Below are 223,552 nucleotides of genomic sequence, written 5' to 3'. Positions count from 1 at the left end.
ACCCGGGATCGAATCCCACATCGGGCTCCCGGTGCATGGAGCCTGCTTCTCCCTCTGCCTGTGTCTCTGCCTCTCTCTCTCTCTCTCTGTGACTATCATAAATAAATAAAAATTAAAAAAAAAAAACAGAGTTATGTCTAGGATTGATTATATTTTGATCTGTGATAGTTGGTGCATATAAGGGCCATGGACCCCTGGAAGGGATTCTGTACTCATCTTTACATCCTTCTACTTTCTTTAGATTGCAACTTTTTGAAATCAACTTTTTCAAGTTTCCTGAGTTAAGAACTTGGTTCATCTGTTTTTACATTTTGTGTATTCTGCTAACTGCATTTAATGCAATAAACTATCCTCCAAACATGGCTTTGGCCATATCCCATAATTGCAAAAGCCACAAATATAGCAAAGCACCTTTACTCACCCAGTAGAAAGATTTTATTCATAGTTTCCTTCTGTTATTATTTACTGCCATCATTTGGCATTCATTGGTTACTTCCTATGAGGTAGGACTAGGAGAGTAAAGGTAATACTAAGGAGTCACTTTGGTCAGGGAGCTTACGATTTCAGTTTACATGCTGAAAACAAAAATCAGATGAATTTTGAGGGCTGTAGAGGTTTTCAACCACAATCTTTCTCACTTTCCAGCCTAAGATTTTAACCTGTCAATCTACATTTAGCATAAATTTGGAGAAGAGGGAATAAGTGAAAGGGGATAAAAATTCACGTTCAACCGTAGGTTGATAAAGTTAGCAATGGCCATGGTCTATATCTATTAACTGGGTTTATTACCTGAACTTTAATTCTAATGTCTGAGAGAGTTGATAATAAGGGTTTTGGAAGACTCTATACATAATCTGTGATATAGGCTTGGGTTCTAACTCTGGGTCTATGAAATTTGATGAAAAAGTAGATATACCCATAATCTATATACTTAATTTTTGACATAAATGTATATTTATATATTGTTTTCACTGAAGCCTAACTATAAGTTAGCATTTCTTCCATTATGAGTGTAGTCAGCAAACCACAGTAGTATTAGCAACCTGTGGCTTCACCCCCAAGAGAAATCATACATATTTCCTACCACATGAAAGTTGTTGCAGACATCTAAAATATTATGTGCATCACTGCTGCAAAATTTCTGTAAGTCTTGACCTTGTTATTTAATGCATTAATAAAGATACAAATATATGTCTGTTATCTCTGTGTAATAAATTACCTGCCTCCCCCAAATCAGGGACTTAAATAAGAAATACTTATTATTTTGCATCTCTGTGGGTCAGGAGTCTGGCATGGTTTAGCTGGGTCTGTGGCTCAGGATCCTTTCCCAGGTTGCAGTCAAGGTGTCAGCTAGGGCTGTAGTTACCTCCAGGTTCACCTGGGAGAGAATCTGCTTCCAAGCTTGCTTAAGTTGTTGGCAGTTCTTCATGGGTTGTTGGACTGAGTGTCTCAATTCTTTGGTGTCTGCTGACCAAAGATCTCTCTCAGTTCCCTGCCAAGCAAGCCTCTCCATAAGATAGGTCACACCACGGCAAGCTGGTCACCAGAGTGAGCCAGGGAGAGAGCAAGAGAGGATACAAGATGGAAGCCAGATTCTTTCTGTAGCTTAATGGTGAGACGTGATATCCCATTAGTTTTGCAATATTTTCTTTTTCAAAACCAGTCATTAGATTCTCACTCAATAGGAGGGGGTTGCACAAGACAGAAATGAGGATTATTGGGAGTCATCTTAGAAGTTGCCTATCACATAAGTATATCACAAATTCACTTTTTAGTATTTTGATAACTGTGTGTCAAAAAATAAATTTCCTTTGTAGCCCTAGACAGTTTATTTTATGCATTTAAGAACAATATTCTGAGAAAGGTCCTTAGATTTCACCAGGCTTCTAGAAGGCCACATGGCTCTAATTTATTTCATATTAGGCATATTCAACAACTTCCTGTGGGAATTTTTTTAGAATAGCCTCAGTTTAGAAACTGGAGGTCAAAGCTTTAGCCTTCATAGTATCCTATTCTGATACCCTAGATCAATCCCTATTACTCCAGTGCTGTGAAAAATATATGGTGTATGTGAAATCATTATTTGCTATAGAACACTCCATAAACAGTTCTCCATTCTACTCATTTAATTAAACTGTTCTCCATTCTACTCACTTGAATTAATTATATGTATGTGTGTGGTGGAGGGAGAGAGGTGTACAGGCCTCTGTCAATCATGTTTGATCACAATTAAACCTCCTTATACTCGTATGTAGCAATTGTGGTTTCTTTTTTTTAAGGGTTTTATTTATTCATGAGAGACACACAGATACAGGCAGAGACATAGGCAGAAGGAGAAACCCTGTAGGGAGCTGGATGGGGGACTCGATCCCAGGATCAGGCCCTGAGTCAAAGGCAGACACTCAACCACTGAGCCTACCAGGTGACCCTTACGTAGCAATTGTTATTTGAGTCTCAAAAGGACCCGATATTGGGGGAACTGATTTCCTCAATAATTCACTAATTACCAAAGCAGTGCTCTTTCTGTTACCATCTATATATGAGAAAGCACAGGGTGTAAAAAAAAAAGAGAGAGAGAAAAGAGAGGAGTGATGTCATGATGCCTAAGTCTTTTCCATCTATCACTTCTTCTTGGTGAAACTAAAGATAATTATATTCTCTGTAAGCATAATAACAGCTTCATATATTGTTTTAGAAGTCTCTAGAAGGCAAGGGTATAACCCCTCCAGTATTTAGATCAAAGATAAGTCTGTTGACAATAACGATTCTCTTATTTGGTTTGTCCAGGAACGTTTCCTCCAACGCATCATCATCTTCACAAAAGCCACCCCTTTGAGTCAAACCACAGGGATTTCCTTTCTATTTCTCAGATCCTACATCAAGCAGCCCAGTACTGCTGGTTATTTTATATTTTCCACGATAAGCCAAGCAAGTTCTTCGTATATGCCTCCAAGTTTTGGTGGCTTTTCCAAATTCGAATCCCTTTCAAGTCTTCGCCGTGGAGTCATGGTTGAGATGGAAAAGGGGCAAGAAGCCCGAGTGGTTTCTAGATGCCACAGCTACTGACTGAGCGAGTTGGTCAGCCAATCCATCTTTGTTGACCACCTTTTCCTAATTTGCAAAATGTGCGTTTTCGTATGTGTGTGTGGTTATCTCTAACCCCCTTTCCATTTCTAGCATTTTTTTGCATCATATTGTGAAGTCCGGAGAAAAACTCCATCACTCAGGACACGTGGCTAGTATGGCAACACACTGGGCGCTCTCACGTGAGGCCTGAACCAGCTTTACGTAAAGAGGGTAGTTGCCACCGTCCGGCCAACTCCACCACGCGGACCACCAGGAGTTCACCAGGCGCAGGCGGGGCTGGGGGCGGGGCGCAGAGGAGCCCGCGTTGACGACACAAGACTACTTCCGGCTGTGGTGCGTATGACGTCAGAGCCGAGGCTGACCGGCCCAGCCACCGAGAAGCCGCGGAGGGAGGGCTCGCGAGAGTTCAGGAAGGCCGCCCCGAGATTCCGGCGCGGCCGCGGGCGCCACCTCCCGGGGGCGGGGCGAGGGCGGAGCCGGCAAAAGGGAGCGGACGGGCCCCGGGCCGGCTGCGGTCCGTGCGAGGCTGAGCCGGCCGCGGGCGCGACCGGAGGCAGGTGAGTACGCGGATGCGGCGCGCGGCGGCCGCGCTGGGGGTGGGGGGGGGGCCCGCTGGGCGCGCCGGCCGCAACTCTGCGAGCAGGGGCCCGGGGAGACGTGAGGCGTCTTTGGGCGTCCAGGGACAGCCGGGTGATGCCGGGGCTGGCGGCGGCTCCAGGGAAGCCCCGGCGACGGCCTTGGCCCTCCTGTTCCCCGAGGACCCGGACAGGTCGCCCCGAGCCCGGGGAGGGATCTTCGTGCCGCCCTGCCCCTGTCCCCTTCCGCTCCTCGGCCCCCGAGCACCCCGACCCCGACCCCGACCCCGGTCCCTGCCTGGGCTTCATAAACAATAACAAATGTCGCGGCACCGCTCCTGGTGCCCCCCGCGCGCCCGTCCCGCGCCCCGCAGCCGAGGTCGCCGGGGCGGAGGATTCGAGGCAGGGCTCCCATTGTGGGGGCTGCTTGTGTACCGTTCCTAAAAACTGATGCGTCAGATCGCTGAACAGTTCTCAGAGCCACACGGCGGAGCCTCCCAGGCTCCCAGGAGCGCGGAGCGCTCAACACCGGTCGCAGAATCTGTCCCTGCCCCTGGCACCCTAGACGCTCTCTTCCGACATCATTTTCTCCCACTCCACCCCCACCCCCCTTATTTTATTTATTTATTTATTTATTTTTTGCCTCATTACTGTCGGGGGCAAACGAGTGCTTGTTTGCTAAGGGACTAGGCAAAGGTTGTACCCGATGGAGAAGGAGACGCTTCGTCCTTAGAAAGTTACCAGGTTGACAGCCAGAGAACAAACTTTATTTTCCAAACCAGCGGCCTCCCGTTTACCGATGCGGCTTTTTTTGTTTGTTTGTTTGTTTGTTTGTTTTGTTTTGTGGGATCGCTTTTCGGGTTGCAAGTTTGGAGGAAGGATATAAAAAGGAATGGGGGAGGGGGGGCGGGGAGAGCTGGAGGTGCTGGAAGCGGTGGCTTGTCCAAAAACTGTGATGCTGTTGTTCTCGCTTGGTAAAATGCAGCAGCAACGCTCTTGTCTGTTTCACATAACTTGTGATAAGTTTTGATAGAAGCCAGTTGCTCTGAAAAAGGCCTCAGTATCAGCTGTCTTACTGCTGAAGTCTGGGGAAACAACGCTTAGTGTTTTAATTTATGCCTCTTGGTTGTAAGATGGGAGTGAAAGCTTGTCTTTTAGGGGGTGGGCCTGGGGTGGGGACTTCCACTTGTCAGGTCTCCCTACTTTAAGGCAGGATCTATTGTTGCTTAAGCCCAATTTTAGTTACCCAGTGCAGATTTTTTTTTTTTTTTGGTCTCAGTTGTATATCTATATAAGGTCCTGGGAACCTCTTGTGTTTGATTTTTTCTTTGTATGCCTCAGGATATATAAAACAATTAAGTTTACTGTACTCTACCCAGTAGCTGAAAGGTATTATATGTGAGTTAGCCACTATTGTGACTATTTGAGGAAGAGAAATTAGTTCAAAATATGATGTTGAGATTACATTTGTTCATTGCATAGGTTCATCAAAGTACTTTTTTTTAATTTTTTTATTTTTTATTTATGATAGTCACACACAGAGAGAGAGAGAGGCAGAGACACAGGCAGAGGGAGAAGCAGGCTCCATGCACCGGGAGCCTGACGTGGGATTCGATCCCGGGTCTCCAGGATCGCGCCCTGGGCCAAAGGCAGGCGCCAAACCGCTGCGCCACCCAGGGATCCCTATCAAAATACTTTTGTGTGAAAAATCCTGATCTCAAAAAGTAAAGTTTTTTTTTTTTTAGTTTGATGTGTCTTAGCTTTGTATTTTTCTCCTGGTTAAGATGGTTGATAATGTTTTCCATTTGGCTGTGGATGTGTTTAGGATGAGACATAAATTGGGTGTAGTTTTTGTACTCCTTTGAAAGGCCCTGCCACTGAGGAATGAAAAAAAAATTAGACTTAGAAAAGCCACATGAAATGAATGCAGTTCTTTTTTCAGCCTTCTGTTTTTTAGTTTGTTTGAGTCAAAGAATAGAGACTAGGAATATTTGTGCATATGAATGAGTCAAAGAATAGAGACTAGGAATATTTGTGCATATGAATAGGTGTCCTCAGCAGTATTTATGTTGAAAAAGGTGGACACTATAAAAACAAAGGAAAATTTGTAGAAAATGGTAACAAAGCAAGGCACTCAATTCAGCCATTTGTTTTTAGAAAAGTTCTGTTCTCTCAAAGTAAGGGCAACATTACTGTGTGAACAAAGTTGGACAATACTTTAGAAAGTGCTTCCCCAGTGATCCAGAATAAGTTGGATGCTTGTTTGATGTGTGTGTGTGTGTGTGTGGCACTTTTTTAAAGAGGGAAAAGGGCACAAATCAGAGCCAGAAAGATTTGCATCTCAATGTAATATTAAAATGATTTTATTTTACATAAATAGTGTAGGGTGAATCAAGCAAGCATATTGTCTTTTAGCATCCCCAGGATTACATTAAAATCAGCAGATGGGCAAGTTATGATTAGGTTAGACTTGACATATGCAGAAATTATGCTACTGTATTTTTATATTAAAAGTACCAGGGGCTTTTTAAAATGAAATAATGCACATAAGCTTTTGGGGCATAAGAAATTTTTAAGAAGTAAGTTTAAAAAATATCCTTAGCACTTTAAACATATTAAATTAATCCTTCGTTCCTCCTTCCCTCTCCCCACAAAATTTCATTTAAGTCTTAAGAGAATGTTTAGCAAGGTAAGAACAGTATTTAAGTGCAATGATTACGTAAAGCTCTTGTCTCCAGGTCAAGGTTTTCTAACTGACAGGGTATGATTGTTCAGAACCTTTAGAAAGAGGGAAAAGAAGGACAACAGTGAACAATATTTGCTGTCTGGTGCACTCAGACGAGCTGTAGTCTCTATCTTTAGAGAGATACAATCTAATGGGAGAGAAATGTACCCAAATAACTGTAATACACATGCATTTTGTGGAGAAGCCTAGGAGAGGGATTAAATTCTACTTAGATCAGCTAAGGAAGGTTTTGAGTAGGGAAAGGTATTCGTGTAAATGATTTGGCTGATGTAGTTGTAATCATCACGATAAGTAAACACTTTATATAATGCCGATTGCTGCTAAAATCTTACATGTACTAATTTACATGGGCTTAATTCTTTTTTTTTTTTAATTTTATTTACTTATTCATGAGAAACAGAGAGTGGCAGAGACACAGGCAGAAACAGGGTCCATGGAGGGAGCCTGACGTGGGACTCAATCCCGGGACTCCAGGGTCACGCCCTGGGCTGAAGGCAGGCGCTAAACTGCTGAGCCACCCAGGGATCCCTACATGGGCTTAATTCTTATAACCACCATATGGAGTAGGTATTTGTTATTCCCATTTTGCAGTCAGGGTAACTGAGGTACTAAACCAGATAACTAGAAAATGACAGCACAAGGACTCCAACGCAAGCATCTGGTTTATACCTGGTGCTTGTGCTTAATCTCTGTCCTTGTTTTCTCTTCCATTCTCAATAGTCTTTCTCAGGTCTTTTTCAAAAAATTGATTTAGGAAAATACATTTCTCTGGCACATAGATTTAACTTACTTTTCTAGAAAGAGCTTCAAAATGAAGAAAACCCAGGTAAATAAGTTATTTTTGGAATGCTAGGAAATCCATTTCAAAAAGCTGCTCTTGGTGCAAATTAAATGTAACCATTGAGTGGGACTTTTGATAAATATGACTTATCACTTAGTATCATACCCATAAGGATTTAGAAATGAGAAATTGTAACTATATGAACTCCTTTGCCTAATGGAATGTTTGAATCATTGTATATTTTGGCTTGTAACTTAAAAAAATCACTTGGCACTGAGTATTTTTTGGATTGAATTGTGAAGTTGGAATTCAGTTAATGATTGATAGTCTCAGCCCTTTTAGTTTTTATTTCCACAAACAGCTAAATATACTATGCCTGAATCAGGTTTTTTTGTTTGTTTGTTTGTTTTTTAAATATTTTACTTTTAAGCAATCTCTGTGCCTAGGGTAGGGCTTGAACCCCAAACTCCAAGATCAAGATTTGCACGCTCTAACAACTCAGCCAGCCAGGTGTCCCATGAATCAGGATTTTGAATAGAGGGTTGTACATCTATAAAATGAGGGAAGTTCAATCACTGATACTTTATGTTAGGGCAACTTTGAAAGCTCTTTGGAATTGTAAAATAAAAGGTGCCATAGAAATGCACTGTGCTGGGGCACCTGGGCGGCTTAGTGGTTGAGCACAAGTCCCTCATCAGGCTCCCTTTCTCCCTCTGCCTGTGTCTCCGCCTCTTTCTGTGTCTCTTATGAATAAATAAATAAAATCTTAAAAAAAGAAATGTGCTGTGCCTAGTATATAGGCCTACTCAGTAACTTAACTGCTTCTTTGTTGAATGAATGGTCAAATGATTTTATTAATGAAATTTCAAGAATGTTTCACATTTGTTACTGGTTATTAAAGTATTGGGATCATAGTAAACTCAATTAGATACAAAATTTAGGGGGGAAAAAAAGTATATCTCAGCAGTGGTTAGGGGTACTCTCTACCAAGATGCAGACACTTCAGCTCCTTTGTCAGTGTCCTGATTGACCAAACTCACAATAGAGTTCTAGAGGTGTATTTTCTAAGATTGAATATAGTAAGTGTTCTCTCCATGTCTGAGTTGGGTGGATTGTAGAAAACCCCCACAGTAGGATAATTTATAGTTGATAAGCTTAAAACGTAATAGGAAAAGTAGAAGAACTAAAGCCAGAATTTAAAGCTCATATATTATTATAATTAGACAAAAGTGGCAAAACAAGTTTAAATATATATATATGTATGTGTGTGTGTGTGTGTATTTTTACACAGCTTAAATTAATAGTAATGGCATAGTATTTCCATGTACCACCATTTGATTGACAACATTTTTAGTATCTTCAGCCTATAATTTCATGCAGATACTTTTAAAATTTTTTCTTTAAATTAAAATAATTTTTTTTAAAGACTTTATTTGAGAGAGAGAGTGCGTGAGAATGCAGGAGGAGGCACAGAGAGAGGGAGAGAGAATCTTAAGCAGACTCTACACCCAATGTGGAGCCTGATTCAGGGCTCCATCTCCAACCCTGAGATGACCTGAGCCGAAATCGAGAGTCAGACCATTAATCAACTGAGCCACTCAGGCAACCCTCATGCAAATACTTATAAGGCAAGTATGCTTTGTTATAAGAAGAAGTTAATGTTTCTCTAAATACAGGTTTAGTTTTGAAAGGTTATTATTCTTAGTAAAGAGGAGTGTGAGTTGGTCCCTCAGAGGGAAACCAGATATACTCTCACCTCCTTGCTGGTAGAAATTGTTGGGTATCTTTTCCCCTAATAGACTAGAAAATAGACTTTAAAAATCCACTGAGACGGGTAGCTTCCCTGTTAGATGATCTCTGCACAGGTCTTAGAAAAGACCTTAGCAGTGACAGGTCACATGGTGAGCTGACCATTCACTCACGTTGGGTAAATTCAAAAAAGGCCTCGAACTTTGGCAGTTTTACGATACTAGCACTTCTGTTATGCTCTGCTTCTAAACTGGTAAACAAGCTCCTTGCTTTCTCCTGAATTAACACCAGACCAATTGACAACCCAGATTAATGTTGATTCTCTGGCCACACATGCAGGTTTCTTGTTCTCCTTGTCTTTTGCGGACTCTTACTGATTCCATAGGTATAGACTTTATTGCCACTTGTAAGTCTGATCCCATATACACAGCAGCATCCAGTGTTTACCTACCTCTTAGATTTCTTACCTTTCCCCTTGTTTTCTTATCTTTTATAATTATTTGCTATCTCTACATCTGTTTCCTAACTTTGGAACACTTTCATTACTTTTGCAATTACTGAAGATGATGGAGTTAAAAAATATTTAACACCTAAAATCAGTCACAAATAAAACAACTTCCCCAGAAAAAAGAACAAGAGGACAGAAACCTAAATGACTTTGCATGGTTGTTAGTACCATCTATTTTTGGCAAGCAGAGTTGGTGTGCCTTTGCTATGGAGCCTAGCTTTCATTCTGTCTAGGAAGAGTTAAAAAGGTGAAAATTCAGAAACAGGCTTCTGTACACATCAATAAGCACTTTTTTTTTTTTTTTTTTTTTTTTGCGGGGGGAGGGCTGTCCTGCTCTTTCTCCATACAGTCATTGCTATTCTGCTTTTATGACATTGAGATTTTGGCTCCAATTCTGTAGATTCTTCAGTAATCCTGAAGACACAGTATGTAATATGTCCGTTTAACATGAAAAAATGCTTTGTGTTATCTGTGTTCCTCAAACTTTATCTCCCAACAGGAATTTATAGACTTAGCTTTCTGTCTGTCACCTTCCCTTCTGACATGTTCTTGGCTCTTTTTTCTTCCTGAATATCACCAGTGTACTGGTCTAATAATAATTTTATCAACAACAGTAATCACTCACTTATCACTTACTATGTACAAGACATAACGCCAAGGACTTTATATAAATATCATCTCATTTAATCCCTGCAGCAACCCTATGAGTTATTATTTCTGCTTATACATGAAGAAACTGGAGTTTTTGGAGGAGTGACCAGGATCATGTGGGTAGATAGTAAGTGATGGAGTTAGATCTTGATCCCTAAGATCCAGTTTGCTTTCTCTTGTATTGCTTTGTTTTATTTAAAATAACTCATCCTCTGCTATTTAATTTAGTTCCTTCTTCTAGTCCCACCTGAATTTTCTTTCTTTCCTTTTCTTCTTCCCATTTTTAGGAATTATTTACAGTTTTTGCACATCAAACATAAATTCGTTTAGGAGAAGTATACAGAAATAATTCAACTTTACTTATATTTTCTTGCTTTTGGGGAGAGCTATTGTAAGAATAGTAGTTGTAGCCCCTTACATTTGTATTGTGCTTTGTATTGTATTGCAATCCTCCCTCTAATTCAAATCTTTAGATTAAAGGCTGCTACATATACTTTCCTAAGGACTGTGCAAAATTAGTTGATGACACAGTTCTTGCCCTCAGCAATTTTAATGCTGAAATAAATGATAGAATCAAATGTTCTGACTTCATTCAAGCCAATTAAGAGCAGATAAATATTGCAGCAGAGCATTTTCTTAAAAGGTATTATAGTTTTGAGATGTGAGCTGCCTTTTCGGTCAAAATTGAGAGGTTGGAATTTAATTAATTGATTGATTGATTTCTTTTTTAAAAAATATTTATTTATTCATGAAAGATAGAGAGATACAGGCAGAGGGAGAAGCAGGCTCCCTGCGGGAGCCTGATGCAGGACTTGATGCTAGGACACCGGGATCACGCCCTGAGCCAAAGGCAGATGCTCAACCGCAGAGCCACCCAGATGTCCGGAGAAGTTGGAATTTTAGTTCTGCATTTCAAATCATGAAACTTAAAAGTCCTTCATTCTTGTGATTCAGTGAATGATGGTTGAGTTGCTACCTACCTCATCCTGCGTACAACTGGCATTTAACTAAAATAATTATGGTGAAGGAATGGAGTGGAGGGAGGGAGGACAGATATCACTTCAAAAGTGAAATTGAAGAAATGGAGACCCTAACCAGGTTTGATGAGGTATCTTACAGTGTCACTATTGTAGGAAATTGGATGCGAACTTTAGAATGGACAAGCAACATATATTGAACTCTGGAAGTTTGAGAGCTTATTCATTGCTCTATCTTTGAAATTTTATCTTGTGCCAGTATCTTGTTTTACTAGATTTAATTTTTACTAAACTGTGGATATTTTTTCTTGGTTAAGCACTTACCCATTGAGTTGGCCCCAGTATGGAAATACCACACCATGTTTGCACTTCATAGATTTTTGGTATTTGTCATCAGAGGCTGCTGGCCTGGTTTATAATACTAGGGTGTTGCCTTTTGCTGTGTTTTTACAATAGAGATCCATTTCATTTGGACACATCTTTTAAATCTGGTTGAGGATATTCTCCATATGTCCACTATTATTTAGCCAAACTGAAAAGACTTTTTCTATTTTTGTGGCTAGAGTGGAAAAATTTCAATCCAAATTGCATGTATTTGGCCCATCGATGTTCTTAATACTGGCAAATCCTAAAGGAATCACAGACTCATAATGTTTTAGTGAGGTTAATCACCATAATTCACCATTTATCGTGTATTTGCAGTGCACTGTATTAGGTGCATGGCAAAATAGAGATGAGTAAAATGTATTGCACTTCCACTTAGAAAGGTTCAATCCAGTAAGAAACATAATGTATGGGTACAAATAACTGTAATTCAAACAGAAAGTGATAAGTGAGTGACAGGGCGCTTGTGGGAGCAGAGGAAGGAGGGATTGCTTCTGGCTGGAGAGATTAGGAAGGCTTCCTGTATAAAGTGAAATATGAATTGGCTATTTAAGAGTGAAGGCCAGGCCAGGCAGAGGGATTAGCCTGAGGTGGATATATCTCTATAACACCTGATAAATTCTATGTTAATTATTTACTTCTCTCCCTGCCCTATTGGATTTGAGCCCAGTGAGCTTTGAGAACAGGTGTTTTTCAGAAAGCTTTTCGTTCTTTGCATCAACTGTGCAACCTGGTACATTTAATTAAAGTCATACTTTAGTAACATTACAGTGGCAGTAGTGTATTTGGAATGGATTCAAGGGAAGAGGGACCAGAAATGAGAAGGCCAATGAAGAGACTAATCTATTTTTATTTAGTTTTAAATTTTTTTGAGTATAGTTGACACATGATGTTACATTAGTCTCAGGTGTACAGCATAGTGATTCAACTTTTCTATAAGCTTTGCTTACCACCAGTGTGGCTACCATCTGTCACCACACAATACTATTACGGTATCAATGACTATGTCCTTTATGCTGTGTGTTTCATCCCCATGACTTATTCATTCCATAGCTGGAATCTTCTACCTTCCATTCCCCTTCAGCTATTTGGCCCAGCCCCGATCTCCCCTCTGGCAACTGTCAGTTTGTTCTCTGTATTTAGAGGCCTGATTCTGCTTTTTGTTTATTTGTTTTGCTTTTCAGATTTGACATATGCATGAAATTCTTTGGTATTTGTCTTTCTCAATCTGACTTATTTCATTTAGTTTAGTGCCCTCTAGGTCCATCCACGTTGCAAATGGCATGATCTCATCCTTTTTTATGACTGAGTAATATTCCATTGCATAGATATGACATCTTCTTTATCCACTCATCTATTGGTGGACACTTAGGTTGCTTCCATATCTTGGCTATTGTAAATAATGCTGAAATAAACACTCAGGCATGCATATATTGCTCTAAATTTGTGTTTTTGTTTTGAAGAGACTAAAAAATCCTTTTTTAGATAATAAAGTTCTAAATTAGGTGGGATTGGGAAAGAGAGACTTGAATGGATGGGTGTTGCTCCTCCATCTTGAGACCTAGGAAGTTCTTTCACTGTGCGAATTACCTATGAGGCACATGTCATGTACCAGAAGATTACAGTGATGGAAGGACATGGTGCTCCCTCAGACAGCAGACAGGTGACTACACAGCCACACTCACAGGTATAGAAATAATTGCAATAGCACATAGCCACTACCATGAAGTAGCAATAGGAGGAGCATCTAAGGAAAAGGAGCACCTATTTGGGAAAATCAAAGAAGCCTTCCAAGGAGGTGGTAGTGTATGAGTTTAGACTTGAAGGGTGAGTAGGAGATTTTCAAGCCAAAAAACAGCAGGAGGACATGATAGCATAGAGATCTAAGATACTGTTTAAGACAGCCACAAGAACCTGAGTTATTTTAGTATTAGGCTGTGGGGCTAGGTAAGATAAATGGGCTCATCTTAATAAAACAGCTTTTTATTTGCCATGTTTTTTTAAGTCCTTTTTTTAAAAAGAAGATTTTATTTATTTCAGAGAGAGAGCACAAGCTGGGGGGGCAGGGGTAGTGGGAGAGGGAGAAGCAGGCTCCCCGTTGAGCCAGAGACCCCAGTGCAAGGCTTCACCCCAGGACCCAGATCATGACCTGAGCTGAAGGCAGATGCTCAGCTGACTGAGCCATGCAGATGCCCTTGGCATGGTTTGTTTTTATTTTTTATTAATATGATTTTTTAATATTATCCAGCTCTACCATTCTGAGCTTTTGTAAGGAAATATTTCTGTTGCCTCTTACAGCCTAGTGGAAGTACCTCTGCTGTGTTTCCCACTCCTAGCCAGCAAGTATATTGCAGGTGATAAATTGTCTTTTGCTTCTGTTTTGTGAAATTAAACAAAAAAGGTAATGAATGATACCAAATAGCCAGAGAGATAAAGAGAGAAAGCAATCTACTGAAAACCTTTCCTCTGATGAATGCCTAGAGCCACTAGGATTGTTTTATACAGAGAATGCAGCACCAACACATAGCTTCAAGAGCACTTGACTTGAGGGAGGGGATTGTGGTAGGAACACAATTATTTACCTTTACCATAAAGTTTTATGGAACCTATGAAAATTTCCCAGAAGTGTAATATCTAGTGCTGAAGTCCTTTTGTTCTGGTTCTAGCTTTGCTTTTTTTTTTTTTTTTTTAATCTTTTCTACTCTGACCTTTACTATACTATATAACTTAGCATGACTTAAACTTTAAATGATGTCAAACATGAACTCTAATTTGTTTCCCTCCCACATTTTCTGGTCATTGAGAAACCTGCATGGGCAAGTCATGATTCTGAACTATATGTATGGAATCTGTATCAGATAGCCAGAGCTAGGAAGCTAGGTTTTTCACATAGGTTTCTTATGGGTTGGGCCACTGAAACAGAATATAGTTGTTTTCTAAAGACAACCAAAAAGTCAATTAGAATTATATCCATTGTATTCCAGGCTGGGACTTGGCAGCTGTGTTAGCTTTAGTGCCATTAGTGGTAATAGTACAAGTTCTGGGCACTACCAAGAGGAAAGTGAAAGACAAGAAGGGAAAGAAAAAGAAGGGTTGCAGAGTATTGGGGGAGGAAGAATGAAGGGGGCTGGAAAAAAGGCTAAAAGGAGTCAAATGCCTCTGATACCTGTTCCAGGTGCTGCTTAGTGGAATGTGTGCCATATTTTAAGATTCAGTTGAACTGCCAGTAGTCAGGTCTGGCATGGATGTATTGTTATGCCAAAAAAGACAGTTTGTCTTAATCCAACATTTCTGGATTGAATAAAACCAAAATTTGTATATATACCTGCACCTCTGTTTTTAGTATTGAGCAGAAAGGGAACCAGAAACCAGCACCTTTTAAATATTAGTGAAAGTTACAGGTACATTTCTGAAATGTAGTAAAACATTTAAGATTTAAGCCCAGTGTTATTTACATAGCCCCCATCGGACAGAGGTGGCTGAAAGGGAAGGGATGCGTAAGTGGGAACAGATGGTTAGATAAAACTGCATTTTCCTACTACTGGTAAACAGGACCCACAGAAGGAAAAATAGGGTAAGAAATTAGATCTAGAGCCTGTGGTCTCCTGTCCAGGTAAACCAAGTACGTTTCACTTTCAGGAAACAAGAAGCTTTAGTCCTTCAAAACGTTTTTTCCGTCACTGGCTAACAAAGCCAAAGAATAAAAATAGGCACACCTTTATTTTTTCTGTGATGGTGATAAAGTTATTTCTCAGACTGTGAGAAATACTGGATTGAATGAAAGTCTTTGACTCATGTTCAGAGCTGAAAGCAGCTGTAGGGGTCATACAATCAGATTCTCTACTGTGCGTTTCCTCTAATCCTTGACAAGTGGATGGTTCATCTTTATCTAAATATTTTAGTTACTGGGTAAAGGCAAAAAATTTAGCAGTTTACAGGACACCTGTACAGGATACAAAAGGACTTTCATTCCTTTTAGTGGCTGGTATTTTCCAGGCTTCTGTCCCCTCTCCTCATTTCTTCACCCTGCACATGCTCTGGGAGCTGGATAATCTCACATGCTCTGATGTCTTTAGGGACCACTCTGTGATGATCACTTCCAAATCTGTATATCTTGCTCAGACCTCTTCTGAGCTCAGGACTCTATTGTCCATCTCATTCCTAGAATATTTAATATCTAAGATGTAGACTTCACTTTTCCAGCTCCATAAATTGAATTGTTTTTGTATGTGTTCAGAAAGAATCAGGATTATGGAAATTTATTTCAATTTAGCAAGTGATCAAGAGACTAGTATAAATACAAGAATGCTAATTAATGAGCTTATTAATATAACTGTGAGTAGAATGGAAGCATGCATCATATGGTCAGCACTCTGTCACCCACTAGGACAGTCTTTGTGGGACGTGTCACTAAGCCATGATAGCCTGATGGAGCCTCTTTCTTATAAGGATGCATCTGCCCACTGGTGCTCTAGATATGGGCAGCCCATTTTAATATTGGACAATGTTAGGGGAACATAGGCAAAATCTTGCATGTTAAACTCCTGCTTTTTTCCCTCTAGATTAATATAACAGTGTTCCATTAATACAATTTCTTGAGCCAGAAGAAAACAAAATTGACAGGGTTTCAGCTTCCTTCCTTTCTTTTTTTAAAAAAACAGACTGACTGATTTATTTATTTATTTATTTATTTATTTATTTATTTATGAGAGAGAGAACATGAGTGGGAGGGATAGAGTGAGAGGGAGAGAGAATCTCAAGTGGACTCCATGCTGAGCATGGAACCTGAGGCAGGGCTTGATCTCATGACCCTGAGATCACAAGCTGAGTTGAAGAAGCCAGAGTTGGATGCTCAACAGACCGAGTCACCTAGGTCCCCTGCAAGATTTTAGCTTTCTTAATTCACAGAATTAAGAAATCCTACCTCTCAGAAACTATAGCCTGTTCACTTTTAATTGGACTTGGGTATTCCAGATATTTTCAGTCACACATTTTTTGGAATTACTTATGTTGAGAGCTAATTTCTGCCACTCTATTTCATTCATGCTGATATCACTCCCAGAGGGTGATTTAATTTTCAAATTATGTGGGCATTTTTCTTTGTCTCTTTGTACTAACTATAAGGCATTGCCAAGTATTGCAAACTTCTCCAGTTATGTGCTGACCAGTACAGTGTACAATATGACATTCACCTTTCTTTTTCTTGACCCTTATGTCTATTAGCTTAGCTTAATACTAAGATTGCATAAATTTTGGGGATGCCATTTCCCATTTTTAATCTGTCAAGCCTTGTTCAATGAAAATCTTTAGTTGTTCTTTATGTATGTAACAGTTTATCACCATTTATGCTAGCATTTAAGTTTTTTGAATCCAAATATAATTCTTTACCTTTTCTCTATTAAGGTTCATTGGTTAAGGTTAATCTTCTGTTAAAGTTGTTTTGGATTAAAAAAAAATTGTTTTGGATTTTGACTCCACTGTCCTCCTTTTGATTATTCTCTCCAGATTCCAGTTTGGGATAAGGATAGAACTTTATCCAGTTCACTGATAATAGAATTGCCTAAGCCTAGCAAGTCTTGCGGAACTTACTTATGAGTATTCTGAGTTTTGTTGCTTAATCAGTTATAAACATATCCAATACTCAGCCTATTTTCCTTCATCGTTCTCCCTTCCTCTCCCTAAAAAAACTGGAGAGTGGGGTTTGATCCATACCTTCAAGAGCCACAGAGATTATTTGTCATTTAGATTTCCCAACAAAAGAAATAATAAAGTTACTTGGCTGGACTTGTTCCTCTTGAATCCATGCAGATTTTTAGTGATCACTCATCTTTGTCTGTTCAAAAGCCATCTGCTTTAGTATCTGTTCTAGAGTTTTCCTTGGGCTGGATGATAAGCACAACAGTGTTTTGTAACATTTTGTAACATCCATGTTCTTTTGTAATGTTCATGTTCTTTCCTCATTTTGAAAGATTGGGCTGTTCATCTCCTGTCTTTTAGCACAGCTTTCTGGTCTTCATAGTTCGTCAGAGTACTTACAGCACTTGGGCACATTCATACATGGGTCTGAGATAGGCAAACTGAGCAGTTGGCCAGGTGAGAAGATTTGCAGGGCATTAGGGTGCAGTTCCTTATGGCCTCCTGTATCCTGGGCTTCAGCTCTCTTGTTGGGCACCTACTTTTGGTTTTTGTTTTCCACCCTCCACCGAGAAGAAAGGTGGAGCTCCACGGGTGGGTGGTGGGTGTACACCTCAGTGAGAGTTCTCCTTTATAACACAGGGGTTGTACCTCCTCAGCAAGGATGTCATAAAACAGAAATCTATAAACCATAAAGTGGTATGCAAGTGTAATATTTTTAAAAAGCCAAACAAGTGGTTTTTCTTTTTCCCCCCTGTCATATGTTAACTACACCACTTACCTTAACCCACTTACCCAGGCCTGTTGCAAATTTTCCCTTCCAGATGGAAACTCAGAAGCCCTTAATGGTTTTCTTAAGTTCAGCTCATTGTGGGCATCTGACTTCCTGAGACCATCCTGTGTTTCTTTTATAGGCATCCATGTTATGTATGCCTCCTCTCCATTTCTCTTATCTGCGTCTTTAAAATGTAAGTTAATTGGAGAACTCTTTGTGCAGCCAGTATTTTCAGAATCTTCCCCCTTTTCTCTGTCATTAATATTCTTTGCAGTTGATAACTAGAGTTCTATTTTTTTTATACCAAATCATTTTGAGTTTTAACATTTTTTTGTACATGACCAGGATGAATAGGGGCAATACTGTTTGGTTATACCTTTATCCCCCAGGTTTTTCTGACTCATTCCCTTTCTTTAATCCCTTCTCTCTTACTCTTCTTTCCTGGATACTTTCTGGTGATATAATTTTAGGAATTATTTACTCTAAAACCTATAAGTTTAAACCTGGTACTTTGTCAGGTCCTGGATACATATAGAACATTTTCCTTATTATTCTTTTAAATTCATTTTCAATTTATCATTTACTTTCAACAGAGTTTAAGACAGACAGTGTGGTGTGTCCAGGGAAATAACCTTGATTTCTACTTCCTTAGTAGATTCTTTGCAACACCTAGTAAAATAACAGGTATTTCACAAAGGCTTTAGTGTGAGAGGACATAATAAGTATGAATTCCTATGGGTATAATTCAGGAGTAATCCAAAGTCCTGACGGTGTCTACAAGTGCTTCACATTCTGGTAATTCTTTTATCTCTGAACTCTTTTTCTTACCACTCCCGTGTACTTGCACTTCTTACCAAGCCAATCTCCTTGCTGTTTCTTACAGACACTGCTGCCTCATGGCCTTTGCAGTTACTGTTCCCTCTTCTTGCATCTTTTTCACATCATTCAAGCTTCCTCCTCAATGGAACCTTTCCTGATGATTTTATTTACCATTTTAACGCCTCTCTTAGCCCTTGCACACACTCTCTCCCCTCCCCAGCTAGAATATAAGTTCCATAAGGGCAGATGTCCTGTGTCACCTGTTTTCTTACTACCAAGAACAGTACCTGGCCCATTGTGGGTGCTCAGTAAATATTATTCAATCAAAGCTAGTTTAATTAGAATTGTATTATTGAGAGCTTCCTAAAACATATCATGCAGCTTCCCGTTTAGAGTCTCAGGCAAGATTTACTTTTCTGTTCAGTTAACGTTCTGTAATTTGTGTTCTCTAATGTCCCACATTCCCAGCCATTGTAACTTCAAAATTGCTGTCAGGTTTCCCAGTATTTCCATTTAGCCAGTTAATTTCTTCCCATGGTCACATTCATATTCTGAATGTTTCTTTCCCTATTTGAGAGATGGAAGGTTTAGTAAGGCATTTATCAGATGCCTTGATTTTTAGCTGTGGAAGAATTAGAGCAGATATCCCAAAAATTGAAGTCTTCATTACAGCTCAGTTTATTTATGTCAGCTTCAGTCTCTAGAATATTCCAAATCAGCAATTCTTCATGCTCTACCTTTCCACCATTGCTCTATTCTGGTTCAAAGTCCTGTCCCATCAAATCTCAGTGATGCTTAATGGCATTATATTTACTTATTTGTAAAACGGCAGTTTTCTTTCTTTAATACTCATATTCTGATATGTGTTTGCAGGAACCTAACACCACCTTGTTGCTAAAACCCCCTCCTGTTTGTTTTCCTGCAACAAATAATTTGCTAGACCTCGTTGTCATTTTTTTTCAGAGCATGACCAGCTTCTTTCATAGTTACAAGAATATCTGAACTTTTTCTACTTCTTTGATTCTAAGCTTAAAGTCCACTTGATCAGTGAATCAAAATTACATAGTGACTTCTGGGAATATATCCAAAGGAAGTGAAAACACTAACTCAAAGATGTTTGCATCCCCATGTTCATAGCAGCATTATTTACAGTAGTCAAGACATAGAAACAACCTAAGTATCCATTGATGGATGAATGGATAGAGAAATTGGTTGTGTGTGTGTGTGTGGGGGGGGGGGCACCTGAGTGGTGCAAATGGTTAAGCATCTGACTCTTGGTTTGGGCTCCAATCGTGATCTATCCTGGTGTCGGGCTCTGAACTCAGTGTGGAATCTGCTTGGGTTTCTCTCTCCCTCTCCCTCTGCCCACGCCCACTGACTATGTCGCACACGCTCTGTCTCCGCCAAATAAATAAATAAATAAATAAATAAATAAATAAATTTTTAAAAATAGAAAAAAAAGAGAAATATATACACACACAAACACACATGCAACGGAATATTATTCAGCCATTAAAAATGAGGAAATCCTACCATTTACAACAATATAGATGGACCCAAATGATATGCTAAGTGAAATAAGTCAAAGAAAGAAAAATACATATGATCTACTTATATGTGGAATATAAACCAAAACAATACACACTCATAGAAAAAATGATCAGATTTGTGGCTACCAGAGTTGGTGGGGAGGGTGGGAGGATAGGAGAAAGGTAGTCAAAAGTACAAACTTACAGTTACAAGATAAGTAAGTACTAGGGATGGAATGTACAACATGATGACTATGGCAAACACTGCTGTATGGTATATAGGAAAGTCGTTGAGAGAGTAAATTCTAAGAGTTCTCATCACAAGAAGAAAAAAGTTTTCTTCTTTTGCTTTCTCTACTTACTGTATCTGTATGAGATGATGGATGCTAACCCTATAACGGGTCATTTCACAATGTATGAAAGTCATACCATCATGCTGTATACTTTAAATTTACAGAGTGCTGTGTATCAATGATAGCTCAGTCAAATAGGAGAAAGATTACCTAGTGATTAGAAAAGGTTTTAGATCTACCATTTTAACTGTGTGGCTTGGAACAAATGAAATTACTTAAGTCTTCTAAACTTATTTTTATAACTGTAGAAGGGGCAGGGAATGGGAGCTACAGTAAAGTAATGGCTGCTTCATGATGTATTCATCCTCTTCTAAGAATTAAGTGACAGAAAATGATGATGATAAACTTTTATGTTTGGTTTACTATTTGCCAGACACAGTTTTAAGAGTGAACATATATTAATATACAGTGTATATGATGTTTAGTGTGTTTAGCATATGCTTAGCCCACGGGAAGTCAGGAAATGCTAGGTATCATTAGCAGCAGCAGCAGCAGCAGTTCTCTGTATAAACATATTCATTTCTTAGTTTTTGCAAGGTACACTTTCTCATCAGCCAAGAGTCCGTTATAGATGCCTATATGCTAAGGTAACCAGGCTTCCATATACCATTATATCATTCTTTAACTCCGTCCAGTTACTAAAAGAAACTACAAGAAGTCTCACAGCAGTCCCTTCAAAAAGCTTTGATTTTAGGGGTAAGGTCCAGACAATAATAATGCCTTTATTGAGAACCCAGGCATTATGCTTTGAAATTGAATACAAATTATTTATTTAAATTTATTTATTATTATTATTTTTTTTTAAAGATTTTTATTTATTCATGAGAGACACAGAGAGAGAGAGAGAGACGGGCAGAGACACAGGCAGAGGGAGAGGCAGTCTCCATGCAGGGAGCCTGACATGGGACATGATCCTGCGTCTCCAGGATCAGGCCCTGGGCTGAGGGCAGCACTAAACTGCTAGGCCACCCGGGCTGCCCTATTTAAATTTAAAGAAAAATTTCAACTTTTATATATAGAAATGTTGAAAACTGGTTTTCATAATTTATATCTAGTGAATTCTATATATGCTTTAATTGACTCAGCACAAAATGGATAAGTTAAAATACCTCTTCTAAAAGGCAGAAAGCATTATAGAGATTATGCTAAGTGTTGATAGGTCATGCATTCTAAAACATTACCTTTTCCGTGGAAGAAAGAAAGTCATTGAATAGTCAGGTTCTGAAGTAGCTCTTAATTTTATAATGATATAGGTATGTGTATTTAAAGTAGACTCAATAAAACAAAGTATTGTATATGAACTCATTTTAATGTGACACTGTATCCATTTCACCCTGTATTTAGGAAAGGTCAGATAATAAAAGATGATGTAGAGAGCCCTTTGAAGACTCTAAAGAACTTCATATATCTGGGCACTACTACTCTACACATGAAAATATTTCTCATCAGTTGGCAGTTCCCATCTCTTAATCAATAGCAGCATGGCACCTGATTTACATAATAGCATTTTATGAATAAATAGGACTCTGCTCAGATCTTTTGTTTTATTTTATTTTATTTTATTTTATTTTATTTTATTTTATTTTATTTTATTTTATTTTATTTATTTATGATAGTCACACAGAGATAGAGAGAGAGGCAGAGACATAGGCAGAGGGAGAAGCAGGCTCCATGCACCGGGAGCCTGACGTGGGATTCGATCCCGGGTCTCCAGGATCGCGCCCTGGGCCAAAGGCAGGCGCCAAACCGCTGCGCCACCCAGGGATCCCCAGATCTTTTGTTTTAATAGGCATTTCTCTTTGACATTCACTCCAGTCAAAGCCCTCTTTCAAAAGACCTAGTACTTATTGTCATGGAAATTAGAAGGTGTTTGAGATCCTTATTACTACACCCTTGGAAGAGACTTCAGAACCCCCAATATGATTCCCTAGAACTCTGTCCCTATTGTTCCAGCTATGGGGTGTGGAGACCCCCTGTCATCTCTATAGTGTTACACCTAATGGGCCTCCATAGTAGTGTGCTGAAATCATCTCCTGCTATATTCCTTAGGATGGTGCTTGACCTGGCCAAACTGCTACGATATATGTAGCAGTATATATAATGTAGCAAAAGAAGCTGGGGCTGAAGTCAATTACTTCAGTCAACAAATATTAGCATTTTATTTGTGTTGTGTATCATGCTAAATGCTGTGGGGGACAGAATAAGGTATGGCTCTTGTCCTCAAGGAATATGGAATTTAATAGATGACTAACGTGCATGACAGTAAATCCACTTACATAGGAGTATGGAATTAAATGCCTAAATGTGAGATTCGTAGTAAGTGCTAGACAAGTTCGGAAGTAAGGCATAAACGAGGTTGGAGATATCAAGAACAGCTTTGTAAAAGAGGAAAAATTCATGAGATTCTTTCAATACAAATAGAGAGGGAAAGGAAGGACTATTTTTAAGATATTCTACAGTTTGGTGGTAGGGTTGATTATGGTATGTCTGTTGGTTAATGAGGAAGGAGACTGGAGAATAATGGAAAATAAAGTTAAGTAGTTAGGGTGGAGTCAAATTATGGGGTTTAATAAAAGCCAGGCAAGGAAGTTTAGATTGGAGTGGTAGAAAGGAGAAGGCTTTAAATGTTTTTGAGCCAAGGAATGATAACATCCAAGTTCTGTAGAAGGAACAGTGACTTAGAGATGGCAGAGAATGACATCAGGAAGACCTCCTTCAAACACTGATGCAGTTATGTCACTGACATTGTGATCAGGGCCTGGACTGTTAGGATGATGGAAATAAGAATGAAGAATAAGCTGGGATGGGAGAGAGATTTGGACAGTTTGTTGTTGAACCTGAAACAGCAAAGGGAGAGGTTGAATTGCTTTCCAAGCTTTCTGATTGGAAGAAACGCGGGTGCCGTGGACAGAAATGGGGTTGCTGGAAGGTTGGCTGTGGAGGAAAAGTATGCATTTACTTTTGTCCATAATTATTTATAAGTTATCTGTAAGGTCTTTAGGTTGAAATGTGCAGCAGAGAAATACGAGACAGCAGGCTGAATGAAAAGATAGAGTGAGTTACTCATCTGTGGAGAGTCTTGCCTAAAGTCCAGGGAAAGGATAAGTTCTCTTTGAAGACTGGCATTCATGGGTAGCTTCTCATATATAAATCTGAAAAGAGGGATCCCTGGGTGGCGCAGCGGTTTGGCGCCTGCCTTTGGCCCAGGGCGCGATCCTGGAGACCCGGGATCGAATCCCACATCGGGCTCCTGGTGCATGGAGCCTGCTTCTCCCTCTGCCTGTGTCTCTGCCTCTCTCTCTCTCTGTAACTATCATAAATAAATAAAAAAAAAATAAAAAAAAATCTGAAAAGATCCTAGTATTTGTGTTGAGTGAAATTACTCTATAAAGTAATTTTCCCCTTCGTGATAAAAGGCATGTTAAGCTATTTTGGGAAATTAGAAAATTCAAAAAGTTATAAGGGAAGAAAGATAACCATTGACAGACTTAGTTGGCTTTCTTTCTGGTCTTTCTTTTTTTTTTTTTTTTTTCCTATCCTAAGAGGTAGGTAAGATAGACATATGTGTATGTATATGTGCGATACACATATGTATATACAATTGTGGACTACTTTTTTCTCTTGCATGCATATTTTTCTTTTTCTTTTTTTACAACCTTGCACTGTTATATGCTTTTGTCACTTGCTTTTTTCATTTAACATTGCATCATAGTAATTTTCCCATGTCATGAATGGCTGCTTAAATATACTCTTTTTTTTTTCAAACAAACTTTTTATAAATTTATTTTCTATTGGTGTTCAATTTGCCAACATATATAATAACACCCAGTGCTCATCCCATCAAGTGCCTCCCTCAGTGCCCGTCACCCAGTCACCCCCACCCCTCATCTCCTCCCCTTCCCCCTCCCCTAGTTCGTTTCCCAGAGTCAGGAGTCTCTCATGTTCTGTCTCCCTTTCTGATATTTCCCACTCATTTTTTCTCCTTTCCCCTTTATTCCCTTTCACTATTTTTTATATTCCCCAAATGAATGAGACCATATAATGTTTGTCCTTATTTGACTTATTTCATTCAGCATAATACCCTCCAGTTCCATCCACGGTGAAGCAAATGGTGGGTATTTGTCATTTCTAATGTCTTCTTAAAGAACTGTACTTTTTGAGGGCACCTGGTTGGCTCAGTGGTTGAGGCTCTGCCTTCAGCTCAGGTGGTGATCCCTGGGTCTTGGGATGGAGTGCCACAATGGGTTCCCCGCAGGGAGCCTGCTTCTCCAAGCTCTGCTTATGTCTCTGCCTCTCTCTGTGTCTCTCGTGAATAAATAAAATCTTGAAGAAAAAAAAAAAAGGACTGTGCTTTTTTTCATCATTTGGATTTACCATTATTTAATCACAGTTCTATTGTTAAACATTTAGATTCCTTTAGAAATTTTTTGTTTTTCTTAATGATATAGTGAACCTCTGTGACATAAATACTCTTCAGCTGTTACTTACACATGAGCTCTCTGAAAGCTGAGACTTTTGTATCCTTAGCACCTAGGAGAGTACCTGAACACCATAATTGCTTAATTTTTAAAAAGTTCTTGACAGAATGAAAGAAGACCATTACATACTCAGTTCCCCTGACTGCCGTAATTCTAATTCCACGAGGACTTGGGAACCATCCGTGGAAGTCTGGCTGTAAGGAAAGTATTGACCATGTATGGCCATAACCAGGTGTTCTTGCTTCTGTCACAGTAATATTTGTCATTCTCTTTTAATAAATTTGTATTCTGATTTCTATTGAGGCTTATATTAATTTTTGTTTACTTCTAAAAGATGGAGCTACCTTACTGATGCTAATAAAAATCCAATTTCTGAGCCTATAAGGCTGTGGATTGGGCCTGGATTGTGGCCAATCATCAAGGTAATGAATGCCACAGTCAAGAGCCCTCTGAAGAAGACAGTCTGAGGCCTTCACCTTGTAAAAACCCATGGTAGTACTATGTTTCCACATATGAATTTTCAGGTGGTACCCTGAAAAGACAGATGTTTGATTCTTAAAAATATTTTAACATATTTGAAATACAAAGACATTATGTTTGACAACCTTTTCATTAACAATATATTTCATTGCCACCCAGAAGTTGGTTTTTAAGAGGAATAGTGTATGCAAAAGTTTATGATGCTTGTTTAATCATAAAGAAGTTTTAAAAATAAATGTGCGATGTTTATATTTTCTTTCAAAGAGCATTATCATATTATTTTCTTATGGTAGTAAAAGCATATTATGAAGAATTTTCAAATTCAGTTCATAGATTCGTTGTATCTAGGGAAGACTTTAGTAGAAAATTAGAGAATTTCTAATTTTATTAGAAGACTAATAGAAAAACCTTTTAACCAAGAGATCTGATTTGAAATGTAGATTTTTGTGCTGGCAGCCATCTATTTAACTCTACCTAAATCAAATAAAACCCTCTGCCTATTAGTCTACCATGATCCTAAAGGCTGTAGAAATACTTCTTCAAATTCCATCTAGATCTCTTCTGTTGTACTTTATGTAACTCTCATGTTCTGTCTCCCTTTCTGATTATTTCCCACTCATTTTGCCTACCTCATATTTTGCCTTTTATCACAATAATGTTAGATTCATGTTCATGTAACACAGAATTCAGTTCACTTAGTTCCTGAGATTCTATTTGGTAATGGGTTTTGATTCCAACTGTCCAGGGTTTGGCTTGGACAGATCAGTTACCAAAGACTTAGACATCTAAGTACCTTTTTACTAGAATATTTTTTTCTCCTGCTCTCACCTCAGTCTTGGGGTAATATTATAGCTAGTATGACCTCTGTGTTATAAAATGTTTCCCAATTTGTATTGTATGAAACACAAGTCCTGAAAGAATCACTGTGTAACTCACTATGTTAAAAGATGCCAGAGTCAAAAAGTTTGGGAAATTCAGTTTGTTCTCTAAGAGATTAACTTGTTTAACCCATTATTTCCCAAATTTATTTCACTAGTGGGACCCATTTTCCTTCAGACCCAAGAAATGTTTTGCAGAACACACTTGGACAAAAGATGCTTTATATCATTACTTTATTCTTTTTCTACTTGCAAATGAATTTGACTCAATTGTAAATTTCAGTATTTTGTTTCTATTGCAGGTTTTAAGTTATTTCTTACATTTTTTATCCTGAATAGTTACTTTCCTACTCTGAAATGTCTACATTGTTTCAATGATGAATTCATTATGTAGACTTAACCAGAACTCTCTCTCTCTCTCTCTCTCTCTTCTTTTTTTTAAAGAAGGCTTCTCGCCCAGCATGGAGCCGACTGCAGGGTTTGACCTCATGACTCTAAGATCAAGACCTCAGCTGACTGAGCCATTAGGGACCCCCACAACTTTTCTAAGAGGAATATGTTAAATTGTTTTTATTTAAATTTAAATTGTGTTATATATAAGAACATAAAATGTATCTGTGCAGTGTAAGAAAAAAAAATAATGAAATAGATAACCTAAGTAATTTCCATGGAGGTTAAGAAATAGAACTTTACTAGTATCCCAGAAGCTACCCATATGCTTTTCCTCTTTCAGTGGTAAACCAGTTGTCTTCCATTTTTGTTAAGCATCCCTTTGCTTTATTTATAGTTTCATCACCTATGAATATATCCCATTGAGTGAATATTATTTTTTAGCTTGCTTATTTCTGAACTTTATATAAATGGAATTAATGTATATTCTATAACTTACCTCTTTTTTCTTCCCCAACTTTATGTTTGTTTCTGAGATTCATCTGTGTAGTAGTACTTTGTTCATTTTCACCGATGTGTAGTTTTCAATTATTTGACTATACCACAATATTTTTTTGGTTCTACTCCTATTGATGGTCATTGTGGGGTTTTTGTGTGTGTGTGTGTGTGTGCAAAGTGCCCAAGTGACCATTGTTAAGTAATGCCCCCTGTACAACATGTGTATCCTTTTGGCATATGTCTGGGAGTGCAATTGCTTGGTCATTGGGTATGTGTCTGTTCAGCTTTACTGAAAAAGTGCAATTGCTTGGTCATTGGGTATGTGTCTGTTCAGTAAAATACTGATTTTGTTCCCCAAAGCAGTGTACCTTCATCAGTAGTGGATAAGAGTTCCCATTCTAATTCCTCAGCAACTAGATCTTGACAGCCTTTAAAGTTTTGCTGATCTAGGGATGTGAAATGGTATCTCTTGGGGTTTTAATCTTCATATCCTTGACTAGAATTGTAATTGAGCATCTTACATTATGTTTATGGACCATTTGTATTTTCCCTTCTGTGAAATTCCTATTTGGGGTTTTTGCTCTTTTTATTTTTTTGTTTGTGTTTTTTAAATTGATTCATAGAAATTCTTCATGTATTTAAAATACACTGTTTAGAACAGTGCCTAATACAAGCAAGAATTATATAAGGAAAGCTATTCATACTATATTACCTTTGTCATATTTAATTCTTTGTTTTTAAGTATTGCAAATATCTTAAGCTAGTTGGTGGCTTATTTTTCATCCTATGATGCTAGTATGGTTTTTTTCCACCTTAGTATTTTAATATTTGTAACTTTTAATATGTATGAATTAAGTTTTTTACAAAATCTTTTTAAAAAGATTTTATTTATTCATGAGAGACACATAGAGGCAGAGACATAGGCAGAGAGAGAAGCAGGCTCCTTACAGGGAGCCTGATATGGGACTTGATCCCAGGACCCCGGGATCAAGACCTGAACCAAAAGCAGACGCTCAACCACTAAGTCACCGAGGTGCCCTTTTTTTTTTTTTTTTTTTTTACAAAGTCTTAAATATATATACAAAACGATGGCATATTCATGGTGGATGTTATATTTCATGGTGGACGTTATATTTCATAACCTATCATTTTTCAATATACTAGTACCATTTTTTGTTGCTATTTTTTCTTAACCCCAGGAAACATTAACCTATTTAATCCCTATTTAATCCCTTGTTCAAATTACTATAATTTTATTTTCTATATTGTAGCCTAGTTGTAGGTGCATCTGTCTCCAAGTGTCTTGTGATTATTTTGAATAGAAAATATTTTTAGCTTCATAATTTCAAAAGTTTAATACTTGTAACTTAGGGACTGCTTGAAATCTGTAACAGTTGCCCATAAGAAATCCAATGAATCCTAATCTATTATTAAGATTGAGTCCTTATGATGTTAAATCACAGACTTAAGTTCTTTGAAATATACAACTTGCTGACCAAACTGTCAATATATTATTTTCTTGGCTTAGTGGTAGTTCAGAGATCTAATTATCTTTCAGTAGATTTTCCACATGTTGGAAGGGATGGCAAAGGGACATGTTAAGCTGTATAATTGTCAAGTTAACAACAGTGGTGAGAGAAATGATAATAACAGTTTCTTCAAACTGACCACATACCATGTGTCAGGTACTGCTCTAAATGTATTACTTGCATTAACTCACAAGAAACCCTTTGGTGGATAAGAAAACCAAGGCTCAGACAGATGAATTTATTTCTCCAAATCAAACAGCTTAATAAGAGTACAATCAGGGAGTCAAACTCAGGCAATCTAGTTGCAGAGTCTTAGACGTAGATTAATAAGATGTTTATCAACTGATATCTGAAGAAATATTAATTACTTTTTCAAAATTAATTTGTAGTTTAAGAGAATAATTCACCTAAAACTGTTTTGTTTTTTAATGTGATGGTGAAAGATTGGGAAACACATTTTCCATGTGATAGATGGAATCAAGTACTTTTAGGTTAAGAGAATTTTCCTCCTCATAATCTTTATTTTGGATTTAAAATACTCTCATTGGTTCCTGAAACAGTTTTCTTTAGGTTGCTGTTATTACTTTGGCTGTTGGTTTTTTCAGATACAATTTTAATTCAGCTGTAGTTCTTTATTCATTTAACTGTAGATTAAGTACTTAGGTGAATTAAGGTCAGTGCATTTCCTCTAAAAATTATAGGGGTAAATGACTAAGTGAAAAGAATGAAACAAGTTATAGCTTCTTACCCATTCTGTTTTGAGTAGAATTAGCACAGAGTTGGAACAGCTATGTATAGGAAAGGTAGTTAGTACTGAGGTGATTGGCTGCAGTGTGTTATGCCGATGACTCAGATAGGGTGTGTATCTTAATGGAAAAGTTTTAAAACTTTGCTATGGGATTTAAATATTATGCTTTTTCCTCTATTGCTTCCCCCTCAAGGAAGGCCTAGGAAGGTAGTAGCTCTTTTCCCTCCCTTGTATGGTCATACTAAAGGATTGCAAATTAATTAGCCGCATTCAAGGCATCACACAGATTGAATTCCATATTTGTCTTGGAGGGAAGTCCAGACTTCTGTTTGGGGTGATTGAATCTGTGCTTTGTGAGACTGGGTGCAACTTCCTTGTATTCAAGGGCGGGATCATCTTGTCAACAACCAGATGCCTTCTTAGCTGTAAGTCACTTAGAAGAAATGAGCCCCCCCCCCCACCCAAATGTAGTTTATTTTTAATGTTTCTCCCTACCCTTTTTTACCACCTCTGCCCCACATACAGACAGTGCATCAGAGAAATATTGCACCTGCTTGTTACTTGACAGTAGATTCTGTGAGGATTAATTGTAGACATTGTTTTCTCTGTGGGTTGGAGACAGAAAATTGCTCTTTAACCTTTCCCCAAGTCTCTGATAAGTACTGAAAACTTTGGCAGTTGAATGTGGACTGTAGAAGAAATACATAAGTAAATATTGGGAAAACAAAAGTAAATGCACACAATAAAAATTTGGAAAATTACTGTTTTCCTAAATTAGCTCCTTGAGTTAAAGGTAGTCTTGATGTGTCAAGAAGAAACTTTGCTACTTTTTTTTGAAAAGACTCTCATGATCTTTATGCTATGCTAACAAAGACATTTTGTGTTTGATTTGCCTTTTTTTTTTTTTTTAAACAACAGTGGGGATTTTATACTTTGCTGATTCCCATGGAGTGGTTATGATTTCTTTCATGGAACAGGTGCAGTATTAGTGGTGGGCGCCCTGAACCAGGAGCCTAACTTGCTGGTTCCATTTCTAAATGTGTTACCTTAGGCAACTCTTGTCAACTTTCTGAACCTCAGGTTTTTCATCTTTAAAATAGAGATAGTAATACCTGCCCACCTATCTCACACGGTTTGGGAGAGGCAGTTAGTCCTGCACAACAGTGGCAAAGAGTTCTGGGCTACTGAGTCTGACAAGCTTATTTTGGTTGTATAACATCCGATAAGATACACATCTTTTCTGAGCCCAATTGTTTTTCTACCACTAAATGGCAGTAACCACTTCTCAGGATTAATGAGAAGGTCAAGATCAAATGGGTAGTGTATGTAAAATGTTAAGCCTGTTACCTGGCACGCAAATCTTTTAAAAAAGATTTTATTTATTTATTTGAGAGAGAGAAAGCAGGAGGGCATGGAGGGGAGCAAAGGAGGAGGAGGGAGAGGGAGAAGAAAGACTCCCCTCTGAGCACAGAGCCCAGTGCAGGGCTCCATCTCTGGATCCTGAGATCATGACCTGAGCCAAAGTTAGATGCTTAACCAACTGAGCCACCCAGGCACTCCATACCTGGCACATAACTAATGTTCAGTTACTTATTATAAATTATACATTGTTATTATTATCAATTACATTTGGGATAATATTAATATTTTTAAAAGTTGTAGGTTTGGAATAGAATAAGATTTACAAATTTTGATATTTAGTACCACAAGTTTACTGCTGAGAAAATATAAAATTATAAGAAGGTAAGAATTAAAGGGCATAATTTTCTAATTTCAGAGTAATAGGCATAACAACAGGACATTGTCCAGATGATGTACTTTTCTGGGCTCTATATTTTATTTTTTTATTCAAACAAAGATAATGGTTTTTGAGGGAAGAAATTTGCTTTTGTTTTATAAAAATCAAAACAAAAGTTTATATAGTTTCTGACACTTAGTCCTGACTGAATACCTCTAATACTTTTCTTAGAAGTGCCCTTCTTGGTATTTAAAAGGTACTATGTAATTTATAAGAGAAAAAAATATCTTCTATTATAGTTTACACATGGCAGTAGTCTAACTCTTAAACAACAACAAATTAGCTATCCACTCTATTATATTAAGACATAGGATCATTGCTGATACTGCCTAAACGTCTGGGGGGATGGGTGGAGGTTTGTAGAGTAGCACAAAAATCACCTGGAAAAGAATTTTCATCTTTCCTTACTTGTGCTTTTTATCAAGTCATTGCTAATATGACCACATGGCATTGTCTGTTTCATTAGTTCATTAAAACTCATCACATTCACCACATAACTGCATTTGTTAAGCATCTTCAATGTGCTTGATTCTGCTTGAAGCTGATACCCCACCAGTGGTGAATAGATACTGTTATTTCATGCTGTAGCTTGTATATTATCTTAAAAGATGGGGGGAGGGATATAGTAGAGTACCTAACATCTGCATTTCTAAAGCTGTAACAGTGTCTCAGTAATCTCCACTACTACTGCCTTGGCTCAAGCCCTCATCGTATCCTGCAGGACCATTGTAGTATCTCCTGACTACCAAGTAAACCTCGCTTCCCTTCTTTTACTTCCTCCTCTGTTCCCCAAGCACCACAAACCACCACCAACTCTATGTTTCTGCTCCAACAGTTCATCTAAAATGGAAATTGGACTGCATCATTTCCAGGCTTACAGTCTTTAAAATGCCTTCCTTATCACTTTTCAAGATACCATACAAATTCCTTGGTATAACATTCATCATTTTTTTTCAGTCTGGTCTCTACTTTCTTATCCAGTGTCATCTCCTGCCACTTAACTTTCTCCTTCTGCGTATGAGATTACTTACAATTCCTTACTCTCTACCACTGTGAAGGCCTTTGGCATTTTCAGCTCCATCTTCGCTATCATCTTATTTTGTATTGTCATTTGTTTATATATCTGTCTCCCACAATTAGATTGGATCTCGAAAGCAGATATTCTGTGTCATTTTACTTTGTATTCTACCCACATGTAACACTGCCTGACACATCATACACATTCCCTGAATGTTTGGCAAATAAGTAAATGAGACATTAAAGAAACTCCCACTTGGCCATAGTATATCACTAATAACATTTGCAGTTTTTTTTTAAAGATTTTATTTATTTATTCATGAAAGACACACAGAGTGACAGAGACACAGGCAGAGGGAGAAGCAAGCTCCATGCAGGAAGTCTGATGTGGGACTCGATCCCGGGATCCCAGGATCATGCCCTGAGCTGAAGGCAGACGCTTAACCACTGAGCCACCCAGGTGTCCCACGTTTGCAGTTCTTAATTGTGCTATACAGTAACTGTAAGTCAGTTCTATAAACCCAGTAATCATATTATAGTTAAAAGGGAACTTAATATTATCTCATCCAACCCTTTCATTTTTTTTTTTTTTAGATAGATAAAATCAAAGACACTCGAGTACCTAAGTCAGGACATACAGCTGACCCGTTGTAGTGTCAGGACTGACTGGCTTGGCTACTTGACCCCCTGGCCATGAATGGGCCTAACAAATTGAAATGGGGCAGGACTTTTAACTTGGTAATCATTAAATCATTTATTTTAATTTTGGCTTTTTTTTCCTAAAAAAACTTTATTGTGGAAAAGTTTAAATATACACAATAGGAGAGTATAATGTATTTCCATGTACCATCACCAGCTTGAACAGTTACCAAGCATGACTAGTACATTGAGTAGTAACTTGCATTTTAAAAACAATTTTGCCTCTTCCATTTGAGCTTCACAACTCTTTTTTTTTTTTAATTTTATTTTATTTTATTTTATTTTTTTAATTTATTTTTTTATTGGTGTTCAATTTACTAACATACAGAATAACACCCAGTGCCCGTCACCCATTCACTCCCACCCCCCGCCCTCCTCCCCTTCTACCACCCCTAGTTCGTTTCCCAGAGTTAGCAGTCTTTATGTTCTGTCTCCGTTTCTGATATTTCCCACACATTTCTTCTCCCTTCCCTTATTTTCCCTTTCACTATTATTTATATTCCCCAAATGAATGAGAACATATAATGTTTGTCCTTCTCTGACTGACTTACTTCACTCAGCATAATACCCTCCAGTTCCATCCACGTTGAAGCAAATGGTGGGTATTTGTCATTTCTAATAGCGAGCTTCACAACTCTTAAAGTATGTAGGGAACTATATAGAGTATTTCACTTCTATGTAAAATGTACAATCCACCAACCTTCCCAATTTCACTTTATAAAAGCTAGAGTATGATGTGAAGTGATGTTTTATGATTTACAGTGTACCTGATTAGAAGCAGAGTTCTGAGGCTTGTGTGTGAGAAGTGTTCACACCCGGCTGTGTTCTCTGCTTAATTTAAAGTACTAATAATTACCTCTAAATGGTATAAACAACATGGAGAACTAAAGAGAGAGAACCTTGGAGGGTTAAGTCTTAACTTCCCGATTTTAATGAAACTGACTTTTAATATCAACTCACAGGTAAGTTTTCTACTAATTTTCAAAGAAAATACTTTTCCTAAAATAATGCTTACTGGCATGTCAGTGGTAAAGAAATCACTGAGATGCCTTGCTTTGCATTATCTAAAAATGATTTTTAAATAAATAACTGTAGAGTTTGCATATGATTTAAATTAAAAAAAAAAAAAAGGTTCCACCCTAATTCCTCCCAACCAATATTCCCAGCTATGTTTAGCAGTTTTTTTTTTTTCTCCTTGGAAGGAGATAATGTTCATCCTGTTTATTCAACTAAAAAAAAAAAAAAAATCTTTTCTTTCTTTCTTTTTTTTTTTTTAACAAATCTAGTGCTGGTAAAATTTTCTGACTCAATAATTTTGGAAAGAATACCGCTTTCCACAAATAGATGAGCCCACAGACTAGGTCTTCTGAGTGAACTAGTAAATTTCCATGATGTTGGAAAACTGGGTGGAGGTTTTTGTGGATCCAAGTCCTATGGAATTGGGATTTTTCAGATCGCATATAGGGGAATAGGATAAGATTCTGGTACTGGATAGCCCCCTAAGCCACACAGTACTGGGGGGATTTGTCATTGGTTTAATCTTGTATGGGCCACACTTGGCGCACACCATTGTGGAGTGGTTGCAGCAAGAACAGTGGGGGTGATGTTCGCCTATAGGATCTGGGCTCTTCTACTAGGGTGTTGTAAATCAGTCTTGATTTATTAAGCAAATTGAGATCATTACTATTTTTCTCCACACAGACATTTACGTAGATGTCATTAAATTTTGATTACTGGGAAGCATTCAATAAAGGTAGAACCAAGCTACTCAACCTACTGGTTTTTAAAAAAAATTTTTTTTTTTTTTTTTTTATTTATGATAGTCACAGAGATAGAGAGAGGCAGAGACACAGGCAGAGGGAGAAGCAGGCTCCATGCACCGGGAGCCCGACGTGGGACTCAATCCCGGGTCTCCAGGATCGTGCCCTGGGCCAAAGGCAGGCGCCAAACCGCTGCGCCACCCAGGGATCCCCAACCTACTGGTTTTTGTTGGGCACACCAGCAGCCTGTACCGATCTTTCCCTGCTCTGAAGCCCTGCTTATATCACAAAGGCCCACCCAGGCTTATTTGTCACGCACACTAATTGTTTCTATGAGTTAGTCTTGCTTTGTTCAAAAACATTATGGGATCTTAGAGTGCTCTTATCATCTCTTACTATTTGGGTCTCTTCCTACTAGCGGAGCATCTGGTGTATATTGGGTGATAATGATGCCAGTAGTTTGATCAGCTGTGTGGAACTATTAGCTGGTTTCTTCTATTTTTCATTTTTGGTTATCCTGAGGCCCTAACTGTCTTGCAAACAGCATTTAATAGGTTTATTGAATATCTTATTTTATTTTCTGTCATCAGTAACAGACACTGTGAGTTTGGATGCAGCTTTTTAAAAAGGACTGCAAAAAACTTTTACCTTCAATCTGGATAGTTGGCCCTCAGGTGGCAGAAATACATTGGCAAAAAACAAATCAAAATGGTAATTTGAAATCTGAGGCTAATGTTGGGTTAATTTAAACCATGGTTTTTCTTCTTTTCAAAAAGACGATATCTGGGAACTCTTGGTGGCTCAGTCAGTTAGGCATCAGTCTTAATTTTGTCTCAGGTCATGATCTCAAAGTCCTGAGATCAAGCCCTGAGTTGGGCTCTGCACTCAGCAAGGAGTCTGCTTCTCTCCCTCTCTCTCTCTCCTTCTCTGTCTGTCCCCACACACCCCCCCCACACACACACACTTGCATGCATTTTCTCTCTCTAAAATAAATCTAAAAAAACAACAAAAAAAAGACAATATCCAACCAAAATCCCAACAGTATTTTTATTTTTTATTTATGAGAGAGAGGCAGAGGGAGAAGCAGGATCCCCATGGAGCAGGGGGCCTGATGTGGGACTTGATCCCAGCACTCCAGGATCATGCCCCGAGCCAAAGGCAGACACTTAACTGACTAAGCCATCCAGGTGCCCCCAACAGTAGTTTTAATTGAACTTTATAGGCAGATTCTAAAATTCACATGAAAGAGTGTGTAAAAGATTGGGGGAGGGGAAACAAGGAAAAAGGGGAAAGGCTTGCCCAAGCAGGTGTCAAAAAATATTTTACAGCCCTGAAAATAAAATAGTTGGTTTAGGTGTGAGAATGAATGAATAGATAAATAGAGCAAAGAGGAGTCTCAGAATGGATTGTTACCCAATGGTTATCTAGTGCAAAAGTTCTGTAGATGGTCTTACTCCTAAGTCTCAGTACACATATTTTTTCTTAGTTTTTAAAAAAGTTGTCCTCTAGGGGCACCTGGCTGGCTCAGTCGGTAGAACATTCGACTCTTGATCTCAGGGTTGTAAGCTCAAGCCCCATGTTGAGCATAGGGATTACTTAAAAATAAAATCTTTTTTAAAAATTAAAAGTGTACAACATGATATTTAAAAAATAAATGTCTGCTGTATTCTTAAGTATGACTCTCTTTAGTTTTGTGAAAGCTTGGGGTATTTTCACATATTTTATAATGGAAAGAGGTAAGGAAAATCACATTTGTAATAACGAACATGATACTTCAGAAACAAAATACTCTGTGAAGAGGGGCTTACCCATTTGAAAATAAAAGTCAGATGAGAGACAATGTAATTAAATGGGTTGTGAGCTTTGGCCCTGGTATGAGGCAGACAGGGTTCCATTTATGAGGTGTATGTCTTTGGGTTGGCAACTAAACTGGGTCTTTGTTTCCTCATCTGTAAGTCTGGAAACATCTACTTCATACAATTGTTAAAAAGATGAAAGATTGTTGTGCATGTGAAACGTGTAGCACTATTCAAGATCTAAAAGTAGTTGATGAAGAGTTACCTATGGTTTTATTTTTATTAATTAAAAACCTTTAAAAGTACGTGAAGGATTTGTTTTTTTAAATTCTTAGATAATTATAAGTCATGAGGATTTCAGAAAGGCAACTTTATTCTCAAGTCAGTTTACAGGTTTTGTTTGTTTGTTTGAGGAAGACAAGCAATTTTTCCCTTAGCAAAATGGACTGCAAATTTAAGAAATTTGGATTATGGAATCATAAGAATCAAAGGAAAACAGTGCTGATTCTAGCTACCTTTTTCTTATTTGCTATGAGAATTTGGGCAAGTTAATTGCTACAGTTGAAGTTCTTAATTTTTATGGAGAATCTGAGAAAAATAAATGGGTTTGAATTTCAGTAGGAGAGATTTAGGTTAAATGTAAGAAGAACTTTCTGATAGTAAGGCTGCCAAACAGATAAGAGAGACTCCTTTGTCACCAGTCTGGAGACCTTTCTGAGGTTATTTCAGGGCTCCTGGGAACCCATCTTGAAGCAGCTTAAATGTGGACTTCAGCCCTAACATGGCAACTTTGCTGGGTTTCTGACTGCTACTCAGAGTTGATTAATCCTCCTGCTCACACAGTAAAGCCTTCTGATACTTTCCCCCTATTTAGACAAGTAAACAATGACAGCATAGGATAGACACTATGTTGTTTAAATAACCTGTGAAATAATTGCAAAGGTTCCCAAAAGATTATAAAACTCTTTATACAGTTTGTACAGCTATTTGGGCAAGAGGGCATGCTGAATGGAGGAAGGTTAACATAGCCTCATTTCTGGGAGGATAGGTTAGTTATTTCTTTTAAATTTCTGTAAAACCAGGAACTACACAGTGCTTTCAGATTTATTAAGAATAAATAAGGTGATCCTGTAAGAAGAGACCAGTAATTCTTTTGAGTTGTCTTTCGGAGGTTAACAGATTTATTTTTGGCTTTGTCAAACTGGCTGAGTCTGGTCATAAAGGGTAGGAGTGATGTTAGAACAATAGAACAGTAGCCCAGGAGTCAGACAGGGTTCAGATCCCCACTCTGCCACTTTCTAGTTCATGGCCTCTGACAAGTAACTTAACATTTTGGAGCCTCAGTTTCTCATTTGTTAAATGAGGAAATGGTACCTCATCCACTTGTTGTGAAGACTAAGTGAGATAGTGCACACAGTACTGTCTGGAGCAAAGTAGGTAACGTGCTTAGTGATGTAGCCATGGTGATTATAGTGATAATAATGACAATGACATTGGCTAGTTGCTTCCCAGAGAATCATTATCTATGCTAGGAAGTCTTCTGCTGAAGAGTAAATTGGCATTATTTTAAAAAAGAAATTATATACGCTGGTCTAAATAAATAGGGTCCAAATAATGGGGTCTTCTTGTTTTCACTATTTTTAGATTTTATTTGTATTCAAGTTAGTTCACATAGAGTGTATTATTAGTTTCGGGGGTAGAATTTAGTGATTTATCAGTTGCATAAAACACCCAGTGCCGTTACATCAAGTGCCCTTCTTCATGCCCATCTCCCAGTTACCCCATCCCCTGCCCACCTCCCCTCCAGCAACCTTCAGTTTGTTCTCTATATTTAAACAGTCTCCTATGGTTTGTTCATCAGTTTTGTTTCTTAAAATCCACAACTAAGTGAAATCATATGGTATTTGTCTTCAACAATAGGGTCTTAATGTTACATCCCAATGACAGAAAATCTTACTGAGCCTGGAAAACCCTTTCTACTTACATTCTTAACCTTTGGGTTGTGTGACAGTAGTTTTAATTCGATCTTATTGATTTGTAAGAAAGTGCCCTGCTTCTAAATTAATAACTGTAGTTCTTACATGAATTCTTCATTCTTTGACTTTTTTCTTAAGTTGTATAAACCAAAATTATTTAAATAATTGGCATTAATGTATGACTTAAGCTATAGAAAATAGCTAAAAATGGGCTATGATAGTTATATTGTTAAAATATAGTCTCATTCTGTTAAAGAATGGATTTTTCAATACAAAAGTGGGCAAGGAACTTAAATTAGGTAGCTTATAAAAGAAGAAATAATTATTTAAAATATATGTAACTCATTGTAGTCAAAGAAATGTGTAAGCAAAAGTGGGATTTTTTTAAACCTATCAGGCCAACAAAGATTAAAGAGATGGACAGTGCCCACTGTTGGCTCCCTCATATTTCTATAGATGGTCAGTTGGCCCTATCTATCTGCAAAGGAATCTTGTATAGCAATCAAAATTTAAAATGTGAAGATTCTTTGATTCAGCAATTGCACGTCTGGAAGAATATAATATGGAAATAAGAGAGTGCGCAATCTGTGATCAGATATGTTCACTGCAGCATTGCTAAAAATACCTCCCCAAAATGGAAGCCATCTAAGCATCTGTTAGTGGACATTGGTGTAAAACTATGGGACTAGAGAAAATGGAGAGTGCTATGGTCTAATAGCACTAGAGTTCAAATCCTAGTTCCATCACAGTTAGCTGTATTATCTTGGGCAAGTTACTTGATCCAGTTGAATCTTTCTTTCCTCCTTTCTATGAAGGAATAGTATTGGCACACACTTTTTTAGGGTTTGTATAAGAGTTAAGTGAGATGACTCACATAAAGCACAAAGCAACTCATTGTATGTTGGAAAATGTTATTACTGTATGCTCCTTAAAAAAGATAAAATGGGTCTGTTTCTATTAAAATATAAGGGAAAAAGCAAGTTACAGAGCAATTTATATTAACCCATTTGTATTAAAACCACATCTGTGTGTATATTTATGGACATGTTAAAGTTTGGGAAGGTCTCCTCAACAGTTGAAAGTTCAGTGAGCACGTGACTAAAGTTGAGGCACTGTTCAGTGCTTTCACATAGTCAGCCACTTTATTAAAATTTGTTAATATGTTTTAAGTGCTTGGAATAATACCTACACTTTGTAAACTACTTAATAAGCACTAGTTATTAATTCTCACATGCCACCATTATCTCTGTTTTGTAGATAGGGACACTGATACCCCGAGAGCTCTCAGAGTTAGTCAGTGACAGAGCCAGAATTTAAATCCAGGCAGTGCAACACCAGTCTGTCACCCAACAGTTAAAACTGGATGTTATGGGTGGTAGGAGTGTGAGGTCACTTTCATGTTGCAATTTATATATTTCTGGGTATTTTCACATTTTTACAGGAAACATTTTACTTTCATAACTAGGAAAAGGATATTTCCAGTTTGGAAAGAAAAAAGTACATTTTTATATTTTAGAAATCTTATTTCATGTTACAGAATACCTACGGCAGATTCCAGACATCGCAATATGTGTCACTTAGCTTTGCCCTCATGCTCACTCAGATGTCATGGACAAGGAGTGTCCATGATTCCATGTAGTATATAAGATTTTGAAAACCTCACTCTGGGGAATATTTTTACAAGGAAATAATTATTGATTGATAGAGGTAGGGTCCCAGGCTGAATTGAGATCACTTAATGGTGGTTAACTCCTGTAATTGAAATCCTAATTGCTTTTAAGAAGGCTTTGGTCATAATATTTTGGTTTTTAGAAAGTTTGGAGTTGGGGCACCCGGGTGGCTCAGTGGTCGAGCATTTGCCTTTGGCTCAGGTCCAGATCCCGGGGTCCTGGGATCGAGTCCTGCATCGGGCTCCCTGTAGGGATCCTGCTTCTCCCTCTGCCTATGTCTCTGCCTCTCTCTCTCCATCCAATAAATAAATAAAATCCTTTAAAATGAAGTTTGGAGTAAAAATGTCACTCTTCATTATCTGAAAAGCAGGCAGAAATCCGTTATTGATCCACAGATCTGTAATCCTAAAACAGTGAGCAGTGATTCAGCGTTTGACATGGACATCAGTCAAACCAGATACCTGGTAGTACAGAGCTTGTCCCTGGCGGTCAGTGTCCTGATAGCTGGCTTCTCCACGGGGTAATCAGAGTCCAGTAGCTGCCACTGCACAGTGGACTCTCCTGCTAGACCGGCAGCCCCACCTGAAGGTCCAGAGACTGGTTCCAGTCCAGGCTTTTCCACCAGATGGCCAAATGACTGTGGGCCACACTTCTGTAAACTGAGGGAGATGGATTAGATAATCCAGCTTTTGTTTTCAAGTTCTGGGATTCTAACAGTCTTGTGCATTGGTGAACTAAATTTGCCACCTTCGACCTTTAGTGAAATCAAGAAAAAAAGGCTGAACAGAATTAAACTTGTAAACTGATTTATGGAAGGATTTGCCAGTATACTCACTTGAATTACAGGATATCCTTGATGACAATAAACTATACAATTTACTTTTTATTCCATCTTAGGCATTTTCCCCCTCGCCTAAAGATCACAAGTCAATAAAATGGTGTGACCCTTTTTGATACTTAGCTAATCAGCCGTTCTTTGGGTATTAATTATAAAGGTCAGTGGCTCTAAAAACTTTTCTTTCTGCCCTAGAGCTTTAAGTGTTTTAAATGAGGTGGAGTACCTTCTGGATTTTCTCATGGTTGCAGAAGGCAAGTCATCTGTGTTTAACACAATATCTGAATCTTATGAGTCACATGGTACGTCTGCTTTTAGCTGGGAGCAGTTTTTGTTGGTCACTTGTGATGGTCAAAAAGTCTCTTGGGAGAGTTTAAATGACTCAAAATAACTAAAAGTAACTCAGAGCTACTTACATCTTAAAATTGTAAGCTTGGTGATACCATGTTTTATTTTTAGTCTAATACAATTTTTGCCCTTAGAAGACATTGCTGCTTCTGGCTTGTATGATATTAAATTAGTCTGATCTCTTGCAGTAAAGTGGTTGTCGTTGAGAAGGAACAGCAAATAAGATAGCACAGTAAGAATTTTAAAACTAAAATGAAGGAATGTAAAAGAAATTGGTACAACGGTGGAATCCACGTCCCTCTTGAACCTATTCCATGACGTAGAAGCTTTGAATATTTTTGAGTGAATGGGAAAATTATGAATTTATATATTTTTAATTAAAGTAATTTTGGTAGGAATTTCTATTTTACATTCTCACTTAAACTTAAGCCTATTTTCAGGTTTCATTTTGGGTGTGTCAGTCTGTTTCTCTCTCTCTCCTATTACCATTCTCATTCCTATTAGAAGCTTACTTTTAAGAAAGTGAAAGTCAGGAGTCCAAAGAGGAGCAGCTTCTTCCATTTGAGCCACTGAGTGATGTATGTGTGTGGGCTGCTCCCCAAAGCTTGCTCCTCCCCTTTCCCTTACGGTGTGTCACACCACCTCTCACCACTTCATTGGTTTTCTCTGGTCACACCAAACCTTCACCTTTCGGCACAAAATAGGCATGTTTGATTGTAGTGGTGCTTTGAATCAGACTGTATCTCCTTTAAAGAAGGAGTAAAAGGGAGTGGGGATCTTTGAAGCTAGAGCATTCATTTTGTCTCTTATGACTTTGGAGTAGTTTCCTTACCTTAGGGAAGACTTTTTTTTTTTTTTTTTTTTTTTTTTTTTTACCTTAAGGAAGACTTAAAGTTGATTTAGTTAAGATCTGTGCTGCCCTGTTTTTGTGATTTTGACATGGGCCTTTGGAGTCACCAGTAGGCAAGTTATTTAAGAAGAACGTAACAAACAGTTTGAGCCCTTGTAAACACATTTAAGTATAAGCCACTAAAAATCTGTTTTCCTAAAAAGAAGTGTAAGATATGACTGGAAAACTGTTCAGAATTCTCATTAGTCTTGTGGTTTGTGTTTAATTTTATTCCATGACTCAGACTTTTTACCGTTCTTCATTATCTTCCACTAAACCAGAACTAAGAATTTGGTTCATAGGAAAAAACTCCTAAGTACAGTGGTACATCAAAAACCACCTTTGTGGGCTGAAAAATTTGGTTTGATTCCCTTTTACTGCTCCCACGTCTGCCCTCACACAATTACTCTTGAGTACTTTTTTTTCTTCTTATAAAAATCATTGTTTTCCCATTATGGAAAAATTTGAATATTTAAAAAATGATAAAGGACAAAATTTAAACTGTCCATACTTTTTATGCCATAATTTGCCGCCCTTTTTTTCATATTGTTGAAGCTCATATTTTATGTGTAGCTAGAGCTTTGTATTCTGTTTACTTAATATTATTTCTCATGTTAAATTTTTTTTGGAGAAATTTTCTTCAGTATTTCTATGGTATTTCATACTATCATCATTCCATCAATCATTTTACCTAATTTTAAACATTTGCTTTATTTGCTATTTTAAATAATGCTTTGATTTAAAAACAACTCTATAAATCTTTGCTGCAATTTTAATTTTTTTCCTATGATAGATTCCTAAAGGTAATATTATCATGTCAAAAAACCCCACAGAACTTTAAGGTTCTTAATACAAGTTGCTGTACTCCTTACCAGAAAGGTTTATATTCCTTTCAATTAACATAAGCACTGGGAGTAACATCATCAACCTGGTGGTGTAGATTGTTCCCAACTTCAGCCTCCCTTGTTAGACCAACTGGCAACTACCTTTAGACACCACCATTGTAATAATCCCAGAACCCACATGTGAGGCTGAAGCAACCCTCTATATCACAGAGACTGAGATGGACCACATACTCTGACTTTGTTGCCACACCCCCCACCCAGGCCGGCACAGTGCTGTACCAAGAAGGCCTCCCTGGGCTTATGGTTTTTCCAGTGGGAAAAAGAGCCCAAGGTGGACATCCAGCTCCTCCAGCATTGTGGGATACATCCAAGGATACCCACTTGGATCTTTCCTGTCAGGAAAGATCCTCCCTGAGAAAATCTGCAGGGCTCTACTACTGGCGATTAAATAGACAGAAAAGGAGAGTAAGGTTTATACACCCAGTGCTCAGATCTTGGTGGACCATATTCCTGCTTACAGTGGTGCTTGAGCAGAGACCCCAGCCAGCTGCTCTGCCTCATTTATTAGGGAATTGACTGACAGCTCTGCCTTATTTGGGTCCCCAGTGAACAGGCTATACTGAGTATGGAGCCTGTTCTGTGGCCCTACCAGGGCAGAGAAGCACCTTCACAACTCTGCCCAACTACTGAGTACAATCTTCACTCCCATAGGGCCTATTCTACAGTCCCATTTGGGCAAGGAGCCAAGCCAGCTGCCCTGTTAAGTATTCTATTAGGTATAGCCTCTGGCACTGCATAACCAGAGAACCTGAACAGTAACCCTGGACAGCCTTACAACCCAATCTATGGTACTACCAGTTGCAAAGCCCACCCTACAGCCCTGCCCTACAATGGAGCACAGCCTGTGGTTCTGCCAGATTTTTGAACACAGCCTGCTGCCTCCCCCAGACAGGGAGCCCAGCCAGTGACCTGTCCAACTGGGAGCATAGCCTGCAGCCTCACCCGATGAGGAAGCCTGGACGGCAGCCTTGACCATTTGCAGAGCACAATCTTAGCCCATCTAACTGTAGAACACAGACAGAAGCCCCTCCAAACCGGAGAACTCAGCCAGCCATCTTCTCTAACAGTGGATGGAGCATAGCCAACAGCTTACCTGATTGCGAAGTGCAACCTGAGACCTTGCCCAACCTTGGAGCACAGCCCTACAGTCTGTTTGATTACAGAGCATAGCCAGAGGCCCTGTCCAACCACAAAGTCTTGTCTGTAGCCTTCTTCAACACGGAATCCAGCCAGCACCACCATCTAATCAGGAAGCACAGTCTGAGACCCCACCCAAACAGGAATGATAGTAGAGGCCAGGCCATAGCCCTGCCCAATCTGGGAGTCCACCATGCCATGGAACACAGCCTGTGACCTCACTTAACCAGAGGTAATTGTAGAATCAAGCTAGTGGCCCCACCTGACTGCAAGCACAGCCAGCAGCTCCACCTGGTCAGGAAGCCCTCTCATTGCCCTTGCTTGATTGTAGAACCCAGCCAGCAGACTCACCCAACCACAGAGCCCAGGTAGTTGCACCCACCCTAACTTCAGAGCATGGGCAGTGGCTTCTCCCAACCAGAGACCCTGGTAGGAAACCCTGCCTGCCTATCGATAGATATTACCAGCTGATCTGTCCAGTATCCCAGGCCGAGCTGACTGGTGAAGGTCTTTCCCTGCTGAACCTTTAAAATCTGGAGGAAGAGACCAATTACGTAAATGGCAGATACCAACACAAGGAATCAAGAAATGTGAAGAATCAGATAAACATGACACCACCAAAGGCAACTAATAAAACTCCAAAAATTGACCCTAAAGAAATGGAGTCTTTGAACTATCTGACGAAGAATTCAGAATAATCCTCTTAAAGAAGTTCAGTGAACTACAAGAATATACAGACACACAATGAAGTGAAATTCAGAAAACAATGCATGTACAAAATGAAAGTTTAACAAAGTATTTTGATGGAAACTATTTAAAAAAAAACCCTAGAGCTGAAGAATATAATGAACTGAAGAATTCAGTTGAGAGCTTCAGCAACAGACTTGACAAAACAAAACAAAGCAAAAAACCATACTTGACAAAGGAGAGAAAAGAATTATTGAGTTGAAAGGTAGGTTATTTGAAATTACCCAGAGGGAAAAAGAATGAAGAGTGAAGAAAGTCTACAGATTTATAGGACATAATCAGGAGATGGAAATACATATTATGGATATGTATATTATCATGAATACCCAGAAAAAAGAGAAAGGGACAGAAATCTATTTAAAGCAAGAATGGCAGGGGCGCCTGGGTGGTGGCTCAGTTGGTTAAGCCTCTAACTCTTGGTTTCGGTTCAGGTCATGATCTCAGGGTCATGAGATCAAGCCGTATTGCTGAGCACAGAGTTTGCTTGTCCCTCTCCCTCTGCTCCTCCTCCTGCTCTCTCAAATAAATAAAATCTTAAAAAAAAAAAAAAAAAAAAAAAGGCAAAAATGGCAGAAAACTCCCCAAACCTGGGAACAGAAATGGGCATCCAGATTCAGGAGGTGCATTGATTCTCAGTTAGGTTGAACCCAACGAGGGCTATACTAAGACACATTGTAAATTGTCAAAAGTCAAAGAAAAAGAGAATTTTGAAAGCAGAAAAAGAAAAACAACTTGTTAATACAAGGGTGCCCTCATAAGACTAAAGTGATTTCTCAAAAGAAACTTTGCAGCCCAGGAGTGAATGGAATGATATATTCAAAATATTGAAACAAACAAACAAACAAAAACTGTCAACTGAGAATACTATATGCCCTACATTGTCCTTTACAAATGAAGTTAAGATAAAGACTTTCCAAATCAACAACAGCATTGCCCCTAGACCTAATTTACAAGAAATGTTAAAGTTCTCTTCTTCAAGTAGAAATAAAAGAATATAAAAGCATATGAATGTGTAAAACTCTGGTCACATTCTTAAATATTGTAATGGCAGCACATAATTCATACCATAATTCACAACTCTGGTTTAAAAATAAGGATCTTAAAAATAAGCATAACTAAAATAATTTATTATTGAACACACCATATCAAAGAAATGTAAATTAAAACACCAGTAACCTAAAATGTGAGGGGTAGAGAAGTAATGTATAAAGTTTCTGTCTGCCATTGCAGTTAAGTTGTTATTAGTTTAAAATAGGATGTTATAAAATGTAAGCCTCCTGATAACCACAAAAAAACCTGTATTAGAAACACAAAAGATTATGAAAAAGAGTCAAAGCATACTTTCAAAAAAAAAAAGAAAGAAAAAGTCATCATTCATGAAACAAGATAGCAAAAGAGGAGGCAAAGACCAAAGGACATAAAAAATAGAAAACAACACAATGGCAATATTAAGTCCTTACCTGTCACTAATCACCTGAAACATAAACAGATTAAATTCTCCAATCAAAAGACACAGAATGACTGAATGGACTAAAAAACAAGACCCAATGATGTGCTGTCAAGAGACTCATTTAAGCTTTAAGGGCACACATAGACTGAGAGTGAAGGGTTGGAAAAAGTTATTTCAAGCAAATGGCAATCATAAGAAAGCAGGATAGCTAAACTTAAATCAGACAAAATAGACTAAGCTAACAAATGGTCAGAAGAGACAGAGAAGGTCATTATGTAATGATAAAGGGGTTAATCATTAATCAAGATTATATAATAATCATAAATAATTATGCACCTGACATGAGAGCACCTAATCTATAACATAAATACTAACAGAAATAATGGGAAATAAACACCTATGCAATAATAGTTGGGAACTTTAATACCCTTTAATGCCCCCTCTCCATAATGGATAGTTCATTCAGATAAAGAATCAATAAGCAAACAGCAGATATGAGTAACACTAGACCAAATGGACCTAACAGACTAAAACAAAACATGCCATTCAACAGGCCACAACACAAGTCTTAACAAATTCAAGAAGATAGGAATTATCTCAAGTATCTTTCTCTGACAACAGTGGTGTGAAATCAATAATAGGAAAGCTAGAAAATTTACAAATACATGAAAATTAAACAACACACTCCTGGACAACTAATGAGTCAAAGTGGAAATCCAGAGAGAAATAATTTTAAAATATGAAACAAATGAAAATGGAAACCCAACATACCAAAACTTATGGAATGCAGCAAAGGCAGTTCTAAGAGTTTATAATAAGTTTATAGTGATAAATGCATACATTAAGAAAAAAGAATGATCTTCAATATCATAACATTACTCCTCAAGGAACTACAAAAAGGAGAGCAAGGTTAACTGAAAGAAGGAATTAATAAAGACCTGAGCAGAAATAAGTAGAGAAGAAGAAAACAATAGAAAAGTTTAACAAAAATTTTGGTTGGTTCTTTGGAAAGATAAACAAAAGTGAGAAACCTTTAGCTAGGCTAACCAAGAAGAAAGAAAGGATTCAAGTAAAATTAGAAATGAAAGAAGATATTACAGCCAATCCTGTAGAAATGCAAAGGATCATAAGGGACTACAGTGAACAATTAAACACCAACAAATTGGATAGCCTTAGAAGGAATAGATGACTTCCTGCAAACATACAATCTACCAAGACCATATCCTGAAGAAATAGAAAATCTGACCAGACCAATAATGAATAAGGAAATTGAATCAGTAATCAAAAATCTCCTAGCAAAAAAAGGCCAGGACAGAGGTTAATATTTCTATAATATGTAAGGAACTCATGTAACTCAATAGCAAGAAGAGTAAATAATCTGATTCAAAATGGACAAAGACTTAGATAAATATTTTTTCCAAAGAAGATATTCAAATGGCCAACAGGTAACTTAAAAGGTAGGTAATATCACTAATCATCAGAGAAATGCAAATGAAAACCTCAGCGAGATATTACTTTCACACCTGTTAGAATAGGTATTATCAAGAGATAACAAGTGTTGGTGAGGATGTGGAAAATCGGAACTCTTATACACTTCTGGTTGAAATATAAATTGTTATGGAGGTGCCCCCCAAAGTTAAAAATAGAACTACCCAATGTTCTGGTTATCTGTCCAAATGAAATGAAATCATTGTCTCGAATAGATAGCTGCACCCCTATGTTCATTGCAACATTATTCACAATAGCCAAGACATGGAAGTAACCTAAGGGTTTATTGATGGATGAATGACTAAAGAAAATATGGTATTTTGATGTAATAGAATATCATTTGGCCATAAAAAAAGGACAGCCTGACATTTGTGATGATATGGATGGACCTCGAGGGCATTATACTAAGTGAAATAAATCAGAAAAGGACAAATACTGTATGACTTCACTTACACATGGAATCTAAAAAAAATTGAACTCCCTAGAAATAGCAGTTTGTTGGTGGTTGCCATGGGCCCCAAGGTAAGGGCAGTGGGAGAAGGAATGGGTAGAGGTGGTCTTAAAGTGTACAAAATCTCAATTACAAATTCTGGTGATGTACAGCATGGTAACTATAGTTAACAGTACTGTATTGTATATTTAAAAGTTGTTAAGAATAAATCTTAAAAACCTCCCCCCATAAAAATTATAAATATACGATGTGATGAAAAAAAATATATACGATGTGATGGATAACTAACTTTATCATGATAACCATTTCATGATGTATGTATATACTGTATTTACATGTATCAAGTCATTACTTGGGATATCTTAACATTATAAATGTTATATGTCAATTACATCTCTGTAAAGCTGGAAAAACACACATACACACAACAGATGGTATATGAGAAAGTCATCTCATGATTGCCTGGACCAAAAGGGTTTCCCCCTAAATTATGGCTATTTTCACACAGGGAACTTATGTATTATTTTAAGGTTTCCATTTACTTGGGAAAATTGAACGTTTTCTAGATGTTAGCTATTTTTATTTATATATTGTCAATCAGTGTTATTTATCTACTTATTATTAGGGTCCTTATTTTCCCTATACAACTTTAATGTTTAAAATTTAAGCTTTTCATACATTTTAAGAAATGAATTTGTTATTTTTAGCATATACTTTCATACTTCAACATATACTTTTAGTATGCATCGTTATTTTTCAGTTTTCCCCCAAATACTGTCTTTTAATCTTGTTTGATATCCATATTTGTATATTCCAATTTTTTAAAAAGATTTTTATTTATTTATTTATTTACTTACTTATTTACTTACTTATTTATTTATGAGAGACAGAGAGAGAGATAGAGAGAGAGGCAGAGACAGACAGAGGGAAAAGCAGGCTCCATGCAGGGAGCCCGATGTGGGACTCGATCCCAGGTCTCCAAGATCAGGCCCTGGGCCGAAGGTGTCTCTAAACTGCTGAGCCACCCAGGCTGCCCCTGTATATTCCAAATTTTTATGTAGTGATATGTAGCACTGTTTTTATTGTGATTTCTTTTAATACAGTTTCTGCCAATTCAGAGATCACATAGTTACTTATCTATATTTTCTTGTAAATTTTTGAAGTTTAATTTTTCTTTTTTTACTTTATTTCCCTTTTCTTTTCCTTTTTTTTTTCTCTTATTTTTTATGTTCACCACTATGAACCATTTGAAATTTATTTTGCCCCTTGGATTGGAATGAACATCTGGCTTGCTTAAATAGAGAACCAGTTGTTCCAACAAAATAAATTGAATAATTCTTCCCTTCCTTCCACAGTCTATGATTAGGTTTCCTCATAAAAAGGCTTTTTTTTGGTTTTTGATCAAGATATTCTTAGGTATTTTATGAATGTTGTTCTCCATCCCCTTCTCCTTGCTACTTTTGTGAACAGGATTATTTTTACATTTCTAAATATAAATCTTTAAAATTCACATTTTAGGGGCTCCTGGGTGGCTCAGCTGGATAAGTGTCTGCCTTTGGCTCAGGTCATGATCTCAGTCGGGTTTCTGGGATTGAGCCCTGCATTGAGCCCTGCTCAGCTAGGACCCTACTTCTCCCTCTCCCTCTGCCGCTCCCCGCATTGGTCTCTCTCTCTCTCTCTTTCTCTGACTCTTGCTCTATTTCAAATAAATAAAATCTTTAAAAAAATAAGATACACATTTTATTTTTATTTATTTATTTGTGTTAAGATACACATTTTAAAGCACAAATTTTAAACTGAGTCTGGTGACATAACTCAGAATCAGACTTGAACTTAATTTTCTTTCCCTACCAATTTAGCTCTTCCTATAATTCCTATTCTTGCTAATGATGTCACCATTTACCCACCTAGCCCAATCTAAGACCCAGAGGTAATTATAGATTTCAGTCTTTCCAGCTGAATATCTGAGTCTATCTTTTAATCTTTTCTGCTACTATCTTAAATTAGGCCCACTTTATTTTATACTAAACCAGAGATTGTGATTTCAAATGTTTACCAGAAGCAGTCAGGTAATAAAATGCGTGAAGGAGGATGCTGTTGGTGGACTTGGGCAGGATGTCCTGTATTGCAAGGGGGCTGCTGTTTCTCTATCTGGGCATTAATGTGGGTTCATATTTGACTAAGCCGATTATTCAAGAGGACTAGAAATCTGAATTCTTGTGTGAAATCTTCTAATTTCTAAGTCATGGTGCAAGTCAAACAAAATATGACTGCAAGCCACAAGTTTGTAACCCGTGACCATTTATTATTGTGTCCCCCTAACCTGATTTACTTTCCCTCAAACTAATCTACTCCCAGCTTCTTCACCATCCTCCCTGTACTAGCATAATCTCTCTGAAGTGCCAATCAGACAGGATTTTAGAGGTGGTTATATAACTGAACTAACATGAGTTAGTTCCTTGGTTGACTTACAGATGGAAACTACATCGGATGGAGTTGTTGCACAGTCAACTTTATTTGCAGCAAATAAGGAGATTGTGGAGAATGTGTTCCAGAGCTGTGATTCTCCAACAGTGAATGGGTTCCTTTTATTTAGGGTTAGGGTGAATATTTAGAAAGGAGATCCTTGTTATATCATATGTAGAGGCAGGCATAGGGTCACACATGTGTCTCAAGGAAACATGCCTAGACATGCATGTTTGTTATGTTAATGAGGCTTATGCTCCTTTTTGGGTGGAGAATTTAGCATCATAATGAGGTGGAGGTCACTGTTGGTCACCCCATGGTCCATCTGTGCAGGTATGAGTGGGCGGATAGGCTCAAACTGATCTGAGTGGTCTGGGCCTCCTGAGCCCTTCCCCATAGCAGTTGTTCTAGTGTGAGGGGTAGTTTTGGTTTCCATAATGGGATCCTATGCCCTTTGGGTCTTTTGCCTGAGTTAAGAGATAAGTTGGAAAGAAGAACTTAAGGAAAATGTGGAATAAAGGTTGGTAGGTACATGCAGGTGGGCGGTAAAGTTCAGTCTTAGGGTCTTGGTGACAAGAGGCTTAACTGCACTAAAACGTACCATTTTTAGGAGAGTTCTTGATACTTGGGTAGTAAGTGCTCAGTAAATGTTATTTGTTGGCTGTTACCTTTCACTTAGTTAAAAGCCCTGAATGACTCGCATTTATGCTTAGTGTATTTTAACAGGCAGAAAGGTATTTTATCATAACTCCTACCTGTTATGGAGCTCTACTTTCATCTTCTGCTATTTCACTGAATATACTCAAGCCATGTCTAAACTCCTGTCTATCAGTCTGTTTCATACCCTTACACCTCTTCCTCCCCTGCCCTGACTTGTGAACCCTTATTCCTCCCCACCCACTCCAAGATTAGTTCAAGTATCTCCTCTTCTGTGAAACCTTTGACTACTCTTAAACCCTTGAAGAGCCAATTTCTCCCTTTTTTGCATCCCCATAAGATTGTGAACTCCCTAAGGCAGGGACTATATTTTATCCTCAGCATTCTCAGTGATTTGTGCAGTGCTGGTACATAGGGTAAATCTGCAGTAAATGTTAGCTGTAAATAATACAACTAGAAAGAGTTAGTGCTGGAACTTGAGCCTCTACCTGACTGAATTTCTTGCTCTTCATATTGTACTGCCTTAGAGGAAAGAAGCTGTGGCTGCCCTATATTAGGGACCCAGCATATACAGTCTCCTATCTGAGGACCTATAGTAGCTCAGGGCATTATGGTTGCAACTAAATGCATTTAGAAACATTTTTATACTCCAAGGTAATACAGTAGCATTAAGGATACTCTTTTCTCTAATAAGTGGTATGTAAGGTGAAATCCCCAGTTAAGTAGCGTGTTTTGCCAGTCAGGTAAAGCAATTCTGTTTTCCTACTTTAGAAGTTTGATGGCAAATGATTGGAGACACTAAATCTATTTATAGGTAGCTTGACTGCCAGATTTGTTATCGCCTTTCCCCAGGCTTGATAAACGAAAGAATGTTGGACTTAACTATTGGTAGTGTCTCCATTAATGACTAGGGGAGTCTGGAGAAAACATGTGGACAGGAAATTCAAGGGCACCTAGTGTTGTTTTTTTATCAGTCCAGGAATTCTAGACTTGCAAATTGTATCCTGTTCTTTTTCTGACTAAAGAAAGGGCTTCAGTAAAAGACAAAGGACAGTGTTAAATCCATTAGAGGAATAAATTTGCAATATAATAAGTGCCAGTCATCTAGATCATTCTTTGTAATAATTTGGTCACTCTTGTTCTTGGTTTTGTTTAATTTGAAGTTTTTAAAGCCTATTTGTGTCTGCTTAGAAGGAAATTATTTTTTCTTTTTTAAAGCTCTTTTCTAAAGGATATTATTTAATCAAGACTAGGGGTGGGATTTTGTCTTTTTCTGCAATTATATCTCTCAAGTAGGATTTTTCCCCCTGAAATTAACATAACACTAAATGATTCTGTAGTTTTTAATCCAAAGAAAACTATTACACATGAAACATATAATTTCAACTCCATTAAATTTGAGTTCTGTTACCATCATTTAGTGAATGCCTACTCTGTGCTCAGCATTTTGCCAGATGTTATAATACTTTATTACAAAGATGAATAGGTTTTGCTCTAATTTGGTTTTTAAACACAGTATACTATACTTTCAGGTATGTATGTATAACTAGAGTGGAAAGGCTTAATCATGATTAGGTTATGTAGTGTCTGGAAGTTGTTTTTCATTACTCAACACCCACCTTTGAATTTTGGAGTTAAACTCATTACATCTTCTTAAGATGGGAGAAACCTGATCTTGTGTTTAATACCTCTTTTATAAAGACCTCAGATTCTTACATTCTTATCTAATACAACTTCATATTTATTTCTGTACTGTTGATGCATACAATTGTTTAGAATTGTTTTGAATTCCGTAGCATTTTTTTTTGTGTTAAAAATGTCCCCCAAAGTTTTGCTCAGTAATAATTCTGCTCAGCTCGAGCTCCTCAGTTTTTCCTCAATCTGGGAAAGCCCAGTCAGCAGGAGAACTTAGTGCTGGCCATCTCCAGCTACTTTAAAGTACCTTGGGTGAGATAGTGATCAGTCTGTTATTTATTTATTTTTAAGAATCTGCCTTAGTCAGACACCGTTAACATTCATTGATTGATTGATTTTATTTATTTATTTATTCATGAGCGACACAAAGAGGCAGAGACATAGGCAGAAGGAGAAGCAGGCTCCCTGTCGGGAGCCTGATGTGGGACTCCATCCCAGGACCTTTGGATCATGCCCTGAGCCAAAGGCAGATCTGCTCAACCACTGAGCCACCCAAGCATCCCCCATTAAATGTTTAAATTGAGTAACAGTTCTCTTTGTTTGGATGCCATGCTCACCAAGCAATCTTCTGATCCTAATTAAAAGCTTTACATCTGGCTTGCTTGCAAGGATGGAATGCATTTGCCAGAAGATGCAAGTCTCTGTTCCTTGTTGCTCAGTTTCTTAGTGTGTAAATCAGTAAATTGCTATTATGTCATACATATCAGTCTCTTGTGAACTCTGTTAGGATAAAGTAGCTTCCAGAATTTGATTACTCTGGGTCTCTGGAAGCTGAAGGTCAGAGCTTGCTCTACAAAGTCCCTTGGCAGCCAGTCAACTGCCTTCCAAGGCCATACCCTGAATTTATCACACATCTTTCTTTCTGACTTCCACAAGCATTACTTAGGTGTTATTTCTTTGTGCTTTTATTTAAGAGGCATCACAGATGATTTTGGTTGGTTGGTTTTTTCAGTATTCACTTTTTCTTTTAGATTTAAAAAAAATTATTCATAAGAGACAGAGAGAGAGAGAGAGAGAGAGGCAGAAACATAGAGGGAGAGGCAGGCTCCTTTCAGGAAGCCTGATGTGGAACTGGATCCTTGTACCCAGGATCACATCCGGAGCCAAAGGCAGACGTTCAACTGCTGAGCCACCCAGGGATCCCACTATTCACTTTTTGAAAGGACCATATGGACCTTGGATAGCCATAGTTGGGTCTTGGCTGTTTTTCTTCCTAGGAATTGGCAAAGCAATTTGAAAATTCTTGATCAGGTTCAGATCATCTGGACAAATGAGAAATGGATCTGGAACCCCTGGATATTGCTCTTTGTTAGAGCTTCTAAGTTTTTTTACCCTGTCCAAATGTTGAAAAAATGTAACAGGCACTTCTTGTGTTTGATGAGAATTATTTGTGAACTTAAATTCCATATGCCTAAAGGAAGCTCCTTAGAACACCACTGCAAGTTTTATCTCTTCCCCTTTTGAGGATTTAGGATGCACATTGGCCTATTAAAGATGCTAAGAATATGAGGATAGAAAGTGTTTTTCTCCTGAACAATCTGTGTTTATATGTTGTTTCAGTTTCGGTTACTATGGCAATGACAGCAGGGACCACAAGCACCTTTCCTATGAGCAACCATACCCGGGAAAGAGTGACCGTGGCCAAGCTCACGTTGGAGAATTTTTACAGCAACCTAATTTTACAGCATGAAGAGAGAGAAACCAGGTATAGTAAAGGCTGGTCAGAATTTTCTGTTTGGTTTAATAAGCTGTTGTGTTGCAAGTGGAGAATATAGACATGTTGTCCATTAATAATATAAATATTGTGGATCCTTATATGATGTTTTTAGGTTTCCTATTCAAGCTGACAGTGTCTCTAGTTATTTTCACAGAATGGTTTCTTGACTGTGCACCTATACGTTAACATCACATGTCAACTGATATCTTAAATAAAATATTTCCAACCATAAAATTATATCTTTATACTTTATGAATAGTTAATATTATTAATTATCCAAAAACATGTATAGGGTGCAAGTGCAGGTGGAAGAATAAAAACATGAACGACATGTTATTTTGCCTTCAGAAAACTCTAGTAAGGGAGTTAATATCCATAAATATTACATGAAAGAGTGAAAAGCATCACAAAGAGAAGGGCAGAGAAGGGAGAGATTGCTTTTGACTGAAGTAACTGGAAGGACTTCCTAAATGGTAGTGGCATTTATCCGGGCTCTCAAGGAAGAGCATTAATTATATATGCATTAATGGGAGAAGAAAAAGATAAAAGAGCAGGAGGAAGGATATTACAGACAGAAGAAATCACCTTTGGTGCTGGGTCAAGCAAGAGCCATTTAGTTCGAACTGGATTCAGCATATCCTGGGAGCCTTAGACACTTTGTTTTTTCGTGGGTTTTTTTTTTTAAGATTTTATTTATTTATTCATAGAGACACCACACACACACACACACACACAGAGAGAGAGAGAGAAAGAGAGAGAGAGAGAGAGAGGCAGAGAGAGAAGTAGGCACCATTTAGAGAGCCTGAGGTGGGACTCGATCCAGGGTCTCCAGGATCTAGCCCTGGGCCACAGGCGGCGCTAAACCACTGCGCCACCGGGGCTGCCCGACACTTTTTTTTTTTTCCTGACACTTTGTTAATATAGCTATTCTCTTGGGAGTAGAGAGCCTTGAAGATTTTTGAACAGAATCAATGATCATGGGTGTTTCTCTAGAAGAGTACTTTAGTTGTGATGTACAGAATGGATTGTGTGTAGAGAGGTAAGAAACAAGAAAGGCTAGTGATGTAGTCCAGACACATGAAAAGGAAGCTTGAATTAGGATGGTGACAATGGAACAGAATTTAGGATTAAGAAAGGTGGACAGTGTGGTGCCTAGCTAGGTATGAAATGTTGGACAGGTCTAACTGCAGATCAGCCAAGCTGAGCAGAAAATTGAACTAGAAAACAAAACTTGAGTAATTATTCAGAAGTCAACCTAGAGACACAGAGTAGGAAAATATGAAGGAAAGTTAAGAAATATGGAGAATGGTGAGGAGAGCAAACATCTCCAACCAAAGTTCCTAAAGGAAGTGAAGAAAGAAACTCGAGTGGAGGCAGGTTAAACTAAATTCAGCATCAGCAGAACTTCCAGAAGATTCAATTTAGCTCTAAGGAAAGTGATCATAAATGGATCTGAGTGTAAATGTGTGGATATATCTCAACACGAATGGCATAAAAACAACAACAACATTGGTAATAATGTCTTAGACATTTTTAAAAGTAGAATTAAAATATTTTCCAATGGTAGACTATCAGTCAGGAGGAAAGTAAGTGGAATTAAAGTGTTTCTAGAGGTCTTTGTATCTCCACAATAGAGGTACAACATACAGAGTGGCAAAGATCGATTCATTTCAGACTAATAGAGTTTGTAACTTCCAAACTGGTAGAAGGGAAACATGGAATGAGAAAAAAACCTGGTTCAAAATAAGGCAAGGGGGAAAAAAAAATCCTGAAAAACCAAAAAGTCGACACAAATAGAAACCACGCAATCAGAAATGAATCCAAACATACGAGTAATTATACTAATTGTGAATACAATGAAAGTCTCTGGAAATCATCCAATCACCAAAGGAGAATGAACAAAGTAGAACAGAATCAGGGAAAGAAAGACTGCTTTATCAGGAGGCAGACAAGTTATGCATCAGAATTTTGAAGACTTGTTGTCTTTTCTTGATGAACTCTTTCAGTAATTCGGTTTTGCCCTCTATTTCCAAACAAAGAAAAGAATAAAAGTATCTGCTGTTATTTAAAAAAAAAAAAAAAAAAAAGTCTCAGCTTGGTGCCATGGAAGTCCTAATCAACAATCAGCCCCTTTTTTCTCAAAGCTTGTGCTTTAGGACTACATGTGATGAATTTTTAAGGCTTAACTCATTGGATATATATACATAATCCAAATAAAGTATGAATCAGAACAAAATGTCAGAGCATTTAGGAAGAAAACTGTTTTCTTTAAGGTTCAAGAGAAGTCCCAGGTCTTCTCATTTAGATATGGTAGAAACGGGTGACGGTTACTGTTTCTCTCTCTGGAGTAAGGGATGACTTCATGAAGTATTAGTTTTGGCAAGTACTGGGGAGAGGGGGCAGTAGAGATTTGGCAGTAGAATGAAATTGCTTGTATATTGATGGGCGCTCCCAGGTTAGTGGTCCTCCTACACTGTGGATTCTGTCTGCAGAGGAGAAAACTCAAAGTCATTCAACAAGCAGCCCTGCAGTGCCCAGAGGCTCATGATAGCAGGCCTTGAGCTTATTCCATCCTAAGGGCTGGGCTTAGAAAAATAGTGTGTATAAAAAGATTAAAAAAAAAATCAGTGCGATAAGCACCAAGGTGTCTGTTACAAATGTTGAAGAAGTAGGCAGAGAACATGTCAATAGGTATCATTGTCATTGGGGTGCTGATTTATGAACAGGCTTTAGATATTTTTGTGATGAATTTCCCATAAGAATAATGGGTTAGGAAAGAGCTTACCTTTAGACATAGTATCATAGATGACAAATACTTAAAAAAAAAATGTATATGATGATTTCAATCCTCAACCCTTATATTCCCCTGTAGCTAAATCCTGGAAAGTTAGTCTTATTCTAACATACTCCAAAACTAATTCGGAAGAGCTCTCTCAGCTTTATCCTTAGGAAAAACCAATACTATAGAAATAAAATAATTGATATTCAGTTGGAAATGAGTTGCGAAATTTGTATCACAGGCATCTCTGTAGTTACTAGTTACTTCATCCATCTACCCCTCCCCCACTCCTCTCCATCCCCCTGCAGTGGTTAGGTTAACTAACTTCAGTGGTGTCGTTTAAAAATTATGTATAACTGGACTTGGCGATGCCTAGAAAAGCAAAGGTTCTGGTGGTTAATGGTTTTTTTAATGTATAGTTTTCAAAGAATCAGAATAAAATACACTCAATTACATTGAACATTCTTTCTTGACTGATTAGGACGCCAAGCTTAGACTTCAAATGAAGGACTTACACAAGCTCATTTAGCTAATAATTATTAGGATCAGGATTCAAGCAGGAATATCCACCTTAAATATTTATACTTTGAGTCACTATAGTTACCTTTGTATACTTCTTCTAATGTAAACATTGATAAATGTTAATGATTTTGGTGGTTTGAATAGTACAACAGATTTTCCTCGTTAGAACATTAGTCACCTTTGCCAATCATCGATTTGAGCAGCATTAGAGGCAAATTTTTCATTTGGCCAGTATGACAAAGTGAAATCTGGGTTGGGTTTGTATTTTGAGAAGGAAAACTATTCTTAGTGGTTATTTTGATTCAACTTGAAATATTTTTTTTTTAGCATAGAAAACTGATGTAAGCTCAAATAAATAAGTGAACATTTCTTAAATGGTAATAGTTAGGAATGTATTTAAAATTTAAATTATTTTTTCTTTGAAAAGGCAGAAGAAATTAGAAGTGGCCATGGAAGAGGAAGGATTAGCAGATGAAGAGGTAATGTTAGCTATAATTACTGTGACTGTAGTTAATGATACTATATATTTAAAAGTTACTAAGAGTGGATCTTAAATGTTTTCACTATAAAAAAATACTTATATGAGGTGATGGATAGCCTTATTGTAGTAATTATTTCATGATATGTATGTGCATCAAAACATCATGTTATAGACCTTAAGCTTGCAGTGCTGTATGTCAGTTATATCCCAAGAAAGTTCGTGCAGGGTCAGGAGGGGGTTAATTACTGTTGAATGACAACCTGGTGACTTTTTCATTTATTGATATCAGATGATTTTATAACTTAGGTAATGTAGATTTTGTCATTTGAATATGGGCTTCTTACTTTGTTGCTATGATGGAGATCCTTAAAAGGAGGCAGCTTTTTATGATTTCAATTCTAGAACATAGATTTAGTGAACAGGGTCTATAGGATCCTAAGTGCATAAAACAAGAAAAGTGGGCTCCAAGAAGAATCCACAAATTACCAAATCTTCTCATATTTTTTCCTGAATATTGCTTAAAACCATCCAGTTCTCTAGTCCATGCCTCTACCTTCTTTTAAACTACTGTGTGTTTCATTTGAAGAAAAATGCCTCCATCTGGTCTCTCTCTTCCTGCAATCCGGGCTGTACTCCCACCCACAGGTTTTCTGCACACTCCAGAGTTCTCTAAAAACAGGTTTGATCCATCACTCTTTTGCTTACTACCTTTCATTGGCTCCCAAATACTCTTGGATAAGGATAGAGTCTTTAATCTTTAACATTAATGTGCAAGACCCTTCACAGTTTGGCCTCTGCTTTCTCTCTCTAGCTGCATCTCTTGTCCCCCACTCGCATGCTGGCCACCACTACTGAGTTACTTTAACTTCCACACGCTTGCCTTTAGACCTTTCATAGGCTTTTTCTGCTGCTTAGAACTTCCTTACTCTTGCCCAATTCTCATTATTCTTCAAGAAGCTCTGGGTCTCACTTTGGGCCTCAGTTCCACTGGGAAATCTTCCCTAATCTCTTGAAGTACTCCTCCTACATTTTACATTAACACTGTTCCTGTCCCTGTGGCAGCCGTCAAATATCATCTCCCCACAGTAGCAATTTCATAATGTCTTACTCAGCATTATTCCTTCAGCAATGGTGGAGAGCCATATATAAAATAAATATTTGGTGAATTAAGTGAACAATGACCTTTCTCTCTGGGAGTTTACCAATTAGAAGGAGACATGATATATGTATGTGTGTAAAAAAATATGTATACATGATAGAATGTGGCAAATTTTGAAAATACAAGGATATTCTGTATAAGGAATCAGAAATTGATTTAATCAGAATTGAATCTTAAAAAAATAAGTAGATTTACGTTAGAATTAAGACATATATACAAAATAATTACAGAACAATGAAAGGACACAGTAAAGGAAATAGCAACATAAATTGACAGCACATAATGGAAATGCTAGGCTTGTAGTAGTTTATTAAGAAATGTACACTTTGTTTTCTAGGCAGTGGGAGATATAACTAAGATTAATTTAAGTTTTCAGGGATCAGAAAAGAATTTCTGTATTTAAAGAGTATTCTAAATGATGATTTGAAATCAAACCATTCTTGAATCTTCCCTATACCTTTTCTAGGACTGTACCTGTATTTTTCTGTTGAGAATGTTTAAATAAAGTATCTTATGATTTGCACCAAATGTGGTTATTTTGTTAATCAGCTGACTCAATTTAGAAAACCCAAAGTATTTACATAAAATTATTACAAGAAACATTTAAAAAACTCATTTAATTAAATTCTTTAGACTTTATTCGAGAAAGGTAGAGATTTAAATATGTATTATAATCAATAAAGAATAAAGCTAAACAACCTTTTCTTACATTTATTCATTAATATTAATAACTTATTAATAATCTTATAAGTATATAATGCATATTACATATCATTATATATACATATATATAAATCTTAAGCAGAAGATCCTAATTTGAAATCTTGAGAGAGAAATTATAAAAACAGATGCTCAGGGGCCAAGCAGATAACATGAATAGGGAAGCTGGCCAGGATGTTTTCATGACATCTTAGGTTATACAATCTTTTTGACCAACACACTTTGTTTCACATTCAATTCCCAAGAATATTTTTTTCACTTCCATGAAGAAGTAGATTCTTTTTTTTTCTTTTTCTAAAATATCTGATCCTTGCAGTTTATCTTTTGATAAACTTTACTTTTCACTTTACTGAAAGGAAACAAGAACATCAGCCCCATTTTATATGTCACCTGATGACTGACATCAATGGTGGAGACTGTGACCAATTAGAGACCTGATGTCCCTCAAAAGGCAACTGACTGCCACTTTGACCCAGTGTGGCCAAGTTTCTGTTTTTCAAGAAAAGCTGGAAATCTGGACTTTTATGTGAAATCACCTGCTTTTTAAAATATTGGCAAATAATTCAAGCGTTTTAAAGACAACCTGCAGGCCAAATTAAATACATCTGTGGGTTGAATACAGCTTCTAGTTTGTAACCTCTATTATGCAGCAGGAAGTGCTAAGTACATTTAGAGTTATTTTCCTAATTAACTTGTAGAAAATGTGATATGATTTATACCTAAAGATAGTGGCCAATAATAACTATAAAACTTCTAATATTTTTCTGTGAAGATATTTTAATTCCACAAATGCTTATTGTTAGGCTCCATGCTAGATTATGTCAAATTCTACAAAATAGACATTCTCCCCTAACCTTAATATTAAATATGTTGGAACTATCATTATGTGGAGTGGATTTTTCTTTTTAAATATTTTATTTGGGCAGCGGTTTAGCTGAGGGTGTGATCCTGGAGACCCGGGGTTGAGTCCCATGTCGGGCTCCCTGCATGGAGCCTGCTTCTCCCTCTCTCTCTCTCTCTCTCTCTCTCTGTCTCTCATGAATAAATAAATACAATCTTTTAAAAAATAAAGATTTTATTTATTTGAGAGAAAGAGAGCGTGTGCATAAGTGGGATAAGGGGCAAACGGAGAGGGAGATTTTCTGCTGAGCAGGGAGCCTGACATGGGGCTTGATCCCAGGCAGGACCTGGGGATCATGACCTGAACTAAAGTCAGACACTTAACTGATTGAGCCACCCAGGACCTCTGGGGTGGATCTCTTGAAAAAATAAAATTGTTTTATAAAAATCTAGTTTTAAATTGAAAAATAGTATTTATCTTTAACTTATTCATAATAGAAAATCTTCGTGAAATAATTTGTGAAAGTTACTTGTGAAAATTAAACCATGTAATGTGGTTCATGTAGAGCATATATGTGGAGATGAAGTTGCCAGCTGAACTCTTTCATATCTCAGAATTTGTAAGTACACTGTCTTATACAAAAACTGAGCATCCCACAGATCGAGAATTGGAGGAACGCCCATTTAAAAAGGAATGGAGAAAGGAAAAAAAAATGTATGTCTAGTTTTGTCTCATTTAAGCAAATCTCATCAGACATGGAATATTATTCACTCTAATGGAAAAACAAAATAGACAAATTTAAGCTGCAAAAGGGAGCTATGAAATGTTAAGCATGTCCACAGCTTTTGTTGTCCTCTTTGGCGAGAAAGGATATGATTACCACAAAAACATTATTTGGTTTTCAGGGCTACTTACTTAATCTATGCAAGTCATGAGCAGATACATCAACGTGCTTTTTTCATCTCTCTCTCTCTATATATATATATGTATTTTTTATTTAATTTTAAATGTAAAAACTTAATAGTTTTTAAATTTTAATTCCCGGTATATAGTCAACAATGTTATATTAGTATAATATAGTGATTCAACAATTCTGTACATTACTTAGTGCTCATCTTGTCATCAGTATATTTTTTTTAAGATTTAATTATTTATTTGAGAGAGAGAAAGCAAGTGCGTACAGAAGGGAGGGACAGAGGGAGTCTCCAGCTGAGCGTGGAGCCCTACTTGGGGTCTCCCATCTCAAAATCTGTGTAGTTAAAACCAAGAGTTGGATGCTTAACCAACTGGGCCACGCAAGTGCTCCATCAGTATATTTTTTAGCTGTAGCTTGCTTCACCTCCTTCTGGACTGCAACACTAATTTTATGACTAACACCCAGGGGGGCACCAGGGTGGCTCAGTTGGGTTACTCACTGGACTCTTGGTTTTGGCTCAGGTCATGATCTCAGGGACGTGGGGTCTGGGCTCCGGCTTAGCAGGGGGAATTTGCTTCCCTTCTCCCTCTTCCTCTTCCTCTCCCCATGCTTACACTACTTTACGTCTCCATAAAATAAAAATAAAACTTTTTAAAAAAGACTAATATCTCGGAATAGGGTTTTGTTTTTTTAAGTAATGTAACAATGTTATAGTGATGTCCCATTTTTATAGAATTATGTGTTCCATACACTTGTGATTCTCCCTTTTTGCCATTAAATAGCTGTACCCTAGACTACATAAATATTGTTTACTTACTGTATTATACAAGCTATTAAATATTAGTGAACATTATTTACTTTAGTGGCCTCTTTTCTGTTGATTTTGAGCACAATTTATGAAAGTATGTAGTGAGGTCATCTTTTCCATTCAGATTAGACGAGTTTCTGAAACTACACCCAACTGTACTCCATTTTATAGACCACAAAGTTAGAAGCCGTGGAAGAGTTTCAAAATTCTTAAATTTATTCATTTATATAATTAAAACAACCCCCCCTCCAAACTTCTTTACTGCTTTGAGAGACACGATACTATAGTGCCACCATGTGGTCTTTTTAATTAGTCTTAAAAAACAAGCTGATTTGGGGGGGCTCTTTTGTTTTACTATAGTTCATCAGTTATTTTTTAAAAATCATTCAGTGGGCATTTTTGAACAAAAGAATTTTCTTTCTTTTTTTCTAAAAAGATTTTATTTATTCATGAGACACAGAGAGAGAGAGAGAGAGAGAGGTAGAGAGACAGGCAGAGGGAGAAGCAGGCTCCATGCGGGGAGCCTGTGGGACTCGATCCCGGGTCTCCAGGATCACACCCCGGACTGCAGGCGGTGCCAAACCGCTGTGCCACCGGGGCTGCCAGAGAGAGAGAGAGAGAAAAAGAGAGAGAGAGAGAGGTAGAGACACAGGCAGAGGGAGAAGCAGGCTCCATGCGGGGAGCCTGTGGGACTCGATCCCGGGTCTCCAGGATCACACCCCGGACTGCAGGCGGTGCCAAACCGCTGTGCCACCGGGGCTGCCCACAAAAGAATTTTCTTCACCATTTCTACCATTGATGTGCCTGCGTACATCCAACTGATGTACGACAGTACAACAACTGATGTACATCAGTACAGCTGAGCCACACAGATTGCCCTGTTTAAAGATGTTTAAATCAAAGATATAACTCCTTGATTTCATTTTATTACATTAATTTTGTTAGAAAAAAAAATTTAAAAAAATTTTGTTAGAAATATCAGAATTCGCAGCCCTGTGGCTCAGCGGTTTAGTGCTGCCTTCAGCCCAGGGCCTGATCCTGGAGACCCGGGATCCAGTCCCACATCAGGCTCCCTGCATGGAGCCTGCTTCTCCCTCTGGCTGTCTCTGCCTCTCGCTCTCTGTTTCTCATGAATGAATAAATAAATAAAATATTTTTTAAAAAAAGAAAGAAATATCAGAATTCCATTGCACTGGTGATACACATTTACATATTTCCATTTAATTGACTGTTTGCCTTACCTTTTTGAAAACATCTATGCAGGAGTAGTAAGACACCATTCAGTGGTCATACCTTGAGCTGCGTTTGTAAGCAGTGTTTCTGAACTGTTCTGGTTCTGTTGACTTTGACTTTCCTCAAAATGGAACTCCTGAAAGCCTGGTAGGGTTCAATTGAAGATGACCAGGTGCTTAATTTTTTTCATTTTGTTTATTTCCCACTGTGTGCGACTTCTGCCAGGAACTAATGGAATGTCAGCAGAGTTTTGTTTGGTAAGGGGGAAAATGAGGTTTAGAACAATGAAGTAAATGCCTCTTCCAAATGTGAACTTCAGGTATTTTATGATCTTATCAATCTTAGAATTTTTTTGGTGATCTTTGGAGAGTGCATTATGAAATTCCTGACTTGAATATTTTAATGAACTCTTCATGTAATTATTATTTTTTTTGCAATTTCATAGTTTTAGGAAGTTGTGTGACAAATCTCAAAGCAGTTTATTAAAATTTATCTAAGAAGAAAGTTCTATCATAAGTAAATCATGGAAAAAAATAAGTAAATCATGGAAATGCTGCTCTAGTATTATTTTTGGTGTCCTACGTCTCAGTAGTTGTTACAGAACTACCCTGGAAATTAGAGAATTGAAGCAAAGTAGATTGCATGACTGTAAAATTCATGATCAGAATACTATTAGCATTTCCTAAAGCTTAACTTTTATGTATGAATTAAGGTCGTATATATATGAATAAATGATGAACTTCATTAAGATGAAATATTTAATGGAGTTCACCCAAGAATAAAGATTTATTAATTGGTAAAAATAAAAAATGTTTTTTCTTTAGATTGTTTTATTCTTTCCAAGCTTACCAAATACTCAACTTTGGTAAATAAGTTCTAACGCTAGTATATAATATTTAGATACTTCACCCCCATTTTATATACTTTAAGTATTACAGGCTTACTTTATAGCAATCTAAATTTTAGAATCATCCTTTTAAATTGTCTTTTTTTTTAATAGAAAAAGTTACGCCGATCACAACATGCCCGAAAGGAAACAGAGTTCTTACGGCTCAAGAGGACCAGACTTGGCTTGGATGACTTTGAGTCTCTGAAAGTTATAGGAAGAGGAGCATTTGGAGAGGTTACTTCTTTTTTAAAGAAACTGCTGTTGAAAATATATAGCTTAAGAAAGCTTAAAATATGTATTCCAATAGTTTAATAGGTATTAAAAGTTTAATGTATCAAAATAGCTTAATTTTAAGAATTCCTAAAATATAAACAAATATGAACAATGGCAAATTGCAACACTGATCTCTTTAAAAGAATTCACCTTTTGCTCCTAAATCAATAGTAGTGACTGTTTAACACTGATAATATGGTCAATTTTTACATTTTAGGTGCGGCTGGTCCAGAAGAAGGATACAGGGCATATCTATGCAATGAAGATATTGAGAAAAGCTGATATGCTTGAAAAAGAGCAGGTATGAGTTCTTTAACACATAAAACCAAAGGATTACCACCGACTAGGTATTAGAGTAATTATTAATATTGGAATTTGTAAAAAGAAGTCTGCATATCTCACGCCTTCTAGCTTATTACTTTTTTGATAGCCTGTTTTATTGTTCCTTAAGTTCTTATAGTTAAAATCTCTTCCAAATTTACAATCTGAAAATGTATTAGCCTGTTCAGGCTGCCATAAAAAAATACCACTGAAGAAAAAAGAAAGAAAATACCACCGAGTAGGTGTCTTCAAACCACAGAAATTTATTTTCTCACAGTTCTGAAGGCTAAGTCCAAGATCAGGGTTCTGGCAAGGTTTGATTTCAGGTGAGGTGCTCTTACTGGCTTGCAGATGGCTGCTTTCCCTCCAAACCCCCAGAGAGCATCCTCTTGGAGTGTGCACAGAGGAAGAAGGTGAGCTCTCTGGTGCCTCTTCTTACAAGGACACTATCCCACTCTCCCTCCATGACCTCCTGGAATCTTAATTATTTCCTTAGAGGCCCCATCTCCAAATTCATTACCCTGGGGGTTAGAGCATCACCATAGGAATTTGATCCATAATAAAATACTTCTTTTCTGACTTCAGTGAACATAAAGCATACTTTATATGCTTTATGCATAGTTGATATTATTAGTTTATTATGTTCTGACTTTCTTAATTCCTATCACATTTAAGCAAGACCATTCTCCCAAGAATTTGCTGATTTTACATATTTCCAAAATCTGGAAACCCCTTCTCCCCCAATTTCATACTTCTGGATTCTCTGTTTCCTGTGACTTAATGCAGTATAAGCATTGGCCATAAATCTGAAAACATCAATAGTATTATACCAATAGTATTAGATCAATAGAATTAGACCAAAGTCCATGTCCTCATTAGACTCCTCCAATTCTTCTTACTTTGATTCCTACGTCCTTCTCCTCAGCTGGACCAGCCTTGGGTAAGAGAGTGGGAGCTGCTGGGGCAGGTTCACCAACCCCTTCCTTACACATGAGGCTCCTTTTAGTAATTGCCTAAAACTTACTTATTACAGCAGTATAATATTGGTTTTTATTTAAAATGGCCCCCCTTGAATTTTCACTGCATTTTTTCACTTTATTTCTATTTCATGCCTTCAGCAAGCATTTACTGGGTGCCTATGAGGTGCCAAATGTGCCTGTGGTGTTCTAGGTTTAACACAGATCTAGACAGGATTAACAGGACAAACCTGATCCTACTTTTTTTCTAATAGTGGGGAAATAGGCAGACAGCTATTTCAAATAGTCATGATTGAAAAGGACTACAAAGGAAGTTTTTACAAAAGGATAAATTGATGCAGATGATCTGGGGTTAGGAGGAAGAATTAGATCAGGAAATGTTTCTCTAAGGAGGGAATATTTGATGAAAGACTGAGGAAGAATGACAGAAGTCTGATAGAACAAATATTCAGGGAGCAAATGCAGAAGACCTGAGGCAAGAATAATCCTGGCCTGCTTGGATAAGAGAAAGAAGCCATTGTGGCTAGAATTCAGTGTGAAAAGAGTGGTAGGAGAGGTAGGCAGGGGATCAGATCACGTAGAGCTCTGAAAACCAAGATAGAGTGTCTGGGTTTTATTCTAAATGCAATGGGAGGACACTCTTCTTTTAAAAGGGGAATGGGGGATCCCTGGGTGGTGCAGCGGTTTGGCGCCTGCCTTTGGCCCAGGGCGCGATCCTGGAGACCCAGGATCGAATCCCACGTCAGGCTCCCGGTGCATGGAGCCTGCTTCTCCCTCTGCCTGTGTCTCTGCCTCTCTCTCTCTCTCTCTCTGTGTGACTATCATAAATAAATAAAAAAAAATTAAAAAAAAAAAAAAAGATATATAAAAGGGGAATGGTGGGGCGCCTGGGTGGCTCAGTGGGTTAAGCATCTGCCTTTGGCTCCAGTCATGATCCCGGGGTCTTGGGATCCAGCCTGGCATCCCTGCTCAGCAAGGAGTTTGCTTCTCCCTCTCCCTCTGTCCCTCCCTCTGCCTGTGCTTTCTCTCTTGCTCATTCTCAAATAAATAAATACTTGAAAAGGGGAATGGTATGTCTGATTGATGTTTTGTAAAGATGAATCAATCCCTTTCCTTGCTGATAGGGGAAACAAGAGTTGAAGCAGAGAAGCCAGGGACGCCTGGGTGGCTCAGCAGTTGAGCATCTGCCTTTGGCTCAGGGTATGATCCCTGATTCTCGGGATTGAGTCCTACATCGGGCTCCCTGCAGGCAGCCTGCTTCTCCTTCCTCTGCCTGTGTCTCTGCCTCTCTTTCTGTGTCTCTCGTGAATAAATAAGTAAAATCTTTAAAAAAAAAAAAAAAAAAGAGAAGCCAGTTGAGAGACTGTGAACCAATTCCAGCCAGGATAGGATTGTGGTTTATAGCAGAGAAGCTGAAGAAAATTTAGACAGATTAAGTATATGTTTTAGTGGAAGCACCAGAAGGATTTTCTGTGATATCCTGTTTATTGGAGGACAAGAAGATGGGTGAGGTTAGTGAGGGAAAAATGGGAAAATCAGGATAATACCTAGAGTTTTATTTAGGAATGGGATACATGATAGTGTTATTTTCTAATTTAGAAAGACTGAAAAAAGAACAGGTTTGGGAATAGTGGGAATAAAAATGTGGCACATTTTTATGCATAATATGCCATAAAATATGATATTTTATGATATGATAAGATATTAAGTTGACAGTTGAACAACTGTTTGGGAATAGTGAACAGGTTTGGGAATAGTGGGAATAAAAATGTGGCACATTTTTATGCATAATATGCCATAAAATATGATATTTTATGATATGATAAGATATTAAGTTGACAGTTGGCTGGAATATGGAGAGAATATGGAGAGAAGTTTGACTAGAAATATAATTTGGAAGCCATCAACATATTGATCATATTTAGAGTAATGGAACAAGATGAAATTGTCTAGAAAACAAATATAGATAAAGAAAGAAAGAGGGCTTGGATCCAAGCCCTAGGGAACAATAGGCAGAAGAGAAACCAGCAAAGGGGACTAAGAGAGACCATCTAATCAGGTAGGGGGAAACTGGGAGAACATGGTGTTATGGAAGCCAAGAGAAGAAAGTTTATAAAGGAGGAAGTGAGTGGTCAACTTTGTGGAATGCTGCTAAGAGAGTACAAGAGGAAAACAGGCCAGTGGATGTCACAATATGGAGATTTTTAACCACTTGATGAGGATATTTCCAGTGGACTGCAGGGCAGAAGCTTAACTGAAATGGTGAGAAAGAAAATGGGAAATAAGAAGTGGGGAATGTGAGCACAGATAAAGCTTTCATGTTCTGCTTTATGAAGCAGAACAAAGAACAGATTTGTAAAGTGAGACTTCGGGTAAAAAGGATTTTTTTTTTTCTTTTTTTAAAGACGGGAAATGTTTTGATGTTGATTGGAAGAATCCAAAAATTGAAGATGCAAGAAAGCGAGGGCAGGTAACTATAGGAATACTGTGGAAGACAGAAGAGTTGATCTTTGATAGGAGTGGATACATACCTATCCATTAAAACAGGAAGAAGAGGCAGAGAAAATGGGACCAAATGCAGGGTGGTTGATCTGGCAGTGTCAGGTGCCAGGTTCCCCCCTGAGCGCAAATAAGCGAGGTCGTCATCTCAGAGCAGAGGAGAGGCAGGTAGCTTGCTGGAGATGTAAGGAGAGAGAATTTGTGAAATAGTCACAACTGTTGACTCGAAGGGTGGGAAAGCAGACTTGCTAGGGAAATACAGTTGCATGCCCATCGAGATTTATTATCATGAATGTAAAGTGAAACCAGTTGGCATGGTTGGGTGACCTTTCTGTAGTAATCCTTAGTTGCTCTGGGTAGATACAGAATAGACAGAAATTGGAGTCTAGTTAGGGTTAGTGGTTTGTCAGGCAAATACAATGGAGGCAGAGGACAAGGGAGGTCAGAGTGTTTGCAAAAGAATGATCATAGTGTTGAATCTAGGCTGAGTAGAAAAAGAAATGAGGTTGTAAAGAAAGTAACAGAAAAAGTTGTTGAATCCAGGGGAGAGAGATTAAAGTATAAGAATAAGAGATCTGGAAGGATAAAAGGTGGAGATCGGAAATAGAGTTGATTAAAATTGAGATTTTAGAGGGGGTACAGTAATTGGTGATGAGAAGGACAAGAAGATTACTGTGGGGGGTCAAAGTGCAGTGGTGGAAGAGATCATTGCAGATGAGGACGTCAGTAGGTAGGGTGTTTGATAGTTCATCCTTTTGGATATTGAAATCTATCCACAAGTGGAAAAGCGGGAAAGGAAGTTGGTAAGCCATGAGATGAAATCATGAATGAGTGAGAGGGATTGACCAGGAGCTCTGTTTTTGATAGCTTTGAAGTTAGATGGTGGCTGAAGGAGTTCCACAGCGTGCACTTCAAAGGAGCTGCAGTGAAGGAAAGTGTCACAGGGGTTCAGAAGCAGCATGAGAATGAGCACAACCCTACCCCTATCACCAAGTAAGGCGTGAGAGAAAAGCAGGTCATTCTTGAGAACTCACTATTCAGGAACACAGAACCGTCAGTAGACAGCCTAGTTTCAGTTAGGATGACAAGGTGAAGGAACCATCCAGAGGTGACAGGATATAGGACTTTTTTTTAAAACAGACTGATTCCAGAGGAAAGATATTTGGAACTCAAAGAAGGTCAAGGTTTTGAATTGTATTAGAGAATTACAGATAATAATAAGAATAAAGATCTGGGTCAAGATATAGAGCCTCTGAGACAAAGAGATAAATAGGATCTAACTAAGCCATATGGGATTAGTCCTGGAGAGGGTTTTGGAGGAAGGACAAAAGGAGCAGTTAGTTCCAGCTGTAGTCTTTAGTTACTAGCCACCTGTAGCTAACCTGAATTGAGATATTCTATAAATAGCAAATATATACCAAATTTTGAAGACTTTGTGCCAAAATAATAATTTTTATATTGATTACATACTGAAATGGTAACATTGTGGATACATGGAGTTGTATGAACTATATTTAGTTTCAAATATTTCACCTTTTTCTTTTTACTTGTTATATGGTTACTAGAAAGTTTTAAATTGTGTATGTGGCTTTCACATACTGTATTTCTGTTGGACAGCACTGATCTAGAATATTTTGCTAGAAGTTGAAGAGCTTCTGAGCACTGTTCATTCTTATGCAGGGAAAATCTCACTGGAGCCCAAACGTCAAGTCTATTTGCATTTTGTTATTGTTTTTCCCCTTATATAAATTAATCTGCATTTGCTACCATTGAATTTCATTTTAGAAAACCTTTTCTCACTCAGTTTTTTTTTTTTTCTCACTCAGTTTTAATACATCATTATGTTATGTTTATATTATATCTACTTTAATACCAACCAATCCACAAAGTAGCAGGTTATCTCTCTGCTACTGTGGTACTAGGTTACCATGTATGATAACTTCCTATTCTTTGAAAACAGAGGCCCATTTTGAAAACATCCTGTAATCTGGCTTCAAGATATTTAAAAACAATTAAGCCAAGTTTATGACGTTTTTCCTGACAGCAACCCATGCAGCATCAAAGGTTTAAGATTTTTCCTTTACTAATTTTAAAATGCCTTGTAAAAGGCAACAGGTATGAATTTTGATGCCATTTTTCACTTTGTGAAACAGATCCAGAGAGATCATAAGGTTTTTCATGTGAGAAAACAAGTTCTTAGTTTTCAATTGTTTTTCCTGTGCTTTGATCTCAGAGCACTTATTGTACCAGGTAATAAATACAGTAATCCCATTTATGACATTTTAAGCAGATCATATTTCATTACCATGAAAAGGCTTAGGAAATCTGGGTCCTCACAGTGCTTTGGGCTAGAGTTCTAAAAATGCACAATGATAATAGCAAAAGGATAAAATCAAATATTATTGTTAATCTTTGAAGAAAATATATAGATATATTAATGCAAAAGCATCTGAAAATTGATTATACCGACCTGACAAATTACTCAGTTTATAAAATTTTCCAGTCTATAGAATACTCACATGAAAGTTTCCCTAGTAATTGTGTGTCTGGCAAATCAGCAGCAAAATCTCCCAAAGTAACACTAATTTGCTATAGATCAGGTTTATGGATATCATAGAGGTTTTGTATTTAACAAATACTATAAAGTTATTACAGACCAAATAATACAGAGTTACTGTAAACATTTCTACTTGTTAAAAAAAATCCAAATGTTTAAAGATCACATGAGGCTTTTTTTGAACTAATAACAGTTAAAAATAGTTTGCTAAGGACCCTGACTTTGTCAGACCAACCTATAAGGCATTGCTTACTACTTTTAACTTTCAAAAGTCAGGCCAGGGGCGCCTGGGTGGCTCAGTTGGTTAAGTGTCCAGCTCTTGGTCTTGGCTCAGGTCATGGTCTCAGAGTTGTGAGATCAGGCCTGCATTAGACCCTGCACTCAGCACAGAATCTGCTTGAGATTCTTTCCCCCCTCTCCCCTGCTTCTCTCTCTACTCCCTGTCTCTCTTTCTCTTTCTTTCCCTCTCTCTCTCTCAAATTAATATGCCTTAAAAAAAATATCAGACTAGTGGGGCCTGAAATTTATATGACAAAGCCAGGATCCTTGGCAAATAAGGATTCTGGTTGCAAGGTTTTCTTTTTTTTTTTTTTTTTTTTTTTTTTAAGATTTTATTTTTATTTATTTAGGAGAGACACAGAGAGAGGCAGAGACATAGGCAGATGGAGAAGCAGGCTCCCTGTGGGGAGCTCGATGCAAGACTCTATCCCAGGGCTCTGGGATCACACCCTGTGCCAAAGGCAGATGCTCAGTCACTGAGCACCCAGGCGTCCCTGTTGGAAGATTTTTGGACTAATCATTTTTCTCGGAGGCCTCGGCTTTTTGTAATGTACCTGTGGATCCCCCTCTTTCTAGGCCTAAAGATAAAAGCTAAAATAAACGATTTCCTGAGGTTCTCTGTATGTAATGAGAATATGAACATGCATATATATTTCAAATCTTTTCTAAAACTCCCCCTTCCTTCCTATTAAGGAACTAGATGGATAACTGTAAGAGATAAACCTGCAAAATGTGTAACATGTTGCAATTCTTTTTTCAAAATACATTCATCTAGGTGGCCCATATCCGAGCAGAAAGAGATATTTTGGTTGAAGCAGATGGTGCCTGGGTGGTGAAAATGTTTTACAGTTTTCAAGATAAGAGAAATCTTTATCTGATCATGGAATTTCTCCCTGGAGGTAAAAAACATAATAGCAATGACAGCCTGACACAAGCACACCTTTATATGTAATTATTATCCTGTTGACTAGGTTTACTCTTCTGTTCCTAGCAGTCATGGTTCTCAAGTTGTTCCTCCTGTAATAATGCTAATTTTTACCACAAAGCAAATTATTTTGAAAGAATAATAAATTTGGTACATTTTAAATATCACCAGTCTGCATTTACATTATATAATTAGTTAGATTGTTATAAGTCTAGACTTAAGAACAATAAGTCACTAAAGAGAAAGGCAACCCAATGGGCCAATGATAGACAATATGGCTAGTCTATAAATACACAGGAAAATGTTTGTTCAACTTCGCTCATATTCAGGGGAATGCAAATTAAAACGAGAATGAGATACCATTTCACACTTATCCAATTAGTAAGAACATTAAGAGTCTGATGAGGCTGTGGGAGAAACTGGCCTCTCTGGTATCTAAATTAATCTCTAACTCTTAACAAAGAGCAATTCTTAGATACCACTGAAATTGAAAGTGCATGCGTCCTACAGCCCAGCAATTTTACAACCAGTGTATTCCCTGAAGATTCTCCTGGAAGAGACCACTGAAAGCATTGTTGTGATAGTGAAAAACTGCATGCAAGATAAATGTCCATCAGTAGAATGGATAAGTAAAATGTGACATAGTTATGGGCTGAAATATTTTTTCAGTAGTTAAAAGTCAGGAGCTATATCCATTTCAGTGAGATCTCAGAAACAGTGGAGTAATAAAGCAAGCTGTGGAATTAAATGTGCAATTGATACCATTTATGTAATTTAAAAAATATATAAAAGACTATAATTTCATAGATTAATATGTATGTCTATGAAAACATTTTAAAAATAAGCTATAAGATACCCACCAAACCAAATCCATGATAATGGTTACTTAGCAAAAAAAAGGGAAAAGGGAATAAAATGGAATAGAGGACAAAGAACACTTCTACATTTTTTTTTAAAGACTCGAAGTATCATAAAAAATGTTAACAAGTGTCATTTCTGCGTTGTAAGTTGACCATTGCTTATTCTTTGCCCCCTTTTTTAAGAAAAAATTCCTTGAAAATAAAAGAATGTCTTTTAGTGGGATGATATTCTATTTTTGATGGACTCAAAGCTCTGAACATTTTTGAAACAATACATCCCATTTCCAGGTGTGCTTATCCTGATTCATGTTTGCAGTTCATCATATTTTCCTCAGCAACTTATTCTGGATATTGAGTAGTGGATATTACTTCATTAATTATCTCTGCTCTAATTTCACCTGCTTCCTACTTTAAAAATCATTAAATGTCATGAAACTTTGGTAATGCAATGACATTTTTTTTACTTGGCCCTAGAGACAGTTGGGTGGGTCATACAATGCAAAAATCAGAAGAGGTTCTACAGATACAGAGGAAGCTTGAGGTGTTTCTAATACATGATATTTTCCTTTATGTAGGTGACATGATGACATTGTTAATGAAGAAAGATACCTTGACAGAAGAGGAGACACAATTCTACATTTCAGAGACTGTTCTGGCAATAGATGCAATCCACCAGTTGGGTTTCATCCATCGGGATATTAAACCAGACAACCTTTTATTGGATGCCAAGGTATGTGAATGAACTGGTGACTTACTGGGTTGTTGATTATTTTATGGAGTAATAGAGCTGATTTTGTGATTGAATGAGCAACTACAATTTATATTATTGCTCAACTAGGTGGTATCATAGAATGATACAATGGGAGAAGACTTGGGAGTGAAATAACATCAAGGGAGGATGGCTGTCTTTATCTTCTTTCATTTTCTACTTTTAAAAATCATCATCATTGGGCACCTGGGTGGCTCAGCTGATTAAATTGTCTGCCTTCAGCTCGGGTCATGATCCCAGGGTCCTGGGGTGGAGTCCCATGTTGGGCTCCCTGCTCAGCAGGGAGTCTCCTTCCTCTACCCCTCTCCCTGTTCCTGATCTCTCTCTCTCAAATAAATAAATAAAATCCTTAAAAAAAATAAATGCAATCATTATAAAAATTCTTACATTATAAGAATTCCTATAGGGTGATATGTAAAATTATAAATATTTGATGATGATGATTTTCTTTATTAAAGATTTTTATTTATTTGAGAGAGAGTGAGAGAGAGAGCATGAGCAGGGGGAGGGGCAGAGAGAGAGAGAGGGAGAGGCAGACTCCCCACTGAGCAGGGGCCAGAACCCTGGGATCATGCCCTGAGCCAAAGGCAGAGAGGCTTAACCAGCTGAGCCACCCAGGCGCCCATAATGATCATATTTACAAAAATAATTTATAATAAGCCTTTTGTTTCAAAGTTAATATAATCTCTTGTTTTTTCTGGATTTTTTTTTTAGGGTCATGTAAAATTATCTGATTTTGGTTTATGCACGGGATTAAAGAAAGCTCATAGGACTGAATTCTACAGAAACCTTACACACAACCCTCCAAGTGACTTCTGTAAGTTTGATTTTTTTTTTCTTTCTGGGTAACGTAGCGTAGCTGGCTTAATTCGTTGTTGTTGAGCACTAAAAGTTCTCTTGCTCTCCTCATTCCTTAAGCCAATGTATTTTACATGTATATTTGTGAATTTGTCTTTTGGCGGAGTTTCTCCCTCATGATTATGATTCTCTCTTGTTGAAATTAGCATTTCAGAATATGAACTCAAAGAGGAAAGCAGAAACATGGAAGAAGAATAGGAGACAGCTGGTAAGTTTGCTGTGTCTTTAAGAAAGTTTGCCCTAAAAAAAAAAAAAAAGAAAGAAAAAAAAAGAAAGTTTGCCCTAGTCCAAACATTTCACTGGGGATTTGCTTGATCATTTTGCATCTTCACAATGATTAGTACTTACTTTGTAGCAATGATAGAGCTTCTTTTGGGATCACATAGTTCTCTTAGTTTCCCTGTAACATTTCCTTACCTGTAAAGTGAGTGCTGATTTTTTATGATTTAACAATAGAGTATTTTATGGCTCATACCTATAATTAAGTAATCTGTTTACTAGTAATTAGTACTTAATATAAAATTCACTGAGATGAGTGTGATTGTAGTGAATGCCTTGTGTGTTCCATTTTACATACTTATGCTGAAACAACAAATGCCAATCAGCATAAGTAAGGTGGTTGTGTGTTTCTAAGAATTTCTTTATAAAGTAAATAGGAAGTTTGGCATGTTAACAGATAAACCAAATAAAATTAGAAAGCCGACTGTACCACAGATAAACTTAATTACTCTTAATTACTACTTTTACCTCCACAGTCTTTCTCCTTTATTACTTCGCAAATAGAACTGTTTGCTTCTTTTCCTCTTCCCTTTATCCTGTTAACTAGGTCCATGCACATTATCAGAGTCAGGAATGTGCCTTTTGACTTTGTTTTCCTGAACTCTTGTTCTGTCTGGCACATATAGACACTTCATAAATATTTGTTAAATTCAACCAAGAGATGAAAGGGAAACTAAGTCAGCATTCCCTCCGAGTATTGGGTCAGGTAAACAGACTGAAAGATAATAGTCTGATACCCTCTCAAACCAAATAAAATGGCCTTTTCATGGTTGAACTCATTCTGTCATTGGCCCAAGTAATTAACTACAAGTTTCCTGTGCTTGTAAAAACATTTCAGTGTTTAAAAGCTTTTTAAATGTTTTAAAACTATGGAGCTATGAATTAATGACAGAAACTTCCTTCTACTTTTCAATATGCCACTTTCAGATCACATATTACAACTGAGAGAAGGACTGCAGTATTTCCTACTTTTACGGGGAAAGATGAATAGTGCTTAAAAATGTAGAAGGGAATTCTACTTACAGAGTATTCACAGGTGGTTACTTTGGTGCATGTTTTACTGTTCCTGGGCCATCCTCATGACTTCTATCAATGTTTATTTCCCAAGAGAGATGTAGAGGGGACTCTTAGTATTTTGGGCAGGAGCTCCTTTAGATCTTAAATCCCTCCTGCCAACTAAATGCCAATCAGCAACCCCCAACCTCCACCCCGCAGGTCCTTGAAATAACAAAATCTGCTGGCACACATTTTCAAATGGTCCCTAGCATGCTGCCCTTAATTGAGAACTACTGCCTTAAAGAAATTATTTTTGTAAGATTTTGTGTGAATTAAGAATGAAAAATTCCATTGCTTCCTAATGGATAAGCAGTGCCCTGAAACTAGGTGTATAATGAAAATACCTGATGTTTATATGTATAGTAAGTTGTAGTTTGTTTGTTTGTTTGTTTATTTATTTATTTATTTATTTATTTATTTATTTTTAGTAAGTTGTAGTTTAGAAAGCAGAATTCTTTTCTTATTTCACCCTCCTATCAACTATGTTAGGACTGTGTTATTACTCCAGTTTTCTGTAAGCAGAAGCTGAGGTTCAGACAGGTTGAATAACTTACCTGAGAACACATTAGTAGGGAGTGGAGAACTCAGGCCCACTGGGGTCAACCTCTTTATTCTTTTTTAATGGATTGTTAACCTTAACAATAAAACGATTATTTTACCAGCAAAAGTGGGTTTATTCAGGAATAACAGAAAATTGCACTTCAAGAATGCAAGCTATGGCGAAACCATTGGCAAATCCAACAAAGAAAAGAAATAGTATTTTAAGGGAAGAAGGAGGATTTGGAAGGGGATGTTTTGAATAAGAGTCCATTGGAGAAAAGCTGGAGTTCAGTGTGGTGAAGGTCTCTCCTTGGCCGATTTGCAGGGGTAGTTAATTTTTCATAGGTGATGCAGTGTATGTCTTTTCTTGTTGGGGCCAATAATTGATGATTCTTCCTACAGGGTCTATAGTTGACCGTCCCTGTTGTAATTACAGCAAGTAGTATAGTAGTATAGCTCCCCTTCTAGCATCCCGAGTCCACTTTAGTGAGCTTTCCCTTTATTAATTTTCATAGGACTTAGGGCTAAATATATAAATAATTTGAGTTTTTTTGGGGGGTCAGATATCATATCTAAAATAACATATTATCTGACCCAGTATATATCACTAAGCTTCCTATGTGATAAAGTATTAAATGAGAAATTAGCTGCTGTTATTTATATATAACATATATATAAGTATTATATACTTATATAAGTATATGTAAGTACTTATAAATATATATAAGTATATATAAGTATTATATATATGTTATATATATTTATATATATAAATATATCTTAAATATATATATAATTTAGTGGTGAGCCATTCTCAGATCTTTCAACAAATATTTAAGAATGCTGGTTTGATAAGTTTTTCCTTTGCAGGCATATTCTACAGTTGGGACACCAGATTATATTGCTCCAGAAGTATTCATGCAGACTGGTTACAATAAATTGTGTGACTGGTGGTCTTTGGGAGTGATTATGTATGAAATGCTAATAGGTATGTTTTATCATTTGTTTATGTACCTACTGTATGAATTTCCATGAGTGCCACTGATTGAACATACTGCAGATACCACGGGCTAAAATGACCAGACTCTTTGACATATCCCAATGTTAAATACACAATAATAAATACCAGCAAACTCTGTAGGGATTCAGGAAGAGAGTATTTAACCAAAACTCCCATGTGTCAAAATTGTATCAGCATGGCCTTTCAGATAAAGGGGGCAGTGCTTTGAATTCTTTATTTTGTTGCTTTTATTAGCAATCTTATTATAAATTGATGAATGGTGACATTTTTATTGTTCATTAGAGCACTTAGGGCTATTTTGTTCTTTGTGGCACATACACAGTAGGTACAGCATATTTAATTATTAAAACTTTTATTTTCTCTGATATGTAGGGTATCCGCCTTTCTGCTCTGAAACTCCTCAAGAAACATATAGAAAAGTGATGAACTGGAAAGAAACTTTGGTATTTCCCCCAGAGGTACCCATATCTGAGAAAGCCAAGGACTTGATTCTTAGGTTAGTGGTTAAATCCCTAGAGGAGTTTATGGTATTTTAAAACTTCCCAGGTGGGATGCCTGGGTGGCTCAGTGGTTGAGCATCTGCTTTGGGCTCAGGTCGTGATCCCAGGGTCCCAGGATCGAGTACAACATCGGGCTCCCCACAGGGAACCTGCTTCTCCCTCTGCCTGTGTCTCTGCCTCTGTGTGTCTCTCATGAATAAATAAATAAAATCTAAATAAATAAATAAATACATACATACATACATACATACATACAAACTCCCCAGGTACCTAAAAGATCATACTGCTCCTTTTATTGTGGGGGGAAGAGGACCACCACTGATCTATACAAAGAGATCAATAAAGAAAATGTGTTTTTTAAAATCTGCAAACAATTAAAAGGTAGTATGCAACAAAAAAAGTAAGAGTTAAGAAGAGGACAGATGTATTGTTTCAAAGGTCACTCCTGTTGGAATGCAATCACCCTATTTCCTTAAAGAGAAAAGGGAAAATAAATTCATATCACAAGTCTATATATGAAATTGTTTCTAGGCAAAGGATTCCATTCTGTTTCTCAAATAAGATAAAGTGTGTGGTATTGTTGGAAATGGCTGCAAGGAATATAAATTGGGAAACCTATGAGAACAGCTAATTGACGGCATATTATCAAATATCTTTAAACTCTTTATGACCTTTGACCCAGTAATTCTAGGAATTTTGCTTATGCAAATAATTAGATGTGTGTAAAGATTTAGGAAGAATATCTTTATCATGATGTGCTTTTAGTAATGAAAAATTGAAAACCATCTAAATGTTCAACAGGAGTGGACTAAGTAAACTATAATATTTCCACATGCAAATTTTAGGAAATGAAGTTCTAGAAGAACATTTAATGAATTTGGGAAGTTTTCTCAGTATATTAAATGAAAAAATTCACCCGTATTTCAAAAATTGTAATAAAAGATTAAAAGGAAATGGCTTCAAAATGTTTACAGTAGTTGTCTCTGTATAGTGCAGTTACAGAGGATTTCTGTTCTTTCCCATATTTCCCACAGTAAACAGAGCTGACTTCAGTAAACAGAGAAGAAAAATGAAATGTTTGAAAAAAATGCAAATAGAGTACTTTAGATGTAATTTGCATATGATCATTTCTCTGTTTCCATTCTCTAGATTTTGTATTGATTCTGAAAACAGAATTGGAAATAGCGGAGTAGAAGAAATAAAAAGTCATCCTTTTTTTGAAGGTGTAGACTGGGGACACATCAGGTATGCTTATGGGCTTCAAAATTGGAGAGGTCTGAGTGAAAATTTTCTTTTTTTTTTTCTTTTTAACTAGCAATTTTTTCTCTGATTCTGCTGCATTAAATACAAGAAGTAACACTGTTATAATTTTATTAAATCAGTGTTTTCTGGATTATATGAGAGAGACTATAGTGGCTGTAGCTTAATGACTTGTTTTAGCTAATGTCCACTTTAAGGGGGAAACCACATTCTGTGCACCTGTTTTGATTTTTATATTCAGAGTTTCGTGATGCAGGCTGATGTTAGCACAACAGAGATGTATTTCTATTTCATACTATAACCCATCATTTTTGTCCTATTATATCATACTGTATACTATATCTCCCTCTAATATACCATCTTCTTTATGAAGTTGTAAGAAGACACAATCCCTTTTTTTCAGCATTGTGGGAAAAGTGAAAATGATGCAAGTCACTTTTAAGAATTTGCTTATAGTTTGTTGTAAGTGTTGGCCTTTATTCAGATTGTGGCCAAACTACCTTCAATAGTTCTGGGCTGTTCTTTACACAGTGATAGTTTAGAAAGATAAAATTGATCATGCTGTTTTCTTCCTTCCCTTTGCACTTAGAGTAAAAATAAGGAAACTTAACTGCTTTCAGGACTGTGGGGTATGGCTCTTCCCTCATCTGTACCACTGGCATGTTTTCTGGTCTCTTCCAACTCCTTCCACCTCAGGGCTTTGTCATTTGTTCTTGCTTCTGACTGAAATGCTCTTCTCTTTCTGCTCATTCCTGTCTCTACTCCTGCCCTGCGTGGCCAGCTCTTGTTCATCCTTCAGGACAGCATATGTGTCAGTTCCTCCATGCAGATCTTCACTGGAACTCCTACTGTGTGCCAGGCACTCTCCCTGTTGTAATAATAACTAATTTTTTGACCACTTATTATATGCCCAGCACTGTTCTAAGTACTTTATGTATGTTTGTTATTTTACCCTCATAATAAACCTTATAAAATAGGTACTATTATTATATCTATTTTACAAATGAGGAAACTAAAGCACAGAGAAGTAATTCGCCTACAGTGTCACAGCTAGTAAATAATCTAGCTAGAAATTTCTTTTTTTTTTTTTTTTTTTTTTTAGCTAGAAATTTCTAACTAAAATTGGACTCCTGGGTGTCCTGGTTCTTAACTGCTATGCTGCATTATACTGTACCTACCTCATCTCATTGAACAGAATGATGATTCCCCTTTTTTACAGGTGGAAGGATGCTTAGAGACCATTAGTGCAATCTCTTGCTTTGATAGTAAAGAAATTAGTCACAGAGCAGGGACTTGCCTGCCTAAGGTCATGCTGCTAGTTAATGACAAGAGATTGGATCTTAGGACACCAGGGTGTGGTTCTTTTCACTAAACTAATATAAATTTATTAAGTTTTACATTAAGTATCACATTAAATAATGTTTATCACATTAAGTATAAATAATTTGGAATAATTCTGGGAAAAATACCCAGGCTTCTAGATAACAAGCTTTGTTAACTTGTCACCTACTACATCCAGTTAAGTATGTGTTGAAAACAAATGGAAGGAATAAAAATGGATAACTTCTTTTAACTAGTTCTATTTTTAAACATTTCTAGCATGGGGATCCCTGGGTGGCGCAGCGGTTTGGCGCCTGCCTTTGGCCCAGGGCGCGATCCTGGAGACCCAGGATCGAATCCCACATCGGGCTCCCAGTGCATGGAACTTGCTTCTCCCTCTGCCTGTGTCTCTGCCTCTCTCTCTCTCTCTCTCTCTCTCTGTGACTATCATAAATAAAAAAAAAAAAAAAAAAAAAAACATTTCTAGCATGATAAGGTTATTTTCATGACTGATTTTTCCTAATGTCCCTGATCCCCTTAAAATTTAAATGACAAGGTTTTGGATTTAGATTTTATCACAAATGTGTAGTGATAACTTCATCCTTTGAGCCCCTTAATTTCCCAAAGGGCTTTTTTCTTTTTTAAGTATCTTTTTTTTTTAAAGTAATATCTGTACTCAGTGTGGAGCTTGAACTTGTGACCCCGAGACCAAGAGTCATATGCTATACAATTTAAGCCAGACAGATGCTCCCCACTAATGACTTTTAATTTACGAATCCTCTTATCCCTAGGATCCAGTGCCCACAATATCCAGCATGTGTTATATAATTATAAAATTGTTTAAACAAAATTTCTTCTGTTCTACTTTCCCTTTCATTAACATTAACTCTTATTTTTCCACTTTAAACAAAACAGAATGAGAAAGTCTAGGTGCAGAGAAATAAAAATTCCAAGCAAATGGTAATGTTTTAGTAAAATATTTTACTCAACTATGACATCCACTTAAGTGTTTTCAAGTCCACAATAAAATTTCCTTGGCTCTTCTAATATCTATAGAACAACAAGCAGAATTTGCAAGTAGAATTATTTTTGGAAAAATTAAGAGTTCAAGAAAATATACCATGCCACTACTCAATACTTTTTTTTATAGGGAAAGGCCAGCAGCGATCCCTATAGAAATCAAAAGCATTGATGATACTTCAAATTTCGATGACTTTCCCGAATCTGATATTTTACAACCAGGTAAGATACTCTATAACACGATTAACACAATGCATAGTCTGTGAAGATGTTGACATGTTCACTACTGAAATTCCTTTGCTCTTGGTTCATTTTTCTATCTTTCTAGTGCCAAACACCACAGAACCTGACTACAAATCCAAAGACTGGGTTTTTCTCAATTATACCTATAAAAGGTTTGAAGGGTTGACTCAACGTGGTTCTATCCCCACCTACATGAAAGCTGGAAAATTATGAATAAAGATCACATTCGTCCACAACCAAGAGAACTCAGGTAGCTGCATCACCAGGCTTGCTTGGCGTAGATAACAATACACTGAAATACTCCTGAAGATGGTGGTGCTTATGACTACAAGAGGAAATTCTACAGGATTAGGATTTCTAAGACTACTACAGGAATTGGTTGGCAGTGCCAGCTGGCTTTTTTTTTAATATTTTATTATTTTTGTTAACTTTATTATACGAAGGTACTGGAATAAAAGAAACGTACATCCCTTTGTAACTGCACTGCCTACACGCGTATTAAGGTCCATTCTGCCTGTGTGTGCTGTGGCTTTGTACTGTAACACCTCTAATCAATTCAGGAGAAACATATCATTTAAAGCAACATAGGCTAACCTATAGGTAACACTGCAGTATTGCTGTTTACTGCAAATCTTATGGGTCTAGATAATCAAAAAAAGCCATCTTCCATAGTTGGTGTTAGAGTATTTGCCCTATTGGTTTGGACACCTATAGAATGAATAGATATGAAGACAATTTCTGTACTGGTTTTAAGAAATTTTAAAAAGAAAATACACTGGTTATTTAAGAAATAGAATTTATCATCATGTTATTTCACAAACTGCACAGTCGGGAGTGACAAGTTTATAATAAGGAGGAAGCTTAACACCTTCACTCGAGCACTCCACTAAAATATTTACTTTGCATTCAGAAATACTGATGACCTTTATATAGGTAGTCTGTACACTCATAGGGAGATGTACTGTATCATATAAAATGTAAAGTTGCTTTTCTTGTGACAAAAGGACTTCTTTTTTAACAAGAGGACATGGCATTATTTTGATTTGATTATGGTGAGTTGAATTTCAGAAATGACCGTGAAGGCTGCTTGTAGAACTGGTGTATTTTTATTAAACTATTTTTTTAAATGTCAATCTTCTGATCATGTAAATAGACTTGTAGAGAACAAAGAGGTATTTACTTTGGTTTTTCTAGAAAGTTGTTACATATCATGGATGGTTACATTTTATTTCTTTTGGTGAAAATTTTTCCTTTGATAGCACTTGTATTATTGTGCCATTATTTTCTTACACTCCAGACGTACCAAAGATCCTGAACAGAGTGGATGTTCACAACTGAGTAGAATTTTCCTTTCCTGTGAAAATGCCGTAGTCAGGCACGACAGATCTTTGACAGAGGTCAGCTTATTGAAGGGCAACATCGTTCATGTTCAGCTACATCACTGTGGTTAATGGAGGTGGAATTAAGGAAATAAATGTGGGCCAGGGGCAGGGGGTTGGGAGGGGAGGTTGTGATGAGGATGGGGAGATGATGTCAGCATCAAATTCTTTAGCTGTTTCCTGAAGGATGAAGTCATCTTTTCTAACTCAACACTTTAATTCTAAAATGACTGAGGTTTTGGTTTCATAAGTACCAGTTAAGGAACAATACTTTATCAAATAATGATCTAATGTTTGTCTTAACTGTTAATTGATGAAGAGTGTTTTAAAGATACAACAGTTACAACCATAATCTATGATCAAAATCAAAAGCAGTGATTTATTTGTAGCTATGGGGGAAGAACTGCATAGGATCATTGTGCAAATCTACAGAAGCTTTTATAAATGTTGCTGCTAGGTAGCTCCACAATGTTTCTACAAGGCCATCCTGGTTTGTTTGTTTTTCTCCCCCTGTTCTCTCTCTTTCCCTCTTCCTTCCATTCTTTCTTTCTAGTATTTGTTTGATATTTATTATGTGTTCATCCAATAGTTCATCTCCATTTCTCTTATTTGGGTCATATGGCAGAGAATCTAGAGGGGAGAGAGAACTATTAAAATTCTAGAGGTCTCAATTTGACCAGCCCTGGTTCTTCTAATTATAACTCACTCTAATTTAAAAAAAATATGTTACTGCTGCTCAGTTTTATGAGATTTTTTTCACCCCACTCCATCCCCTCTTTAAAAAAAAAAGAAAAAAGAAAAAAAAGGACTGACTTTTGTTAGTGTGACAGTGAATGATTAGGATAGGAGGAAATTACATCATTTTCTAGTTGAGATATGGTAACTATTCTAGTATAGAACAATGTTGTTAATTCAAGTTGACAGAGAAAGAGGGGGGTGCAGTTACTTATGTTTACTTTTTAATTGATTAAGAGGAGAGCATATTGGTATATTGGTTTCCATCTCCCTTATTTTTATTAGCGGGAAGAACTTGGAAATGGTTAGGATTTCTTGGCACTGGAAGGGCAGTTCTGGAAAGTTTACTTTGTTTAGTGTCTTACTTTTCCCTGGAGTTAACAGAGTGATTCACAATCTTTGGGGTTTCCTCCTCATCACAAGCATTTCTTAAGTGCCTATCTAAAAGTAACTGAAGACTGTGTCTGTCCTTTGGAAGCTAAGAATTTGATTCATTATGCAAATTAGCTAGATAATTTGCAAAGCACCCTTGTGATTGAATTTTCTCTATTACACACTTACATATTTCAGGTGAACCATATAATTTAAATGACAAAACCCTATCTAATCAACTGGGCATAATGACATTTTCTTTAAATTAGACTCTATTTTGAATTAAAAGAGTTTTATTATAAACTGTGTGTTTTGGTTTTTCTAAGTATATAGAAAGCTTGTATAATTCAGATTATTGATTTCCTGAATTAATGTAGACTTTGACTTTTTTATTAAAAAACCTTTGTATTAAAGCAAGTTATGTTATTTTTCTTTTATGCTTTTCTTATTAACCTAGTTTAAATCTTTAAATTTATTGCAGCATCTAAAAACAAAGAATTTCTTATAAATTAATCTTTTCTGAATGCAATATATGGCTGATTTAATAAGCTATAGGTCAATGGAAAATAACATGTGGAATACCTAAAACTTTCTTTGGTTGCTACGGTTTAAGATAGGGTTTCATTTATTTCCATATTAGCATACTACTTCTGTTTTTAAAACATCTGTGTGTCTTTATGCAAATCTGTAAATTTAAAAAATATTTTTAAGTTCATTTATTTTTGATGTTTTATTGTAGACAACCTTCAGACAATCAAACAATACTCCTGGTGGAAGAACCAGCTATCCATTTTTTGATGATCTATAAATTACTGAGTTGAGATTTTAATCAGTAGAAAGGTCCTCTAGTAACTAAACACATTCTCTCTGAGTTGTTAAGGTTCAGAACATTCAGAACAACTGTTTTTGCTATAACCATGACTGTTTCTGCTTGTCTTTATTTAACATTTATTTTCTCCTTAGAAGTGCACTTATTTCTGAAAAGTTTTAATGAAACACTTAGAACAAACAAATACAAAACACTTGGGACTACTAGATATATTTTAGATTTTTATGAAAAAATGTGAGGGCATATTGCTACTTTAAGAAGAAATGAAGTAATAAAAATAGTTCTTAGTTATTTTTTAAAAAGCAATATAAATTATTCAGCAGTTGTCTAGAAAAATGATCATTGGGTTGTCAAGTTCTGTGTTTAGTTACTGAGTTTCAAAAAATGTTCTGGTGGCATGAAGCCTTTTCATTGAAGGTAAGAAAAGAATAAAAACTATGTTTATAATATTTCTGTGATGAGGTGTTTTGGTTTTCTTTTAAAGATGTTACCCAAAACTTAATGAAGACTTCTCTATAAATATGTTCAACCTTCACACTTAAATATCACATCAAGAACAAAATTAATATTTGAAGTTTCAGTCGTATTATGTTTAAACAACCAAAATAGTTACACAGGTTTGTATAAAACTACCCCACTCGGGGGATCCCTGGGTGGCTCAGCCGTTTAGTGCCTGCCTTTGGCCCAGGGTGCGATCCTGGAGTCCCAGGATCGAGTCCCGCGATGGGCTCCCGGCATGGAGCCTGCTTCTCCCTCCTCCTGTGTCTCTGCCTCTCTCTCTCTATGTCTATCATAAATAAATAAATATTAAAAAAAAAAAACTACCCCACTAGGCTAAAAATCAATTTGCAAGCAGAATTAAAATTGAAAATGCCTCAAGGGGGATCCCTGGGTGGCGCAGCGGTTTAGCGCCTGCCTTTGGCCCAGGGCGCGATCCTGGAGACCCGGGATCGAATCCCACGTCGGGCTCCCGGTGCATGGAGCCTGCTTCTCCCTCTGCCTATGTCTCTCCCCCCACCCCCTCTCTCTCTGTGACTATCATAAATAAATAAAAATTAAAAAAAAAAAAAAAAAGAAAATGCCTCAAGGGCAGCCCGGGTGGCTCAGTGGCTCAGTGGTTTAGCGCCGCCTTCAGCCCAGGGCCTGATCCTGGGGACCTGGGATCGAGTCCCACGTCGGGCTTCCTGCATGGAGCCTGCTTCTCCCTCTGCCTGTGACTCTGCCTCTCTCTCTCTCTCTCTCTGTCTCTCATGAATAAATAAATAAAATCTTTAAAAAAAAAAGAAAGAAAGAAAAGAAAATGCCTTGAAATTAAGTTTAAAATGCCTCAGAATTGGGATCCCTGGGTGGCGCAGCGGTTTGGCGCCTGCCTTTGGCCCAGGGCGCGATCCTGGAGACCCGGGATCGAATCCCACATCGGGCCCCCGGTGCATGGAGCCTGCTTCTCCCTCTGCCTGTGTCTCTGCCTCTCTCTCTCTCTGTGACTATCATGAATAAATAAATAAAAATCTTTAAAAAAAATAAATAAAATAAAATGCCTCAGAATAGCACAGGAATTAGTGATATAAGCAGGTGCCATTACATCCTGTCCTGCGGAAGGCACTTATAAGCAGTCATGCTACTTTTTCCACTGATCTCAGAGGGAGCCAGTCAGAATCTGCTCATCCGAATTACACTCTTAACTGTTTCTGACTTACATCATTTCAATAATGCCATTAAGACAAAACAAAAAAATAGTAAAAAAATAATTTAAAAAAGACGAAACAGTAAAAGCACTGAATGTGAAAATTTGGACATTGGAGCAAACTTGGAGACTAAGTGCATCTTCTTTCAAGAGCATCTTCTAAAAAAAGCGTCTTCTGATAAAAAACTTATATTTGTATACAAGATGCTTTCACTTACATTATTCATTTTGGTTTTTGTTACAATTCTGAAATAAATATGATTACCATCATTTTACATATGATGAACATGAGGCTGAGTGTGACTTAACCAAACACTGGTAATAAATTTCTCTTGAACCAGAGTCCCCCACACCATACAGCCTGCTTCATTGACAAGTTACCTCATATGCTTCTAGACCCCAGAAAAGTACATGGGGAACTAGTGACAGGTTTGTCACTTTGGATACTTTTGACTGCAAGTATTAGAAGATGCAAGTCAAGATGACTTCAACAATAAGGAAAATGATTATCTCACATAACACGACACAAGATAGGGAGCTTCCAGGGTAGTCAATTGAGCATCTCAAAAAACAACATCAAGAACACAGATCCTTTCCATTTTACTACTATGTTGTTCTCATAGTATTAGCTTTGTCCCTGGTCTTGTTTTTCAGAGGAACTAAATGGCTAGAGACACTAGGCATCAAATCTTTCTACAACATGTAAGTCCTTAGAAACTACTTCTTGGGCACCCTCTTTTTTAAGATCAAGTAAAATCTTTTCCAGAAGCATTCTAAGCAAAGTAACCTTCACATTTTATTGGCCATGATTATGTCATATATCCATTCCTACAACAGTACCTGACCTGGGACTGACTTAAAACTAATCAGGATTCACATCCCTGGTACTAGGGTGAGGCTTACCTAAAGCGTGTGGTTACCTGATACCAGAACCAATTGGACTTTTCACATTCAAGCTCCAAGATAATCAAAAGAGTGCTACATATTTTTATAGCAATGGATCTTACTTTAAACCACCACACCTGGATTTTCTTGCTGGTTCTCCCATAGCTACATTAACATCTTTCCCGGCCCCCCAAAACAGGAGTACAAAGTACCACTGTGCTAGCCCATGGCTCAGCCACTGCAATCCCACTTTTCTTGTCCTTTGGAGAACCAAAAGTATTAGTGGGTCTCTGGACCTCATACAAACAGAATAGCTGTATGGCCCAATGACCAGGGTTTGGTCTCTTCGGGGCTGGCTTTTGCCATCCCTCCCAGCTCCTAATCATTTCTCCATTGGTATCACTGCTGTGATACCAGTAATAGAAAATCTCATTGATTTATTTCCCCAAGATCCAGCTAGGAGTGGGGTGGCCGAATTATATATTGGCTCAACTGCTTTGTCTAACTTGAGCAGATGGGCTTTGACTAATAGAAATCAGAACATTCCTCAGGTGAGGTTGTGCTAAATACCACAATATTATCTCTGAATTACTTTATTATTCATATGAAGATGTTCCTTATCAAACTCTTAGACATAGGATGATTTTGGGGGGTAAAGATTTATTTATTTTGAAAGAATGGGGGGAGCTGGTAGGGGCAGAGGGAGAAGGAGAATCTCAAGCAGACTCCCTGCTAAGTGCAGACCCCCCCTCCCCCCCTTGCCGGCCTCCCTCCAACACAGGGCTCGATCTCACAACCCTGAGATCATGACCTGAGCTAAAATCAAGAGTCTGGACCCTTAACTGACTGAGCCACCCAGGCTCCCCATCATAGGATGACTTTTAAGTCTCTTCCAAAAGGAGAAACCCATAACAGGAATGGGTTGTCCTCTTAGGTAAGATAATCATGAACAGAACTTGAAGAACACTCCTGTCCAATTGCATACAACATGAGGAGGACTGAAGAGGACCTGGGATACCATACTTGTTCGAAGAGTGTCCAAAACCTGCAAAAGCTGGGGTGCCAGGGTGGCTCAGGATTGAGCCCCACACTGGGCTCCCTGCTCAGCGGGGAGTCAGCTTCTCTCTCTGCCTCTGCTTCTCCCCTCTGTGTGCTTGTGCTCTCTCTCAAGCTCTCACTGTCTCTCAAATAAATAAAATCTTTTTTAAAAAATGTAGGGGATACATGAAATTTAAAAAAAAAACTGCAAAAGTAAAAATTAGTTCAGCTTTTGACACAATACACAAAATAATCTCTAAGGGAAAAAGAACACTAAGCAGTAACTCCATATCTAAAGAGATGTCTGCACAACCATTCCCTCAGGCTTGACCTATGTTCCTTTTTGTATTTTTCTTGGAATTTTAGTTTATTGCTACTTTTGGTCTCTAGTTAGTAGAAATACACAATTTACCACCACCACCCCCAGCAATGGGGGCTTATTAGGAAACTTGATTTTTGACAAGTTGAAGCAGTATTTCCTAAGGTACTTAAAATGTCTTGAAATCAAGAAGGGTGCTGATTTGAAATAAGGATTTAGAACTACAAAATCAGGATCTCTAGGAGTGGGTCTGAAATTCTGTACGTTATCATGCACATCCAACTTTGGGAACCACTGAAAAAGACAGGTTGGACTTTTCCAGACCTCATCAATCACTGTGAGAACACGTATATGAGGTGACAGGTGCACAGCAGGTGAAGTATAAGTAAGTCCACACTCACGGCAGCGCCTGGCACACTGTGGGCACTCTATAAATATGCGTGAACAAATGAATGAAATAGCGGCATTTTGTGGGCAGCTCTACTTTCCATACAGCTGATCTCAAAATCTCATTTTTAATAAAAACATAAATCAACTCTAAGAGCATTGAAAAAGAATGTAGCTTTACTAAAGTTGTTATTTTCCACAGAAATAATGTAAGAGGGTTTGCATTACACAGTGAAGTTCCCTTAATATCCTTTTATTTTTTTAAGATTTTATTTATTTATTCATGATAGAGGCAGAGGGAGAAGCAGGCTCCATGCAGGAAGCCTGACACACAGGACTCGATCTTGGGTCTCCAGGATCACACCCTGGGCTGAAGGCACTGCTAAGCCACTGAGCCACCCAGGCTGCCCCCCCTTAATACCCTTTTAAAAGATCTTTCTCAAATTTCCACTCTCTGTGGCTGCACCACCTCCCTCCTCTCTCTCATGAGTACATCCTCCCGCACTTACCTTCTCTGCTCCTCCTCCCCTTCATAGGCCAACCTCAAGCTGATCTTCCCCATACCAGACGCCTACTGTAGGCCTGTCTATTCCTCTAAACACAGTTGGCCTCCCTGTTTCTCCCAACTGCACTCCCACTTATGAGCCTGCTTAGCAGAAACATGAATCTTCCCCAGTATTGACCCTTCATAGAATGTTGGGGGTGGGAGTGAAGGGACAGTGGCCAGGAAAAAAAAGGTAGTTTTATTATTTTTTAAAGATTTATTTATTCACGAGAGACATACAGAGAAAGGCAGAGGGAGAAGCAGGCTCCCTGTGGGAAGCCAGATGTGGGACTTGATTCTGAGAATCCAGGGCCACGCCCTGAGCCGAAGGCAGACGCTCAACCACTGAGCCACTCAGGTGCCCCAAAGGTAATTTTAAAAATCAAAGTTTAGTTATTTTCTCCAGTCACTCAGGAGCTCGTTAATGGGTAATTATTTTTATATTTACGCATCATTGGAAATGGTATCTACAATGTAACTGTACTCTGAAGCAGGTGGATTTTTTTCCTTTTTCTTTCTTTCTTTCTTTTTTTTTTTTTTTTTTTGCCCTGGACCAACTAAAATATCTAAGTTGTCTTAAGGAACCCTCAATCCAAATTACATTGTTACAATCCCAGCAGGAGGTTGGCAAGCACAGGAATTTATAATTTTGAGGTAGTGGTTGCTAATTCCACCAATACTGTTCCTCCCTGAGTACTTGTCAGTAATGCAAAATTAACAAACTAAGGTCACCCTGGGATTAGCCATGATTCCTGAAAAGCCACGCTGTCCCTGGGCTTTTGGTGAGAAAAGGGCATTGACCAGAAGGAAACATACCATGTGTTCTGCAAGTTATGTTTCAAATCACTTCTGTTACATTTTGCCCAAGGAGAAAATACTAGAAAATCTCTGCTTGGAAATGAGATTACCTTCCTATCCATCTCTGTTTTATCCTATGAGGCATAATATAACTACTTAAAAAAAAAAAAAAAAAAAAAAAAAAAAAAAGCTCTGGAAGGGAAAGCCCTAGAGGACAAAGAAAAAGTAGCAAGCAGGATTTAAACTTCAACATTAAAGGGAATGCATGTCAAGCTATGAGACTGACTTGCCCCCAGAGAACCCTATGGCCTGTTCTCCTTGAGCATTCCTTCCTCCTATCATATTTAGGTTCTGGATTTCTTTTCTTTGGCTTTCAGGCTTGGGTGGAAGTGAATCATCATTTCTAAGAAATGAGGACTGCAGTGATTCACCGGTAAGCTTACTGGATGGACACCAGGCTATGAACTCCCAAGGAGATCTGACTTTTACAGTCTGGCTTCTCCCATCTACTGAGTGATCCTGGCCCCGGGGCTCATGTCTGAGCCTCTGTACATACATAGTCTGTTCGGTACATTTTAGCCAGGGCCCTGCTTTACCATGAAGGTGACATTGCGCACGCACCCAGGTCCTAGACTACCTCCCCACGTGCTGACCCCTCCCCTCCTCGGTGTGCATTCCTGAGGGCGGCACAGTTCTTCGCACCTCCCGGTCCCCCGCTTAGGAGGGCCGCAGCCGTCTACTTCTGCCAGGTCTGGCCTAAGGAGCCCTCGGAACACGCGTGCAGCTAGTCAAGACGCTCTAATGGAGAGTCACTAGGAAAGTTAATAGATGTGGCCTGGCTGATGCAAAGCTTCAGTGTTTTCTCTGCCGCTCCTTTACTCCACCCCCTTCCTCTACTGGGCAAAGCGTAACCGAGGGGGGCGGGTCTGGGGACCAGGGGGCAGGGAGGGAGCAGTCCGCTGCGCCCCGGGAAGAGCGCTGTCCGGGGACCCCCGGAGGCCCTTGCTCAGCCGTTGCAGGAGCCAAAAGCAGTTTTGTCGGTGACCCTCGTCTCGGTCCCTTCGCACCCTCGTCCCCGCAGCGAAGCCTTCCCTCGCCCTCGCGGTGCAGGGCAGTCCTCCAGCGCCCCCACCTGGCAGGGACCCCCGTCCATCCCTCACCTGCCCCCCGCCCCAGGGGGCACAGCTGCAGCCCTCGGAGCACGCACACCGCGACTCTCACGGGGATCCCGGGACCCTGGCCTCAGGCGCGGGCTCCCCAAAGGCTGCAAGCGCAGCTCGGGGCCCCGCGGCGCTCGGCCTGCAGGCGCGGGGCTCGGGGGCGGCGCCGCCGTGACTCCGCCCCGCGCCGGGCCCCCGAGGCCGCCCGCTCTGCGGTCCCGGGTCGGTGGGGGCGGCCGCGTCCCGCGGCGGGGCCGGCGCAGGGCGGGCCCCGAGCTCTCCCTGCCGCCAGCCCCAGCCCCAGCCCCGGGGCTGCGGCGCCGGCCGGGCGGCTCCTGCGATGGCGGCGGCGGAGGAGGCTGCGGCGCCAGGTGAGGCTGCGAGGCGGCGGCTCCAGGTGCGCGCGGCGCGGGGGGCGCAGCCCCGAGCCCCGAGCCCCGAGCCCCGCTCCCGCCCGCACCCGGGGAGCCCCGCGCGTGCCCCGGGAGGCCGGGGGGTGCCCGGGCTCGCCGCCCGCGTTCGCGTCGCCCGCAGCCTCCTTTCTCGGCCGCGGCTGCATCTCTGCGCGAAGGGGAGGCGGCGAGGGATCAGCGCCGGGCGAGCCCCCCCGGCGGCCCCCCGGGACCCCGCTCGGCGTCTGCGGGAGCCGCTGCGCGGGCTTCTGCGATGCCCTCCTCGGGGGGCGCTCGGGCCCCCGAGCCCGCGTCCTGCGCCCCCCGCCCCCCGCGCCGCGGAGCCGCCGAGACCCCGGGAGCCCTGCGGGGAGCCCGCGGCGGAGGGGCTGGCGGCCCCGCGGGGTCCCGGGCCCCGAGCCCCGAGCTGGAAGCGCTGCCGCGTCCCGCGCCCCCTCCACGGCGGGCTGCTCGCCTGCGAGGCCTCCCCGGGCCGGCCGGTTAGGGACGCCTGGAACCTACTTGTTAAAGGGGAGGCAGGAACAGAAACCCACAAGCAACTGGAGGAAAACTGGCAGAGGGGATTCCAGGGAAGCAATGGACCAAACCCGCGCTTGCCTCGTATCACGTGGTGATGAGTTTTGACTCTTCTCTGAAGCACAGCAGGGGGAAGAGGTGCTTTTGAAACTCTAATAAGGGACCCCCGGGTGGCGCAGCGGTTTAGGGCCACCTTCAGCCCAGGGCGTGACCCTGGAGACCCGGGATCGAGTCCCCCACGGGGCTCCCCGCATGGAGCCTGCTTCTCCCTCTGCCTGTGTCTCTGCCTCTCTCTCTCTCTCTCTCTCTCTCTCTCTCTCTGGGTCTCTCATAAATAAATTAGTTAAATTAAAAAAAAAAAAGAATGAAACTCTAATTACAGTTAAGGGAACTTGGGGTCGTGGGGAGATTTCCAACACTCTCATTTGAACTGTGCCCTTTTTTCTGGAAGATAGAAAGATGTGAGCGAGCGCTGTTCTAGCAAAGAGAAGGCCGTATGTATGGGTTAAGCTCAGACATGTCGCTGGGGTTATTTACTTATTTAGCCTTAGTTTCTTCATCTGTAAAATGGGGATAATTACAATATCTGGCTTATAGGATTGTGAGGACCAAATGAGATATAAAATGCACTTAGGTACGTATAAAATGCTTAGCCCAGGGCAGCCCCGGAGGCCCAGTGGTTTGGGGCCTCCTTCAGCCCAGGGGTGTGATCCTGGAGACCCGGATCGAGTCCCACTTCGGGCTCCCTGCATGGAGCTTGCTTCTTCCTCTGCCTGTGTCTCTGCCCACACACACCCACCCCCCCCCCCGTGTCTGTAATGAATAAATAAAAATTAAAAAAAATGCTTAGCCCAGTCCTTGAGGAATAGCAAGTGCCCCATAAACATTGGCTTAATACAATTATTAATTTGCAGCTCCCATTTGCTTTGTGAAGTTGGTGAGCCTTGTCTGATTAACTAAAATGTTATCACAAGTCAACACTGGCCAAATTGAAAGAATGTTTGGACTCTACCGAAAAAAGAGAAATACGAAAATGCACCTACCCATTCAGAGTGGCATTCACCCCATAAGCCTTATGGGCTTATAAGTTTTCAGAGAAATAGTTTATTGCTGTTTAGCTGAATACCAAGTGTACATTTGGAAATGATTAAAATTGATCTATCTTAGGTAAGAATAGCAAAATTTCCGTGGGGGCCGGGAGAGCCTGCATTTATTGAGGTCCTGTTACGTATCAAGCATTTCAGGGGTACCTTCCTTAGTGTCCTAGCAGCCCCATGATGTAGGTGGTGTTATCTCCATGTTGCTGATGAGATGAGAAAACAGGTTGGGCCACAGTTCCACCGCCAGAGAGTGACAAAACTGAAAAAAATCTGTGGCTACTGGCCATGCTGCTTTCCTTTCTTTCCTGTCTCACTGGGTGGTGCTAATGAGCAATGCGTGTACTTTTCAGATACCCTCTTTAGATGAAAAGGGTGAAAAAAATAGGGTTATAAGTTCCCCTATCCCTGGAGGAAATAACATAACAAAACAGGGCTCTCTATCAGAATCCATGGCCATCTTTTCCTTAACACAAAATCCCTGAAGATTTCTTTTTCCCTAGGCAGTTTCCCTAGGCCCTGGTAACACAAATCTGTAAGTGGTGGTGGGGGAGAAAACCCCCGTGGTGCTTACACAGCTGAAAATAACTTTGGGGCTGGTTTTGGCAATGGTCACCAAAAATCAGCTGTGCCTAACGTAATTGCCTGCTCAATTTTTTGACAGGCTTATGGTAAACACCAAGAGTGAGCAAGCTGCCAAGTGACTGGGTGTCCTCCTGGTAAATGGTTCCAGAATCCTTGGAGTCAGGAAGAGGGCAGTCCTGCAGGAGCAGCGCACTTTCAAGACTGTCAGGGATGGCTTGAGTCTTGGCATTTGTGGGGCAGCTTTCTCCCCTTCCTTTTGCTTACCATGGCATGTTGTCACCTGCGAGCTAATCAGAGCACTCTTTCTGAGATGTCGCTCTGCAATTATAGTGGCTTGAGTTCATCTTTGTGACTCAGAAATAAAAGATCATGTGCCGGTCAACTTTGCATAAGCTACCACTCCTGGCCTGGATCCTTAGGGAAAGTTTCAGCCTGAGATGCATTACCCAACATAAACCAGGATGGACTAAAACTGCTTTCACAAGTTTGGGAAGGTGGGGAGGGGTTTGGGGAGGGAGAGGAAAAGAGAATGGGGAAGAGGGATGGAGTGAATAGAGAAAAAGGGAGAGAGTAAAGGAGCAAGATGGAAGGAAGGTGGAAAGTGAGGGACAGAGATGGGGAGATGAGGAAGGGACGGGGGAAGGAAAATGAGAGACGGCAAGGAGTTGGTAGGGGGAGAAGAGTGAATGGGGGAAGGGGAGAAGGGTAGGGACTGCCAGCCCAATGACGTTTGACTCCAGGAAAAAAGAAAAAGTAATCGAATGTTTAAAATATATAAGGAGGGGCACCTGGGTGATGCAGCTGGTTAAACATCTGACTTGATTTTGGGCTCATGTCATGATCTCGGGGGCCTGAGACTGAACCCCACATAGGCGAGTCTGTCTGAGATTTTCCCCTGCCTCCCCCCATTCCCCCATGTGCTCACACACTTGCGCTTTCTCTCTCAATATAAATAAATAAAATATACAGGGAAAGCCGAAACATATAATAAACACAGTCATTTCACTTTCCTTTTTTTCTTGTGGCAAGACTCCCTGATTCTTTTTTTTTTTTTTTAATTTTTATTCATTTATGATAGTCACACACAGAGAGAGAGAGAGAGAGACAGGCAGAGACACAGGCAGAGGGAGAAGCAGGCTCCATGCACCGGGAGCCCGACGTGGGATTCGATCCCGGGTCTCCGGGATCGCGCCCTGGGCCAAAGGCAGGCGCCAAACCGCTGCGCCACCCAGGGATCCCCTTTTTTTTTTTTTTTAATAGTTATTCATGAGAGAGAGAGAGAGAGGCAGAGACACAGGCAGAGGGAGAAGCAGGCTCCATGCAGGGAGCCCGATGTGGGACTCGATCCCAGGACTCCAGGATCATGCCCTGGGCCGAAGGCAGGCACCAAACCGCTGAGCCACCCAGTGATCCCCAGACTCCCTGATTCTAAAGCATGATCTCTTTCTGTGCTGTGAGCATCCTTTCGAAATCTCTCCCTTTACATAATATTCAGGAAATCATAAATAAGGTAATAACACCTCATTCTAGTAGCCCTGATTTCAGGTGTCCCATTTAGTTGAAAACCTCCAGTTTTCCACCGTGACAGCGGAGTTACGCAGGTGCCTGGGATCTGGGTGGTGAGTCAGCCTCAGTACCATCGCCAGCATTATCAGGGACTCAGTGACCAGGTGCCCTATAGGAGATGAATGTCCCTGAGACCTTTGTCTGCTCTGTGAGACAGTGATTTCCTGTCCTGGTTTCTGCAGGTCTGCTCCCTGGAATGCCCCCTCTCCACCAACCCCAAATACCAGCCCTCCTGTACCCCACCTGCCTCACCCAGTGCCTCCCTCCTTCTGGTGGCAGGAGGCTGTGAGAACTTAGAAGAACCTATAATTTGAACTCTTACTGGTGCTGGCACTACAGGTGGAAGATATTCCCTGCAGTAGCTTATAGTATTTCTGGATGTTTACTGATAATTTATGAAGCACTTGGCTGTGTACCCCCCCCCCCATTTTCTTCTCTTATGTGAAATCACGTTTACTGGTCCCTCACACATACCATTTAAATTCTATCACTTTATAATACCTCACCCCCTCTATTTTTAAAATTTAAAATATTTCCAAGGGCGCCTGGGTGGCTCAGTTAGTTAAGCCTCCGACCCTTGATCTAGGCTCAGGTCATTATCACTGGGCATGAGCCTGCTTAAGATTCTCTCCTCCTCCCGCTGCCCCTTTCTCCTGCTAAACTTTAAAAAAAAAAAATCTCTTAAAATGTTTAAATGAGTCCAGTTATATAATATTAAAACTCTTACTTGAAAATGCTTAAATGTTGTTTGACATGATAGGAAATTTGTTATTTACCCAAGTACATTACTGGTATTTTGTTTCTCTAGTCTTTAATTTTATGGTTTAAGTCTTTATATAATACATTTACAGAGAGAGAAACAAAAGCTGGAAAAAGAGGAAATGTGGAGAGAATCACTCATTCTTCCATCAGTATGGTTTACATTACAGGATATTTATTATTGAAGGTCAAGATTGTTGCCATAAAACAGTAGTTGCCAAAGCACTCAAAATGTTTTATTCATAGAGAAACTGCTTTACTTATAATATTTATTTTTTTGAGTAGATAAGAAATACACTTTACCATACGTTCCAAATGTATCACAGGGAAAGTGGAGAATCATCCACCAGCTTTCTCTTCCAAAATCCCTCCACTTTGCCTCCTTGTCTGTTATGTGAGGGAATCTACCTTTTCCCATATGTTTTAAACTTTGCTACCTCCAGGCATTGCTCAGGCTATGGGCTGCTCCTGCCTTCCCTCCAGATAGGCGCGTAGAAGTTTCAGGTAGTCTGGAAGGCTGAGCTCAGGTGTCACTATGTTTTCAGCTTGCCTGTGGAGGAGGCGATCTGGTGTATAGGGAAATGGGCATGAGCTTCGGAACCAGGCCATTGGGAATGTGATTGCCAGTTTCATTATTTACTAGGTATGTGACCTTGGCCACATTAGTTCATTGCTCTGAGCCCCAATTTCCTTGTCTATAGTAAAGTAAAATCTGCCTAATTTGGAGGGTTGTGTGGGGATTAAATGACACTATTATAAAGTGTTAAGTGAAATCTGACATACATCAAATGATCATCCCCCTTTTTTCCATAAAATCTTCCCAGAACCTCTCCTCCTCAATGGAAATGCTTCTCCCCTTCTATTTTCACTTTGTTGCTTTTGTGTGTGCCTGTTCTAACACTCGGCCTACTTGCCGCAGGTTACTCAGGTAGATTTCTTAGTTCCATTCCTGGGTTGATTCTTACTCATCTTTACAATCTCCGACTCCTTATACCTGTTAAATGCCTAAGAAAGATTTGTTGATTTTAAATGAATGATGATTGGTCTAAGGCGTGGACAGGGCTGGTTCATTCATAAACTATCCATTAAATACATACTACTGTACTAAGTGAACAAAGACAGAAATGGTAAACAAGAAAAAAGTTTCAAGAGCTTATAAGTACGTGAGAAGCCGTCAAAATATGCGTAAGACAAGACAGAAGCTAGTTAAGATCTACAGTTTAACTGCTACGAGTGAGCCTCCTCACCCAAAGTTGGGAGAAATTATATCTAGGTCATGCAGCAGGGACTCCCTGACCCTCAGAGAAGGTGCCAACTTTAGTATCGATGGGTAGATAACTTGGGGAGGCAGTGAAGAAGAGGCTCTGAAGAAGAGGGTCTTTCAGGACAGAGCATAGGCATGGATATGGAAAGTCATCAGTGATGTGCTTGGAAGAACTGGTGGTAGTATCTTTTTTTTTTTTTTTTTTTTGGCTTTGGCTTTGGATAGGAAAAATTGGAAAAGGAATTGCCCAGGGAAGTTGCATTGTTAGTGTGGTGGTGGGCTTCCCCTCCCACGCCTGTGGTGCAGCACAGCTGACCCAGAAAGCCCAGTTACACAGGCAGTGATCGGCTTGCTCTCTAAAAGGAAAGATACGTATGTCTTCCTTTTGGCCCCTGGTCAGCAAGAGAGCTTCTATGTCACCTTGAAAGACTAATTGTGGCATATTACAGGTCAGGAAAAAAAAAATGGCAGAGGTCTCAGTTCCTGTCAGGCGATTGGATATTAAGTCTTGGCCTTCACTCCAAATCCTTCTGGACCACTTTCTCTCATCATCTTTTCTTCCCAGAAAAAGGAGCTGCCTCTGTCTTTAAATCCATTTCACATTCATCTGAAAAGCATCATCAGAATTGTTTCATTTATTCCTATCACAGCCTGTTGGGAAGTAGGTATCTGGACTTGTAATGACCTTTCCTATGTTCTTCCACTGTCCCCATCGCTGACAACCCCTTGATGGGGACATGCGCTCCAGGCACATTCCCAGATGCTTCTTCCCAGGCTGCTCCATGGGACAAAGCTGAAAAATACCCTTAGCCTTGACTCCCAGCATAAATACTTAGTGCAGGTTTGTAAACCGAAAGGAATCAGGTACCCTGCACATCTGAACATGCTGCGAATGTGAAAAAGCACTTGTGGAAACACTCGTGTGTGATAACCTCAGAAGATGTTCTTATTTTGATTCAGATACAGTGCAGAGAATCTCAGGTTTAGAAGTTACTTAAAAGCAGAAGCTCTATACATATTAAAGTACCTCTTGACCTTTTTTTTCCTTAGGAGAGGAAAATATAGAAAGAATAGACCATTATTGAGCTGGGATAGTACCAAAGCCATATGTATTTTACAGAAATATAAATTTTATTTTAAGATTTTATTTATCCATGAGACAGGGGCAGAGACATAGGCAGAGGGAGAAGCAGGCTTCTTGCAGGGAGCCTGATATGGGACTTGTTCCCAGGACCCCAGGATCATGCCCTGAGCCAAAGGCAGGCACTCAACCACTGAGCCACCCAGGGGCCCCAGAAATTTAGAATTTAAAAGATATATCGATATACAGTAGATGGAATTGAAATTGAACACTTTATAAAGTAGATATTGATATTTAAATAAGTGATTGTGAAGATTACTACTTGTTTCGTCAAAGATCTATAGAAAATATGGAAATATTGAACAGAATTTCCAGCTCAGTGTGTATTTCTTACCAGCTCCCTGGTTGGAGGATTGGCGGTCCTCCCTGAGCTACGAGGTACCCCAGGTAGGCTGTGCTTGTACCAGCAGAGAGGCAATATTGGTTTTAGTAGGTCATCCCTTCTGTAAGAGTTACTCAGACAACCACACTGACCTAGAAAAAAAGAGACCAAACCCAATTTTCCATGCATCCTGGTGCTAGTGGCTTCTTAGGACAATTCTCCTTTTCTTTAGCTTTTGGCCTGAGTTCAACCAGCACTTTTGGCTTATCAGTTTGTTTCAACAATAATCATAGCTACCTCTGGGGCATGTGTTTGGTTTTAAGCAAAGCACCCAGGACTTGGGTGGGGGGTTCACATTCACACTTCAAATTGTAGAAGGCATCGAGGACAAATTATTTATCAAGAGGTTTAAAAATAACTGTTTAGGGATGCCTGGGTGACTCAGCAGTTGAGTATCTGCCTTTGGCTCAGGGCGTGATCCTGGAGACCTGGGATCAAGTCCCACATGGGGCCTCCTGCATGAAGCCTGCTTCTCTCTCTGCCTGTGTCTCTGCCTCTCTCTCTCTGTGTCTCATGAATAAATAAACAAAATCTTCATATAAAAAAACTGTTTGTTACCTGTTTGTCTAAGAAGAGCCTGGAAGCAGCTTTAGATTCTGATCATCATTGTAGCTTGACATGTGAGGCCTAGATAGTAGTAAAGTCACAAATGTCATTTTGGGTTTTATCACTTTTAAAACTCATCTCATGTTTCAGTTTGTAGAACTTTTAACAGTTTGCCTGTTGCAGTGTCAATGCTTCCCTCTCTCCCCCACTTTTAAAGGGTCTTTCTTCGAGAACAGTCGCCATTTTGTGAAAAGATACACAAATATTTTTGTGAACCCTGACAAATATTTTTCTCAAAGATAAACTGAAAGTGTTTCATTTTGTTAATGATTTAGTTGTCAGGAAGCATTGTATCTTTTTTAAAAAAGTTCTTAACATCCACATTTATTTGAGAAATGTTAAATAAAAAATCTTAAATGGAGTGGTTGACATAATATTATGCAAGTTTTAGTTGTACTACATAGCAAATCAATTGATAGTTATATACATTACAAAATGCACACCGTGATATGTGGTTTCTTCTCTCATACGAGGTTATTATAGTATTCTTGACTATATTCCCTATGGTGTACTTTTCATTCCCATGACTTACTTATTTTAAAACTGGAAGTTTGTACCTCTTAATTGCCTTTCCCATGGTCCCCCTTGCTCCTCCCCTCCGGCAACTACCAGTTTGTTCTCTGTATTTATGAGTCTGTTTTATTGTTGGTTTGTTTGTTCATTTGTTTTGTTTTTTAGATTCTCCATGTGAGTGAAATCATATGGTATTTGTCTTTCTCTAACTTATTTCACTTAGCATAATACTTTCTAGGTCCTTCCATGTTGTGAATAGCAAGATTTCATTCTTTTTTATGGTTGAATAAGAATTCTGTTGTGTATATACACCACACCTTTTTGTCATCTGCTGCTGGACACTTAGGTTTGTCTCCATATCTTGGCTATTATGAAAAATGCTGCAATACACATAGGCGTGCATGTATACTTTCAAATTATAGTTGACATTTGAACAACATGGGTTTGAACTGTGATGGTCCACTTAAATGCAGATTTTTTAAAAATAAATACAGTATGGTAACTGTCCATGTGTTTTCTCATTATTTTCTTAACATTTTACTTTCTCTAGCTGATTTTATTGTAAGAATACAGTATATAAGATCTATACAAAATATGTGTTAATCAACTATGTATATTATTGGTAAGGCTTCCAGTCAAGAGTAGGTTGTTAGTAGTTGTTATTGTGGAGTCAAAAATTATATGTGGATTTTTGACTGTGCAGGTGGTCAGGCCCCTAAGCACTTTGTTGTTCAAGGGCCAACCGTGGTGTTTTCGTTTTCTGGGTAAATACCCGGAAGTGGAATTAATGGATTGTATGATATTTTTATTTTTGAGGAACCTCCATCTTGTTTTCTGGAGTGACCTGCACCAACATTCCCACATTTACATTCCCACAAACAGTGCGCAAGGATTCCCTTTGCTCCACATCCTCACCAATACTAGTTATTTCTTGTCTTTGATACTAGCCATTCTGATTGGGTGTGAGGTGATATTTCATTATGTTTTCAGTTTGAACTTCCTTGATGGTTAGTGAATATCTTTTCATGTGTGTTGACCATCTGTATGTTTTCTTTGGAAAACTGTCTATTCAGGTCCTCGGCCCATTTAAAAAATCAGATTGTTTTGTTGCTGTTGAGTTGTCTAAGTTCTTTTTACATTTTGAGTAGGAGTATGAACCTTTCATTGAGTGTATCATTTGCACATATCTTCTTTTGTTCAGGAGGCTGTCTTTCATCTTATTGACTTTTTTTTTTCTGTGTAAAAGTTTTTTAGTTTGATATAGTCCTGATAGTTTGTTTTTGCTCTTATTTCCCTTCCATGGGGAGACAGATCCAGAAAAATGTTGCTAAGGCTGACATCCAAAAGTTTATTGCCTGTTTTCTTCTATGATTTTTATGGTTTCAGGTCTCACATTTAGGTGTTTAATTGATTTTTGAGTTTATTTTTTTGTTTGCTGTATGAAAGTGGTCCATTTTCATTCTTTTGCATGTAGCCGCCCAGTTTACTAACACTGTTTATTAAAAAGACTATTTTCTCCATTGTATATTCTTGCTTCCTTTGCCATAGATTAATTGGCCATATAAGCCTGGGCTTGTTTCTGTGTTCTCTATCCTGTTCCTTTGATCGATGTGTTTGTTTTTGTGCCAGTACTGTACTGTTTCGATTATTATAGCTTTGTAGTGTATCTTGAAATTTGGAAGTGCGTTACCTTCAGTTCTGATTTTCTTTCTAAAGATTCCTTTGGCTATTCAGGGTCTTTTGTGGTTCTATACAAATTTTAGCATTATTTGGTCTAGTTCTATGAAAAATGCTGTTGGTATTTTGATAGGGATTGCACTGACTCTGTAGATTGCTTTGGGTAGTATAGTCGTTTTAACATTAGTTTTTCCAATCCATGACCATGGTATATCTTTCTATTTATTTGTATCATTAGTTTCTTTCATCAATGTTTTATAAGTTTTCAGAGAATAGATCTTTCACGTCCTTGGCTAAATTTATTCCTAGGTATGTATATATGTATGTATGTACTTACTTACTTACTTACTTACTTATTTATTTAATGCAATGGTTAATGCATTAATTTTTCTTTCTGCTAGGTTGTTATTAGAGTATGAAATGTACCAGATTTCTGTATATTAACTTTGTATTCTGCAACTTGACTGACTTTATTAGTTCCAGTAATGTTTTGGTGGAGCCTTTAGCATTTCCTATACGTAGGATCACGTCATCTGCAAATAATGACAATTTATTTCTTCCTTACTAATTTGAATGCTTTTTCTTCCTTTTCTTTGATTGCTGTGGCTAGGACTTCCAGTACTGTATTGAATAAAAGTGGTAAAGAGTGGACATCCTTGTGGTGTTTCTGATCTTAGAGGAAAAGCTTTAAACTTTTCATCATTGAGTATGATATTAACTGTGGGTTTGCCATATGAGACCTTTATTATATTGAGGTATATTCCCTCTATAACCACTTTTTTAAAGAGTTTTTCTCATGAATTGTGTTGGATTTTGTCAAATTTTTTTCTGCATCTATTGAGATGATCATATCATTTTTATTATCATTATTGTGGTGTACCTTGTTGATTGATTCATAGACATTCAACCATCTTTGCATCCCTGGAATAAATCCCGCTTGATCATGGTGAATGATCCTTGTAATGTATTCTTATATTTGGTTCACTAATATTTTGTTGATAATTTTACATCTATGTTCATCAGAAATATTGGTCTATAATTTTCTTTTTTTATAGTGTCTTTTTCTAGTTTTGGTATCAAGGTACTGCTGGCTTTACAAAATAAATTTGGAAGCATAGTTTTTTAGAGTAGTTTGAGACAGATAGGTATTAACTTTTTTTTAAGGTTTTATTTATTTTAGAGCAATAGAGCATGAGCAGGGGGAGGGGCAGAGGGAGAAGGAAAGAATCTCAAGAAGACTCTGCACTGAGCATGTAGCCCAATGCAGGGCTTGGTCTTATGACCGTGAATGACCTGAGCTGAAACCAAGAGTTGGACGCTTAACCAGCTGAGCCACCCAAGTGCTACTCTCTCTTTTTTAAATGTTTGGTAGAATTTTCCTGTGAGGAAATTGGATTCTGGACTTTTGTTTCTTGGGTTGTTGGTTTTTTTTTTTTTTTTTTTATTACTGATTCCATTTCATTACTAGTTAGTAATCCATCTGTTCATATTTTCTCTTTCTTCTTGATTCAGTTTTGTAAGAATGTATGTTTCTAGAAATTATTTCTTTTAGGCTGTCCAATTGGCATATAATTTTTCATAGTAGTCTCTTATAATTGTATTTCTGTGGGGTCAGTTATCTCTCCTCTTTCTTTTCTGCATTTATTTATTATTTCTTTAAAATATCTTTTATTTATTTATTCATGAGAGAGAGAAAGAGAGAGAGAGAGGCAGAGACACAGGCAGAGGGAGAAGAAGCAGGTTCCCTGCAAGGAGCTCGATATAGGACTAGATCCCAGATCCCAGGACCACACCCTGAGCCGAAGGCAGACGCTCAACCACTGAGCCACCCAGGCATCCCTTGCTTTTATTTATTTGAGCCCTCTTTTTTTTTTTTAACCTGATGAGTTGGGCTAATTGGTTACCAATTTTCAAAGAACCAACTCTTGGTTTCATTGATCTTTTTTTATTGTTATTTTATTTTTTGTTTTTGGGGCTTATTTTGTCCCTATTTTGTATTTTCTGCTCTGATCTTTATTGTTTCCTTCCTTCTACTTTGGGCTTTGTTATTTTTTCTAGTTCCTGTAGGTGTAAGGTTAGATTGTTTGAGTTTTTTCCTGTTTCTTGAGGTAGGCCTTAGAACTTCGCTTTTAGAACTGCTTTTGCTGCTTCCCAAAGATTTTGAATCATCATATTTTCATTTTCATTTGTCTCTGTGTATTTTTTAATTTCCTATTTGATTTCTTCATTGACCTATTGGTTGTTTAGTAACATGTTTAGCCTTCACATGTGTGTATTTTTTATAGTTTTGTTTTCTTGTAATTGATTCTTAGTTTCATACCATTGTGGTCAGAAAAGGTGCTTGATATAATTTCAATTTTCTTAAATATATTATGACCTATTCTGTAGCCTAAAGTATGATCTGTCCTGGAGAATATTTCTTGTGTACTTGAAAAAAAAAGTGTTTTCTGCATTTTTTTGGATGGGATGTTCTGTATATGTCTGTTAAGCCCATCTGATCTAACGTGTTGTTCAAAGCCACTCTTTCCTTATTGTTTTTCTGTCTGGATGATTTCTCCATTGGTGTAAGTGGGGTAGTACAGTCCCCTACTATTATGTATTATTGTTTGTTTTTCCCTTTATGTCTGTTACTTTATATATTTAGTTGCTCCTATGTTGAATGTATATATATTTACAATTGTTCTATCCTCTTTATCATGTAATGTGTCTTTTGGTCTCTTGTTTAGTTTTTGTTTTTAAGCCTATTTTGTCTGATATAAGTATTGCTATCCTGGCCTCCCCCTCACTCCCTGTTTCCAGTTGCATGGAACATTTTTTTTCCATCCCTTCATTTTCTGTTTTTATGTGTCTTAGAGTCCCTTGTAGGCAGCATGTAGATAGGTCGTTTTTTCTCCCCAATCATTCACCCTGTGCTTGATTGGAGCATTTATTCCATTTACATTGAAAATAATTATTGAGAGATTTGTACTTGTTGCTCTTTTGTTAATTGTTTCCTGATTGTTTTTGTAGTTCCTTTCTCTTCCTTTATTCTCTTGCTGTCTTCCCTTGTGACTTGATGACTTCAGCCTCTACTTCATTTATTTCTGCTCTAATCTTTATTTCCTTTCTTCTACTTGCCTTGGACTTTGTTTGTACTTCTTTCTTTCTGTCCCCTTTAGGTGTAAGATTAGATTTTTTTTTTAGTTATCTTATTTTCTTATTTCATTCTTTTGTATGTAGTTGTCCAGCTTTACCAACATCTTTGTTGAAGAGACTTTTTCCTATTACATATTCTTTTCTCCTTTGTCAAAGATAAACTGACCTTATAATTGTGGGTTTATTTCTGGGGTCTCCGTTCTGTCCTATTGATCTGTGTGTCTGGGGTTTTTTTGTTTTTGTTTTTTTTTTGGGGGGGGGGGGCGTGTGTCTGTTTTTGTGCCAGTACTATACTGTTTTGATTACTACAGCTTTGTAGTATAATTTGAAATCTGGAGCTACTTTGTCTTTTAAACCATTGCTTTTTGCAGAAAGATAAAGAAAAAATAATAATAAAAATATAAAATAAAAAGAGGAAGAAAAAGATAATAGAAGAAAAAAAGAACAAGAAAAGAATAAAACTGACCAAAAGTAAAAACGAGAAAATTTAAAAAGTAAAAAAAATAAATAAATAAATAAATTAATTAATTAATTAATTAAAAATACACAACAAAAGCAAACAAAAGCAAAAAAGCAACACAAAACCATGGTTTGTTTGGTGCCACAGCACCCCAGGGCAGCTGGTGTGGACTTGTGGGTCCTGTGCTCCCTGATGTTGTAAGCTCACCTTGAGCTGGACCCTGCTCAGTGTGGGCTTTTAAGGTGGAGGGGAACAAAATATTTTTGTAGTTCCTTGGCACTTTAAACTGTTTTGTTTTTTTTTTCCCTTGTGCCTCAAGGTGACCAGGGCTGATGTGTGCTTGAAGATCCTGGGCTTGCTGAGGTCACAAGCTCCCTGTGGTAACCAGACCTACCAGCTATGGCATCTGGATCTTTGCTTTTAGGGTGGAGAGGAGACAATATTCCCACAGTTCTTCAGCCCTTTTAAACTCCTTTTTTTCCTATGTTCCAGCACCAGTGGGCTGATGTGGATTTGCAGATCCTTGGCTTCCTGAGGTTACAAGCTTTCTGTGATGATCTGACCCACCATTTATGGCATTGTGACTTGCTAATTATGGCATCTGAACCACCCCTTATGATGTCCAGATCCTGCTCTGATTTGGGTTTTTAAGGTGGAGGGGGACAGAGTGTTCCCATAGCTTCTTAACACTCTTAAATCTGGCTTCTTTTTCTGTGCCTCAGCATGACTAGGGCTGGTGTGGGCTTGTGGACTCTAGGCTCACTAATGTGGCAAACTCACTCACTAAGATGATCCAACTCACCTATTTTGGTATCCGGATTCTGCTCCAATCTAGGCTTCTAAGGTGGGATGGGAACATAAACTGCCCTTCTCCAAACTCTCTAATATGGAGAGTATTCCACAGCTCCTCCGACTCTTGGCAGGTTTCTAGTGCTAGCTCTCTTACATGCCAGTGGCTCTTTGAAACCATGGCTTTCCTGTGTGCCCAAGGTCAGCGGGATCTGTTCCCAGTTCCTCAGTACTATCCCTCCCCACTGCCATTTGCAGTGTTGAGGGTAGAAGTTCCCTGTTAACTGTCTCTTTCCTTGTTCTCTTGCCATTTTTTCTATCCCTGGTAGTTCAGTAGCTGTTCAGTCAGCCCTCATTTCTTCTTAAGGAGGATTTATTCTATTCAGAGGTGTAATTTCGTGAGTTCAAAGTCTTCCTACATTGCTATCTTGAACCTGAACTCTCATTTTACTACTTTTGTCTTAACCTTCACACTAGCTTATAAGTAATTTTTAAAAAGATTTTATTTATTTATTTCATGAGAGACACACAGAAAGAGGCAGAGACATAGGCAGAGGGAGAAGCAGGCTCTCTTCAGGGAACCCAGTGTGGGACTTGATCCCAGGCCCAGGATCACACTCTGAACCGAAGGCAGATGCTCAACCGCTGAGCCACCTGGACAACCCTAGCTTTATAAGTAATTGGTCTACTACCTTTGAGAGAGAGAGAGAGAGAGAGAGAGAGAGAGAGAGAGAAAAGCAGACCCCTGCTGAGCAGGAAGCTTGATGAGGGGCTTGATCCCAGGACCTGGAGATCATGACCAGAGCCAAAGGCAGATGCTTAACTGACTGAGCCGCCTAGGCACTCCAATCTACTACCTTTGCTATATATTTTCTGTTATGAAATTTTTACCTTTTATAATTTTCTTCAAGTTCTGTTCTCTTTTTTTTTCTGTTTTTTGAGAAGTCCCTTAAACATATCTTGTAAGGCTAGTTTAGTGGAGATGAACTCCTTTAACTTTTATTTGTTTGGAAAATTCTTCATCTCTCCTTCAATTCTGAATAACATTGCCAGGTATGGTATCCTTGGTTGAAAGGTTTTTTTTTTTTTCCTTTTAGCACTTTGAATATATCATGCCACTATCTTCTGGCCTGTAAAGTTTCTGCTGAAAAATCAACTGAGCTTTATGGGTTTTCCCTTGTACTTAATTATTTGCTTTTTTCTTGCTACTATTAAGATTCTCTCTTTAACTTTTTTTTAAGATTTTATTTTGAGTGAGAGAGCACAGGCAAGGGGAGGAGCAGAAGAGGGAGAAGCTGACTCCCCACTGAGCAAGGAGCCTGATGTGATGCTTGATCCCAGAACCCTGGGATCAAGACCTAAACCAAAAGCAGACACTTAACCCAGGTGCCCCTCTAATTTTTGACATTTTAATAATTATGTGTCTTGGTGTGGACCTCCTTGGATTCATCTTCTTGCGGGCTCTATGTGCTTCCTGAACCTGGATTTCTTTTTCTTTCTCCAGGTTAGGGGAATTTTCAACTATTATTTCTTCAAGTATGTTTTCTGCCCCTTTCTCAATCTGTTATCCTTCTGGGCCTCCTATAATGCAGATGTTAGTGTCAGTGTCACTTAATGTCCTGGGGATACTTCAACTTATCTTATATTTTAAATTCTTGTGTGTGTATATACACACACATATACACAAAAGTATAAGCAATACTAAGAGTGGGGGAAAATATATATATATTTTTTTCAATCTCTTTATTTTGCTGTTCAGCTTGGGTGCTTTCCTTTACGCTGTCTTCCACAATAGTTGATCTGTTGTTCTGCATCCTCTATTCTGCTGTTGATTCCCTCTGGTGTATTTTTTCATTTCAGCTATTGTATTTTTTTCAGCTCTGACTGGTTCTTTTTAAATATTTTCTATCAATTTCTTAAAGTTCTCACTTAGTTCACCCACTCCTCTCATTTGCTGAGCATCTTTTTTACTATTTACTTTGAACTCTTTATTAGGTAGACTGCTTGTCTCCATTTTGTTTAGTTCTTTTTTCCTGAAGATTTGTCTTATTCTTCATCAGGACCACATATTCCTCAGTCTTCTTTCTGGCTCTCTGTGTTTGTTACTATGTAGGTGGGTCAGATACATCTCCTGGTCTTGAAAGTAGTGACCTTGTGTAAAAGGCATCTGTGGGGCTCAGTAGTGCAAGTACCCCTAGTCATAAGCATTAGGTGCTTCAGAGGTGTCCCCTATATGGGCTGTGTGTGCCCTCTTGTTGTGACTGGGCTGTGACTACTACAGGTAGGCTATGGGTGGACCTGGCTTCCCTCTCCCTGGTATGGGTCTCCTGGAGGGGTGCCAGACCTGACTGAGGCTGTCTACCTGGTATGGTATCATGAGGCAGGAGCCCCTTTATAGGGGTGTCTTCTGGAAGGGGTAGATTGGTTGGAGCAGGGCAAGTGGTGCTAGAATGGTATTGGAAAGTGTGAGAGCTGGCCCCCACAAACTTCTGGCCAGCTCAGCTTAAGGAGGGTAAGAAAAATGGTACCCACCAGTACTTCCATTCCCAGAGAAAGCTCCTACAAATCCCTGCCCCTCTGGCACATGGCCTAATGTTAGTAAGTCTCCTTCATGTGTAAGCAGACACTTTTCAAACTGCTGTTTCTGTGTAGGGTCTTGGACTGAGCAATACTAAGAGTGGAGAAAAAAATACTAAGAGTGGAGTCTCGGTTTCCTGTAGCCCTCCCTCTCTCCTGGAGTTATGCTCTACTGATTTTCAAAGCCAGATGTTATGAGAGCTTGTCTTGCTGGTGCAGTTTAGGGCTGGGAGTGGCCAATGTGGGGCCTGATCCTCTCACGACCCTAGGAGGACCTCTGTGCCTGTGAAGTCCCTCCTGCTTGTGGGTCTCTGCCACACCAGGGATTTCATCCCTGCCTGCATCTTCTTCCCTCCCATCCTTCTTGATGTGGCCTTCTCTTTATGCCTTTGGTTGTCAATGGCAGATCTGTAATGCCAGTCTTCAGGTTGTTTCCAAAGTGAGTTGCACTGTATGTAGTTATAGCCTTGGTGTGTCTATGGCAGGAGGTTGAGCTCGGGATATTCCTGCTCTATCATCTTCCTTAAACTGCAGCCATTGTATCTTTTACAGGTTCTGTGGCATCTGATGTATCCAATCATGCCTAATTAATATTAATCATGATAATAGTGTGTATCCTGTTTTCTGTTTACTCATAAACTACAAGAATTATATTTTCCCACGTGTAACAATGATGTGGGTATAGACCATCCAAATCTAAGTGTGTTTTTGTGCTTTTTGGAAAAACATGCTGATGTTCAAAATGCTAAACCTTGTATTCTTTTTATGCATGAGGATCAATCCAGTCTGGAACCAGTTAGGGGACTTTCCTGTTTCAGTGTGGAACTGAAATTTTGATGAACTACTGTTTCTTGCTTTTGCCTATACCTGGATTAGTTCATAATGCCTATGAAATGTTTGCCTTTTCCAGAATGGTCATAGTCAGGGAAGCATTCTTCAGTACTTATATTACTCTGATTATATTCTGCATCACAACTGAGTGGTTTTCCATGACTGAGATTTCCTCATAGTCATAATGGGTGTTTCTCCTACCCCATGGCCCCATTTCAAAAGCCTAACATAGTCTGGCCTCCAGAGATTTAACCTTTTAACCTGTCCTTCAATGCCTGCTAAACATTTGGATGTGTTGCCATTTCTGTGAAGTGCTAATGTCCCAAACGGACCTTCTGTTGGGAGGGAATGTGGAATGGTGACCTACTTTTGGGTTTAAGAGGATCTGAACCCTTTTACTTAATTATTGTGTGATCTTTGGCATGTGTATCAGTTTGGGCTCAACCAGTGGAACAGACCAATAGCAGATGTATGTAATAAGAGGTTTATAGCAAGGAATTGGCTCATGTAACTGTGGGGGCAGGCTGGGCAAGCCTGGAATCCACAGGGCAGGCTGTGAGGAAAGGCAAGCTAGAACTTTCAGACATGGGCTGAAGCAGCTGTCCATAGGTGGAGTGTCTTTGTCTTGGAAGAAGCCTCAGCTCTGTTTTTAAGGCCTTTCAACTGATTAAATCAGACCCACCCAGATTATCTAGAATAATCTCCCTTAGTAAGGTCAACTGATTATGGACTTTGAGCTTTAATCACATCTACTAAATACCTTCCTGGCAACACTTAGTGTTTGAATAATTGAGGACTGTAGTCTAGCCAAGCTGACACAGCAGAAAGGCCATCAAAGCAAGTTACTTCACTTCTCTGAGCCTGCTTCCTCATCTGCTAGACTACCACTGTAGGGTTGATGTGAGGATTGCATAAAATAAGTTAGGTAGACGGTATGGTGCCTTGCACGTAAGGATTCAGTAAAAGATCATTCTATTTGTTGTGGTGGTGGCCGTGGGAGGAGGAGTGACAGTGGTGACTGTGCTCTCACTGACAAAAATGACTTAATCCTGTTTTTTTCTTTTTTCTTTTTTTTTTTACTTTCCTGATCATTCTGCTTTACTGAAGTGGTTGGCTTCCTAACTTGGTATTCCTGCTTAAAATTTCTTCTCCATCTTCATTTTTCTTCCCCAAGGCTGTAATGGAGGCTTAAAGTAGCTCACTATTCTGTCTCTGAAAAAATGTCTTACTGAAATCCAGGCACACGATTTTCATAGCCTTCCTTGATGTATCTGTCAATAGTACCACTTCTTTCACCAAAAAGACCTCACCTTACTTGCTTAAAGCTAGTGGAATAGAGGACTGCCTTCTCCAGTGGCATCAAAATCTTTCTTTTTTCTGGTCATAAAATATTTATTAAGGTATACTTTAGGGAATATAGTGAATATAAAATTTAGGATCACAATATGAAGCAATTTCACTCCTCTCAAAAGTCAGCCCAGCCCTCAGTGCTCTGCAGATATAAAACCACTGGTAAGACTTCCTAAAGGCAGTTTGACTAGGACAGAAGAGGCATTTCATGAACATTTACAACTAGAGCATCTGAATACCTCTTGTAAGTGCAAAAACACACCACGTTACACTAATGCAGCAACAATGCATTCATATTGTTCTCATTAGTCATTAGTAGTCAACTTTGCATAGAACATCAGAAAAAAGCACAATGGCACTCAAAATGGGCTAAAAAATGAATCTCCCCTTGCAAAACACATTGTAATGGAAGAAGACATTTTTTTTTTAATTTCTCTAAGTGACTCAGAGTAGATATGCATGAGAACTGTTTCTCTGTAAGAGGCTATCGTTATTAAGTTCTGCTTCTTTTCCTTTCATTTAAACTGCAGTATAACCCGTAGCTGGGCAAATAATCGTACACTCTGAGTCTCACTTTTCTCAGCATTCAGGTGAGTGTCTTGGACAAGATGACTTCTTTTGTTCCTTTAGCTTCCTCTTAATTTTTTATTGTAAATTAAGAAAACCAGATATGTTTTTAGGATGTTCTCCAAAAATGTTACAGTAATTTTTATCTTTGAAGATCAAAAGTAGTTTTTTCTAGATCAAAACAGATATAAATAACAGGCAGCACTTAAATATAGTTGAATTAAGTAATAAATAAAAATTTACCTGGGGAAATCTTTCCCTTCCCCACCCCATCAGTAAGAAAGAATGTCTTTGCCTGGGTGGTGAAGTCAGTTAAACGTCTGACTCTTGGTTTCAGCTTAGGTCATGATCTCAGGGTCGTGAGATATTTATCAGATTCTTCACTGGGTGTGGAGTCTGCTTAAGATTCTCTCTCTCCCTCGCTCTCTGCCCCACCTCCCCTCAAATAATATTTTTAAAAATGATGTGTGAACAAATGAATGAATTTAAGAACTGTTAGAGTCTATAGGCATGCCATCTTTGGCATTGAATGTCACACAGGCAAGTGAGTGGGCCATATTCCTCATGGCTTAAAATGAGCCAGGTGGATCTGGTTACCTGTGTGACACATCCCTTCTACTAGTAAGGAGGGGCCAGGGATTTCCCAAGCTTGCTCAGTGCAAAGGCATATCCTGCAGAGCATGTATGAGGTAGGCTGTGGATTTGCTTATATTGCTCCCATTGGGATATGTACTAAAATTAGCCTTAAAATGAGCAGATGTGGGATGCCTGGATGGCTCAGTGGTTGAGCATCTGCCTTCGGCTCAGAGTATGATCCTGGGATCCTGGAATCCTGGGATCAAGTCCCACATTGGGTTCCCCATGGGGAGCCCGCTTCTCCCTCTGCCTATTTCTCTGCCTCTCTCTGTCTCTGTGTCTCTCATGAATAAATAATTAAAATCCTTAAAAAAAATGAGCAGATGCCCTGGCCTTCATGCACAGTGTATACTATAAGGCTCTCCATATCTGCTTTTGAGGGCACAGTGTTCAGAGTGGAACACAGACCAGTTGTTTGGGTGTGAATGGGAGAGAGAGAAAGCTTATGGCTTGTTCTCACACCCTAGAATGAACTTAAAAACCTATTTTCCAGTTAGTAACACAACCAGGTAAAAAGGACATGGTAGAAAAGAGCTAGTCTAATCCCCTGTTGGGACAGTCACCTAGTAAGCAGAACTCATCAGTTGTGGTCTTAATGTATCCTGCATATCGTTCCAACTGTACATATTCATCAGGCTCCTTACAAGCAGATGTTCTGCTGTGGGGGCTGGGAATATGACGTTGACACAAAAGATCGCTCCTTCATGGAACCTAAGATCCAACAGATCCTTCCATGTATCCTGGAGTTCTAGGTGTTATCCCATGGCTGGAGTGCTGGTGGCGATGTGGTGAAATGGATTTATCAGGGAACAGGAGCTATTGTACAGTCTTAGTCATTGAGGAGCATGGCCCACTCACTTGCCTGTGTGACATTCCATGACAACGAGGTTATTCCTGTGGAGTGTAACAGTTCCCAAGTGGTTTCTCTTTTCTTTTCTTTTCTTTTCTTTTCTTTTCTTTTCTTTTCTTTTCTTTTCTTTTCTTTTCTTTTCTCTTTCTTTTCTTTTCTTTTCTTTTCTTTTCTTTCTTTCTTTCTTTTTTTAGAGTGAAAGAGCACAGAGGGGCAGGGGGCAGAGGGAGAGGGAGAATCTTAAGCAGGTTGCATGCCCAGCACAGAGCCCAATACAGGGTTTGATCTTTTGAACACTGAGATCATGACCTGAGCTGAAAGCAAGAGACAGCCACTTAACTGACTGGGCCACCCAGGCACCCCCACCCCCAAACTTAATTTTAAGACATGAAGCCCAACACAGTGCATGCAGCTGGGACTACTTAACCCCCGAGGCTCTGACACCTGCACAGTGTTTAGTCTTACTCCCAGACCGCTTTCCCCAGCCCAACAAGTTGTTTTCCTATCTGCTGAGTGATTCTCTGCATCCATTCTAACCATTCAGAGCTCTTCCCTCGTGTGAACATTTTGCTTCCTGCTGTAACTCTTAACTTGAGGTTCTCACTTTGCCTATGCTGTATTTGATCACAGTGAGTAAATTCCCTGCTGTTCTCTCTTTAGCTTTTTAGTTCAACATGCCAGCCAGACATTTGGTTTGGCAATGTAAATGTCATACTGGTCACTTTTGCAGATGGTATATTTTGAGGCATTAGTCAATTTGTTAGATATAATCTGAATCCAAAAAGATGCTGTTAGAGTGGTGCCAAAGAAGATTAAACTTAACTCCAAAAAGGGCCAGTACCTAAATATTAAAAAAAATGCAGATGTATGAAAGGTAAAGATGTGGTTTAACAACAACCATAGAAAAGACAGATTTGGGTTTACTTAAAGTCCTGTTCAGGAGTGTAAATACTCACACAGCAGTACCTCCTCCATCAATGTCTGGCTGGATGAAAAAGGCAAAGAACTTAATCAACTGTGAAACTCTTTTTCTTTCTTGTAAAAAGAGGGAGTTAAATTAGACCATCTGTAATGCCAGTTACAATTCTAAAATTATACTGTCCATTCATTCATTTATATAAAGCCCTGATATATTAAATAAAAGATAATGCAGTCTTATAAATAATGAAAGAATAGTCAAAACATTATCAATAAGAGATTTGCTCTCCTCTCTGGGTAGACAATTCCTGGGTGTTCTGATCACATCACACATCAAAGGGATTTTTGGGGGTTAAAGTAAGTCCAGAGAGAGCAACCAAGCTAGTGATAACACATTCTATGAGTGATGTTTGAGGAAGTCAGATGATTTGGACCTGGGGGAGAAGAATTTAGGACAAAAAGTGTAGGATATTATGGTTGTCAACTAAAGTTTGAAGAGTTCTACCTCAGATGACATCTCCTTCATGAAGCCATTATAGAGTATTGTGACTTAGACTTCTCCAAAGACACTTTCCATTCTAGCTGGTAGTTGGGTTACTTCTCTACTTATAAGACTGAGTTACTTGAGAGCAAATGTCATGTCGTACTCATCTTTGCATCCTCTCTGGCTTCTAACACAGTGCCTCGTACAGTAATAAGTATGCAAATACTTGTGACTGAATTGAAAACTCATTTAGGGATGCCTGGGTGGCTCAGTGGTTGAGTGTCTGCCTTTGGCTCAGGGTGCAATCCTAGAGTCTAGGATGGAGTCCCACATCAGGCTCCCTGCTTGGAGCCTGCTTCTCCCTCTGCCTATGTCTCTGCCTCTCTCTCTCTGTCTCTCATGAATAAAATAAAATCTTAAAAAAAGAAAACTCATTAGACTTTTGATGAGATACAGAATTGATGGTTAGGAATTAAAGAGATATTTTGGCCTTCCAAGGAGTAAACTTTTCAAAGAATCGAAATGTCGTTAAATCACATGACTTACAGTGAGACAGCACAATGCATTCTTCAGAATGAATCAAATTTAAGAAGGCTAACAATGTCCATTGTTGCTGAGAGTGTGAAGCAACTAAGGTTCATACACTGCTGGTGGAAATGAAACAAAGAAACAGCAACACAATTTGGCAGTTTTTCAGAAAGTTAAACACAGCCTGTCTTACAGTCTGGTCATCTAAGTGCTTAAGACAAATGAGAACATTTGTCTGCACAAAGACTCGTACATGAATATTTGTAGCAGCCTTGTTTTACAATAGCCCCAAATTGGAAACAAGTCAAATGGCCGTCAACAAATAGATTAGATTGATAAACAAAATATGATACCCCCCCAAAGGAGTGTAAAAGAGGAAACCACCAATATATGCAACAACATAGATGAATCTCAAAATCATTATGGGGAAAAAAAGCCAGCTCAAAAGGGCATATATTGTATGCATCATTCTATTTGTATACAATCCAGAAAATGCCAAAAAGTCACTCTGTCTGGGGTTAGGGTGGAGGGAAGGATAGGTTACAAAGAGCATGGGAAGCTTTTCTACAGTTTATTCTATAGGTCTTAATTTTAGGGTGGTTTTTGATATACAGAAATTTTAACTTAATGCTTCTTTCATGGCTTTTACCTTCAGGATCACCCTTCAGAAGCCCACACTTTAAGATTATGTAAATATTCATATATATTTTCTTATACCTTTGTGATTTTATTTCCCTATAGTTAACTCATTTGTTCATTACAAGTTTATTTAGATAAATAGGGGGAAATATAGATCTAATATTTTCGGAATAGTTAGGAATTGATCTAATACGAGCTATCGAATGATACTTCATTTCCTCAATTGTTGAGTGTGAGTGATATGTCAGGGATTATATTAACTGAGAATACAAACATGGTTCCTGCCCTCAAGGAGTTGTGTCTAGTGAGGCAGACTGACCAGTAAAAAGATAATTGTAGTGAAGTGGAATAAGCTCAGTAATGGGATCAATTACAAAGTGCTACCATAATCCCATAGAAGGAGCCCCAGTCGGGTGGCAGGTTTTAGGGGTAGTAGTCAGAGAAGGCTGGCTTCTTGTAGGAGTTAACATCTGACCCACGTCTTGACAGGTAAATTTATGTTACTCTGATTTGAAAACAGGACATTCCAGGCAAAGGATAACTAGGCCCAGGGAGGCAGAGCCATGAGGGACTGTGATATGATTGGGGAGTGTCCCCTAGTGCCCTGTGGCTGTTGCTTGACTCATGAATGAGAGAACAGCACAGGATGAAACCAGTAGGCAGACTGTACTGTGCTATGCAAACCCTAATATTACATGGCATCTGAAATTCCATAGGGAGCCACAGTTAGATTTTGAGCAAGAGAAGGAAATAATTAAATCTGTTGTGTAAGAATCACACTGCTAATGGTTTCCAAGTTGAATAGCTTCATAGAACACAGCTTTTAATTCAGGCACTGATCACAGTTTTGAATTATGTATGTGATGATTATCTCCTATGATCTTCAGAAGGAGTGGGAGAAATTTATTTTTTTATTAATTAGATAATTATTTTCATGTAGAAATTTCATGTAGGGATTTTTTTAAAGTAGGCTCCATGCCCAGCATGGAGTCCGATGTGGGGCTTGAATTCATGACCCTGAAATCAAGAGTTGGTTGCTTAACCTACTGAGCCACCCAGACGCCCCTCTGACACTATATTTCTGACTTAATCTAGCTTTGCAGCCAGTCTGGCCCTTAATTTGACTTGTACCTTAGTTATCTTCAAGAGTTACACCATCATTCAATCTGATCATGTATGAGGGTAGAGATAGATGCACATTGGTGTCCATTTGGGTCTTATACCTTGCTATAAGTCCATTATACTCAATTCAGATAGATAAGTATTGTACTACTGGATATATATCCAACAAAACTTCACAGATTCTAAAAGTCTTCAACATTTATCTCATTTTTCCTCACATATTGAAGTAATTTAAAACAATAAGAATAAAAAAACATAAAATTTAATATTTTATATAGCATTTATCATTTCATAAGTAATTTGGAAACATTATATTTAAAGGCCATATGTATAGTAGCCCAAGAGGGTACCTGGGTGGCTTAGTTGGTTAAGTGTCCAACTCTTGGTTTCAGATTAGGTCATGATCTCGGCATCATGAGATGGAGTCCCACATTGGACTCTGTTCAGCAGGGAGTCTGCTTGGGATTCTTTCCCTCTATGCTTCCCTGTGCTCCCATTTTTCCTCTCTCTCTCTAAATCCTTAAAAAATATAAAGGCTGTAACATAGTTCATCCCATGACTACACTTAGTTTTTTAGTTCCCTTGTTTGTTGATACCTTTAAGGTTGATTTCAGGTTTACACTGTTGAAATATTTTAACAAATTTCTATGTACAAAAGTCTTTGTATCTTTAATAATTTTAGGATAAACTCAGAGAAATAGAATAGCTGGGTCAAAGGACAGAAGTATCCTTTGATAGAACTTTCCAAATTGCCTTTTAGAAAGGTTCTATCAAATGTTATTCCCACTAGAAGTATATGAAGCTGAGAGCCTCTTTATTCTTACCTCTTCTTCTCCAAAGCTCCTTTGCCAGTATAACGATTTATCAGGATTGATCAGTTTGATAGGGGGAAGAAGTATCTCCTCACTGCAGGGATTCTCAGGTTATTTGTAATGTGGTCAGCTCAAATGTGAAGGAGCTGATGATCTGGGAGTTGTAGAAGCTAACCACTCTCTTGTGTATTTCAGAACTAGGAGATGAGGTTGGCATTATTTAAGCCCCCTTGCCATTTTCAGAAATTATTCCCCATTAATTATGTTCATTTAGGTTTTCTGTTCATTTCACCCTCCTCTATCCTCATTTGAATCGTCTATCTCTGGGATGTTACCTCTGTCTTTTCTTAGACATTTTCCTCTCCTGTCAATTCCCTGATGTCATCCAACAAAACTTTGGTCTTTCTTCTCTTTTCCACATCTTCTGTCTTCACTTCCCTGCAGCACGCGATGGGCATCTCTTACATAGACCCTTGAATAAGGTGGAAACACTTTCCCTTTGAACCCCTAAGTCTCAATTCTGCCTGAGGATTATAATCTACTATTTGGACAACTCTCCCACTTTTCCAAACATTCCAACCACCTGCCTCTTCTTTCAGCTCCTTCTCCGTGTCTCTTGCTTTCCTACCTAGCCTGTACTCTGTGACTATTTTACTACGATATGGACATGACTTACTCATTTGTCCTTTGACCTTCTGCATACTTCCCTGGCAAGCGACTGACTGTGGGTAAGACCATCTGTCTTCTCTGCTTTGGTTCTCCAGCTATCGTGCAATCATGGACAAAATGGTATGCCAGCAAAGCTCCACATCCATGGAATCTAGGGGTGTATGGTTTCCCCTTTACCATTTGGAACTCAAAGCAAGGAACAGAGTCTTAAAGTAAAAAATAAAGCTAAATGCATTTTTGTTTATGAGGTCTGAGATAGTCATACTTTGTCCCAGGGTCTTCCACCTGGGTTTCTTTCTCACCATATCTGAGCCTTCCCCCTCTAAAGTGATTTAATTTTAAGAACCATCCTCAGGACTTACCTTTTAGATATTCTTGCTATGTTTGATGCCATGGCCAAGAGAATAAAATTACCTCCCTACATAGGAGAGACTGATCCCTCTGTGATGTTTCAACATCATATCTAGGATATGTAGTGCTTGATCCACAGGTGGGATCCTGATCCCCACATGAAAGGTTTTTGGCTTTCCCTGTCTGGTGCATGCCATCAAAGCCTTATTTTCTCAGCGCATCTGGAAAGTGTTCAGAGTATAGCTCTGAGTGCAAGCTTCATTACAGAAATGAATAGGAGCCCAGGTAAGAAGCCAGGCATTCAGGTTGGGCAAAGGGTGGAATGCATTAGGATGAAAGTTGTAGCTTTTAACAGGAAGACTAACTTCTAGTAGGGAGGACAGTGCAGAGGTACCCCGTGCCTTGTGAGAGGTGGCCCATGAAATAAGGGGGGCTGAGATGCCATGCTAGGCAATTTCATTAGCTCCCTGCTAATAAATAAAGCTCTGATTTCTCAGTGGGACATCCAGGGCCCTCCATGAACTAGTGCAATCTGCCTTTCCAGCTTAATCTCCTGTTTCACTACCTGTCCAGCTCTAATAATAGATTTGCTGTTCCCCAATAGGTCTATCTCTCTCTCTCTCTCTCTCTCTCTCTCTCTATATATATATATATATATATATATATATATATATATATATATATTCCTATTTCTTTCTTGGTTGTATGTATGTCTTATAAAAGTAAGACGCAAGACTTATAAAATTTTGGAACAATACATAAAAAGAGAAGAAAAACCTTTGATTGGACACTCAGACAAAATACCTGAAAACATTTCACTCTTTCCATGTTTTTTTCTCCCCTGAGTATACATTTTCTTTGTTTCTTGTTTTTATATAGTCTGTGTCTTTCATCCTGCTTTTTAAAGTAAACGTTGCCTAAGCATTTTCCATGTTCATAAAACTCAGACACATCATTTTAATTTTATTCTTTATCAACAATAGAAGTTTATTTCTCACAATTCTGGAGACTGGAAATCTGAGGATGCCAGCATGGTCAGCTTCTGGAGAGGATACTTTTCTGGTTGCAACCTGCCTACTGCAGAAAGAGAATGAGCTGGCTCTCTGGCCTCTTGATAGGGGCACTAGTTCCACTCATGAGGAAATACCCTCATAACCAATATACTTCCCAAAGGCCCCACCTCCCAATACTATCACATTGGGGATTAGATTTTTAACATATGAATGGGGGGGGTCACAAACATTTAATCCATATAGCAGCATCTAAGTAGGTTCTAAGGAAAAAAAAATTATCTTCTTGTTTCTTCCTCAAATTGCCAAATTGATTGTGCCAGCCACTCCAAGAGCGGTCTCCTTGCAGTGTTGTGTAAGGAAGGTGGGGTGGGCAGAGGGAAAGGTGGTGGGAGAGCAGTTTGCTTTTGAGATTCTCTACGTGATGGGTATCAAAACCTCACTTTGGGAAACCTGTCAAATAGCTGAAGCCCTGACTCTCCAACCTTGCAAATGATGACAGATGTAAGAACTTTCTATGGAAGAACTACAAGGATTGAAAACAATGTTCATGTAGTGGGGCCAGATACACAGACAACAAGGCAGTGTGGCTACTGAATAAGAGTTATGTGCTTTCAACGTCTCTGCTCCTTTGGTTAAAAATTTGAAACTCTGACTTTAAATTAAATAATGGCCTGTTAACCTTAAAAATAAAGCTACCAGTTATTTTACTAACAAAAGAGGGTTGATACAGGAATAAGAGAGAATTACAATCTGGGACAAGTAAGCTGCCAGAAAACTGTAGACGACACTCCAGCACAAAGGAGAGAAGTGCCCTTTCATAGCAGAAAGGGGGCAGTGGGGAAGGCAGTCATAAATGGAAGGCCCCTGGAGTAAACTGAGGCTGGCAGTGTCATGCTTCTCGTTGGCTGGATTGTGACCATCTCTTATTGGCTAGGTTGTTGCTGGCGGATAGTCCCATAGTATCCAGGGGCAGAGAAAGGGACCCTCTTCCTATTGGGTCTCCAACTGAGGAGTGGTCAGGCCTCAGAGCACTGCTGCTGAGCCTCTTGACTCCATTTTTGTGAGGTTTCTCATTAATTTTCACAAGGGCAAATACCAACTAAAGCTTTGCTTCAAATGCAGCAACTGAATGGAGCTACAAAAAAATAAACACTTTCCTGGACGACAACTTAGAATTACTTCTTGGCAATTCCTTCATCCAAGCCACATCCATTCACCAAAGATGGTGCACTTTTCAACAAACAGGAATAGTGGCGATGCCACAAATAAAACCCTCTCATGTAGGAAGAGACATTAAATGTCGTGGGGTTTTTTTGTTTTTTGTTTTGTTGTTGTTGTTGTTTTTTACCTACAAAAACAGGATGTCAATTTATTAGTGGATGCAAAATATCCCTATCACAGGCCTTGTCTGGGTATCCATATGGGTCCTTCATTTTTCTCCCTGGAGGTAGACCCATGTAAACATCCTGTCTTTAAATCAAAGCTCAATTTCTCCTCCTCTGCCAGGGTCACTGAGGCTGAAATCATGGGAAAACCAGGTTTTCATGGGAGCAATTTTTCTGTAATAGTAAGGTACGTGTTAGAGTCTGAATACTTTTCAAAAATAGCAATGTGAAGGGTCTGTCCACACATTCTGAGAACAGATGGGAATTTGAAAATGACACACTTATGCCCCTGTATCTTACTATCCCTCTTTTATCCTTATTTTGAGTAAGATATTTTGCAGCTTCAGAAACTAATCTGGCTAAATATCTGCTCTTCCTCAGCATTCAATGGGCTCTTTTTTTTTTTTTTCAAAAGATTTTATTTATTCATGAGAGACACACAGAGAGGCAGAGACACAGGCAGAGGGAGAAGCAGGCTCCATGCAGGGAGCCCAATTCGGGACTCGATCCCGGGGCTCCAGGATCACGCCCTGGGCCAAAGGCAGGCACTCAACCACTGAGCCACCCAAGCGTCCCACAGTAGGCTCTTCAGATTGACAACTCAGGAAAGGTGGTCTTTCATGCATTTTCTAAGCATAGTAAAAATTCAGACATAAATAAATCTTGAGGGACTTTCATGATACCTCAGTGAATCTAAGCCTCATCCTTATTTTGAATTTTCTAGGTGATCAGCATTTCTGCATGGTGAATAATGATCTGGGGATCCGGTTTCTGGTCAGATAGGTCAATTTAGTATGTGTTTTGTTTCATATGTGAGAAGGTAAAATTTATTTTGAAAAAATCCAATTTTACCCATTAACCTTTTGTCAGGAGATGCATTTTCTAAAACTTGACCCTGACATGTATTCACTGATGCAACAACTAAACGGCATTATTAATGACGGCATGGGATTTTACTGAATCCATTTGTTTTGCCACCTGCTCATGATGTTCCTTTAGCCTGAAAAAAAAATGTTGCTGTTATCCCATCACCCCAAATAGAGTGAGGTGTTCTTCTGTCTGTGTTCTTGTAGCATAAACTCATAACTGCCTCTAGATCTAATTTCACCTACATGTGCACATATTCAAGATGATAAACTTCTTTAAAAAAAAAAAGATTTGAGAGAGAAAGAAAATGAGCAGAGGGAGGAGAAGAGGGAGAGGGAGAAGCAGACTCTCTGCTCAGCAGGGAACCTGATGCTGGCTTGATCCCAGGACCCCAAGATCATGACCTGAGCTGAAGGCAGATGCTTAACTGACTCACCCAGGAGCCCCAAGGATAATAAGCTTCTTGACAGCAGGTTACATTATGCTCTTAATAAATACTAAATACTCTCCTGAGCAAAAGCTTTTTCATGATTTGTATATAATACTACCTATAGATGGTATTGTTTATGAATAGTACCAATTAGTACTTTATCTATTATGTGACTAAGCATCTTACAGTAATATGGTAGTGATAAACAGTTTTTTTTTAATTTTCTCTTGTAATGCATTACCACAAACCTATAAAACAGTTACTACTTGTTATTCTAGAAAGCTACTTCAGACTGCCAAATCCCATATCACAGGGGAAAAAGGGAAAAACGGAGGGGAAAAAACTGGTAAAAATGAAGTAGTGGTAGGAAGTAGGCCTACTTGTTCGTGAAATAGAATCTGCATATCCCTTATTGTGGGAATTTTATTATTACCAGCAGTCCAGGGGGGTGAATCTGTTAGTTTGGATTTCACATCTCTTTCAGTTTCTCTTTTGAATGTCTTGGGGGTAATGAAGTGAAATATAGTTTCCTCTTTCAACAAACTCTGTTATGTGTCAGGCTCTGTGCTAGGATTTGGGGATAACAGATGATATGGTCCTCAAAACTTTCTAGAATTGGAATTTACAGTGGATCTCCTAAATCGTTTTTCTGCCTCTGTTCAGTCTATGAGCTGAAACCTTTTGGAATCCTGAAAAGCAGGATATCAGTGAAGCAATGGAAAGTACCAGAAGCAATAAAATTGAAAAGTGTGAGCATTTAGCACTGAGTAGGACATAGCATCACTTTCGTGGCATTCTTGACAAAAGTTCATAACCTGAATTTAGTTATGAGAGAATATTAGATGAGCTTAAACTAGGTGACATTGTGCACAACTGGCCAGTACTGTACAAAATCCTCAAGGACAAAAGGAGACTGAGAAACGGTTACATTTTAAAGAAAACTGAAGATGGATAACAGACTCTAAATGTTTCATGGGATCCTGGATGGGATCCTGGACCAGCAGATGGACATTAGGGGGGCAATTAGCAGCATCTGAATATTCCTGGTCTTGAGGTTAAGTAAGACATTACCATTTAGGGAACCTGATTTGGAGTATGGATTCTCAGAAACTAAGAAGCAAATGTTTAAGTTGTGCAAATTGTTTTAAGCACAAAGTTATTCATAGGTTAATTTAAATGTTAACATATAGCACATTACTTCAATGAAATTAGGTAGTGGTTTAAAGTTTAAGTTGTATGAAAAAAACTTATTTTTTCCATCCTGCCATTGCCTATGAATGTGTGTGTGCCTGTATGGATGTATTTTCTTTCAAGCATAATGCCAAATCCTAAATCTGAACCCTTTGTAAATGAGCCTAAACCAAATGGCTGCTCGTTCTCCCCTGCTTATGATTCCCATGCAGCTGCTAATTTTCCCCAATTTATTTTCATCTTTGAGGAACTGATACTGAATGACAGACCTTTAAAATATTATACTGATGACCATCACCAGGGAAATGCATGTAGAATGCTAATGTCATTTTATTTTATTTTATTTATTTATTTACGAGAGAGAGAGAGAGAGAGAGAGAGAGGCAGAGACACAGGCAGAGAGAGAAGCAGGCTCCATGCACCGGGAGCCCGACGTGGGATTCGATCCCGGGTCTCCAGGATCGCGCCCTGAGCCAAAGGCAGGCGCCAAACCGCTGCGCCACCCAGGGATCCCCAGAATGCTAATGTCATTTTAAATCACTAAAACCTTTGTAAAAGACAAGCATGCTATCATTGTTCAATCTAAATACTGAATTATTTTATTGAGTTAAATAACACATACTACCCAACTCAACATCAAAAACCCCAGTACAAAAGGGCAGAGGACCTGTTAGAAAGTGGGGGAGGGACAGTCAAGTATCTCCCAAACTGAGAAGACACTTTGAGACTGGAGAATGAAGCAGGCCACTCTGTAGAGTTTACACAGAGTTTTATTCAGGGTAACTTACGGACATGGGGCATCAGGTGGAGGATGATCCATGGCAGCTGCATAGTTATTCTCACAAAGTCCAGACTTTAGTTCACAGATTTTACAGAGTGAGGGGACACACAGAAGGGCACTGTAGTGAGACCAAAGGGCTCTCATGCACTTGTTTGACAGCTACCTTTTAATTAGATCTTGTGACATTACCTGTGCATCAGAAAAGACAGAAGACTGTGTTATCTCTAACAGATTCATGGGAGGCCAAACTAAGCCTTCCCACCATCCCAGTCTTGGCAGACATCTCTAAGGTATGTATATTAAACTCCGAGGGGCCAGAACACATAGCCCCAAGAGAGGCCATTGATCAAACATGGCCAAAGATGGAGTCAGTATTGTCAGCACTCTTACAGGCCTCAAGTAGACATTTTCCCAAAGATCTACAGATGGTCATCAAATACATGTAAAGATGCTCAACATCACTAATCATCAGAGAAAGAAATGCAAATCAAAACTCCAATGAGATATCACCTCACACCTGTCAGAGCGGTCAAAATCAGAAGACCAGAAATAACAAGTGTGGCGAGGGTGTGGAGTAAAAGGAACCCTTGTGCACTGTTGATGGGAACATAATTTGGTATAGCCACTCTGGAAGACAGTATGGAGGCTCCTGAAAAAACAACAACCCAGAAATATCCTATGGTACAATAATTCCTATACTGGGTACTTACCAAAGAAAATAAAAACATGGTTTGAAGAGATATATGCACCCCTATGTTTATTGCAGCATTATTTACAGTAACTAAGACCTGGAAGCAACCCAAGTGTCCATTGAGAGATGAGTGGAAAAGGAAGATGTGATGAATATATATATATATATATATAGTCACGGGACAGAGGAGCAGGATGGCGGAAGAGTAGGGTCCCCAAATCACCTGTCTCCACCAAACTACCTAGAAAACCTTCAAATTATCCTGAAAATCTATGAATTCGGCCCGAGATTTAAAGAGAGACCAGCTGGAATGCTACAGTGAGAAGAGTTCGCGCATCTATCAAGGTAGGAAGACGGGGAAAAAGAAATAAAGAAACAAAGGCCTCCAAGGGGGAGGGGCCCAGGAGGAGCCGGGCTGAGGCCGGGGCGAGTGTCCCCAGGACAGGAGAGCTCCGTCCCGGAGGAGCAGGAGCTGCACCGACCTTCCCGGGCGGAAAGGGGCTCCAGGGAGGTGGAGCAGGACCCAGGAGGGCGGGGATGCCCTCGGGCTCCCGGGGACAGTAACAGCAACTGCGCCCCGGGAGAGTGCGCCGAGCTCCCTAAGGGCTGCAGCGCGCACGGCGGGACCCGGCGGGACCCGGAGCAGCTGAAGGGGCTCGGGCGGCGGCTCCGCGGAGGGGGCTGCGCGGCCCCGGGAGCAGCTCGGAGGGGCTCGGGCAGAGGAGGAGGCTCCGTGCGGAGGGGGCTGCGCGGTTCCAGGAGCAGCTCGGAGGGGCTCGGGCGGCGGCTCCGCGGAGGGGGCTGCGCGGCCCGGGAGCGCGAATCCACCAGCGCAGGCTCCGGAGCACAGGGCGCCGGGACACAGCCCAGGATCCCGCCTCCCCCGGGACAGGCAGAGGCCGGGAGGGCCCAGGACAGCGAGGACGCTCCTGCCCCAGCTGAGCAGATCAGCGGCCCCGCCCCGGAGCCTCCAGGCCCTGCAGACGGAGAGCTCTGGAGTTACTGCGGGGGCTGAATCCAGGTTTCCAGAGCTGCCCCGCCACTGGGGCTGTTCCTCCTGCGGCCTCACGGGGTAAACAACCCCTACTGAGCCCTGCACCAGGCAGGGGCACAGCAGCTCCCCCAAGTGCTAACACCTGAAAATCAGCACAACAGGCCCCTCCCCCAGAACACCAGCTAGACGGACAACTTCCAGGAGAAGCCAAGGGACTTAAAGAACACAGAATCAGAAGATACTCCCCGGTGGTTCTTTTTTTGTTTGTTTGTTTTTGTTTTTGTTTTGTTTTGCTTTTTGATTTGTTTCCTTCCCCCACCCCCTTTTTTTCTCCTTTCTTTTTCTTTCTCTTTTTCTTCTTTTTTTTTTTTTTCGTTTTTTTTTCTTTTTCTTCCCTTTTTTTTTTCTTTCTCTTTTCTTTCCTTCTTTCTCTCCTCTCTTTTTCTCTTTTTCCCAATACAACTTGCTTTTGGCCACTCTGCACTGAGCAAAATGACTAGAAGGAAAACCTCACCTCAAAAGAAAGAATCAGAAACAGTCCTCTCTCCCACAGAGTTACAAAATCTGGATTACAATTCAATGTCAGAAAGCCAATTCAGAAGCACTATTATACAGCTACTGGTGGCTCTAGAAAAAAGTATAAAGGACTCAAGAGACTTCATGACTGCAGAATTTAGAGCTAATCAGGCAGAAATTAAAAACCAATTGAATGAGATGCAATCCAAACTAGAAGTCCTAACGACGAGGGTTAACGAGGTGGAAGAACGAGTGAGTGACCTAGAAGACAAGTTGATAGCAAAGAGGGAAACTGAGGAAAAAAGAGACAAACAATTAAAAGACCATGAAGATAGATTAAGGGAAATAAACGACAGCCTGAGGAAGAAAAACCTACGTTTAATTGGGGTTCCCGAGGGCGCCGAAAGGGACAGAGGGCCAGAATATGTATTTGAACAAATTCTAGCTGAAAACTTTCCTAATCTGGGAAGGGAAACAGGCATTCAGATCCAGGAAATAGAGAGATCCCCCCCCAAAATCAATAAAAACCGTTCAACACCTCGACATTTAATTGTGAAGCTTGCAAATTCCAAAGATAAAGAGAAGATCCTTAAAGCAGCAAGAGACAAGAAATCCCTGACTTTTATGGGGAGGAGTATTAGGGTAACAGCAGACCTCTCCACAGAGACCTGGCAGGCCAGAAAGGGCTGGCAGGATATATTCAGGGTCCTAAATGAAAAGAACATGCAACCAAGAATACTTTATCCAGCAAGGCTCTCATTCAAAATGGAAGGAGAGATAAAGAGCTTCCAAGACAGGCAGCAACTAAAAGAATATGTGACCTCCAAACCAGCTCTGCAAGAAATTTTAAGGGGGCCTCTTAAAATTCCCCTTTAAGAAGAAGTTCAGTGGAACAGTCCACAAAAACAAAGACTGAATAGATATCATGATGACACTAAACTCATATCTCTCAATAGTAACTCTGAATGTGAACGGGCTTAATGACCCCATCAAAAGGCGCAGGGTTTCAGACTGGATAAAAAAGCAGGACCCATCTATTTGCTGTCTACAAGAGACTCATTTTAGACAGAAGGACACCTACAGCCTGAAAATAAAAGGTTGGAGAACCATTTACCATTCGAATGGTCCTCAAAAGAAAGCAGGGGTAGCCATCCTTATATCAGATAAACTAAAATTTACCCCAAAGACTGTAGTGAGAGATGAAGAGGGACACTATATCATACTTAAAGGATCTATTCAACAAGAGGACTTAACAATCCTCAATATATATGCTCCAAATGTGGGAGCTGCCAAATATATAAATCAATTATTAACCAAAGTGAAGAAATACTTAGATAATAATACACTTATACTTGGTGACTTCAACCTAGCTCTTTCTATACTCGATAGGTCTTCTAAGCAAAACATCTCCAAAGAAACGAGAGCTTTAAATGATACACTGGACCAGATGGATTTCACAGATATCTACAGAACTTTACATCCAAACTCAACTGAATACACATTCTTCTCAAGCGCACATGGAACTTTCTCCAGAATAGACCACATATTGGGTCACAAATCGGGTCTGAACCGATACCAAAAGATTGGGATTGTCCCCTGCATATTCTCGGACCATAATGCCTTGAAATTAGAACTAAATCACAACAAGAAGTTTGGAAGGACCTCAAACACATGGAGGTTAAGGACCATCCTGCTAAAAGATAAAAGGGTCAACCAGGAAATTAAGGAAGAATTAAAAAGATTCATGGAAACTAATGAGAATGAAGATACAACCGTTCAAAATCTTTGGGATGCAGCAAAAGCAGTCCTAAGGGGGAAATACATCGCAATACAAGCATCCATTCAAAAACTGGAAAGAACTCAAATACAAAAGCTAACCTTACACATAAAGGAGCTAGAGAAAAAACAGCAAATAGATCCTACACCCAAGAGAAGAAGGGAGCTAATAAAGATTCGAGCAGAACTCAACGAAATCGAGACCAGAAGAACTGTGGAACAGATCAACAGAACCAGGAGTTGGTTCTTTGAAAGAATTAATAAGATAGATAAACCATTAGCCAGCCTTATTAAAAAGAAGAGAGAGAAGACTCAAATTAATAAAATCATGAATGAGAAAGGAGAGATCACTACCAACACCAAGGAAATACAAACGATTTTAAAAACATATTATGAACAGCTATACGCCAATAAATTAGGCAATCTAGAAGAAATGGACGCATTCCTGGAAAGCCACAAACTACCAAAACTGGAACAGGAAGAAATAGAAAACCTGAACAGGCCAATAACCAGGGAGGAAATTGAAGCAGTCATCAAAAACCTCCCAAGACACAAGAGTCCAGGGCCAGATGGCTTCCCAGGAGAATTTTATCAAACGTTTAAAGAAGAAATCATACCTATTCTCCTAAAGCTGTTTGGAAAGATAGAAAGAGATGGAGTACTTCCAAATTCGTTCTATGAAGCCAGCATCACCTTAATTCCAAAGCCAGACAAAGACCCCGCCAAAAAGGAGAATTACAGACCAATATCCCTGATGAACATGGATGCAAAAATTCTCAACAAGATACTGGCCAATAGGATCCAACAGTACATTAAGACAATTATTCACCATGACCAAGTAGGATTTATCCCTGGGACACAAGGCTGGTTCAACACCCGTAAAACAATCAATGTGATTCATCATATCAGCAAGAGAAAAACCAAGAACCATATGATCCTCTCATTGGATGCAGAGAAAGCATTTGACAAAATACAGCATCCATTCCTGATCAAAACTCTTCAGAGTGTAGGGATAGAGGGAACATTCCTCGACATTTTAAAAGCCATCTATGAAAAGCCCACAGCAAATATCATTCTCAATGGGGAAGCACTGGGAGCCTTTCCCCTAAGATCAGGAACAAGACAGGGATGTCCACTCTCACCACTGCTATTCAACATAGTACTGGAAGTCCTAGCCTCAGCAATCAGACAACAAAAAGACATTAAAGGCATTCAAATTGGCAAAGAAGAAGTCAAACTCTCCCTCTTCGCCGATGACATGATACTCTACATAGAAAACCCAAAAGTCTCCACCCCAAGATTGCTAGAACTCATACAGCAATTCGGTAGCGTGGCAGGATACAAAATCAATGCCCAGAAGTCAGTGGCATTTCTATACACTAACAATGAGACTGAAGAAAGAGAAATTAAGGAGTCAATCCCATTTACAATTGCACCCAAAAGCATAAGATACCTAGGAATAAACCTCACCAAAGATGTAAAGGATCTATACCCTCAAAACTATAGAACACTTCTGAAAGAAATTGAGGAAGACACAAAGAGATGGAAAAATATTCCATGCTCATGGATTGGCAGAATTAATATTGTGAAAATGTCAATGTTACCCAGGGCAATATACACGTTTAATGCAATCCCTATCAAAATACCATGGACTTTCTTCAGAGAGTTAGAACAAATTATTTTAAGATTTGTGTGGAATCAGAAAAGACCCCGAATAGCCAGGGGAATTTTAAAAAAGAAAACCATATCTGGGGGCATCACAATGCCAGATTTCAGGTTGTACTACAAAGCTGTGGTCATCAAGACAGTGTGGTACTGGCACAAAAACAGACACATAGATCAGTGGAACAGAATAGAGAATCCAGAAGTGGACCCTGAACTTTATGGGCAACTAATATTCGATAAAGGAGGAAAGACTATCCATTGGAAGAAAGACAGTCTCTTCAATAAATGGTGCTGGGAAAATTGGACATCCACATGCAGAAGAATGAAACTAGACCACTCTCTTTCACCATACACAAAGATAAACTCAAAATGGATGAAAGATCTAAATGTGAGACAAGATTCCGTCAAAATCCTAGAGAAGAACACAGGCAACACCCTTTTTGAACTCGGCCATAGTAACTTCTTGCAAGATACATCCACGAAGGCAAAAGAAACAAAAGCAAAAATGAACTATTGGGACTTCATCAAGATAAGAAGCTTTTGCACAGCAAAGGATACAGTCAACAAAACTCAAAGACAACCTACAGAATGGGAGAAGATATTTGCAAATGACATATCAGATAAAGGGCTAGTTTCCAAGATCTATAAAGAACTTATTAAACTCAACACCAAAGAAACAAACAATCCAATCATGAAATGGGCAAAAGACATGAACAGAAATCTCACAGAAGAAGACATAGACATGGCCAACATGCACATGAGAAAATGCTCTGCATCACTTGCCATCAGGGAAATACAAATCAAAACCACAATGAGATACCACCTCACACCAGTGAGAATGGGAAAAATTAACAAGGCAGGAAACAACAAATGTTGGAGAGGATGTGGAGAAAAGGGAACCCTCTTACACTGTTGGTGGGAATGTGAACTGGTGCAGCCACTCTGGAAAACTGTGTGGAGGTTCCTCAAACAGTTAAAAATATACCTGCCCTACGACCCAGCAATTGCACTGTTGGGGATTTACCCCAAAGATACAAATGCAATGAAACGCCGGGACACCTGCACCCCGATGTTTCTAGCAGCAATGGCCACGATAGCCAAACTGTGGAAGGAGCCTCGGTGTCCAACGAAAGATGAATGGATAAACAAGATGTGGTTTATGTATACAATGGAATATTACTCAGCTATTAGAAATGACAAATACCCACCATTTGCTTCAACGTGGATGGAACTGGAGGGTATTATGCTGAGTGAAGTAAGTCAGTCGGAGAAGGACAAACATTATATGTTCTCATTCATTTGGGGAATATAAATAATAGTGAAAGGGAAAATAAGGGAAGGGAGAAGAAATGTGTGGGAAACATCAGAAAGGGAGACAGAACATAAAGACTGCTAACTCTGGGAAACGAACTAGGGGTGGTAGAAGGGGAGGAGGGCGGGGGGTGGGAGTGAATGGGTGACGGGCACTGGGTGTTATTCTGTATGTTAGTAAATTGAACACCAATAAAAAAAAAAAAAAAAAAAAAAATATATATATATATATATATAGTCACAATATATAGTATATGTATATAATGTATATATATGTGATGAATATATATATTCATATATATAAGAATATATTGAAGAATGTATATTTTTCAATATATATATATTCATCAAGATGTGATATATATTTGTATACACACAGCCATAAAGAAAAGGATGAGATCTTGCCAACAGCATTGACGGACGTAGAGATACTATGATAAGTGAAATAAGTCAGATTGAGAATGATAAATACTATACAATTTCACTTATGTGGATCTAAAAAACAAAATAAGTGAATAAACAAAAAGCAAAACCAGACCTATAATTACAGAGAACAAACTGATGGTTGCCAGAGAGAAGGCAGTTGGAAGGCAAAATGGGTAAAGAAGAGTGGAGATACAGGCTTCCAATTTTGGAGTGAATAAGTAATAGGAATAAAAGGTACAGCATAGGGAATATAGTCAATGATATTATAATAGCATTGTGTGGTGAAAGATGGTAGCTACACTTAGAGTGAGCAGAGCATGACGTATAGAGATGTTGAGTTACGATGTTGTGCACCTGAAACTAATGTAATATTGCATGTCAACTATATGCATATAAACTTTTTTAAAAGTAGGAATATAGTATAAAATACTGGGTGGTGCAGCGGTTTAGTGCCTGCCTTTGGCCCAGGGCGCGATCCTGGAGACCCGGGATCGAATCCCACGTCGGGCTCCCAGTGCATGGAGCCTGCTTCTCCCTCTGCCTATGTCTCTGCCTCTCTCTCTCTCTCTCTCTCTCTGTGTGTGACTATCATAAATAAATAAAAATTAAAAAAAATCTTAAAAAAATACTATTAAAAATAGTATTAGTATTTAAAAATAGTATTAGTATAAAGTATAAAAAATATATATATAAAATATATAAAAAGTAATGGTATAAAATAATATTAGTATTTTCTAAAAGTAGGAAAATAGTATTATAGAAATGTATAAATAAACTAAATGCTATTTTTCTGGAAAAAAAAATAACATGTATTATCTTCACCATTGAGAAGTGACAATTTGGTGAGGAAAGACAATATCAAAATATCGAAGCATATCCCTTCAAAATGAGTTGTAGAAAAGCAGAATTAACTTTCAATTCCTAACACATGGTCTCATCTAAATAAGAGTATGTGGAGGCTGAAAGTAAATTGGAAGATTAAAAATGAAATCTTCACTCTTTATGAGTCACCTTCTAACAAAAATCTACTACATGAAGGCTGAATTGTTTCCAAAGAACAGATCTTTTCATCCAGAACTAATTAGTCCCACTAACCCATATTTCCTTTTGTTTACAGAAAGCCCTCTGCTTTGAATATACTTCTACTGACATAGCAAACTTAAACTTGATGGAACATAGCTAATTATGGGGCAGTACTCCCATACTCACTAGGGAACATACAAATAAAGACCCTTAGAGCTTTAGGTTTTGATTTTGTGAAAAGAACATTATTTTGGCAGCCTAAAGACGGTCCATTAATTATTTTAAAGGTTAGGAAGTAGGATTGAAATGTGGAGATCATGCTTCCTAAAATGAGAGGCAGAAAATTCTTTATTTTTGTTTTGAACTTATAACAGGGAAACAGTGTGCTTGCTTGAGTATGTTGGAGGATTGGAGGTGGGTGGGAGGGTCTGGTATTATATATACCAGGGTGAACTATGGTTTAGTGTTGTATTTTTCCTATTGGTTTGTGATTTATTGTAAGAAATTCCCCACATTTTTCTGTGGAGACAGATACTGCTCTGTCACTCAAAATCCACTGGATTGAAGTCTGCAAACTGAAATTGGAATTAATCTCATGTTGTCTGGTAATCCTGAATTGTTCCAATTAAGAGAGTCCAAGCCTAGAAGTTTTCAAGTTCCATAAATCAGAAACTTAATTCCCAAGTGGTCAATAATCATTGATAGAATTATTCTCCCCACTTCTTTATTGTGAAATGTACTGTAACTTACAGAAGATTGTAAAAATCCTATGTGTATGTTAAAGAATTTTAAAGATTTGTGAACTCACACCTGGGTTAAGACTTAGAACATGAATTTCTTAGAAGCCCCTGTGTGTCCATCACTGATGGCATCCAGATGTAGCTTTTCTTCTCCCAAAGAGAATTCTGACTTTGCTTTTCTGTATGGTGTGGCAAGCTCTATTGATATTGGTAAAATATATATATATATATATATATATATATATATATATATATATATTAGTTTTACTTTTGAACTTTCTCTATTTTTTTTTTAAACATGCTGTGGGGTTCCTGGGCGGCTCAGTTGGTTAAACCTGGGACTGTAGATTTCTGCTCAGGTCATGATCTGAGGTCATGGGATCAAGCCTCCTGTCGGGCTACACTGGGTGTAGAGCCTGCTTAGAATTTTCTCTCCCTCTGCCCCTCCCTCCTTGCTCTTGTACACCTGTTGCAGTCTCTCAAAGAAAAATGTTTTTAATTAAAAATAAACAGGGCACCTGGGTGGTTCAGTCGGCTAAGCATCTGCCTTCAGCTCAGGTCATAATCCCGGGGTCCCGGGATCGAGCCCCACTTTGAGCTCCCTGCTCAGTGGGGAGCCTGCTTCTCCCTCTGCCCCTCTTCTCTGTTTGTGCGCCTTCTCTGTCAAATAAAATCCTCAAAACAATAAAAATTAAAAACATGCTGTATGTTTTTAGCTGTGACTTTTTTTTGCCCAGAATCACTAGTTTGAGATTCACCCGTGTTGATATCAGTACTTTATTCATTGTTACTGCCATTAGTATTTCATTTAGTAATTAAACCATCCGTCTGTTGAAGGAAATTTAGTTTCCAGTTTTCTCCGATTTTTATTTTTGCTGTTCAGTTACAAGCAGTGCTGCTAATGCATTTCTGGCACGTGTCTAATATGCATGGAGTTTCTCTATGTACCTGGGACTGGAATGCTGAATCATATATGCAATATTCAACTTTATTAGGTAATACGGAAATAGCTTCCAAAGTGATTGGAGCACTTTACGTTCCCACCAGTACAGCATAAACTTCTCATTCCTTTACATCTTCACTCACACTTGGTGTCCTCAAACTTTGTATCCATGGTATGGATATGTCACTAGAGTTTACTTTGGATCATCCTAATTACTAATGAGATTATCTTTTTTTTTTTTTGAGATTGAGTATCTTTTCATTTGCGTATTGACTGTTGAAATTCTTTTGTAGGGTGCCTGGTGTCTTTTATCCAGTTTTCTATTGGGTTGGTCTTTTTCTTATTGATGCAAAGGCATTCTTTATATGGTCTAGGTATTAATCTTTTGTTTATATGTGTAACAAATATCTTTTCCCAGTTTGTGACTGACTTGTGGTTTCATTTTCTTTGTGGTGTCTTTTAGTCAACATTAACTTAATTTTAAGATTGTATTGTTCAATCTTTCCTTTATTATTTCTACTTTTTATGTTTTGGAAAGTTCTTTCTCCACCAATATAATGAAGAAATTGTCTCCTCTAGAATCTTCTCTGTTACATTTCTACCTTTTACATTTAGGACTTCACTCCAGCTGGAATTGGTTTTTATATTTGGTATAAGGTAGGGGGTTCAATTTTCTTCTTTTCTGTACAGAAAGCCAGTTGGCCCAGGACCAATTATTAAAAAGCTGTTTTCCCCACATTGATCTGAAATTCCACTTCAGACGTTTAGCAGGTGTCCACATATACGTGTCTGGGCCCCGTCTACTTTTCCTTTGGTTTTTCTGTCCCCACAAGAATACCACACTGTATTATATGGCTTTGTAATGTCCTGATATCTGATAAAGCAAGTCCTCTCACCTTTCCTTGGCTATTCATGACCCATTGTACTTCCATGTGCATTTTATGTTATTTGTGAAGTTCTACCAGAAAAAAAATTTTTTGAGAGGAATTGGATTACATATCTATTTTAGGAAAATTGGCGTCTTTATGATATTGAGGCCTCTATTCCATTAGCAATGGCCTATCTTTCCATTTACTTAGATCTTTTTTAATGTTTATATAAAATTTTATAATTAATAAAGATCTTATATACTTTTATTATATTTATTCTTTGGATACTCTATTTTTTGAGATTATTGTAAATTGTATCTTTTTTTTTTTAAGAGTTTCTTAATTTGAGAGAGACACAGAACAAGTATGAGCAGGGGAAGAGGAGAGGGAGAGGGAGAAGCAAACGCACTGCTGAGCAGGGAGCCGGACATGGGGCTCGATCCCCAGGCGCTGGGATCATGACCTGAGCCGAAGGCAGATGCTTAATTGACTGAGCCACCCAGGCACCCCTTGAAAATTTTCTTAGTGTTTGTTACTAGTGAATAGAAAGACAATTGATTTTTATATATTGACTTTATATACAGCCAACATGCTATACTTTCTAATTTTAATAATCTGTTGATTATTTTGGATTTTCTATATTATTTCTCAGTAACAGCAAAAAACAATTTTCTTCCTTCCCAATTCTTATATCTAATATCTTTTTTTCTTTCATACTCCACTGGCAAGTCCTCTACTATAGTGTTGAAAAGGGGTAGTAATAAAAGGTGTCCTTGTTTCTGATTATAAATAGAATGCTTTCCATACTTCCTCATTAATATTTCTATATTTATTGAAATGATCACCTTTTCCCATTAGTTAGAAATTATATTAATTTATTTACTGATATTAAACCAGTCTTGGATTCCTGGAATTAAACTATCTTGGTCATGATGGGTGACTCTTTGTATACATTTCTGAATTTTCCTAATATTTTTGTATCTTTGTTCACAAATGAGAGAGGCCTATAGTTTTCTTTTATTATACTGCCATTGTCAGGTTTTAATTTCGAAATTATGGAAGCCTCATAAAAAAGGACTTGGGGCCAATGTATTTCTTTTTTAGTATATGTTGGAATAGTTGCATAAGAAAGAATATGGTGATATTCAGGTCTTTATTTCTTTTTGCTTCAGTTTCTGTTAAAATTCTCTAGAATTTTTGGATTCATCTAAAATTTCAAATATTTAGAATGTTGTTCATGAGATTTTTACTGTCTTTGAAATCTCTAGAACATCTAAAATTATAACCCCATGTTCATTCATATTTATTTATGTCATCTTTTTTTCTTAAAAAGTTTTGCCAGAGTTATTACAATTTTCAGTGTTTTAGAAGAATCTATGTTTAGCTTTTTGATATGCACTTGTTTGTATTGTATTTCAACACTTCTGGTATTAGTGATTTCTTTTCTTTGAATTCTTTGAATTTATTTTACTGATCTTTTTCTAGTTTCTTAAAATACAGATTAGGGGGATCCCCAGGTGGCTCAGAGGTTTAGCACCTGCTTTCAGCCCAGGGCGTGATCCTGGAGTCCCGGGATCAAGTCTCACATCAGGCTCCCTGCATAGAGCCTGCTTCTCCCTCCGCCTCTGTCTCTCTGTCTCTCTCATGAATAAATAAAATCTTTTTTAAAAATACAGATTAAAATTGGGGCACCTGGGTGGATCAGTTGAGTCATCATGGACAGGGAGGCCCACTTTTAGACTATAGGCTACTCTGATTTTTATATTTCATAAAACATTTAATAAATCACACTTTATACAAAAAGGATTTTATTATCGTATTTTGCAACTTAGGGTTAAAAATATCCACATCTTTTGATGCTATTCTGGGATGCTAACCAAGCAAGCTTTATGTACCACAGTACATATTTGTGATAGTTAGAACAAACATAGATTGTAATAATAGAAGAATATTTAAGTAGCACGGCACCCTGGTGGCTCAGTCGGTTAAGCAGCCAACTCTTGATTTCTGCTCAGGTTATGATCTTGAGTCCCTTCACCAACTCCACACTAAGTGGAGAGCCTGCTTGGGACTGCCCTCCTTCTGCCCTTCCTCCCTGCTTATGCACTTGCACACTCTCAATGAATGAGTGAATAAAATCTTAAAGAATGTTTAGCTATGACACATCTACATGATGGTATATTGTACAGCCATTAGAATCCCTTATAAAGAATTTGTAATAGCACTATAACATTACCACAATGATTTGTAACTAAAGTAGAATATACTGTACACTATGATTTCTTTTTTTTTTCAAAGATTTTATTTATTTATTCATGAGAGACAGGCAGAGAGAAGCAGACGCCATGCAGGGAGCCCGATGTGGGACTCGATCCAGAGACTCCAGGATCATGCCCTGGACTGAAGCCAGGTGCTTAACCGCTGAGCCACCCAGGCGTCCCTGTACACTATGATTTCAATGAATTTAATAACAACTATGGAAGAAATTCCAAAGGGAAATATCTCTAAATGATAGCATCAGTTGGTGACATTTGATTTCCCTTTCTATTTTTTTGTGTTTTCCCTATTTTCTACAATTCTTTTACAATTCAATGAGGGAAGTCAGCTTTAAAATATGGACTAGTAAATACATTTCTAGTATTTGAGTGTACATAGTTTGTCTTTCATTCTATGTTGTAATTTAGTTGATATTTTTAAAATATCAAGATAGAAAAACCATTTAGAACATGTGGAGGGATATATATAAAGTAAAAGTTAATGTTAAAAATAGATATCCTATTATGCTTTATCTCTCATAGACAGGATACTGATAGATGAGAACCAGTGCATTTCTCCTGTGATTTCCAGTCATATGAGCCAATGGACAAAACCAACAGCTCTTGGATCCCTCAGCCCCCATGTGATAGAGTTCCCAAGAAAACGAAAAGGAAGTGATTCAGACCCATCCCAGTAAGTGAATTTATTCCTCTAACCCCATGAAATCTTTCATTCTAAGGAAATCATTTAAATCAAATTTAAATAATTATTTTCAGTTACATGGTAATATTTGGATAGGGGCGATTATTTACCTACCCAACTGCTACTTGTCCCTGACTAATCTGTAACTTTTCCATCCAGCTTTGAAGCTTATTAGATATCTAGAGGGGTCAGCTGGAGTCTGAAAGATAAAGGAACATAAGGTTAATTTGCTTAAAATTTATGGTCACAGCAATTGCTTCTTAATTGAATTGCTTAACCATGAGGAAAACATCTTCCTGCATGTTTTGCTAAAATGCTAAATACCATGTTGCTTTTTCTTATTCATCATTTATATGAAAACCAACCCTTGATCAGCTGTGGCCAGTTAAATCATATAAAACTCTTGTTTTCCATGTTCATTAAGCCAGGTAAATAATAAAGTCAGTGTTGAGGATACTTGCCATCTCCTTGTTTATTTTTGTTGTTTAATGCAGCTTGCAGCCCCAAATATTCTTTAATAAACTCCCCAATGCCAGAGTTCATATAATGAAAATGTTAAGACAAAGTAAATATTACAATCCAGAGCAATCCATTTTAGGCTAGTATTTTACATAAATATGAAAGTTGATGGTAGTTCTCCAAGAATGAAGGGAAAAATTTTGCATAGGTGGACATGGTGAGGACATAATGAAATAAACCAGCTCTTTTTAAATCTCTTCTCCCCAATATACTTTATAATTTAGCTAAAACTCCGAAGACAGCAAAATCAGTGTTATTCAAGTGTAAGTACCAATGTACTACCCAAGTCACATATAAATGATTTGAAGGTTGTCTACTGTTTAGGGTTGTCTGTATTCTCTTAGACTCTTCCATTAAGGTGAATAGTCATAAATAACTACAACTGACTAAGTGATTGTCTAGAACCGTTTGCTGTTTTACATCCTAAATTATCAGTTTAGAGTCCCTATTCAGCTCAAGCTGAAAGTGATTTTAAGTCCTTCTTTTTCTTCAGAATCATAAGCACCGTTGTTATTTCTTAGCATTTAAGTAAGATTGTGGCTATTGAAGTGGAGCAGTGAGTACTAGAGGTAGCAGTTTTATGCCACATAGGGGGCATGGTTGAGACCTTACATGGTTTGGGAGTGAATGGGAAAATGGTTTCAGTGGTAGGGGAAGTAATAGAAACATCCAAAGTAGTGACAGATAAAGATTTTTTGGGAAAAGACAGCACTGAAGATTAACCAATTGCCCACATTTTAGAAAATGAGGAAGCTGGGAAGCAAAAATATCAAGTGGCTTACCTAACATTACACAACTAGTTAGGATGCCTGATTGTTAGTGTGGTGCTTTCTTCATTACACCCTGCCTCCTATCTCTCTGCACCTGAACAGAATAGGGTACTTCTAGCACATAAGGAGAATCATGCTGTCCATTTCCCAACATGTATGGGTAGGGGTGACCTAAGACCTCCTTCCTTCCAGGTCGGGAATCATGACAGAAAAAATGGTGGAAAAGCTCTCCAAGAATCCTTTTACCTATCTTCTTTCAACAAGGATAGAAATATCAGCAACTAGTGGCAGCAGGTAAGTCCTGGACTTCCATTCAACATATAATTTCTCCTTGAAGGTGTATAATGGCAGTAGACAGATATTATACACCCCACTGATTTGCTCATTATCTACCTTAGAGCTTCTCTGTTTTGCCCCAATCCTTCTGTCATTTCACCATTTTTCATTCCACTAATGAAATGATGGATGTCAAAGTATTTTATGAGTTTTTACAAAATACTGATTTTGTAGCATCTTTCCCAGAGACTCAGGGCATGAAAGCTAATCAGTGGATATGAAGTTGATTTCACTGGTGGAGCCTCAGAATATTGGGTATCTTTTTAAACAAAGAAGAATGTATGAGAATGTTTACCATTTCTGCAGCACTCTTGGTTTTGAATGGAGAGCTGGTTCTTTTAGAGGGTCATTGATGAAGATTCCCTGGAATGTAGTCATTAAATACTTCTTGAGTACTATGTGACACCCAGTGGACTAAGAGGGAGATAAGACAGATAAGACTAAAGAAACATGTACAACTTAGGAAGATACAGATAATTATTAAACATTATGATGACTGCCATAATACACACCTTGGGTACTGTGGCAACAAAGACAGTTGGGCATTTAAATAAGATTGAGATAAGGAGGAAAGGACAGTTTCCTGCAGAGATCAACTGAAACTAAGTTTTAAATGAAGAATGGAAGTAAGTTATTCAGAGCAGGAATAGAGGAGGTATTTTTAGGTAGAAGGAAAGACTGCAGAGGCATAGGGCATGAAATATGAAATAGCACTCTGCTAATCAGGAAACAAGTGGCTGGCACAATACAGCAGAGGACATACATAGGTGGGTGATCCATGAGACTTGGGAGATAAACATGGACTAGGTCAAAGAGATCTGTTGAACTAAAGAATGTAGAGATTATCTGCATGCAGTCAGGAAAACAGAAGGATTTTAAGCATGAGAGGACTTGATCAAATTATGTTTAAAGAAAAATTGTGGGCCTTTGAGCTTTTTTTATTTGCTAAAGTATATATAACATAAAAATTGCCATTTCAACCATTTAAAAATATTTTATTTATTTATTCATGAGAGACAGAGAGAGAGGCAGAGACATAGGCAGAGGGAGAAGCACACTCCTTGCGGGGAGCACAATGGGGGAGCTCGATCCCAGGATCACACCCTGAGCCAAAGGCAGACACTCAACCACTGAGCCACTCAGGCATCCCTCAACCATTTTTAATGTACAATTCAGTGGCATTGGTTACAGTCACAATGTTGTACAATCATTACTACTTCCTACTTCCAAAACTACTTTATTACCCCAACTAGAAACTGTGCATTAAATAATAAAACTCCATACTTCATCTCCTTCAGTCCTTGATAACCTGTGGCCTATTTTCTAGCTCCATGATTTTGCCTATTCTAGATATTTTATATAAGTAGACTCATGCGGTGTTTATCCTTTTGTGTCTGGCTTATTTCACTTAATGTTGTATTTTGAAATTTCATGTATGTTATAGCATATATCAGAATTTCATTCTTTTTATGGCTAATATTCCATTGTATGTATGTACCACACCTTTGTAACAATGTTACATTAGTATCAAGTGTACAACATAGTCAGACTTCTCTTCTCTATACATTATGCTATGCTCACCACATAGCTACAGTCACCATATAATGCAATTACTGTATCATTGACAGTATTCCCTATGCTGTGCCTTCTATTCCCATGACTTATTCAGTCTGTAAGTGGAAACCTGTAACTCCCATACCCCTTCACCCATTTTGCCCACCCCCACCCTCCTTCCTTCTGGAAGCCATTAATTCTTTGCATCTATAGGTCTGATTCTGCTTTTTGTTTACTCATTTGTTTTGTTTTTTAGATGCCACACGAGTGAAATCATGTGGTATTTGTCTTTCTCAGTCTGAAATTTTCACTTAGCACAATACCCTCTTGGTCCATCCATGTTGCTGCAAATGGCAAGATCTCATCTTCTATATGACTCTCTAATATTCTGTGTGTGTGTGTGTGTGTGTGTGTGTGTGTGTGTATACTACTTCTTTATCCATTTGTCTACTGATGGACACCTAGGTTGCTTCCATATCTTGGCTGTTGTAAATAATGTTGCAATAAACACAGAGATGCATGAATCTTTTCAAATTAGTGTTTTGATTTTATTGGGTAACTACTCAGTAGTGAAATTATTGGATCATATGGTATTTCTGTTTTAAATTTTTGGGAGGAAACTCTATACTGCTTTTCACAGTGGCTGTACCAATTTATATTGCCACCACAGTGCATGAGGGTTCCATGTTCTCTACATCCTCGCCAATACTTGTTATTTCTCATCTTTTTGTTTTTAATTATTCTTACAAGTGAAAAGTGTTATCTCATTGTGGTTTTGATTTGCCTTTCCCTGGTGATTAGTGATTAGCATCTTATCATGTGTCTGTGGATCATCTGTATGTCTTTTGAAAAATGTCTATTCAGGTCCTCTGCCCATTTTTAAATCAGAGTGTTTGGTTTTTTTGGGCATTGAATTGTATAAATTCCTTTTTATTTTGGATATTAACCCCTTATTAGATATGTCACTTGCAAATAGCTTCTCCCATTTAGTAGGTTGCCTTGTTAAATTGTTGGTTTCCTTTGCTGACAAAGGCTTTTTATCTTGATGTTGGTCTGATAGTTTATTTTTGCTTTTGTTTTCCTTGTCTTAGGAGATATATCTAAAAAAATATTGTTACAGCAAATATCAGAGAAATTACTGCCTTATTACTCTTCTAGAATTGTTATGGTTTCAGTTCTCACATATAGGTCTTTAATCCATTTTGAGTTTATTTTTGTGAATGGTGATAGAAAGTGGTCCAGTTTCCCCAGAACCATTGGTTGAATAGACTTTCTTTTCCCCATTGCATATTCCTGCCTCCTTTGTCATAGATAATTAACCATATAATGGTGGGTTTATTTCTGGGCTCTTTATCCCATTGATCTGTATCTGCTTTTGTGCTAGTCCCATACTATCTTGATTATTATAGCTTTGTAGTTTATCTTGAAACTATGATACCTCCAGTTTTGTTCTTTTTCAAGATTACTTTGGCTATTCGAAGTCTTTTGTGGTTCTGTACCAATTTTAGGATTGTTTGTTACAGTTCTGTGAAAAATGCTCTTGGTATTTTGATAGGGATTGCATTGAATCTTTAGATTGCCTTGGGTAGAATGGATATTTTAACAATATCCTATTCCATGAACATGGAATATTTTTACATTTATTTACGTCATCTTGAGTTTCTTTCATCAATGTCTTACAGTTTTCAGAGCAGAGGTCTCTCACCTCCCTGGTTAAGTTTACTCCTAGGTATTTTAGACTTTTGGGCACTCTTGTGAATGGGACTGTTCATGTAAAATCTTTTTCTGCTAGCTTGTTATTAGTGTATAAAAATGCAGTGGATTTTGGTATATTTTGTATCCTGCAACTACTGAATTGATTAGTTTTAGTAGTTTTTTGATGGAGTCGTTAGGGTTTTCTATATGTAGAATCATGTCATCTGCAAATAGTGACAGTTTCACTTCCTCCTTACCAATATGATTGCCTCATTTCTTTTTTTAGTCTGATTACTGTGACTAGGACTTCCAATACCATGTTGAATAAAAGTGGTGAGTGGACATCCTTATGGTATTCCTCATAGAAGAAAAGTTCTTAGTCCTTCACTACTGAGTATGATGTTGGCTGTGGTTTTTCATACATGGCCTGTATTGTGTTGAGGTATGTTCCCTCTAATCCTGCTTTGTTGAGAGTTTTTATCATGAATGGTTGTCTAATTTTGTCAAATACTTTTTCTGTGTCTACTGAGAAGATCATATGATTTAAAAAAAAAAAGATTTATTTTAGAGAGCATGAGCAGAGGGAGAGGGAGATTGCCTAGTAAGCGGGGAGCATATGTGGCTCAATCCCTCGACCCTGAGATAATGACCTGAGTGGAAACCAATAATCAGATGCTTAACTGACTGAGCCACCCAGGCACCCCAGGAAGATCATATGATTTTTATCCTTCATTTTGTTGATATGGTATATCATGTTGATTGATTTGCAAATATTGACCCATCCTTGTATCCCCAGAATAAATCCCACTTGATCATGTGAATGATCTTTTTAATGTGTTCTTGAATGTAGTTTGCTAATATTTTGTGGATGATTTTTGCAACTATGTTTATCAGAGATATTGGCTTATAGTGGGTTGTTTTTTTTTTTTTTTTTTGGTGTGTGTCTGATTTTTGGTATCAAGGTAATGCTGGCCTCATAGAATGTATCTAGAAACTCTCTTTAGATTTTTTTGGACTAGATTGAGGAAATAGGTATTAACTCTTCTGTAAATGTTTAGAATTCACTTGTGAATCCATCAGGTCTTGCTTGTTTGCTTGCTTATTTATTTATTTGTTTGTTTGATGAAGAAGAAGAAGAAGAAGAAGAAGAAGAACAACAACAACAACAACAACAAGAACAGGACGGGGGAGAAAGAATCGTAAGCAAGCTTCACACTCAGCATGGAGCTCAACATGGGGCTCAATTTTACAACTCTGAGATCATGACCTAAGCTGAAATCAGAAGTCAGATGCTCAAATGACTGAGCCACCCAGGTGTCCCTGGTTGTTTATTACCAATTCAATTTCATTACTAGTAATTGGTCTGTTCAGATATTCTATTTCCTCCTGATTCAGTTTTAGAAGATTGTATGTTTCTAGGAATTTATCCATTTCTTCTAGCTTGTCCAATTTTTGCTGTATAATTGTTGTAGTATTTTCTTATAATCCTTCCATATTTCTGTGGTGTTCTTTTCCACTTTAGTTTTTAATTTTATTTATTTAGTTCCTAATATTTTTCTTGATGAGTCTGGCTAAGGGCTTATCAATTTTGTTTATCTTTTCAAAGAACCAGTTCTTGATTTTATTGACTTATTTTCTTTCTGTCTGTCTGTCTCTGTGTCATTTATTTCTGCACTAAACTTAATTATTTCCTTCCTTCTTCTTTGGGCTTTGTTTCTCTTTTTCTAGTTCTTTTAGGTGTATGGTTAGATTGAGCTTTTTTTCTAGGGTTTGTTTTTGGAGCTAGGTTTGTATTGTTACATATTTCCCTCCTAGAACTGTTTTTGCCATGTCCCAAAGATTTTGGACTGTTTTTTTTTTTTTTTTCTCTATATGTTTTTAAATTTTTTCTTTGATTTCTTTTTGACTCCTTGTTAAGCCTCCACAAGTTTGTGGGGGTTTTAGGATCTTTTAGTGATTGATTTCTAAGTTTCATACTGTTGTGGTTGGAAAAGATTTGTGGTAGATTTCAATCTTAAATCTATTGAGACTTGTTTTGTGGCCTAACATATGATCTGTTCTGAAGAATGTTTCATTTGCATTTAAAAAGAATGTATTCTGTTACTTTAAGATGGAATGTTCTGTATATGTGTGTTAAGTCCACCTGGTCTAACGTGTTGTTCAAAGCCACTGCTTCCTTATTGATTTTCTGCCTGGATGAAATACCCATTGATCCATTGTGTGTTAAAGTCCTCTGTCATTATTGTATTATTGTCAATTTTTCTATATTCATTAATGTTTGCCTTATGTATTTAGGTGCTCCTGTGTTGGATGCATGGATATTTACAATTATTCTGTCCTCTTGTTGGATCAATCCCTTTATCATTATATAATGGCCTTCTTTGACTTTCGTTACAGTCTTTGTTTTAAAGTCCATTTTGTCTGATATAGGTATTGCTACTCCAGATCCAGATTTTTTCCCTCACTTCCATTTGCATGGAATATTTTTTTCTAGGCTTTTACTTTGTCTATGTGTCTCTCTAGGTCTGAGGTGAGTCTTTGGTAGACAGCATTTTTTTTTTAAATCCATTCTGCCACCCTGTCTTTCAATTACAGCATGTAGGTCATTTACATTTAAAATAATCATTGGGGGGGAACCTGGGTGGCTCAGTGGTTGAGTGCCTGCCTTTGGCCCAGGTCATGGTCCCAGGGTCCTAGGATCAAATCCCACATCAGGCTCCTTGCAGGGAGCCTGCTTCTCCTTCTGCCTATGTCTTTGCCTCTCTCTGTGTGCCTCTCATGAATAAATAAATAAAATCTTAAAAGAAATAAGTAATTATTGTTAGTTATGTACTTATTGCCATTTCATTATTTTTACCTGGTTGTTTTTGTAGTTCTTGTACTTCTTTTCTTATTGTCTGTCTTTGTGATTGATAAGTTTTGGTAGCATCATGTTTGGCTTTAAGTTAAAACACATTCCCCTCCCCCCCAAAAAAACTTTATTTAACCCTGTCCTTCATGTTATACATATATTGTGTTGTATATCTTTATTCATAATTTTCTAACATCTAATTGTGGCAATTTCTTTTCTACTGAAAGAAGTTCCTTCAACATTTCTTGTAAGGCTAGTTTAGTGTAATAGAATTACTTTTGGGGGAACTTCAATTCTGAACAATAACCTTGCCAGGTAGAGTAATGTTGGTTGTAGGTTTTTTCCATCAGTACTTTGAATATATCATGCCACTTTCTTTTGGCCTGCAAAGTTTCTGCTGAAAACTCAGCTGATAGCCTTATAGGGTTTTTCTTTTAGGTAACTTTTTGCTTTTCTCTTACTGCCTTTGAGAATCTCTATTTTTTAAGTAGACTCTGTGCCCAATGTGGGGCTTGAACTCAGAACCCCGAAATCTATCTTTAACCTTTGACATTTTAATTATGTGTCTTGGTTTGGACCTCCTTGGGTTCATCTTACGTAGAACTCTGTGCTTCTTGAACCTGGGTATCTATTTCTTTCCATACGTTAGGGAATTTTTCAGCTATCATTTCTTCAGATAAGTTTTTTCCCTTTTTCTCTTGCTGCTTCTTCTAGGTCCCCAACAATGAGAATGTTTTTTCCCTTGATCCCTTAATCAACCTTCATTTGTTTATTATTATTTCTCTTTTTGTCATTCACCTTGTGTGCTTTTCATTAGCTTATCTTCCAGATCGCTGATATAGTCTGCATCCTCTAATCTGTTGATTCTCTCTAATGTATTTTTGTTATTGTATTCTTCACCTCTGATTGGTTCTTTTTTACATTTTCTCTCTCTTTATTGAAGGTCTCACTGAGTTTGCTCACTCTTCTCTCCAGCCTAGTGAGCATCTTTATGATTGTTACTTTAAATTCTTTATCAGATGCAGCCCAGGTGGCTCAGAGGTTTAGCGCCGCCTTCAGCCCAGGGTGTGATCCTGGAGGCCTGGGATTGAGTCCCACGTCCGGCTCCCTGCATGGAGCCTGTTTCTCCCTCTGCCTGTGTCTCTGCCTCTCTCTGTGTGTCTCTTATGAATAAATAAATAAAATCTTAAAAAAAATAAATTCTTTAGCAGGCTTATTATTATCTCTATTTCATTTAGCTCCTTTTTCTGAGGTTTTGTCTTATTCTTTCTTTTGGAACAAATTTCTCTATTTCCCCATTTTGCTTGACTTCCTGTGGGTGTGAGTGTGTGTGTGTTTTTTTTTTTTTTTTAAGATTTATTCATAAGAGACAGAATGAGAGGCAGAGACATAGGCAGAAGAAGCAGGCTCTCTGCAGGAACCTGGTGTGGGACTTGATCCTGGACCCTGGGATTACACCCTGAATCAAAAGCAGACGCTCAACCACTGAGCCATCCAGGCATCCCCCTGTGTGTGTTTCTATGAGTTAAGCAGAATAACTACTCCTAAATTTGTTTTTAAGATTTTATTTATTCATGAGAGACACAGAGAGAGAGAGGCAGAGACAGAGGCAGAGAGAGAAGCAGGCTCCATGCAGGGAGCCCAATGTGGGACTCGATCCGGAGACTCTAGATCACACCCTGGGCTGAAGGTGGTGCTAAACCACTGAGCCACCCAGGCATCCCTCTACTTCTAAATTTGAAGGAATATTCTTATGTATGGTCATCCCCTATGTAGATCTTATGTGCTTGGTGACTTTCACTGGCTGGAGATGTGGCTGGCATGGGCTGGGTGTCCCAGGACTCTCCACACAGTGGGCACCCTGGTAAGACAGGGTCAGTGTTGTCCCTGGGTTCTCCCTGCAGCAGGTGCTCTGGCAGGATAGCTAAAGCTAGGGTGGCTGCCTGCCAGTGTATCTCAAAGCTCTACACCTAGAGGGAACCTTGGCCAGATATTTGAAGCTTACACAGGCATTATTCAGAGTATCCTGGGGGCTCTCCACACAGAGGGCACCCTGACAGGACACCTGAAGTGCATGTAAAGCTCGGATTTCTGGAGGCACTATTTGTAGTGGGTGCCCTAGTGCAGTGGCTGGAGCTGAAGCAGTGTGTGGACCAGGAGACCCCTGAGCTCTTTGTACAGAGGGTGTCCTGGTAGGATAGCTGAAGTGGGTACAAACAGGTATGTTCTAGGACTCTGTTCAGAGAGTGCCTTGGAGGGGTGATGGCTGGAGCCAAGGCAGGGTACATGCCTGGGAGGGAAGGGGTGTTGGGTATTCTGCACAGGAGTTGCCATTTATCCATTCACCTGTTGGTGGGCATTTAGGTTGTTCCTATCTTTTGGCTGTTGCGAATAATGCTATTATTATTTATGAACATTGATGTACAAGTATGTTTGAGTCCTTGATTTAAATTCTTTCCAGTATATACCTGGGGAAATTGCTGGGTCATATGATAATCCTATGTTTAATTTTTGAGGAATGACAAAACTGTTTTCAACATTGGCTATACCATTTTACACTCATACCAGCAATGTGCAAAAGATCCAGTTTCTCCATATCCTTGCTGACATTTGTTATTTTCCATTTTTGAAAAGAATATAGCTATCCTACCAGGTATGAAGTGGTACAGACTTACATTTTCAAAGAATCACTCTGGAAACAGCATGGAGGATGTGCTGAAGGGGGAAAACCCAAGAGGCAGAGAATATAGCTGAGAAGTTCTTGCTAGGGATTGTTTTCTGACTATTGGTCTAAGAGAATGGTCCTGGACAGCAGGGCATGGAAAGGGAAGGACATATTATGATACGTTTAAAAGAGAATTGCTGATTGTTGGTTAAGGAAAGCAGGAATACAGGAAATGTTCAAATTTTCTGACTTGGTTACCTATGCGGAGCATGGTATCATACACTGAGATTAAGAGGTAGATGGTGAATTCAGTTTTGGACACAATGAAAACATGGTTATTTCTGGGATCTCCAACTGGGCACTTGGATATGAGGTTCTGGCACTCAAGGTTGAGGCCTTGTCTGGAGATATAGATGCATATATCATTGATATGACTGTGACCGTTTCAGAAAGCCATTGCAGTGATTAGCATGGATGCAGTCCTTGGGGGAAATATATGGAGTGGGAAGACTTGGGGGCTGAGCATGTACTCTGGTGACACTCAGGCCTAAACACTATAAAGGGAGGAGGGAAATCTACCACAAATGTGAGAAGACATGGCTCTGATATAGGAATAGTATCTCAGAAACCAAAGGAAGAGGGTTTTAAAAAGAGGAAGGCATGAAAAGGAGCAAATCTGTAGAACATTTTGATTGTATTTGTTTCTAATTTCATTTGTCTTTGATTTAGGGAGAAAGCCTACATTTCATTCAAAATGCAGTAAAACTAGTTGTTAAGGAAAGCTTTCACTGTGTTTTGGAAAAAAATATGTTTCTGTTGTATAAGATGCTACCCTAAGAAAGTGTGTCTAAGTAATGTGACAATTATTAATGTCAGAAAGTTTATTAAAATCCCTATGTAAAAATATGACTATAGGCCGAATGCCAGCGTGGAGAAAAAATACAGATAGTGAACTTACTAAATACCTACATTTTGCTGCAAACAGGAAATGAATTGTTTGGCTGATACACGATCATATGTCTTTTTTCTGTTCTACCAGGGACCATTAAATAATAGTATATTTGGATTTCATAAGTAGAGTAAGTTTGTCACCAAGAAGGCAAGTTCAGTGTTCATTTGCCAAAACATCTGCAATCAAAGCAAAAGCATGATTTAAAACAGCCAAAATTTACCTTTTGAAATTGAGGTGATGTGTATGTATATATAGTTCCAGACCATTAGCAAGGAAATCGTTCACCTGTTTAATTATTTTCTGTTTTATTCCCTAAATATGAAGTCTGGCTAAAAAGGGAAAAGAGAAAAGAAGCTAACTTAATCTGACCTGGTCTTTTGCTTCAGAGACCAATCACAGAGCAGACAACGATCAGTGACAGGAGAGGCAAGGTGGAAGGCATACCAGCCTTCACAGAATAAGCTTCATCTAGCCTCCTCTTAGGTATATGACCTTGGGCAGTCGTTAACCTTCCCAGCATCACTGCCTTTATCTGTAAAGTGGGGATGGTAACAACTACATGATTCTTAAATGTGAGAATTAAATATTTTTGACAAAGTACCACAACTATGAAGCTATTCTTTAGACAGAAGGAAAAGCATCCCTTAAGTTTTGATCTTAATGGTCATTTTTTATTTGGAGTATTTATAAGCATCTCTTTATAAAGTTTATTAATTTTCTATAAATAGAATGGATTATTATTTAAGCAGGAAACTATTACTCAAAATACCTCAAGTAAATAAAATAGTTCAAAGGTAGGTTCAGCTTTTTTCACAGCTCAGAAAAGGATCAATTGTTGCATCAAGAGGGAAATTTGACAAGATGAATCAGAAGCCTTAAAATAGTTTTCCCTAAAATTATATTTCTAAGGGTTTATCCTAGGAAAAATAATCAAATATGCATGTGCCATAATAGTATTAGCCATATTATTTCTAATATTGAAAAATTAGAATATTGAAATATCCAATAATAGAAATGATTAAGTTATGGGCTATTTAATCAGTTAAATCCTGCTCCCCAAGAATATTTGAAGCTATGGGAAAATATTCATGTTACAGTGTTTAGTGAATATGATAAGATATGAAAATTTATACTCTAATATCTGAATTTTATTATATAACATTCTATATATTATACATTCATATATATATATATTCTTTAAGATTTTATTTATTTATTCATGAGAGACACAGGCAGAGGGAGAAGCAGGCTCCATGCAGGGAGCCGGATGTGGGACTCGATCCGGAGATTCCAGATCACACCCTGGGTGCCACCTAGGCGTCCCTCACATATATGTTCTATTTATAGATGGAACACACACCTACATAAATAGACTACACACATACATATCTAAATTAAATAGTCAAAGATTTTTTTTTTTTTTGTATGTATCGGGACACATGTTTAAGAAAGACGAGAAGGATGGGATGTCTGCCTTTGACTCAGGGCATAATCCCAGGGTCCTGCTTCTCTCTCTGCCTGTGTCTCTGCCTCTTTCTCTGTCTCTCATGAATAAATGAATAAAATCTTAAAATATTAACTGTGATTATTTCAAGGTTAGATTACAGGTGTTTTCCTCTGAGTTTTTCAAGTCCCCTCTCCTCAAAAAATGATGCATTCAGAAATAAATATTTTAAATATATATTTTAAAAAATCCTGCATAATTTTCTCTCTTTTCTTTATATGTAATGATCAGCACTGATTCTTATATTATTGTCTCTCAGTCTTTTTGGTAGTCTGAATGTTCTTTTCTAATAGGTTCTTTAGGAAGAGCTCATAGGATCAATGTGCCCCGAAATTTGGCAAATGTTAATAGTTTGTTTGCAGTTTTGTAGTTGGAGGTCAGTTTGGATAGCTATAAAATCCTGGACTCATATTTCCCTTCCTTGAGTATCTTAAATTTGTTAAACTATTTTCTTTGGGCATTAAGAATTATTGAAAAATCTAGTGACGATCTTGTTTTCTTTTCCTTATTGGTGACTTGGCCTTTTTGCCTTGTTAATTTTTTTTTTTTAAGAGTTTTACCTATTATATGAGGCTGGCCCATGGTTGGCCCTACTGAAATGGTTTTGGTATATTTTCAATGTATAATTTCAAGATTTTTTTAATTTTAGGGAAGTGTTCTGGAATTGCAGTTTTAATGTTTATTTTGTTCTATTGTTTGGCATTCTTCATGATCCCTATCATATTTATATTGGTTTTGTGTGTGGTGTGAGAGGTTGGCTTTTGTGTGGATTACTTTCTATTGAATGTTTTTAAAATCCTTTTCACCATTTGAGGGTTTTTTTTCTTATTGTAGTTCAGTTGACAGGGTTATATCAGATTTGCATGTACAACATAGTGATTTGACAGTTCTACACAGTACTCAATGCTTACAATGATAAATGTACTCATCATTTGTCACCTTATGATGTTATTACGATATTATTGACTATATTCCCTCTGCTGTACTTTTCATCCCTGTGACTTATTTATAACTGGAATTCTTACCTCCAAATTCCCTTCATCTATTTTGCCAATCTCCTCAGCTACCTCCCCTTTGGTGACCACCAGTTTCTTCTCCATACTTAAGAGTCTATCTTTTTGTTTTGATACATTTGGAAATATATTTGAAAATTATATTTTTTATTTTTATTTTATTTTTTTAAAGATTTTATTTATTTGAGAGAGAGAGAGAGAGGCAGAGACCTAGGCAGAGGGAAAAGCAGGCTCCCTCCAAGGAACTCGATGTAGAACTCGATCCTGGGACTCTGGGATCGTTCCCTGAGCCAAAGGCAGACACTCAACCACTGAGCCACCCAGGCATCCCTATATATTTTTTTAAATACTACTCAATCTGCATAATTTTTTAATGAGGAACATATTTTGTCCACATCTGTTTATTTAACTTTAGTAGTGGTCTGGTAGTAACTACATTTCTTAATAAATACACATACATGTATGTATATATATATTCACACATGCATATATATATATATATATATATATATTTGGCATATTATGCTAGGGACTATACTACTGTTAATATTACTGGCAAGTGAGGACTTTCCAGTTTGCAATGATATTAATTAAAATATTGACAAAATAAATTCCTTTTGTTTAAAGATCTGAGATGCTCAATTCATTTAGGCTATTTTAATACAGCCACCATGAACTATTTGGTTAAGCCAGCAATTGTTTTGAAAATTACTTTATTCAGTATTATTTATATGAAAATTATATTTCTCAGAAATTAGCATGACATATTTTTTAAGCCAAGCACCAGTTATTGTTTACTGTCAGTTAACATAGTTTTTGTTGCTGTGATGGGGATGATGTGCCTGTCAGCCTTGGGAGAGCTACTCCTTGTGTCGACAGTAATATTCATTTCCGGTCATTAGGAGCTCAGGGTAGCATTTCTAACCAAAGACTTACTAGGAATTAGGATGATGGTACTTCACCTCACATTAATTTTCTTTTGAGAATTACATAAAAGCTGTTTTGTATAGTTTGACATTTTATCCTGCTTTTTTGTAGAATGGAAGATGGTGAACAACAAGTAAAAATGAATCAGGTGCATTGAATCATTGAGATTGGTAGACGGTGGGTAGAAAAGGGTGCCCATGCAAACCTTTAGCCAACGTAAAAGGCGATGTCAAGACAGAATTGATTCCTGAATGTTAGGTCTGTCTCATTTGTTATGCTCTGATAAGTGGTGATTATCAAGTACCTGTTACCTTTTCTATCCACTTGAATAACATTTTGTCTTAATGTGCCTTTAAATTTTTCTTAGAGGGATTCTTTCTTAAAATATTTTCTTTAAGCACCAGAGAAAAGTTGATTCATGCTATAAACAAATCACAATTACTTATGAAAAGCATCTGATTGTTAGGAATTCATCATAAATTCTTTGTCAGTTTCAACATATTCTCAATGTCAGCAAAAATTTTTCTGTATCTGGCAACATGGCCAGATCTCAGTTTTGCTTTATCTTCACTTATTCTGGTTTTTTATATGATTTACAAAACACTGACATGGGTTAAAGTGGAATTAACAGTACATAGAATTAAGAGCAAGCTCCCTGCTGCTAACTTGTCAAGCAGAGGACCAGCCTCTGGCAAATAGGCCTTTCCTTAATACCATCCTCCAGAAATCTTTTCACGTGCATCTCCTTCAAGTAAAGTGCCTTATTCAAAAACTAGCTATTTCTGCCTTCCTCTGAGTTTCCTATCTCTTATAATCATTATTCATTGTTCTCACAGTGGCCTTGCTCCACCACCTGTTCTCACCTGTCTCTAACTCCTACCTCTGAGATAGAACACCCCATCTGCTGTACATTCCTGGAATCAGGCATCTCTGTCCACTGCTATTGTCTGTGCTAGTGGGTAATACTGGTAGAAACGAGAGGTGATAATTCTAGCAAGAGGATAACTAGAACATTCTTCTAATCATAAAATTTTAGGGACACCTGGGTGGCTCAGCAGTTAAGCATCTGCCTTTGGCTCAGGGCGTGATCCCAGAATCCTGGGATCGAATCCCACATCGGGCTCCTGCAGAGAGCCTGCTTTTCTCTCTTCCTGTGTCTCTGCCTGTCTCTGTGTCTCTCATGAATAAAAATATTTTTTAAAAAGCATAAAATTTTAATCTAAAAATTACTCATGAATGGACCAAAGTATGAGTCCATAACTGAATTTTATGTGAACATACATATAATTTGAATTCCATCCAGTTCACTCAAAAGTACATCTTTTGTTCCGGGAATGCATTACCCAAGGGTGAATGTTTGGCGAGGGAGGGGAATATTATCTTCAGCAGTTTTCATTAGTGTTCTCCCCTCCCTCATTCTTTTATGTGGAAAGATTACATTTCCTTTTATCTAATTTAAAGTTGCTATAAAGACAGGTCAAAGCAAGTCTCCTATTTCTTTCCCATCAGATTGTCTTTTTAAATTCATCTTACATGGAAATTCTGGAGGTGCCATGATCTAAGTGTTGTAGGAGAAACAGACAAATGTTTATAGTTAAGTAATATGAAGAGTAAAGAACTTAATTCAAATGTAAGATAAAAATGTAAGATACACATTTTCCCCCTACATTTTACCATCTATGAAGAATATCAGTGGCGTCTTCTGGTTAATTGGCAACATTTTTCTTTCTTTGTAATGTATTAAATAATACTGAATTTCTGACAGATGGTGGCTTAGGTTTGGTGACATATGGTAGCAGTATAAAAGATATTGAGGTAGCTGAGAGAGGAAGGTGATTAATCATGCAGTAGTCACAGAAAGTTTACTGGGAGAATAACCAAGCTTGGTTTTGAAGAAGGAATAGATTTTTTAAGGAATATAGAAGGGAAGGACATTCTAAGCTTAGTAAAGAGCAAGTCAGGGGAGATGTGAGAGACTTGGCATGTGCAAGGATTAGCAAGTCATTTGGCATTGCCGCTGAATAGTAACATTTGGAGATGTTGGGAAAGCATGGAGAGATGAAACTGGAAATGAGGGATCAAGCCAGGTCATAGAGAACCTTGAGATGTCATTAGGGAGCTTGGCTCTCCCTCTTAAGCAGTGAAAATACATTTTAGCAGTTTTATACAATGGAATTAGATGACTTCATTTATTTTAGAATGATAATTCTGGACGTCAGGGTTTGTATAGACTGGAAGAGGAAGACCCTAGAAATATAGCAGGTTAAAAGGCTTTCACGGGTAGTGTCATGAGCCAGCACCTAATGAATTAAGGCAGTGACCGAGTGGATGGAGAAGAGAAGACATATATAAGAACTGTTTTAAGAACTAGAACCTATAGGAGTTTGTGATTATTTGGCTCTTCAGAGTAAAGGAGGAGGAAGGGTCTAGAATGAGCCTAGTGATGTCAGCAACCAAGATTAAACTCTACAGGAATAAGTCAGGGGTAATGGAGGAAGGAGAAATAAAATGGGGTAAATTCAAAGAACTATTCATTATGGGGTTCCTTGAGGCTTAAGGCACTTGTGAATCATTCAGATGTGTAATTCAAGTTCCGAAGCTCAGCAATGGGGTGAAGTGTGAATGAGATAGAGATGTAGTAGTAAGTAGCTTATGAACAGCTCTAAAGGCTTGGAGAGGAGGAGATATCCCAGGGTGAAGCTGTGGGGTGAGGAGAAAGTAGAGCCAAGTGGGGAACTTGGAGACACCGCTATTTAAAGAAAAGAGGAAGAGCCAATAAAGAGACTAAGGGACTGAGCGGAGCAGAGAGGATGGAGGAGCAGGAGAGGTCACGGGAGCCAGCGGAAAGATGAGGAATGAAGTACTGTCAACTTCAAGGCAGGGATCAGCAAGGAGTTGCCTCAAATAAGGATGACCCCCGCCAGGCATAGTGTCAGCGGTTGGGGGCTTGTGCAAGGTTGATTTGAACAGATGGAAATGTGCCTGCTTGAGAAGGGAAAGGCGGGGTGGAGATGATGCTCTCCAGAAGCTGGCCAAGAAGGGAAGACAGTAGCAACATAAAAACCCCCAGAAGTGAGGAAAGGTGGGGGAAGAGGTTCGCACACACCTGTAGCCCCATGGGAGGGAGCCATGGAGGAGAAAGAATGAGGTGCAGATGCTGAGGATGGAAGCCCACACCAGAGAGGACTGATCTGTAATAGGAGGCTACCCAGCTCTTCCTCTTGAGACTGAGGGAAGTTCTCAAATGACCCACAGGGCTCCCAGACCCATCTTAGTTCGTGAAGGTTTCTGGAAATAAGATAGGGAGGAAGGAGCACGGAGGAGAGAGGAGCCTCCTCAAGCTCCAGCCAGTGCCTCCAGGGTAACTGGGCGTCTACTCAAGGTCAAAAAATAAAGAAGGTTCTTTTCCTTCTTAGAGAAGCTCATAGCCAGACAGAAAAGCGGAGGAGAGATAAAATGAACAACCTGATTGAAGAGCTGTCTGCAATGATCCCACAGTGCAACCCCGTGCCACGGAAGCTGGACAAGCTTACAGTTCTAAGAATGGCCGTCCAACACTTGAAATCTTTAAAAGGTGAGTTTGGAAAAGGCTTCTGCACTTGGATCTGCAAAGTCCTCCCTGTAATCGAGGTCCCGGATTCATTGGTTTTGCTGTTGGTGGCTATTGAAATTCTGTACGGATGTGTCTTTCAGCTTTACAGGCATCTGGGGGGTTTTGTTTGTTTTTGTCTTATAGGCATCAATTTCGAGGCTTGCTCATATTCTGTATGTGGAGAGAATACTAATCTGGGTATCGAAAATCTTGGTTTCAGGAAAAGCTTTATCTTAAATGCATGCAGTAGGTCTCTCCATTTGTGTCATCTTCAATGTCTTTCATCAGTGTCTTAAGAGTTTTCAGAGTACAGTTCTTCCACTGAGAAAATTTATTCCTAGGGATTTTATTCTTTTTGATGCAATGGTAAATATGATTGTTCTCTTAATTTTCTTTCAGCTAGTTTGTTAATAGTGTAGAGAAATGCAATGGATTTCTGTATGTTGATTTTGTATTCTGCAAGTTTACTGAATCCATTTATTACTTCTAATAGTATTTTAGGGAGTCTTTAGGATTTTCTATATGTAGTATCTTTTCCACATAGAGTTACAATTCTCCTTCCTTACCAATTTGGATGCCTCTTACTTCTTTTTCTTACCTGATTGCTGTGGCTAGGACTTCCGGTACTATGTTGAATAAAAAGTGGTGAGAATGGGCATCCTTGTCTTTTTCCTGGCCTTAGAGGAAAAACTCTCAGCTTTTTCCACTAAGGATTAAGGTAGCTCTGGGTTTGTCATTTATAGCATTTATTATGTTTTGTTGAGTTTTTCTGAATGTTGAATTTATCAAATATTTTTTGATAAATTTAAAATGCGTCTGTTAAAGTGATCATATAATTGTTATCTTTCATCTTATGATGTGTATTATGTTGATTGATTTGCAGATACTGAACCATCCTTGCATCTCTGGAACAAATCGCACTTGATCATGGAAAATGATCCTTTTAATATATTGTTAAATTTGGTTTGGAAATATTTTGTTGAGGATATTGGTGTGCTGGTATATCGGTCTGTAATTTTCTTGTTTTGTGGTATCTTTGTTTTTGGTATCAGGGTAATTGGCCTCAAAGAATGAATTTGGAAGTTTTCCTTTCTCTTCTATATTTTGGAATGATTTGATAAGGGTAGGTATTAACTCTTTAAATGCTTGGTAGAATTCAGCTGTGAAGCCATCTGACCCTGGACTTTTGTTTGTTTTTTTTATTACTGATTCAATTTAATTACAGGTAATCAGTTTATTAAGATTCTTTCTTCCTGATTCAGTTTTGGGAGATTGTAGTTTCTAGAAATTTATCCATTTCTTCTAGTTGTCTAATTTTTTTGCATATTTTTTATAGTCTTTTTAAATCTCTTGTATTTTTGTAGTGTTGGTTGTAACTTCTCTTGCATTTCTGATTTGATTCTTTTTCTTGAGGAATCTAGCTAAAGTTTAAACAATTTTGTTTATTTTTTTAAGTTTCTATTTCATTTATTTCCACTCTGATCTTTATTATTTTTTTCCTTTTACTGACTTTGGGTTTTGTTTGGTCTTTTTCTAGTTCCTTTAAGTCTAAAGTTAGATTGTTTGAGGTTTTTCTTCTTTCTTAAGGTGGGTCTGTATCACTATAAACTTCCCTCTTAGAATTGCTTTTGCTGCATCCAAGAGATTTTGAACCTTTGTTTCCATTTTCACTTGTCTTCATGTATTTTTTCCTTTCCTCTATGACTTCTTTGTTCACCCACTGATTGTTTAGTAGCATTTTTTAATTTGGCCTCCACACATTTATTTGTGTTTTTCTAGTTTTGGGGGGGGGTTCTTTTGTAATTGATTTCATTTCATAGTGTCATAGATGTTTGATTTCAATCTTTTTTAAATTTCAGTCTTCTTCAACTTATTGATACTTGTTTTATGGCCTAACATGTGATCTATCCTGGGGTGTGTTTCATGTGTACTTGAAAAGAACTTATATTCTGTTGGTTTTGTGTGGGATGTTTTGTGTATGTATATATCTCTGTTAAGCCCATCTGTTACAATCTGTCAAAGCCACTATTTCCTTATTTTCTTCTGAGTTATCAATCCATTGATACAAGTAGGGTGTTAAAGTCCCCTACTATTATTGCATTACTGTTAATTTCTCCCTTTGTCTGTTAATGCTTGCCTTACACATTTAGCTGTTCCTATGTTAGATGCCTATTTATAATTTTGATATCCTCTTGTTGAATTAATGGCCTCTCTCTCTCGTGACAGTGTTTTAAAGTCTATTTTGTTGATATAAGTGTTGCTACTCCATCTTTTGCTTTGCTTTCACTTGGAGTATCTTTTTTCATTCCTTCAGCCTGTGTCCTTAGCTCAGAAGTGAATCGCTGGTAGGCAGCATGTAGTTGGGTCTTGTTTTGTTATACATTGAGTCACCTTATACTTTTTTATTGGAACATTACATTTATTTGCATTTAAAGTTATTTGTGATAGATATATGGGCATTTAAAAATTGTTTTCTGGTTGTTTTTGTAGTTCTTTTCCATTCCTTTCATCTTTCAGTCCCTTCCCTTGTGATTTGAGGACTTTCCTTAGGGTTATGCTTGGATTTCTTTCTCTCTTTGTGTATGTATTGTAGGTTCTTGGTTGTAATTACCATGAGTTTCATATATAATATCCTAAGTGTATAGTAGCCTATATTAAGTTGATGGTTTTTAACTTTGAACACATTTTAAAAACACTACATTTGTACTCTTCTCCACATTTTATATATATGATGTCACATTTTACATCTTTCTGTGTATCCCTTGACTAATTCTTGCAGATATTATTTTACTACTTTTGTCTTTTAACTGTCATACTAGCTTTGTAAGTGGTTGATCTGCTACCTTTACTGTATGTTTGTTTTTACCACTGAAATATTTTTCTTTCATAATTTTCTTCTAGTTATGGCCTTTTCTGCTTAAGAAGTCCATTTAACAAAAAATAGAATCTTTAAATCACCTTCCTTGGATTTCTACAGGTGGTAGACAGTGACTCCTGTACTCCAACCAGCTAGCTGACTGTGTGCAGATCTGGAGAGTAGGCAGTGGGGAAAAGAAAGTACAGTCTTGATCCCTTCAGTGCCATGCAGAACAGCATAAGTGTGGGATCTACTCAGCAGGCTTCCTTTTGGGAGTGTGACTCGAGGTCTCGTTTTCCTAATGATCCGTTGTGAAACAAAATTCTCTTTTACCCACAACTGGATCTTGCATAAGCTGTTTGCAATAATTCTCTTGAACCTTTTAGCCATGAACATTTGCAGGCCCAACTGAGGTAATTTGATTGCAACTCTAAAGTTACCCAACAGTTTTCACATTCACAGTGCCGAGGGAGGAGGACCTAAGGGAAAAGTCATGAATCCATCAACTAATTCAGCAAACAGGCACTGAGCATCAAGTAGGTTCCTGTCTGTGCTGGGAACTTGAAAAGGAAGGAACGAGATCTCTGTGCTCCTGGGGTTCACAGACCCAGGAAGAGATCATTAAAATCCAGGGTAATAAGTGCTACAGTGGAAGCAAGAGAGAGAGGAACAACAAGAGAAGTTCAGTAGGACGACTTACTATCTAAATCCAGAGCAGATTCCTTGGACCAGAGCTCAGGTCTTTGCCATTGGCCCTTCTGAGGGGGTCAAGGACTCATCACAGGTCCTGAACATACCCTTTGGTCGGTGCTGCCCACCAGTGAGAGGACTTAAGGCAACTGGGTCTGTCTGCTTTCCAGTGCACTTACCGGAGTATACCACCCAACTTGCTCCACAAAACCCTGGACACCAGATCAACCAGAGGGCTGCACATGGATCATGTTATTTTGGTTCTTACGTAATGATAGAAGGATGGTGAAGTGAATTTTTGCATTATAAAATAGTTACTGGAAAAATGATCATGGGTTGGGGTGCCACCACAGTGTCACATTTACATAAAAGGTAAAACATGCATGTTTTTTACTTTTAAGATTTTATTTATTTAATCATGAGAAACAGAGAGAGAGAGAAGGGGCAGAGGCATTGGCAGAGGGAGAAGCAGGCTCCATGCAGGAAACCCGACGTGGGACTCAATCCCGGGACTCCGGGGTCACACCCTGGATCAAAGGCAGCGCTAAACCGCTGAGCCACACGGGCTGTCCTTGTTCTTAATTTCTGTACTCACCTGCCACAGTTTGCTGATGACACTTGTCTGCAGACCATGTCCTCCAGAGAAACTGTGGGTATTCCGTGTATGCAGTTATAATACTGGGGCTCAGCATTGGGGTACAGTGGTGCATGCATGTAGGTCCCAGAGGAGACCTCCTGGGTTCAAAGCCTGGCTCCCTGACTTACTAGCTCTGTGACTTACTCAAGTAATTACTTAACATTCTAATCCTCAACTTCCACATCTATAAAATAGGGATAACACATTTACCTCATAGGATTGTTGTTAAGAGTAAAGAAAAACACCTATAAAGGACAAGCACGGTATTTACTCACAGTGCAGATGGGGGTAGGAGGGGGAAGTGTTACTGTGATTTTCATCATTTTAACCTAATGAAAACTGTGATAAAGGTAAGTGATCACATTTCCTTGTTTGTTTTTGCCATCAGAAATCTGATAATCCAATTTGTTATCCCTCATTGGCACAGGTACAGACTATCACAGTGAGTGTTTTATTAACACACCTCACCTTGGCTCAGCTCTGCCCCTACCCACCCCCCTCATCATTTTCTCCTTAGCATGTCCTTGCTCACTGTTGGGGCTCACCCATTCTGGCTGGTTCACCCTGACAGGAGTTCCCCAGCATGCTTCTATCAGCCTTGCTTCAGGCCAGACAAGCAGATATCACTGTCTTGCTCAACTTGACTTATTGCTCTACCCTGGCCTGGAACTGAGTCTGTATCTTTGGGCTCTTTCTCAACTCCCTCCACAAGGTTGCAGTGTAGTAATTAGAATACCAAGAAATCACTTGAGGGGAATTCTTGGAGGCCTACCTAGAAGGTAGATTCTGAAAGAGAATTTCATTTGTTTATGCCAGGCTCATAGGGTGCTATCAGTCTGAGAAGACTTTATCAAGTAAGACCATGAGGGTTTCTGCTTTTCTGGGGGTTTTCCCACCACTACGTAGGTATTTTGTGAGTTTGGGCTGCAAATCCATCCAAGGGCTAATTTGTGATTAAAATGTCCCAGGGTAGAGAAGAGAACAACAAAAACCTCCTAGAGTATTAATCTATGTTTCTCTTGCAAAAGCAACTTTTTTGCGGGCCTCCGGAAGACAGGCTTGAGGTTAGGGAACTTGAGAAGTATAATTCAGGGAAAATTATTTACCTGTGAATCAGCTTTGCCTGGAGGGTATCTGAGGGTAGGGCATCCGCGGGGAGGGCACCTGGGCTTCGTGGACTGTCCCTTGCGCCCCCTTGTGGCCACGAAGGGCTTTCTCCTGTCGAGGTCAGTGTATGCCTTCAAGGCAAATGTGATTTGGTGCCTGTCTTACTTCTCTCACCCAAACTTTTAACTAGATTGTGACCTGCTGGTTCCTCATGTTGCCAACTGTTCAGTTAGAGACTTTTATTAGAATACAATAAGCTCTGTGCTAAGGGCTTAAAATGATTTCATTTATATTTTATACATTTTTATATATTATCAGAAGTCTCCATATGGAAAATCTTATGAATCTGTAGAAGTGGTTTAAAGTTCTACAGTCTTCCTATTTAGCATAATTCACATGATTTTTTTTTTTTTGAAGTAGGCTCCCAGGGATGCCTGGGTGGCTCAGTGGTTGAGCTCAGGTCATGATCCTGAGGTCCTGGGATTGAGTCCTGCATCCCTACCCTATGCAGAGCCTGCTTCTAGGTCTCTAGGTCTCTCATGACTAAATAAATAGAATCTTTAAAAATAAAAAATAAAATAAATAAATAAAGTAGGCTTCATTCCCAGCATGGAGCCCAACATGGGGCTTGAATTCACAACCCTGAGATCAGGACCTGACCTGAGATCAAGAGTCAGGTGCTTAACCAACTGAGCCATGCAGGTGCCCTTGATCAGTTTCAAGAAGCTAACGAATTGTAGAGTTAACTAGATTCTTGAATATTGTTGAATATTATTCTAGTGTTATAGAAAATATATTTCTCTTTTTAAATATAGCTCCTACTGTCTACACATTTAAGTATAAGGGAATAAGTGGTTCCAAGAACAGACAGTATAAAAGCAGGACATGTTAATCTAGGAACAATGAAAGAATGATTACAATAAAGTCGTAGAATTGTGCTAAAATACCATCTCCAATGCAGCAGCAGCAGTGCTCGTTTTCCTTGGGCGCTTACTATGTCTCCAACTCTACTATATTTTCCATAACTTCTGGACTTATTTTTAGGTATGACAAGTTCTTATGCAGGAGATAATTATAGACCTTCATTTATTCAGGATAATGAACTGAGACACTTAATCCTTAAGGTAAGTAAAGAGTTCTTTTTGTCTAAGCTATATTTGTCCTTTCAATTTTACCTGAATGGGAGGCGAATTTTCTTCAGTTTGCTTCCTGCTGTAAACACACATACTACACGATATTACCCTTAATACAAAAATAAGTTGCACAGGTAACCATGTCTTAGCTGATTAGAGTGGAGACAGAGGATAGGCACTTTCCAAAGTATGGAGCAAAGCTTGTCTTTAATCCTAAACCAACACTGCGTACTGCATCACCTCCTACGCATGGGATCTGTTCCCCTCCATCACCATCTCCTTCAAGGCCATCGACTTTGTATCTTATTCCTTTAGGATCCTGTTCTCTGCACATTAGCCAGTTACTGCTTACTGAGCTATTAATTGATGCTTTGACATTTCTGTTTTCATTTCATATGCATGGGTTTTCAGATTCACTCGTCTAAAGGTTTATTTGATGTCATTGGCTTATCCTGCCCCCAGGAGGTGATAAAAGTCTTGATCTTGTTATGACTCGTGGGCTTTAAACTGTAGCATAATTAAACAGAAAGATTCTTCATATACATATGTACTTTTCCATTTTTCTTTTAATTTTTTAAAAACCTCTTCTTTGATTTCAACAGCTGAATTTAGATATAATATTCCTGATAGGAATGTAGAGGAATTTTTTGAAGATCAAGATTTTTAAAGTTAGCAAAATGTACAGTACACTTTGGAAGCTTTCTCACCAATCTTTAAGTTTTTTTTTTTCAGTCATAATGTAATACCAGTTCTGCCCTTAAGAATATGTCTTCCTAATTCACTTCATGTTTGTTTCCAGTTAGAAGTTAATCAAGGAAATGTCCAGTGGAGTGCTAGACTCATCCCATGTCCATATGTATCCATTTCCATATAGGCTGCTTCAGAAGGGATATACTGGAAAGATTTCAGTGGGAGTAACTAAATGTTAGAATCTTTTAAGTTTAGTTTTAAATGAGTGATTCATTATTCAAAAAGTATATTATAGGATGTCTTCTCTTTTCTTTGTCCCTAGTCTGCATGGTCCCTTCATCTCAGCACATCCTCGGGTAATTGTTATTGATGTGCTTGATATCTTTCTAGTTTCTATATATTGTATAAAATTTGGCATAGGTCATTTTTGTATTGCAAAATATCTCAACCAAATATTCCATGGCTAAACTTCCCATGTCAAATACTAGTTTAGACTGAGATTTGACGTTCTTCATATAGGAAAATTTCCTAATTTTACTAGCTCTATGACCACTCTTGCCACAGTAATTTTCACAGTATCTGAATATGTGTAAGAAAGACATTTAAATGTATTCACTTTTATATTTTTAAATCCTAGACTGCAGAAGGCTTCCTATTTGTGGTTGGATGTGAAAGAGGAAAAATTCTCTTCGTTTCTAAATCAGTCTCCAAAATACTTAATTATGATCAGGTATCCAAAACTGAGGATATTTTCCACACGACGTTTAATCTTTTTGAATATGTATTTCTGAGTTCTCTTCCTGAACCCTATCTTCCCCCTGCTAGGTTAGAACTCCCCCACCTACCCAAAGAGATGGAAAGATGTATGGAAAGAGGATGGGTTTTGATTACTGATGAGGGTGTTCACTATCTGATCTCCAGCAAGTTATTTAATTTTCCTGAGCTGTAGCTTTCTCTTATGTAAAAAGGGGAAATGGTGATTACACCTGTCTTAAGATGTAAAGACAAAACAGCTGTCATATTTGAGATTGTCTGAAAAATGTTAGTTGTCTGTTTCCTCCAAAGACAGCGTTATTATTTTTTTAGCATTATTATTTATTATTGGGCTATATGCATTGCATAACTTTTGATCTAAGCTCTGGCAACAAACTCTAAAATTAATCCTTTATTTAACTAGCTTTATAATCTCTTCCTGAACACTATTTGATTTGCACTAGTTACTCAAAAGCCATAGCTTTTATTTTATTATTATTGTATTATTTTAGCTTTTTATTTTATTAGTAGTAACTAATACTAATCCAACTAATACTAATAGTTCCCATTAATTTCACCTATATTCTCCCCAAACATGAAAATGTGGGAGACATAAGATTCACAGATAATGAGTTAAATAACAGAAGAGGTATTACGAGCCTCCATACAAAAGGAGTAAGAACCAAATGAATCATGCAACTGATTGTAGCTACAGAGGAGACACAAAGGCAGAGTAAGACTTTATTGTTCTATTTCTGAACAGGAGAGAGAATATCACACAGAGATAACTTCCGATTCCGGATAGCACTTAAGTTCCAAATTAGTGAATCCAGTCCCACTGGGCACTGACCTAGCATTTCAGATCATTCGAGAGACATATTGACTACTCAGGAGGACTTTGGAATCCCTACATATAGGGTCTGGTCCTTAGCTTTTCAGATTCAGAAGCCTGATTTGCTTTGAAGCATAGTTATGGGTAGAAACTTATTTTTAAAAATATGAAATATCTAACCACCAAGCAATCCAGGCTATTTGTCCATTTGTTCTGTCCTCTATAAGAATGTCTACTTAGGTAATACAGGATTTCACAACAGAGATGATCACTGTAGGTCAGGGAGTGTCTGCTTAGACTTTAAGATGAGCAGAGAAGGAGAGGAAGGCATTTTGAGTAGAGGAGTAAAAGGCAATTTACTGGAGTGGCTAGGGAATTATAAGTTTGTAGAGAAAGGGTAATGAATTGTAGGTGATGAAACCATGCAAGTAAAGGCATAGACATGGGAATGCTGTACATATTGGCATAAGTGGAATGGGAAGTGGGAAGTATTCCCGGGTGGATTTTGCTTTTTTTGAGTCACACCATAAAAATCACAGATACTCTGACTTCCATATTATAAATACAATCTCTTTACTTTTATCAAGAATAAGAAAATTTAATCATAGTGTGATTTAGAAGTAACAAGTGAATTGGGGGATGTTAACAAGGGTTCATTGTGTGTCTCCAGATATGTTTTGTGTGCATGCATTTCTATCTACAAGTATCACTGAGCTTTTAACACTAAGTTAATGTCACACAGTGTGGTAGATGTATCTTTGAGCTTAAGAAAACACTTTTAACAGTATTTACCATATGTTTATATGAAGAAATGTAGAAAAATTATGGTACTGAATTTAAATGAACATCTACCTTATAAATAGGCTAGCTTGACTGGACGAAGTTTATTTGACTTCTTACATCCAAAGGATGTTGCCAAAGTAAAGGAGCAACTTTCTTCTTCTGATATTTCACCAAGAGAGAAGCTGATCGATGCCAAAAGTAAGTGCTCATTTCAGCATGCCTATATAATATATGTAATATAATATTATAATTATATAATTATATATTACATAAAAGCACAGCTATACAATATTTTGAAAAATTACCTGAATATGGTTTTATCAAGAGGAGATTTAATAAACTTTATAATCGTTAACCTCAGAGTTCGAAAAACTATAACCATGTAGAGAATTCCTGTTCGGACACACATAAAAAAACAAATATATGAAGATGGTTTGGGGAGAATGCAATTGCTTCATATTTGCCATTTTTTATATGCTAATAAAACCTTCATAAGAAAGTATCATTTTGGGACTGAAAGATTGCTGGGGTTTCCATTATTTAGCTGTATGCTGAGAGAGAATTCTCTTTCTTATATGAGTTAGGTCTACTCAATATGAAAGACCTTGTATAATTGGGCTTTGGCAGTGTAAATATTCTTTATCTTCTCTGAAAATATGTCTTTGGAAATGCTTGGTGCCAAACAATTATTTATAATATAAAGTAACTATGCTTTACACCACTGATTACCACTGTGAGTTTTTTTCATCTAAAAAATTTTTAATTTCATTTCACGTAGATTACCTCTGTTTCCACCCATAGGGGAAAAAAATGAAAATAAATTGCAAGTATTTACAAATTATACAAATATGATTGGCAAATACTCTCTTTGATATATTTCATTTTGTGGTTTACTGCACAACAATGTCATTGTTTTAAATAACCATTTTTCTTTTTCAATTTATTTTTTTAAAAAGGTAATCATTTTAAAATGTGTCTCTCCTGACATTTCTTATCTATATGAAAATATTTTTTTCTACCTGTTCTCTTGCCTCCTCCTGCTATAAAAGCTGGTTTGCAAGTTCATGGTAACTTTCACAGTGGAAGGACTCACGTGTATTCTGGCTCAAGGCGATCCTTTTTTTGTCGGATGAAAAGTTGTAAAATCTCTGTCAAAGAAGAACATGAATGTTTATCCACCTCAAAGAAGAAAGGTATCATCACTTTAAAATGTCAAGTGATTTAAGGCATAGAAATGAAATTAATGTCCTAAGACCTTTCTATGCAGAAATAATGAAGTGTATGGTTAAGGCAAATAATTGAGGCCAAAAGCACTTATGGAAATAAGATTGTTTTTTTAACCAGACTTATTTAGATTGACTTATAATAGCTTTCAAATTTATCAGGTAATTACATACTTATTTTATTGCCCAAGATTTTAATGGTGCTGTTGAAATGGGAAAAAGAGTGTGACGAGATTGAAATAATTTTTTGTTGTGACATCCCATTATTACTTTTAAAATATGAAAGTTAGGTCTATTTGATCAATTTTGGTGAAAGTTTACTAAGATGTTCCAAGTGTAGTTTCAGTTCTTTTGGTTCTTTGGTAAATATTTCTAGTTCTGTTTTCTTGTGATTCTTTTATTAGATTTGTCTGATTTACATTTTGAATTGATTTAATCCTCATCTATTTTACTTGACTGAGAAGTTCTGGGGACTTCAAAATGTCTCACACTTTTTTGCCTAAGAACACATTAACCTATTAAATATAGGATTTCCTATGCAAATCTTAATGTGAGATTTGCTTTCACATCCTTTTTTAAAAAAGATTCTATTTATTTGACAGAAAGTGCACAAGCAAGGGGAGTGGCAGGTAGAAGGAAAAGCAGGGAGCCTGATACAGGGCTCAATCTCAGGACCCTGGGATCACGACCTGAGTTAAAGGCAGATGCTCAATCAACTGATCCATCCAGGTGCCCTACTCTTACATCCTTTATTTTTTTTTTATTTTTTATTGGTGTTCAATTTACTAACATACAGAATAACCCCCAGTGCCCGTCACCCATTCACTCCCACCCCCCGCCCTCCTCCCCTTCCACCACCCCTAGTTCGTTTCCTAGCGTTAGCAGTCTTTACGTTCTGTCTCCCTTTCTGATATTTCCCACACATTTCTTCCCCCTTCCCTTATATTCCCTTTCACTATTATTTATATTCCCCAAATGAATGAGAACATATAATGTTTGTCCTTCTCCAACTGACTTACTTCACTCAGCATAATACCCTCCAGTTCCATCCACATTGAAGCAAATGGTGGGTATTTGTCATTTCTAATAGCTGAGGAATATTCCATTGTATACATAAACCACATCTTCTTTATCCATTCATCTTTCGCTGGACACCGAGGCTCCTTCCACAGTTTGGCTATCTTGGCCATTGCTGCTATAAACATCGGGGTGCAGGTGTCCCGACGTTTCACTGCATCTGTATCTTTGAGGTAAATCCCCAACAGTGCAATTGCTGGGTCGTAGGGCAGGTCTATTTTTAACTCTTTGAGGAACCTCCACACAGTTTTCCAGAGTGGCTGCACCAGTTCACATTCCCACCAACAGTGTAAGAGGGTTCCCTTTTCTCTGCATCCTCTCCAACATTTGTTGTTTCCTGCCTTGTTAATTTTCCCCATTCTCACCGGTGTGAGGTGGTATCTCATTGTGGTTTTGATTTGTATTTCCCTGATGGCAAGTGATGCAGAGTATTTTCTCAAATGCATGTTGGCCATGTCTATGTCTTCCTCGGTGAGATTTCTCTTCATGTCTTTTGCCCATTTCATGATTGGATTGTTTGTTTCTTTGGTGTTGAGTTTAAGAAGTTCTTTATAGATCTTGGAAACTAGCCCTTTATCTGATATGTCATTTGCAAATATCTTCTCCCATTCTGTAGGTTGTCTTTGAGTTTTGTTGACTGTATCCTTTGCTGTGCAAAAGCTTCTTCTCTTGATGAAGTCCCAATAGTTCATTTTTGCTTTTGTTTCTTTTGCCTTCGTGGATGTATCTTGCAAGAAGTTACTGTGGCCGAGTTCAAAAAGGGTGTTGCCTGTGTTCTTCTCTAGGATTTTGATGGAATCTTGTCTCACATTTAGATCTTTCATCCATTTTGAGTTTATCTTTGTGTATGGTGAAAGAGAGTGGTCTAGTTTCATTCTTCTGCATGTGGATGTCCAATTTTCCCAGCACCATTTATTGAAGAGACTGTCTTTCTTCCAATGGATAGTCTTTCCTCCTTTATCGAATATTAGTTGACCATAAAGTTCAGGGTCCACTTCTGGGTTCTCTATTCTGTTCCACTGATCTATGTGTCTGTTTTTGTGCCAGTACCACACTGTCTTGATGACCACAGCTTTGTAGTACAACCTGAAATCTGGCATTGTGATGCCCCCAGATATGGTTTTCTTTTTTAAAATTCCCCTGGCTATTCGGGGTCTTTTCTGATTCCACACAAATCTTAAAATAATTTGTTCTAACTCTCTGAAGAAAGTCCATGGTATTTTGATAGGGATTGCATTAAACGTGTATATTGCCCTGGGTAACATTGACATTTTCACAATATTAATTCTGCCAATCCATGAGCATGGAATATTTTTCCATCTCTTTGTGTCTTCCTCAATTTCTTTCAGAAGTGTTCTATTCTTACATCCTTTAAAAGAATATTTATACTGAGCTGCAAGATTCACTTTATTTACGAGTTTTAGTCAAATCTTTTTTGGCAACCACCTAAGATGATAATCACTCAATACTCACTTATTAAGCATGTACCTGTGCCAGATCAGAGACTGTACTAAGCATTCTAATCCCCATGAAAATGCTATTATTACCACTGATTTAGAATCATGGAAGAGAGACTTAGAGATTCAGTAACTTGCAGAAAAGGAAATTGGTAAAACTCGCACTTGAACCTAAACCCCCTACTCTACTGATATACTGTAAAGAAACATAAGTGGAATGAACATTAAGGAGGGAACATGATGTAATGAGCACTGAGTATTATATAAGACTGATGAATCACTGAACTGTACCTCTGAAACTATTATATATTAATTGAGTTTAAATTTTTTAAAAAAGAAAAACATAAGCAGAATGAATCAGCAGTCATAAGAGAGGATCTGTTTGTAAACCATCAATTGCTGCCCTCTTGCCCTCGGCTCTGAGTGGGCTAGAGTTGTCTAAAGTAACTTGTAAGGCCTCCTGGGGTTGAAGTCACAGCTGACCTAGTGATGAAGACGCTGTGGAATCCAGCTGACTGGGATCAAATTTTGGTTCTATCACTTGCTAGCTCTGTGATTGTGAACAGGTTTCTTAATTCCTCCAAGCTTCAGTTTCTCTGTCTGTAAAATGAAATTATTCACAGCCTTGTATGGCTTTGTGAAGTAGTAAATGCATTGATTCTGGAGCCAAACTGTTCAGGTTTGAATCCTAACTTGTGAGTAACTGTGTGACTTAAGATAAATTACTAAATCCTTCTGGGTCTCACTCTTTTCAACCATAAAAAGAAAATAATAGAACCTCCCTCTAGGGTGGTTATTAGGATTAAATGAATTAATAATACATGTGATGTGTATACCATGGTTCCTAGCATAGTAACACTAGATAAATGTTAGGAGCTGCTATAAATAATAATATTAGAAAACTATTACACCTAAACTGTTAGGGTGTGCAAGCAGATGGTGGTGTCATTACCTTAGAGTGCCTGTTTCCTCTGCTTTTCTTCCCAAGTCAGTCATATTAATCTCATATTAATCTTATATTTGATATGGCCATATAATGTGGCACTAATTTCCAAGGGCAAGAATATTCCTTCTGTGTGAATGGTCCAAGGAGTCATACTCCATGTAGACCCTAGACTCTTGTACATTTTACCCTTAGGATTTGACTAGAGGTGAACTAATACCATATTGAGTAGATCCAACCATAAGACCCAACCTAATCTATACAGCAGTCCATGTGAAAGAAAAACAATGGCAGCCAATGCAACTACCTTAACATGGCTGAAACCTCTGTGGTGTTTTATATAAGTTATAAATTAAGTCTAAAGTTATCAGGTTTTTAAAGTGTTTTAAAGATTGCTAAATTAGGGAATGATAGTTCCAGTCTAAGAAGACAACATAGGAAGACCCTGAACTCTGGGATCCCTGGGTGGCGCAGTGGTTTAGTGCCTGCCTTTGGCCCGGCGCATGATCCTGGAGACCCAGGATCGAATCCCACGTCAGGCTCCCTGCATGGAGCCTGCTTCTCCCTCTGCCTGTGTCTCTGCCTCTCTCTCTCTCTCTCTCTGTGACTATCATGAATAAATGAATAAATAAATAAAATCTTTAAAAAAAATAAAAAGGAAGACCCTGAACTCAACTTCCTCCACAGACACCAAATCTACACCTATTTATAGAGCAGTTTTTCCTGAAGATCTAAGGGCTGACTGAACAGCTTCTGCACAATAAAAAAAAAATCATACAGAATGGCACAATAACAAAGGGAAACCATAACACTGAGAACTGTAATGGGGCAGGGTGGTACTGTGAACATATCTGTCTGCACTGGGGCACATGAAAAAGCCACAGTTTAAAGGGGCAACTAAAATATACAGCAACCAGCCCTACTACCCTGCCAATGGCACGGAGCTACTAGAACTCTCTCCAGGTCGGAGGGGCTGGTGAGCACCACAGTTTACATTCACCCTCCCCCTTAATAATATGGGTAAGATCTGGGTCTGGATGCCCTAGCTGGCCTTCTGTGTCAAGGAACCCCAAACAGCTTGCCCACAGCAGCCCCACAACAGTGCACAACAGGATATCCCTGGTTACTACAGCCCCAGCTGCTTTGTGAAGGTGACATAAGAGCAAAGCACCCTGGAACACTCCAGATCCACATCACTTCAGTTCCAGATGGCTTGCTAGGGCACCCCCAGTGCAGAGTGCTCTGAGACAACCCCCCCCCCCCAGCTCATGCCTTTTTCATCTCCAGCCCACCGTACCAGGGTCTCCTTGTACAGAGTGCCCTAGAAATACCTGGCCCATATACATCTCAGCTCCATTTGCCCCAACAGAGCAACCTCTATGCTGAATACTCCTATACCTGGATGTGCACCCACTTCAGCTTCAGCTATCCTGCCAGAGCACCCTCTGTGCAGAATACCCAGGGACCACCCCAGCCCATGCCTACACTTCAGTTTCAACTATCCTGCCATGGTGCCTTCTGTGTAGAGAGCCTCAGGACCCACTTGCTTGCACCCACTTCTATTTCAGCTGTGCTGCCAGGGTATCTTCTTTGTAGAGAACCCAGGGACCTCTTTAGCTTGTGCCTACTTCAGCTGTCCTGCAAGGACACTCTCTATGCAGATAGTCCTAAGAGCACACCAACTCATACCCACTTCAGCTCTGGCCATCCTACCAGGGTAGTCCCAACATGGAGTGCCCTAGGACCCCCACTGACCACCAGCTACAGTTCCAACCAGCCAGTCAAAGTACTCAGATACAGAGTCTATACAGGAATCACCATGCAAATTCCTTCAAATGTAGGAGAAATAGCTGTTCTGCCTGATTCATAGAAACAAACACAGAAAGTTAAGTAAAATGGGGAGACAGAGAAGTATGCTCCAAATGAAAGAACAAGACAAAACCTCAGAAAAAGAATTAAATGAAATTGAAATAAGCAATATGCCAGATAAAGGATTTAGAGAAATTATCATAAAGATTTTCACCAGATTTGAGAGACAAGTAGAAGAACTCAGTGAGAACTTCAACAAAGACATAGAAAATATAAAGGAGTAGTAATCAACCTTGCAGAATACAATAACAGATGCAAAAGAATGGATAAGCAATCTGGAAGATAGGGTAATGGAAAGCACCCAAGTTGAATAGCAATAAGAAAATAGAATTTTAAAAAGTGAGGATAAGTAAGAGATGTCTTCAACAACATCAAACAAATATTCACAATATAGGAGTCCCAGAAGGAAAAGAGAGAAAGGAACAGAACACTTACTTGAAGATGTAAGAACTGAACAATTCTATCCCAGGGAAGGAAACAGATATCCAACTCAGGAGGCACACAGAGCCCCAAAGAAGATGAAAGCAAAAAGGTCTGCATCAAGACAGATCATAATTGAAATGTCAAAGATTAAAGAGAAAGAGAAAAATTTGAAAGCAGCAAAAGAGAAGCAATAAGTACCATACAAGGGAAACTCCATAAGGCTATCAGCTGATTTTTCAGCAGGAACTTTGCAAGCCAGAAAGAAGTGGCATAATCTATTCAAAGTGCTGAAAAGAAAAAACCTACAACAAAGAATACTCTACCTGGCAGGGTTATCATTAAGAATTGAAAGAGAGATAAAGAACTAAACTGGCATTACGAGGAAATTTGAAGGGACTTCTTGAAGAAAAGGCCATGCTTAGAAGTAAGATTATGAATAACAAGATTTAAAATATGGCAACATATAAATAAAATATGGGAGAGGAGAACAAAAAAAATCTTTCAGAATATGTTTAAACTTAAATAACCATCAACTTAATATAGACTGCTATATACTTAGGATGCTATATATGAGCCTAATGGTAACCACAAACCCAAACACCTACAATAGGTATACAAAAAATAAATAGAAAACTAAAGCAGAACACTAAAAAAGAGTCCTCAATTGTAAGGGAAGGGAGCAAGAGAAGAAAGAAACAGAAGAACTACAGCAACCACCAGAAAATAATAAACAAAATGATAATAAGTACATGCCTATGAATAAGTACTTTAAAAATAAATGATTTAAATGTCCCAATCAAGGACACAGGGTGATTCAATGGATTTAAAAAAAACAATACTCATCTGCCTACAAATGGCTCACTTCAGACCTAAAGACCAATGCAGACTGAAAGTGAAAAGATGAAAAATTCTATGCAAATGAAAGCAAAAAAAAATGGGATAGCAATACTTAAAGTGGACTCTAACATAAAGACCATAATGAGTGACAAAAGAGGCAATATTTAATGATAAAAGGATTAATCCAACAAGAGGATAGAACAATTATTAATATTTATGCATCCAGCATAGGAGTACCTAAATACACAAAGCAAATGTTAACAGACATAAAGGGAGAAATTGACAGTAATACAATAATAGTAGGGGACTTTAACACCCCACTTATATCAATGGATAGATTATCCATGAAGAAAATCAATAAGGAAACAGTGCCTTTGAATGACACATTAGACTAGATAAACTTAAGAGATACATACAGAACATGTCATCCAAAAACAGAGTATACATTCTTTTCAAATGCATGTGGAACATTCTCCAGGATAAATCACATATAGACCACAAAACAAGTCTCAATAAATTTAAGAGGATATAAATTATATACACATATTTTCCAACTAGAACTAGAAATCATTCATGAGAAAAAAAAATCCTTAAACACATGGAGGTTAAATAACATGCTACTAAACAATGCATCAATGAAGGAATCAAAGAGGAAATAAAATACATGGAGACAGGGGTGCCTGGGTGGCTCAGTTGTTTGAGCCTCTGACTTTTGATTTTGGCTCAGGTCATGATCTCAGGGTGGTGAGATGGAGCCCTGTGTTGGGCTCTGTACTCAGCGGGGAGTCTCCTTGAGTTTTTCCCTCTGCCCCTCCCCCACCACGTGGACACATGCAAGCATGCTCTCTAAATCTTTTTAAAAAATACATGGAGATAAATGAAAATGGAAACCCAATGGTACAAAATTTGGGGAACACAGTGAAAGCAGTTCAAGGGAAGTTTATAACAATGCAAGCTGACCTCAAAGAAAAGAAAGAAAAGAAAAATTTCAGTCTAATCTTACACCTAAAACAGTGAGAAAAAGAACAAAGCCCAAGGTGAGTAGACAAAATAATGAAAAGCAGAGCAGAGATAATGTAGTAAAGACTAAAAATCCCAGAAGAGAGACAACCAACAGCTAGTTCTTTGAAAAGATAATCAAAATTCATAAGTGTTTAGCCAAACTCATCAAAAAGGGACCCAAATAAAATCTGAGAGAGAATTGCCAACACCACAGAAATACAAAGGATTATAAGAGAGTACTATGTAAAATTATATGCCAACAAATTAGATAGCCTAGAAGAAATAGATAAATTCCTAGAAACATACACTCTTTCAAAAGTGAATCAGGAAGAAATAGAAAATCTAAGCAGAATAGTTACTAGTAATAAATGGAATCGGTCACTTAAAAATTCCTAACTAAAGTCCAGGATGGATTTACAGGTAAATTCTATCAAACATTTAGAGTTAATACCTTTATCCCACAAACTGTTTCAAAAAATAGAAGAGAAAGGAATGCCTCCCAGTTCATTTGATACAGGATTCCTCTCATACTAAAATAAAGACATTCCAAAATATAGAGAGGCCAACATCTCTAATAAATATAGATGTAAAAGTCTTCAGTAAAATATTAGCAAACCACATTCAACAATACATTAAAAAGATCAGGGATCCCTGGGTGGCGCAGCGGTTAGGCGCCTGCCTTTGGCCCAGGGCGCGATCCTGGAGACCCAGGATCGAATCCCACGCCAGGCTCCCGGTGCATGGAGCCTGCTTCTCCCTCTGCCTATGTCTCTGCCTCTCTCTCTCTCTCTCTCTCTCTCTCTCTCTCTGTGACTATCATAAAAAAAAAAAAAAAAAATCATTGAGCATCACCAAGTGGGATTTATTCCAGGGATGCAGGGATGGTTCAATATTGGCAAAGCAATAAACTTGATACATCAGATTAATGAAAGTAAAAATCATGATTATCTCAATAGATACAGAAAAAGCATCTGACAAAATTCAATGTCCATTCATAGGGAAATCTCTCAACAAAGTGAATTTAAAGGGTATATAACTCAACATAATAAAGGTCAGTATGTAACAAACACAAAGGTGGCACCCGATTCAGTGGTGAAAAACAGAGCTTTTCCTCCAAGATCAGAAGCAAGGATGTTCCACTCTTGTCACGTTTATTCAATATCATACTGGGGGTCTTAACCACAGTTATTAAGTTAAGAAAAAGAAAGAAATAAAAGGCATTTGAATTGATCAAGAGGAAGTAAAATGGTCACTTTTGCAGATGACATATTGGATGTAGAAAACCCTAAAGACTTTCCCAAAAGACTACTAGAATTGATAAATTTAGTAAAGTTGCAGGATATAAAATTTATATGCAGAAATTTGTTGTGTTTCTATACACTAATAACAAAATAGCAGAGAGAAGAATTAAGCAAACAATTTCATTTATAATTGCACACAGAAGATTAAAATACCTAGGAATAAACTTAACCAAGGAGATGAAAGACCTGTACCTTGAAAACCATAAAACATTGATACAAGAAATTGAAGGTGACACAAATGGATATTGTTAAAATGTCCATACCACCCAAAGCAATTTATAGATTCAGTGCAATCCCTGTGAAAATACCAGCAGCATTGTCACAGAACCAGAACTAATAATGCTAGTTTGTATAGAACCTTAAAAGATCCCAATAGCCAAAACAATCTTGAGAAAGAACAAAGCTGGAGGTATCATAATATCAAATTTCATGATATACTACAAAGCTATAGTAATCAAAATAGTGTGATATTGGCACAAAAGTAGGAAGAGATAACTCAGATTAATGGAACAGGCTAGAGAGCCCAGAAATAAAGCCACACTTATATAGTGAATTAATCTATGACAAAGGAGGCATGAATGTACAATAGGGAAAAGATACTCTTTCAAATAAATGGTGCTGAGGAAACTGGACCACCTTCTCACAGCATACATAAACTCAAAATGGATTAAAGACCTAAGTATGAGACCTGAAATTTTAAAAATCCTAGAAGAAAACATACGCAGTAATCCTTCGGCCATCAGCCTCAGCAACATTTTTCTAGATAGGTCTCCTCAAGCAAGGGAAACAAAAGCAAAAATAAACTATTAGACTACAACAAAATAAAAAAATTTTTGTGAAGGAAACCATTAACAAAATGAAAAGGCAGCCTAGTGAATGAGAGTATACTTGCATATGGTTTATCCAATATGGGGTTAATATCAAAATATATAACTTACACAATGCAACAAAGAAATAATCCAATTTAAAAACAATCTGAATAAACATTTTTCCAAAGACCTAAAAATGGACAATAGTTATATTAAAAGATGCTCAACATCAGTAAGCATCAGGGAAATGCAAATCAAAAGCACAGTGAATGAGAACATATAATGTTTGTCCTTCTCCGATTGACTTACTTCACTCAGCATAATACCCTCCAGTTCCATCCAAGTTGAAGCAAATGGTGGGTATTTGTCATTTCTAATGGCTGAGGAATATTCCATTGTATACATAGACCACATCTTCTTTATCCATTCATCTTTCGATGGACACCGAGGCTCCTTCCACAGTTTGGCTATTGTGGACATTGCTGCTAGAAACATCGGGGTGCAGGTGTCCCTGGCGTTTCATTGCATCTGTATCTTTGGGGTAAATCCCCAACAGCGCAATTGCTGGGTCGAAGGGCAGGTCTATTTTTAACTGTTTGAGGAACCTCCACACAGTTTTCCAGAGTGGCTGCACCAGTTCACATTCCCACCAACAGTGTAAGAGGGTTCCCTTTTCTCTGCATCCTCTCCAACATTTGTGGCTTCCCGCCTTGTTAATTTTCCCCATTGTCACTGGTGTGAGGTGGTATCTCATTGTGGTTTTGATTTGTATTTCCCTGATGGCAAGTGAGGCAGAGCATTTTCTCATGTGTGTGTTGGCCATGTCTAGGTCTTCCTCTGTGAGATTTCTGTTCGTGTCTTTTGCCTATTTCATGATTGGATTGTTTGTTTCTTCGGTGTTAATAATAAGTTCTTTACAGATCTTGGAAACTAGCCCTTTATCTGATATGTCATTTGCAAGTATCTTCTCCCATTCTGTAGGTTGTCTTTTAGTCTTGTTGACTGTATCCTTTGCTGTGCCAAAGCTTCTTATCTTGATGAAGTCCCAATAGTTCATTTTTGCTTTGGTTTCTTTTGCCTTCGTGGATGTATCTTGTAAGAAGTTACTGTGGCTGAGTTCAAAAAGGGTGTTGCTTGTGTTCTCCTCTAGGATTTTGATGGAATCTTGTCTCACATTTAGATCTTTCATCCACTTTGAGTTTATCTTTGTGTATGGTGAAAGAGAGTGGTCTAGTTTCATTCTTCTGCATGTGGGGGCACTTGACGGGATGAGCACTGGGTGTTATCTGTATGTTGGCAAATTGAACACCAATAAAAAATAAATTATTTTTAAAAAGCACAGTGAAGTATCACCTTATGCCTGTTAGAATGGCTAGAATCAAAAAGACAACTGTTGATGAGGATTTAGAGAAAAAGAAGATTTAGAGAAAAAAGACTTGTGCACTTTTGGGGAGAATGTAAATTGCAGCTACTTGGAAAACAATATGGAGGTTCCTCAAAAAATTAGAAATACTGTATAATCTAGTAATTCCACTTCTGGATATTTACCACCCCTTCCCAAGTGAAAACACTAATCTGAAAAAAATATATGACCCCTGTGTTAATTGCAGCATTATTTACAATAGCCAAGATACAGAAGCAACCCAAATGTCCATCAATAGATGAATGGATAAAGAAGTGGTGTACACACACACAAAGGAATATTTTAAAAATTTTATTTACATTCAGTTTACTTCTAAAATTAATAATGCACTATGTTGAGTTCAGTGATAAGTTGTATATAACACCCAGTGCTCATTACATCACATGTACTTAATGCCCATCACCCAGCTACCCTATCCCACACCACACACTAGACTATTACTCAGCCATAAAAAGGTTGAGATTTTTGACATTGCCACAATATTGCAAATATATAGATGGACCTAGAGGTTGTTATACTAAGTGAAATGAGTCAGACAGGCAAACACATAGGATTTCACTTGTATGTGGAATCTAAAAACTAGAACAAATGAATAAACAATCAATATAGAGAACAAACTGATAGTTGCCACAAGGAAGGTGGGGAAGGGGAGACGGACAAAATGGATGCAGGGGAGTGGGAAATATAGGCTTTCGGTTATGGAATGACTAAATCATAGGGATAAAATGTACAACACAGAATATAGTCAATAATATTGTTAAAGTATTGTATGGGAGCTGCACTTGTGGCAAGCATAACATATAGACTTGTCAAATCCTTATGTTATACACCTAAAACTAACATAACATTATGTATCAACTACAATTAAAAAGATTTTCAGATTAATTTGTCTTTCCTTCTGGGAAGAGAAGAGTTTCCATATGGTCACATTTAGTACTAGTATTTTATTGTCTTTGTCTTGGGGCATGCCTAGTGCCCAGTGTAACCATGTTTTCCTCTGTAAAACTTGATTTTAACCCTCCACTCCTTGTCTTGCCATCTTACTAAACTTCTAAACTTTGCAACCTCACAAATTTGATTCTTAATCTAGTCTTTTTGAGAACCACTGCTTTAGACTCTTGTCTCGAGTATGAGATTACCTGGGAGTAGAAGAGGAGGAAAGGGCAAGGAGAGTGGAGGAGAACAGATGCCCTGGGCAGCAGTGCCCAAGATGGGTGTTGAAATTCCATTGGTGGGAGAATCTCATAGCTTCTATCATAATCGTGGTTTTAGAAAACCCTGCATACTTGCTACACTTAAGTAAGACTGGTAGAGACAAGCATGATATCATTGCCAGACACAGTAGTCTCTAATTTAGTAGGTTTTGGTTAGTGAGTAATTACTGAGTACCTACTATGTACCAGGCACCATACCAAATGCAGTGAATACACTGGAGACAGGCAGTCAAGTCATTGCTCTAGTGAACACTGTAGTACAGTGAGAGGAGGCAGCTGGTCAACATGTAAATTAATAAATATTTTAGGTCGTAGAAAGTGCAATGAAATCAATAAAATGGAATAATGAGGACAGGGACTAGGAAGAGGTAGTTTCTGTAGCATTCTCAGAGAATGTCTCTCTAAGGTGACATTTGATCTGAGACCTGAATGATGAGAAGAAGCCAGCTGTGTAAAAATCTCTGGGAAGAAATTCCTGACAGACAAGTGTAAGTACCTTGATGTAGGAAAAACTTGGCATTTGGGGGCACTTGGCAAAGAATAGTGTGACTAGATCTTACATACGGGAGATGGTGATAGGAGGCAGCTGAGGCCAGATTTGTAGGTCCACTAGGGCTGGGGACGGTGGTGTGCTGGTCAGCGTTTAACAGTCAACTCTCTGACCATAGTTCTGAGATGAATGTTGGTTAACATTTTTCTTTTTATTGAAAGTGAAATCATGAAGACTGTCAGAACTTCACTCATTTTTTAAAATATTTGTGACTTTATTGAAATGATAGTTTTTAATGAGGATTATTTGCTCAATTTTTGTGCCTTTTACTATATAGCACCTATGCTTTTAAGTTTGATCTTCATTATTAGTATTTTGTCCATCATGTTCATAGGTGTAGACAATCAGGAAGGAAACGAAACAATAAATCAAGGCCTGACTTGTAGCTGCGCCAGTTTCTGTGGCATAACTAGTCACACTTTTAGCGACATGAGACCACTGAATGTGGTAAAGAGAGGGGATGCACGACTATATTGTGTCCAAAAAGAATTTTTTTCAATAAATACTTATTAACTACATACTATGGACCAAATGCTATTCTATATGCTGGGACCAAAGCAATGAACTAAACAAAAACTTTGCTGATGGTAGTAAGTGCTATAATAAAGAAAATAAAACAAGTTAGATTTAGAACCCGACCTTCAAATCACTGTTTCACAATGTGTTAAAACATGGTTTTAAAAAATAATAAAGCATATTTACATAGCTTCATTAGATAAGATGAGATGTACAATTTTTAAAGAAGTTTTACCATTAATAAAATTTATTCTTAAAACATTGCTTTCATCTTTTTTCCTCTATTTTTAATTTTGTGTTTTATAATACACATATTTGTATAAGAGTAGATATATAAAATGTATGCACATGAGAGGTGCTTACATTTTTTATAGCATGCAAGATAAAAAAAAATGTTTAAAGGCCATTGCTTTAAAGATTAGAAAAGTAACAAATGAGCCTTATAGATGCCCCTAGGAACATCTTTGCATTTTTAGTAGACCCCCTAACCTGATAGTAAGGAAGAATGTTTCTGTGTTGTATTAGGTCCAGCGGGAACTAAGTGACCATTACCATCACTGCAGTAGATTATGAAATACCAAATTAGATACCCTGAGTATGGTCCCCACTTAGGACCTCCTATTTACACCACAGGAGACATGAAGACCAGCTGGGAGACCCTTAAGCATTTCAAGGGATGTGTTCCCTAACAAGACAGACTCTAGGGCACGATCAGCAGTAACATGAAAGATTTAAGAGGGAAGTTTGATGACCTACCTCACCATCATAAATGCTTAACCCTAAATTGAGAAGTGCCATTATGAAAGAGAAGATTGAATTTGTCAAGCCTAGGACTCAGGTACCTACCCAAATGGCCCTGGAGGTTTACCAGCCTAGATCTCCAAAAACGAGAATACCAGCAGCAGCATGAGGACAGCCCAGTGAAAGGAATGGAGAATGCAACCTACCGGCAGATCCAGAACCATTAAAATACAACAGGCAACACTTCTTTCCAGGAAATCTTCCCTGACACTTCCCTTTCTACTGGGTTAAGTCCCAGGTACTCACCTTTGGTTTGGTAGGGAATTTAATAATAACCTTGAGCACTTTGCTGCACTCTTATCAGTATTAATCTTTTGTATTTGTGTCCCACACTAGAATGAGTTCCATTGTTTCTCTAATGCCTGACATTGCAGATGCTTAGACATTTACTGAAGGCATAAGTGAACTTCCTGTTGTCTTTTTTCCCCAATTGACCACATAATTGCCCTCAGCTCAACAAGAACAACTAAGAATCTAGTGCATTAATCTACACCATAATGTTTTTTGTTTCACCCAAGAAGCAATTTAAACATTTTAAAAGATTTGATCCCAAGGAGTTTCAGGCGTGAGAGTGGGGCCCTCGTGATGTAATTAGTGCCCTTGTAAGAAGGGACAGCAGAGAGTTTATTATCTCACATGGTAAAGTGGTAGCTGTCTACAAGCCAGGATGAGAGCACTCACCAGTACTCAACTATGCAGTTATCCTGATCTCAGAATTCCAGCCTCCAGAATTGTGAGGAAACAAGTTTGTTTGAGTCACGCAGTGTCTGTGATACTGTGTTATGGGAGCCCTAACTAACTAAGACGGTGAACAACTGGGATCATTTTAACATAATTCTCATAAGAAGTAAATCTGGAAAGGCTCTGTAGTGGGAACCAAAGGAATCTGGGTCTTGTTGAATACATCTACATTTATTAAATAGGCATTTTATAATTTGGTTTGAAATATGTAACTACAAGTCACAAATTGATGATTGGACTCTACCTTGTATAGGTTCTTCTGTCACCTTAGATTTTTTATTTCAGCTTTTGTGGAATTCTAGGACAGCACATCACTGAATATATACATTCTTGGAGGATTTTTCTTAAATACATTCTTGGAGGATTTTTCTTAAATAAAGGAGCCCAAGTAAGTCACTGATTATAATCTTAGAAGAATGATACTTTCTGTGTCTAGTCTTTTAACCCTTTGCAAAGATACAAAGAAAGATGTCCTCCATGAACTGCATAGTACTGTTACAGTATTTTGTAAATATTGAATCATAAGCAAAAACACATGTGTATAGTTCTAGGTTAAAAGAAACTCCAAGCAGCATTTTTGAAGGATGTAATAATCAAATGTTAGTCTTTCTACATGGCTTCCAAAGGTTTTATTATAAGTTAGAAATTTATAGAAGAGGGCAGCCATGGTGGTGCAGCAGTTTAGCACCGCCTGCAGCCCAGGGTGTGATCCTGGAGACCCGGGATCGAGTCCCACGTCGGGCTCCCTGCATGGAGCCTGCTTCTCCCTCTGCCTGTGTCTCTGCCTCTCTCTCTCTCTCTCTCTCTCTGTCTGTCTCTCATGAATAAATAAATAAAATCTTTTTAAAAAATTTTATAGAAGAGGCAGAGGGATTTTTTAATAAATATTTTAAAATAAATATTGATAATCTTATTGGAAAAACATTTCAAATAGTAAATTAAAGCTAATTCATAGTTGAATTTTTTGATGAGCTAAAGGAACTGGCATATTTTTAAGTCCCTCCAGGGTTCCAAGTTCTCATAGTAGGCTTTGCCTCACAACAGCCATGCTGGTGGACAGGATTAGGACAGAGTAGAAGAGGCCTGGACTCTGAATTCAATAGTCTTTTTTTTTAATGACTTTGTTTATTTGAAAGAGAGTAAGCATGAGCAGGGGGAGGAATAGATGGAGAGGGAGAACCAGACTCCACGCTGAGCATGGAGCCTGACTCAGGGAGTGGGGAGGGCAGGATCATGACCTGAGCCAAAGGCAGACACTTAACCAACTGAGCCACCCAGGTGCTCCTCGATAGGGCTTTAATATCACGTCTGCTGCTTAGCAATTGTACAACTGGAAGCAAATTTTTCTCAATATATGAAAAATGGGTGTTATGGACTGAATCATATTTCCCCAAAATTCACACACTGAAGCCCCAACTCCCAAAGTGACTGTATTTAGAGACAAGGCCTTTTAAGAGGTAGTTGAGGTCAAATGAGGTTATAGAATGAGGCCCTAATCGAGTATGACTGGCCTTCTCAATAAGAAGAGGGGAGCCTGGGTGGCTCAGTCAGTTAAATATCTGACTCTTGATTTTGCTCAGGTCATGATCTCAGGGTCCTGGCTCCACACTCAGTAGGGAGCTGACTTGGGATTCTCTCAATCCCTCTGCCTCTCCCCCTCACTCGTGTGAGTGCTCTTTCTCTCTAAAATAAATAATTTTTTTTGAAAAAGGGGAAAGAAAAAAAGGGGGGGAAAGAGACACAAGGGATGCATACACACAAAGAGCTCACATGGGGACAGTGAGAAGTCAGCCATCTACAAGCCAAAGAGACCTCAGAGAAGGCAAATCTGCCAACACTTTTGGACTTCTAGCCTCCAGAACAGTGAGAAAATAAATTTCTGTTGTTTAAGCCGCCCAGCCTGTGTATTTTGTTAGCACAGCCCTAGCAGACTGATACAATGGGTATAATACCACCACCTTATGGGAGTCAGGGATTACATGTGGCTAATGCAGTACTTGGCTCCTCGTAGGCACTCAATAAATAGAAGCCATTATTTGTAGCTCAGAAGGAGAAGAAAATGAAATAAAATTCACTTCTTCAGCAAGCAACTCAATGATTATTTAAAATCTATATGCCAATCACTTTGAATAAATACCTAATTTAATCTGAATAACAGTCCCATGTAAACCATCCTTATCTTGCACCCAAGGAAACTGAAGGAGAAAAAGTTTATGTAATTTGTCTGAAGTCACAGAGAGAGTAGCAGAATCAGGAACAGGGCTTTAAAATCGGTATTCTTTCTACTATGCCACGCCACCTACTAAAGCAGCTTCCTGGATGCCAAAAGGTTATTGATGAAAGAGACCCATTCTCAATGATTTCTGCAGCAGACACACAGCAAGGGGGTTGGCTTTTGTCGTAGGAATGTATTCCTGCCCACACACGGATGTTCACACCCACGTCAAGCTGGGCCACACAGATGCCTGCAGTCAGAGTCAAATATCTTTTCAAAAAAGACTTTTTAATCTGCTCAAGCACTTGAACCAAAAATTCACTTTATACTCCAGAGCTCTGTGCCAGCCAAAGACACACGGCCAATTTGGCCGAAGGAATGGTAAGGGCATGTGTTAACAATCAGTGTGGCCTTTCTTTGCAGTGCCTGGTTTGAGGACAATGGCCTGTAGACAGATAGCTTGACCAGGGTAAGGTAACAACAAAATTGAACCCTGATTGGCCACATGGATGGGTTCTCACACGTGAAATCATCTTGTATTCTACTTTAGCCAAGGAAGAGTATCAAGCGAAATAATTATATTGTGCATATAGTTGCTCCTAAATGTTCTTCCCAGTAATAGCCAATGCGATTATGTTTTAAGACCACTCCTGATTAATGTGGAAAGCTCATAGTTAGTAAAGGTGATTTTCTTTTTTGCCACAGCATGGCAGTTATGTTTAAAATTTTAATTTTTAAGACTATTCTTTAGAACAGTTTTAGGTTTACAATGAAAATGAGAGGGAAGGACAGATTTCCCACCTACCCCTGTCCCCACACATGCAAAGCCTCCCCCAATACTAACATCTCCCACCAAAATAGTACATTTGTTGCAAGGATGAACCTACACTGACCTATCATCATCACCCAGAGTCCGCAGTTGACCTTAGGGTTCCCTCATGGTAGTGTACATTCTGATGGGTTCAGGCAAGTGCATAATGACACATATCCATCATTATAATATACAGAGTATTCTCACTGCACTAAAATCCACTGTGCTCTGCTTATTCATCTCCTCCTGGCAACCACTGATGTCTTGTCTCCATAGTTTTGTTTCAATTACACTTAAATTTAAAAGAAAGACTAGGGATCCCTGGGTGGCGCAGCGGTTTGGCGCCTGCCTTTGGCCCAGGGCGTGATCCTGGAGACCCGGGATCAAATCCCACATCAGGCTCCCGGTGCATGGAGCCTGCTTCTCCCTCTGCCTGTGTCTCTGCCTCTCTCTCTCTCTCTCTCTCTCTCTCTCTGTGACTATCATAAATAAATAAAAATTAAAAAAAAAGACTATAAAGCAGCCCTTTTATGCTAACTGAAACTGAGCTTACAATTTATGGAAAAGCCATTTCTCAACATTGGCCATGAGTCACTCAAGTGGGGTTTCATCACACTGTTCTGATTTTGTACATTTGAGATTTTTCCATAATAAAAAGTTTTTTAAAATAGGATTGACAAAAAAAAAATAAGATTGACAGTAAAAACATGATTTATGCCCTAATTCTAATGTGAATGTTATAGACTCAAATTTTGAAAAAACTTCTAACATAGGGATAAAATTACTTATGTATCTCTACTTATGAAATCAAGGGCTGATGAAGGATGGATGACTACTACCAAATATTTTGGGTGTTTCTCAAACTTACCTTAATAAGATCAACAGTGGGACACTGGGGTGGCTCAGTGGTTGAGTATCTGCATCAGGCTCCCCATAGGGAGCCTGCTTCTCCCTCTACCTATGTCAATGCCCCTCTCTCTGTGTGTCTCTGATGAAAAAGTAAATAGAAGATCATCAGTAATACAGCAGTACACCCAGAATCCCTTTGGCTCCCTGTGCAAGTGTGGCAGATGCTGTCAGTATACCGTGACCTATCCTCTTCGAGCCTACCACTTCAAGGGCTTGCCACCTTGTTTCCAAAGTCCAACCTTCATGACTCTGCTAGACCTTCTCTCTTCTTTAGAGACCATTCTGCCTACGTTAACTAGGGGTAGACCTCAAGTCGTAGAGAATCAATGCTCCCTGTAAGCATGCCCCTCATCCACTGCCTGAAGGGAACTTATGAATAAACATCCTTTCTTTTTCTTCAGATTACTTAGTTCTGAGGCTCTTTTAGATTTTCTCCCAGAGTGCCCCCGCTGAGATATAACATTGATTTTCCAAAGTGGCAACTTGCTGGAGAACATATCCTTTATTAGTTTCCTTCTTTTTCCTGTCTCGTCCCACTTCCCTACTAGTGTTCCCGGAATCACCTATCAAATATGCTTCTTGTACCTGAATCCTGGTCTCAGGATCTACTTCTGTGAGAATTCAAACTAAGACACAAGATACCAAGTTGAGAGACCTAGGCTTCAACCTGAAGAAAAATTTCATGAAGGATTTTGAAAAGATGTCCTATAAATGAAGGCAGTGTTTGGCTTAATACGAATTTTTCCCCCTTTCCAAAAATCATGGAGTAGGTTATACTTGAATCTACCCTGTGCAGCTGCTGTAAACAGCTTGGTAAGGACTGGGGCCCATGACCCCAATATTTAGGTAAAAGTCTAAAGATTTTTTTTAAGATTTACTTATTTTAGCGAGAGAGAGAGACAGCATGTGAGCATGGGGAGGGGCAGAGGGAGAGGGAGAAAATCTCAAGCAGACTCCCACCTAAGTGTGAAGCCTGACACAGGGCTCAATCTTACAACCCCGAGATCATGACCTGCATCAAAATCATGAGTCAAAAGCTTCACTGACTGAGCTACCCAGGCGCCCCTAAGAAATCTTGAGATAAGGGGTATTTTATGATATTAAAAAAAAAGCCTAAGACAATTGATCAAATGGATTGCAGTGGATGGAATTACATAATCCCAACTAAAAGTCTGCCAGCTGAATAAATGTTCACAGTGAGAATTGTGAGACAGATTAAATTGGAAGTTTGGTTGGCAACCCTGTTATTAGAGAAGAATCAAAGTAAAATGCTAGATATGATGAGATTCCATATTAATGTGAAACTTTTTTTTTAACTTTTTTAATCTACATTTTTAGTTAAAATTTTAGCCAGTATCATTTGTAAATTCACAAGCAAGTGTTATCAGAAATGCCAAAGTCCGTGTATGAGCTTTTTGACTTTTGACTGCCATCTAATTTTAATATGAATGAAAACCTTGTATTTACCATTTATCCCAATTTTATTTACCTTAAGGTATTTTGGATGTTATAAAGAAAGGAATCCAGTAGGACTCCCAGGTTTCTCATTTAACTACCTGGATTGACAATGATCAATAAACAGAATAGGGAGTAAGTGATAAAGATAGGATTTGGCTGCATAATATTCCATAGTATGCATATACCACATCTTATTTATTCATCTATTGATGGACTCTTAGGTTGCTTCCATATATTGGCTATTGTAAGTAATGCTGCAATAAACATAGAAGTACATATATCCTCTCAGATAAGTATTTTTGCTTTTTTGGGGTAAATACCCAGTAGAGGAATTATTGGATCATATATTTCTATTTTTAAGTTTTTGAAGAACATTGGTTGTACCAATTTGCATTCCCACCCACAGTGTATTAGGGTTCCTTTTTCTCCACATCCTTACCAACACTTGTTATTTCTTATATTTTTTATTTTAGCCATTCTGACAGGTGTCAGGTGATATCTCATTGTGCTTTGGATTTGCATTTCCCTGATGATTAGTGATGCTAAGCATTTTTTTTCATGTGAGTTTTTGGCCATCTGCATGTCTTCTTTGGAAAATTGTCTAGTCAGGTCCTTTGCCCATTTTTAATTTTTTTTTTTTTTTTTTTGGTGTGTGGGTTGTTGAGTTTTATAAATTCATTATCTATTTTGGATATTAACCCCTTATTGGATATATCATTTGCAAACATCTTCTCCCATTCAGTAGGTTGCCTTTTTGTCTTACTGATGGTTCCCTTCACCAGGGAAAACCTTTTGAGTTTGGTGTAGTCCCCATAGTTTTTTTTTTTTTCCTTCACTTTTGATTCTGTAGAAATATTACACAGCCATGAAAAAGGATGCTATTGTACCATATAAGACAACAGGGACAGACCTGGAGGGTATTATGCTAAGTAAAATAAGTCAAATACCGTATGATTTCACTAATATGTGGAATTTAAAATGAAAGAACAAACAAACGAAGAACATAAAAACTATAAACATAGGACAAACTGATGGTTGCCGAAAGGGAGAGGGATGAAGTTATGGGGAAAATGGGTGAAGGGGATTAGGCGATACGGGCTTTTAGTTATGGAATGAATAAGTCATGAGAATAAAAGGCACAGAATAAGAAATACAGTCAATGATACAGCATTGTATGGTGACAGATGGTAGCTACACTTGTGAACATAGCATAATGTTTAAACTTGTTGAATCACTATGTTGTATACCTGAAACTAATGTAACATTGTGTGTTAATTACGCTTAAATTATTTTTTAAAAAAGAAAAAAATACATGTGGTTTTTTGAAAGAGATAATGACAGATTAAGACATCTGTGGACCATGGAGGTGGTGATGTCTGTTAGGTGATGAGTGCAATGTCCTATGCATGGTTTACTAGAGCTAACCTAGGGGTGCCTGGGTGGCTCAAGTTAGTTAGTTGGGCATCTGCCTTTGGCTTGGGTGATCCCAGAGTCCTGGGATCAAGCCCCATGTCAGGCTTCCTGCTCAGCAGGGAGTCTGCTTCTCCTCCCTCTGCCCTGCTTTCTCTCTCTCACTCATGCATATGCTCTCTCTCTCAAATATTTATCAAATAAATAAAATCTTTTAAAAAACAAACAAAAACAAGAGCTAACCTATCTGTTCACTGCTTTGTTCTCAAGCCACTTCCTCATCACAGACTATGCCTTCAGCAACGTCTGACACTCTTGGCTCTGGGCTTACACTGGCTGTTCCCTCTGACTGAAACACCATTTGTTCCCTTCCCCCTTCATCACACAGACATCTCATGTTTGGACACCTTCCACGACAGAGCATTCACAGCTCCACTCTTTCTGCTGTGACTGTGGCATTAACTCTCAGTTTCCTGAGATAATGGTGCTAATATAAGAACACCTCACAGGATTATTAAGATTATACATTTAAAGCACTTAAAACAGCATGGCATATAAAGTATTCTCCAGGTCTTTGCTATTACTAGTAGTTGCTGTCTTATAAGATTTACTTATTATCCTCTGTTCATTTTTTTTTTAATTTGTTGTAATAACAGTCTTGCCAAATAGTGATTTAAAACAATGAATGTTCTGGTCTTTTCTAAATCTTATCACAAACAACAGTAATAATTTTTGCCAGGCTTTTTTCTCCCTTCTTTTGAAAATTTAAGTCAGTTTTTTTGTTTTTTGTTTTTTTTTTACCTGTGGATTGCTGTAATCTATATACTGCCAATTTTTTATGCCTGTGTTGCATCTCATTGTTTTAAGAATTTCCTGATACTTGAGCATATGTATTATCTCTAATTTTTTATTATTTTGATCAGGCCTATTGACAAGCTTTTTCCTATGAATTAATTGCTTGAGAGTTTTCTGAAAAGTGAAATTTAAATTAAAATTTATTTTTATACCTTTTATGAATTTCTCCAAATGTTCTCTAAATATTTTTATAGTCTATTATAACCATAGATAAAAATTAACAATTATATAAGTGCTAAATAAGAAATTTAAGAATTTCTGTGTAATTAACTGTTCTTTATAAATTTTGAATATGAATTATACCAAAGAGTTAGCTAAAAATAGCACCTTGGTGGCAAAGAGCAAGGGAGCTTGAAGTTTAACTTTTTCTAACAAATATGAATTATTATAATTTTAAAAACTGGCTTGGCAATATATTAAGCTCTAGGCCTACTTAAACGTAAATTAAATCAATCTTTTAACTTTTTATTGTAGTAGGTATACTTTATGAGAAAAACAACCCATTAATAAGGTTGTTAAATGAAATTGATGATTTCTTTTCAATGCAACATCTTCCCCTTTCATATTTTAGCACGTTTAAATGCTAAAATGCTTTATAGCATAATTATAACTATTATAAATGTCAAAGAAATTTAAGAGTTTATTCACAATGACTCAAACATTCTTTTTTAACAACTTTTGACTTAGATCATAGAAAATTCTGTACTATCCACTGCACTGGTTACTTGAGAAGCTGGCCTCCAAATATTGTTGGACTGGAAGAAGAAAGGGACAATAAGAAAAACAGTAGTAATTTTACCTGCCTTGTTGCCATTGGAAGATTACATCCATATATTGTCCCACAGAACAGTGGAGAGATTAAAGTGAAGCCAACTGAATTTATAACCCGGTTTGCAATGAATGGAAAATTTGTCTATGTGGACCAAAGGTGAACATTTATATGCCATAATGATTAGAGTTCAATGGGGTACTTAAGGCTATTAAAGATGTGCTTTGTAGCCCTGCTAGATAAAAACTGGAATATATTTTAGCCAGTGGTGCAGAAACTGAGCATGGTCTGTGGCTACAATTTTATTAGTGAATGGTTGAAAGAGCATTCTCTGGACTGGGTGGGTGTCCATTCTATTTTGTACCTTAATCTGGGTCTAGGATAGCCAAAGGAAGCCCAGTGATGCATATGGGTTACTCATCCCCCTGTCCACTTTCCTACTATCCCTGACCCTGACTATTGGTATGGGGCCAATAGTACTCTGGAAGGGAATGCATTCACCAATCTGAAGTTTATTTTCAATTTTAACACCAGGGCAACAGCAATTTTAGGATATCTGCCTCAGGAACTTCTGGGAACTTCTTGTTATGAATATTTTCATCAGGATGACCATAGTAATTTGACTGATAAGCACAAAGCAGGTATGTATTCAGTGGGGTAATTTTCTGGTATTTTTTAATTACAGCTTCTACTCATGTCTCATTCCTGTGAAATCTGAAACTTGAATTAATCCTCAGGTGATTGATTTATATAGTTGTAGACCATTATGCTAATTACCACCTTCTCCTGTTAAGTTCTACAGAGCAAAGAGAAAATATTTACAGATTCATACAAGTTCAGAAAGAAAGACGGCTCTTTTGTAACTTTAAAAAGCCAGTGGTTTAGTTTCACAAATCCTTGGACCAAAGAACTGGAATATATTGTGTCTGTCAACACTTTAGTTTTGTAAGTAATTTTTTATGTTGTTAAGACCTTTATGTTAACTTCAAATGAGTGTCTTTTCTCATCTTGCTAAACCATTAAAGTTGTATGATCATCTGGTTTTGTAACTTGAGGACATTTTTTTTTGGCAATTAATTTACTGTTCAGTGATGTTACTTCTCATAATCTGAAATTATGAAAATTACTTCTCATAATTTTCCCTTTTGTAATACATTTCTTTTTGCTTGGTACAAAATGTGATAGTAAATACATTCACTCAAGCTATTCCTTCCTACTCTTCATGGCCTTGCCTTGTCCCTCCACTAAATGATGAAGTTGTAGCTTTAAACTATATATTTTTGTAAGAAATTATTTTGTCCTGCACGTCATTTTTACATGCACATCTTCTAAGCCTGGGGTACTAGAAGTGATTGTTTGGGAATATCTGGCTATGACTGTGTCAGCCAGCCTAGAAGAAGCGCCAACTTTTCCTGATTTGCTTAATAGGATAACATAGCCCATTCTAAGTTGTTTTTTCCTGTAAGTTTTTCTTCATGATTGTTGTAAGGTTGCATCCAGCAAATTCTATTTCCTAATCTACTATATTTAGTTTTTTTTAAAAGGCCCCCAAAGCTTAGTATCTCTAACAGTATCCCCTGTTATTCATTCCAATAATCCTTGCCTTCTTATCATTAGTATACAGAGTTTGTTACTGTGAGAAAATGTACCTTACAGAGTAATAGGGCATTGGGCAAAAGCCCGGGTACTTAGCATATCAATACTTTGATCTCTTGTGATGATATTAACAACGTGTATATATACAACAAAAAGGCCAAGAACTGATAAATACACAGGGCTTTAATGTAGTGACCTTAATAATTTCCTTTACTTAAGAAAAATCACCTATGGTATTTCTTAATTTTAGGGGACATAGTGAGATGAGAGAAGTATCATTACTTCCTTGCAGTTCTCAATCATCAGAAGGTAAGCTTAGTTTTAAAGGATAGAGATTTATTACTAGGATTGTTGCTATTATTACCATCTTTTTCTGTTTGGAGAAGGAAACATTTCAAGGTAAAACTGCAAAAACTTCTATAGCTTAAGTTATCCTTTTCAGAATTTCTACAATACTTTGATCATACTTCCATTATAATCTTACATCGTATCACAATAGTTGTTTGCTCAACTGGCCTGCCACTAGACTGATTGCTTCAAGAGTAGGAATGGTATTTTATCCATTATCTACCCCTAGCAGCCTCCATAGTTCTTTGTAGTTTGTGTTATTCAATACACATCTGTTGGGCAAGTTAATGAAAAGCATTAAGAGGAAGTTTTTGCTTATCTTGGTTTTCCACCATAGAAACATTTTAATGCATTACTTGTACAAATAAAAATAGAAATATTCAGGAATATTAAAAATAAAGCAGTATTGCTCTAGCTTTAGTATGGAGATTACAATGGGAATGAAATATCTATACTCAAGGATTACAAGTTATGATTGTACCCTCAGTGATGTTCTATACATTTGATTCCTATCATTCTTTATACATAGCTTAAACCATCATGAGTTATGTTTGTAATGCAAGCATGAATGGCTGTAACATTTTAGGATGTAGCTATTTCTCTTAAAGAGGGAAACAGGAAATATATTTGAGTTGAAATAAAAAATATTAACCAAAGTTATATATATATATATGTTTTAAAAGTCTTCAATTGAATTTTTCCTTTTGTTGTTATTATTTAGAATCCTCTAAACAGTCTTGTATTAGTGTGCCTGGAATGTCTGCTGGAATAGTACTTGGTGCTGGTAGTATTGGAACAGATATTGTAAATGAAGTCCTAGATTTACAAAGGTAATGTTTTATTGGTCCAAATATTTTCACAAGTTAAATTATTATATTTATAAAACCAACATTTAAAAATCAGGAAGTTTCCTGTGTGTAAACAGTAACTAGTTCAATAATATAATGGAAGAGAAGATCATTTTTCTAGAAGTAACAATGAAGTATTTAGACATGAACTTTACAAGTGTTCAGAATTATATGAAAACAAATTTTTAATGCTACAAAAGTTCACAAAAGATGACTTGAATAACTTTCTGGATAGTTGTTTTTTCAATGGGAAGACCACTACTGTAAGGATGCTAGTGTTTGTTAAGCTAATCTATGAATTCAATGTGGATCCAGTCAAAATGGCATCTTGCATATGTTTTTAGTATTCAACAAATATTACTAAACATATCGAGGAAAATTCTAAAAACCAAAAGAGATTAACCCTAATTGATATTAAAATATATTGTAAAGTTTTAGTCACTAAAACATATCAGTACAATCCACAAATAGATTAATGGGAAAAAACATATTTCAGAAATATTCCCAAACATATATGGGAATTTTATTATATGGTAAAAGTGGCATTTCAAATCAGTGAGGGGAAATAGATTAAACAACTAAGAGCATTATAATAACTCTATAACCAATGGGGGGGGGAACGGAAAGCTGAACACCAACTTTATTCTTTATATTAAAATAAATTTCAGATAAACCAAAGAGTTCAAAGTAAAATTTAAAAACTATAGAAGTATTTCAAGAACAGAGATATGAACTCTTATAATCTTAGTTTGGAAAGTCCTTTCTGGGATGCCTGGGTGATTCAGCAGCTAAGCTGATCAGCCCAGGGCGTTACCCTTGAGTCCCACATCGGGCACCCTACATGGAGCCTGCTTCTTTCTCTGCCTATGTCTCTGCGTGCCTCTCTCTCTCTCTCTCATGAATAAATAAAATCTTTAAAAAAAAAAAAGTCCTTTCTAAGCATCATAAAAAATCCAGAATTCATAAAGAAAAAAGTTGATAAATTATATAAAAACTGAAAACTTAAGTGTAATAGCCATTATGACAAAGGTAAAATAATAAATTGCAGGAAATATATGTTTCATATGCTAAAATGAACTTAATATATCTTACTATATGAAGTTTTATAAAAGAATAAACTATTTAAACTTTATAAATTTTATAATTTTATTAGCTTTTATTTATATTAAACTTTATATAGGATATAAAGTTATTAAGTAATTTTTTAAAAGAACCCAATAAAAAGAGAATAGAATAGAAAAAATTGTAAATGGTACTGAGCCTTCAACAGTTGCTCAACCCCCACCGAGTATTGTATATAAGTGGTGAATCACTGAATCCTACTCTAGAAACCAATATTACACTGTATGTTAACCTCCTAAAATTAAAACAAAAACAAAAAACAATTACTCAACCCTACTCACAGTTACAAATATATACAGCTGACCCTTGAACAACATGGGAGTTGAGGACATAATCCACTCCTCCAAATATCTTCATATAACTTCTAAAATTTAAATACTAATAGTCTACTGTTGACTAGAAGTCTTACCAATAACGTAGATAGTAAATTAACACATATTTTGTAATGTATTATATATATAGTCTTACAATAAAGTAAGCTAGAGAAAATTCATAAGGAAAAGATTCTGTTCCAAGATTGTGACATAAGAAGACCCTGAATTCATCTCTGCCACACAAACACACACACCAAATCTATACCTATTTATAGAGCAGTTTCTCCTAAAGAAGAACTAAAGGCTGACTGAACAGCTTCTGTACAATTGAAGATATAGAGACTACAGAAAGAATAGCAAGAAAGATACAGACACGGTAACAAAGGGAATCCCTACCCTTGACACTGCAAACAGCAGTGGGAAGAGATCATGCTGAGGGACTAGAAGCAGATTTGTCTGCCATGGGGCATACACAAATAAGCCACCATTTAGAAGAGCAACTAGAATCTACAGGAACTAGCCTTGAACTTTGTCCAATAGCAAGGGAGCTCCTGGAACTCCAGGTCAGAGGGGCTAGCTGCCACAGCTTATAGTCCCCCTCCACCTAGAGAGTGTGGATGGGAGCAGGGTCCCAGCATCTAGGATGCAGCATCCTAGACTGGCCTGTTTCTTCAGTGAGCTTCATGCCCCTAGCCCACACCAGCCCTGCTGTCCCAGCAAGGTGGTCTCAGTATAGCACATACCAGGTCAGTGTTCACTACAGCTCCAGCTGTCTTGCAAAGGTGATACAGGTACAAAGTACCCTAGAATATTCCAGGCCTGAACCACTTCACTTCCACATGACCTCTGGTGCAGAGCACTCTGGGACCACCTGGCTCATGCCTGCATTAGCTCCAGATGCTCCATCAGGGTGCTTCTCTTCACAATGTGCTCCAGAACCCTCAGGCTCAGCCCTGCCTAATTTCCAGCCATTCTGCCAAGCTTCTCTCTATGTGGAGAGCCCCAGAAACCCCCAGTTTATACTGCCTCATCTCTGCTGTCCTGCCAGGGCACCCTCTGTGCAAACAGCACTGGGACTCTACTGACCTGTGACCACTTCAGCTCCAGCTCCCACCAGGGCAGCCCTAGCATAGAGTACCCTGGGATCCCCATCCATGCCACCCCAGGTCTAGCCAGTCAGCAAAAGTTATCAGGTTCTTAGTCTACATAGAGGACAACCTTACACAAGCCCATTTCCTCAAGTTTAGGAGAAGTAGCTATTCCACTTAATTCATGGAAACAAAAACATTAAGTCAGTCAAAATGAGGAGAAAGAAATATGCACCAAATAAAACAAGACAAAACCCTAGGAAAAAATAAATAGAGATAGCCAATCTATCTGATAAAGAATTCAAAGTATTGGTCACAAAGTTACTCACTGGATTAGAGAGAAGAGTGGATGAACTTAGAATTTCAACAAATCGGGATCCCTGGGTGGCGCAGCGGTTTGGCGCCTGCCTTTGGCCCAGGGCGCGATCCTGGAGACCCGGGATCGAACCCCACATCAGGCTCCCGGTGCATGGAGCCTGCTTCTCCCTCTGTCTGTGTCTCTGCCTCTCTTTCTCTCTCTGTGACTATCATAAATAAATAAAAATTAAAAAAAAAAGAATTTCAACAAATCGATAGAAAATATTAAAATAATCAGGATTGAAGAATACAGTGACTGAAATGAAAAATACAAAAGAGGGAATCAATATACATTAGCATATACAGAAGAATGGATCACTAATTTTGAAGACCAGATAATGGAAAGCATCCAAGCTGAACGGCAAAAAGAAAAGATTTTAAAAATAAGGATGGGTTGGGAAACCTGGGTGGCTCAGTGGTTGAGCATCTGCCTTTGGCTCAGGGCATGATCCTGGAGGCCCAGGATCGAGTCCCACATCAGTCTCCCTGCATGGAGCCTGTTTCTTCCTCTGCCTGTCTCTGCCTCTCTCTGTGTCTCTCATGAATGAATGGGTAAAATTGTTAAAAAAAAAAAAATGACGGGTTAAGACAATATCAAGTGAACAAATATTTGTATCATAAGAATCCCAGAAGAAGAAGAGAGAGAGAAGTGGGCAGAAAACTTATTTGAAGACACAGTAACTGAAAACTTCCCTAGCCTGGGGAAGCAAACAGACACCCAGGTTAAGGAGGCAAACAAACAAAAATCCTCAAACAAGATAAACCCAAGGAAGTCCACAGCATGACTTCAGTTTTTGAAGTATCTTCAGTTTTTGACAATTATTAAGAGGATTTTAAAAGCAGCAGAGAGTGGCAACTAGAAATGTATAAGGGAAATCCATTAAACTATCAGCTGATTTTTCAGCAGAAAATTTCCAGGCCAGAAGAGAGTGGTTGGGTATATTCAAAGGGCTGAAAGGAAAAAATCTACAACTAAGAATATTCTACCCAGCAAGATTATCATTAAGAATTAAGGAGAGAGGGGCAGTAGGGTGGCTCAGTCGTTGAGCATCTGCCTTTGGCTCAAGTTGTAATCCTAGGGTCCTGGGATTGAGTCCTGTATCAGGCTTCCCAAGCAGGGAGCCTGCTTCTTTCCCTGCCTCTGCCTCTCTTTATGTTTCTCATGAGTAAATAATTAAAATCTTTAAAAAAATAATTAAGGAGAAATAAGAGTTCCCCAAATACAAGTTAAAAGATTTCACCACCACTAAACTGGCCTTACTTGAAACGTTAAAGAGAATTCTTTGATCAGAAAAGGCTATAAGTAGAAAATTATGAAAGGAAAAATTTTCACTGGTTAAAAAATATACACAATGAGGGTCATAGATCAACCACTTATAAAGCTAGTATGATGGTTAAACAAAAGTAATAAAATCAGTTATAGCAACAAAAATTAAGATATATAAAATTAAAAAGTATAAAATATGCTTTGGGATTTTCCATATATAGAGTATCATGTCATCTGTGAAGAGTGAGAGTTTGACTTCTTTGCTGATTTGGATGTCTTTTATTTCTTTTTGTTTTCTGATTGTTGAGGTTAGGACTATGTTGAACAATAGTGGTAAGGGTGGACATCTTTGTCAGGTTCCTGACCTTAGGGGAAAAGCTCTCAGGATTTCCCCATTAAGAACGATATTCACGGTAGGCTTCTCATATTTGGCTTTTATGATATTGAGGTATATTCCCTCCATCCCTATACTGTTAAGAGTTTTAATCAAGAAAGGATGCTGTACTTTGTCAGATGCTTCTTCTGCATCTATTGAGAGGATCATATGGTATTTGTTTTTTCTTTTATTACTCTAATGTATCACATTGATTGATTTGCAGATGTTGAACCAGCCTTGCAGCCCAGGAATAAATCCCACTTGGTCATGATGAAGAATCCTTTTAATGTACTGTTAGATCCTATTGGCTAGTACATTGGTGAGAATTTTTGCACCTGTGTTCATTAGGGATATTGATCTCTAATTCTCTTTTTGGTGGGGACTTTGTCTGGTTTTGGGATCAAGGTAATGCTGGGCTCATACAAAGAGTTTGGAAGTTTTCCTTCCATTTCTATTTTTGAAACAGCTTGAGAAGAATAGGTATTACCTTTTCTTTAAGTGTTTGGTGGAGGGCAGCCTGGGTGGCTCAGCAGTTTAGCACCACCTTCAGCCCAGGGCCTGATCCTGGAGACCCGAGATCGAGTCCCATGTCAGGCTCCCTGCATGGAGCCTGTTCCTCCCTCTGCCTGTGTCTCTGTGCCTCTCTCTCTCTCTCTCTCTCTCTCTCTCTCTTTCTCTGTGTGTGTGTGTGTGTCTCATGAATAAATAAATAAAATCTTTAAAAGAAGTCTTTAAAAAAATAAATAAATGTTTGGTAGAATTCTGCTAGAAAGCCATCCAGCCCTGGACTCCTTTTTGTTGGGAGATTTTTGATCACTTCTTCTGTTTTCTTGCTGGTTATGGGTCTGTGCAGGTTTTCTATTTCTTCCTGTTTCAGTTTTGGTAGTTTATATGTCTCTAGGAATGCATCCATTTCTTCCAGATTGCTTAATTTGTTGATATTGCTCATAATATGTTCTTATAATTGTTGATTGTGATCTCTCCTCTTTCATTCATTATTCTATTTATTTGAATCCTTTCTCTTTTCTTTTTGGTAAGTTTTAAAGCAGCTCAGGACAAGAGGTCAATAACCTACAAGGGTATTGTAACCTATCCACAGAGACCTGGCTGGACAGAAAGGATATATTCAGGGTGCTAAATGAGAAAACCATGCAGCCAAGAATACTTATCCAACTAAGATGTCATTGAAAATATAAAGAGAGATAAAAAGCTTCCAGAATAACAGATACTAAAAGAATTTGTGACCACCAAACCAGTCCTACAGGAAATATGAAAAGATATCCTTTAAGCCAAGAGAGAGCCCAAAAGTAACAGACCAGAAAGGAATAGAGAAAATATTCAGAAACAGTGACCTTACAGGTAATACAATGGGTGCTAAGTTCATATCTTTCAATAGTTACTCAATGTAAATGGGCTAAATGCTCCAATCAAAAGACACAGGGTTATCAGATTGGATAAAAAAAAGCAAGAACCATTGAAACACTGTCTGCAAGAGACTCATTTTAGCTTCAAAGACACCTTCAGATTGAAAGTGAGGGAGGGGGATCCCTGGGTGACTCAGTGGTTTGGCCCCTGCCTTTGGCCCAGGGTGTGATCCTGGTGTCCCGGGATCAGGTCCCACATCGGGCTCCTGGCGTGGAGCCTGCTTCTCCCTCTTCCTGTGTCTCTGCCTCTCTCTTTCTCTCTCTGTGTCTATCATGAATAAATAAATCTTTAAAAAAAAAGTGAGGGAGGTGGAAAACCATTTATCATACTAATGGACATCAAAAGAAAGCTGAGGTAGCAATCTTTATATCAGACAAATTAGATTTTAAACCATAGGCTGTAATAAGAGATGAAGAAGGATACTATATCTTAATTAAAGGGTCTATCCAACAAGATCTAATAATTGTAAATTTTTATGTCCTAACATGGGAGTGGCCAGTTATATAAGCCAATTAATAACAAAATTAAATAAGCACATTGATAATAATACAATAGTAGGGGACTTTAACACCCCACTCACTGCAATGTATAGATAATCTAAGCAGAAGATCAACAAGGAAACAAAGGCTTTGAATGACACACTGGACCAGATGGACTTCACAGATATATTTAGAACATTCTATCCTAAAGCAACAGAATACACATTCTTCCCAAGTGCACGAAGAACATTCTCCAGAATAGATTACATGCTGGGTCACAAATCAGATCTCAGTCAGTACAAAAAGACTGGGATCATTCCATGCATATTTCCAGACCACAATGCTTTGAAACTGGAACTCAATCATAAGAGGAAATTTGGAAAGAATTCAAATTCATGGAGGTTAAAGAGCATCCTACTAAAGCATGAATGGGCCAACCAGGAAATTTAATTTTATTTTTTTAATTCATGGAAACAGGGCAGCCCAGGTGGCTCAGCGATTTACCACCACTTTCAGCCCAGGGCCTGATCCTGGAGACCCAGGATCGAGGCCCACATCAGGCTCCCTGTGTGGAGCCTGCTTCTCCCTCTGCCTGTGTCTCTGCCTCTCTCTCTCTCTCTCTCTCTCTCTCTCACTCTCTCTCTCTCTCTCTCTCTCTCTGCCTCTCATGAATAAATAAATAAAATCTTTTTTAAAAATTTCATGGAAACAAATGAAAATGAAAACACAACTGTTCAAAACCTTTGGGATGCAGCAAAGGCAGTCCTAAGAGGGAAGTATATAGCAATACAGGCCTTTCTCAAGAAACAAGAAAGGTCTCAGATACACAACCCTACTTTACCCCTAAAGGCACTAGAGAAAGAACAGGAAATAAAGCCTAAATCCAGCAGGAGAATAGAAATAATGGAGATTAAAGCAGAAATCAATGAAATAGAAACCAAAAGAACAGTAAAACAGATCAACAACACTAAGAGCCTGGTTCTTTGAAAGATTAATAAGATTGATAAACCCCTGGCCAGACTTAGCAACAGCAGTTCTAAGAAGGAAGTTTACAGTGATACAGGCCTACCTCAAGAAACAAGAAAAATCTCAAACAATGTAACCTTCCATATAAAGGAGCCAAAAAAGAAGGACAAAATGCAAAGTTAGTATAAGAAAAGAAATAATAAAAGCCAGTGTGGAAATAAATGAAATAGAGACTTAAAAGATCAGTGGAACTAAGAATTGGTTCTTTAGAAAGATAAACAAAATTGATAAACCATTAGCCAGACTCAACAAAAAAGAGAGGTCTCAAAATTAAAAATAAAACAGAAGTTGCAACCTACACTGCAGAGGATTATAAGAAACTACTGTGAAAAATTATATGCCAATAAACTGAATAGCCTAGAAGAAATAGATAAATTCCCAGAAACATACAGTCTTACAAACTGAATCAGGAAGAAATAGAAAATCTGGACAGATCCATTACTAGTAATAAAATGGAATCGTGATCATCAAAATCTCAACAAATAAAAGTCCAAGACCAGATGGATTCACAGGTGAATTCTACCAAATGTTTAAAGAATTGTTAATACCTACTCCCTTCAAGCTATTCCAAAAAAATAGAAAAGAACGTTTCCCAGTTTATTCTATGAGGCTGGCATTACACTCATACCAAAGCAAAACAAGACAGACATTATAAAAAAACAAAACAAAACCCTATATAGCAGTATCTCTGATAAACATAGATGCAGAAATCCTCAGAAAAGAATTAGCAAACCAGATTCAAAAATGCATTAAAAGGATCATTGAGCATGATCAAGTGGGATTTATTCCAGATGTAGGGATAGCTCAATATTTGCAAATCGATGAATTTGATACACCACAATAACAAAATGAATATGGAAATCACATGATCATCTTAATAGATACAGATAAAGCATTTGGGAAAAGTCAACATCCATTTATGCAAAAAAAAAAAAATCCAACAAAGTGGGTTTAGAAGGTACATACCTCAACATAAATAAAAGCCATATATGAAAAAAACAGAATGGACATTACACTCAATGGTGAAAAACTAGAGCTTTTTCTCTAAGACCAAGAACAATAACATCCCCTCTTCACCACTTTTATTCAACATAGAACTGGGAGTTCTAACCATAACTATCAGACAAGAAAAAGAATAAAAGACATCCAAACTGGTAAGGATAAAGTAAAACAGTTACTTCTTGCTGATAACATGGAACCATACATATAAAACACTAAAAACTCTACCAAAAAACTAGGAAATAAATGGATTCAGTAAGTTGTGAGATACAAAAACCAATATATGGAAGCCTGTTGTTTCTATATGCTAATAAAGTAGCAGAAAGAGAAATTAAGCAAGAAATTAAGAAATTAAGCAATTAAGAAATTAAGCAATTCTGTTTACAATTACACTTAATAAAATACCTAGCAATAAACTAAGGAGTTTAAAGTTCTGTACCTTGAAAAGTACAAAATACTGATGAAAGAAATTGAAGAGGACACAGACAATTGGAAGGACATACTATGCTCATGGATTGGAAAAATATTAAAATGCCCATACTATCCGAAGCAATCTACAGATTCAATATAATCCCTATTAAAATACAAATAGCATTTTTCGTACAACTAAAACCCTGAAATTTGTATGAAACCATGAAAGTTTCCAAATAGCCAAAGCAATCTTGAGAAGGAAGAACAAACCTGGAGGTATCACAGTATCAAATTTCAAGATATATTCTAAATCATAAAAAAAATTATGATATTGGCACACATTTAGACACATAGATCAATGGAACAGAAGAGAGCCCAGAAATAAACCCATGATTATATGGTCAATTAATCTATAAAAAAGGAGGGAAGAACATGCAATGGGAAAGGACAGTCTCTTTAATAAACAGTTCTGGGAAAACTGGATAGCTACATGCAAAAGAACTTATACCATACACAAAAATAAATTTGAAATAGATTAGAGACCTAAATATGAGAACTAAAACCTTAAAATTTCTAGGGGAAAAAAAGGCAGTAATCTCTTGGACACTGACCTTAGCAACATTTTCTAGATAGGTCTTCTGAGGTAAGGGAAACAAAAACAAAAATAAACTACCGGAATTACATCAAAATAAAAAGGTTTTACACAGCAAAGGAAAGCATCAACAAAACTAAAAGGTAACCTACAGAATAGGAGACAATATTTACAACTACTACATTTCATAACAGCTTAATACCCAAAATAAAGAATGTATACAACTCAACATCAAAAAGACCCTAAACACCACAATTTAAAAATGGGCAGAGGAAACATGAGAGACTCCTAACTCTGGGAAACAAAGGGTAGTGGAAGGGGAGGTGGGCAGGGGAATAGGGTAACTGGGTGACGCATTGAGGAGGGCACTTGATGGGATGAGCACTGGGTGTTATACTAGATGTTGGCAAATAGAACTTCAATTTAAAAAAAAAAAAGAATAAAAAAATAAATAAATAATAAAATAAAAAAGAATAGAAAAAAATGGGCAGAGGATCTGAATATACATTCTCCAAAGAACACATACAGATGGCCAATAGATACATGTAAAGATGCTCAACATCACTCGTCATCAGGGAAAGGCAAATCAAAACCACAATGAGATATCACCTCACACCTGTCAGAATGGCTAAAAATCAAAAGACAAGAAATAGCAGGTATTGGGGAGATTGTGGAGAAAAAGCAGCCCATATGCATGGTTGGTGGGAATGTAAATTGGTGCATCCATCGTGGAAAATAGCATAGAGGTTCCTCAAAGAATTAAAAATAGAAATACCACCTGAGTGGCTCAATCAGTTAAGTGTCTGACTCTTGGTTTCAGCTCAGGCCATGATCTCAGGATTGGAAGATCGAGCTGTCAATGAACTCTGTGCTCAGCCGGTAGTCTTTTTTTTTTTTTTTAATAAAAATTTTTAAAAGATTTTATTTATTTCATGAGAGACACAGACAGAGGGAGAAGCAGGCTCCATGCAGGGAGCCTGATGTGAGACTTGATCCCGGGACTCCAGGACCATGCCCTGAGCCAAAGGCAGACACTCAACCGCTGAGCCACCCAGGCATCCCAGCAAGGAGTCTTCTTGAGATTCTCTCCCTCGCCCTTCACCCCACTAGCACACACACGTTGTCTCTCAAATAAAATCTTTAAAAATAGAAATACCTATATATGATCTGTTAATTCCATTGCTGAGTAATTACCCAAAGAAAATGTAAGCACTAATTTGAAAGGATCTGTGCACCCTATGTTTATTGCACCATTAATGATAGCCAAATATGGAAACAACCTAAGTGTCCATTGATAGATGAATGGATAAAGAAGTGTTGCAATAGTGTTTACACAGTGGCAGTATTCTGAGCAATGAGGTTTGTCTGAGGTGCAATTATTGCTAAGAAGTAGCATATGTGCGTGTGTGTACGCACACACACGATATTACTCAGTCATAAAAAAGGAATGAGGTCTTGCCACTTACATCATCATGGACTTAGAGGTTGTATACTGAGTGAAATAAGTCTGACAGAGAAATACCACAGGATTTCACTTCTATGTGGAGTCTAAAAAATTAACAAAAAGCAGAAACAGACCCATAAATACATAGAACTGATGGTTACCAGAGAACAGGAGTGTGGAGAGGATGGGTAAAATGGGTGAAAGGAAGTGGGAGGTACAGGCTTCCAGTTACAGTATTAATAAGTCAATGGAAAAAAAGGTACATAGAGAATATAGTCAATGGTAATGTAATAACATTAGTGACAGATTGGAGCCACACTTGTGGTGAGCACAGCATAATGTATAAAGTTGTTGAAGAACTGTGTTGTATGCCTGAAACTAGTGTAACATTGTGTGTCAACTATACTTCAATGTAAAAGAAGATGAAAAACATAAGAAAAAATATACTTACAGTATTTATCAAAGAAAATTCATGTGTAAGTGGACCCATACAGTTCAATCCCATGTTGGTCAAGGGTCAACTTTATATATAAAATTAAACAAGGTGATGAGGTTTTTCATTTATAAGATTGTCAAAGATTTGAAAGTTTGATAATACTCAGTATGGGTGAGTGACTGTGGGAGTAAACAGTGGGAAATAGTTTTTTTAATTAATAAGTTAATACAAATATTCTGGAGGGCAATATGATGATACCTATTAAAAAATGTAAATGGTTATAGTCTTAGACTCAAATTCTACCCCAGGAGCAAATATTCTTACACGACTGTGCAAAGGTCGATGAATAAGACCTTTCATTGCATGCTTGTTTACAGTAGTGATTTAAATATTTATCATAGCCACAACTTGTTATGGCATACCTATACAACAGAGTATTGCGCAACTGTTAAGAATTAGGTAGTTCTATTTATACTAATATAGAAAGCTCTTTAAAATATGTAGTTAATAGCGCAGGAATAGAACAAAAGAATAGTATGTATAATAACTCATTTGTATAAGAAAAAAAGAGATGAGTTTATATATGTGAATATGTGTATATGCAGGCTCCTAATTGCCCATCTAAAACCCTTGAGACCAGATAGGCCTTGAACATAGAATTTCGTTGGATCTTAGATCGTGTTTTGGAATTTACTTTTTTTAAGAGAACAATTAGTTATCTCATGGGCAGCACCCCATAATCCAATTAGTATTTATGCTTTGAGAAGTATTTACAGATTAAATGGTAAAATGTGTGGGAGAAGAGAAGAGTTTGGGGTATATATATTAAATAAGATTTGGGAAAGAATTACTGAAGCTGTTTGGTGGATATATGCTCTTTCATTTTATCATCTAATTTTACATCTTTTTGCAGTTTTCTGTAAAAAAGCTTAAAGATATTTCTAAAGTGAATAGTTGTAAATACTGGCAGAACAAAGTAGGATAAAACATTAGCCTCATTATCAGGTCAGATTTTGCTGAGTTCAGATCAATTCTGATTTTACTGCCACAAGAATTATGGAAAAATCAGTGTTTTTTTTTTAAGAATTATGGAAAATCAGTTTTCAAGGCATTTTGGATTTTGGAATTGTAAAGAACCTAAACCCCACAATCTATAACAATACAGAAAGTTGTTCAGACTAGTTGAATCTGAGTCTTCTCATATTTGCAACTAGGTGTTGAAGAGTGGGAGATATAGAAGAGGGAAGAAATTTTTGCTTTTTGTTTTCTACCATTTTGTTAGTCTAATTTTTTTAAGTTCTCCTATTAAAAAGTTTCCACTAAAGGAAATCATGGAGACATTTGTCATGTGACTACTGTATGTCCAATTTTATTGAATATTGAATACTTGCAATGTGCTATATGCTTTAAGTATTGAAAGTATTATAAATCATACACACAAGGATATGCACATAATCCATCATACACTTTGATCACAAATTTCTTTACAACACTTAATATGTAAAACTGGCCATAGCATAGGGTGTATTTTTAAATGCTTGAGTGTGTAGTTTGTACAATCTTGGCATTTAATCCTATACTGACTTTTGCTATAGGATCCAGGGTTCCTTCTAGATTTAAGGTTTTACAACTAAGTGACTTAAGTAATGAAAAACCCATCAGTAAGAGACAGTTTATCTTTTAATTGGAATAAAATATATATAGTATTTTTTTAAGATTTTATTTATTCATGAGATACACAAAGGCAGAGATATAGGCAGAGGGAGAAGCAGGCTCCCTGCAGGGAGCCCAATGCAGGACTTGATCCCAGGATTCTGGAATTGTGACCTGAGCCAAAGGCAGATGCTCAAACACTGAGCTACCCAGGTGCCCCAAAGTTTAGTATTTGAACCATTTTTAGGTATATAGTTCAGTAGCATTAAGTACATTTACATTGTGGTGTAATCACCACCACCATCCATCTCTAGAACTTTTTTCACCTTGCAAAACTGAAACTCCCACCAAACTATGATGTCCATTTCCCTCTCCCCTTAGTCCCTGGCAATCACCAGCCTACTTTCTGTCTCTGAATTTGACTACTCTGAGTAGTTCATATGAATGAATCATATTGTATTTGTCCTTGTGTGCTACTGTCAAAGTCTTGAAGAGACCAGTATTATTATATTAGGTCTTGAAGCGATTAAAGTGTAGGATATTGTTTACATTGTTTTGGGGTTTGTTGATTTTTCTACCTGGGGATAAATTATAGTAAAAACAGGACACATTTTTCATTGAAATAGGCAGGATATTAGGAAAATTTCTTTATTCTTGGTTCTGTTATTTATATGGAATTGATAAGGAACAGAATCTTGATGTGAATGCCTACTTTGAACTGCTATTTATTAATCCATTACTTTACCACATGCTTTATTAAGACAGACAACATGATTTACCTAAGAGCTCTTAGCTCAGAGTTTTAGGTTTCTATTTACCACAGGGTGTTTTTCAACATTCCATAGTAGAAAAATAAGTATGGCACTGAATAGGTTGTCTAATTATGGAAACTGTCCTGACCTTCAGTCTCCTGTTTTTCACTGTATTTTTAAAATCATATTATAAGATAATTTTTCCTCTAAATACATAGAGAAAATTTTTATGTGTCACTTTTTGAAGGTTACAGTCTCCTTCTCTTGATGACTCAAGTCCAACAGATTTAATGAAAGATTCTTGTGCTATCAACTCCAGGAAAGTAAGTACAATAAGTAATAATACACATGAAATAAGTGGGTGAAATTTGTTCCTTCTTAATTATTTCCCTTGAGAAAACATGCCATCCTATAAAATGAACTCTTTCCATGGTTTTTAAGAAACAACATAGAATAGTGGTTGACAGAGAAGTTTCAGCACACTTACTATCTGGGTCCATGTTGTGACTTTGACACTTACTGCTTGGTAAGTAACCTCAGGCTTGTTTTATAAACTTTGTGCCTCAATTTCCTCATCTGTTAAATAGGGGGTAGCAAATAGCACCAAACTTAGAGTGGTGTGTGAATTACTTGATTTGATATAAAAAAACAAAAACTTAACAATGCCTGGTACACAATATATGCTCAATATATGGTAGGTATTATATTATTTTAATGGGCTCCAGTTCAGTGGATTAAATGTACTCCTTATGGTCTGGAAAAAGAAATTTTAATACTGTAAACTACAAGTATTACATACTGTTTAACTCGGTTTAACAAATACTATTTATAATACATTGTTACATATACAAAATTGACTCAACATAGTGCTACGCATCTGGAAGAGTCAAGTACAATAGAATTGTAAGGTATCTCAGGGAACAGCAGGATCTAAAGTAAGTCTATAAGTGGTCTAAAAAAATAGGAGAAAAGAGAAATCTGACCAGAGACATAAAGAACATTGAAAAAAAATGTTTTTATACAAATGTCATGAGTCTTTTGGTCTAGTATTTAACTTCTACTCATACATTTAGTAAATGTTTACTAGGTATCCATTTTGTGCCAGACAATAGGCAAGAAGGAGGGAGTTAAGTCATCCCAACATAATCTCCAAGCAGTATACATTATGTAGACATTTTATAAATCAAGATCATCAACTTAAGACAATACAGGTAAATATTGTACTTTTTCCCACCGAGCATTATTGCATTTATTTAGTGTTCAAAATAAACTTTTGTTTCATAAAACATAAAACTCAGATAGTGGTTACCTTAGCAGAAGAGAAAAAGGGATGTGGTCAGAGGATAATTGCCACACTAATAAGTTGTCAGTAATACTACATTGGTAAGCGATGTATGTTGATGAGCTACTGATTAACTATTTGCTTGGTCTGTAACTATGTAACAGTATATTAACTTTTTGGTAAAAGCCTCCAGTTTAATCCATTTCTTATTCAATAGCACTATTTCCCATTGTAGTTTCAGGTGAGACACAGTTTCACCATCATTTTTCTTAAAAATAAGCAGCTTTTCCTTCTTAATCTAAAACTTGTCCTTCTAGTATGTGCATTCATTTATGGTTATAACGAATGTGAACTATGGAGTCAGGTGGATGGGTTAGAATAATGGTCCCAACACTTGGGCAAGCTATTAGCTTCTTTAGCCCTTAGATTCTTGACCTCACAACATTTGAAACATGAAATGAGCGGAGCCTGTGGATTGCCTAGCACACAGTCCTCAGTAAATGCAAGCTGTCACACCAATGAGGGCAGTGGTAGTGCTGCCAACATTTGGCCTACATTTGATCATTACTAAAAGATCTTTATTTCATTCAAGTAGGAACCTTAACTGTTTATTATTTTTAAAATAAAATAAATTTATTTTTTATTGGTGTTCAATTTGCCAACATACAGAATAACACCCAGTGCTCATCCCGTCAAGTGCCCCCGTCAGTGCCCGCCACCCAGTCACCCCCACCCCCTGCCCTCCTCCCCTTCCACCACCCCTAGTTCACCTTAACTGTTTATTATTCTGTCTTTTCAGACGTCAAAAAAGGAGTTGATTCCACTAAATTCTTCTGAAATAGGGAAGTCAGAGGCTACAAGGCGAAACCAAAGTGCTGTTCCTCCCCATAGTCATGAACCACTCCTTGGTAAGATTTCTTGGCAACTGCCCGCCACCCATTTTAGTTTTCCAAACACTTTCTTAATCATTAGGTTTTCAGACATAGGAGACTTCTAGAGAAGCAATGAGCTTTAAAACTAAGATTTTTCCATTCAAAATCCTAAGCACAATAATTAAACTCTTTGACTTTAAGGTGTATGCTACTCAGTGCCTGGACATTGAAAATTCCGTTATCAACAGAATTAGTTATGGGTATTGTTAATACATACCATTTAAATAAAAAAGTATTTAAGATGCAATTATTCACTTAACTATATTTATGCAGACTCAAATCAAGTAAATTGAAGTGACACAGTTTTATATCATCCATAACTAACACTAATCTACTGGAAATGTAAGTTAAAGAGAAAACAAGAACTTGAAAGAAACTGGGTTTCAGCCTCACAGAGCATTACATGTTAATCATCTCAAATTCTATTTTACTTTGAAAGATTTCTAGAAAACTTTGGCTAATATGTAGCTGTGTGTTAACCCATAATTTCTAGGGCCTCTTCCTTATCTCTAACTTAAATAATCTTACTTCTATGGTTTCTTATTTCCTTTTTCAATGAAAAATCTCTTATAAGATTTTTCAGATTTTTGGAAGGGGATGCTTTTCTGTCAGGCTTCCCTTTCAGGTTAAAGTAGTACAGAATTTGGGGATCCCTGGGTGGCTCAGCAGTTTGGCGCCTGCCTTTGGCCCAGGGCGCGATCCTGGAGTCCCAGGATCGAGTCCCACGTCGGGCTCCCGTCATGGAGCTTGCTTCTCCCTCCTCCTGTGTCTCTGCCTCTCTCTCTCTATCATAAATAAATAAATCTTTAAAAAAATAATACTTTAAGAAGTACATAATTTTCACAAGGAATGATAAAGTTAAGTTTATCCTTCCAGGCTCTATACATTCATATGCATAGAGACTAGCCCCTAGGTCCCAATTGTCTGGGAGTCCATACCTTTTAGTGCTGTTATTTTCTATTAGAAAACTCATAGATCAGCTTATTTTTGTGCATCAAGAGTTATGTGCAGTTTCTGACAGCACTTTGTTATAAATTTAAAAATATATCCGCCTTATGCAATTTAAGACACATGCTTTTCCTTCAAAATTCTATTGTGTAGTATTCTAGCCTTGCGATTAGTTTTTTTGAAGTTTTAATTTAATTCCAGTTAACATACAGTGTAATATTAGTTTCAGGTGTACAATATAGTAATTCAACACTTCCATACATCACCTGATGCTTATCACAAGGGCACTCCTTAATCCCCTACACCTATCTCACCTATCCACCCACCCACCTCCCCTCTAGTAACCATTAGTTTGTTCTCTATAATTAAGAGTCTGTTTCTTGAATATCATTAAAAATGACTAAGCAAGCCAAAAGAGAGAGAGAGAGAGAGAGAGATCATCTTTTAACCTCCAAACATACTTACACAGGTCTGTATTTTAATTTCATAGGCGAAAATGCCCAGCTGGATTTTGATGCCTTGTGTGACAATGACGACACAGCCATGGCTGCCTTCATGAACTACTTTGAAGCAGAGGGGGGCCTGGGAGACCCCGGAGACTTCAGTGACATCCACTGGACACTCTAGCATTTTACTTTTAACTCTTAAAAATTAGGAAAGTGTTAAAGCATTTCATTTACAAAAAAACTGTATAACCTCTGTACTGTATTGATACTGATTTTATCTTTTATTCCTCAGTAGTCTACCAATTGTTATAGATTTGCACCTTACTTCCACAGCAGTATGGGGAGATGTGAGGTTTCCCTTTACAAAGAATGGTTCAGTTCCCTACTGACTTCTTTACTCAGTGAAATGGCTTAAAACCCACTAGTTGCTATCCCTTTGTTAAAATACTTCCAACCAAGAATATCACATACATCTTGTTTTGGTTTTGTTTTTATTTTCTGATGCAGTTTTTGAGTTTGAGGAGTTTCGTATTGCCACTTTCCTGTGTCTAAGATTCATTTATAATGGATTTATAATAGTATATTTGTAGAAGTTGGAGCATCTCCATTTCTTATATCTTATATATTGAAGACAGGGCTTACACACTTTAAGAAAACGAACATTTAAAGAGATGGTACAATTGGTAGTCATAATTCCAATGTACACTGTATTCAGTCATTGCACATTTGAGTAAACAGAAAGCCAGGATAGTTAGCTTGGTCAAGAACATGAGAAGGACTTTAAGAGGATTTATTTAAAACTCAGGGAAAAAAAAAAAAAAAAAAAAAAGGTTTCAACCTTGCTACAGAAAAGAAAAGATTTCAGGCCCTAGATCTTGGTAATTATCCCATACATGTAAGAATTACTGTTAATATAACTATTCAAGATTTTCATTATATATAAAACCATTTTTTTCTGCAGAAAGATACTTAATGAAAGATCAGCCATGGAGGAAAAAACAAGCCCAGGCAGGTTAACGTTCTTGGGTAAAGTCCCAGTTAAATTCATATTTTAAAAATGTTTATTGCACATAAATCAGTTTCTTTATACACATTTGGGAAAGCGATAGGTTCACTGGTGAAATGATTAGTTAACTGACCCAGGAACTAAATGTGGCCTTCTAGATTAGGCAATTACAATCACTGTTGCCTATAACCAATTACATGAATGCTAAGTAAAGTTTTGAAACTGAGGCAATGAGAAAGAATTTAAAAAACAATTTTCTAGCTATAATTACAAATTTGGAGATTGTCTTTTAAACTTGCAATTGAGGGGTGGCTTATACTTGAGCACAAGAATATTTAGAATCATGTATGTATACATACCTTTTTGAAGGTCATACTTTCATAATACCTTATGTTTTTTCATAGCTCTTTCTAGTTTACCAAGTGTGTTTTCATAGATTTTCTTTTGTGCCCCACAAGTCAAAGTATAATAGACTAGGAAATTAATGGGGAAGCCCGAGGCTTTGATATAGGGGATCCAATGTGTTCTCTTCCTCTACGTGGCACTACACTTTCCAAGTTATCCCTCTGAGCCTTGCACCAAAACAAAGCATTATTTTGACCTTGCACATTTCCTTAGGCTGGATGTAATAAGTTAGAACATTTGTCAAGCAGGTTAATAGCAAACATACCAACAGGCAATGGGCCAAAAGCACGTCCTCCCTTCAGGCCTGACCACAGCAGTGGCTACCTGGGCAAGGGTGTATTGGCACATTGTCCTCCAGCCAATACAAGGTTCCAGCAATATGGGAGGGTAAGCTCCCACTTCTGGGACTTGAGAGACATGTAGGTTTACAAGAAGCCAAAGAAACCCTACAAGATGAGGGAGATGGGTTTGCCGTAGGCTAAGCATGATAGTTTTAAGTCTGAAGAAGGGGGATCAATCACATCTGTTAAGTCCGAGGCTGTCCCAACGTAACAGTTTAGGGTCTAAACCATTGCAGGTTGGGCTTGGCCTCCAGAGTTGACCTAAGCCAGTAATAGCAAGATGGATCACCGTGGCTGGATGGCCTTGAAAGCAGAGGGCCAGACCCTCCCGATGCAAGGATTTGGGAGGCAGAGTTTCCAGAGGCCAGCCATTGCTACCCCACAGAGAAGCAGTTTTATTCTCTTTGCAAGAGGAAGAGTTGGTCTGTAGACCAGTGGGCAGATAGTCAATTGAAGGCTTTGCTTTTCTACTAACCCACTCGACTGTTTTTGTTTTTGTTTTTGTTTTTATTTTGTAGATTTTTGTCCTGGACCCAGAATCCAATCCATACAATGTAGCTCTCCCAAGTTTAGTGTTTTCTCTAAAGTGTGTATGTAGCATTTACATTGAATTGCTATTAGGCATGACAGATATTTTTATGGCTTCCCCTATATTACTTTTTCTCCAACCCATTAATTTCCTGCATTTTGAAGCAAAGCATCTACATGTTAAATGAAATCATAAAAATATTAAAAAAAAAAAGAATATTCTAGTTCTGTGATTTTTTCCTAAGAAAAAAAATCTTACAATACTTACAATACAGTACTTATAATACTTACAACAAAGTACTGGAGTGGGGAAGAGCCTAGGAACAGAAAGAGCCTGCTCAGCCTCAGTTTAGCTGTTTGACCTCAAGTAAGCCATTTAAACACACTCTGTATGTGCCTCAGTTTCCTCATCTGTAACAAGAGGTTTGATCTCTAAGTTTACTTCCAGTTCTGATTCTGTGATTCTAATCTGTGGGCCTTGAATATTAGGGTCAGACTCTAGAACGGTGTCATCTAGTATATAGCCACAGGCCATGTGTGGCTATTGAACACTTGAAATGGAGATACTGCAAATTGAGATAGGCTGTAAAATTCTTACCAGGTTTTATAAACATAAAATATCACACTAAAAGTTTTTTAACAGGACACCTGGCTGGCTCAGTTGGTGGAGCTGTAACTCTTGATCTCAGGGTCATGAATTCAAGCCCCATGTCAGATATAGAACTTACTTAGATAAAAATTTTAAAATATAAAAACTATATTTTAAATAAACTGTTTTATATTGATCACATACTCCAGTATTTTGGATATACTGAACTATATAAAAAACATTTTACTTTTTACTCTTAATGTGGCTACAAGAAAATTATAAATTACACATGTGGCATGTATATATCTATTGGACAGTGCTACTCTAAAACATTTTGTTAAGTGGATATTATTGAAGTAGGCCAAAAGTTATACAATAATAACTATGATATTTACCTCTAAATGCCGTGGGTTACGGAACTGTTGTTTATTGATCCTTTAGTATAATCAAATAACTGTGAACTTCTATCAAAATTCAAAACTTTTTTGAAACCAGTAAACCTGAAAATGTTATCAGATATTTCATTACATGATGATAGCCTGAAATCAAATAAAACTTGGGCTATAATATTGACACCCTATCGCAGTCACAAAATTTGGAAACCCATTGAGAAATTGAAAGACAGATAGGAAAATAGAAAATAGAGGCTTCTGGTAGATAAGTAGGATTAAAGTACTTCATTCCAGTGTCACAATGGGAAAAGGCTGTATTTATTAGTCCTATTCTTTGAGGAATTTCTAGAATTTTATAGCATCTGGGCACAGTAAATGAAATTATCACTATCTAGTTATTAGACCATGTTTAGTGTCATTTCAGATCCTGCTCTAAAAAGGCATCTACTATTCAGATAGGTCATTGTTTGGCTCTGGAATTGGAAATTCAGATTTGCCAAACACGGTTATGGGAAGAGCCGGAAAAGATCTAGTTATCAGAAGCCATAAGGGAAAACTGCCAAGTGGCCACTAGGTGTCACTTTTCCATTTCTATAGTGCTTTGTTTTCATTAATATTTCCAAGTTCTATGGGGCCTGAGGGGGGCATTTATGACTTGCATTTAGATTAGGTCTGCCTCTCTGGTGTTAGTTGTTTTATGAAAAATGCTTTTTAAGAGAAGTCTGGGAAGATGTTTCCTCACATAATAAAAGAACTTTGGTTTAAGATGCTTTCCAGAGGTGTCGCCCGTAAAAGGGGACTGTAGAAAGAAGACTTGTCTAACCTGGAACATGCTTTATGAATTCATTTGAGAGTATATGGTATGTGTGTCACTGCTCCTACATCCCTGTGCTTAGATTTGTTTGTTTTTTTTTTTTATACAACTTTTAGCTCTTTTCCAGTTTACTTGCTCTTGTCTGTATATTGGTATTTTTTAAATTTTGTGGTAAGTAATGAAGAGTGAAATTAAAATATATTTATAATAATTACTAGTTTGAAGTTTTTTAAATTTCATGTATTAAACCTCTTCCAAAAAAGTATATCCTTAACTACTTTCTAAAGTGGAAACATAGACTAGAAGATCCAATTTTCTCAAACCACTGTCCAGAGAGATACATTGAACTACATTACTCTGTATATATGTGTGTATGTTCATGAGGATATGCTAACTGCTGTAACAGTCTGCTTGCTCATAATGGCACTCAGAAGTTCCCAGCACATATTGTTCATCTATCTGCCAATCTCAATGGAAAGAGAGTTTCTCCATTTCCTAGTAATTCACACAAAATTATCCTTTGTTTGGGCCTTTGGATCAACTTGGTTCACATAGATTTTCGTGTGGTCACCAGGCTAGAATATACAGATTGATCAGGTTTTCACTACATGCCCAAACCTGTATTTAAAGGCATCCTTGAAAGGGAAAGGATGTCAAAAATAGCCAGCTGCCTGACATCCTAGGGCCAATGGAAAGAATGGAGACATGTGCAGACAGGACCAGAAAAACTTGTAATTTATAATAGTTGATGATTTCAGAGAATTGTAGCTTAGCTCCATGAACCTTGAGTCTTGTTTTTGGTTGTTTTCTTTTGGCGGGGTTGGGATAGTGGGTAGCAGCAAGTTGTGTTATGTGTTTTTAATATCGGTCACATTTTTTGTTTAATACCAAGCCACTAGTTGCTTTGGAGGACTCTGTCTGTTGCTTCAGTGTGTAAGAGACTCCATAAAGAGTGGTCTTAAGTTCTTGTCCAGCTGTGTGTCTCTGGCATAGGATATATTTTCTTAGGCAGTCATAGTTCTTAAACTTACATTTAGGTAGTATTTTCCACATTTATTCCTATCCAGGAAAAAAAAAAAATCAGTTGCATTTTACCTTGGGAATAAATATGTCACATTTTTAAAATAACTTTTTTCTTCAAAAGACAATACTAAAGTGAGAAGGTTAGATTATGAAGACTTCTAACTTAATAGAACTCTTGAAAAATCTTTTAGTCCAACTCAAAATGATGATATAGGAAAATCCTGAATCTACTTCCTCTCCTGGGTAGACCAAACCTACAGCGGGGGGAGAGGGGAGAGTGAAGCAGGCCTCCCAGAGTCCTTGATACTGCTACATGTTGTCCCACTCTGCCATGATCATGGTCTGCATTAGTCTAGAAGGTATGCTACTATGGGCTGGGCTTGAGCTGCTCGCCCTGGCTGTGCTCTGCCTGTTGTGGATTCCTGGGGCCAGCCTGGGGCCTGTGAGCCTGTTTGCATCCTTACCCTAGAACATGACAAAGATGTCCAACCATTTGCACCACAATACCCAGATCAATGCCATCCTGGCCACTGAGCAGTTTAAAGTTGTGCTGGGCACCCCCAGGAGCCCAAATCTGCTCTTACCCTGTGCCATGTACACATCCATCTGCACCATTACTTCCAACAAGAGGACATTAAGTTCTGTAAATCTACATGCAAGTAGGCCCAGAGGGCTGCAGGCCCATCTTCATGGAGTATGGCCACTTGTGGTCTGAGAGCCAAGCTTACAAGGAGTTGCCGTTTATGACTGTGCATCTTTCATAAGGCCATTATTACTGTGGAAAGAGTGAATTTTCCTATGGATCCTAGTAATGGAAACCGTAGAGGAGCCAGCAGTGAATGCTGCAAACGTAAACCTCTTAGGGCCATGCAGAAGACCTAGTTCCAAAACAACTATGTCATTCAGGCAGGCTGAAGTTAAGAGCTAAAGGCCAGATGCCATGGCATGGCTGCAGTAGTGGAGGTGAAGGAGATTCTAAAGGCTTCTAGTAAACATTCCAAGCACACCATTAATCTTTACACCAAGTCTGGCTGCCTACGTCCTCATTAATATTAATGAGTAGTATATATTATGGGCTATAAAGGTGAGTAATGCTACAGATTTCTCAGCAATATAACTTTCCACCAAGAGTAATGGAAGGACCAGCTTTGTAAGAACAGTTAAGCACTGGGATATGAAGCTCTGTCATCCTACAATAAAAGTGATTGTAGCCATAGTAATTCCACTCAGAGGTCTGGCAGGAACTCTAACTCCCTACAAGTGCACAGCTAAACCCTGAAATGCAAGAACAACAGTGAACTTCATATGAAGACTTGCATCGCTGAACTAGCAAAGGAAAATTGCACTGTTGAACATGATATTCTGTTACTTACCATGTAAATCATGCAGTGATGGGCATTACTTCTGCTTTTCTCTTTTCTCCCTCCCTTTTTTGTAGTCTGAGTATGGATCCTTAAATTATATATATTTTACTTAACAAAAAACACAATTTATAACAATTGTGAGAAGTTTAAGACAAGAGGAGAATCTTAAAAGCAGTGAGGAAAGCAACTTGTTACAAACAAGAGAACATCCATTAAGACTATCACCAGATTTTTCAGCAGAAACTTTGAGGAGTGGCACCATATGTTCAAAATGCTGAAAGGAAAATAATTCTGCCAACCAAGAATACTCCATCCAGGAAGCCTATCGTTCAGAATAGAGAGATCAATAGTTTCCCAAACAAATGTTGAGGGAATTCATCACACTAAACCAGGCTTATAAGAAATGCTCAAGGGGACTCTTTGTAGAAAGCAAAGACCATAAGCAGGAGTGAGAAAAGTAGGAAGCACCAAAGCAGTAAAATTAAGAATATGTATAAAAATCAGTCTAGGGATTCACAAAATAGGATGTAAAATATGACATCACCTAACAAAATGGGGAGGGGAGTAAAAATTTAATGCTATTTATTTATTTATGAGAGAAAGAGCTTGAGTGTGGCGGAAGAATAGAGGGGAAAGGAGAGGAAGGTGGAAAGATTCTAGGGCTGACTCTATGCTAAGGGCAGAGCCCAATGCAGGGTTCCTATCATGACCCTGAGATCATGACCTGAGCTGAAACCAGGAGTCAGATGCTCAACCAACTGAGCCACCCAGGTGTCCCAAAAGTTAGTGCTTTTAGAATGAGTTCAAACTTAAACAACCATCAACTTTAGATAGGCCTAGCTGCATAAGATGTATATAAGCCCAATGGTAACCACAAATAAAAAACTAGTAATAGGTATGCAAAAAATAAAGAGGAAGGAATTCAAGTATTTATTTATTTATCCACAATAAAGAAAGCCAGCAAACCACAAAAGAGAGCAAGAGAATAAAGGAACAAAGAACCACAAAAACAAAGCAAGTAACAAAATGGCAATAAGTTTATTTCTATAATACTTATTTTGAATGTAAATGAACTGAGTGCTCTAATCAGAAGACAGAGGGTGACAGAAAGGATAAAAAAGCAAGACCCATCTATATGCTACCTACAAGACTCATTTTAGACCTAAAGACACTTGCAGATTAAAAGTTAAGGGATAGAGAAGCATCTGTCATGCAAAGCTGGGGTAGCAATACTTCCACTGGACAAAATAGACTTTAAAACAAAGACTATAACATGGGACAAAAAAAGATACATCACAACAAAGGGAATAATCCAATAAGAAAATACAATTGTCAGTATTTATGCACGCAACACAGGAGCACCTAAATACATAAAGCAGCTAATAACAAACTTACTGGAAGTTAATTGATATTAACACAATAGTAGAGGACTTACGCACCCCATTTACACCAATGGATAGATCATCTAAGCAGAAAAATCAACAAGGAAACGGTGGCTTTGAATGACACAGCAGACCAGATGCAACTAACAAATATATTCAGAACATTCCAGAACATAGTCTTTTCAAATGAACACGGAACTTTTCCTAGAATAGGTCACGTTAGGCCACAAAACCAATCACAACAAATTCAAAAAGATTGAAGTTATATCATACATCCTTTCCAACCACAATGTTATAAAACTAGAAATCACAAGAAAAAATCTGGAAAGAAAAAAAAAAGAAAAAGAAAAAATCTGGAAAGAATACAAATACATGTAGGTTAAATAACATGTAACTGAACAACAAATGGGTCAACTAAGAAATCAAAGAAGATATAAAAAATACATGGAGACAAATGAAAGTGAAAGCGATGATCCAGAATCTTTGGAATGTATCAAAAGTTGTTCTAGGAGGGAAGTTTATAGCAATACAAACCTACATCAAGAAGAAAAATCTCAAACAATCTAACCTTACACCTAAAGGAGCTAGAAAAGGAAGAACAAACAAAACCCAGAACCAGGAGAAGGAAGGAAATAAAGAGTAGAGCAGAAACAAAATAGAAAAAAAAAAAAGGGGGGGCAAAAAGCAGATCAAGGATACCGAGAGCTGGCTCTTTGAAAAGATCAAAATTGATAAACCCTTAGCCAGATGAGGGTCATGGGGGGATTTTAGTAAAAATCAGAAATGAAAAAAAAAAAAAAAAAAAAACCACAGAGATACAACGGATCATAAGAGAATATTATAAAAATTGTGTGCCAAAAAATTGGATAACCTAGGAGAAATGGATAAATTCCTTAAAATTTAACCTCCTAAAACTGAATCAGGAATAGAAAAATTGAGCAGACCAGTTACCAACAATGAAATTGAATCAGTAACCAAAAAATTCCCAACAAACAAAAGTTCAGGACCAGATGGCTTGACAGGTGAATTCTAGCAAATGTTTAAAAGAGAATACCTATTCTTCTCAAACTAGGCAAAAAAAAAAAAAAAAAAAAGGAAAGCTTCCAAATTCATTTTATGAAGTCAGCATTTCCCTGCTACCAAAACCAGATAAAGAGCCCCCCCAAAAAAAGAAAAAAAAAGAGTAAACAATAAGCCAATATATATGATGAACAGATGTAAAACTCTTCAACAAAATGATAGCAAACCAAATCCAATAATACGTTTAAAAAAATCTTTCACCATGATAAAGGGGGATTTATTCCTGGAATCCAAATGTGGTTAAATTTTATAAATCAATCAACATGATACAGGACATCAACAAGAGAAAGGATAAAAACCATATGATCATTTCAATAGACGCAGAAAAAGCATTTGACAAGTACAACATCCATTTGTGATAAAAACCCTCAACAAAGCAAGTTCAAAGGGAACATACCTTAACTTAATAAAGGCCATATGTGAAAAACCTATAGCTAACATAATAATGAAAAACTGAGAACTTTTTCCATAAGAATGAGAACAAGAGAAGGGATGTCTACTCTCACCACTTTTATTCAACTTAGTACTGGAAATCCCAGCCACAGCAAGCACAGAAGAGAAAGGAATAAAACACATCCAGATTGTTAAAGAAGTAAAACCATCAGTATTTGCAGCTGACATGATACCATATATAGAAAACTCTAAAAATTCTGTCAGGAAACTAGTAGTATAGATAAATGAATTCAGTAAAGTCGCAGGATACAAAAATATACAGAAATCTGTTGTATCTCTATACACTAATAATGAAGTGGCAGAAAGAGAAATTAAGAAAAACAATCTCATTTACAATTGCACCAAAAATATCTACTGAAATAAATCAAAGAAAGACAAATACCATATGATTTCACTTATATATGAATTTTTTTAAAGATTTTTTTTGAGAGAGAGAGAGTGGTAGGAGGGGCATAGGAAAAGGGAGACAATTTTTTTTTAATATTTTATTTATTTGTTCTTGAGAGACAGAGAGAGAGGCAGAGACACAGGCAGAAGGAGGAGCAGGCTCCATGCAGGGAGCCCAACGTGGGACTCGATCCCAGGTCTCCAGGATCACGCCCTGGGCCAAAGGCAGGCGCTAAACCACTGAGCCACCTGGGCTGCCCAAGGGAAACAATCTTAAGAAGACTCCCTGCTGAGCACGGAGCCTGACTCTGGGTTGGATCCCACCAGCCACCCAAGGTCCCACTAGATGTAGAATTTAAAAAATAGAACAAAACAAATAGGCTCACAGAGAAGTGGTGGTTGCCAAAGGGGAAGGGGACTAGGGATGGGTGAAATGAGTGAAGGGAATAGAGAGGTACAAATTTCCAGTTATTTGGAAGTCCCAAGATAAAAAATATAGCATGGGAAATATCGATAATACTGTGATAACTTTGATGGTGACCAATCATAGCTAAACTTACCATGGCAAGCATTGCATAATGTATAAAATTGTCAAATCAGTATGTTGTACACTTGATACTACTAATGTATGTCAACTATATTTTGATAAGTTAAAAATTGAAAATAGGACATATGATTCAACAATTCAGCTTCTGACTATTAATGGAAGAAAATGAAAACACTAACTGGATAAGATATCTGCACCCTGATGTTCACTGTGACATTATTTACAATAGCCAAGATGCAGAAACCACCACTGAGAATGAACAGATAGAGAAAATGTGTTATATGTGTATACACACTCATACACATGATTATTCAACTTAAAAAAAAAGGAGAAAATCTTGCTATTTGTGGCAACATGAATGTATCTTGAGGACATTATGCTAAGCAAAACAAATCAGAGAAAGACGAATATCGTATGACCTCACTGATAGGTGGAATCAAAACACAACAAAATCAAGCTCAGAGCATAGATTGATGGTTGGCAGAGGCAGGGAGTGGGTGAAATGGCAAATGTGGTCAAAAGGTACAAACTTCTAGCTATGAAATAAATATATCCTGAGGAAGTAGTGTCCAGCATGGTAACTATAGTTAGTATTGCTGTGTTGTCAGAAAAGACCCCGAATAGCCAGGGGAATTTTAAAAAAGAAAACCATAGCTGAGGGCATCACAATGCCAGATTTCAGGTTGTACTACAAAGCTGTGGTCAT

At 38.1% G+C, this 223,552-nt stretch overlaps 2 protein-coding genes and 1 pseudogene across 6 annotated transcripts; all 3 read left to right on the top strand.

Annotated features, from left to right (window-relative positions):
* The first annotated feature begins 3,486 nt into the window (after window positions 1–3,486).
* STK38L (serine/threonine kinase 38 like) lies at window positions 3,487–86,739 on the top strand. Its single transcript, XM_025455451.3, has 14 exons — window positions 3,487–3,644; window positions 54,914–55,058; window positions 58,799–58,850; window positions 65,530–65,652; window positions 65,909–65,992; window positions 73,100–73,223; window positions 74,685–74,839; window positions 75,593–75,695; window positions 75,883–75,944; window positions 78,482–78,599; window positions 79,005–79,128; window positions 80,282–80,377; window positions 82,863–82,954; window positions 83,061–86,739. Exons 2-14 carry the CDS (start codon window positions 54,925–54,927, stop codon window positions 83,186–83,188), a joined length of 1,395 nt encoding a protein of 464 aa, XP_025311236.1. The 5' UTR covers window positions 3,487–3,644; window positions 54,914–54,924; the 3' UTR covers window positions 83,189–86,739.
* Window positions 86,740–93,328: 6,589 nt separating this feature from the next.
* Window positions 93,329–216,824, top strand: ARNTL2 (aryl hydrocarbon receptor nuclear translocator like 2). 5 transcript variants are annotated; one of them, XM_035707402.2, is made up of 16 exons: window positions 93,329–93,476; window positions 139,762–139,912; window positions 141,403–141,504; window positions 158,124–158,281; window positions 164,635–164,714; window positions 166,051–166,143; window positions 167,862–167,979; window positions 168,831–168,974; window positions 192,313–192,553; window positions 192,929–193,035; window positions 193,189–193,339; window positions 194,241–194,299; window positions 195,060–195,168; window positions 209,175–209,250; window positions 211,009–211,117; window positions 212,580–216,824. In XM_035707402.2, the coding sequence occupies exons 1-16, from the start codon at window positions 93,446–93,448 to the stop codon at window positions 212,714–212,716; spliced, it is 1,866 nt and encodes a 621-aa protein (XP_035563295.1). In that variant the 5' UTR covers window positions 93,329–93,445; the 3' UTR covers window positions 212,717–216,824. The 5 variants fall into 5 exon arrangements, 3 of the variants coding, with proteins under 3 accessions (XP_035563295.1, XP_048958541.1, XP_048958540.1); XM_049102583.1 differs by having other exon boundaries at window positions 93,404–93,502; XR_004809870.2 differs by lacking the exon at window positions 209,175–209,250 and having other exon boundaries at window positions 212,580–212,719.
* Window positions 216,825–217,932: 1,108 nt separating this feature from the next.
* LOC112665671 (secreted frizzled-related protein 3-like) lies at window positions 217,933–218,933 on the top strand (annotated as a pseudogene).
* The last annotated feature ends 4,619 nt before the right edge of the window (window positions 218,934–223,552 follow it).

This window comes from Canis lupus, chromosome 27 (assembly GCF_003254725.2).
Source record: "Canis lupus dingo isolate Sandy chromosome 27, ASM325472v2, whole genome shotgun sequence".
Lineage (NCBI taxonomy): Eukaryota > Metazoa > Chordata > Mammalia > Carnivora > Canidae > Canis > Canis lupus.
The sequence above is the reverse complement of the archived record's forward strand: the minus strand, read 5'-3'. Positions and strand labels throughout refer to the sequence as shown.

Coding starts and splice junctions, on each gene's coding strand:
- STK38L (XM_025455451.3), top strand. CDS start 54,925: ATGGCAATGACAGCAGGGACCACAAGCACCTTTCCTATGAGCAACCAT. Junction 75,696..75,882: donor CAACCCTCCAAGTGACTTCT/GTAAGTTTGATT, acceptor TGTTGAAATTAG/CATTTCAGAATATGAACTCA. Junction 80,378..82,862: donor GTAGACTGGGGACACATCAG/GTATGCTTATGG, acceptor TTTTTTTTATAG/GGAAAGGCCAGCAGCGATCC.
- ARNTL2 (XM_035707402.2), top strand. CDS start 93,446: ATGGCGGCGGCGGAGGAGGCTGCGGCGCCAG. Junction 167,980..168,830: donor GAAGCTGATCGATGCCAAAA/GTAAGTGCTCAT, acceptor CTGCTATAAAAG/CTGGTTTGCAAGTTCATGGT. Junction 193,340..194,240: donor TCTGTCAACACTTTAGTTTT/GTAAGTAATTTT, acceptor TCTTAATTTTAG/GGGACATAGTGAGATGAGAG.